The sequence below is a fragment of the Manis pentadactyla genome, chromosome X (assembly GCF_030020395.1).
Source record: "Manis pentadactyla isolate mManPen7 chromosome X, mManPen7.hap1, whole genome shotgun sequence".
In the NCBI taxonomy this organism is placed as follows: domain Eukaryota; kingdom Metazoa; phylum Chordata; class Mammalia; order Pholidota; family Manidae; genus Manis; species Manis pentadactyla.
This window is the reverse complement of record NC_080038.1, coordinates 31,807,451-32,095,808: the sequence shown is the minus strand read 5'-3', so window position 1 is coordinate 32,095,808 and position 288,358 is coordinate 31,807,451. Positions and strand designations below refer to the sequence as shown.

At 39.1% G+C, this 288,358-nt stretch overlaps 3 protein-coding genes and 2 pseudogenes across 6 annotated transcripts; 4 read left to right on the top strand and 1 right to left on the bottom strand.

Annotated features, from left to right (window-relative positions):
* Positions 1-85,125: 85,125 nt before the first annotated feature.
* On the bottom strand, positions 85,126-86,059 carry LOC118924312 (RNA polymerase II subunit A C-terminal domain phosphatase SSU72-like). The gene is made up of 2 exons (XM_036908989.2): positions 85,405-86,059; positions 85,126-85,292 (listed from the first exon to the last, which is right to left on the bottom strand). The coding sequence occupies exon 1, from the start codon at positions 85,989-85,991 to the stop codon at positions 85,407-85,409; it is 585 nt and encodes a 194-aa protein (XP_036764884.2). The 5' UTR covers positions 85,992-86,059; the 3' UTR covers positions 85,126-85,292; positions 85,405-85,406.
* Positions 86,060-88,383: 2,324 nt separating this feature from the next.
* Positions 88,384-89,391, top strand: LOC118924308 (40S ribosomal protein S24-like; annotated as a pseudogene).
* A 7,547-nt stretch (positions 89,392-96,938) lies between these two features.
* Positions 96,939-245,649, top strand: PRRG1 (proline rich and Gla domain 1). Of its 4 annotated transcripts, XM_057496002.1 has the most exons (5): positions 97,029-97,077; positions 98,301-98,450; positions 149,074-149,124; positions 187,384-187,544; positions 241,810-245,649. In XM_057496002.1, exons 3-5 carry the CDS (start codon positions 149,115-149,117, stop codon positions 242,293-242,295), a joined length of 657 nt encoding a protein of 218 aa, XP_057351985.1. In that variant the 5' UTR covers positions 97,029-97,077; positions 98,301-98,450; positions 149,074-149,114; the 3' UTR covers positions 242,296-245,649. The 4 variants fall into 4 exon arrangements, with proteins under 4 accessions (XP_036764892.1, XP_057351985.1, XP_036764894.1 ...); XM_036908997.2 differs by lacking the exon at positions 98,301-98,450 and having other exon boundaries at positions 96,939-97,077; XM_036908999.2 differs by lacking the exons at positions 97,029-97,077; positions 98,301-98,450 and adding an exon at positions 135,320-135,859.
* On the top strand, positions 225,389-226,445 carry LOC118924320 (ferritin heavy chain-like; annotated as a pseudogene).
* Positions 245,650-280,346: 34,697 nt separating the features above from the next.
* Positions 280,347-282,228, top strand: LOC130681776 (protein FAM47E-like). The gene has a single exon (XM_057495348.1). It carries the CDS (start codon positions 280,347-280,349, stop codon positions 281,589-281,591), a length of 1,245 nt encoding a protein of 414 aa, XP_057351331.1. The 3' UTR covers positions 281,592-282,228.
* The last annotated feature ends 6,130 nt before the right edge of the window (positions 282,229-288,358 follow it).

The window sequence follows — 288,358 nt, the reverse complement described above, 5'->3', positions numbered from 1 at the left end:
TAACAAGCAACCACAAAATCTCACAGCTTGTAAGTTTATTGTTCATGCATCTGGGATCTTGGCTTGGCTCATTGATGTGTCTAGCGGGTGGGCTGGCTGTTTCTTGGGGAGACTGGGGGCTGGGCTTGGTCCACATGTCTCTAATCCTCCAGCGAGCCAACCCCTTTCATGGCATGCTTTTATGATAGCAGAAGGGTGAGAGCACAAGCAGAACCATGCAAGACTACTTTAGGTCTGGTGTCAGAACTGACACACTCTTGTCTGTCTTATTCCATCGGTAAATCACATGAGGAAGCATTGGGTGTCTTTATGGAACTCCAAAATTACATGGCAAAGGGTGCATACCCAGGATAGGGTGAAGTGTTAGGATTCCTAGGGGTTCCTTTGGACAGTAGAACAACAAGTACAACAAAGGTCACAAGGTGGATGTGAAACAGCATGATTTGGGAGAAGCAAGTAGTTAGCAGTATCCAGAAGCCCTCTTAAACTCACAGAACAAATTAACCCTTTTACCTATGTATTTTTTTTTCCCAAAGACCTCCACCACTCTCTCTATTGCTCAGTCACCTGGCAAAACTTCAGCCCGGAGCATCCTTCAGGGTGGAGCTACCTATTTAGATCGCATGAGGCTTTGCCTCTGATTGTCATTTACTTCACAAGCTGTGTTGTTTTAGTATCACGACTCCACTAGAACGCACTCTCGAGGAGGGTAGGACCTTTTGTTACATTTATTGGCTGACCTGCACCAAGAGCTTGAATAGTCCCTAGCACATGTAGGAGGTGTCCCCTCAAAGTCTGTGAAATGATGAATGAATTACTGTAAGAGCACCATCAGCAAGGTAACCTGGAGTATGAATGCAGAGTGAAGCCTTTACTGACACTTTAACCTGACTTTGATTAAACTCTCACTGTTTTCTCAGACCCCTTTGCTCTTGAGAGTGCAAGAATGTGAACATGCTGTGGTTTCTGCCTCCTTTGTCAGTGTCTCCACAAAGTCTGGCAACATCTATACTTCACCTTAAATTCAATGACTTCACACAATGTATTTTTACTAACCAACCCAGTGTGGCAGGTTGTATTTTCCATATGGCCCCAGTGATCTCTCCTATGCCACAGGCTCCTCTGCAGTGTGACCATTGTAGACATTCCTCTCATCAGGAGGCAGGGTATGTGTCCCCTCTTCTTGAATCTGAGTGGGTTTATAACTCACTTGTAACCAATAGAATGTGATGGAAATGACACTGCGTGACATCCAATGCTAGGTCATAAAAAATGCTGCAGCTTCCATCTTGCATGCTGGAACACTCACATTTGAAGCCTTGCACTACCGTGTAAGAATCTGAGGTTGCTCTATTGTGAGGGAGTGCAGACAACCTGAAGAGGCTGCTTATAGGTGTTGGGGTGGACAGCCTAGCTGACAGCATCAACTGACAGCCATGTGAGTGAGCCACGTTGGATATACAGTCCAGTCGAGCCTTCAGAGGACTGAGGCTCTATGAGAACGGCCATCCCAAGCCCTTGCGGAATTCCTGACCCATGATATTATGAGAAAAACAAAATAATTATTTTAAGTTACTAAATTTCAGGGTCGTTTGTTATGCAGCAACAGTAACTAGAATCTATTGCTGGCTCCCCATCATTCAGTGCCATAAATTCCCCTGTAATCAATAATGCCATTCAACAGGGCAACAGACAGGTGGGGAAAGGCCTATTTGGGGGGACTCTGATCAGGGAGGCAGGAAATATGCAGGCACACAAAATGCTGTGCTCCAAAATAATAGCTCTAATTGGATTCTTTAGAAGTAGCAATGACCCCACAAGGAAATATGCAGCCTATCCAAAACGTTGCCAGAGCTAGTTATTTTGCCCTTATCTGCAAGATTTGTCCTGATATATACAGAATCTCTGGCAGCATTTGCTGACAGGCATCTCCCAGCACATGGTTTCTGTGATCTTGCTGAATTGCCCAGTTCCTAGTTCCTAGTATTTCCTTTTTCTGCAGGTTATGCAAAACTATGGATGGAAAATAGTTTTAGTGGGTTCATCAAGGAAATCACATAAAAATTATACAACACTATTGGTGAAAATGTATTAAAATAACAGTTCCTCTTATGCAAATCTTTGCTAAGGGTGATATGAAAAAAGCTTGGTAGTTGTATAACTGTCAAACCTCAATGCTTAATTAAGGTTTAGCACATTTTATGGGATAAATCATCTTAAAAATACTTTCAGAAAGTTTTCCAAAGTTTTGCTCAAAGGGTGCATTCTGGAGATGGTTCAGATTAACTGAATCAGTGCTATGCCCAGTCCTTAAGCACATTCTCTTTGGAGATGCGTCTCTGATTCGTTAGCTTGGCAACCTAATTGGAGAGGACTCCTGCTTCTGGTCTTTTGCCCCCTATAGGCCCTTCTCAAAACCGCAGCCCGAATGATAGATCCTGTCTTCTGGCTGATGGCAATGTTTCACCTGTCTCTCAATATATAATGGCTGAAAGCCACACAGAGGAAAGCAGAACTGAATCCTAGATAAAAAGTGTGACCTGATGACATCATTGGCATTCCTGCTCCTGCCCGTACCTGAAGGATTGTTCAGTTATTGGGCCCAGTACATTTCCTTCCTTTGCTCAAATGGGTGCCTGCCTTTTATGAAAGAATGATCAGGACCAATGTGGGTTCTTGATAATTTAAAGTAGTTTGCTGTGATTTGTTTAGAGAGACTGGGTAGGCAGGGAAGGAAGCAGGAAAAAAATGTTTGGGAACATTGTAGAAGGGAGATGATTGAGAGCAAGAGCCAGATCTATGGCCATACCACCCTGAATGCACCTGATGTCTTTTGATCTCGGAAGTTAAGCAGGGTCAGGCCTGGTTAGTACTTGGATGGAAGAGTAAGAGCTAAGTGTGAACCACTCTTGAGCAATGAATGAGTGGAGGTGTTGACGTGAGACCTGATGTCAAACACCTGCTCTGCCACATCTAGCTGTGTGACTTTGGGAGTAATTTAACCTTCCTGAGCCTCAGTTCTCTCATCTGTAAATTGGTAGCAATGACAGAACCAGTCTCACACAGTAGTTAGGGTCACACATCAAGGGTTTAACTTGATGTCTAGCTCTGAATAAATGTTTTAGCATACGTCCAAAATCATTATTATTCCACATGTAGTTGCTTCAGGAAGGAGATTCCCACTGCCTAATTACCACCTAACCTCTTATATCTTCCCCTTTTTCTAAGTTGGTTGTTCTTAGAAAAGAATCATGGGGTTTTATTTGTTTCTGTTGCTATTTGTTTTGCATAGTCTTTCTTAATGTTTCCTAAATCAGACGTGTTCCGTTTACAAGCCTAAAGATTTCTTTTTTATTTGTTACTGTGACAAATTCAGCTTCCAAGGTGAAAAAGGAAATCATGATGTGTTTTTCAGCTTTGATGTGATTGCCAGTAGCTAAAGATTCAAGTTGACAAATTTTGTTGCTGATGCATAAGACAGAATAAAATTAATCTATTTCAAGGCTATCTGTTTCTGCAGTGGTAAGAGTAGGCAGGAAGGCAGGAAAATAAAAACATGTGACATAAAGCCATGTGGGTGAGCAGATCTACAAAGACAAGATAAGCAGGCATAACCTGAGGGAGCTGTTTGACTCAGTGGTTTTCTATCTGTTAAGTACAATGGAAACTTTCCACAGTTTCTCCTTACTTTGCCAAATGCTCACCACTTTGGGAAAACAAACCGCTGCAAGATGTTGTTTGTTATTTTGGTCATTTGAGCTACTTCTGAAGAGATTGATAGAGAACTTTGGTCTTTTAATTGGCTAGAAGTTGTATAAGACAAAATTAGTTAAAAAAGATAAAATTAGTATCTTCAATCTGTAATTTTATCTTCTCTTTCAATTAAGATGTTCCAGAATATCATCAGTATTATCTTTTTTATTTAACAGGCAGGCAAGTGGCTCACATATGTTGCTTGAAATTCTCTACTAGAACCTTTACATAACTGAATCTCCAGGCTACCACTGCCCAGCAAAATTGGTTTTTATTCAGATGGTAATATTTACCCTTTTTTTTTGTCAAGAGCACTGTACATTTGGATTTTGAATTTTGCATGAGACATGCATAACTGGAATTCAGACATGGAGTACTAGCGGATGCAGAAGCAATAAGTAAGTAAGTACATATAAATGATGAGCGTAAAAGCATCGAAAAGATTGGCCTTCTATAAAAGGGAACCTGGAGATAAGTCAATGGAACAGAACATCATAAAAGTCTAATAGGTTCCTGCTGCCATATAAATGTCATGGAAAAGCAGAGATATTTATCTAGTCTCAATGTTTATTTTTGAAACTGAGGTCTATTATCTCTTCTAATGGCTTTATTTCATTTACCAGATGATTAAATGTAAATAAAATGAGACTGTTCATTTAGTACAAGCTGACTCTGGTTTCTGATGCAGACTAAGCATCCAAAGCATAAAAAGATGTGGAATATGAGGCTGACTAGGGTTAACATCTGGATATCTGCTCTGTTCTTCCTAATTAACCAAAACAGCGTGAGAGCTATTGTTTTCCTATGGGTAAAAACAAAAATAAAGAGGAGGACTTGCTTTCCTGGGAACAGCAATATCTTCATTTTTAAAAAATTTCCTCTTTTTCATAAAATATTTTGGAAAAGAAAAACACTCTGAATCTTAGATTTATAGCATCCTAGATTTATGAAGTTTTAAGACTGCATATAATATTACCTATGACCCAATATCTTTAGAAGAAATGCAAAAGAAAATGAGAAATGAATCAAAGCATGTTGATAGAAAAAAAAATCAGTGAAATACAAAGGAAGACAGCAAGAGTTAGAAAAGGGGACAAAAAAACCCAAGTCAGACAGAAAATAATTTTTGAAGTGGCAATAAGTCATTGCCTATCAATAATTACTTTAAATGGTTAAATTCTTCAATCAAAAACCAGAGTGAATAGATTTTTTTTTAAGAGAGCCAATTATATGCTGTCTGTAAGACTCACTGTAGATTGAAGGACACACTTTCAGCCTTGAAAGTAAAAAGATGGAAAAAGATATTCCATGCAAATGGTAACCAAAAGAGAGCAGGGGCAGCCAATCTAATAACAGACAACATGGGCTTCAAATGAAATACTGTCACAAGAGACAAAGAATAACATTATATAATGATAAAATGGCCAAGTCTCCAGGAAGATATAACAATTATAAACACGCACATGCACATATAAATCCAAGAAGAGAGCACCTAAATACATGAAACAAACATTGACAGAACTAAGCAGAGACATTGGCAGCAGCACAATAATAGTAGGAGATTTCAGTATCTTGTTTTCAATAATGGATAAAGCATCCAGGCAGAAGATCAATAAGAAATGGGACTTGACAACACTATATACTAAATGGACCTAACAGAAACATATAGGACATTTCAACAGCAGCAGAATAAACATTCTTCTCAAGCACAAATAAAAGAATCTCTAGGATAGGTCACATGGTAGGTCACAAACAAATCTTAAGAAATTTAAGAAAATTAAAATCGTACTAAGTATCTTTTCTAACTACAATGGAATGAAATTAGAAATAAACAGCCCAAGGAAAACTGGAAAATTCCCAAATATGTGGCAATTAAACAACACATTCTTGAACAAACAACGGGTCAAAGAACAAAAAATGGAAATTAGAAAATATTTTGAGACAAATGAAAACAATGTACAATATACTAAAACTATGGGATGCAATAAAAGCAGTACTAATTACAAAAGTTCATAGCAAAAAAATGCCCACATTAGAGGCCCAAAGTCAGTAGAAGGAGGGACATAATAAAGATTAGAGCACAAATAAATAAAATCGAGAAAACTAAAACAATAGAATCAGCAAAAACAGGAGCTGGTTCCTTGAGAAAATAAACAAAATAGATAAACCCCTAGCCAGACTTATCAAGAAAAAGAGTCTACACACATAAACAGAATCAGAAATGAGAAAGGAAAAATCACTACAGACACCACAGAAATACAAAGAAGTACAAGAGAATACTATGAAAAATTGTATGTTAGCAAACTGGATACCCTATAAGAAGTGGACAACTTTGTAGAAAAATACAACCTTGCAAGGCTGACCCAGGAAGAAACAGAAAATCTGAATAGACCAATTACAAGCAAGGAAATTGAATTGGTAATCAAAAAACTACCTAAGAACAAAACCCCTGGATGAGATGGTTTCACTGCTGAATGTTATCAAACATTTAGTGAAGACCTAATACCCACCCTCCTTAAAGTTTTCCAAAAAGTAGAAGAGGAGGGAATACTCCCAAACTCATTCTACAAGGCCAGCATCACTCTAATACCAAAACCAGGCAAAGACACCACAAAAGCAGAAAATTACAGACCAATATACCTGATGAAAATAGATGCAAAAATACTGAACAAAATATTAGCAAACCGAATTCAAAAATACATCAAAAAGCTCATCCATCATGATCAAGTAGGATTTATTCCAGGGATGCAAGGATGGTACAACATTCAAAAATCCATCAACATCATCCACCACATCAACAAAAAGAAGGACAAAAACCACACGAACATCTCCATAGATGCTGAAAAAGCATTTGACAAAGTTCAACATCCGTTCATGATAAAAACTCTCAGCAAAATGGGTATAGAGGGCAAGTACCTCAACATAATAAAGGCCATATATGACAAACCCACAGCCAACATTATACTTAACAGCAAGAAGCTGAAAGCTTTTCCTTTAAAATCGGGAACTAGACAAGGATGCCCACTCTCCCCACTGTTATTCAACATAGTTCTGGAGGTCCTATCCATGGCAATCAGACAACACCAAGAAATAAAAGGCATCCAGATTGGCAAGGAAGAAGTCAAAGTGTCCCTGTTTGCAGAAGACATGATATTGTACATAAAAAACCCTAAATAATCTACTCCAAAACTATTAGATCTAATATCTGAATTCAGCAAAGTTGCAGGATACAAAATTAATACACAGAAAATATGTGGCTTTCCTATAAACTAATGATGAACTAGCAGAAAGAGAAATCAGGAAAACAATTCCATTCACAATTGCATCAAGAATAAAATACCTAGGAATAAACCTAACCAAGGAAGTGAAAGACCTATACTCTGAAAACTACAAGACACTCATGAGAGAAATTAAATAAGATACCAATAAATGGAAGCACATCCATGCTCATAGATAGGAAGAATTAATATTGACAAAATGGCCATCCTGCCTAAAGCAGTCTACTGATTCAATGCAATTCCTATCAAAATACCAACAGCATTCTTCAATGAACTGGAACAAATAGTTCTAAAATTCATATGGAACCACCAAAGACCCCAAATACCCAAAGCAATACTGAGAAGGAAGAATAAAGCAGGGAGAATTATGCTCCCTGACTTCAAGCTCTACTACAAAGCCATAGTAATCAAGACAATTTGGTACTGGCACAAGAACAGACCCATAGACCAATGGAAAAGACTAGAGAGCCCAGATATAAACCCAAGCATATATGGTCAATTAATATATGATAAAGGAGCCATGGATATGCAATGGGGAAATGACAGCCTCTTCAACTGCACAGCTACATGCAAGAGAATTAAATTGGATTATTGTTTAACCCCATACACAAAAGTAAACTCAAAGTGGATTAAAGACTTGAATGTAAGTCATGAAACCATAAAACTCTTAGAAAAAAACATAGGCAAAAATCTCTTGGACATAAACATGAGTGACTTCTTCATGAACATATCTCCCCAGTCAAGGGAAACAAAAGCAAAAATGAACAAGTGGGACTATATCAAACTAAAAAGCTTCTGTACAGCAAGGGACACTGTCAGTAGAACAAAAAGGCATCCTACCGTATGGGAGAATATATTCATAAATGACATATCTGATAAGGGGTTGACATCCAAATTATATAAAGAGCTCATGCACCTCAACAAACAAAAAGCAAATAAGGCAATTAAAAAATGGGCAGAGGAGCTGAACAGACCCTTCTCCAAAGAAGAAATTCAGATGGCCAACAGGCACATGAAAAGATGCTCCACATTGCTAGTCATCAGAGAAATGCAAATTAAAATCACAATTAGATATCACCTCACACCAGTTAGGATGGCCAACATCCAAAAGACAAACAACAACAAATGTTGGCAGGGATGTGGGGAAAGGGGAACCCTCCTACCCTGCTGGTGGGAATATGGATTAGTTCAACCATTGTGGAGAGCAGTATGGAAGTTCCCCAAAAAACTAAAAGTAGAAATACCATTTGACCCAGGAATTCTACTCCTAGGAATTTACCCTAAGAATGTGGGAGCCCAGTTTGAAGGAGTCATATGCACCCCTATGTTTATCGCAGCACTATTTACAATAGCCAAGAAATGGAAGCAACCTAAGTGTCCATTAGTAGATGAATGGATAAAGAAAATGTGGTACATATGCACAGTAGAATATTATTCAGCCATAAGAAGAAAACAAATCCTACCATTTGCACAACATGAATGGACCTAGAGGGTATTATGCTCAGTGAAATAAGCCAGGTGGAGAAAGACAAGTATCAAATGATTTCACTCATCTGTGGAGTATAAGAACAAAGCAAAAACTGAAGGGACAAAACAGCAGCAGACTCACAGAACCGAAGAATGGACTAACAGTTACCAAAGGGAAAGGGACTGGGGAGGATGGGTGAGAAGGGAGGGATAAGGGGGAAAAAGGGGTATTACGATTAGCACACATAATGTAGGAGGGGGCATGGGGAAGACAGTATAACACAAAGAAGACAAGTAGTGATTTTATAGCATCTTACTACGCTGATGGACAGTGACTGTAATAGTGTATGTGAAGGGGACTTGATAATGGAGTCTAGTAACCATAATGTTGCTTATATTATTGTACATTAGTGATATCAAAAAAAAAGTGGAATCCTGTACTACATACTCCTTTTTATCCAACTATTTTCACTCAACATGATTAAATTGTTTCATGTTTTGTATACATCAATAGTCCATTTCTCTTTTTTAAATAGTTCATTTGTTTTATTACCAAGGCATTTTCCATTGCAAGGATGTATCAGAATTTGGTTTTCCATGCAATTATAGACAGATACTTGGTTTTTGCTTTTTGTTATTTCAGTTTTTAGTCATAACAAATAAAACTGCTACAAATATTAATGTACAAGTCATTGTATGCACATACGCTTTCATTTCTCTTGAGCAAATAAACTTCTGAGGAGTGAAATGGTTGGGTCATATAGTAGGTATCTGTTTAAATTTCTAAGAAATAGTCAATCTGTTTTCCAAAGTGATTGTACCATTTTGCATTTTACAAGCAGATATATGGGAGTTCTAGTTGCTTCACATACTTGCCATCACTTGGTATGGTCAGTTTTTTAATTTTTAGACATTCTAAATGCTATATGGTTGTTATCTCATTGATTTTTATTTGCATTCCTTTAATAAATAATAATGTTGAGCAAAAAAAAAATGAATGCCCACATTAAAAATGATCTCAAATTAAGAAAACTAACTTTATACATCAAAGCAATAGAAAAAGAACAAATTAGGCCCAAAGATACCAGAAATAAGGAAATGATGAAGATTAAAGCAGAAATAAATGAAATGGATAACAGAAAAAAACAAAAGAGTTGGTGTTTTGAAATGAACAACAAAATTGACAAAGTTTGAGCTAAAGTAAGAAACAGAGTGAGGACACAAAATCAGAAATGAAAAAGAAAACATTACAACTGATGCCACAGAAACAAAATAGATGAAAAAGACTACTAAGAACAAGTACACACCAAGAAATTGGATAACTTGGAAGAAATGGATAAACTTCTAGAAGCATATAACCTACCAAAACAAAATCATGAAGAAATGAAAAATATAAATTGATTTAAATCTAATAAAGAGACTGGATCAGTAATCAAAAACCTCCACACAAAGAAAATCCCAGGACCATTTGGGTTTATGGGTGAATTCTACCAAATATTTAAAGAACAAATAATGCAAATTTTTCTCAAAGTTCTACAAAAAATTGAAGAGGAAATACTTTCAAACTCTTTTTATGAGGCCAGCATTACCCTGATAAAAAGGCCAGAAAAAGACACTACAAGAAAAGAAAACTGCCATCCAATGTTCCTGATGTGTATAGATGCAAAAATTCTCAAAAACGTACTAGCAGACTCAATTCAACAGCACAGTAAAAGTATCATACACCATGATCAACTGGTTTTTATCCTTAGGAAGCAAGGATGGTTCAGCATACCCAAATGCATAAATGTGACACACCACATTAACAGAATAAAGAATAAAAATCACATCTCAATATATGCAGGACAAGCATTTTACAAAGTGTAACACCCTTTCATGATAGAACTCTCAACAAACTAGGTGTAGAAAGAATTTACCTCAATACATTAAAGGCCACATATAATAAGCCCATAGCAAACATCATACTCAATGGTGAACAATGAAATCTTTTCCTCTGAGGTCAGGAATAAGGCAATAATGCACACTCTCACCACTTCTATTCAACATCATACTGGAAGTCCTAGCCAGAGCAGTTAGGCAAGAAAAAGAAATAAAAGGCATCTAAATCAGAAAACAAAACAGTGAAATGATCTCTGTTTGCAAATAACATGATTTTATATGTAGAAAGCCCTAAAAGCTCCACAGAAAACTTTATAATGAATTCAATACAGTTGAAGAATAAAAAATCAACATATAAAAATCCTTTGTATTTTTATATGCACTGAAAATGAACAATCTGAATGGGATATTAAGAAAATATTCCTATTTACAGTAACATCAAAATAATAAAATACTTAGGAATAAACTTAACCAAGGAGGCAGAAGACCTGTACACTGAAAACTACAGAACATTACTGAAAGAAATTAAAGAAGACACAAATATATGGAAAGACACCTTGTGTTCATGGATCAGAGCACAGTATTGGTCAAGTGTCTGTAGCACCCAAAGTGATCTACAGATTCACTGAAATCCCAGCAAAATGCCAATGGCAATTTTTTTACAGAAATAGAAAAAAAGATCCCAAAATTTATATGAAACTACACAGGGCCCCAAACAGCCAATAGAATCTTTAAAAAGAAGAACAAAGCGGGAGGCCTCACACTTACTGATTTCAAAATGTATCACAACACTATAGGAATAAAAACAATATAGTTTGTCATACAGATATATAGACCAATGCATCAGAATGGAAAGTCCAGAAATAAACTCATGCATATGTGATTAAATGGTCTTTGACAAGGGTTCCAGGAAGACACAATGGGGAAAAGATAGTGTCTTCAATAAACATTCTTGTGAAAAGTGAATATCCACATGTAAAAGAATGAAATTTGACCTTGTCTTTCAAAAAACACAAAAATCAACTCAAAATGGAGAGAGGACTTAAACGTAAGACCTGCAACTGTGAAATATTTTAGAAGAAAACCTAAGGGAAAAGCTTCAAGACATTGGTCTTAGCACTCATTTCTTGGAATATGACTCCAAAAGCACAAGCAACAAAAGCAAAATGGGGTTACATGAAACGAAAAAGCTTCTGCATAGCAAAGGAAACAATCAACAGAGTGAAAGGTGACCTATGGATTGGAAGAAAATATTTGCAAACCATATATTTGATAAGAAGTTGATATCCAAAAAATATAAGAAACACTTACAACTCAGTAGCAATAATAATAGGAAAACAACCTGATTTAAAAATGGGCAAAGGACTTGAATAGACATTTCTCCAAAGAAGAAAGGAAGACATACAAATGGCCAACAGGTATATAAAAAGTGCTCAACATCACTAACAATCAAGGAAATGTTTTCAAAACCACGATGGGATATCACGTCACATCCGTTTAAATAGCCATTATTCAAAACAGAAAATTACAAGTATGGAGACAATGGAACCCTTGCATACTCCTAGTGGGAATACAAAACAGTGCAGTTACTGTGGAGAATAGTTCAGCATTTTCTCAAAAAATTAACAACAGAACTATTATATGATCCAGGAATCCCACTTCTATATATTTATCCAGAAGAATTGAAATTAGGATCTCATTGAGATATTTGTACTCCAGTGGGTATGGAGTACAAACATCCATTTGATGGATGAGTGAATGAAGACAATGTCATATATGCATACCATGGAATACTATTCAGCCATAAAAAGAAAGAAATTCTGTCATATGCTACAGTATGTGTTGGGAGCCGTGCCCAACCAGCCAGAGCAGTGAGTCATCTCTGACCAGCTGCAACCGCACTCAAGGCCTTTCCTCCATTCCCAGAAAAGTCCTGTGTTGTGAGAGTGTGCCTGGAATCCACCTGACAGAGCTTCCTTAGGCTTTGATGTAGAATCTTGCCCCCAGAGAGAGACTGGAGGGGATAAGGACGGTATGAGAAGAGGAGGGAGAGAGAGTAGAAGTAGAAGCAGAGAAAAGTTAGAGATAGATGAGAGCTAGCTCGCTTGCTTATGCTGTAATGCTGAATAAAGAAAGAGCTTGAGTGAACTATCAGTCCCAGCCTGCCTTTTGTCCTAACCCGCGCGCTGCTGGACGGCGCAAGTATGAATGAATCTTGAGGAAATTATGCTAAGTGAATAAGCCAGTCACACAAGGACAAACCCTATATGATTTCACATGTACAAAGTATCCAAAGTAGTCAAATTCTTTGAGGCAGAAAGTAGAATGGTGATTGGCAGAATCTGGTGGGGTGGATAATGGGGAGATGATGCTCAGAGGGTGTAGAATTTCAGTTATGCAAGATGAAAATATTTTAGAGATCTGTACAACATTGTGTTTATAGTTAACAGTAATGTACTGTACACTTAAAAGTTTGTTGAGAGGATAGATCTCATGTTATATCGTTTTTACCACAATAAACAAAAGCCCAAGGTACAGAGGCAGAACCGATAAGATAACATGACAGTGTCAAAGAGGACCTGGGCTTCTTTCATCTTTTTTTAATACCATTTTTTAATTGAAATATAGTTTACATACAGTATTATATTGATTTCAGGTGAACAATTTAGTGATTCATCAATTATATACATTATTACATGCTCATCATGATAAGTATAATTATCTGTCACCATACAGATATATTACACCATACAGAGATATTACAATATTAGGAGCTGTATTCCCTACTATACATCTATCCCTGCAGGTAAATTGTTTTATAATTTGAGTTTGTATCTTCCCCTGTTTCACCTGTCTCCTCCTTCCATGGTAAAAACCATCCATTCTCTGTGTTTATGAGGCTATTTCTAGTTTGTTTGTTTTGTTTTTCAGATTCCACATATAAGTGAAACCATATGGTATTATTCTTTTTCTGGGTCACTTCAGTTAGCCTAATACCCTCTAGGCCATCCGTGTTGTTGCAAATGGCAAGATTTCTTTCTTTTTTATGGGTGGATGGATAATATTCCATTGTATATACGTATCATTTCTTCTTTATCCATTCATCTATTGATGGATACTTTGGTTCATTCCCTATCTTGGCTGTTATAAATAATGCTGCAATAAACATAGGGGTGCACATATCTTTTTTAACTAATGACTTCATTTCTTCAGGTAGATTTCCAGACGTGCAATTATTGGATCATATGCTATGTTTATTTTTAGTTTTTTAAATCTCTGTACTGCTTTCCATAGTGGCCGCACCAATTTACAATCTCACCAGCACAGTAAGAGGGCTTCCATTTCTGCACATCCTTGCCAGCACTTATTATTTCTTGTCTTTTAGATAGTGGCCACTTGACTGGTGTGAGGTGATACCTCATTGTGGTTTCGATTTGCATTTCCCTGATGATTAGTGTTGTTGAGCGTCTTTTCATGTGTCTGTTGGCCATCTGTATGTCTTCTTTGGAAAAATGTCTGTTCAGGTCCTCTGCCCATTTTTAATTGAATTATTTGTTTTTTTGGTGTTGAGTTGTATAAGTTCTTTATATGTTTTGGATATTTGCCCTTTATCAGATATATCGTTTGCATGTATCTTCTCTCATGCAGTAGGTTGCCTTTCATTTCGTCAATGGTTTCCTTTGCTGTGCAGAAGCCTTTTAGTTTGATGTAGTCCCACTTGTTTATTTTTGCTTTTGTTTCCCTTCCCTGGGGAGACATATCCACAAAAATATTTCCAATGTTGATGTTCAAGGTTTTGCTACATGTTTTCTTCTGCTAATTCTATGGTTCCAGGTTTTTAATCCACTTTGAGTTTATTTTTGTGTGTGGTATAAGACTGTGATCCAGTTTCATTGTTTTGCATGTTGCTGTCAGTTTTCCCAACACCATTTATTAAAGAAACTGTCTTCTCTCCCTTGTATAATCTTGCCTCCTTTGTCATATATTAGTTAACCATATAGGTGTGGATTTATTTCTGGACTCTATTCTGTTCCATTGTTCTAGTGCCAGTACCATACTGTTTTGATTACTGTAGCTTTGTAGTATAGTTTGAAATCAGGGAACACGATACCTCTAGCTTTGTTCTTCTTTCTCAAGATTGCTTTGGCTATTCAGAGATTTTTGTGATTCCATACAAATTTTAGGATTATTTGGGATGCTTTTATCTTCCTGCTCTACTATTAGTCGTACATGGCTTCCATTTTCTGAAACACTGCTCAACTGAAGATGACAACTATAGCTCCAGCCACAAAGCCTAAATTCTAGGCTTTCAGGAAGGGAATGAACTTGGGGAGGGCAAATGGTTGGTCTAAGCTGAGTCAGCCTTTTGAAGCTGCCTTCTTAACAGTCCCACAGAATATTTCTGATTTCTTCTAATTGTCCAGAACTCAGCCATATTGCCATATCTAACCTACGATGACTTGAAGATAGTCTATTAATTGGGTGTATTGCCACACTATATAAAACTAGGGTTTTATTACTAAGGAGTAAAGAGAGAAAGGATGCCGTTATAGGCCCCACATGGCCTATATAGTTATATGGCCCATATACCTATATGCCACAGTATATTAGTTTCTTCCAGGAGCTATGATCCTCTGGGCTTTTTACAAGGCTTTCCTTGGAAATGGAGCTCATTGTGAATCTAGAGATAGGCCATTCCATGAAAGGACATTTACAACTGTTAAAATAGCCATGTCTGTATTGAGCAAGTTCCACTTATTCCAGTTTTATCTCCTAGAAATATTCCAACGACAGACCAATAAGGAAGATCTGGGTGTGTGATGGATGTGGAATTTGGACTAGACAGCATCATCCCTGGAAAAAGTGATGCTGTCATCTTAGGAGTCACAATACTAAAAAAAAAGTTGATTCTTCAGACTAATGTTTGGCAGTTCCCTCACTTATTCATCTTAAAAATTGGTTTACAAATGTTTCTGGTTCTCCTGGGAATCCCAGTTGACAATATCCTCTTCAGAGTCAACCTCCTCAAAGTAGACAAAGTATTCCAAACTGGTCTGACCTATATACCTCTGTGGAAGGTATTTTACCAGTTATTTTGGCTGCACATTAGCTGAATTCCATCCTCTGCCTGAGGAATTGACACTTAGTGAGTTTTAGTGAGAGGCAGAACCTACCTCCTCCTGTATAATTAAAAGTGCCATATTCAGATTTCCCCCAGCATTCCTTGAGGCTAGTATGTTAGTGCATAACTACATTCTGCTAATCATATATACTTGTCAGGTCATTCAGACTTTGAATCGAAGCCAACAATGCACAAACTCTGTGGCTATGGAGATTCATCTCAGGTGGAAAGTAGAGTTGTGTCAAGATTAAGTACCCAGGGCAGCAGAGACAGACTCTTAGTAGCAGCATGTAATGTCCAGTACTATGGTAGTTGTGGCCACAATTTGGACTATATACTGCACAGTGATGGTGGCACCTGAGTCCTCAATAGGCTGTTCTGTGGGGTCATTTAAGTCAGTGTCCCTGGCCCTTAGTCTCTGTGAATAGCTTTCCACCCCACCACCCCCCGTAAGGTTTTTATGAGCTACCTAATTTCCTGTTAATAAATCACTTTTCTGTTCGAATCAGCCAAAGTCATTATCAGACTGACATAACCTCCAATCTCTGTAAGTGTTCAGGGTTTATATTTTCTCCTGATCTTTGTTGTTCTAGCCTTTTCATTTTGAAAATCATTTTCCTCAATGGGAAAATAATAGAAACATAATAGAAATGGAATAGTTTTAACATTCCTCCTATCTTGTGTAATGATCCAACAAATATTCCTATAATTTCCTGTATCTTCTTGCTGAGAAAATAATTTTAAAAAGGGTTATGTCTTCTTTCTGCACATTTACTGAAGCTAAACTCTGTGTCTTCCTGATGGCCGTTCTTAGGGCTTCATGCTACTCCTTATTCATATTTGGTTAGGTGTTCCATCTTGTCTTTGTCTTTTAACAATTTTTGTGGCTCAGCAAATTCCCTGTGCAACTACATTGGATTCTGTAGATGCCTCTGTATTTGGCAGGACCCAATTCAACCTCTCCATCTGAGTTTCAACAAAAGGAAACTTAAAGGCTCCTAACCAAAATATCCTGGCATGGCTAGAAGGAAGTGCTAAAATGTTAATGTCAATCTCAATCTCTCTCTTCCCCTCTTTTTCTTTCTCTTTCATTCTTTTATCTCTCTCTCTCTCTCTCTCTCTCTCTCTCTCTCTCTCTCTCTCTCTCTCTCTCTCTCTCTCTCTCTCCCTCTCTCCCTCCCTCTCCCCCACCCCTCCCTCCACATGTTGGATTCATTCTTAGGCTCTTTCTTTGTGCTGACAAAAAAGCCACCGTCAGACAGTGGAGGCAGGCTTAAGTTCTACAAGTAAACAACACTAATAAAAAGAGTGCTTCTCTCCAGATATGGATACTCTGTGACCTAATTTGGCTCATATGCCCAGTCCAGAACAAACCTGATAGGCCTGACTTTGGTCATATGCTCATGTATGGGACCAAACAATATGTTCTGGGAGAGAAGTGATTCTCCAACAGAAATTAGGGTGTTGATGCCAAAGCAGGAGAAGGACGCCTGGCAGACAAAACATCCCAAACTCTTCTTAGTGTTTCATCCCCTTGCTTATAACATGACTGTCAAAGAGTTTATTCTTGTTTCTTTTCTGTGAACATTTTGAAATCTCTGCTTCCCAAATATGTGTCCAGACAGATTCAACGTCTAAGTCAAGCAATTTCTAAGAGAAAACAGTAATATTTTTTGGATTCCTAACACTGCTGTATCACCATCATCAGCACCCAGTCCTTCTTTATGGTTAGAAATAAAAGAAAGCAGCAGTTCCTTTGTTACTTTCACTCTCCATTGATGTATGAAATCTTTGCCAGGGCTAGACAAGAATTTCTCAGATATTCCATCTGTGGCAGAATGCGTTTTCCGAAAGTGCCCAGTGGCTTAAACTCTCCCTCCTTACTGAGCCACTTGTGCTATAATGTTAAGCTAATTGGAAAGCACTAGAGGTAACAACAATTCAAGGCTCTCAGTCTCCCCCATGTTTCATCTGTCCTTTTCCACTAGAGAGAAGCATCCATATAAATTTTAGTGCTGATTTTGCCACCCACTGGTATGTGACCTTAGGCAAGTCTTCTCAACCTCTTCATATCTCAGATTATTAAATGTCTGTTTCAGAGGTTGGTTTAGGCTAGAGTGTAGTAAAATGTAATAAAATAACATACAGATAAGAAACTATGATCCTCACTGTATTTATTAGAATACTTTTGGTCGCAAGTGACAGAAACCCAAGTCAAGCAAATATGGGCAAACAATGCAGGCAATTTATTGACACACAAAACCAAGGGAAGGACAGGGCGATAGCTAGGCCTTAGGAACAAGTGGAATTAGGGACTTGAGTTTTTCTAGGGCAGTCTCATTTTGTCCTTCCAAACATGGGGGAATATGGCAGCCTCACAGTTCACAATGTTCACCATATAAGGGAAAAGGAGACTTACTCTCTTAATTCAACTTAATAAGCTGGTACTATTTAACCAACACTATCTGAGGTGCTAGCGATACATCAGAGAACAAAACAAAGTTCCTGCTCCTCATGAGACTTCCATGGGCAACATCCAGGGTCCCCAGATTTAAAACTCTAAGAAAGAGCTCTGACTGGCTCTGTTGGAGTCATGGGCTCACTCCGGGGCCATTCATGGGCCAATCAGTGATGGTCAGGGGGAGCTTGATAGAAGAGAGAGCCCTGTCTCCAGAAAGTGGGTTTAGTAGGTAGATCCTAGGAATTTGTGTTTTCCACCAGCCTTCTCAACCATTTCTGATTTAGGTGATTCTTCCAAGAACCCAAGAAGCACTTTTCTCTGGCACAGAGGCACCATCATTTTTGGCATTGGCTTAGGGTGTCACACCTCTGTCCACATGCCCTAATGCTAAGGGATATGGTCTCTTCCAGCAACACTTTCTGGTACTTTGGCAATGAGAGCTAACTAGCCATGACAATAAACAAAGAACTATAGAATTAAAATAACAATGGCCATGCTGAAATGACTGTGGAGTTTTGTAAACAGCTGGCACAAGGCAGCAACTCAGGCATAGGGAAGTTTATGGAAAAATTACTTCTTTTTAAAAAAATTTTTTTTAATTTTTAATTTTGTTATCATTAATCTACAATTACATGAAGAACATTATGTTTACTAGGGTCCCCCCTTCACCAAGTCCCCCCCACACACCCCATTACAGTCACTGTCCATCAGCGTAGTAAGATTTTGTAGAATCACTACTTGTCTTCTCTGTGTTGCACAGCCCTCCCCATTCCTCCCCCCCACATTAAATTACTTCTTTTTTTTACCACGTGTGATAAGTGATGAAAAAATACTCCAGGAGTATTTGAAGTTTCTGCAATAGCTTGTTTTTGGTTTTTTTTTCAGACTACATGTTTAGCCAGGCCTAATTTGCATGGAAATTGGTTGAAGGTGGAGATGGATTTTTTCTCTAATAAGGCAACTTCTGAAATTCAATGTACATAGTGCCTGATAGGAGGAACATTCCAAGGTGCTGCAGGTGACTGAGTTAGAGCAAACAGATGTAGGTGGGGCCACTTGCCTTGTTCTGGGGACTGTCACTGCTGGGAGATGATGAAAAGGCACATTTTGCAGGGCAGCCAGTTGCCAAGCTCATTTGCCTGCTGTGAGAATTTTGTTTGTGCGTGTCCCAGATGGGGCTTAGGCAGGAGTGTTAGGGAAACAGAATTCATGAAAAGGAATCGGGTACGACTGGATTGGATGGCAAAAGAGACTGGATGAAACCTTGTATCTCGTCTTTCATTTCCAATTATGGCTTTTTAAAAAATCTGTGTCATTATATTTTAGGAGTTTTAGTAGGCATTAGTCATAAAAGGCCCAAAAGACAGATTCTGTAGTGTTGTAATTATTTTCACCATTTCTTACTTTAATCCCCTTTTGATGATGAATTTGTTTTAAAGAAAAATGCACCTGGTTATTTTTAAGTCATAAGACTTTTAAGTATATGTTTTGCCTGCCTAGAAAAATAATCCTCTAGTAACCTGTGGTTTAAGTTATTTGACTATTCTTAATGTATGTGTCTATAAAATGTGTGTATCTCACATGGTTTGAAAAAAACACATTATTGAACATGTATGTAGTCTGTGAGGGTAGTCTGTGGTGGGGGAAAGAAGACTACCAGGGATGCAATGGGTGTAAAACATTTCCCATTCTTAAGGACCCTTTAACCAGCAAGAAATACAGATATATATAAATAATATAAACGGCTAATTGATAAAGGCAAAATAGAATATAGGCTAAAGAGTACGGAATATGTAAAACTGTATCTGTATTTTTATATTTAGATAGAAATAAAGCATAAAAAACTGCCTTGGGTTGTGATGTTCTGAAGCAAACCCTGGGAAGAGGTTTTGCATGCAAGTGATTAATTAAGGACATGCTCCCATGGCAGGATGGAGGTGGAGGCAGGGAGCCTGGGAAGATTCCAATAACGGGAATAGGAGGAAAGAAAGGGAAAAGATGAAGAGCCAATTAAGAGTGCCATTTCAGGCCAAATTTCATAGTGGGTAATTTCAACCTGTATGCATGTGGGGACTCTGGGGTGTAAGTTACACTTCAGAGTGGTCCCAGCCTGAAGCATAGAAGCTGTGTTTTCATACTTCACATCCACAATCATTGCAAAGCAGGGGGAAAGGTAGGCTGAGGGGACTTCTCCTGAAGAAAAGCTGCAGATGTTGTCCTGGCCCTTGAAAGCACACCAGAGTAGACGCAAGAACACCTACAAATCCATGAAAAGGGATCTTTGTGCCCTCTACAGCAAGTGTGGGATCTTTCACCTAATTGCAAAATATACATCATCTCCTGTTGTGAGACATTATGATATGATGATACACTTTCTACTGATGCCCACTAAGGGGTGATACTTTCATGTTGTTATGCTCTTCTGTAGGCCTTTAAAACATGTAGTGCCTAAGAGTAGATATTTAAAATGATTTACTGTTGAATGAATGATGGAATAATTAACTAATGCACAAGGAATAGAGGAGAGTCCAGTTCTCATGAAAGTTTCCTTGGAAGCCATATATATGAAATAAGAGAGTATATAGTTCAGGGCTTTAAAGAATGCATGTGTTATTCAATTTTTTCCTTTAAACAGTAAATGCCTCATAAAAAATACATCTTATAACCCTGTCATTTTCAAAACCAGATGCTTTCTGGGGGTTTTCTATTCTGCCTGAATAGAATCTCTGCCATGCACCTGGCAAATCTCCATGAGAGAAGATGGTACTTTGTTTCGATTATTGACTCATTATGTATGTATTTATGGGAGGCCTAGGAGCCTGGGGAGTTCAAGGACATCTGGTCCCTTTCCTGAAGGAGCACACAGAGTACAGCTTCACAGCAGATTAATTATAATCACAGAAGGCTACACACAGGATGAACTCCTCACCTGAGGGTGTTGAGGGTATGTTGGAATATGAATGCTAAGTTTGCATCTGCCAGGTGAGGAAGGAGGGAAATGTACATTCTAGTCAGGGAGTTTGCCCCTTTGAAGGCAGGAGTAATAATAATATCTAGCTAACATTTATTGGGGGCATCCTCTGTGCAATGTGAATCATCATGGATATGTAAAAGACTTTGGGGTCCATCAGGAATGTGACTGAAGTAGATAGAATCTGATTGTAAAAATTCTTGTGTAATAAGGTTCATAGATGGTGCCAGAATAATTAATATCATTGACTGATTTCCTGGAGTAATAAGGAACTGCTAACAAGGAACATAAACATTCTTTACTTTGGGAAGTCATTACAAGTATGCCTCTGCCCATGGACAAAAAAGACTATCCACACACTTGACCTTAGAATCAGAAAACTTTAAACACAAATGTTAGTGATTACCTATCTCCAACATAGCCAAACTACTGGTTGAAAAATGGGTCACACACATGATTTTGATTTTACTAACCTCAGCTGCTCATTTGAGGACTTTATAGCCTTCTCAGTCCTCAGCATGTATGTGAATAATCTAAGGGTCTTGTTAAAATGCAGATTCTGATTTAGTAGCTTTAGAGATGGGGCCTAAGATTCTTTACTTCTTAGGAAGTCTTCAGGTAATGCCGATGCTTCTGGTCCATGGACCACACTTTGAGTAGTAAAACTCTAATTCACTGATCCTCGGCACTGGCTGTACATTGGAATCACGTAGGAAGAAGCTTTACAAACCACTGATGCCTGAACTCCATCCACATAAATCCTGATTTAACGTTTCAGGGGTGTGGCCTGAGCACTGGAGTTTTTAAAAATTCCCAAGGTGATCCCAATAAGCAGCAAAGATTGAGAACCACCATAATTAGTCATAAACACACAGGTACATGAGTAAGGGGTATTTCTAACATGTTGACAAAGTGCAGTTCAGAGGAAAAAAAATTTTTGTTGGAGAGATATTTTTGAAAATGAAAGAATGATCACCTTCTGATGGGAAGAGAGCACCTAACATTTTCTTTTGGTATCATTAATCTTCAGTTACATGAGTAACATGGTTTACTATACTCCCCCCTTCACCAAGTCCCCCCCACATACCCCTTCACAGTCACTGTCCATCAGTGTAGTAAGATGCTGTAAAATCACTACTTGTGTTCTCTGTGTTGCGCAGCCCTCCCCGTGCCACCACACACACTATACATGCTAATCGTAATGCCCTCTTTCTTTTTCCCCACCCTTATCCCTCCCTTCCCACCCATCATCCCCAGTCCCTTTTCCTTTGGTAACTGTTAGTCCATAGTCCATTCTTGGGTTCTGTGATTCTGCTGCTGTTTTGTTCCTTCAGTTTTCCTTCATTCTTATACTCCACATGTGAGTGAAATCATTTGATACTTATCTTTCTCCTCCTGGCTTATTTCACAGAGCATAATACCCTCTAGCTCCATCCATGTTGTTGCAAATGGTAGGATTTGTTTTCTTCTTATGGCTGAATAATATTCCATTGTGTATATGTACCACATCTTCTTTATCCATTCATCTATCGATGGACATTTAGGTTGCTTCCATATCTTGGCTATTGTAAACAGTGCAGTGATAAACATAGGGGTGCATCTGTCTTTTTCAAACTGGAGTGCTACATTCTTAGGGTAAATTCCTAGAAGTGGAATTCCTGGGTCAAATGGTAGCACCTAACATATTTAAACAAAAATTACCAAGACATGCAAAGGAAGTTCATATTGCAATAGTCAATCATTCAGGCTTTCTATTAATATCTCAGTAATTAGGATTGAAACTGTGTCCTTTAAACATTTACATACATTATAATACTGAGTTCCTAGAAAAATATTTTTCCATTTAGAAAAGCAATATATGTTCAGGGTAGAAAATTTGAAATGTGTCACCCACAACCCAACATCTAGGGAAATGTAACATTTTCATATATTTCCTTTCATAATTTTTTATACATTCAAAACTAACCATGGTGGTTCTCAATCTTTGCTGTTTATTGGAATCACTTGGAAATATCCAAAAGCTCTAGTACTCTGACCACACCCCTGATACATTAAACCACATACATGTATGCAGGGTGTCTTGATTTTTACAAAATTGTGCAAGTGCTGTTTTTTTAATTAAAAGTATCTTAAAAGTATAATTTTTAATGGCTATATTCTTCTGTTTATCTAGCATTTAGTTATTTTTTTTGTGAGTGAGCATAGAACATATATTCTTTCCCCTTCTTTGGCAGAGTGCTTCATCACATAATATATCTCAGCAGAACTTAGATATTTCAAGTAAATAATTTTCACTGCACTGCCATACTGTCTCATTTCTAAAAGCAAAGACTTATTGTGAAGTCTCAATATGAAAATTATGTAACTCTATAAATGACAGCATAACTAAGCTACAATACAGGAGTATTTTTGTTATTGTTAGTGGGTTGGGTTTTACTTTCTCTTTGGATAAATGGGGCTTAGCTTAAAAGCCCACAGCAATTTCTTATCTTACTTGGTTATTCATACATCTAGTTGCTAATTGGGATGTTGGGACTGCTGCCAAAGAGATGTATAGAAATTGCTCCAGACCTGACAGATACTTAAAATAGCTCAAGCCAAGCAATGGAAATAGCATTTGGCAGAGAAGGTGCAACCAGCTTTGCTGTAAGTTGTTCAAGGAGGAATCGTCATCTTTCTTATTGCTAGCAGTGATTGAACAATAGCTCTCATTATTTGGTTTGATAGGATGTCAGTGATGGCTTTTTATAATTTACCCAGGATAGCAGTTGGTGGCTTTATCACTTCCTTAAAACTCCCTGAATACTTCATGCACATAAAATAATCAGTGATGAGACTTTGAAAATGGTGTTATAATCATTCTCTTACTATTATTTTTACTCTGATGATTTAAAGACTATGTCCTTATTGGACATTACATATCCTCCCATTCTAGAGGTTACCTTAACTCTAAATTTGGTATTTATTATTTCCACTCATATCATTATGCTTTATGCACACCATAATATATAACATATATATATGCATATATATATTTTTGCATGTTGATAAATTAATACAATGGTATCATACTTGTATATACCCTCTGTAACCTAATTTTTTGATGAAGGTAGGGTTTTGAGATATATCTCTCTTGATACATGCAGCTCCAGTTCATTCATGTTTATTGCTGTGTAGTATTACACTGTATGATCATGCTATACCACAATATACTTATCTATTTTGCACCGATGAATGTTAGAGTAGTTTTACTACCTTTCCCCTTTAAATGCTGTAAATGTCACTCATTTCTTTAGGGAGTCAGAATCAAGGTCATAAGATAGGCACACTGTACATTTTAGTGGACATTGCCAAATTTCAAACCAAAATCATTGAGGCAGTTCACAATCCCAAATAGCCCAAACTGAGAGGTTGCATTGGTCTACATCCTCATCAATCCATGGCATTTTCAAAGTTTTTATTTTTTGTCAATCTGATGGATATAAAAATGGCATCTCATGGTTGCTTTAATGTTCATCTCCCTTATTATCACATCACTACTATGTTCATTGGTCAGTGAGTTTTCCTAGTCTATGAATTACTTGTTCATATATTTTACCCATATTTGACTAGGTTGTTTGTCTTTCTTGTATTTATAACAGCCATTAATACATTCTCATAATTAATCCTGTTATATGTTATAAAAATCTCACTGCTTTTCTTGTCAATGTTTTGTGGTATCTTTTGATGAACAGACATTTTTAATTTTAATGTAGTTAAACTTTAAAGTTATCAATCTTTTCCATTATGGTTGACACTATTAATTTCCTGTTTAAGGACCCCTTCCCTACATCAAGTCATAAAGAAAACTATTTTTAAAGATTATCTTCCAGTTTCCTTCCAAAAGTTTTAAAATTTTGCTTTTTCACTTTTATAATCTACTAAAATAATTCTTTGGTGTATGGTGTGAGCTATGGATTCAGTTTTTTTCTCTATTGCTAATTGCCCCACACCATTTATTAATCTGTTTATCTTTTTCCTACTGAACTGCAACACCACTTCTATCATATATAGTTTCTGTATACACCTAGGTCTATCTCGGAACTTTCTACTCAGTTCCATTTGCCTATTCATCTATCTCTGAACCACTACCACTCTTTATTAGATACTCTAGCTTTCTAATGAATGTTGATATCTGGTAAGGTAAGTCCTTCTCTCTAGCTCTTTTCTTCAAAATAATTCTGACAATCCTTAGTCCTTTGTTCTTCCATATCAATTTTAAAATCAGCTTCGAAAGTCCCATGAAAATGCAGTTGAAATCTTGATTGGAATTGTATAGACCTTATTAATTAATATGTAGGTTGATATCTTTAAAATATTGAGTGTTCCCATATGTTGATATGGCCTACGTTGCTATTCACTTAGACCTTTATTGTCTTTCAATAGTATTTAAAGCTTGGGCATAAAAGTTTGGCACAACTTTTGTTAGATTTATCCATTACAAGGAATTGTATATTTTTATTGGTAATATTGATAGTCCTTTTGGGAAATTACCTTTTCTAACTCTTTATTGCTGGCAAGTAAAAATGCAATTGATTTATAGGTATTGCCCCCAGAAACCTTGCTGAACTCTCTTTTATTCATTCTAATAGTAAATCAGACTAGTAGCATTTTTAAATCATGAATTAATTTTAATAGTTTTTCTGAACACAAAAGTAATACATGGTCATTCTAAAAAAAATCCTGGAAGCACCTGGAGAAAATCCTTATAACTGTTTTGCTTTAGATTATTTTATTTTGGTTGTCTTCTTACCTTTCTTCCCACATTACTTTTAAAAACCCTTTATTATAGAAAATTTCTTACATATACAAAAGCAGACAGAAAAGCATAATGAACCTGCTTGGTTTTTCTTCTTTTACCCTCCCCTGCCCCCCAAACCCGCACATTTTAATCTCCCAGTTTCCTCAGTTACCAACTCATAGTTAATCTTCTTAATGTATTAGCCGCTTCCTACTCCTTTCTTTCCCTCCCAGATAATTTTGAAACAGATCTCAAATATCATATAATTACATCTGTAAATATTTCAGAATGTGTATCTAAAACTGGTTCTCATATGTGGTCCCAATATCAGCAGCTTCAGCATCACCTGGGAACTACTCAGAAATGCAAATTCTCAGGCTTTACCAAAGTTCTACTGAATCAGAAACCCTGGGGATAGGAGCTAAGCAATCTGATTTTTAATTAGGTTCCCATTTATGCACATGTACATTCAAGCTTGAGAACCCCTCTCTATTAAAACATAAGAACACTTAGAAAAAATAACCTCAACATCATTGACGCGCTTAAATAACAATTCCTTTATATCACCAGTTAATGGTCAAATTTCTCTAGAGGTTGGTCTACTTGATTTGAATTCTTGGCAAGGATATAGGTAGGCTGTGTACATCGATCATGAGCATTGTAATGTCTGATTTTCTTGCTTTTGGTACAGTTAGCAGATACTGGTGATCACTTTATTATAAATTTAAGGTCACAAAATGGTAGTATCCTAATTCTATCATTCTTTTTTCATTAATTGCTGGAATACTTTAAAACCAGAAATTTCCCTTCATCAGCTATGTCATTGCTTTGACCTACAGTGTGTATAGGAAAGGCAAAATAAATGCTTGGGTCTTTCCCTTTATTTTCCAGCTTTCAAAATAATAAGTTGTTTTCCTGATGTAAATTTAAACATATTTGATGTGCCCTAATTATTGTTATTATTCTTATTGGTGTCCTCATTCTTTATCATAATTGAGTTTTTATTTATAGCAAGGCTGTATTTTTAGTCTACAAAAAGTCCAATCATTTCCTCATTCCCCCCTCCAATGGCAATAATTTTCAATTATTTTAGCTAATTAATTAGATATCTTTTAAAAACTTGCTTATCACTTTCTTTGCTTTCATTTTTCAGAGTTATGTATTGACTTCTCATTACTGGAGATGTGGCTCTAGCTACTTTCACCTTTCCAGCACCTACCACATACGTGTACCCATCATCCATCACTTTCACACATTTGCAGTATGATTACGGTGAGTTTAATATTAAATGTCTTCATTGGCTATATAAATACTGTTCACAACTGAGCCTCATACAATACTATAGTTATTTTCCCTTTTTTGTACAACTTTATATTTTGCCTGGAGTTAATGATTGCTATTGTTTGTTTGCTTGCTAAATTTTCCATGTTCTCATAACCAAATCAATCGCCAACTCATCAGTAGTTATCTAAATCTCCTGTTAACACTTTTGATACATCAGGTGTTCTCCAACATCTTGAATAACCGCTTTTAAGTTTTCTGACTACCTCCAACCTGAACTGCTCCTGGTGCATAGCTGCCATTCCATGATCTCCCCTCACCCTTCAGTCTGTGAATTTCTGTGGCATCTTTAGTTTCATCCATTGTTTCCTGCCTTCCTCATCTCCCTTTTCCTTCATTTATTCCCTCATTTTTGAAGCTCATTCTCTAGTGGGTTCCTGGGAAAGGACATAAAAGTAGTCAATTTGGGGGGACTTGGCTTGTACAAAAATATTTTCATCCCACTCTGACGCTTCATTGATAATTAAATAGAATTCTGTTTGGGAATCATTCCCCTTGGAATTTTGAAGGCATTTCCCTGTTGTCTTCTTGGTAGTGGGCTGTTGTAGAGAGGACTGAAATCATTCTAATTACTGGACTTTTGAATATCATCAGTTTATTCTTCTTTCTGGAAGCAAGTATAATCATCTCTTCATTCCTAGGATTCTGAAAAGAAGTGATGGTGTATCACAGAACCCAAGAATGGACTAATAGTTACCAAAGGGAAAGGGACTGGGGAGGATGGGTGGGAAGGGAGGGATAAGGGTGGGGAAAAAGAAAGAGGGCATTACGATTAGCATGTGTAGTGTGTGTGGGGCACGGGGAGGGCTGTGCAACACAGAGAACACAAGTAGTGATTTTATAGCATCTTACTACGCAGATGGACAGTGACTGTGAAGGGGTATGTGGGGGGGACTTGGCGAAGAGGGGAGCCTAGTAAACATAATGTTCTTCATGTAATTGTAGATTAATGGTACCAAAATAAAAAATAAAAATAAAAAAAAGAAGTGATGGTATGCCTTGGGTTGGTCTATTTGTATAAATTTGGTGGGCACTTGATAGGCCCTTTAAACTGAAAACCCACATCCTTCAGTTATGGGATATTTTATTACTAGGTCTTTAATAATCTTCCTCTCCATTTTCTTTGTTCAGCTTTTCTGTAGTTCTTATTAATTGGATGTTGGGCCATTTGGACTGGTCCTTTAATTGCCTTATCTTCTCCATACTAGCTCTTTGTATTCTTGCTCAACTTTCTGGAGGATTTCTGCAATTTTATATTCCAAACTATTTCTGTCATAATTTTGATCTCTAAAATACTTTCTTTGTTTGTTTTTCTGAATGTTCCTTTTACTATCACCCTCTTCTTACTTCAGGGATATAATTAATATTCTCTTCTTTCTGAGGATACTAACAAAATTCTCTTCTTTAAAGTTTTCTTCTCCTTGCACATTCACTGTCTCCCTCACACTCCTTTTTCTGTTTGTTCTGTTTGGTTTGGTCTCTGTCTTTCAAATCAGAGGCTTTCCTCAGAAGGTTGCTCCCTCTGGTTTGTCTATTCATACTGAAGAATTGTTAAAAAGAAAGACGCATGCCCAACATGGTGTCACTTCTGCTAGGCCAAGTCACTAGATTGGGGCTTAATACCTAACCTGGTTGCAGTTTCAACATCTACCAGAAATTTAGTTAGTCAGGAATTTTCTGGTCAGCATTGGTAATGTCATCTGTCACATGTGCCCTCTCTACTCCCCAAGGCAGGACAGGAAACCCACCTAATAACACTCTTTTGCCCCCAAATGAAGGTGACCTTACCCGAAGTAATCCTTCTTTCTATTTATGATGATCCTGATCCTTGCCTCCTCTCACAGACATAGATAACATCAGAATGTGCACAGCATGATTTTTTAGGACACTAACTAAGGGTATCTTTGCCACACTGCTTGATGTACTCTCAATAAATGTAACCTCCTTTCTACGTGTATCCCCTGCTGCAGAAAAGGTATTTAAATGGTCTCCAAACCAAGCGTCTTCATAAGTTTCCCCAAAACTCCCAGGTTATAGGCTGGTGATAATACTCAGTAACACTATGAAAAAACTCTTTCTTATGCAGAAGAGCCATGTTGACTTCAGCTGACTGAATGAAGTACTAAAAAGCTACCTGGAAACTCTATGGGAGTAGGTGGTGTTTATTGAGAGTGAATGATATGGTCATGCTATGTCATGACTGGCATCTTCCCTCGGGGGACATCTGATGTCTACATCCACAAAGGTTTATCCAGTAACCTGCCTGGAAGGCACAAGTCTAGCTGTGGTTGCCACCGGGTCTGAGTAGAAGAAGAAGCCTGGGAGAAGTGGCATATCACATTCAGTATATAACTGTTCACTTAATCCCTTTGTTTTCATGGAATACTCCAAACCTCAACTGTACCTGGTGTTCCCCAGTCCAGAAGCCCCATCCTGTCCTCTGCAAAGCCCCACCCCTAGCTGCTGTTAGAATGGGACCAGAGCAGTCAGGGGCTACATATAGTGAAGAAGGAAATCTGAACTCTAAGTACTTCATGTAAGATTTCCATCCAGGCCTCCTGCTTTCAGTCCCACCCTCATGCCAGCTTCCAGGGTGAGTGGTTACCACCAATTCCTATGCTTCTTAAGGTGCTGCTGGGTGTATCAGATGGGTTCTCAGCTTTCCCTGCTGCTGTTTAGGATCCAGATTTCTCAGGTTTTCTGGGTTGTTTGCTGCTTTCCAGGTTCCAGATTTTGCTGCTGTTGGCTTTCCTCCTCCTGTACTTACCCTTTCAAGTTTCTATCTTTAAAAAACTCCATTTCCTGTTGTTGCAGTGGAGCTTTGGGAGGGAACAAAATGAAGGTCCTACATTTTTATTTCAATTTCTTCTGATAGAAGACCTCTTTGATAGTTCAGTCACTTGACCTTCAAGAAATAAAATTCTCTCTCCATTTTACAGATAGAACATTTTAGGGACAGACAAGCCAGGACATTTTTCCAAGATGTCAGAGTTGGGGGTGGGGCAGTGGCTCAGTGTATTTGTGTTGAAGTAAAAAATTGATGTTGTAACAGGATGCAGTTGTCACATTCTGACACACCTTACTCTTTCCTGCCTGTTCCTTGCTTTGCATTTGACCTCTACCAATGTCACAGCCAAGCAATAAAAGCCAGCCTTCGTTGCTGAATACAAAATGACCAGGCTAAACATTCATACATTACTCCCTTCAGTGAAAAATGGAACTAATGTGACCTAGTATTTTTCATAATAATAATTGTAGTTAACTAACCAAGCTGAACAAGCCTGGGAATTCCTCTATGAAAACACTGCCATTGCTAGCTTTCAGAAACTGGAGACATGAAAAATTTGTGAGTTGGGTCTTTTAGAGACAGGAAAAAAGCTGAGGTCACACAAAATTTAATTTAGTACCTGAAAGTAGGTCTCAAAATGAAAATGATGCTTTACGCTTTAGAAGCAGAGTCTTCTGGATCCCTATGCCCCCTGAAGCAATTAACGGCATGCATTTCTCTTAGGTCAGCAGGGTGGTTACTCTAGCTTTAAGCCAAGAACATTTCACAATCAATTTTTTTTTTGCTGAGATTCATTACTCTTACAGTTAGCTGTCTAGCTAATACTGCATCACTAGGAGCCAGCTTAATTTTTCCAGCAGATATTGTCATAATCTGTTGATGAAACTATCCTCTCTTTTTTTTTGCCATTTCTTTATTTACTTGGGATATAAAGTGCATCTCCCCTATTAAAATGTGCCAGCTGTGCTTATGTCCTGTGTACCTCTGTTGTATTCTCTGGACTCTGTGGGTGAAATGGACCTGTACCAAAAACCTGGGGTCACTCTATAAGAATGCCTCTGAATTAACTATGCTTCCTGATAGTACAATTCTATTCTAAAATACATTAAATTGCATTTCCAGATATTTATGTTGAAACCAGTCATTGTTGCCAGTTTGTGGTTTTGCTCTCAGGAGGAAAGCTGCTGTATTTAAATGAATCAATAAAGAATATACTTTCAAAAGAGTTTGTGACTTCATGTTAAGGTTAATATGTGAAGAGAGATGTCCTGCAAAGTGTGAGACTAAGAACTTACCTGCAGGTTATTTAGATAAGTTCTTGCCTTTTATAGATCTGAGTGATTTAGTGACCTTATCCCACAGTTCTCAGCTATTTGTTGGTGGACGTAGGAGTAATGAGTTCTCAAGTTTCTCCAGGCCCCATTCTCTTCTCATGTTACTGTGGCATCAGGATGTTTTTTAAAAAGTTTCTCTGTTATTCATTTTTAGTAAAATAATAATAATAAGTTGGTATTATTGGGGAGGAAGAGATTTCCTCTACCCCTCAAGGTTCTTCCAGGTGGTCTAGGAATCAAATGGACATGCAACAGATTAGCAGGAGAAAAAAACAAAGTTTAATTATGTACCTAGTGGAAAGCCATAGACATGTATTCCAAAGACAGTCAAGGAGAATGAGGTGTATATGTCATCCTGAACCAAGGAGAAGGGGATAGGGGCCTGAAACTTCAAAGGAAAAGAGGAGTAATTCACAGGAATATGAAAAGAGTAAATGATTGGTAAACAAAATACTTGATGGGCCAGAGAGAATGGGCACAGAGAGAAATTTTATCAGACTTGGTCACATCCCTTCCTGTCTACCACCCCTAGCTGACATTATAATATAGCTAGCTACCTATGGGGGTAGCTCTCCTGAAGTGGTTCCTCCATCTAAATTCTTATGCAGTTCTGGGAGACGGAGGTCAAAGTATCCTCCTGAGTCTTTTGGACCTTGATAGTTTCCAGCTCAAAATAATCTGCATGGCAAAATGTACATCTTGGGGCAGTCTGCCCTTGGTCCCTATTTTGAAAATTCTTGTTGAAAAAAAAATTTACATGTACATAAGAATTGCATATATAGCACAAATAACTCCCTACCTTTACCTTTTCTCTAGATATATAAATTGTTAACATTTTTCTGCATGTGCATTACTTATGTGTACTGAAGGGGAACATAATTTGCCACCCCAAAATATATCTCTTTGGCATAAGTATTACTTTAGGCTGATTATTTTAAGAAACTATAAATGCAGAAGTTCTGAAAACTGAGTAGAAGTTACCCTTTTGTAAGAGACAATTACATGATAAGGAAACTCTTCATTTGTAGAGTGTCTCTCTCCCTGTATCAGGAACAGAAGGATGACTAAATCTCTACAAACTGTTATCAATGGAAAAGACAATAACCTAAATCTGTACAACAGTACCCTTGATTATAGTGCTTTTTCTGGTCCCCTTCCATGACTGACTCTCCACCCATGATATCTTCTTTTGTCTTTAGCTGAAAATGGTATTTAAGATGATGACTTAGGCCATTTCAGAGCTACTCAGTTTTCCTGAGTCTGTCCCATGTATGTAGGTGACACACATGTTATTAAACTTCTGTTGGCTTTTCTCCTGTTAAACTGTCTTACATCAATTTAACTATTAGACAAGCCAAAGAACCTAAAAGGGAAGAAGGTATTTTTTTTCTTTCCTAAAGTACACACACACATACTGAATTATTTCAGGTTGAAGAGGCAGATGGTTGCAGCTCACTTTACCATATATGTACTGTAGGGACAATGGAAATTCCATGGCCAGGATCCTCACCTGATACCCATTGTGTACGTGCAATGAGGTAATACTTAGCTTACTGTACAGGTGCATGCTTGCATACCCCGTTGACAATAAGCTATTTATAGCCAGTATTGCTTTAAGAAGAGTTCCACCTGGTGCTAAGAGCAGAGAGAAGTAGGAGAGAGGAGAACAGAGGCTGAGCAGGGGAGTTGGGGGGCAGAGATGAGGCAGTTGGGATTCCAGCGCTCAACCTACTTCCGTGAGAATGAAGCTTGGTATGAGCGCCTTTTTACCCCCAGTGTTCTGTTGTCATTGTTCTGTTTTACCGAATCCATAGTGAACTTGTCTGGAGCTGGGAACCAGAGCTATAGTACTAAGAATAAGGAAATTTCTTTCTAAAACCATAGTATATATCAAATTCAGGAAATTTAGCATGACTGCAAGCTATGTATTATATGATATGCAGTCTGACAAATCAAAAACTCTAGAGACTGAGAAATCTCTGAAATAAGGGGTCTGTTGAGCCATTACAGATGCCAGCCAGAAAAAGGACTGAGTTCTAGGACAGGAAGTTTCTGCTTCACCAGCAGCAAGGCCACTTCACAGAAACATGTCTGCCAGACCCAAAACAGGGCACATTTATAAGGCATCTCAAGGAAAGAAAGTTCTTTAAATCCACATTGGCCACAGATAAGGAAGGTGGGCTAAGGCAAAGCTGGGAAAGTCTGGGGATGGGTGGATTAGTGCATAGACAAGGCTTATGGATTGGTTGGTGATGATGATCAGACACTGGTCACTTACAAGGGGGAAGTGGTGGTTCTGGGGACCTTCAGATGACTGTCAAAACAACTTCTTCCAGGAATGTGGAGTTTCTGGTTAGCTACTACAGCCTGCAGCTACTGCCTGATGACCTCCTCTTGTCTCTTGCCCTCATTCTCGGGCCCTATGTCACTTCATTTAGGGCATTCAGAATTTCTCCTTATCAAGCCCATATTCAATTTTCACAATCATGCCTTTCTGGCAATATTTCCCCCCCTAGATCCAATCTAGGTTTGTGCATTGCATTTAGTTGTCATGTCTCTCCAGCCTCCTTTAATAGAAACGAGTTCTTAGCCTCTCTTTGTCCTTCATGACCTGGATATTCTTAAGGAATATAGGCCAGATGTTTTGTAGGAGTCTCTCAGTTTGGGTTTGTCTATGTTGCCTCATGTGAAGATTTGGCTTACATATTTCTCTGGCAGAAATGCTACAGAAGTAGCTTTAGCTTTTTGTCCTTAGAACATCACATCAGGAGGCACCTGATGTTGATTTATCCATTATTGGTAATCACATTTTTGACATTTGCTTAAATGGGGTTTTCTGGTTTCTTAGAAGGATGTTTTCAGCACAGCATGAGAAACAGGAAAGTCTGCATGGCAAGAGGTACTTAAAATCCCTTGGTGGCCCTCACTGGGTAAACACTTGGCACGAACTAGGGCTTAGATATGGTCTTTCTGTCAGTGTGATTCAGCCCTGTGGCTAAGGGTCTATATCAAGGATCTCACCTTGTATAGCTTCTCCAGGCCTCTTTCTCCTGTCAGACCCTACAGTCTGCAGTACTTGCTGTCTGTAAGCCTTGGGGTCCTGCTGAGTGTCTTTCCTAGGAAGCCAGCACTGTGTAGATATCCCTTTAGGGAAGGGCACTCACAAAGCATCTCAAAACCCATGGTCTGCATAACCTGAGCCCTTTATTGACTGGTGGTAGAGATGTTTGGTTGACAAGCCTGACTTTACCTGGGCTTACTTAGGAAATAGGCAATGATAACGATTCAGGGAATGTATTTCCTAAGGCTCTGACTGTGCTTGCAGAGACCTTCCTTCCCCACTCAATCCCCCTGCTATCACCTCTGCTGGGATAACTAGCTGAAGAGATCTTTATAAACATAGTTGTGGTTGTCTTCCTCACAGGAGTAACCTCACTCTGATGGAGGCTCTGCCTGCTACCCGTTCCTATGCCCTGAACTTCCTCTGACTAAGCTGAAATAACGTTTAAAGAATTGACTTGGCAGGAATATTGTTCTTGATCAGTGGCCACTGGGCTGTCTAAGAAAGATGAAGTCATCTGGGACTATGGGCCTTCAAATAGGATACTCTACCCTCTTTAGGGCCTGATAGGAAACTAACAAGAATCAAATAACACAAAATTAACTGAGCAACTCTCTGTAGAAATATTCTCAGGCCTATCCTCTAAACTTCAAAATGATTTAATAATGAATTTCTGTTGGGACCAGACCTTCTCCCACATTTCTGAATGTTATGATTAAGAAGGACTGTCATTAATGATGAACCTGGTAGCTGCCTCAGTTTCTCCATTACAAATGAAAATTATCTGATATGAAGAGGCATATTTGAAGGAAGCTTGAGTTCATTTGTCCTTCTGGTCTAGTCAAAGCTTTTTAGCTTACAAGGAACAGAAACATAACCTAAACTAGCAGCAGGCAAGCTCATGGATGTGGGACTGGTTCTCTTAGGAGCTAGAATTAGAGAGGGGTTCTGTATTTAAGCCTTTTCTGGAGATAGACATTATACTAGTACCGGGCTTTTCACCATAAAGCTCCATAATTTCTGTGACTCAGTTGTACTACACATGTCTGCTTCTTTCTATTTTTTCACCAACTCATTCGTTCTTCTAATTTCCTGAAGAAAGTCTGATAGGATTGTTAAAGTTGAGTTTGTTCTCTGTCCTTGTCCACTCCACAACAAAGAATTGAAAGGCAGAGATATAGTACCAAAGCAGAGTGAAAGTTTTAATTGAATACACACCGAGGGAGGAGCAGGCCAGAGTCAAGGTAGACAAAGGCCCCGAAACTTTAGGGGAGGATCTATTTATCCTGACCTAGCCAGGAAGCACTTCTTTGATTGACAGCTGTAGTTGTACACCCATTCCTTTTGGTGCCCATGTCTTTTCCCAAAATGGGCACAGGAAAGGTGGGTGGGGGGTGGGGAGCAAAACTGCACTTTTATTTTAATGAGATTATAATGAGGTGTGGTTTGGGCAGTTCTTAGTTTTGTTCAGTTGCATCGCCCAACACCCCCTCCACCCCCTGCCAGTTTGGCCTGATCCCATAGGCAAGAAGTTATCTCCCTGCAAAGCCTTTATTGTCTTCTCATGGGATCCCTACCTGGGTAGAGTTGAGCAGTTTTTCCCTTGAACCTTATCTTCCCCTTCCCTGGTTGCCCATGTCTATCTTTATACCTAACAGGATCACGGGTTGTGTCTTAGTTTGAGTTCTCCCAGAAGCAGATCCTGAGAAAATGGTTTGGGTGGAAGTAGTTTATTTTCAGAGTGCTATAAGGACACATAGAGAGGAGAAAAGAGACAGGGAGGGACTTCAGTAAAAGATGTGTTAATAAGCTGTTTATTGCCATGGGGCACAGTTCTTCTGGGGACCCTCTGAGAAACTGTGTGGATTCCACTGCAGAACTGGCTCTCCAAGAGTGAGGAAACTGGGGATGTACCCTCCAACCCCTGCCCTTCATTAATTGGGAGCTGCTCCCAGGGCATTAAATTCCCTGGCACTTCCGGCCTACCCCACAAGTGGACCTACCATACTCCTGTAGCCAGGGAATGTCCTTAGTCAGTGAAACACTGTCGTGGTGAGAAGCCTCTTTTGGCTCAAGAAGTTGGTGAGTTTGGGAACAAGTAGCTGTCCATTGAAGCTGCAGACAGTCTCCTGGGTGAGCTGGGGGGCTATGGGCAGACATCAACAGTGAGTGATGTTATAGGTAGGCTCCTGAGGCAAAATGGGCTAGGCAGCTTGGAGGGAAGGTTGGGGTGCCATGGCACAAACTTGGCTGCCTAGACCAACACTTCAGCAAAGGCTATATGCATGGTAGTTCCCAAAGACAGGGATTATGAGAGGACTGGTCACCCTAAAGCCTGTCTGCTAAAGCCCCTTTCTGAACAACTTATATAGGACTGACAAATTCTCCCACTGTGTTGTGCATGCACCCACACACACACACACACACATATTCTAGGAAAGCCTCATGCTCATGGTCCAGACATTCTATCTTTATGTTTGCAGATCTTCAAGGAATCAATAGGTCCATCTACAGAAGTAATTATTGTGATAGTTTCTTAATCAAATTCTGTCACTCTGCTAAACACCATCACCTTTTAAGATCATGCCTTTGATGAATTTTTTAAAAAATGAATTCATTACACAAGAACAGAAGGAATATCCTACATGGCCAACAGAAAATCATTCAGGTATTCCAAGTCACATTTGAGAGTTTTTTCCTATTCATGCGGACTTGAGGGGGTAAATAAATATGCTGTTTTGGTTTCCTTCTTGTGTCAAAAACCAATTGAGATGAAAGACACAAGAATCAGCTTGTGATGAAAATCTCAACATTGTCACTTTAGGATTGAATTGTAGAACAAAACTGAATATGTGGCCCTAATGGGCCCACCAAAAACTCCTCCCTAGCAGAAGCACATCCAAGAATGCAGCCTCGCACTGGTAGGGGGAAATCATTTCCTGGGGAATTCAGCACATGGTATTTGTGAGGGTGCATGAATCTCCTTTGGGCAAATTGAGAGACAGAGAGACTGTAGAGCCACACTGTGGTAGTTGGGTCTTCTGGAAGGCTGACTCTGAAACCCAGGCAGGAGTGCAAAGAGTTATTTGGGTTGGGGGTGGCAAATCCTGCGAAAGATAAAAGGGGGAGAAAGCAGAATTGGGCAGGGACAGCCTGGGATCCCAATGCAGATTTGACAGAACCTCAGACAAGCCACTGGGGAACTCCAGAGCAAACATGGCCTTTTAAAGGAGTCCCACATTGGGCAGACCTGGCCAAGCCTTAGCATTCCTGCTATGTTTCTATGTTTGCTCATTGGTTGAGCCTGCCTGAGGAGTACCTGGCCTTCAACATCTGGAGGTTGTCAACTGACTTCACTTATTACAACCGAATGGCAAGTTCTTTCTTAAAGGGTGATCTAAGTGGCACATCTCCATGGCTGCCACACATACCTCCTCTGTCCCTTTTCTTAGTGTTTGTGATCAGAAGTTACTCTTTCATCCCTGGAGAGGAATGGACAAGGGAGCAGAGAGAAGCTAGAAGTGTTGCTGCCATGTGTTTCTTTCTCTGGGAATGAAATAGAAACAAACAAACAAAAAAGATACCAATTAAGGCAAAGTCCTTTATGGAAACATGAGGCATAAGAAATAATTCTCCTCACCCCAGGCAACCAATAACACATAATCCCACTTGCCCTGTAAGGAGGATGGGTCCTATTAAACTCAAGAACTCTGTGTTGCTATGTTGGAGAAATGGAGGGGTCTCAACTGCATAGCAAGATGGAAGAGACAATAAATAGGGGTGAAGATGAGGAGCATGGAGCCAATGACACTTGGTATTATATGGAGGAAAGACATAAAATCACTGTTCAGGAAGGATAAGAAGGGACTTGGGAATACGTGAGTGTTAAATAGAGATGTTAAAGTTGATTGCTTTGGGAAGCATGATTTGAATTCCTTCTTAATACCCAGTGTGGAATTTTAAAGTCCACTCTGCCCTCAAATGCTTTTGTGAGAGTAGATTATTCATAGGATACTCAATGAAGTATTGACATTTATGTCTGGATGCATATACCAAGCAGTGGAGCTAAGGAACTGAGACAGTAATCTACCTCAAGTCTGCAAGATGCTGAAACTGTGTTCTCGACTGCTAGGCTTATACTGTTGTTCATTGAAATATTCAAGGAGAATTATTTTTTCCTGAATATGCCAGCATTCTGGAGTTTCTTCTTTTGTGGGGTTGTGTTCTAAAACCAGGGTGTGGACACAGCAAGTGCATACCCACTTTACTTCTACATAGTTGCTCCCGGAGTAACTTTGTCTGGTTAGTCAACCCTCAAGGGTCCATATGCCCTGACAAAGAAGATAGGTGTGATCTTCCTTGTCCTTATGTTCGTCTGTGACCATGGAATTTATCCTGGGTCCTGACCATGGAATTTATCCTGCAACGGGGGACCGGAAGCAGTCAGCCTTTCTAGGCAGAACTATTACCCAAGCAGTCAGATCGAAAGAAAGAAAACGCAGTCTCTGGTGAAGAGCAATAGAGAGAAGCTGAAAGCCCAAACCTGGATACATAAAGTGAATACCCCTTAGTATTCCCACCACCACCACTATTGTTATGTCTGTAATTATAAATAGATAAAAAATAGGTTTAAGGAGTCAGAAAAGGTGTGTTTCTATCTCTTCCTTTCTTGCAATGATTATTGCTCACCCTACTTCTGTCCAGCCTCCATTGCCTCTGATTCTCCCAAGTACTTGTTCCCTTAACTCACTGCTCTCTTTTCTTCTACTGCTAATCCACTTTATCATTTTCCATAGGCCAGCCTTTGGTCTCCTCTAACCACAATCACGGCAGCACAGTGTTTCCTGAATTCACAAAAAAGAAGCTTAAGAAACATATAAACCAATAAAAAAAATAAGCTATCATCACAATTCTAGTATGTTCTATGTTAAATTATGTAAATAATTTATATAAATTATGGTTGCCTGATGAGGAAAACTTCAGAAAAGAGGCTAGCTGTTTATTCATTAACCCCTATCCAACACCATGAAGAGGAAGGTTGGCTGATTTCTACAGGACCAATTCCACTCATTCAGAAAAATTCCTAAAGCAGAAAGTTTACTCATTAATTCATGTTACCTTATTATGAATATCATTTGGGAGAAAACAGGTATAGCGGGTGCTGTTGCCCCACTCATATCCCCTTGATATTGACCATGTGCATACATGCTGCCCAACTTCCAGCTGCCAGCATCTGCAACTCTTTGCCTGAACCCCTCTCTGGACACCGGAACCCTCTCTGCCTTCTCCACTCCCCAAAGGAATCCTCAACCAATGACTGATGAATTAATTGATAAATACCCGGAGCTCCCTTGCTTCATGAGTGGGAGAAATCTGAATATTGTTCTAGCAGGGAGATTAGGCTCTAGTTGCCCTTAGTGATCTTGCTCATCAATGCAGATTTCACTGGTTCCTTCCTTTCCCTGTTTTCCTTCTCTACTTCCTTACTAGTATTTTCAGGGATTATCTGCCAAATACATACTTGCATTTAAACCATTTTCTCAGGGTCACTTCTGGGTGAACACAAACCAAGAAGACAGTTTCATTTCCCTGGCCCATTACTTATTAAGAAACCTTCTGATCTGCAGTTTAGTTCCATTAGTGGCTAATTTCTGATAGGATGTTCTATGCAGGTAATCTGCCCTGGTTATACGTGGGTGCTATCCTGGCTGCTTAATGACTTTGGAAACACTGTTGGTGTGAGTCAATCTTTTTAGAGCAGGGCTTGGCAAACTACAGCCTGTGTGCCAAATCTGGCCAGCTGCCTGTTTTTATAAATAAAGTTGTATCGGAACACAGTCACGTCCATTAATTTACATATTATATTGTCTGTGGCTGCTTTCACGTTACAATAGCAGAGTTGAAGAGCTGTGACAGAGTCCATATGGTCTGTGAATTGTAAAATACTTACACCTTAAGGAAAAGGTTGCTCATCCCTCATGTAGCACCTGTTCAACTTTGGGGTCATTGGGAAAAATAAATCCATAAATTTATAAATATGAGGGCGAGAACTTGGACTAATGGCATCTCACCAAGTGGCAGCAGCTCAGTGACATTGTCAGCCTGAAATACAGATGGGTCACTACCCACTCAATTCATTCCAGTGTTTGGTTATAGTGTGTTTGTGCTCATGTCTTGAGAATTCTCGAGTAGAAATGAGAAGGAGGGCTTGGGCCAGACAGGAATATTGAGCGAGGGTCTTTTAAATGAGGTTCATCAGCACACTTGAGGAAAATTTCTCTCCAAAAAATTTCCCTTCTTGACATGTTGCTTACAGGCTCAGCATTGATTATTAATTAATTTGAAATTGGTAGATGGGGTCCTCCAAAAGTGATTCTGAGCCATATATGTCATGATTCTAGCTACCTTGAGTTCCTTCAGCGTAGACACTTTCCATTCTTTCTCATCAACCTTCAGTCCCCCCAAATTGATAACATACTATTCTATATGAATAAATGCTCAGTAAACTTTGACTGTCCCATATCCACCACACAGACTCCTATCAGTGAAGCAACATGATAACAAGATGGCAATCATTTGCTAAATATGAAAGAATTGTGCATAATAGTGGGTGATGAGGAATACAGGCTTCAAAATTGCTGAAACAGTATGTGAAATCCTTAGTCCTGACCATGCAGTCTTATTTTCAGATATTTGAACTGAACAAATTGCTAAGTCAAAAAATTAAAAACCTGAATAGGTAATAATGGAACTAACAAAGAAAGAAATATTTCTGACACAGTTGGGAAATTAAACAGATTGCATGAACTTTATTTCTTGAAATAAATCTTTTTGGCTGGAGACTAATTACTAAAAACTTGTTTTTGTTCTATTACCCACAATATAGTAAGGGAATAAAATAGGTAAGCCAATAATGCCATTCTAAGGCACATTTAGACATTGGAAAGAATAGTATACCACTATATTTTTTGTCTACACTATATCACTTCTTGTCATTCTTGAATCCACTCTGCTCTGGCCTTTATTTTCAACTAAGTTCAACTTACCATTTTTTTAAGTTTCTATGACATATATACTGGAGTTTAAAGAGAGAAAAAAAATACACACATTCTCTGTACTCAAGGATTCCCTAGTCTATCAAGGGATATAGGCATATGAAGGAAAAATTGTCATACAAAGTGGTAAGTGCAATTAAAAATAAATGAAGTAGAAGTTGTGGTAACACAAAAGAGAGGATCACCAAACTCTGTATAAGGGTGGATCTTAGGTTGGGTTCCCTGGAAAGAGAGCAAATGACACGGATTTATTGAAGGAGTATACTCAGGGGAACCCTGCACAGGAGTAAGAGAAGCAGGATAGGGCAGGGGAAAGAACCAAGTAAGGATGTGATCTTGGCCATGTAACCTTGGCTTGATACAAGACAGAATCTGGAGCATAAATCTCACCACAGAGACAGGACAAAGGGTCCAAGCTTTTGTGCCTCTGTCATGGCCTGCCGCAATTAGCCAAGGGCAATGCTTCTGAGAAAGTCATAGGCATAAGCTGTCAGCTGCAGCACTCACAAACAGCTGGGGGTTCCCGTGTCCTGGTTGGTCAAGTTGATCTGAGAAGATCACCAACAGCATCTACCCAAAGAGGATTGGAAAAACTAGGTTATATGTTCATCACTATGGGCAGCCCAACATCTGAGTACCCTTCCTGTTTGATGAAAAATGTCAAGACAGATGGGGGAAAAGGCTCCATTTTCAATTTTCTGAGCAAAGTTGTACAACCTGCCCAATATGTTTCAGACATCCTTCTGTTAGGTAGAAACGTAGACATGAGGAGCCAATGAAGGGGAAGATAAAATTCAAGGAAAAAAGTGCCCAACTGCCCAGGTAGGGGGTCACCTGTGAAGACAACAAAGGCTTTGCAGGGAGATAACTTCTTTGCCTATTGGGACCAGGCCAACCAGTCCCAACCTGATCCCAATGTGTGTACAATCAAACCAAACTAAGAACTTCCCCAAACATCCCTCATTATAGGAAAAGCACATGGAGAGGGATGGCTAAATAGATGGACCTGTCAATCAAATAACCCCACCTTGTCAGTCAAAGGGGTGCCTCCTAGCCAGAATGCAGTATATAGGCCTTCCGCATAATGGACAGAGGCCCTTGTCTACCTTGACTCTGGCCCACTCCTCCCTTGGAGTGTATTCAAATAAAACTTTCACTCTACTTCACTATTGTGTTTCTGCCTTTCAGTTCTTTGTTGCAACGAAGACAAGAACCATTGTTAAACTCAACACATAACACTTATAAAAAAATCCTTTTCTGTTTTGATCAGCTAGAATCAAATGTAGTGGTTTGCTACCAAGAACTTTCTCAGGTACAGAGATTATGGAAATTGTTAGGTCATAGATGATTAGAGTCTGAAAAAGATGGGGGCTGTCAGATGAAAGAGGAGCATGTGAAGAGGAGAAATATCAAGTATGTTCAGACTGAATAAGGGCCAGAAATCTACGGTAAGTCTGCATTGTATGACTTGTGAGACTACGGGAAGATGTGGCAAATCTAGGAAGAGTTTGGGGAAGAGATAATGAATTAATTTTGGTACTTGTTGAGTCTGAATTTTCTAGGGACATTGAAAGGGAGATGTTTTACAGATGGCTAAATCAGTCTCATAGCCAAGAGAGGCATCTGGGAGTGGGGAGAGAAAGAGAAGCACCAACATTGACCATGGATATGGTTGAACTGGAGAAGCATGTATAGAACAAGAGTTGAAAAGACTAATAGCAGAATCCAGGAGAGTGGTGAAGGGAAGCAGAATTTGTAACCCCAAAGTATGTCTCTTTGGCATAAGAATTATTTTGAGCCAAAGGCAATCAAAACCCAGCAGATTCAGGAAAAGATATTTCCCTCACCCTAAACTGCCTAAATTTGCATTGGAAAGGGGGCCTGTGCCAGGAAGAGAGCTATTACCAGAGATACCTTTTACCTAAGAAAGTTACCTGCATAACAGGGCAACCTTTGTTTCTCAAACAACTCTTCTGCCTCCTGTGAATGGCCTTCCTCCCTTTTGTATCCCCAGACTCCTACCCCTTTCCTCAGCTCAGGATGTTAATTAAGCCTCAATTGCCTGGCTGCTTTTTGAGCCTCAGATCTTTGGGGTTCCTCTGTGTTCAAAATTAAATGTGTTTTTCTCCTGTTAATCTGTTTTAATGTCACTTTAATCATTTGTCCGGCCATAGAGCCCAGAAGGGTAGAAGGAAAATTGTTCCCAACAGTGGTTAGGTCTATTTTTCTATAGATAAATGTTAGGTAAACCATGAAAGGACATGGAAGGCAAGAAAACGACTGGTTAACATTGTTTAGTGCTACAGAATGATCAAGGAGGGCAAGTGCTGAAGAGAAACTGTAGGGGCCAAGGGCAAGCCACCCCAAGATGTGCACTTTGACATGTAGATTATTTTGAGCTGAAAACAATTAAGGTCCAAAAACTCAAAAGAAAAAAAAAACCTTGACTTTCTCCCTCACTGCATAAAGAAATTCAGATAGAGGACCTGCTCCAGCAAGAGAGCTGTCACCACAGATAACTCTATTATAATATGAATTAGGGGTGGTCTATAAGAAGGAATTTAGCAAAGACTGTGTGTTAAAATTCCTTTATGCCCCATTGTTTCTATGTGGCTATAAGTCTGGAGGTTTTGAAAACCAAAATCAGTCAAAGGGAGAAATAAAGCTTAAAGTCTGTTAATTGCTCACAAACTGCAGTCCTGGGCTGTCTCTGTCCTCTGCTCCTGAAGAAGCAAGAAAGCCAGCCAGCCCCTCCCTTTAAACGCTCAGGTTCAGACACTCCCTCGGTTGCCCAGGTAATCACCCATTGACATGGAGATGAACTTCTCTCCACCCCTGAGGATATGCAAATGCACTAAAGCCAGCAAGATATTCTGGAGATGTTAGAATTTTATCCACAGTGCCCTCAAATATTTGTTTACCAAATATTTACTCTTTGTCCTCCTGTGAATTGCTTCCTTTTCCCTTTGAAGCCCCAGACTTATAAACCCTTCTTAATTTTGGGTGACTTATAGACCTCATGCTTTCCCTGTCTTTGGAATCTCATGGCTGTCTGGATTCCCCGAACTTATGTAAGTAAATTTGATTTTTTCTTATTAATCTGTCTCATGTCAAGTTGACCAGCTAAAAGAACCTTAAAGGGTAAATTTAGGAAATTTTCCTCCCCATCAAGACCAATGGTGATGTTAATTAGTAAGTCTGATTGCCTCTGAGAGAAGAGTTTTTGTAATGTTCTTGAAAAGACAAATTATCCCTCCTCCTTTGTAAGGCAAATCCACTATCTCCTCTGGGTCCTCTTTCATTAACTGTCTCCTTATATTCCTGAATTTGTAACCTTCCCCTTTCTGTCAGCCCCTCTGCAGGAAGTACACATAGTTAAAATATCCTTTCCTCTATTTCCTACTTGAAGAACTCCAGTTCATCTTTCAAGACTCAATGTCACCTCCACCGGGAATGATTTCCTAAGACCTGACCCAGGGAAAATTTAGACCCGTTTCCTCTCCTGGGCTCACATAGCACTTTGTCTTTACTCCTCTTTTAGACAGAAGATACTTTTATGGAAAGACACTCCTCTGACTCTAATAAATTGGAGGTATCTATTTACGTGTCCATCTGTCCCATTCTATTTGTGAGCAGGAACTGTGCCCTGGGCACCTTTATTCCTGGTGACAAGCATAGTGCAGAATACTTTACAGAACTATGGAGAAAATGGAGATTTCTGACCAGGATTCCCACCTGGCTTTAACGGTGCCCATTGTGCATCTATAATAGCCTGTTTGCACATTTATGGGATGTTTACCCGCAATAGAGCCACTGATCAGTCACAGAAGTGCTGGCCAAGGGGAGGGGTGGAAAGGAAACACGCATTCTCTCCTCCCCTCAGTTCCTGGTACATAATTGGTCAGGTGTCTGACAGTCACCATAGAGACCCACCCATAGAGTTCCTCCAAGTGCTAGGGGAGGGGAAGTAGCACTGAGCAGGGAGAGTGGGGAGCTAGCAGAGACTGAGACCCACTGCCGTGGGAATAATCCCCCAGCTTGTTGCCCTTGCCTTAATTTGGTCTCATCGAATTCACAGAGAACTTGCTCTGGGCAGGGAGCTTCCCTCTTCCTGGAACAACAAGAACTGAATAATTCGTTGAGAGAATGGCTATTTGGGTAAAAAACTCAAAAACTGTATGAATGCTCCTTTCCTAGAATGTTTTAATTGAGGCTTATTTCTTGATTTAGAATTCTAAAATATATTTTAAACTGGAACTTTTAGTTCTCCTGAAACATTATAGAACAATTAAGTTTTGGGGAGAAAACAAAATGATGCCCACAGAAGTATCCCACAGGAAAAAAGAAGATTTTGTTGCATGTGGCATAGTTAATATATATAATAAATTGTAAACAACAAGCAACATTACAAAAAATAAACGTTGAAATCCAGATGACAGGGAAGGAGACTATTCCTCTGCTGGCAAGGCAGTAGCTTTGCATATTAATGAAATTTAAGTGCCTCACAGTAAGAAAAATGATGGGAATGAATTGCAGTAACTTAAAAATGAGTGCACTTTAAACAGCCTCTGTGATGAATGTATGATTATGGAGAATCAGTCAAAAAGGCTAGTCAGGCATTGTTCCACTCTGATGCTCCCAGAAGCATTATGACTGATGGCCTTCAATTAACAAAGGCACATTGAGGGACTGGCACAACTGCAGACAAAGAAAGTCGATAGGTTGACTTGCTGAAATACACAAAGAAGTCAGTCTGGAAGGTGACAGTTGCAATTCTGATAAGTGTGAGAGTTAGGGATGCATATAAAATATTATAAATATCCAAGCCATTCTACAGTATTTACTGAAAGTGAGAGAAAACAAAAGGAAAAAAAAGACAAATAGATGCATAAAGGCAGATGAAAAGTTTAAAATACTTGATGGCTTCAGATGAATATAGGGCCTGTGGCAAATTACTAAAAACATGGGAGTTGGCAAAGATTTTCTCTGAATGTTTTAGGCTTTGCAGGCCATAAGATCTTTGTTGCAACTACGAACTCTGCTGTTGTAGTGCAAATGTGACCACAAACAATAGGTAATTGCGGGTGGCTGTGTGCCAATAAAACTTCATGAAAACACACGGGCCAGGTTTGGTTTACTGGCTGCTGTTTGCCCACCCATACTGTAAAGGAAAATATTTTGTGATAAAACAGCAGATTCTGTAAAAGCTAGTATGGGAGTGTTTGTGTTTAATTTTTTATAAATAGCTGCTGTTGAAGTTACAGTACGTTTTTATTGTACTTGGGCCAGTATTTACATGAGGGTATGGATGAGTGAGTTGTAAATGGAGGCTACCAGTATTATTTTCCAGCTCCCCAGGTGATTCAAAGTGTAGCTGTGTTTGACAACCAGGAACCAGGATGCTAAAGAATGCTTCTCAAAATTCTGTGTGCATATATATTCATGACCTGCGGTCTTGTGAACAGGTAGATTCTGATTCAGTAAATCTGGGGTAGGGCTTGAGATTTTGCATTTCTAATATGCTCTGAGATGGCACTGTCCTGCAGGTCCATAGACCACATTTTTTTTTTGGTATCATTAATATATACTTACATGAACAACATTGTGGTTACTAGATTCCCCCCATTATCAAGTCCACACCACATACCCCATTACAGCCACTGTCCATCAGCATAGTAAGATGCTATAGAATCACTACTTATCTTCTCTGGGCTATACTGCCTTCCCCGTGCCCCCACCCAGATTATGTGTGCTAATCATAATGCCCATTTTCCCCCTTATCCCTCCCTTCCCACCTATCCTCCCCAGTCCCTTTCCCTTTGGTAACTGTTAGTTACCAAGTCTATTCTTGGGTTCTGTGACTCTGCTGCTGTTTTCTTCCTTCAGTTTTCACTTTGTTCTTATGCTCCACAGATGAGTGAAATCATTTGATTCTTGTCTTTCTCTGCCTGGCTTATTTCACTGACCATAATACCCTTTTGCCCCATCCATGTTGTTGCAAATTGTAGGATTTGTTTTCTTCTTCTGTCTGAATAATATTCCATTGTGTATATGTACCACTTCTTCTTTATCCATTCATCTACTGATGGACACTTAGGTTGCTTTCATTTCTTGGCTATTGTAAATAGTGCTGTGATAAACATAGGGCTGCATATGTCTCTTTCAAACTGGGCTCCTGCATTCATGGATAAATTCCTAGGAGTGGAATTCCTGGGTCAAATGGTATTACTATTTTTAGTTTTTTGAGGGACCTCCATACTGCTTTCCACAATGGTTGAACTAATTTACATTCCCACCAGCAGTGTAGGAGGGTTCCCCTTTCTCCACATCCTTGCCAACATTTGTTGTTGTTTGTCTTTTGGATGGTGGCCATCCTAACTAGTCTGAGGTGATATCTCATTGTGATTTTAATGTGCATTTCTCTGATGACTAGCTGTGTGGAGCATCTTTTCATGTGTCTGTTGGCCATCTGAATTTCTTCTTTGGAGAACTGTCTGTTCAGCTCCTCTGCCCATTTTTTTTTTCTGTGAAGTTCCATTTATTTATTTATTTATTTATTTATTAAATCTTTGGCTTATCTTTTTTTTAATTTTTAAATTTTTAAATTTTTAAAAATTTTGTTATCATTAATCTACAATTACATGAAGAACATTATGTTTACTAGGCTCTCCCCTACACCAAGTCCCCCCGACAAACCCCATTACAGTCACTGTCCATCAGCTTAGTAAGATGTTGTAGAATCACTACTTGTCTTCTCTGTGTTGCATAGCCCTCCCTGTGCCTCCCCCACATTATACATGCTAATCATAATACCCCCTTTCTTCTTCCCTGCCCTTATCCCTCCCTACCCTCCCATTCTCTTTCCCTTTGGTAACTGTTAGTCCATTCTTGGGTTCTGTGATTCTGCTGCTGTTTTGTTCCTTCAGTTTTCCTTTTGTTCTTATACTCCACAGATGAGTGAAATCATTTGGTATTTGTCTTTCTCCGCTTGGCTTATTTCACTGAGCATAATACCCTCTAGCTCCATCCATGTTGTTGCAAATTGTGGGATTTGTTTTCTTCTTATGGATGAATAATATTCCATTGTGTATATTTACCACATCTTCTTTATCCATTCATCAACTAATGGACACTTAGGTTGCTTCCATTTCTTGGCTATTGTAAATAGTGCAGTGATAAACATAGGGGTGCATCTGTCTTTTTCAAACTGGGCTGCTGCATCCTTAGGGTAAATTCCTAGGAGTGGGATTCCTGGGTCAAATGGTAAGTCTATTTTGAGCATTTTGAGGAACCTCCATATTGCTTTCCACAATGGTTGAACTAATTTACATTCCCACCAGCAGTGTAGGAGGGTTTCCCTTTCTCCACAACCTCACCAGCATTTGTTGTTGTTTGTCTTTTGGATGGTAGCCATCCTTACTGGTGTGAGGTGATATCTCATTGTGGTTTTAATTTGCATTTCTCTGATAACTAGCTGTGTGGAGCATCTTTTCATGTGTCTGTTGGCCATCTGAATTTCTTCTTTGGAGAACTGTCTGTTCAGCTCCTCTGCCCATTTTTTAATTGGATTATTTGCTTTTTGTTTGTTGAGGTGCGTGAGCTCTTTATATATTTTGGATGTCAACCCTTTATTGGATCTGTCATTTTCGAATATATTCTCCCATACGGTAGGGTACTTTTTTGTTCTATTGATGGTGTCCTTTGCTGTACAGAAGCTTTTCAGCTTGATATAGTCCCACTTGTTCATTTTTGCTTTTGTTTCCCTTGCCTGGGGAGATATGTTCATGAAGAAGTTGCTCATTTTTATGTCCAAGACATTTTTGCCTATGTTTTTTTCGAACAGTTTTATGGTTTCATGGCTTACATTCAGGTCTTTGATCCATTTCGAATTTACTTTTGTGTATGGGGTTAGATAATGATCCAGTTTCATTCTCTTACATGTAGCTGTCCAGTTTTGCCAACACCAGCTTTTGAAGAGGCTATCATTTTCCCATTGTATGTCCATGGCTCCTTTATCGTATATTAATTGACCATATATGTTTTGGGTTAGTATCTGGACTCTCTATCCTGTTCCACTGGTCTGTGGGTCTGTTCTTGTGCCAGTACCAAATTTTCTTGATTACTGTGGCTTTGTAGTAGAGCTTGAAGTTGGGAAGTGAGATCCCCCCACTTGATTGTTCCTTCTCAGGATTGCTTTGGCTATTCGGGGTCTTTTGTGGTTCCATATGAATTTTAGAACTATTTGTTCCAGTTCACTGAAGAATGTTGTTGGTATTTTGATAGGGATTGCTTTGAATTTGTAGATTGCTTTAGGTAGGATGGCCATTTTGACAATATTAATTCTTCCTAGCCAAGAGTATGGGATGAGTTTCCATTTGTTACTGTCCTCTTTAATTTCTCTTAAGAGTGTCTTGTAGTTTTCAGGGTATAGGTCTTTCACTTGCTTGGTTAGGTTTATTCCTAGGTATTTTATTCTTTTTGATGCAATTGTGAATGGAATTGTTTTCCTGATTTCTCTTTCTGCTAGTTCATCATTAGTGTATAGGAAAGCCACAGATTTCTGTGTATTAATTTTGTATCCTGCAACTTTGCTGAATTCAGGTATCAGTTCTAGTAGTTTTGGAGTGGAGTCTTTAGGGTGTCTTATATACAATATCATGTCATCTGCAAATAGTGACAGTTTGACTTCTTCTTTACCAATCTGGATGCTTTGTATTTCTTTGTTTTGTTTGATTGTCGTGGCTAGGACCTCCAGTACTATGTTAATTAGCAGTGGGGAGAGTGGGCATCCCTGTCTTTTTCCCAATCTTAGAGGAAAAGCTTTCAGCTTCTCACTGTTAAGTATGATGTTGACTGTGGGTTTGTCATATATGGCCTTTATTATGTTGAGGTACTTGCCCTCTATACCCATTTTGTTGAGAGTTTTTTCATGAATGGATGTTGAATTTTTTCGAATGCTTTTTCAGCATCTATGGAGATGATCATGTGGTTTTTGTCCTTTTTGTTGATGTGATGGATTTTTTGTTAATGTGGTGGATGATGTTGATGGATTTTCAAATGTTGTAACATCCTTGCATCCCTGGGATGAATCTCACTTGATCATGGTGTATGATCCTCTTGATGTATTTTTGAATTCGGTTTGCTAATATTTTGTTGAGTATTTTTGCATCTATGTTCATCAGGGATATTGGTCTGTAGTTTTCTTTTTTTGTTGTGTCTTGGTCTGGTTTTTGGTATTAAGAGTAATGCTGGCTTCATAGAATGAGTTTGGAAGTATTCCCTCCTCTTCTATTTTTTGGAATACTTTCAGAAGAATGGGTATTATGTCTTCTGTAAATGTGTGATAAAATTTAGCAGTGAATGCATGTGGACCTGGCCTTTTGTTCTTGGGTAGTTTTTTGATTACCAATTCAATTTCATTGCTGGTAATTGGTCTGTTTAGATTTTCTTTTTCTTCCTGGGTCAGTCTTGGAAGGTTGTATTTTTCTAGAAAGTTGTCCATTTATTCTGGGTTATCCAGTTTGTTAGTGTATAGATTTTCATAGTATTCTCTAATAATTCTTTGTATTTCTGTGGTGTCTGTAGTGATTTTTCCTTCATCATTTCTAATTCTTTACATGTGTGTAGATTCCCTTTTTCTCTTAATAAGTTTGGCTAGCGATCTATCTATTTTGTTTATTTTCTCAAAGAACCAGCTCTTGGTTTCATTGAATTTTTCTATTATTTTATTCTTCTCAATTTTACTTATTTCTTGTCTGATCTTTATTATGTCCCTCCTTCTGCTGACTTTGGGCTTCATTTGTTCTTCTTTTTCAGTTTCAGTAATTGTGAATTGAGGCTATGCATTTGGGATTGTGCTTCCTTCTTTAAATAGGCCTGGATTGCTGTATATTTTGCTCTTAGAACTGCCTTTGCTGCATCTCACAGAAGTTTGGGCATTGTTTTCATTTGTCTCCATATATTGCTTGATCTCTGTTTTAGTTTGTTCATTGATCCATTGAGTATTTAGTAGCGTTTGTTGATCCTCCATGTTTTTGTGAGCCTTTTTGTTTTCTTTGTACACTTTATTTCTAATTTTATATCCTTGTGACCTGAGATGTTTGTTGGTAGAATATCAATCTTTCTGAATTTACTAAGGCTCTTTTTTTGGCCTAGTATGTGGTCTGTTCTGGAAAATGTTCTGTGTGCACTGTAAAAGAATGTGTATCTTCAGTGGAGAGTTCTGAAGATGTCTCTTATGCCCATCTGTTCTAATGTGTTGTTCAATGCCTCTGTGTCCTTACTTATTTTTTTGTCTGCTTGATCTCTCCTTTGGAGTGAGTGGAGTGTTGAAGTCTCCTAGAATGAATGAGTTGCATTCTATTTTCCCTTTTAATTGTGTTAGTATTCGTTTCCCATATGTAGGTACTCCTGTTTTGGGTTCATAGATGTTTATAATGGTTATATCCTCTTGGTGGATTGACCCCTTTATCATTATATTATGTCCTTATTTGTCTCTTGTGATTTTGTTTTGAAGTCTATTTTGTCTGATACAAGTACTGCAACACCTGCTTTTTTCTCCCTATTAGTTGCATGAAATATCTTTTTCCATCCCTTCACTTTTAGTCTGTGTATGTCTTTGCATTTGAAGTGTTTCTCCTATAGGCAGCATATAGGTGGGTCTTGTTTTTTTATCCATTCAGTGACTCTATGTGTACTGATTGGTGCATTCAGTCCATTTACATTTAGGGTGATTATTGATAGGTATGTACTTATTGCCATTGCAGGCTTTAGATTTGTGGTTACTAAAGGTTCAAGGGTAACTTCCTTATTATCTAAGAGTCTAACTTAACTCACTTAGTATGCTATTATAAACACAATCTAAATGTTCTTTTTCTTTTTCACTCCTTTCTTCCTCTTCCATTCTTTATATATTAAGTATCATATTCTGTACTCTTTGTCTATCCCTTTTTATTACCTCTGGTGACAGCTATTTAACCTTAGGAACTCTTCCATCTATAGCATTCCCTCCAAAATACATTGTAGAGTTGGCTTGTGGGAGCTAAATTCTCTCAGCTTTTGCTTATCTGGTAATTGTTTAATCCCTCCTTCAAATTTAAATGATAATCTTGCAGGATAAAGTATTCTTGGCTCAAGGCCCTTCTGCTTCATTGCATTAAATATATCATGCCACTTACTTCTGCCTGTAAGGTTTCTGCTGAGAAGTGTGATGATAGCCTGATGGACTTTCCTTTGTATATGATCTTATTTCTCTGTCTGGCTGCTTTTAATAGTCTCTCCTTGTCCTTGATCTTTGCCATTTTAGTTATTATATGTCTTGGTGTTGTCCTCCTTGGTTCCCTTGTGTTGGGAGATCTGTGCACCTCCATGGCCTGAGAGACTATCTCCTTCCCCAGATTGGGGAAGTTTTCAACAATTACTTCCTCAAAGACACTTTCTATCCCTTTTTCTCTCTTCTTCTTCTTCTGGTACCCCTATAATACGAATATTGTTCCGTTTCGATTGGTTACACAGTTCTCTCAGTATTCTTTCATTCTTAGAGATCCTTTTTTCTCTCTGTGCCTCCGCTTCTTTGTATTCTGTTTCCCTAATTTCTATTTCATTTATCTTCTCCTCCACTGTATCTAATCTGCTTTTAATACCATCCATTGTGTTCTTCAATGATTGGATCTCCATCCTAAATTCATTCCTGAGTTCTTGAATATTTTTCTGTACCTCCATGAGCATGTTAATGATTTTTATTTTGAAATCTCTTTCAGGAATAATCATGAAGCCAATTTCATTTGAATCTTTGTCACTGTATTCATTATTTTGCTTTGAACTAGGTTTCTTTGACATTTCATAATTTGTCTGTGGTGCCCTCTAGTGCCCAGAAGCTCTACTCTGCAGCTGCTCAGCCCCTGGAGCAATGTCAGGCATCGAGGGGAGCCATGTTGGTGCTTGGGGGAGAAATGAGCTGTTTCATGCTTCCTGGCTGCTATGCCTGACTCCACTGCTAGAACCAGTGAGCCAAACACACAGGTGTAAGCCTCTGTGCTTTGTGTTTGTTGCTGCTGTAGGTGGGGTTTCCCTCTGGCTGGCCTGATGCCACGGCAGGGGTTGCTGGTTTGCATGCCTGAGCCAGGTGCATGCTAGCCGGGAGAGAGACATGGCAGGCTGTGTATGACTGTGGGGGGGGGGGGGCTTGGAGCTGTGTAGCCAGCCAGGGGGATGGAGCACCTGAAGATTATTTAGGCTCCCAACCTGCTGGGCAGAGTACACCTGGACAATTTTGTCTACCTGTCGTTTCTCCTGAGCAGTAAGCTCTGTGCAATCCTTGACCCTTTATCAGCCCTCTTGCTTTTAGGAAGTCTCTCAGACTGCCCACCCAGATCAGCTGGATATGAATCCCTGTTTTCCACAAGCAGCTGGAATCTTTGTCTCTCCAGGTATTCCACCTGTCTTAGCTTTCCAGCCCACTAAATCACCAGAGCACCATGCAATGTAGGTTTGTGCTCCCAGAGCAGATCTCCAGGACTAGACGTTCAGCAGTCCCAGGCCTCCACTCCCTCCCTGCTCTGTTTCTCTTCCTCCCACCAGTGAGCTGGGGTGAGGGAAGGGCTTGGGTCCTGCCGGGTCACAGCTTTGGTATGTTAGCCTGTTCTGTGAGGTCTGCTCTTTTCTCCAGGTGTATGCAGTCTGGTGCAGCCTTCGTTTGTGTTGCTCTTTCAGGATTAGTTGTATTAATTATATTTTTATATTATATGTGGTTTTAAGAGGAGTTCTCTGTCTCATCTCTCATGCTGCCATCTTTAATCCCCATACACCACATTTTGAGTAGCATGGTGCTTGCACTGGTTTTCAATGCTGGGGTGCCTTGGTGCTGCCCCAGAGGCTGCTGTCTTTGGTCTGGCATTCAGCCTGGGGATTGAGAGTTCCAAAAGCTCCACAGATGGTTCTAATGTGCAGCAAAGATTGAAACCTCTGTGTTAAATAAAGTACATGGTGACTTATCAATTTTAGTTATTACATTATCGGTAGTCCTTTTGCCCGTTCTTCCCTTCCAGTTCACCCATTCTTCTTTTCTGGTCCAGACATCCAGATGCTGATGGGATAGGGGTTATCACTTCATCCTTTCACTTTTCCACCTCTGAGGAGTGGAAAGTAGTTCAAGATAAAGGAGGCTCAGGCCACCTGGGTTTGGGAAGAGACGGCTGATTGAGGCAGATGGGGCATTGCCACAGAGAGGTCACAGCAAAACTCGCTACCAGAGTCTGGAGCAGTGAGAATACCATCTGCCCTCGTGAATCCTGGCAGCGCCTGACAGTCAGGCAGCTATGAAGCAGAGTGACACAGTTGGTCGAAATGCAAGAGAGACCCCCAGTGGCAAAGTATAGGTGTGAAATCTTTTCCTAAAGCATAAACTCCTCAAAGCAACTTAGAAGTGAGTGGAAGTTGAGGATGGTGATGGTGATGATAGTAAATGTTGGCTAACACATAATATGTGTACTGTATGCCATGCTTCTATTTCTCCATTTTACATGAGAAAACTGAGGCACAGAGATGTTAAATAACATTCCCAAGTTCACTCAACTTAGTAAGTGGCTAAACTGGGGATTAGAACCCAGGCAATCTTCAGTTAAGAAACCACTATACCAAACTGCCTCTCCAAAACAGGAAAGTAAGAGGATCCTCAGTCATTTTATAGTTATAAACCCTCATAAATCGGTGCTCACCCAGTGCTTCCTCATATCTAGACAACATTAACTGATGCATATGATGCAATTTAGATAGAGCAAATGCCCTAAAAGGAGGCAGAGAAACAGTGAAAAGACCAAGTTGGACTAGGAAGAGTAAAAAGGGCAATAGCATTTTTTGGAAATTAAACTCAAAAGACCATAGTCCTCCTTTTAAAGAAAGTATTAAAGCACAGTTATGGGGAAATAAGGTAGATAATTACTTCTTAGCTAAACTTGTTCATATTTTACCAAATGCTTCAAAGCAGTCTGCTAGCTTTAAAGAGACTCAAGGTACCTCTGTGTCCTTGAATATAGGATACAAAGTCTGTAAGTATTTAACTGATGATTGTTGTAGGTGTATGTCTTTTCCTACATAAATAACAATAGTGTTGTACTGCAGTAATAGTATACAGTAGTGTAACAGTTTTGTAACTCCCTTCAGGTTCCTGGACCTGATTCCAATGTGTGTGAGGGAAGAGGGGGTCATCCCCCCCATACAACACCAAGCAATTCTCAAATACCAGCAGGGTGTCTGAGAACTCAACTCTGTTCTGATGCAATCTGCCTAGAGATAGCTCCAGATTCCCCAGGTTAAGGGCTCCCTCCTGTAAGACTGCCATCCACCCCCCACTCCAGATGCCAATTGCCAGCCCCAGGCTGTAACCTGTGGTTCTGACCTACGGGCTACAGATTGGAGGTTCCCACTACCTCCCCATTAGGTTTGATTAATTTGTTAGAACGGCTCACAGAACTCAGGAAAACCCATTTACCAGTTTAATAAAGGATACTGGTAAGGATACAAGTTAAGAGCCAGATGAACAGATACACAGGGCAAGTTCCCAAATAAAGGAGCTTCTATCCTTCTGGAGCTTGGGGACTGGCACGTTGGCACAATGGAGGTATTCTGGTTCCCCCAGCATAAAAGTTCTCTCTGAATGAGAAGCAGGATCCAGGATCCAGGGTTTGTAAGGGCTTCATTGCACAAAAATTCTCAGTCGTAATATAAATTGGTCACAGGGATAGTAGTACAACATGGAGAATATAGTCAACGATTCTGTAACATCTTTCTATGATATTGTCAGTAACCACACTAGTGGGTGTGAGGATTTAGTAATAATATGGGTAATTGTTAAACCACTATATTGTATATTTGATACTAATATAAGATTGTATATATCAATGATACTTGAATAAGAAAAGTGGGAAAAAAGAGGTAAAGCTATGAAACTTTTACCAAAAAAAAAATAGGAGTAAATCATCATAACCTTGGAGTAGGCACTGATTTCTTACAGATGACACAAGTAACTAAAGAAAAAGGTAAATTAGATTACAAGAAAATTAAAAACTTTCGTACTTCAAAGGAAAAGGAAATGACAATGCACAGAATGAGAGAAAATATTTGCAAATTATATAGCTTCTAAGGGACTTGTGTCCAGAGTATATGAAAAATTTTTACATCTAAACAATAGAAATCAAATAGCCCAATAAAAAATGAGCTAACGATTTGGGTAGACATGCCTCCAAAGAACACATGCAAATGGACAATAAATACACCAGAGGATGTTCAACATCATTAGCCACCAAGAAAATGCAGTTGGAACCACTTCATACACCTATGATGGAAGAAAATTAAAAAGACATATAATAGCAAGTGTTGAGGGTGTAGAAATATTGAAACTCTCATACCTTGCTGGTAGGACTGTAAAATGGTGTGAAACTTAGAAACCAGTAGGACAATTCCTCAAAATGTTAAATGTATGGGCCACCATTATGACTTAGCAATTCCACTCATAGGTTCATAGCCCAAGAAAATTGAAATTTTGGAGGGGACATATGTCCCCCCAAAATATTGTACACAAATGTTCCTACCAGCATTATTCATCAAAACCAAACACTGAAAACAACAATCCCTACAGTGGAATATTATTTAGCAAAAAAATGGAAGAAAATACTGATATATGCTACAATAGAGATTAACCTTGGAAACATTGTTGAAATAAAAGAAACCTGTCACAAAAGGCAGCGTAGAATATGGTTCCACTTCTGTGAAGTATCCAGAATAGACAAATCCATAGAGAAAGAAAGTAAATTAGTAATTGCTAAGGGGCTGGAGGGAAGGGGAATGGGAAGTCACTGCTAAGGGTATGAATGGGTACCTGGATCCTTTTGAGGATAATGAAAATGTTTTGAAATTACATTGTCACAATGGTTGCACCACTCTGTGAATATACTAATAAACATTGAATTCATTGAATTGTACAATTTTTTAAAATTACATGGCATATAATTATACCTCAATAAGGCTGTTATTTTTTTAAAGAAGAGGAACAGTGTCAGCCAAAGAGCAGGCTGTGTGATGGATATGAAATTCAGAGTAGCGACTCTACAGCTCATTTGTCATGAAATAAGTTATTAGTTCCATGATTGGGTGATATTAAAGGAAGGATATTTGCATGTTGATGGTCTCTTATCTACCACCAGGAGTGTAATAAGATGAAAAAAGCATTCACAAGACGGGGTTTTATGCTTCTGACAGGAAAAGGAACCTGGTTAAATGAAATCTGTCAACAAATACTTGTTAATTTCTATAAGTGAGGTTGAGGTTCTGTAATAGGTGTACTACAGAGGAAAGAAACCCTTACAAAACAAATTCCTGGCCTGCAAACAATCTCTCCTTAAAATAGATTGAATTTCACTTTCAGGCCAGAGCTTTTGTAGCTGTGTGTTATGTATGTATGTATTTGCCTTTAACATACTTTGCTCGTCATTGGTCTTTAACTGTGGCTCTTGGCCACTAGATGGAAGCCTAACAACACTCAAGTTTTCAAGTGCTTGTTTTGAAAATCACTTGATTTGTTCAAACTAGATTTGTAGCATGAACAAAGCTGTCACTGGCTTTTAAAGTGTGAATGCTCATCTGTGTTTATTGGATAATTGCCCAGTATGAGTAATTTACTGATGCTACTGTCAGTCGTTGCAATCATCCAAGTCACAAGTCAGTCTAGGCCTAGCACCTGTTTGGAGACCCAGGCTGAAGTGAGACTGGGATTTTACTGTTCACTTTTTCCTTGCCACTCTAGAAACCCTGGTAATACTCTCTGTTACCTTGGTAGATTATATTATTTGCTCAGTTCTCTTTCTTCCCTCCCTGTACTTATCATGACTTCATTGATGATCGTAAATACCTCCCTGCCCCATGATTTTGGGTATCCCCTGTCACTTGTTTTGGTCAATGGTAAATGGTATATGTGAGAAGACATAAGGTTTGCCAAATTTGACCAAAAGATGTAAATGTACTTGCATGGTTGGGCTTGATGTCTTTTGTTTCTTGCATCCATCATTTGAAGAACAGGTCCTGGGCATGTTGCAGAATGAAGAGATACATAGAGGAGGCATGAACCTACCCTAACCAGACTTAACCCACAGCCAAGCCTAGCAGGTACCAGCTGAGTCCTGCAAAAGTCATTCTGTAGTCCTGTGAATGAAATTTTGGGGTTGCTTGTCCTAAGAGGACTTACCACAATACAAGTTTTATATCTAGTTCTTTTTTTATTAATATCGTTCCCCTGCATGGAATGATAGTAGCCAGAAGTTGATCTAGGTTACAAATAGATAATGGCTATTAGGTACTGCAAATTGGTGGCTGGTAAAGTAACTTTTCAGGTTCTATCACTTCAGTGTATACTTAAATAAAACTTTATCAAAGAGGAACAGTTCCTTTATGTAGTTTCCAATACTCAATTACCATGAAATCCAGAAGGCTTTAAGGAGCAACATGACCCTGTATTATACTTGCAAAGAAAAAATACCTCTTTGGTACAAGTTATTTGTCTTTAGTTCTTTACAGGGTGTGTTAACTTAGTATCTTTTATGAGGTAGCACATGGGAGGCAGAACAATGCACCCCCCCAAAGGTATATGCACTCTAATCCCAGGGATTTTTTAATATGTTACCCTACATGACAATAGGGATTTTGCATATGTGGTTAAATTGAGAGCATTGAAATAAGGAAATTATCATGAATTAGGTTTGGGCGGGCCAGATCTAATCACATGAGTTTTTAAAAGTGGAGCAATTTTCCCAGTTACGGTCAGAGGAAGATGTGACTACGGCAGAATAGCGTTAGAGATGCAGGGCTGCTGACTTTGAAGACTGAGGAAGAAGGCTACAAGCCAAGAAACATGAGGAGCATTTAGAAGCTGGAAGAGACAAACACTTAAATATTTTAAATATTTCCTGAAGGTAAAACACCTTCTTTTACAAAATGCATGTACTTGCATAACCAGTAAGCAGATCTTGAGAGGGACCATTTCCACCAGCCTACAAGCCCCTACCTTGTTCCACTTCCTATTCACCATACCTCCAAGGACTAACCATACTGCAGGTCAGTTTCCTGGGAAACAGAGTTACATGGTGAATTCTCACAGGAGGTTTATTAGGAAGTGATATTTAGATCAACACTTGCGTGGGAGGAAGAGAAGTAGGATTAAACAGAGGGAGGGGGTTCTTCAGAGTTGTCCTGAGTTGGGTCAAGGGGACTGGTCCTCAGTACTTTCACATAAAACATCACTGGATGTGGACTAACCTAAGGAAGAAAGCATGAGCTTAAGAAATAGTGCTCTCTGTGGTCAAGGGTGATTAACTCCTGCAGAGGGCTGACAGCCAGCCAACAGCCCTGCCCACTCTGAGGAAGAAGCCTTTCCTCCCAAAGGGAGGTGTGAGTGGCTCAGCAGAGCGCCCACTATGAAACACTGGCCTAACAGCATAGATTAGTTTAGCATGTTTTTGAATTTCATGTAAATGGAATTACATAATGTTTCCTTTTGTGTGTCTGGCTTCTCAGCATTATATTTGTGGAATTCATCCATGTTGTAGTATGTAGCAATAGTTTATTCATTCTCATTGGTAATTTTATGAATAGGCCACAACTTATTTGGGGTGGGGGAGGTGGATTTCACATCTTTATTCCTTCAAAAACTATATTTACTCATTTATCTCTATAAAACTTAAACATTTCAAAGTTTTAAAATAAAAATTATATATCTTTAACATGCACAATATGATGTTTTGATCTACCTATACATAGTGAAATGATTATTACAGCCAAACTAGTGAACATGTCCATCTCCTCACACAGTTACCTTTGTTTTTGTGGTGGGAACGCCTGAAATCTACTCTTAGCACATTTCTGGTACACAGTACAGACTTATTAACTTCAGTCCCCATGCTGTACATTAGCTCTCCAGACTTTTCAAGATCACCTTCTTTTTTTAAGGCTGAAAAAAAAAATATATATATATATATATGTGTGTATCTATATATATATTCTCTTGTATAATACATATACCAGAATAAATACACTTTCTTTACCCCTCTTTGTCAACAGACACCGATCTACTACATTATTATTGATGTCTGCATTGTTTCCAATTTGGGACTATTAAGAATAACATTGTTATATGTACCTTTTGATGAACATATTTATCCATTTTTGTTGGATGTATACTTAGGGTAAGAATTTCTGTGTCATAGGTTCAACCTCAGGATATGTTGTCCATTCTTCAAGTGGTAATACCAGTTACACTCCAACAAGCAGTGTGCAGATGCTCCATTTGCTGCAAATCTTTTCCAGTATTTGGAATTGTCAGTCTCAGTGATTTTTAACACACTAGTCTGCCTTCCTAGGAATCCTGTTGTTGCAAGTGATCTAAGTAAATCTGGCTGACACACAAAGGAGAAGTTGGTGGAAGGACACTGAGGGGTTTCATGTAAGCCTCGGGATCACTGAATCCAGGAGTCACCATCAGAGTTTTCTGATTGCAACTATTGTCTGTTTCTCCATACCTGGAAGCTTAATTTTCTCTGTGGACTAGGTTCTTCCGCGTGGTAGACAACATGGTTTCCAGTATCTTGTTGTGTCAAAGCTTCAACCCCAAAGAGAAGACTCTCTAACCCAAACTCTTAATTTGAATAGGTAGCCAAAGCATCATGCTCTATTTCTTTCTCTAAATGCACCAGTAATATATGTCACTCCTGCTCTCTTTTTCCCTCATGCAGAGCAGGGATTTTTACATGGGAGAAAAGCTGTCTGGGCTCTGAAGTCATGGTTCACATTTCATTGGTTAGATCCCTTAATTATGTTTCCAGTTTAGAAACACATTTTCCAGACTCTTCCATGTTAGGAAACAAACTTCAAGTCATGTTTGATTGCTTCCAAATTCAGTGCTAAATAAGTGCTTTTCATCAATGGTTCTGAATAAAATTGTTGCTTTGTAAAACTGGGAAATACTTGAAGTGGCCATGACCTACAACTTAGATTGGTTGTTTGAGGTAATAACTTGGAAAGCTGTATTTTGTAAATGAGATATCATATCATTTCCTCTTATCTGCTTTTGAAATCTTAATTGCCAAAGAGAATTGTTTTGAATAAAATAATTTGAAGTTAAATTTAAATCATTTCTCATATTCTCAATCAATAATTCCAAAGAAAGCATAACCATATGTTTCTTATACATGAAAGCAAAACTACACATTGTTCTATTTCTTCAAATCTCCATGGTAGCAGTTTTTATGCACAGTGAAAAATTTAGGCATTGTTGTTTTTGTCAGGTCTGGAAAAATCTCAAGGTTAAGTTATCCAACAATGGTGGGATATAAATATTTAAAAAGTTACCAAGGAGAGTTCTGGAATACACTATATAAACTGGTCTAAATATTAGAAACTCATTTCTTATGAGAAATGAACACGAGGAAGAACAAACTAGATTTTATACTCAAGTTATTTTGATTATTATTATAAGCAAGACTTAACTTAAAACAGTGCTCTATAATAAACTTAATAAATATAAACAAAGTTACTGTTTTTTCAATATTTTGTGACAAAATTATATTTGTGTGAAACAGTATCTTTTACCTATATGTGCTCTGAGGGGTACTGCATCATCTCTCAATTATGGTCAGTTTAAATTGTGTGTAAAAATAGAACATTATAATAAATTCCCACCTTACTATCTCCTACTTTCAACAATTATTGATTCATGGCAATATTTCCTCCCTTCCCCCTTATTACTTTGAAGAAACTGTAAGACATCATATTATTTTATCCTTAAATATTTCAGTATGTATCTCCAAAACTGAGACCTCTTTTTTAAATAAGGCAATACCACATTACCCTTAAATGTACTTGTCAAAGTTTTGTATTTATAACATGAAAGGCGAAATGATCACTTTCAAAGATGGAAAACTTTGCTGCCGGAAAGTGAGAGTGTCCTGCTTGAGATGATGCTTGCCAAGAGACATCATGTAAATTGGCAGTTCTATGAGATACAGCTCTATACAATGCACTTCAGTCAGCCAAAGGTCTATGCTTTCCCCTTCTGAAGTGCAATTGCAGTTACATACTAGCAAGTACGGAGGTGCTAAAGTGTTTTCTCAAGCTTCTTTATACTTGCTGTGTTAAAGGAAGAAAAACGTGGTGGGTTCCGTTTGTCAATATTAAGAAGGCATCTTGTGATACTGGCCCAGTCATAAGAACATCCCAGGAAAACTTTTTTTTTAAAAATTAATATTGATTATGTATATTTATTTATTTATAAACAATTTATTTTAGAATAATTGATTTATAGCAAAATTACAAAACAAGTCCAGAGAATTCTCTCACCCAGTAGTCCCTGGTTGTTAATATGACTCATTATCATGATACGTTTGTCATGATTAAGAAACCAACTTTCCTATATATGGCTGTCAGTTATACTTTGGACCTTACTCAGATTTCACCAGTTTTTCCTCTAATGCCCTTTCTGTAATCCAGAATCCATGCAGTATCCCACAGTGCATTTAGCCAACATGTTCCTTAGCTTTCTCTGGTCTAACAGTTTCTCAGTCTTTGTTGTTCATGTCCTTGACAGTTTGGAGGAGTTCTGGACAGATATTTTGTAAAATGTCCCCGGTTTGGGTGTGATGTTTTCATCATGGTTAAGCTAGAGTTATGAGTTTGGGGGAAGAGCACCACAGAGGAGAAGTGCCCTTCTCATCCCATCTCAGGGGTGCATGCTATGGACTTAACATTGTTGATATTAACCTTGATCACCTGCCCAAGGCAGTGTTTGTCAGGTCTTCCCACTGTTTACCTTTTAATTAAGAGCAGCAACATTGTTTATGGAGACTTTCAATCATATATGAAAATGGAGCAAAGAGTGTAATGAACCCTTAGTTCCCCTCTACCTCAGAAATTATCAACTCATGGCCCCAACACCCACACAAGTTATTTGGAAGTAATTCCCAGACACATTTAAATTTTGTCTGTAGGAATTTCAATATGCATAGATTAAAAATAAGTACGCTTTGTTGTTAACATGCCCACAAAGTCATTATTAGACCTAAAATATTAACTTTATTTATGACATATTAATCATCAAATAGCTCATCAATGTTCAATTGTCCCTAATCATCTCTTAAGTGTTTTTTTATTTGTACTTAATTTTTTGTATTTTTAATTGGAATATAGTTGACATGTATTAGTTTCAGGTGTACCACATAGTGATTTGAAAACTTATACATTACAAAATGGTAATGATAAGTGTAGTCCCATCTGTCATCAAACAAAATTATTACAATATTATGGACTGTATTCCCTATGCTGTACTTTCCATCTCAGGACTTGTTCATTTTATAACTGGAAGCTTGTATCTCTTCATCCCTTTTACAAATTTCACCTATCCCCCTACCTTTTCCCCTCTGGCAACTTCCAGATTGTTCTCTGTATTTGTGAGTCTGTTTCTGGTTTTTGTTTGTCTTGTTTTTTACATTCCACATATAAGTGAAATCATCTGGTATTTGTCTTTCTCTGTATGACTTATTTCATTTAACATAATATCCTCTAGGCCCATCCACATTGTAAATGGCAAAATCTCATTCTTTTTATAGTTGAGTAATATTCTATTGTGTATATGTAAAACAAGTTGTTTATGCATTCATCTATCAATGGACACAGGTTTCTTCCATATCTTGGCTGTGGTAAATAATGCAGCAATAAACATAGGAGTGCATGTATCATTTTGAATTAGTGATTTTGTTTTCTTCAGGGAAATGCCCAGAAGTGAAATTACTGCATTGTATGGTATTTCTATTTTTAATTTTTTGAGGAACCTCTATACTGCTTTCCATAGTGGTTGCACCAATTTACATTCCAACCACAGTACACAAAGGTTCTCTTTCCCCACATCCTCACCAGCACTTGTTGTTTCTTGTCTAGTTGATATTAGCTATGCCGACTCACCAATGGATACCTCGTTGTGGTTTTGATTTGCATTCCCTTCGTGGTTAGTGATGTTGAGCATGTTTTCATCCATCTGTTGGCCATCTTTAAGTCTTTGGAAAAATACATGTTCAGGTCCTCTGCCCATTTTTTAATCAGATGATTTGTTTTGTTTTGATGTTGGGTGTGTGAGTTCTCTATATATTTTGGATATTAACCCCTTATTGAATATATCATTTGCAAATATCTTCTCCCATTCCATTTTGTTAATGGTTTCCTTTGCTGTGCTGGAGCTTTTTTGTTTGATGTAGTCCCAGTTGTTTACTTTTGCTTTTGTTTCCCTTTCTGGGGAGACATATCCAGGAAAAAAAAATTGCTAAGGTGAATGTCTAAGAGTTTATTGCCTATGTTTCCTTTAAAGAGTTTTATGGATTCAGATCTTACATTTAGGTCTTTAATCCATTTCAAGTTTATTTTTGTGTATGGTGTAAGAAAGCAGACCTGTTTCATTCTTTTGCATTAAACTGTCCAGTTTTCCCATCAGCACTTATTGAAGAGTCTGTCTTTTCCTCATTGTATATTATTGCCTTCTTTGTCATAGATTAATTGACCATATAAACCTGGGTTTATTTCTGGGGTCTCTATTCTGTTCCATTGATGTATGTGTCTGTTTTTGTGGCAGTACCATACTGTTTTTTTGATCACTGTAGCTTTGTAGTATAGTTTGAAATCAGGACTGTGATGCCTTCAGCTTTGTTCTTTTGTTTTTTTGCTTTGGCTGTTCAAGGTCTTTTGTGGTTCCATACACATTTTAGGATTCTTTGTTCTAGTTCTGTGAACAATGCCATTGGTATTTTGATAGGGATTGCATTGATCTGTAGATTGCTTTGGGTAGTGTGGACATTTTAACAATATTCGTCCAATCCGTGAACATGGAATATCTATTTGTTCGTGTCTCCTGCAGTTTATTTAATTAATGTCTTCTGGTTTTCAGAATACAGTACTTTCACCTCCTTGGTTAAATGTATTCCTGAGTATTTTATTCTTTTTGATGCAATTGCAAATGGTATTGTTTTTTTCTCTTTTTGTATCCTGCAACTTCACTGAATTCATTTATAAGTTATAATCATTTCTTGGTGGAGTTTTTAGGATTTTGATATATAATACCATGTCATCTGCAAATGGTAACAGTTTTACTTCCTTACCAATTTGGGTGCCTTTTCTTTCTTTTTCTCATATGTTTCCTATTGCTAGGACTTCCAGTATTATGTTGAATGAAATTGGCAAGAATGGACAGCCTTGTCTTGTTTCTGATCTTAGAGGAAACACTTTCCGCCTTTCACTCTTGAATATGATGTTAGGTTGGGTTTGTCGTATATGGCCTTTATTATGTTATTACCTTTGTTATGTGAAGATATGTTCCCTTTATTGTTGAGAGTGTTCATCATGGATGGATGTTGAAATTTGTAAAATGCTTGTTCTCCATCTAATGAGAAGAATATATAATTTTTACACTACTTTTTCTTAATGTGGTGTTATCATGTTGATTGATTTGTGAATATTGAACCATCCCTGCATCCTGCAAAAAATCCTACTTGGTAGTGGTGCATGATCCATTCAATGTATTTTTGAATTTGGTTTGCTAACATTTTTGTTGAGTATTTTTGCATTGATATTTATTAGAGATGTTTGTATATAATTTCCTTTTTTGGAGTTTCTTTGTCTGGTTTTGGCATCAGGGTACTGTGTGTTTTGTAGAATGAATTTGGAAGCATTCATTCCTATTTTATTTTTGGAATAGTTTAAGAAGGATCTGTATTAACTCTTCTTTTTTAAATTTTTAATTAAGGTATTATTAATATACACTCTTATGAAGGTTTCACATGAAGAAACAATATGATTACTATATTTACCCATATTATCAAGTCCCCACCCATACCCCAATGCAGTCACTGTCCATCAGTGCAGCAAGATGCCACAGGTTCACTATGTGCCTTCTCTGTGCTACACTGTTCTCCCCGTGATCCCACGCACCATGTGTACTAAACATAATACTCCTCAATCCCCTTCTCCCTCCCTCCCCACCCACCCTCCCCCACCCCTCCCCTTTGGTAACTGCTAGTCCCTTCTTGGAGTCTCTGAGTCTGCTTCCATTTTGTTCCTTCAGTTTTGCTTCATTATTATACTCCACAAATGAGGGAAATCATTTGGCATTTGTCTTTCTCCACCTGGTTTATTTCACTGAGCATAATGTCCTCCAGCTCCATCCATATTGTTGCAAATGGTAGTATTTGTTTCTTTCTTATGGCTGAATAGTATTCCATTGTGTATATGTACCACATCTTCTTTATCCATTTATCTACTGATGGACACTTAGGCTGCTTCCATATCTTGGCTATTGTAAAAAGTGCTTCAATAAACGTAGGGGTGCATATGTCTTTTTGAACCTGAGAAGTTGTATTCTTTGGGTAACTTCCAAGGAGTGAAATTCCTGGGTGAAACGGTATTTCTATTTTTAGTTTTTTGAGGAACCTCCATATTGCTTTCCACAATGGCTAAACTAGCTTACATTCCAACCAGCATTGTAGGAGGGTTCCCCTTTCTCCACATCCTTGCCAGCATTTGTTGTTCTTAGTCTTCTCAATGCTGGACATCCTTACTGGTGTGAGGTGATATCTCATTGTGGTTTTAATTTGCATTTCCCTGATGATCAGTGATGTGGAGCATCTTTTCATGTGTCTGTTGGCCATCTGAATTTCTTCTTTGGAGAACTGTCTCTTCATATCCTCTGCCCATTTGTTAATTGGGTTATTTGCTTTTTGGGTGCTGAGGCATGCAAGTTCTTTATATATTTTGGATGTTAACCCCTTGTCAGATATGTTATTTACAAATATATTCTCCCATACTGTAGGATGCCTTTTTGTTCTGTTGATGGTGTCCTTTGCTGTACAGAAACTTTTTAGTTTGATGTAGTCCCATGAGTTCATTTTTGCTTTTGTTTCCTTTTCTCGAGGAGATGCATTAATGAAGAAGTTACTCATGCTTATATTCAGGAGATGTTTCCCTATGTTGTCTTCTAAGAGTTTTATGGTTTCATGACCTACATTCAAGTCTTTAATCCATTTCGAGTTTAGTTTTGTGTATGGGGTTAAACAGTAATCCAGTTTCATTCTCTTGCATGTAGCTGACCAGTTTTGCCAACACCAGTTGTTGAAGAAGCTGTTATTTCCCCATTGTATGTCCATGGCTCCTTTATCATATATTAATTGACCATATATGGTTGGGTTTACATCAGGGCTCTTTAGTTTGTCCCATTGGTCTATGGGTCTGTTCTTGTGCCAGTACCAAATTGTCTTGATTACAGTGGCTTTGCAGTAGAGCTTGAAGTTGGGGAGCGTAATTCCCCCTGCTTTATTCTTCCTTCTCAGGATTGCTTTGGCTATTTGAGGTCTTGTGGTTCCATATGAATTTTAGGACGATTTTCTCTAGTTTGTTGAAGAATGCTGTTGGTATTTTGATAGGAATTGCATTGAATCTATAGATTGCTTTAGGTAGGATGGCCATTTTGACAATATTAATTCTTCCTATCCATGTAGTAAATAATAACAACAGACTATTATAAGTTCCTAAGAAGAATCCATCACTATAAATCAGCAAAGATTTTGATATAGAAGACAGTATAGCTTGGAATTACAAGTCAAAAATATAATATCAAAATAGATCATACTGTTGAGCATTTACTGAACACCAGATGCTGTGCAAAGTGCTCTTCATGCATTCTCTCCTTTGATCCTAGAGATAGGTAGCATTATTATTGCATTTTACAGATGAGGACACTGGGGTTCTTTCTAGAATTTAATTCTGTCCCTTCATATAATTTACCACAATTACCCTCTCGCTCCATCTACTGCTAGAGTTATTTTATTGATAATCCATTATAGACTTGTGTTAGAGGTTGAATTGTGTGCCCCCAAGAATCACACGTGGAAGTCTTAACACCGAGTACCTCAGAATGTGGCCTTATCTGGAAATAGAGCCCTTGTAGATGGAATGCAGATAAGGCCATTAAGGTGGGCCCTAATGCAGTATGACCGCTGTTGTAAGAAGGGGAAATTTCAATGGAGAGGTGTGTACACAGAATGCCACGTGAACATGAGGGCAGAGAGCAGGATGGTATGTCTACAAGTCAGAAAGGCCAAGAACAGATCCTTCCTTCACAGCTTTCAGAAGGGACCAATCCTGCCAACACCTTGAGCTTGAACGTCAAGCCTCCAGAATTGTGAGACAATACATTTCTGTTTTTCTAAGCAATCTGATTTGTGGTACTGAGTTACCTGGCAGCCCTAGCAAACTAGTGCAACTAGTGATACACACTTTGAGAAAACAGTACAAAGACACCATTATCTGTGTTTACTGGTAAAATTATTCCAAAAGTCGGTTGGCTTCAAAGCGAGAATTTACATGTACAGCCAACTTTGACATACTCTAAGACCTGCTCTTTTCGCGAAGTCATGCTTGATTGTAATATGTGACAACTATCCTGTAGTTCATTAGTTTAGTCTCAGTGTTCTTTTGCTGAAGAAATTGAGTCAGTTTCACATGACAGCACAATGAATAATGAGAATTTCTGCCAATTTATTAGCAAGCTTCCAAAACAAATATCCTTGCAACACAATCACACAGATTTTATTCTACTTTAGGTTTTTAAATTTTATTTATTTATATTTTCATTTTTAATTAAGGTATCATTGATATACAATCTTATGAAGGTTTCACATGAGCAACATTGTGGTTACTACATTCCCCCCATTATCAAGTCCTCACCACATGCTCCATTATAGTCACTGTCCATCAGTGTAGTAAGATGCTATAGAGTCACTACTTGTCTTCTCCGTGCTATACTGCCTTCCTTTAGTGCCGTGCCATGCCTATATTATGTGTGCTAATGATAATACAGTTTAGGCGTTTTTAAAAAGACACTTTTAGGTGTTCTTAACATTTAGAGCATTTTGTATTTTATTTTCAAGTTTGTATGGCAGTACTTTTATAGATAAGAAGCTAGGTATCTATTTCTATCTATCTGTCTATCTTTAAAAACCCAGGATTGCTATTTTAATCATCAGATGGCATATGTGGTAGAGGATCAACCAGAGGTTTTTTTCCCTGAAATTCCATTTTATTGTTTTATCTTTAGAGTTTTTATCAACCTACAAACCTATCTAGATTGTCAGGGTGTATGTGTATATATATATCAGACATGATAATTTTTAAGGTTTCTAGGGGTAATCTTGCAGGGTTTTATTTTGAAATGCTTCATTCAGATTAATTTTAACAGATTAAGATTTTTGGTTAAGAAAAAAAAATCTCCCCCCAAATTATCACAAACCTAGATCTCTAAGTCACTATTTTCATTCATATTCGAGGGTGGGATTCAACTTTATCCCAATGAAGATAAGGAAAGCCACAGTAAAAGTAAAAGTCGTGAAGATATGCAAAATGTATAGCACATTTAACGTATGGCATGTTACCTATTCTTTAATGTGTTTATTTATAAAGGATGAATAAGTAAAAGATCTTGATTCAGTTTGCCAATATTAAAAGATTGTATTGAGCTGTCATAGGGGTTTCCCTTAGTTTTAACTGTTTTTGTATCAATCAATAGTCAAGCTTATTTTATTTCTTTTAGGATAAAAAGGATCTTCCCCTTTAATAAGAAAACACCTATTTTTCATTTGGGTCCTAGCACTTAGTAAACTCCAGCTGAATGTTTAGAATATATCAAGGCACAAGTATACTGGAATATTTGCCAGACAGAAAAGGCTTTGAATTTACCTGCATTCTTTATGTCAGAGGTGATTTCTGGAGTCACCAATGACTTCCTGAGTGGCTTTGACAAAGGTTAAATTTGATACTATTTTGTGTTACTTACTTTTATTATCCCTCTAGACTGTAAAGAAATGATTGTTTAGAAAACTCCCTTTTTCCTAAACCAGTTCCTTAAAGCTGCCAGAATGTAACTGCCTCTCAAGTTTAACTTATACCTTGTTAGCTTTTTTAATTCAAAAAAGAGTTAACAAATTCATCAACTAAGGTTGCATTTTCATCTTCATTTCTACTCTTTCTAGTGTTTCTAAACAGAAGGCTTCACACTTTTCCCCATTCCTTTTCAGCAATAGAAATCCTCCCTCTCATGACTAATCTTCAAAGCAAATACCATCACATCCCAAAGACGGGTTACTAATTAGACACAAACCCAAAGTTTGTTGGTAACTTGAGGCCCATATTGTCCTTTATTATTTTTAATTAGTGTATTACCACCAGGTATACTTTAGCCCTAGTGTTAACATTATTTGTTTACAGTCAAGGCCAGAGAGTCAAGGGTAGAAGGAAACTGGAATGGGAGAGGATGGCATCTCCTTGACTTGGCTAGAGTCCAACACTGATGGGTCAGAAAAAACCGTTCTATCTTTGGCATCCCTCTTTTTCTCCCTGTGCTCTCTTTCCCACAGTACCCAGGGCCTGCCCTAAGCCAGGGTTCCTTATTCTACAATCCAAACTCCCCAGCCTCTCCACATCAGAAGTCCTCTGTTCTCAGTGTCTGTTTTCAGAGGTGGAAATAAGTATGGCTTTAGTGCATTTGCATCATTCCTCAGGGGTGGAGAGAAGTTCATCTCCATATGAATATGTAAATTACCTGGGAAACAGAGGGCTTATCTGTACCTGAGAGGTGAGGGGAAAGGCTGATTTTGCTTCTGTTGGATCAGGAAAGAGAGCCGGCCTGGGACTGCAGTTTGTGAGCAATAAATGGATTTTAAACTTTATTTCTCCCTTTGACTAATTTAGGTTTTTAGAGGTATTTTGCCGTGGGATTTCCTTTCCCTGTACTTACATGGTCCCAGAGGGATTTTGTCTTTAGAGTGACCACATGAGAATCTGAAATCTAGGCATGGAAATATTGAGTTGGCAATAAATTTAGTTTGGTTTTCTGAGAAGTATTGATGTGGTTCACAGTTCTACCTAGAGGTAAGCCACTTCTGGTTCACAGTTCTACCTAGAGGTAAGGAATGGCTTCCAGGAATTTTCCTGCCACCCTGTGCTGGCTCACCTGGCATTGGGATGTGAGGATGCAAAGCCAAATAGCATTTGGTGATATAGACATGTGCTGTGGCTCTTGCACCTGGAAGTACGTAGGTCATGGAAGAGAAACCATTATTGAAATGTACAATGCCAAAAGCTAGACTGTGGGAAACCCTTCTAATCAGCAGACATAAAAAGTTGTAGACAGAGTAGTTTGCTCATGTGAATGCTTGTCTAAACAGAAGTGTAAAAATGTAACACATCCAATTAAACACTGCACCATACTTCAGGACTTTCAGTATTTGTGGTATTTGTCAGTGTTTTTAAGGTTTGTAATGAGAAATCGAACACTCTGGAGCCTGAGAGTGTATTGTGATAAACTGCTCCAGAGCCCCTTTGGGAACATCTTAGATACATTTTTACGACAGGGGGTGGCTGCAGGGAAGAGATTATGCTAATCAGTTCATCAGGGCAGTGTCCTAAAAGAACGATGAATATTCTGGTGCCATCTATGTGCAAGAAGAAACAACAATTAGGACAGCTAATTATCCTCCTGAAGAATTCCACTGGGGCACAAGAACCAGACTGGTTTATCTGCTTTTGCGCATTGCGGCTGGGCTGGTTTTTCTCTGGTCATGGGTGAGAGGTGAGGGCCTGTGGGTCTGGCTACACAGGCAAGAATGGCCTCAGGGCAACCTCACAGCCCAGCAGGAGCCCACCTTGCTGACTTGGGCCTCCAGGCTGCACAGCTCTTTGCCTGTGGGGCCACATTGGGGGATCTACAGAATTTTATTTTATTTCACACCTGGTTTCTGCCCTGGAGATTCCCTCTGTCTGGAGCCCTCTTCCTTTAGACATCCACATTGCTTGCTTCCTCCCCTTTTGGAAGATTTTTTTCAAAATTTACTTCTCCATAAGGCCTTCCCTGTCCTGCTCATTCCTTTTAAATATGGAGCCCATATCTATACACACTCCTGAAACTTCATACTCCAGTTTAACTTTCTCCTTTCTAAAGCATCAGGCTCTGAGGTAGATGAGTTGGTAACAATTGATCAACAGATAGATAATAATAGATAACAGTCAGGTTATTATGCTTAGAGTTTCTCGCCTGCCCTTCCACTAGAATGTGCTCAATAAGTATTAGTTAAATGACTGAAACCCCTCTCACATCAAAATCTGTGAATCATTTACTTAGGTCACACACCACACACATACTCTACTAAACCAAAATGAGAACAACTTTGAGGACCTTAAGTGGACTGTTGTTCCCTATGCCTTGTAGACATTTAATATCAACATGGGAGTGTGAGCCCAGGAATGTGCGAGTGTGGGGAAAATGTGAATCTTCCGTTGAAAAGTCCCAGGGAAGTACTGTAGGGCTAAGGTGTTCTGCAGATTCTTTTTGTTTTGTTCTTTTTGATTGTGCGAAGGCTTTTTTAAAGACTTTATTTTAGAGCACTTGTAGCTCCACGGAAAAGTTGAGGGAAGTACAAAAACTTTCCATATACCCTCTGCCTGGTGTTTGTAGATTCTTACTACAGAAAAATGACAGGGTGAGTTTTGCAGTTGAATGACTGTATGACAAAAGACAGATGCTGCTTTGAAATAAAGTGTCTCCTATGCATAGTTCTCACTTCAGGAAACCAGAGTATTTGATCGTGGCCATTATTTAGAACAATGCAGAAAGTATGTACAAGCAGAAAAACTGAATGCTGTGAGCATAGGACACAAGCCAAACTTTTGAAATGATTGTTAACCTCTTTCCTGCCCGAATTTGCATAGTTCTTTTTTTTTTTCTTTTTCTTGCCCTGGAAGTGAAGGTCCTTTTTCTACATCTGCATGACACAGTAGCATCCAGGATCGCATTGCATCACAGTGCAGGAGGGATGGCAGCGGATCCTCACAGATGTTAATTTGGCCAAAGTCTCAGAACTTCACACTTCAGGAAAAGTCTCCTTCCCTATCTTCAGCAAAGTAACTCGCAGTTAATGCCTATGTCACTTGTGTATTCACCTGCCTGTGGGCTGCTTCCAGCACCTTCTGTTACTGACCAAAGGCTGGATGAGAAGTCATGTTTCTCCTTTTTGCTGAAACAAAAGGAAGACTCAGGCATAATGTTTTCTGCTTGGCTTAGCAAGTATACTGGAGACACTTAACATATTTTGCATAGCTGTTCTGTTTAAGTTTTAATTTCAAGAGCAGGTATCCCCTGTGATGATCAGTTATACAAAATATCGGGGTGGTAAATGATTTTGCTCTTAGTTTGTGTCACAGATACTTGTGGCTTTGATTCATGTGTCATGTTGACCCTTGGTGGTTGTCACCGAGCTGTAGCTGTCTAGTTACATAGCATGCTGGACTGGCAGGAGGGAGTCTCCAGTGGGCCCAGGCTTGTGGAGCCTGATGGCTTGTGGGGAAGAGGGCCCACATGTGCCCGCAGCCTGTGATGCTGGTTCTGTGGGATTGGTTCCTTTATTCATGCAAGTGAACGAGACACTAGTCTCATTGCCTCCACTCTGATCCCCGCAGTCTACCCTCAACGTAGCAGTCAGAGGGGTCCAGTTGACACCGGCATAGATCATACCACTCCACTGCTTCACACCTTTCCTTGGCTTCTCATTTCACTCAGAGTAAAGGCAGAGTTTTCACAGTGGCATGAAAAGCCCTGCTTGATCTGACCCATGGCCTCTGCTTAGCTCTCCAGCCTCTTCTCCTGTTGCTGGCCACTTCCCTCCACTTGGAGTGCACTGCTCCTAGAACACACCACACACACTCTTCCCTTTGGCCCTTTGCATTTGCTGCCCTGCTGCCTGGGATTCTCTACCCCCAGGTTTCCTAAGGCACCCTCCCTCAACCTCTGCAAGTCTGCTCAGAAGATGCCCTCTCACTGAGGCTTACCCTGACCACCACATTTTTGAATTAGCACCGCCCCACTCATAACCGCACACACTTAGCTTCTCTCCTCCCTGCTTTATTTTTCCCACAGCCCTTTATCAGTAGCTACATTCTAGATTTTTTTAAATCATCATATTGTCTGTCTTCCCCATTAGAATGTAAGCTCTAGGAGGACACTGATGTGTGCCTTGTCTGTGCTGTTCACTGCTCTGATTCCAGCCCCTTGAATAGCCCTGGGCCTAGAGCCAGGGGGCATAGCCACACAGTTCCAGTGGTACCTGCTGTCCCGGAGTGACTGTTAACTGCACTCCCTTCACTGTGCGAAGGGTTAGGTTGGATGATAAGACTTGTAGTCACTGTACAAAGAGAGGCTCAGTAAATATGTTCTTACTGCGAGATTGCTTCCTCGGGCGTACAGCCTTCTCCACCTGTGGTTCAGGCAAGTCGTTCAGGGACAAAATCAGAACACCCACCAATATGAAGCAGCTGAGGCTCAGAAATGGTACTAGAGAAGCGCTGTTGGCATCTGGAAGGTCAGTCTTTGAGCTGTGGTCCATCAGTCTTTGATTTTCAGGAGCAGAATTCCAGTCTCCAAGAAAGAGCCCAGTGGAGTCACTGCTCCTATAAGAGGACATGGGAACTAGAAGGCTGACCAGAGCAGAAAGGTACAATAGCATCCAAAATAGAGATCTAGCTTCATAAACTGGGGCTGAAGACGGTAGCAACCAGGTAATCAGAACTTCCTTTACAAACAGCGAGCCAAAAGGATCCGTAATGCTTTACTCTCTTGAATAAGCACTTTGAATATATTTACATAGTTTGACATATAGTCAAACCTTTACACATATTCAAAATCATCCTTTTCTTAATGAAGGCTTCCCCTTCTGTTTACCTTGTGATCTGTGACTTTTCCTTTTTTCAAGTTGTATACTTGACTATCTTTTTAAGTGTGTATTCCAGTTTGATTTCTGTTACTCCCTGTATTTCCTATTACTGACATAACAGATTTCCACAAATTCAGCAGCTTAAAACAACTCAAACTGATTATCTCATAGTTGTGTAGGTCAAAAGGATGGTTTGGATCAGCAGGTTTCTCTCCTCTGGGGCCCACAAGATGGAAACCAAGGTATTGGCTGACCTGGCATTCTCTGGAGGCTCTGGGAGACATTCCCCTTCTGGGTACATTTGGGATTTAGGTTTTTAGCAGAATTCAGGCACTTCCTGTTTTAGGACTGAGATCCCTGTTGCCTTGCTGGCTGTTTCTGGGAGCCATTCTCAAGTTTTGAGAGGCTGCCCACATTCCCTGGTTTGTGGACCCCTATATCTTCCAAGCCAGCAGCAGCAGTTTGAGTGCCTCTCACACTTTGAATCTCTCTTGCTGCACGTCTCTGAATGACTCTCCTACCTGCCTTTTTTGCTGTTGTGGATTCATTTGATTATAGCAGGTCCACAAAGATAATCCAGGATATTCCCCCTATTTTAACTGATTAGTAACTATGAATTAGTTAGTGCTAAACTGATAATCATAAAAACTGTAATAAACTGAATAAGTGTATCTGTAGAGTCCCTACAGAGCAGTACCTAGGTTAGTGTTTGATTGAACAACCAGGAAAAGGGGATCTTGGGGAAGTCATGTTTGGAATTCTGCCTGCCACACTCTCTGTTTTAGAAAATGTATGCTCTAATTGCTTTTCAAAATGTTCATTATCAAGCACTTGAGGTTTCTTTACTTGTGCGTATGAGGGCTTCCCTGCCTTGCAGCTCCCAAAATGCTGCCTGTAAAGGTGGTGAAGTGGGTGGGCAGAGTCTTGGGTTATACACAAAGAATAAACTCATCTGTTGAAAACCGACGTGTGGGTCTCCAGCTTCTGGTTGGCACTCAATCCCTTCACTCCTTCTACTGGCAGATTGTTTAGTTAATTATAAAATTGTATAGCTGAAAGAAATCTCCAGGTCTCTCATTTTTAGGCAGGGTGAATGGGTAGGAAAATAAGCGTAGTGCTCAGAGAACTCCAGCACAGGAGCATAATCTTCAAAATGGTGCACCCTGGAAATGGAGGTGGGAGGATTCTGCAAAACCAAGACACAGCGGCTATGAACGGTGACAAGGTGCATGTGGGTGATGACTCGGAACTGCTGTAGTGACTTCTGCCTGTAGCTAGGATAGGGTGAAGGCAGTAGTACTCCAAGTGTGATTCCTGGCCCAGTGGCATCAGCACCACCTGGGAACTTAGAGATGTGCATTTAGGGCAGCCTGCGTAGACTTAGTGAATCAGAAACCCTGGGGACAAGGGCCCGCTGTAGTGTTCTAACATGCCTTCCCAGAGATTCTGATGAAATTTAAAGGGATTCCAAAGTGGCTCTCCTTTCTATAGCAGCTGCTCTCAGGATCATGGAGGGAAAGGAAACACAGATCTGCTCTGTGGTGGGGTGCCCTTCTCTTAGGCCACCACATGACACAGTAAACCTAGACACATTATCTGAAGGAAGTAAGGATATAATGTAAAAACATCATGGAGATTCTCAGTTACCTTTTATGTGTAACACTGTGTTAGTGATTTCCCAGAGATATGGGTGCAGAATTATTTCCTCCAGAAGTTTATAAATAAGACACAGTTCCCTAACACCAAATTTGAACATTTCCTCTAGAACAGGAATTTTACTTGCCCACAATTTCCAGGATCATTTTCAAACTACAACCATCTGGGACTACCCGTGTGTCCTTAGCGCCCTGGGACAGGAATATTTAAATTTTGGAAAATATCCCCTAGGCAATTATGATCCATTTCCTCATTTCTCTCTTCCTTGGGAAAGCCATGAAGGAAAGAGTATTAACTTCAGCATTCTACCCAAACTTCCAACTTGAGTTGAATATATTCCTAAGTCTTCCAAATGAAGCCCTGCAGATCTGTGGATGTTTCACTCCTGACCCCAGTGTCACCAATCTGGCTAGTAAATGGCTAGTGCTGAACAACAGTAAGGGTCTAAGCAGCAACAGTGAGCCCTGGCTTTCTACACAGTGAGCTTCTCCTTTGGCTGAACTTGGATGTGAGGCTGGCAAGCTGCCCGGCCGTTTAGTGAGTGAAGGAATTTTTTGTGACTGAATAGGGGAGGCTGAGGGAGTGGAAAGGGTCAAGGGCATGGTTGAACTCATAGATCTGCCTGGCCTCTGAAAAGAAAGGAGTAAACCTTGTTTAAAGAAATTGAGACTTTGTCTTCTTTTTCTTTCCTTGCTAAATAACAATTGACTGACCCCCTTTTCACTGAGAGTATATGCTTTTGTTTTAAAACATGTTCTTTTGTTTTGTTTTTTTTGGTCAACTCCTGAACCATGTTCCTTGAGAGCTGCTTGCACTCCAGCTCCACCACCTCCAAACTCTGCAAGCTTGGGCAAGTCACCTTGCATCTCAGTGCCTCATATGTAAAATGTAAATATAATAGTTCTTGCCTCATTGGATAATTTTAGGGATTAAATGAGTTCATGCATTTCCAGCACCTTTCATTGTGCCCTGCATAGGATTGGCACCCAACAGAAGGAACTTATTATTGCTGTGGTGGTTGTTTTCCTTGCCCTGAATTCTTCACTCCTCAGACTTTCCATCCCTTTCCCAGTATGTGCCACATGCTGGTGAACATCACTAGGAAAGAAGCCAGAGGTTATTGACTGGAGGTTGGCGTGGGCCATGCTGCTCATGCTGTGTGACAAGGTCCAGGCACGAAGAGGAATCCTGAAAACAGGAAACCTCATAGCTGGCCCCTGCTAATTCCCGCACTTATTTTTGCAGTTATGATGTTGGTGATTTGGCTCATATATGAGAAATCTTATGTATTTAAGATTTATTAATCTTTAGTAAATAACATAACCCAAAACATTGATCAAAGCAGCAGTTCCGGAAATGAAGGCAGTGTTACGGGACCAATGGTTCCAGGCATACTGCCACAAATAAGTGAGGCAGAACAGCCCAGGCCTCTCTTAAAACTAGATGCAGTTTGTCCTCCCTTTTGTAACAATTCAAACATGACTAACCAGGATTTCTTTAGAATATTAGCAGAAAAGGAGTTATGGGAACCTGGGCCATGGAAAAACCCATTCTCCAAAGAAACTTATATGAAACAGCAAAGTAATAAAGATTAATAGCCTCCACTGCCCAGGGCCCCACTTATGTTGCTTATAATATTAGAGGACACCTCTAGTATCTCCCTCGAAGAAAGAATTTTATGAGCAAAATAGGAAGATTCACATTTACAAATATCCCATATATAGAAGTTTATGATAAATTTATGACAAAATATTATTATATTAATGGTAAGGTAATAGAAGCAGATTTAGTGTTATTATATAAAGGATAAAGAGAACTGCAAGGCCCTAGTGCCTGTAGATGCAGGAGGAAAGGTGTAAACATCTGAAATTGTGGAATGAATATTATGTTTTTATTGTATTCATAGGAATGTTGAGGAATGGGTGATAGGAGTACCATCCCTAGACTTTAGATGTAAGCCTCAACCCACATGTGTAAGATAGGATCTAATTAATAATATAGTGTTACACTTAATAGCCAAAAGACATATAGCTTGCATTTATATAACCTGCTTAAACTTTATATAGCCTTAGACACATATCTTAAACTCTACAATTTTACACGCTTAAAGTAAAAATCATAGCCCACATGCTGTCTTACGCCATTTCCTGTCTAGCACCTAAAATGTAACCTACATCTCTGGCCAAAAAGGTTAAGGGAAAGTTAAACATTAAATGTTACAAGAAAGCTGTTCAAAAAAAAAATGATAACATCTGTAATAAGCTGGAATTATACAAAAACCGAAAGGAAAAAACATTGTACCATCCATGATCAAAGAAAATGTGTAACATTATGTAAACCTTAAAAAGATATAAAAATAAACACCCTACCGCTTAATGTCAGGAGATGTTACAACCTGGATCTGGTGTTTCATGTCCTCACTCATCTCCTCACTCGCCGACGCTGTCCTTTTCTTCATGACCCACACCTCAGCTGGAGCTGGACTCTGGCAGGAGGTGAAATAAACACTGAGATGCCCCCAAATAATGGAAAGTACTTAATATTTAACAGTGTAAAACATAAATCAACCTGACATAAATCATCTCAACCCTAACTGCAAACTATATAAGTTCAGGTTGTTGCAGTCTTTAAAATTTACATGATTAGTGCATTTTTCTAAAACCGTAATCACAAGCAGAATGATATAATAGTCAAACATTTCAATTATCTGAGAAAGAACTGCATGAAAAGATCAGTCTCATTCACACTTGAGGACAATGGAGAGCTAAGTGGAATTTTTTTCCAGAGTTGTTTGTATTATCCTAAATTTGTAGATACATAATTCCTAAAGTACATTTTCCTGTGTCTTTTGTTCCTGGTGTTTGGTATATGCATATATGTACTCAAATTGCTTTAATTCAAAGTAACTCTTTAAAAATATACTTTAAGAAGTACATTTTTTAGCAAGACTATCAAGTTTACTAGGTTGTAAGTGGGGCCTATGTTCTTTTTAAGTTGATAGTAATACCAGCTGTAAGATTCATTGTTTGCATTTAGAGACAACTCTGAATTATCCATAGTCATGGACTCCTCCTCATCCTCCTCATTAAACAATATCTTCATTTATTAAGTTACATGTACTTATTTAATCCTTTCAATGCTCAGAAGGAGGAGCACTTATTCCCCTGTTTTACACATTTGGAGACCAAGGAGAGGTTGAGGGACTTCCCCAAGGTCATGGTAAGTGGCAAAGAAAGCACTCAAATGCCAGTCTCCCTGGCTTCAGAATCAGTGCTCCAAAATACCTCCCTATGCTCAGTCTCTGCCCCAGCCCCACAAAGTGCAATGGGACAGTTTTGACTATCCAACTGAACTTACTTAGCCACACAGAATACCTGAATAAATCAAGAAGGGTTAGTTAGGGCCAGACAAAATACATCCTAGTGAGATAAGAGTAGGTATAGTTTTGCTCAGAAGGGTCATTTGTCATCTACCCTATAGCAGAATGAGTCCAGCAAAATGATATCTACATATAAAGTATGTAGGTAGTGGTGAGCAGGACTTTATAGGTTAAAAGAATGAAAAAAGACACTTGTGCTTAAAGATAAGCAGCTGAGTTCTTAATGTTAAAGGAAAAATGAGTATACAAAAGAATTGAGTTAAACTACCAGATATGTCAAAGCCTTCTTTATTAAATGTAGAGAAGGGCCCCAAAGAGCGTACAGTAGCTTCAGCTCAGCTATGCAACGAACCTCTGAGCATGCCCAGAGTTTTCATAGCCCAAGTGTCATATTAGGCTTTTAGTTTTCAGTAGGTTCAGAGAGGAATTATATTTTTACTCAGATTAATTCTAACATCCTGTTAATTGAATACCTTGACAAGCTGGTTAATGAGTCCATTGACAGAAGAATGTAAGATCAATTGTACTGTGGCTTTTCAGTTTACATTCCCTTCATAAAGAAAAGCTGATCAATTATATTGAAAAATCTATATTTGTAGCCCAAAAATAAATTGCTATCAGTAGAACTTTGCTGAGGTCGGCAACCTGCAGGGTAAGGTGTGTTTACTTTTAGTGAAAATTGCTGATTTTCAATAATTTTCTAGTTGCAAGACTAGCTTGGTTAGCCCCTGGGCAGAAAAGAGTTGAGATACCATGCCAGATACTGCTCTCTGAAGAATGGTCTGGTGTAAGGTTGGACCGTGGCTGGCATCTGGGACCTTGGTTTTCAGGAGGGTTCCCACCACTCCCATAACTGATAGGGGTGGCTCAGTGTGTCTAAACTGTGCAAACCATGTGGTTTGCACTGAACTCCTGCTTTCCCTCCGGGAGTCTGAGATTTTAGTGTAGGATTGGAAGAGGGCACCTATGTGGCCAGCCCCCAGGAGGAACCCCAGATGCTGTCTCTAATGGGCTTCCCTGGGCAGAAACATCGCACACATGTTGCTGTATTTTTGTTGCTGGTTGGCGAGCGTGCTCTCGGTAACTGCTCAGGAGGAAGAGAGCAAAGGGAAGCCTGCCCACGGATTCTTCCAGATTCTCCCTCGGTCTTCTCCCCTCGTGGTCTGGCTGTATGTCCCAACCCTGTCACCAAGATGAATCTTCGCCAGCTGTACAGCTATACATTGAGTCCCAGGACTCCTTCTGGTGACTCTCTCAATGTGAGGGTGGTCTTGCAGACCCTTAGCAAAGCCACTTGCCACAGGCGTTTCACCTCCACAGGCCTTAATTTAAAAAGCAGCGCAGACTTAATGCATTTCATCAGAAACTTGTCAAAGGACTCGGTGTTTCCCCCTGTTCTGACAAGGTAATTGAAACTCCAAATATATTTGCAGTCTGCGATTTCAGTACATCAGCGTGCAGCAAACATTTTACCCAGTAAGCAACTCTGGGAGGGAATCAGAAAGGCAGTGACTGTACACAGCAGAAACAAAAGTGCACTTCTTAAAGAAAATGAGGCAGAAGTGTCATTGTTCCTTTAGCCTCGTGGCACAATTATTCTTTGTTCTAAGAACTGTGGGGAAAAAAATCTAAGAAGCCATATGAAGATCCATTGTGTTGTGGGCTTCTACAAGTATCAGTCGAGGGAGAATGTGGACAGTGATAGAAAGGGCTCCTGTTATTAATGAATGTCATCTTTTACAAGTATAATAACATTGTCTTCACTACAACATCAGTATGTGTTTTGTCTGCTCTTCTTTTTAGGTGCTGGAGGGCTGTTAATATTTGTGAACAAAGGAAGGAAAAATAGGCACAAGGTATATACTGAAATTCAGTTGAAAACAAAGGAACAAAAGTGTTCGTTGAGATCATAGCATTAAAAGCAAAGATGTCTGACATCAGATAGAATTAAAATGCCATCCATAATTTTAAAAAAAGTCATGAAAAACTATTGTAACACAGTAGAAAATGGTGGAGAACAATAATGCAATGTACATCTCAGCATCACTGTGATTTTTTTCTCATCCTTTAACACAATGTGATTCTTCAGAACATATAAAATGCAATGTTCAGAGAGTGTTTTAACACATTTCATATGGTTTCCTAGGGTAGTCCCAGAAAATGAGTGATTATTTAAGAAAGAATTTCATCTATTGAGAGTATGGCTGGAAACTCTTTTCCTTTCCTCTAATATGCCTGTGGCATTTATACATCCTTTGCTTCTGTCCCCCTCACCCCTGTCTTTCCTCTGCCAGCCGCTTACTACTGATAACTTTATTTTTTTCCTACAAATGAAATGATTTCTTTATGGAAGAGAAGTTTAAAGATGGGCCTTAAAGGGAAATGGGTTTTGAGAGAGAGTTGCAAGAGCATAGGATTCAGAGTGATGAGTAGTTTGAGGTCTATAGATTTTTATCAGTAGTGGAGTTGCTCTAAGCCTATTGAAATGATCTGTCCTTAAATGGGAAGTGATGTGACCTATAATTATGGCCACCAAAGACTTTCAGTATTGTCATAAAAAGGGTTCTTTTCCAATATTCTCAGTCTAATTAAAATATATAAATCATTAATAACAAAGACATTTTTATTTGTTACATTCCTCTTAGGTGAGTGTATTTGGGTTCACAAAATGCTAAGACTTTAAACTCCTGTATGGAAGGAAAGTGACTCCATCACTCCTTACTTAGATTTTTCTCCCTGCACCCTCAGACTCTCCTCAGTGAAAAGGGTAGGAGGTGATGGGGGGAAACCTTGCTCCTTTTGTTGCTGTTATAAAAAATTAATTTTACTTTGTAATTCATAACTGAGAGGTGGATTGCAACTCTCTATGATTTCAGTTCTAGAATTTCCACCAGGTTCTTTTATTTATTTTTATTTATTTATTTTTAAAATTTTGGTAGCATTAATATACAATTACATGAGCAACATTGTGGTTACTACATTCCCCCCATTATCAAGTCCCCACCACATACCCCATTACAGTCACTGTCCATCAGCATAGTCCACTGGGTTCTTTTTTATAGTTCCAATTTTTTTGTTGAGACTCCCAGTCTTTATATTCATTGTGGGAGTATTTTTATGTACTTCAGGGAGTATTTTATGTGCACATAAATAGCTCCTTTAATATCCTTGCCTAATAATTTAGACAACTGGGTCATCATAGGATTGATCTTGCTTGATAGGCATTTCTCTTAAAAATTGGGCTACATTTTCCCATTTTGTTGTGTAATTTGGGTTTTACCCTGGGTATTGTGAGTGTTATGTGTGGACACTAGAGTCTGTTTTAGTTTCTAGAAGAGCTGATATTGATATTTTGTTTGTTTATTTTTAAATCAGGTACATCATTTGCTTGGTTTCAAACTGCGTGGTCTGAATCTCCTGAGGTGGCAACAGCTCCAGTTTCAGTTCTTTGTGTTAGGTTGTGCAGGTCAGGATTCAACCACAGAACTGAGCAAAGTTTATAGAGAGAAATTGGTACACACACACACACACACACTCACACACGTGTACACCCCCCTCCTTTCCAGTGTTATCCCCTTGCTTTCTGGCAGCTGTGGTTTCCATGGACTCTGTCCTCTGGATCTTCTGGCCAGAAACACTGCAGATTTTCTGTAAGAGTATTAGCCACTGTGTGTAGAGATACAGTTGTTCCGTCCTCAGACTAAATGATGGAAAAACAGGCATTTGTGTCACTGTTACATTTTGGTAATGCTCGCAATATTTCAAACTTTCTCATTATTATGGTAATCAGTGACTATGACTCACTGAAAGCTCAGATGATGATTAGCATTGATTGACAATAAAGTGCTTTTAAATTTAAGGTATGTACATTGTTTTAGATATAAAGCTATTGCATACTGACTAGACTACGGTATAGTGTAAACATAACTTTTATATGTGCTTGGAAGCCAAAATGAAGTAAGTCATTTGCCTCACTGTATTGTGGTAGTCTGAAACCAAACCTGCAGTACTCTAGATATTGCAGTATCTCTAGAGGTATGCCCATATTCATATATATACATGTATAAAGGCTATATGCTAAAAAAGCCTATGGGTATATATTCATATATAAAAGGATAGTCATATATATATGTATATATACACACACATAAATATATATGAGGTCAAATATCTGACATGGTAGACTTTTTTTCTTGCTGATAAGTTGGACTTTATTCTTTTTTTCAAATTAATACAGTCTCACATTAGTTTCAAGTATACAGTACAGTGGTTCAACAGGTACCATACTATTAAATCCTTACCCCCACTAGTTCTGCTACTGTCAACATAGGAAGATATTACAGAACCATTGGCTGTATTCTCCATGCTGTGCTACTATCCCTGTGACCAACCTAAATTATGATTGAGAATGTTTGTGCCCTTTTATCCCCCTCTCCTTCCCCCTTGGTAACCACCAGTCCTTTCTCAGTGTCTGTGAGTCTATGACATGGTAGACTTTTAGTAAAGACAGAAAATCCAACACATTCCTATGGAATCATATGAAGGTATTTGTTATGCAGCATCACTTGGACTGCACTCAATCTTAGCCAAAAGCCTGAAAAGCAATTACTGTACCATTTGTGATATTGTGGTAAAACACGGATGAATTTAAATAAGGCAGAAATATTCTTAACTGACTTCCTCCTGAAAGAGTTGTGCACTGATGATCCCCATTTCAACTAAACATAAACATAAATGGAAAGCATTTAACTGATGTCACAGCACACTGAACACTCTAGGGCACTAAAACTTACCTACTTTCTTTTTCAGCAGCTTCTATTTATCGGACAATTGCAGGTTCTTTCCCAGTTAAGATACAGCCTGTTACTTTATTCAGGCATTTGTATATTCTAACCATCTAGGGGAGAAGGGGAAGGGAGCGACAATGAGAGACACCAACCATCAGGGAAAGATGCATTATGAACTTATTTAATTCATTTTTTTATTGGTCAAAGAAGAAAAACTTCATAAATAACATAACACGAAAAGTAAAAGTGGGGTAGGAAAAAGTTGATGGTCCTTGATCCGGCAGCTACGTGTATCTTCTCATTTCACTCGTACAGTTGATTGGTTACTGCTTTCATCCACCGGCAGAATACCTGAAAGTAAGAGTAAATAGTTAGGAACAGAGAAGTAAAAACAGAAGGAAACTCAAGACGTTGGCTTTGGAAGGGTAGCCGGCAGGGCTGCGGGGTACCAGGCGGGTCAGACCTTCAGTAGAAGCAGACGGTGTGGAGGAAGGACCGGCCTTTCCTCCTCTCGAAGTCCTGCAGCAGCAAATCCATGTCATTCTCCATATCGTCTGTGTACTGGAAGCACCGGCACATCTCGCAGATGAGGAATGCCCCCAGGGTGGCATCTTCTGTGTTGTCCTGGATGTCTATGTTGATCACGTGCACTGGCTGGCAGGTCTCTTGCTCTCTAGAATACATTTCTTCCACAACTCGGTCATATACTTTCTCTTCACAGGTAAAGATCAGGTCAAACTGATCTCTGCAGTCCTGGAACCTTTCTGGCCTGGGCTTGATTCTTCTGTTTCTGTCCAGCATATGTAAGATGCCATTTTGCGTATAGAAATCTCGATCTTTTTTATGGAGATTGTTGTACATCTTCTCATATGTGGTTTTGAAATCATAAATGTTTGACTTTTTGGTTGCTGGCCCACAAAACATCATGCAGCTTCCTGTGCCAAAGGAACGGACGTTAAAACCTCGTTTGCTGAGGCTGTAGTGTGCCTCCATGCTGCGGTTCTGGTTACTTGAGCACACCACTGCCACCCGCAGCGAGGGCGACTCCATGGTGGCGGCCGCACTGTCAGCAAATGATGAGGCACTGTCATTCGGTGACAGCGCTCTGAGGGAGCAACTGCAGGGCGGGACGTAATGACGCAAAAGCTGCACATGCGTATTTGTGATCCATTTGTGATCGCTCAAGTTGGGTTGTCAAAGAACAGTAATGTTCCCTCCCAAACCGATTTATTCCAATAATCAGGAATATCCATAATTTGGTCCCAAATGTTATACTTTTGAATTGCATAATTTGACTTAGTATTTCATAAACTGATGAAATATAAACTGGAAAACTTGTTTTCATGAAAACGCTCTGAAAGGATTTAATGCAATTGAGTAGCTAATAAAATTGTTATTAAAGTATGTATGGGGGAGATGACTCATAGTTTTGACAAAACTCAAAAAATCTGGAAGCATTCTTTACTTAGATTGCTTCACAATTGTCTTTAGTTTCCTAAAAGTCCTTCTCTAAGGACACCGAGAAATGGAAATTAACGCTGATAGAATCATCTCAACGTTAATCTTAACGCTCTGCTGGTTAAGAGTGTAAACTTGGGAGCCAGACAACATGTATTTTAATCATATCTCTACCATTTATTGACTGTCATCTTAGGCAAGTTTCTTAACCTCATGTGTAAAATGGGGATGGTAACAATTGCTACTTGAAAGAGATACTGGGAGGATTAAAAATGCCTGACACATAGTAAGTGCTCAACTATTGTTATTAATACTATTACTGCTACTATATATGTGGCTTATTCAAGAATGACTGTTTGGATCTCAAAGAAGAGTCCTAAGCTTTATGTCAAAAGACTGATAACTAAATGTATGTGTAGTTTCATGCTAAAATATTTTTTTCAATTCCCCACTTTAGTCAATTTTGCCAATTAACAAACCAATTCCAATCCTAGTTGCTTCTGATAAGGGATTCTCCTATAGGTTGGTTTATTTTTCTTAAATTGCTACCTTTAAAAGACACATGTAAGACCCCAATCCTGTGAAGATTCAAAGCTCCTATGACATATAAGTATCACCCCACTCAGTCTTTTCTTCACACCTTTTAAAAAGATTAAGTCTAAAACAGTAAGATAATCTGCCTGTGGCCCATGGCACCTAGTACCACCCTGGCTCTGCTTTTCTGTCTGTACACACCATTCATCTTACTTAATAAGGGCCAAGGCCCTTTCAAGCTGAAATTGCCTTCTGTAGCTGGTACAGAGGATTCCCTCTGCAACTTCCGTTAAATATTTTAATGCTGTTTGCATCTCTGTTGTTATCTTACTTTACAGAGGCATATTGAAGTAGATTGTGTTAGAATTATCCTGAGACCTCATCTAATGTATTGCCCTGCGTCACCTAGAGGGGCCTACCCACCAGAAATGAGGGAAATGAATCAGTACCTCCTGACAAAATAAACAGAGTTTATTTTTTATTTGGGATCATGATAACGTAGTAACTACTTCTGGTTAAACAATAAAGGGCTGAAGTGAAGAGGGTACAGAAATCCCAGGTTGCTTCTGATAGAATCATCTCAATGTTTAAGTAATTAGGTATTGGGCTTTTCTTAAATGCCCTATATTGGAAATTTATGATTATTGGGAGACAAAATGTCTCCTACGTTTTGGATCAGATTGGGAAAAAACACTCCAGTGTCTATAGCTGTTTGATCGAAAGGGAAGACTCCATAGGAAGGACACAAGTATCGTCCAGTAGTATTTATTAAGGTGGGGCGTTGTTGGGCTTCATCCCAGAGACTGAAGGGGACTTGGCCCTCTTCTCCCATTGATAATAGATTTAGGGAAAATCAGCTGAGATTGTGATGAAACGAAAGGTATATTAGAGCTGCAGAAAAAATGGCCAGCGAACATTCAGAGCAAATAGAGAACAAATAGAAAATTACTAAATGTTGTCTCTGTTTTTCTGAAAGCTGGTTGTTTGTTTGACTAAAGGAATTCAGGATTCACTCAAAAATCTTGGATTGAGAACCATAACTTTTAGCATTAAGAAGGGATGCTTATGGTTTATAGGAAAGAGCACAAAGTGAGGTGTCAGAAGACCTGGGTTCTAGTCCCAGCTTCACCAAGTGTGTATTAAGAGATGACTTAATGTGTCAGAGATGACTGAACAAAGACCAGATGCTCACTGGGTTCTAGGTGCTGACCCTTACCAGCTGTGACCTTGGTACAGTGCTTAACCTTTTCTAGTCTTAGATTTGCTATTTGCCAAGCAGAACCAAACTCATGGGTAGAAGTGACGATTACATGGAATAACATACATAATGAACACACTATGTCTGGTATACAGATGTTCAACCAACACTAGCTGTGATTTACTTATTCATTTGTTAGGGAGGAGGTTAGAGATACTGGCAGGAAAGAATGAGCATCAGAATTGGAGACATTAGCTTTTTCCTCCCTGGCTGCTTGAAGATCCACAGCCATCATGAACGGCATAGTAACTATCTGGACCAGGAAGTTCATGACCAACCCACTACTTCTGTGGAAACAAATGGTCATTAATGGTATTCACCCTGGGAAGGCAACAGTACCTAAGAGAAATTTGGAAAAAACTAGCCAAAATGTACAAGACCACACCAGATGCCAACTTTGTATTTGATTTCAGAATCCATTTTGGTGGTAGCAAGGCAACAGGATTCCACATGATTTATGATTCCTTGGATTTCACAGAGAAAAATGAACCAAAACGCAGACTTGCGGAACATGGCCTCTTTGAGGAGAAACAGTGAAAGGAATGCAAGAACAGAACGAAGACAGTCAGGGAACTGCAGAGGCCCATGTTGGTCCCAGTAAAATGTGAGCTAGAGATGGGACAACGGAAGGAGGAAAGATTCTTCAGTGACTCTATCTGTGGTGACTGTGCAGCTTTTTCATGAGAGAATCAATAAACTAAGAACTTAAAAAAAATACTGGTGGCATTAGCTCATTGAAAAGGAGCTCTTTTTAAGAGTTATCATTTACAGTTTTTCAGCCTGTAAAGAAATGTTGGTACCCTAAGGCAAAGCCCGGTGACCACAGCCTAGTTCATCAACTCTCTCAGCACAGATCATGCTCTTTCACGCTCAGGCCCAGGGTTTGTGTTGTAACCATTCTGTCTATTCATGTGTTAAATAACTAACCTTGGGAATAAGAGACTATGCAGAAATACAATTTATATGTATGGTAATTATTTGAGCTTCTATAACAGCATTAACAGTACTGTATTAATGCTGATTGTTCTTCCCCAACAATTGAGAAGTGTTTAGCCAGCAAAAAGATTACGCAACTTCCGTGAGGGTAGAGCTTAGAGAGTGTACCTATTTGAGTTCTCCAGGAAGCAGACTCTGAGATCATCAGGATTACAAGAAGTTTGGTGGAAGGGTGGAGAGGTAACATCTGTGAAAGTTAAATGCGGGAGGAGGCAGGATGGTGCAGAGAAAACTTTGACCTGAGATGCTGATTTGACACTTTTGAAAGGAAAGTGGAGAGGAAGCAGGTCAGAGAAAACCTCAAACCAAACTGTGGACCTGATAAAGTCTCAGGCAACCCAAGAGGGAGCTCCAGAGCAAAGATCGCTCCTTAGAGGACTCCTGCATTGGGCAGAAATGGCCAGGTGCTGGTGCCCCCCATTCCCCCTCATGGTCAAATGCTCAGTCACTTGGTGGGGCCACCCTGGAAGCAGGTATCACCTACCCCCTGAAAAGTTGAGGTACATCCTGAAGGTGATATAGCTGGAGGCTGCCAGCTAATTCTGCTCCTTGTAGCTGAACAACAGTTTTTAAGGAAGATGGAAGTGGTGCACCTGAATGGCTGCAAAGAGAGATCCCATTATATACATACCGTAGATATATTTCCTTAGAGTTTTTCCTATTTTTCATGCCCTTCATAACTTAAATTTTCATAATTTAAAGTTTTTATCTTTACTTGAATACATTTTATGAAATTCTTGAGTTGTTCATTTTAAATAACAAACTAAAAATTATAGTAAAGAATTTAAAAATATCTATGTTTTAAAGTCGATTTGTTTTTAGAGGCAATTAATACTCATTTGTGCATTCTCCAGTATAACAATAAAGTTGGCATTTAAAAAATGCCGAGATATCTAACCATAAAATTTCATTATTTTGCATTGAAATCAAATTCCTAGTTTTGAAGTCATATTTGGGTTATTGCAAGCACATGCTAGATACAAAAACAGTATTCTCTATTAATTTTCAGTTTCTCTGTAAGCATTTTATCTGTACTGCCAAGTATATCCCAAGAGATTCTGCCCAGTCATAGTGAATGAAAAATCACCTCACATTTCTTGGATATGATGAAGGACTATTTAAAATATAGCTTTCATATCAGTGAGATATATGAAACATTCACTGAAAGTGATATGTTTTTTATATATCCTTTTTACTGAATTCAGGAAGATGATCGACTATGCTTTTGAATTACTCTGTGATATAATGAAAGTTATCGAAACAAGCTATGGACATTAGAAATGTAAAGCCATACTCTATTCATCATGATAGAAATCCAGAGCATATACTGGGACTATATTTTTACAGAGATATATGCACAGGTTGAATTCTTCAGCTATATACTGGAATTTTAAATTCACTTTGAGACCTTTTAAGAAATCTGAATGGTGGTTCCCTGGATAATCTGAAGATTTAAGTAAATTTATCTTGGCAGCGATACTTATTATATAACCAACTTTGGTATCCTGCAGCCAAAAGAAATTCCCAGTATTCTGATGAGACTTTGTAAATATGGATAACAAAAACAAAAGTTAATTTATTTAACATCTCCTAAGTATGCCACATTTTACTGAGTATTTTCCCAACATTTTACTATAGATTTTTCAAACATGCAGAAAAGTGGGAAGAACTGTACAGTGAAAACTCACCACCTGACTTGTACAAATTACATTTAGCCCCACTTGCCTTATCACATTTGTCTATCCATCTATCCATTTCTCTATCCTTGCATCAATCCAAATTATTTTTAACACACTTGAAAATAAATTGTATACATCAGTGTATTCTAAAATATATTAGAATTAATTAGAGTTTAATCTTTGGTTATATATTTTTTCTTCTGAAGTAAAATTTCTGTAATGCCGATGTGTTAAGTATGCCATTCCGTGAGTTTCCACAGAGGCACAAATCTGCAGCCAGAATACAGAATGTTAATGTCACCTTAAGGTTATCTCCTGCCCACTTACCGCTTCCCAGTCTCCTGACATTCCACAGGAAAATACCATTCCCTTTTTTTCCCACCACAGGTGACTTTTGCCTGCTTTAGTAATTCATGTAAATGCAACCATACATACTCTTTTCATGTAAGGCTTTCTTCACTCAGCATATTTTTTCAATTTCATCCACACGGTTACTTGTTTCAGTAGTTTATTCCTTTTTACTACGGACTAATATCTTATTGTGTTAAGATACCTCAGTGTGTTTATCCATTGCCTTACTGCCAGACACCTTTGCTTCCAATTTGAGGCTTCTGTGAACCGTCTTGTACTAGTCCTTTTTGTATCTATTTGTTTGAGGGGACATGTTGGGTTATATACAGTAGGCATACGTCATGTTTTATGAGAAACTGCTAAGTCTCTCTCCAAAGTAGTTATGTGGTGTTTCACTCCCACCAATAATGTATGAATGTCCCAGTGGCTCCATATCTTCACTAACATTTGGCGGTGTTAATCTTTTCAATTTTGGCCAAACTGGTGAGTGTGATTTGTTACCTAATTGTGGTTTTATTTTGCATTTCCCTGATAACTAATGATGTTGGATGCATTGTCATGTACTCATTGGGCATTCATATCCCTTCCTTTGTGTGGGTTCTACTCAACTTTTTTGTTCATTTTTAAATTGTTTTTTTCTTTTTGTTGAATTTCCAGAATTGTTTATGCATATTGACACCAGCATTTTCTGAGATATGTATTGCAAAATTTTCCCCCAGCCTGAAGATAGTTCATTACTTTTCTTAATAATATCTCTTGATGAACAAAGTGTTAAGTTTTTATGAAGTCTAGTTTATCATTATTTTCATTTATGGTTATTGCTTTCTTTGTTCTGTGTTAGAAATGTTTGCACACCCCTAAGTCACAAAGGTATTCAATGTTTTCACATACAAATTTTATAGTTTTACTTTTTACCTTTAGGTCTGTGTTCTATCTCAAATTAATTTTTGTTTATAGTGCGAGGTAGGAATCAAGTTTCATTTCTTTGCATATGAATACCCAGTTCCTTTATCTTCTTATATGTATGTTTAAAGCAGTTTGATGTATTTTTAAATCAGCCTGACTATTATTTTTTTATTTTTTTTATTTTTGAGAGGGCACCTCTCATATTTATTGATCAAATGGTTGTTTACAACAATAAAATTCTGTATAGGGGACTCAATACACAATCACTAATCAACCCCAAGCCTAACTCTCAACAGTCTCCAATCTTCTGAAGCATAATGAACAAGTTCTTACATGGTGAGTAAGTTCTTACATAGTGAATAAGTTCTTACATGGTGAACAGTACAAGGGCAGTCATATCACAGAAACTTTCTGTTTTGATCACGCATCATGAACTATAAACAATCAAGTCAGATATTATTCATTTGAGTTTTATACTTGATTTATATGTGAATCCTACATTTCTTTCTTATTTTTTTTTAAAATAAAATGCCGAAGTGGTAGGTAGATGCAAGATAAAGATAGAAAGCATAAGTTAGTGCTGTAAGAAGGGAAGTGTAGATGATCAGGTCTGTGCCTATAGACTAAGTATTAATCCAGGCTAGACCAGGGCAACAAAACATCCACGGATGCAGAAGATTTCTCTCAAAACGGGGGGTGAGGTTCTAAGCCTCACCTCTGTTGACCCTCAATTTCTCACCTGATGGCCCCCCTGCGACTGTGCCTGTCTTAGGTTGTTCCTCCCTTGAGGAATCTTACCCGAGCTTGACTATTTTTTAAGGTCTGCTGGGATTATGATTGGGAGTTGTTGACTCTAAAATCAAAACTGTTAGAAATATATCTTAACATTATTGAGTTTTCCAATCCATGAACATGGTGCATCTTTCCATTTAGGAGGGTGCAGGTACTAGGATAGCAGGAGAAGTAGCAATAGCTAATTTGTTTTGCATAAAGTGGCACTAGGAAGACTTTACATAGTAGGTGTCTTGAGTTGTACCTTTAATAAGGTGTTGGTATACAGAGCCAATAGAAAAGTCCTAGCTGCATGGAATTATAAGGCAATTAGAGAGAGTAGTTTAGGATGTATATGATTGGGTAGGGAGATAAGTTTGCAAAGGTACACTAGAGCCAGGTAAGTAGAAAATTTGATACTGCTTAAGGAGTATTTTATGTTAAAGTGGGTGGGAGTCATGAAATGTTTTAGAGGAGCACGCTGGCTTGATCATATTTGCCTTTATAATAAAGATATCTGGCGGGATTGAGAAGGGTGGATTGGATTTGAGAGAAAGTAAAAGACAGGGAAACTAATTGAGAGACCATCCTGATCTAATCATGTGTGTGTGTGTGTATGTGTGTTTAGAGGGCCAATGGACTCCAGGCCAATTAAGTCATAATACATGGGGGTGACATCCAGATATCATCAGTATTTTTTTACAAGTGTCCAGGTTTGGGAATCAATGACTTAGGCTCTGCTGTTTTTATGAAAATAACTACTATGGGATAGGTAATGGCCCCTGAAAAATGTCCATGTGCTAATACCCAGAACCTGTGGAAATAATATGTTACATGGCAAAGGGAAATTGAAGTTACAAATGCAATGAAGATTGCTAATTAGATGACCTTAAAATAAGGAGACCATTTTGGATTATTTGGAAGAGCCCTATATAATCATAACTGTCCTTAAATGTGGAAGAGGTAGGAAGAATTGTCATTGTGTTAGAGTAATGTCATTGCTGGCTTTGACTATGGAAAGGGGCCATGAACCAACCAAGGAATATGTCTCTACAATGTGGAAAAGTCAAGAAAAAGGATCCTCCCTTAGTGCCCCCAAAGTGGGACGCAACTCTGCCGGTGCCTTGATTTTAGCCCATTGTAAGGCTTTTCAGACTCCTGACCTCTAGTGCCAAAATAAATTTGTATTAAGCCACCAAGCTTGTGGTCATTTTCTTTTATGGCAGCTACAGAAAAATAGTGAGACATTATTAAGAATCCTTGAATAAGAAGAAGAATGAGAGAAGATAATCCCAAGGCTGTATTCCTTACATACAGTTGTTCCATGGTGAACATTTTTTTGTCTGTCCAGCACTTTTCTCTTCTGAAAATAGCATCTCCCCCTACCCTTCATTTATATTTAGAAAGTTTCTCCTCTTCTTTTTCTCCAACTTAGTGTTTCCATGGGGCAGAGGGTATCATTCTTATATCACACATGCACTTTCTCTCCAAGAATGGTTACGGTACTCAATCTTATCCAGTCATGCTCTTTATCCAGTGTTCTAAAAATTGCAACTGAGGGAAGAGGCACATTCTGTCTGGTAACAAGAAATTGTGCACTCACAATTTGTCAGAGGCCACAGTTCTAAGCCTTCACAACGACTTTCAGAGGTTCTGAAAGAATGGCCCTGTCCAAGAGAGGCTGGCTAGAGAGCCTGGCTAGAGAGCCTAATGGGGTTCAGAACAAGGCTCCTGTGGGGAAGCTAGGAAGCTAGGGTTCCTAGGGCCAGGATCCTCACTGAACTTAAACCACCTGATGAGGTAACTGTCCTGTTGCTAGGCTACCACTTCCACACCTGTAGTCAATAAGCTATTACTGCACTATATAGAGAGCTCGGCCCAGTGCTCTGTGCGGAGGCAGAGACGCTAGTGCTCGACCTACCGCCGGGAGATTAAGCCAGGTAATAAACCCTTTCACCCCAAAGAACGTTTTACTGTCAATTTCTTTGGTCACATTGAATCCATAGCGAACTTTCCCGGGGCTGAAACCCATTGGCAAGACACTGGGGTGACCCAGTAACTTTCCCTTTTTGTTTAAACTACTTCATTTTACTTTTAGTCCCTTCAATCAAAATATTCTGACCAAGTCAGACATAATAAACCCAGTAATCAAAGGACAGTTAACAAACATATATACACATGTATTAAGGATGCAAACATGACCTTTATTAACAGAGTAGTTTTTGTATGCTTTTTGTTTTTAGGTTTTGTTTATAGTTTTAGCATCTTCTGTATGTGAAACATTCTAGTGAAATGAACAGGACAAGATCCTACTTCCAGGGTCTTACAGATTTATTCATGCTACAGAGTATGTGTCTACATTTACTCATATTAAAAAGAAAGCCACAGGGCCAAGAGCAAGTCATTTATGCTATGCCAAGGCCACCAAACTAGGGCTTAATGCCTAATTGCAGTTTCAACCTCCTGCACAAATGTAGTCCTCACAGTCAGTCAGGAGTTTTCTGGTAAGCAGCAATGAGGTAATCTGTCACATGAGCCCTGTCCATCCCTGTCCTCTAAAAAAGATGAGGGAATCTGCATAAGACCTCCTTCTCTTCCCTCTAAGGGAGGGTTACTTTGCCAAAACCCCCTTTCCTCAGGTAATAACTTCTTGTCCAACTTTCCTTCCTATAAAAACCTTGCTAGATGGGCTGCTGCCTGATTCACAATTTGCTTAACAAAGCCAACTAGATCTGCAAATTTGCTCGGTTGAATTTTGTGTAGTTTTTTTTTTTTAACACCGATATGCGTACCCTCTTGTGGTATGTCCTCACTACAGTCCCCCTATGCTTGTCTGACAAATCCAAAATAGAAATGAGTTCAAGAAGTCCAGTTTGCAAAATATACAAATGGAAGCATCACAGAGGTTAACGGGAAGAATTTTTAGATCTCTAAGGGCAATCCCCAGAATCTCCCAAAAAATGCTTGGTCTCAGTCAAGATGTTTGCTGGGAAATACTATTGGTGTGGCCCTGTGGCAAGTCTTTTATTCTTAGTAAGCCAAATGTTTCTCATTTCCATCATCATTAAGGTAAAAAGAAGAAAGGAAAAGTAATTTGGAGTAAAAGTACTTCAGGCCCACAGGCCAGTTCACTTAGGATTCTGTCAGGTGTGTTTTTTGTGTGTTTATTTTAATAGCTGTTCTGAAGGCACGTGAGATACTACAGCTGACCAGATTCTACACAGGAAAGCAGAGAATTTAACACTAAGCATGCATGCAGCTTGGAATAATAGTCAAGTCAGGCTTCTTAAAATGCTAAAGGCCAGAAAACCTGAAACCACTAGGGCAAAGTCCACAAACCACCACAGAACTAATACTCTTTCTGTTTTTTCGGAGGGGCTTTAGAGAAGGCTAAAATTCTAAGGCGGCCACCTAAAAAGTAGGGTCGAAGATGGGTCTTATTTGACCACCTGTCTTCGTCCCAAAATATTCAGGTAGGTTTGTTCAAGGCCCTTTTAAGAAGAAAAGCAGCCTGTTGTCGCCAAAAGTTCAGAAACAGCAATAGTGTTCTCAGGGGAGGGGCTGAGCTTTAACAGTGGTTAATAGTTGGGTAGTCACGAACCACGTTCTGGGCTTGCACACAGCAAACAGGCATGTGAAGCAAGGTGCCCTACACAGGTGGTCCGTCTTCTGGTACGTTGTGCTCGTGGGTAGGAAATCTCCATGTCCCTCACCTCTGGAGCGTGGGATGGTGGGCGGTGGAAGAGGGCGAGAGAGTACTGAATGGGGAGATAGGCATGCAGAAGGGTGAATGGCCGGCTGTTGAGAATCCAGGGTGGCTCCCTGCAAGGCTTGTTGGCCCCGCGCAAACCCGGGGTCTCGAGAGAGTGTGAGGGGCTCCCCGACTTCTCTGCCAGGGTTGTAAACAGACCATCCCTTCGCCCTGCGCTGCCGCCTCAAGAGTGGAACGCTCCGGCCCGGTGTCCAGAGCGCTGTGCCTTCCAGACGGAGGCGGCGGAGGCCCCGCCCCTCGGTTTTCCCATCCCGCCTGGCCCTGCCCCCTCTCCGGGCCCCACCCATGCCTTTCCCCACCGCCCTTCCCAGCCGCCCTTCGCTTCAGGCTCCGAAGAGGCTCGGCGTCGGCGGGATCGCGCAGGCGCGGCTGGCGGTTCGCGGAGCGCCGAGTAGCGGCGCGGGGCACGCGGTGAGTGAGGCGGCGTCCCGGGGCTTGTAGCTGGGGGTTGGGGTTCGGGCCGAGCACCCCAGAAGGGATCGGAGTGTGTGCGGTGACTAACGGGGGAGCCTTCCGTCCCTCGGGGAGAAGCCCGCCAGACGTGCGGCCGCGGGTTGAGCCGCGCGGCTCGAGGGTGTCCGGCTCGGCCGCGTGGGGAGCGGAGTGCTCGGTGGCGGGAGTGCAGGAAGGGACGTATGTGTGACAGAAAAACTGAAGGAAAGGGTTGCAGAGGTTGGAAGTCCACAGTCAGGCTGGGCAGGGCCGGGAGGCGCGCCAGTGGGGCTGGAGGGTGTCCCAGCTTCAAGTTCAGCACACCCCGTTTGGTGCCCCTGAGCGGCGTTCCCGGCCCATCCCTTCGCCCTGCGCTGCCGCCTCAGAGTGCGAAGTCAGCAAGAGCGTTCGCGGTCGCGGGGGAGAGGGGTTGGGAGAGGTGGGCTGTCGTCCCGGGCTGGTTCCAAGGAGGGCGTGGCATTTGCGGGACGTTTTTTCCCCCATCCCGCCCCCGGGAATGTGTCCGTCTTCTGGTACGTTGTGCTCGTGGACATTTTAACAAAGGCTGTGACTGTCCTCTGGGCAGTGGCGGGTAGCAGCGGAGGCGGGTGGGTGGACGGGGGATGCGTACGAAGTCGCGGTGCGGCCCCGGGGAACCCGCGGGGGAAGGCAAGGCATCGGGGGAGTGGAAGGAAGGGGACTTTCCTGCCTCAGCCTTTTCCTTCTTGGTCCGCTGATTTTGATCGGTGGTAGGAACAGCCTCGAGAGGGATATGATTGGAAATCAGTGTGTGTTCAGACTCTGGCTGCAGCCATTGGTTTTCTAATTGTGTTGTTGGCGTATTTTCTAAGTGTCCCTTCAGGAGAAAAGCGAAACTAATGGAATTTAAGAGGAAATAATTGAGCGAATGGGTGAAGGAGGTGGAGCGTCAAAACTTAACGCTAAATTAATGTCTTAGTGATAGTCATCGTCTAAATAAAGCCACACTTTGAAGGATGTGAAGGTGTGCTCAGCAGGCAGGGTAGGTGAAAGTTGATTAGGCTGCTATTGATTGTTTCAGTCAAGACTGGTTTACTGTGTTTGTGTGTATGTGTGTGTGTGTACCACTAAAACCGAAGTCAGTCAAAAGCAGAAATAAAGTTAAGAAACCCTTTTATTTCTTACAAGCAGTCATCCCCGTCTCTCTCTTGACCCTGCTGCAGCAGAAGAGAGCTCCACCCAACCTCTCCTGTCCAGGTCCAGACAAACCCTTGCACGCCCTTGTAATTGCCTATTGATATTGATATAGATGGACTAATAATTCTCTCCACCCCTTGGAAACACCTACTGACATGCAGATGCACGAAAGACAGGTGAGAGATTCTGGAAATACTACAATTTTACCCACAGAGGTGCTGCCAAGTTCTGGGGACGACTCACTTTAGAAACTTTAAAAATGATAATGGAAATATAAAACACTCAGGCAAATATTGTAATTTTGGACACGTTTACAAGGCTTTCATTTTCAAATTTAGAATTTTTATGAAGAGGAGTATCTGCCATCCCAAGCATAGCTGTTGATATTTTTACTCATTTGTTTAACTTAATACAATAAAACTTCTTCCTCCTCCACCCCTTTCCCTTGATTGTGAATCCTGTTTTATAAATATTTACTTTCAGATCAGAAGTGTGTTTAAAGGCACAATCCACATAAACACATACACATACACAAGTATGGAGTGAACAGGATTTCTTTTTGTTATTGACATTTTACTCTTTTCCTGTTTTTCTTTTTTTAGGTTAAATGCCACTAGCATTACCAAATTTGGGGAGGGAGGTGTTAGGGGTGCTTTTTCCACTGCCTAATGAACTCTTCTTCATCCTTTCAGGCTTGGCCCAGTTCACTGACTGGAAAAATTTGCCAACTCCCCCAGAATGGATTAATCACCCTTTTTCTGTTAAGCTGATAGGACTGATCTTATTTCTGTCAGGCTACGAGAACGTCAGTCTTCTGTGTTACCCCAGTCCCTAGGGCTGCTGGCTATGTACTAATTGCCTAATATCTGCACTTCCAGTTGGATGTTAATACATGCTTTTAGATAATTCATACTGTGTAAAGTTCATGGGATCATAGACAAAATTTAGAATGCTGAAATTGTATTTAATATTTGAGCGACATTGTTTGGAATGTGGGTAAGAAATGAGTATGGGAATCTATTCCCATGTACTAGTCTCTGTAGTTTGCCCCTCTAAAAGAGAGGCAAAAGCTTTGCAGATAGACACAGGCAAAATAGGTGTCAGAAAAAGGCCAAATTTTAGAACAGGTCAATTTCTGATGCTGAAACTAGTGAAAAGTCAGTGTAAAACAGATTAATCATTTGTAGAAAGACACAAATAGGGTGCTGTTGGAATTTCAGAATTTATGAATGATTCAGGCTGGCCAGATGGTATCCTCTGAAGGCTAATAGAAAGAAACTGTAACCTATTAGACCAAATGGACTAATCAGTTATATTATGTGGCTCTTAAGGGGGCTTGAGTTTTTGGCTGATAGGTCTCTTCCCATGATAGGGCCCGCAATAGGCTTGGCCCATTTCTGCCAACCTGTCTCTGATATTCCTTGACATCTCTCAGCTCTACCAGTATCATTGGCCTTACTGTCACCTCTGGCTCTAAATGGGAATTATCTTTCTTTCGCTGCTTACTGAAGCTCATCACCTCCACACCTAGCTTTCTTTCATCTCTTGAATGGGTTTACCCATAGAAGAGTATCATGAGCAAATGATCATTCAATTTTTAAATGAAAAGAATTGATACTCTAGTTTTAAAATGAGTTGGGATTGGCTACTTGGTTAGTCCAGGTTTCCTGTGCCTGGAAAGCTGAGAACCTATCCTGGCTATTAGTAACTTCTGTTTTTCTCTCCCCTCACTTAGTTTATCCCCTCTGAATCTGAATGTAAAAGCACTTTTTCTCCATGTCACTTACTTTTTAATAACATCAACTATTGTTCCTCCCAAACACTGCAGGTTGGTACCTGGCTTTTATGCGTAAAACTTGGGACTCGGGATGACTAGAGTCCATAAATCTCTTTTTCAGAAAAAAGTTCTTGATCCTCAGTGATCTTTACACTCACTCACTGAAAAAATTTTCCAAACCACCTTGATTAAGGCCTCTTTCTGAAAACTTCCCTCACCTAGACTTCCTCCCCATAGTTCTGGTCTTCCCTCTTAATTCTTTGACCAACCTCAGCCACTTCAGCTGAGTCTTAGGCTTCTGTGCAAGATTCTTTCTTTCCCACTCTGTGCAGGAGACAGTACTGTGGTGGTCAGGGGCGTGTAATTTGGAGGCAAAATGTTAAACTTCTTTCTCTGGGTAAATTTCCTCATCTGTAAAAATGATAATATTTTCCTGATTAGTGAGATCAGGTGTATTAACAGCTGCTTACAATGTCTAGCGCGTACTACTTGCCCTGAAAATGGTAGCTGTTGTTGTCATTCCTGTTTCCTAAGAGCAATATAATTTCAGTGACAAATAACTTCAAAATGTGGACGAACTGACATCACCTACTCTGAGTTCTGGCCCTGTATTTGTAGCTTCCTTCTGTATATCTAAAACAGGTGGCTTAGCACAGTGATTCTCCAACATCAGCGTGCACAGAAATCACAAGAATGCAGATTTCTGGGCCCCACCCCTAGAGTTTCTGACGTCTGGGGTGGGGCCTGAGGATTTTCATTTCTGACAAGTTTCCAATGGATAGTGATGCCGCTGGCACTTGGGTCACATTGAGTGGCACTGATCTCAGTGGCATTCCGATAAGTTGGCAGGCAGGGAGAGGAGACAAAAGACCAAAAAGTTACCGGAAGGTAAGAGACATGTGTGCTTAAAGCTGGCAGTATCAGATATGTAAAGCTTGGAAAGGGTAGGAATAAGAGAACACAGATGGATTTGGTGGCCAGGAGCCTTTTTGGTTTTGGTGTGTGTCAGGTGCAGAGGGTTGATTTAATTATACTCCTTCGTTGTATTTTCATTAGTATGACTTTGAATATTATCATTAGTATGACCAGAAAAAGATATGGCAGGTATTTGAGATAATTGTTCTGCATCTAGGGTGTGCATTAGACTCTCTTAGGGAGCTGTTTTCACCAACATACTTAGGTTTAGAGTCCGTCCCTAACAATGTAAACCCATCAAATCAGAATTTCAGAGCTTGGAACTTGGGCATGAAAAAATTCCAGGAGATTTTGATATGTACTCTGGTTAAGAACCATTTCTTTGACTAGTGATGGTTGGGAAGTAGAAGCCATGAAAATAAACGGGTTTTTTTGGTGAATTGTTGGTGAAGGGAAGAAGAAAAAACTGGAGTGTGAGAGTTTCAAGGGATCAAGAAGATGGGAATGTGTAAAGAGATGAGAAGCCTGCTGGAGCAGAGAAGTGATTGAAGGTGTGGTGCTGAGGAACTATCATGGATGGAATAGAGTACTGGAGCCAGAAAACAGGAGGCAATGGAATCAGGGGCACCAAGAGAAAAGAGGAGAAAAGTATGAGTGAAGAAAACTGTCAGTTATTTCACCAACAAAAATGGGTTTATTTGAGACTAGCAGAGACTTGCCATTCAGGACAAGCAAGCTATGGCAAAACTGCAGGCAAGTTCCAAGGTCAAAGGAGAAGAATGCTCTTTTATAGAAGTAAGGGAGAGTTGTGTGGACTATTTTAAGCAAAAAAATCCATTGAAGGAAACTGGGAGTCCGTGTATGGTGGCTTCTCTTTGGCTGAATTGTGACACTGTCATTGGCTGGGCTGTTGCCAGGGTGAGGCAGAAACTCCTCCCTCCTCCTGGGTATTAAAGTAGCTAAGATGGTATGAGATGTAAGGTAGCTCTTCATAGGGGGTCTGCAGTTGAGGAGGTGTGGTGGGCGAGTGCCTCCTGCAGGCTTCTGCACTCCATGTCAGGTTTCCCTTAATTTTCACACATACTGTTCTTCAGTGTAACTTAAATAATCCATGAACCCTATTTATTTCTTTGATTTAATAATGCTGGTAAATAAAATAGTAGTTTCAGCTATTCCAGCTGCCTCTAATGGTTACACAATTGTGTTTTTCCCACAACTTTTTTCATTTAGAAGAATTTTTGAAACTAAGTCTAGACATCCTGTGCTGTAGTGCAGCTATCCCAGCCCTTACCATGAGATTGGCATATCGTAAGTTTTTATATTATTATTTAGCAGATATTTGTGTGTCTCTCAATTGCCAGGCATTGTTCTAAGCATTTAAGATTCAACAGTGAATAAAACAGTTGTATTTTATTGCAAAACTCTGTCTTTGAGGAGATTAAATACTATTTGAAGGTGGCAGATATTAAATAAAAGCTCTCTATGTATGGATATCTACATAGAGATAGACATATATTTATTTAAAATTGTATAATGTTGCATTCTTTGGAGATACACAAAGCGGGAAAGGTGAATAGTGGTGCATCCATAGGTATTCACCTATAAATGAACAGGGTGTGTTAGAGGGTGGTGATCACGGAAGACTTTACTGTCAGCAGACTTGTAAAAGATGAGAGAACCATTTATTTGGAGGAGGAGCTTCCTAGGCATAGAAAACGGCAAGTGCAATGGTCCTGAGGCAGTGCCTTTTTGCTAGGAATCACAAAACAGTCCTGCGGCTATAGTAGCATAAATGAAGGGGGAATAATAAGAAGTGGTCAGATAAGTAAGAAGGTGTGTTGGAGGGTGAAAAGATCATGTGGAGTTATAAAGGGTATTGTAGGGCTATTGAGAAGGAAAGCCATGGAGGCTTTAAAGAAAGAAGTGATCAGATCTGATTTTTGTTTTGCCAGGATCAGTCAGGGTGCTTTGTGAAGAAGAGATTTCAAGGGGAGGAAGAGAGGTTGTGGTAGCCTGAACCAAGGTAGTGTAATGCTGGGGGTATGATAGGTGGTCAGATTTCTTGCTCACTTGTTGGAAGGGGAATGTGACAGAGGATGAGAGTCGAGGATGATGCCAAGGATTTTGATCTGAGCAACTGGAAGGACAAAGTAGCCATTTAGTGTGATATAGAAGATTTCAAGAGGAGGAAATTTGAGAGAAGGAAGACCAGGAATTCAGTACTAGCCAGGCATGCTGACTTCGGGATGACTTTGGTATCCAGGTGGAATTCAGGAGAGAGGTATGGGAAGACAGGAAGCTCTGGGAGTGGATCAAATAATTACAAGGGGAGAGAAGAGGTCACTTCTTTGTTTTATTTAAAAAATTAATGAACTTTTTGTTAAAGCACTTTAGCTTCACAGCAAAATTGAGCATAAAGTACAGAGTTTCTGTATACCCCCTGACCCCAGCCACACACAGCCTTCCCACTGTCAACATCTGGCAACACACTGGTACATTTGTTATATGCAGTGAGCCTGTATTGACACATCATTATCACCCAAAGTCCATGGTTTACATTAGTGTTCACTTTTGGCGTACATTCTGTGAGTTTGGACAAACGTTTAATGACATGTATCTACCATTATAGTACCATACAGAAGTTTCACTGCCCTAAGAAAATCCTCTGACCTCCGCCTGTTCATCCCTAGCAGCCCTGATCTTTTTACTGTTTCCATAATTTTACCTTTTCTAGAATGTCATGTCATTGCAATTACACGGTATGTGGGCTTTTCATATTGGCTTTTTTCACTTAGCAATGTGCATTTAATTTTCCTCCATGTCTTTTCATGGCTTGATATCTCATCATTTCTTCTCAGCACTGAATATACTCCATCTGAATATTCCACAATTTATCCATTTACCTACTGAAGGACATCTTGGTGGCTTCCAAGTTTTGGCAATTGTGAATAAAGCTGTTATAAACATCTATGTGCAAGTTTTCATGTGGACATGTTTTCATTTCCTTTGGTTAAATACCAAGGAGCTTAATATCTGGATCATATGGTAAGAGTATGTTTAGTTTTTTAAGAAACTGCGAGACTGTCTTTCAAAGTGGCTGTAATATTTTGCCTTACCACTCACAATGAATGAGATTCCTGCTGCTCTACATCTTCACCAGCATTTGGTTTTATCCATATTTTGGATTTTAGTCATTCAAATAGGTATATAATGATATCTTCTTTTAATATGGAATTCACTAATTACATGATAGTGAGCATCTTTTGATACTTACCATCTGTACATCTTCTTTCAGGTGTCTGTTCAGGTCTTTTGCCCAATTTTTAGTCAGGTTTAATCAGGTTGTTCATTTTCTTACTGTTGACTTTTAAGAGTTCTTCATATAGCTTGGATTATACTCCTTTATAGAAGATGTCTATTTTGCAACTATTTCCTCTCAATCTGTGGCTTGTCTTCTCATTCTTTGACATTGTCTCTTATAGAGTGGAAGTTTTTAATGTTAATGGCACCAGATGATCAATTACTTTTTTCCACAGATCATGCCTTTAGTGTTGTATCCAAAAGTCATTGCCATACCCAAGATCTATTAGGTTTTCTCCAAAGTCATCTCCCAGGAGTTTTATAGTTTTGCATTTTACATTCAGTCTGTAATTCATTTTGAGTTAAATTTTGTTAAGGGGGTAAGGTCTATGTCTAGATTCTTTTTTTTACAAGTAGGTGTCCAGTTGCTCCAGCACCATTTGGTGAAAAAACTATCTTTGCTCTATTGTGATGACTTTGCTTTTTGTCAATGATCGATTCACTATTTGTGGGTTTATTTCTGGGATCTCTGTTCTATTCTGTTGATCTATTTGTATCTTTGACCAATACCACACTGTGATGATTTCTGTACCTTTATTGTAAGTGTGTAAATATAGTAGTGTCAGTCTTCTTTGTTCTCCTCCTTCAATATTGAGTTGACTGTTGAGGATCTTTTGCCTCTCTATATAAATTTTGGAGTAAGTTTGTTTATATCCACAAAATAACTTGTTTGATTTTGATTGGGATTACTTTGAATCTATCAATCAACTTGGGAAGAACTGACATCTTGACAATACTGAGTCTTTCTATGCATGAACATGGACTGTTTCTCCATTTATTTATTAATTCTTTGATATCTTTAATCACAATTGTTTTCCTCATATAGATTTTGTGCATATTTTGTTAGATTTAACCGTAAGTAATGCATTTTGGGTGTGCTAATGTAAATGGTAATGTATTTTTAATTTCAAGTTCCACTTATTCATCGCTGGTATATAAGAAATTGATTAATTTTTGTGTATTAATCATGTATGCTGCAACATAGTTATAATTGCTTATTAGTTCCAGGAGTTTTTTTGTTGATTCTTTGGGATTTTCTACATTGACGATGTCATCTGTGAACAGTTGGATTTCTTACTTTCCAACCTGTATAACTTTTTTTTATTAAGGTATCATTGATATGCAATCTTATGAAGGTTTCACATGAGCAATATTGTGTTTACAACATTCACCCATATTATCAAGTTCCCCCTCACACCCCATTGCAGTCACTGTCCGTCAGTGTAGTAAGATGCTATAGAGTCACTACTTGTCTTCTTCGTGCTGTACTGCCTTCCCAATGACCCACCTACATTATGTGTACTAATCATAATTCCCCTTAATCCCCCTCTCCCTCCCTCCCCACCCACCTTCCCCAAGCCCTCCCCTTTGGTAACTGCTGTCCCTTTTTGGAGTCCTGTGAGTCTGCTGCTGTTTTGTTCCTTCAGTTTTGCTTTGTTGTTATACTCCACAAATGAGTGCAATCATTTGATACATGTCTTTCTCTGCCTGGCTTATTTCACTGAGCATAATACCCTCTAGCTCCATCCATGTTGTTGCAAATGATGGTATTTGTTTTCTTATGGCTGAATAATATTCCATTGTGTATATGTACCACTTCTTCTTTATCTATTCATTTACTGATGGACACTTATCAACCTGTATAACTTGTATTGCCTTTTCTTACTGCATTAGCTATGACTTGCAATATGATATGGAGAAGGAGTGGTGAGAGGGGACATTTATTGCCTTGTTCCTGTTGTTAGTGGGAAAGCTTTAAGTTTCTCAATAGTAAGTATAATGTTAGCTGTAAATGTTTTGTAGATGTTCTTAACAAGTTGAGGAAGTTCCCCTCTATTCCTAATTTGCTGAGAATAATGGGTATTGGATTTTGTCAAGTCTTTTTTCTGCATCTATTGATATGATTAATGTGAGTTTTCTCCTTTACTCTGTTGATGTGGTGGATTGCATTATTTGATCTTCAGATGTTGAACCAGTCTTGCATACCTGGGATAAATCCCACTTGCTCATGGTATATGATTCCTTTCATGCATTATCCCAGAATGTGGTCTATCTTGTTGCATATTCCACTGAGCTATAGAAAAATGTGAATTCTGTTGTTGAATAAAGTAGTCTATAGATAATCAATTGTATCCAATTGAGTGATGGTGCTGTTGAGTTAAACTATGTACTTAATTTCTGCCTGCTGGATCTGTTCATTTTTGTTAGAGGGTAGTTAAGGTCTACAACTATAATAGGAGGTTAATCTGTTTCCCCTTGCAGTTCTGACAGGTTTTGCATCATATATTTTGACATTTTGTATTATGTGCATATACATTAAGGATTGTTGTGTATCCTTTGAGAATGGACCCCTTTATCATTATGTAAGGATCTTCTTTATCCCTTATAATTTACCTTGCCCTGAAGGCTGCTCTGTTTGAAATTAATATAGCTAGTTACTCCTGTTTTCTTTTGATTAAGGTTAGCAAGTTGTATTTTTCTCTATCCCTTTACTTTTTGTTTGTTTGTTTGTTTGTTTTTTGTTTCATTTTTTTTGTATCATTAATCTACAATTACATGAAGAACATATGTTTACCAAGTCCCCCCCACATACCCCTTCACAGTCACTGTCCATCAGTGTAGTAAGATGCTGTAAAATCACTACTTGTCTTCTCAGTGTTGTAGAGCCCACCCCGTACCCCCCCACACATTATACATGCTAATTGTAATGCCCCCTTTCTTTTTCCCCACCCTTATCCCTCCCTTCCCACCCATCCTCCCCAGTCCATTTCCCTTTGGTAACTGTTAGTCCATTCTTGGGTTCTGTGATTCTGCCGCTGTTTTGTTCCTTCAGTTTTTCTTTGTTCTGGTACTCCACATATGAGTTAAATCATTTGGTACTTGTCTTTCTCTGCCTGGCTTATTTCACTGAGCACAAAACCCTCTAGCTCCATCTACGTTGTGGCAAATGGTAGGATTTGTTTTCTTCTTACGGCTGAATAATATTCCATTGTGTATATGTACCACATCTTCTTTATCCATTCATCTACTAATGGACACTTAGGTTGCTTTCATTTCTTGGCTATTGTAAATAGTGCTGTGATAAACATAGGGGTGCATCTGTCTTTTTCAAAATGGGCTGCTGCATTCTTAGGGTAAATTCCTAGAAGTGGAATTCCTGGGTCAAATGGTATTTCTATTTTAAGCATTTTGAGGAACCTCCATACTGTTTTCCACAATGGTTGAACTAATTTACATTCCCACCAACAGTGTAGGAGGGTTCCCCTTTCTCCACAACCTCACCAACATTTGTTGTTTGTCTTTTGGATGGTAGTGATCCTTACTGGTGTGAGGTGATATCTCATTGTGGTTTTAATTTGCATTTCTCTGATGACAAGCGATGTGGAGCATCTTTTCATGTGTCTGTTCACCATCTGAATTTCTTCTTTAGAGAACTGTCTATTTAGCTCCTCTGCCCATTTTTTAATTGGATTATTTGCTTTTTGTTTGTTGAGGTATGTGAGCTCTTTATATATTTTGGATGTCAACCCTTTATCAGATCTGTCATTTATGAATATATTCTCCCACACTGTAGGTTGCCTTTTTGTTCTATTGGTGGTGTCCTTTGCTATATAGTAGCTTTTCAGTTTGATATAGTCCCACTTGTTCATTTTTGCTTTTGTTTCCCTTGCCCGGGGAGATATGTTCATGAAGAAGTCACTCATGTTTATGTCTAAGAGATTTTTGCCAATGTTTTTTTCTAAGAGTTTTATGGTTTCATGCCTTACATTCAGGTCTTTGATCCATTTTGAATTTACTTTTGTGTATGGAGTTAAACAGTGATACAGTTTCATTCTCTTACATGTAGCTGTCCAGTTTTACCAGCACCATCTGTTGAAGAGACTGTCATTTCCCCATTGTATGTCCAAGGCTCCTTTATCGTATATTAATTGACTATATATGTTTGGGTTAATGTTTGGATTCTCTATTCTATTCCACTGGTCTGTGGCTCTGTTCTTGTGCCAGTACCAAATTGTCTTGATTACTGTGGCTTTGTAGTAGAGCTTGAAGTTGGGGAGCGAGATCCCCCCCAGTTTATTCTTCCTTCTCAGGATTGCTTTGGCTATTTGGGGTCTTTGGTGGTTCCATATGAATTTTTGAACTATTTTTTCCAGTTCATCGAAGAATGCTGTTGGTAATTTGATAGGGATTGCATCGAATCTGTATATTGCTTTGGGCAGGATTATCCCTTTACTTTTAAACTATATGTGTCTTTATATTAAAGTGGTTTTCTTGTAAACAACATATAATTGGGTTTTGTTTATTCACCCACTCTGAGAATCTCAAAATTTTAATTGGTATATTTAGATCATTGACATTTGAAAGGATTATTGATGTAGTTGGCCTAATATCTACCATATTTGTTACTGTTTTCTATTTGTTGCTCTTGTTCCTTGTTCCTGTTTTTGTCTTCCACATATTTTCTGCCTTTTGTGGTTTTAACTGAGCATTTTGTATGCTTTCATCTTCTCTTATTTCTTAATGGGTCAATTATGCTGGGTTTTTTTAACCTTTTTTAATGGTTTCCCTAGCATTTGAAAAATACACATTTCCAATGAATCCAATTCCACTTCAGATAATACCATACCATTTCTTGGATAATGCAAGTACTAACAACAGAATATTAGATCTCTCCATCCCATTCCTTATATTATTTCACTTGTACATAAGCTTACACAAGCATATTATATATAAGCATTCATAACTGAATACATTGTTGCTATTGTTTTGAACAAGCTATTAGGTCAATTAAGAAAAAGAAATATAAAAGTTTTAAAATTTACCTGTAGTTATTCTTTTCATGCTCTTCTTTTCTCCATGTAGTGCTGAGTTTTCTGACCTATACTGCCTTCCTGCTCTCTGAAGAACTTCTTTCAACATACTTTGCAGGGCAGATCTGGCAAAAAAATTCCCTCAATTTTTGTTTGTCTGAGAAAGTCTTAATTTCTCCTTAACCTTTTGAAAGATAATTTCTCAGGATCTAAAATTCCGTTTTTGTTTTTTTTTGTCAACACTATAAATACTTAATTTCACTCCTTTCTTGCGTGGCTTCTGAGGAGATTGGATGTAATTCTTATCTTTGCTCCTCTATAGGTAAAGTGTTTTTTCCCCCCTCTGGCTTCTTTCAAGATTCTTTATCTTTGATTTTCTGCAGTTTGACTATGATATGCCTAGATGGAAAGTTTTTTTTAAGCATTTATCCTCCTTGATATTCTCTGAGCTTCCTCGATCTATACTTTGGTATCTGACATTTGCTAGGGAAATTCTCAGTCATTATTGCTTCAAATTTTGCTCTGTTTCCTTTCTCTGTTTCTTCTTGCTGGTATTCTCATTTTGTGTATGTTACAACTTTTATAGTTGTCCCAGAGTTCTTGGATATTCTGGGGTTTTTTTCTCTGTCTTTTTTTCTTTTTCCAGTTTTAGAAGTTTCTATTGTTATATTTCCAAGCTTACAGATGCTTTTTTTCAGCCATGTCCAATCTACTAATGATCCCATCTAAGGCATTCTTGATTTCTCTTACAGCATTTTTGATAGGTAGTATTTCTTTTTTGATTCTTTCCTATGTTGGGAAGGAAGAATTTTCCTCTACACTTCAAGGTTCTTCTAGCTGGCCTAAGAATTAAATGGACTTGAGGCAGATAAACAGGAGAAACAAAACAATTTAATTATGTACAGGGAATCCATAGACAAAAGAGATTCCAAAGACAGGGACATGAGGTATATACATCATCTTGAACTAAGGAGAAGGAGGGTAGGGGTCTCAGATTTCAAACGGAAAGGGAAGCAATTCACAAGAATATGAAAGAGTAAATGTTTGGTAAATAAATGTTTGCTGGGCCACACAGAAACAATGGGACATAGAGAGGGATTTCAACAGACATTACCATATTCTTCCCTGTCTACCAAACCTAGTTCATATTATAATATAGCTATCTATGGTGACAGCTCTCCTCCTGGAGCAGTTTCTCCATCTAAATTCTTTTGTGCAGTTGGTGGGGAAGGTCAAAGTTTCTTTGACTCTTTTGGGCATTGATTGTTTTCAGCTCAGACATAAACTACATGTTAACATGGCATAGCCTATCAGTGGCCAATGCATTTAGAATTTCCATCTCTCTGCTTACATTATCCATCTGTTCTTGCATGTTTACTTTTTCCATTAAAGCCCATAGCATATTAACGCTAGTGTTTTTTACTTCCTGGTCTCATAATTCCAGGATTCCTGCAATGTCTGACTGGTTCTGATATTTGTTCGGTCTTTTCAAACTGTGTTTTTTGCCTTTTCATATACCTTGCAGTTTTTTTGTTGAACAGTGAACATGTTGTACTGGATAAAAGGAACTGCAGGAAATAGGCCTTTAGTCATGTTGTAGTAAGTTGTAGGGGTTGGGAAGCTAATTTGATCTTAGTGTTTGGTGAGCCTCTGCCCCTGGACTGTGAACTTCATCAGTGCTTCTCAGTTTTGTTTTTTTTAACCCCTTAGGTGATGTAGGAGAACTAGAGGGTGGCTGGAGTTGTATATTCACTTCTCCTTGGTAGGGTTAGCTGTCATAAAACCCTAACTTGTTAGGTTCTGGTAAAATCGGTTCTCCTGAGGGTGGTCCTTGTTAAGAATAAAATGCTCTGGCATATTTTGAAATGGTTCCTTTTCCCCCCACTGAAAGTATGATGGTTTTTTTCCCCTCTAGTATTTAATGTGAGAGCCAGGTCTAGCTCCTGAAGGTAAGCTTACAAAAGTGTGGGGGCCCCCATGGCTGGGTCAACCTGAAGAGTTTATCTCTGGTATTTGTTCACACTGAGCCTCCAGCAATCCAGCAATTACAGTCCAGGCTTCCCGACTTGGCACTCAGATTCCCTCTGAGGTTTCTACCCCTGGGTTTCTGTTTGGTTAAGTTGTGATTCTCTGTATCTGCCTGTCTCCAGTTTTGGGAGCAGTGTTTTTTCCTATGACCTCATTTCTCTGATGGATCTGAGAAGAGTTGTTTTTTCAGATCAGTCGGCTGTTTGCTTGTTAGAAGAGAGTTACAACTTCTAAGGTCCTTCCATGCCAGACTGAAAAATGGAAGTCCCCCTTTGTTTTTCTTGAGACTTTTACTCCTAGTTGTCTCTAAATATTAATTATTTTTGCCTATTTTGAACTTCATGTAAATGGACCATCCATATATGTGTACTTTGTTTGCTCATCATTTGTGGGATAAATCCATTAGCTGAATACTTGTCAAGCATTGTATTCGTGTGCATCCCCTGGAGATCTTGTGAAAATGCAGGTTCTGGTTTAGGAGGTTGGGTGAGCCCTGAGCTGCTGCCTTTCTAACAAGTTCTTGTGTGGAAGAGGAAAACTATGGGAAACTGTCCTTTAGTTCTCTGTCAAGTATCATTTTCTAAAATTAGGAGCTAGGGGGACACAAGTCTTTTCATATCTAAAATAGATATTGTCATCAGCATAATAAATTGAAGATAGTATTTGAATAAAATTTAGCAATATAGTCTTAAACATTTTTTCACATTGCATTTTCAGTTGTAGGTAATTTGTCAACTTTATTCTGTACAGGTAATTTTTAGGTAAAGCAAAATTAAAAAGGATAAATTGGTGCATGTGTGTGCTTGTGTGTTTGCTTAATTGGATATGTATGGGAATGACAGACAAAATATAAAGCTTTCTTTAGGGCTTTTGGCAGGGTATAATAATGTGGTTTGTTTTGTTTTGTTTTTTTCCCCTGTGCACAGGGCTTGGAAGACAACCTCTTGATATTGCAACACCTTTCAAACAATGGCAAAGTGATTTGGTTATTCTACAAACTTTGGGGCCCATAGAAATAATATTGTCAGTGCATGTGTACTTGTCATGTCTCCTAAGGAAATAGCTTTATACAATACATGGCAAATTTTGATTCAGCATTTATCGAACACCCTCACTGTGTGAGGCATGTGTGTACTAGCTCTACCCTTTGTAAAGTAGAAACATAAATAGTTCTCAGCAATGTTATTGAGCATAATAAAGTGAGAATAAAATAAAGGGCCACAAGGCAGGAATGATCAGAGCTCTTAAAAATGCTCAATGGTTGCTTTGCTTTCTCCATTATTAGGTGGTATTAACTCCATGTGCTTATTTTCAAGGTCATTCAGATATTAATGATGAATTTTTAATAGCACCCATTATCTTCTCAAAAGGCTTGGCAGTTAACTGGATTTATTTGAACATCTTAGGTACATTTTTTAGTCCCTCAGAATTTAGAACCTAGGATTTCTTTAGGAAAATGTGTTATATTTTATACTTCTGACTTGCAATTCCTTGTGTTCTATTTTTTCCCTCTTTTCAAAACTGTGTCTTAGAAGATATGTGTTATTTTCTGGAGTGCTAGGCAACCAAACTCCTCCTCCTTTAGTGACAGAGCCTTGTTATTCAATCTGTGTATCTGCTCCAGTCTGTCTGCAGTATGCCTGTTCACTGTGGTTTGGTGTCTAATGTTCTGCATTTCAATTTTGTTTAAAAAAAAAAGTCCATGTGACTAACTTGCTACAGTAATCCTCTTTGACATGTTTGCTTCAGGGAGAAAGCTGGCAAAGTTAGAAACATATGCCTAGTTTTAAAATTTGTAGTCTCTGCAAAAAAGAAAGTTAATGGAATATATTCCTAGTTTCTTTCTGTGTTAGTCTTACTCATGGGACCAGAATAATGATTTTGGCAAGGATATACTTATGCTCCTATGTAATTTTAGCATGCTTCAGTGTCTCATTTTTTCCCTAGGATTTATCAAGAAAGCATTATATATAGAAGTAAAAACAATTTTCTTTCTTTAGGCTTTTAAGCAGTCTGAAAATGCAAATATTTTTTCTGGATCCATAGGAACTATATTGCAAAATTCAATGTGTTCTTTGAATTTTAGCTTCTTTAAAAAGCAAATGGTGGATATTAATGCAGCATTTTCTGTACATTTCATTCTCTAAACTATGAATATTCACTCAGTTTACAGAATTGACCTTTGCAAAGTTTGAATAGTCCAGTCACACTACTGTTGTCCTAGTTCAGGATTTATTACTTCTTTTCTAACGCTATACAGTAGTCCCCCCTTATCCTTAATTCTGCTTTCCATGATTTCAGTTACCATCATCAGCTGTGGTCCAGAGGCAGATGATCCTCCATCTGACATGTCTTTGGTAGCCTAGTGCTGTGTCATCATGCCTGTGTCATTCACCTCACTTCATCTCATCATATAGGCATTTTATCATCTCACATCATCACAAGAAGAAGGGTGAGAACAGTACAATAAGATATTTTGAGGGAGAGAGACACAGTCACATAACTTACTACAGTATAATTGTTCTATTTTATTAGTTATTGTTAATGGCCTGTGTCTAATTTATAAGTTAAACTTTATCAGGGTATGTATGTATAGGAAAGAACAATACAATAGTATATATCAGGTTCAGTGTACCAACTGCAGTTTTAGGCATCCACTGTCGGGCAGAGTGTCTTAAAATGTATCTCCTGTGGAGAAGGGGGGACTGTTGTTATTATATTCTCTTTACCAGCCTCCCAGTCATTTATTACCAATCCTTAACCCAAATCTGCCCATTCAAAGATACTGAAAGTCTCCAACTTACAGGTATCACCTCTCACAGTGCTTCTGGAAAGCCACAGCTACCCCATAGGCCCAACTATTCACTTTCTCAAAGGTTGTATATACTGAACCTTTCTGAGTTGGCTTCTACTTCTACTTTTTTCAGTTTTAGCCCCTCATTTGCATTTCAGTTCTTAACCATCTAATTGGGGCTAGTTCTCTGATAGCATCTCAGCCTCATTAGCCAAGGGACAGAGCATCTATACTGTCTTTATCTACTTGGTATCTGCCTGGTTCCCAGGAATCAGAATGCCAAATACTCTTAGACTCCTGGCCACTAGAGTGGGTAGGCTCTAGTCTATTACAACAGGGCTGATAAGAGGAAGAGGATAACAGGGACCTCAGAAAACCAGAAAGGGGCCTGGGGCAAATCCTGTGTAGAATGGGATTTTGTTTAGTTCTCCAGAACTCAGACCCAGTCTTGGTAGCCCTGTTGTTCACAGGAGTAAAGTTCGTTATTCCAAAGATTGTCCAAATTATTGTTTCTTCTTATCTCTCCAGCAACTCCTGGCCACATGGGTTATCTTCCCTAATAATAATAATCAACTCCTGGCCACATGGGTTATCTTCCTTAGTAACAGTAATAACAATAACAGCAGTGACAACCCCTCTGTGTTGTATCAGGTATTTACTTTCATTATTTTTATTACCCTGTACAGTATATGACATTTATCCCCACTTTATAGTGAGGACCCTGCAGTTCAGAGAGGTTAAGTGCCCCAGGTCACTTTGGGCTATGTAGTAGAGCTGGAATTTTAATCCAGGTCTCTCTGACACTAAATCTTGGAGATTTTTTTCCGAAGCCCCATCACATGAAGCATGCTTTTGGGCTGCCTCTTCCTATTCTTAGTTTCACACAGTGAACGCATGGTGAAGTTTTGTGTTTAGGAAGAGAAAATGTGTATTGAACACTTACCATATGTGCATTCCCAGTATCAAACATGTTCTAGCAAGCATTACGTGCTTAATGAGTGTTGAATGAATGAGAGGGTACTATGTAAATTGGTTAGAAGGGTTAATCTCCCTGTGCTTAACACAGTGGCAGGCATGCAGTAAATACTCAAAAAAATATTGAGTTGATGAGATTATCCATTCAAATATTGTTGAATTAATTAGATTATCCACCATACTCTTAAAACGGATGATGGTGGATATAAGTATTTGAGTCATGGACCTAATCTTCTGATGATGAAAATATCATATCAGTTTTAATGGATCCTTTTTCCTTTGGATCCCTCAAGGAGTAATATCATATGATGAAATCTACTTCGAGAGGCTTCCTTAACCTACTTCATCTTACTGGACCTCTTACTCTTTCACTCCTTAAAACTCCTTCCTTCCTTGACTTCAGTTCTTTCCCTGGATAATGCCATTCATTTTCATCACTTGGGCTTCATTCTTCACACTGATGATTCCCACAGCTATAGCCAGTCAGAATTTTTCCTTGAAGAGATCCAGGGTCATATAAATGACTGTCTACCTTAAGCTAAAATGTCTTAAACAGAACTTCTCCCCCTGCTTCCTACCTCACATACATATCTGCTGCTGCTTCTGTGTGTCCCATATCCTTAAAGGGGAGGAAAGCTCTGTATTCAGAATGAGGACCTCTGGGTAAGAAATAGCCTCAGAAGAAGTATGAACGTGACCACCTGGGGTTTCTGTAGCCATGCCTTTGGAGTAAGCACAGTCTGGATCCTAGAGTTAAGGCCCCTAAATTAAGAGGCTTACAGTAGTCTGCATCACTGCCTCCAAAGTTTTTGTCTTTCAGGGCCAGGTGACCTGCTCCTTGCTGAGGTAAGGGGGATGGAGGGAGGGTGAGGCCTCTTTCTCATGACCCCTTTTCTCAAGCATAATGTGTGAGAGAATGTGCTCTGATTGTCATTTATAGCCAGTCTCATTCTAAATCTTACCTAAAATACAAGTCTTGGTTTTGAAATCTTCTTTTCATCTAATATTTGCATACAGTAGTCCTATGACATAGTAAATTACTTTGAGAGTTTAATACTGCATTTCAGGTTTACCTTATCCCAGTGTCTATCTGTAGCCTTCAACTAGCAAACACAATTACATTATCTTGAATTTTCATTGTTGTGTCACATCCACAGAACTCTCTTAAGGTTTATGTGGAATTTTTTCCCATCTCCTGTTTCTTACCTAGCTGGATAATAGACCATTAGTTGTATTGTGAGTTTGCTGTTACTTCCAGCCCTGACAGAGGGCCTGCCCAATGACACTGTGTACTAAACTCTTACCTACTTCTCTGGGCCTACCCATGGTTTCCCCTTAGTGTGATACATAATCAGCCCTTCAACTGATAATGTTATTTTTTTCCTGTTATATTACTTCAATGGCATGTGGTTTTGCTTCTGTTTTTGTCTTCTCATCACACAGTCTATGAGACCTATTTTTTCAAAGCAGTATATGAATTGCCTTCAACAACCTTAAATAAGTCAGATGCTGTTACTGTATAATGTTGGCAAAGAAGTCTTTAAGTGTTCCCTTCTCACATGCAGTCATAATAAAGAGAAATTTATAAGGAGCATTTCATTCTTTTTATTCCAAAAGTGTTTAATATAACTCATTATGTAATATTGATGGAAGCTATGGATTCTGTTAAGGTGACCAGAAATTAATGTGCTTCCAGCCTCTGTTTTGGCATAGGTAAATCCTGGTTGCTATATGATCATTCTTTATCCATCTGTCCATATCTGTATTTTAAAAAAATGTAATTCCAACTCATTTTATTGTGGGTTCCCCAGCTATCCAGGACTAAGGCAGATTGTTTCAGAGAGCTCTGTTATGGTTTGATAAGGTTCTATCACTGTCTGGGCTAGATGTTTCTCATTATAGTGCTTTGGTGTTTTTTTTTTTTAGAACTGTAGCCTTTGATCTGACCTTTCTTTGTTTGATCAGAAGCATCAGCATTAGTTCTAGGGAGTATCACCAGTCCCAGAGAGTATCCTGCAGGACCAAGAGTGAGTGGTTAGGGGAGTCCTAGAGCAGGTACAGTGCTTCCTTCATCGTGTACCACACATACCTCTCACAAATAGGCCCCCTGCTTCAAGAGTGCCTGTGTTTGGAGTGGTTCATTCCATTAGCCTGAGTGGGTAAATGATACAGGATATCCTGTTTAAAATCTTCACACTCACTGTCTTCCACCATCACTTTCTTTTAACTAATTCAAGGACCAGCTGTAATACTCAGTGTCACCTTTTAGTAGTGCTTCAGAAATCTTGGCATTGAATCTCATTCTACTTCTGGTCCACAAAGAAGCAGAGAAGTTCAGCATCTTGTAGAAAAGCTTCTCTGAGCACACCCTTTAATCTTGCACATTTTCATTCATGGGAGCAGTGCTTGACCATAGTCTGACTCAAGTCTTGGCGACATGCCCCATGATTCCTCAGAAGCAAGGGAAAATGAGCAGCCTGGTAAGGAGCTGGCTGCCATGAGGCAGTTTCTCATAACATCCCTTGTGGAAAAGTGCCATAAGGCTATTTCTCACTCATCACCTAGTTTCAGTTGAGTGGAAGACTTGCCACCTTGTACTCTGGGGAATACAACTTCAGGTATCTGTGTAAGTCCATAAAACTGCTCAGGTTTACTTTGGAGGTAGCTCTTCAACATTAGTGTGTCATATCGCTCAGACCATCTGTCGTGTGGCCCCTCCTATTTGGTGTCATCATGTGGTATTAGGAACTTGGGAAAAGGACACCATGATGATTTTGCTTTTGCTGTCTATGTATAAGTAGTAAGTTGTCTGAGCCCATTTAAGCTCATTGTCTCCTTACGAACTGAATCTGTGAAAGTGTGTGGCAAGCCAAGCTAGCAGCTGAAGTAGTAATTAATACTTATGGCCCTGTTAGCCACTGGGTTGCTGCTTTGGGACTGTTTGACACTGTGACATGATGGGGCTCTCACTGGCCAAACACTCCACTGCTTTATGTACCATGGAATAATCTTTGAGCCTTGATTACTTGTCTCTGGGCAGAATGGGGCCTCCTGTATGCAGGTACACAGAAGCCAGGGCTTTCTACTGGAATTACCCTTTTCTCATGTTGCCAGGCCAAGGAAAAGTAAACAATAAAACTAAATAATCAATGGATCAAAGAATAAATTGTAAGAGAAATTATACAATATTTATTCTTTGATCCACTGATTATTTAGTTTTATTGTTTACTTTTCAAATATGGGGCTTTTCCTGGTTTTCATTGGTATTGGTGAGGAAAATGTTAATGCAGTGGGTCTGGTTGCTGATTCCATCATGACTCTAAGGGAACTTGGAGCCATGTTTGACTCTTGGACAACCCCTGGGAATGTGGCCCTCTGAATGTTTTTATGTTAACGGTTGATTTTGTTTTGTACGCCAGGAGCAATAGACCATGCTGTACTTGTTTGTCAGAATTCTCTGTATAAACATCCAGACTGATCATGTGTACTGGTTTCTTGGGTCCTGGATTTCAGTTGCCATGGCTGGCTGCATAGCAGTATATGCCTATATGACCAGCCCTCCATATGATCTATAAATGCAGAGACTCAAATGTTCTTCTGCTCTTCTCTGGGCAGAGATACTTTGCACATATCCCTGTGTTTTGTTACTAGAGAAAAAGCATGCATAAGAAACCTGTGTCTGACCTCTCTGGATTCTACCCAATGCCTGTCTTTTTTTCTGATGCTTTTACTTTTATCCTTCGCTGTGATAAATCTTAGCCATAAGTATAACCTACTGTTGAGTCTTTCTGGTAGATCACAGACTTGAGGGTGATCCTATATGCCCTAAAACTGTATTCTAATTTAATCCTATTCAGGTCGAGAACATACTCTGCATGATTTTCTTTTTTGAGAAGTTTTATAACCTAGAATATGGTCTCTCCTGGTAAGTGTACCATGTAAACCTGAAAGAAATGTGTATTCTACCATTATTAGATATATTGTTCTATAAATATCAGTTAAATCCAAGTGGTTGATGATGTTCAGATCTTCTATGTCTGTGGGGTTTTGTTTGTTTTTTTCTGGTTCAATCCATTGCTGAGACAGGAGTGGTAAAATCCCCAACAATGATTGGGGAGTTGTCTTGTTTCTCCTTAAATTCTGTTTAAATTCTCTTTAGTCATTTTTGAGTATCTCAATCCATCATACCATTTCCTTTTCATCTAAATAACTTCTAACATTTCGTACAGTGCAGGTGGGCTGCCAACACACTCCAATAGTGACAAATGCTTTTTTTCATTTATCTGAAAATATCCTAGTTTTCACTCTTCACTGATACTTTTACTGGATATAGAATTCTGGGTAATCATTTTTCCCCAAGGCCTTAAAGATGGTGTTCCATTCTTTCTGTCCTCCATGGTTTCTGATAAGTTAACCATTAATCAGATCATTGTTTTCTTGCCTGTGATGTGCCATTTTTCTCTTGCTTCTTTCAAGGTTTGCTCTTTCTCTTTGGCTTACCATGGTTTATTATGTACTCTGGCTTCTGTGTTTTTGCATTTTGTATTCATTCAGTATCTCGTGTCTGTGAATTTCTGTCTTTCAACAATTTGGGGAAATTTTCATCCATTATTCAAATATGTTTCCTTTCTCCTCTTCATCTGGTGTTCTAATTACACTTATTTGTGATTGCTTAATATCATCTAACAGGTCCCTGAGCTTCTGTTCATTTTGTTTCAACTTTTCTCTATTCTTCGCCTTCTGTAATTTCTGTTGATCTCTTTAAATTCATTTACTCATTCCCCTGTCATGTCCATTTAGCTACTAGGTCTATCTGGTGATTATTTTTTTCAGAAATTTTATTTCTTCATTCTAAAATTTCCTTTTTTATTGCTTCTATTTCTCCACTAAGGATTTCATAATTTGGATTATTTTAACACCTCTGCCATAACTGTGTCTGGTTCTCACACTTTCTCTGTCTCATCAAACTTTTTTAAATTTATGCATTGTAATTTTTTGTTGAAAGCTGGCCATGATGTACTGGGTAAAATAAACTGAGGTAAATAGGCCTTTAGTGTGAGGTTTGACGTTTAGCTAGCTAGAGAGTAGGTTATGTTTAGCAATTGCGGTAGCTGTAGATGTCACAGGATAAAATTTCCTGTGGTGTCTTTGTTTTGGACTCCCCTGTTGTCTTTGGGTTCCCCTAGGGACTTGTTCTTAAATAAGATCTGAAACATGCAGTTCTTGGGATTGTATTCCCCTGTTATTATACAGGAGTCCTACTGAAGTGGTGATTGGGGAGAAAAGTCATATTCTGTAATCCTATGATTGGGTCTCAGTCTGTCAGTGAGCCTGTGCCCCCGGGCTGTGACCTTCACAAGTACTTCTCAGTTTGTTTTATTTTTCCCTCTTAGGTGAGACAGGAAGGTTAGATAGGGGCTGGAATTGGGTATTTCCCTTCCTCTACTAACGTGGCTAGATGTGGCTAGAGCCAGCTGGGTATTTGGGTATTTATTTCTTCAAGGTTGGTTAGGCTCTGGTATATAGTTGCTCTTGAGGGCAGGCCTGTTAAGAATAGAACATTCTAGGGATTTTACAAAATGACTACTTTTCCACTCCTCCCGATGTAAGCAGGAGGGGAATTTTCTCTGATCTTCACTGTGAGAACCTGATAGGTGCTCCTGGAGGTAAAACTCAAAAAAGTCTGCTGGTCCCTCTAAGATCGCCCCTGCCCACCTAGAGTTTTTAATTCCCATACCTGTCTACACTGAGATTTCAGCAATCAACTTCCCTGGTACTGGTTCTGGAGTTTTCTGTTTCTGGGCTTTTGCTGTGGTTAAGTTGGATTCTCTGTATCCATCTGTCTGTCTCTACAGTTTTGGGGACAGTGGTTTGCCCTGTGACCTCAGTCATCTGATGGATCTAGGAAGAATTGTTGCTTTTCAGCCCGTTTTTCTTGCTGTTAAGAATGGGCATGATGACTTCCAAGGACCTTGTATACCAGACAAGAAACTGGAGGTCACTTTTTTATGAGTTAAAAACATACCTTCTTGTATTTCACTGAGGATAGCCACTTTAACACCCTCATTTGTTAGTTCCAACATCTGGTTCATCTTGGAGTAGGGCAAGAATAACTTTCTTTTCTTCTGATAGTGTGTTATATTTTCTTGATTCTTTGTATGCTGTGTACTTTTGGATTATGTCTTGGATACTATGAATATTGAGATGCTGGACTATGTTATTTTTTTCCAGTAAATATTATTGCCTTTGTTTTAGCAGCTAGCTTTCTTGGCTTGGCTTGAATAGCTAACTTTCTTGTATAGTAGCTTGTCTTTGTTCAGATCTGTTGTTTTTGGATGTGATGCTAAGAGTCTATTCTGTGCAAGCATTGTTCAGGGTTAGTCGGAGATGTGGGTAATCAGAGCATAGGGATCTATTCTTTGGTTTTTTTCTCTTCAATGCTCATGATTTCCTGGATTCTTTTTATTTGGCTTTCCGGCCTCATTTATGGGTTTTTCATATGTGCTCACTTCTGCTGTGAGCTCTTGGACTGAACCTAGTCCCAGATTAAAAGGTATTCTATCTCCCACTTCCAAGTGCATGCACACTCTTTGCCAATGTCTGTCTGCTTCTCTTCACTCACCACCTTGTGGGTGGCAGCTGTAGTCTCAGTTCAGCATTTGTTCTTTTGCTTTGCATTTATTCCACACCAGAATGATTCACAGTTCAGTTAAAGATGTAGGTAGACAGAGTTTAGGGATTCCCTCTCTGGCTTTCTTCCTGCTGGGATTCCTCCTCTTCCTTTAGTATTATCCCAGCTCAACTTTTCTGATCCCCTAGGCCAAAATAGTGAGAGTTTTTTCCATGTGTGGCCCCTCCTCCACTAACTGCTGTTCATCCCAAATGCTGCACCTAGCCCCAGGATAAAAGCTATGGTGATGAAAACTTAATTGTTTAGCTCCCTGTCTCTCTACCTCCTAGCATTTTGAGTTCCCTGTGAGAGTCTGTATGCTTTTGTTCACTCACCATCCAGTACCTTCAGTTCGTTTCTCTATTATATCCAGGTTTTGTAGTTGCTTTCTGAATGTATGTGGGAGATGGGGAGAGACCTATAGGTTTTGAGTTTCTCATGCCCAGAAATGGAACGGTTTGAGGAATATTTCCTTGAAGGCAAAAATACTATTTACTGAATAACCTCTTAGTAACCAAGACCATGTGCTCCTTTAGTGAATGTTGGTAAGGTGGAATCTTGTGATGTCCTAGCCTCTTGTTTTCCATGCAAAAGGGAGTAGGGAGTGGAGACATTTTAGAGATAAGCAGAATCCTTTGGGAGCTGTGAGCAATATATGACCCCCCCTTACTGGGTTGTGTTGAAAACAGAATAACTTTTCACAAAGCCTGGAGATTTTTTAAAACCTATTTATGGCTGCTTTAAGCCAAATGCTAAATTCTACTTTGCTTAATACAATGCCTGTCATAAGTATTCAGAATGTTATTTGAATCCATTAATTTGCTGTAATAAATTACTCATCATTGATAAATTAGCTAAGAGTGAGCATTTTGATTCTCTCAGAAATAAGATGGTTAAAGCAAAATATTCGTATGTTGTACTCATGTGGCTACACAGCTAGTTTATTGTAAATGGCTTAAAACAGAAGATTAATTTGTCCGTGATATGCTTTGTCATATAGTGCTACATTAATGTTTTGGGAAAAATCCCTGTAGTGGATTTTTTTCTAACTCATTTGTTGAAGGACTATAGGGAATAGTGAGCTAGGTAATTAAATAAAATTCATTTTGTAGTTTGTACCTCATAGGACAACCAAAGTAAATGAAATTATTAACTGAACACCTTATGAATGCATGCATATAGTAATTAGGAGGCTTATAGAAATCAACAAGGAATTCAGGTTATACTCTATATCCTGTAGAGTAGCAAAGGATTCAGGTTTCTCTAGCGTTGGTGTTAAAGTGTTCCAGAGGGTGTTTTTATTCACATAGAAACTACAATTCATCAAAATACATTTGGCAACACTTTTGGTTCATTACTCCCTTGTTAATTCACATGTAAGAGATTATGTGTGATCTTGGTATCATTATGATAGATCACAGTCTGTACGGTAGGTGCCACTCACTATTGAATGGGAATGAGATCAAAGCAGCCATCTTGGTCTGTCACTAAAATTAGAGAATTGGCATTGACTTGTCAGTGTGTTACTGTAAGACAGATGTAGTGTGGAACTGTTTCCTTAGATTGATCAAGTGTTCAGCATCACAACTCAGAAATTCCCTTCAGTTCTCTCCATTTTTACTCGGTGCTGTAGGCAGACTGGTGAAGAGACTTAGGACTTCTAAGTGGCTGTGATAGCTATCTTCCTGTTGGCTATAGTGACCCATATGTACGCATCCCCCTGTAGCCTCTTTCTTCCTTAGATAACCTGGCTTGAAATCCAGTGCCCCCAAGCTGCTTTGAAGCTTTTTTTGCATGAGTGAGCACTAAAAATGTTAAAACAGTCTAGACCAGACTTAACAAGTAAAGCCAAAGAATGTTTTTATGGATATTCATGAATGTTGCCAGCAGCATTGAATTTTTTTCTAGATGATTCCAATGCACTTATAATGTAACGATTTTAATGTTTGATATTTCTGAGCACCCAGTTGCATTCCTGTTAGCTCCATACCAGACCACATTAATTACTACCCTTTGTCTTACTCTCACATCTCTGAGGTAGATAATGCTTCAGTTGAATGGGAGCTAAGGAGCTATATTTTCAAGGAACTTTCACCATGTCTGTGTGATAAGAAGGACAGGGAGAAAGTCTGTTTTAGCATAGGTTGCAAAAGATATGAGAATTCTATAACGCTTACTTGAAATTTAGTTGAAATGCTTTTCCAAAGAACATTTTCTCCTCAAATTAGTAACTACATTGGTATATGGAAGAAGCCTTCCCTAAGATCGACTTCCCTTGGTTGCTAAGGCTGCAGCTAGACATCTCAGGAGTGGTTTCCAAGGAGGTGAATAGATGGTGAGGTAATTTTCTTAGGTACTTGGATCCTGATCATCTCCGGAGGCTTTGAGGCTATGAGTTACATAATAGACTGACTTGCTCTCCTGGGACCTTTGCCAGGTTCATAATTGCAAGATTTTTAACACTCACAAATGACATGATGTCTTTCCCTCTACTCTAGGAGAGAGGCAATTCCTAGATAAGGAGCAAAAATACATTTTAGTTTCCAAGACTTAGATCAGACTTTTTATAAGTCAGACACAGCAGTATATCTAAGCTATAGTTATGCAGCCACTGGACTGTGACTTCCTGTTTTATTGAAATAGCCTTGAAAATGTCCATTAGGCTGTAAGCAGCATGAAAATAGGTTTTATGTCATTTTGGTAATCATCGAGTCCTGGCACAATGCTTGACTGTGGTAGGGAAGAATGGGAAGTATATTGTATTGCAGTGTCCTAGGCTTCTTCACTTGTTGAGCATGGCAATAGAGGTAGTGTGTTGGACAGAAGGCAAGGTAGGATACTCTTTTTCTTCTGCTCTTGGCAAACAGGTCTTCATTTTTCAAGACTCTAAGTGTTGCCTTGTCTGTGAAGCCTTTATGTCTTTTCTGGATGCAGTTGACCTGACCACTCTTTCCTTAATGTATCCTTTACTTGTTTTATAGCAACTGTGACATTTTTATTCCATTTCTGATATGTAGCTGCCTTTCTACCACACTGGAGAGCTCAGTAATGTTTGTCTACTGATTATTAGTATGAATAAGTTTGGCAGCAATTAGCAGGGAATGCAATTAATAGAAGTTTAGATAAAGGTGTAGTTATTGCACAAAATAAGTTTGAAGATGGGCAGCTCAGGGTGGGTGTCTTTGAGGATGCATATCTTTGTTTTTCCAATCCACCAAGTTCAGTGTGTGGGTCTCATTCTAATGATTGTACAGTGGCTATACCCCACACCTCACATCTGTATCCCATGCAGGAAGAAAGAGGGCACATGGCAAAAGGGTTTTGCAGAAGTAGTCCTCCTGGGGCGGGGGGGAGAAAGACTGCCTTTACATCAATTTTGCTAGAACTGGGACACATGGCCACCCATAGTTGCAGGGAGTCTGAAAACACTTCCAGTCCTTGTATTAGAGAAAAGTAGGGGGCAGAGGCATTGTGGCTGGCATTTGTATAGGTAGTCTACGATGTCATGTTTGTGATTGGGGTCTCCTTCAAAAATGTCCTGGCACATGTCTGACCAATTATGTCATACACACAAACACACACACACTGAATGTATTTTAGCAGTATGCTTACCATTTTTAATTTCAAGGGCACAATCTATTTCTTTGCTGTTTCTTCAGAGTCTTTGCTATCTATTTTAAAAGTGTGGTCTGGCTCATGGTTTCAGATGAAGCCTACTTCGGCCATTTTTTCAAGATAAAGGATATGGTCAGAAATGGAAATAAGCAGTAGTATAAGAGATTGTGGTTTCATGAACTTGATCCCAGCAGCACAGAAACAATTTAACTCTGTTAAGTGGTGGACACCATAAATAATCTGTCTGCTTCCTAGGATTCTGTGACTTCTAGATGTCCTTTAGTGTTCTCCTTTTGTGAATTCATCTGGGGCCAGTGGGGGGGTGGGCGATGTGCAGGGCAGGGCTGCAGCCCATGATGGTTCTCCTTATTTGTAGTGTGAGTATTTAATTTCTGTATCTACAAAGAGTCTCTGGGTGTTGTCTTCTTTAAGCTGGTTGGAATGAAGCTGAAGGCAACTGGAAACACTTAGGATCCTCTAGTCCTTGCTGCTGCCTCCTGCCTTTTACTCTTCATTGCCTTACTAGGGCCCTTCTTCCTGTGATTCATGAATTTCCAGGCATCCCTTACAATTTACAAGCATTCTCTGGCAAGCTGTGAATTTTAATGTCTCTTTCTTTTTCCAAATACAGAACATTTGTTTTCAGCTATAAATTCTCTTCTCTGTACCACAGCAACAGGAAAACCCTACAATTGTATTTATTAGACAGATCCCTTTCCAGAGAACAAACTTTCCTCTACAAGCCTTCCATTTAATTGTTCTAGGAAAGGCAGGAGCTTTTCTGAAGGCATATTTGAATTGCTTCTAGGAAATTTATGTCCAATTTAGTAGTGGAGAAATATTATCCTTTGAGAACCACATCAATCAAATAAGGGCCAAAATGTAAAGATCCTACTTAGAGGATAGTTCTTTTGGGTAGTTTGATTTTTAAGAGAAAATGTTCTTCATGCATGGTTTTGAAACTGAAAACAGAGAGTACACAGACCTATAAAGAACAGAGCACAAAATTTTAGCCAAAAGCTATAGGTTTAGAAAAGAAGAAATACAACTACCTCATACATAAATTATATATTCAACCTGACTTGCAATCCAGAAATTGGAAATGAAAGCAGTGAGAGGGCATTTTTAATATATTGAATTCACAGATTTGAAAAACAAAATGCTCATACTCATTGCTGACAAGTATGGGGAATAACATTCTTTAAAAGTTTTATTTTTATCATAGAAGCTTAAGTATACTGAAAAGTAGGCCAGTATAGTAAAAACTTGTATGTCCACCATTTTTTCTTTCCAAGATCTTTTTTTAAAGACCTAACCCTCCCTAATCTGGTTCCCTTTCATCCTCCCTCCTTCCTTCACTGTTGGTCCCCCTAAAGCTAACATGAGGCATCCACTCTCTGTAAACAAGCAGTCTTGTACACTTGTAGTAAAAATGAAATTGCTTCATTCTTCCTGGAGGACAAGTAAGCAATATGTATCAGTTACCCTAGGAATTTAATCTAAGAAAATAAGAGATGTGCATAAAAATAAAGGTGTACATTTATCAGTATTTTTTATGATAAAGAAAGGGCACCCTCCTAAGTGAACACCAATAGAGGACTGGCTAAATAAATGATAAATACTCATATAATGAACTGTGAAGCAGCAATTACAAGTTATGCATGTTCCAAGTTGTGTGCTTTAATTATGCATGAGTTTGGTGAACAGAAAATATTCCCCATGTAATCATGCAAGAACTTGTTGTCAGTCCAATGTTAAAACATGTAATTTAGTTTTGTGTTACAGACAGTTAAAGCTAGAAAACAAAAGGTAAAGGAGGAAAATGAGAAATTAAAAATTGGTTGAGTTTATAATGAACGAAACACAGCTAAGTAGGCAAGCTGGGTTAGGCTTTTCAGGGGACTTGGTGTCTTAGCCATCAATTTAATGAATATTTTCTGTGTGTCATCTGGGTCCTGGATGCTGTCTGTCATCAGTGCAGAAAGGCCAAGTGATGGTCTCATCCCTCAAGCAGCTTGCAATCTGGGAGAGAACACACGTAGAAAACTGGTGCATAAACAAGAGAGTAATATTTGGCAAAGAAGTGGTACAGATTTGAATGCTATAGAAATTCTGTTGACAGAGAGAGTATGTCCTGCTGGGCTGACAGTTGTTTCTAAGGATTATGCTATCATTAAAGATTCAAACAAGCCAAAAGGAAGGGACATCATATTTAAATTAAGGGGAATGGTGTGAACAAAATCTTCGAAGTAGGAAAGCAGATAGTATTTGTAGAGAGCTAGTTTGACTCTATTTGTAGGATTCTTGCTGGAGTGGAAAAGCAAATAAAAGGGAGCAGAAATCAGCCTAGAATGTTAGCGTTGTTTTAGGACCTCGAATTCAGGTTTGCATGCAGTTGTATTTGTTTCTTTTAACTCCAAGTTGCAAAAATGGCCATTTTAATATTAGAAAATCCATTGTAGGACATGAAATTAAGCTGAGAACTGAAAATTCAGTACTACAGTCAGGACAGCATTAGACTGAGAGTCAGACTTGGGATTGTGCTACAGATTCTACCAAGTAGTGATTCTATAACCAAACCAAGCCTTGGTTTCCTATCTTTAAGCCAAGTGTGATTTATTTCCCTTCCAGACTCACAGGGTTCTTAATGTGCAAATCAAGTAAAATGATACAAAGATTCTTCTTGGATCTGAAGTGCTGGGGAAGCAAAAACATATCTTCAGACAGAGCCCACTCTGCTCTCTCACCTCAACTCAAATCAAAAGGTGTGTAATTAGGGGAAGTAGAGGATTTATAGAGAAATTTGAACCCACCTGAAAATTGAATACTGAAGTGTCAGTAATCCATAAAAATGTTCCCCCTACCCGTACCAAAATCTTCAGTGCATTATTCCCAGACAGTTGGACTCCAGTGAAGGTTTGGGGGGTTACTTTTTAGCTACTGCTGTATCATAGCAAATCCTCTTTTGTCTGGGCTGATTGATCCCAGGCTGTATGGATTTGGTAAACCAACTTGGCAAGCTTTCTGCAGTGTGCCTGTGGGGAGTAGATTCTTAGGAACCCAAGGCTACACCCAGATGAACTGTGGTCCCACACTGGTAATTATTTAGAATAGAATGATACTCTGATTCCCTTGACCCATGGGGTTGCTTGTCAGCATTTCTCTCAGGGCTGCTGCTTTGGTTTGGAGAAGGGCCCACAGAGTGAGTCAGATCACTTAGGTTTTGTTTTCAGAATGGCCATCCAGATATTTGTCTGGATCAGCCAGGTGCAATGAGTTTCCTTTGGCATGGGCATTCCACTGGGCCTGGTATGCTTCTGATTGTATCTAAGCAATTTTAGGAAGCCTTTTGAGTGGGTCACTTTCTAAATATATTATACAAATATAGGGTGCACTGCTTCTGTGCTATCTTGCCATTGGCCTACTTATAATAAAGAAGCAGTAAGAAACTGTGCCAGCTATAAAATGTCTTACTCTATTTACTGTATGGAAGCTGAAGATACTGTTCATTACATTTCTTCTTTTGAGGACACCAGGGATAATTTTTCTCTCCAATCTCAAAATCATAAGTAATGAGGCTTCTGGGCAATTGGTTTGTTTTTATCTTAGGAATTCCATGGCTCATGTAACTATTTGTACTTTTTCTCATGGCATTGGCTACTACGAGGTTTATCTCTGCTGTAACAAAGATACAGGACCTTTCAGCAAGTTTCTTGAATAGATTGCTGAGCTCTCTTTAGTCAGGTTATGTTTTCCTGAATCTCTTCCCTTCTTGATTTTTCCCGTTGTCATGTTTTCCTCAAATGCTTTTTATGTTTTACTTTTATCTTCTTTTTTTACATGATTTTATGTAAATCATCTTTAATTATTTCCAGAACTAGGTAGAGTATGAGTAAATAAAAAGAATTTGATACTGAGATTTAAGTTTAACATGTTGAATTGGTATCTGTTTTGCTTTTTTTATCATGATTTGATGATTATCTAGGGTGCCAAATTAGGTGATATCCAAAAGTATACAACAATTGAATTTTTAGAAAAGATAACATGAGAGGTAAAGTAACATGAGATCATATGCCTACAATAACCCCTGCAACGAATACCTCAAGGTGTGCACAAATTATATATTGGTCCTTGCCTCTCAAGACTCTTTGAGTCTCAGTTTCACCAGGAAGCCTTCACAGTAGAGGAAACAAGAGTCTCAGAAATGTCCCACAACTGATTCACAGAGTGAAGGACTAGCCTGGTGCATGTTCCCTGGTCAGGATCTATTCTCTCACACCCACCCGATAGGATTCACCTCTTTGGCTGACAAACCATTTCTACTTTACCATAGGAAAACTCCAGCTTTTGTAGTCTACTTCAGCTAGGTATTAAGAAGCAAGCTGACTGAATTAATTTACACATCTGTGAATAACCCCCTGCAATTTTCCCAGTAATATATGCCTGTTTGCCCTAAAGTATAAGATAGCTCTATCTGTAGATGTCTAAATCCAGGTTCTTGCATTCACCTATCTCAAGGAGACCATTAGAAATGAGAATAACAATTTATATTTAAAAATATACACTGCTACATTATTTATGACAGCAAAAAAGAATCAATTCTCAATGGCTGAATCATATTTTATTGTATGGATGTAACAAAGTTTATTTCTGAATGAGAACATTTAGGGAGTGGTTAAATTATGGTATATGAATATAATGTAACCATTAAGAATCATGTTATGAAGTATTTAATTTCATAGGAAGATTATTATAATGTATGAATAAAAAATTGGACACAAAATAGAATATCATAAGCTCAATTTATTATAATACAATATTTTATTCAATAAAGTTTTCATGTCAAGTATATGTCAAATATAGGGATGGAAGTGAGGAAAGAGCTTCAAACAAGATACATGTGATCTGAGACAGCATTAAACAAAACAGGACATCATTATGAAATTAACTATCCCTTTGGGGATTGGGGATTTCTAGTCAAATGTGATTAAACTCGTTTTCAAGTTTGTAGACTCTCTAAGACCTTGGTTTCATTTCTCTTCTGCTCTTTGAGAATTCAGAGCTCTGCAGTTCAATTTGAGCAGTGACATTTAAAAACAGTAACAACAGACAGTTCAAGCCCAACATTCCCCATCGTCTTTAGATCTGTTTTTTAACCTATGTGGTCAGTGTTGCCCAACAACATCAGTGTAATAGCTTTTCTTAGGAATCTTTCCCTGTAAATTTGTCTGGGCTGCTTCTGCAGAAGATAATAGCTTGCAAAGGAAAACCAGTTTTGCATGGGCCTTTTTATTTTACCTTAGAAACAAACCCTACCCGTGCTTTTATAGAGCATAATCCTTACTGTTCTGGAGTGCTATCAACTTAATTTTGCTCTTGAGACAAATCTTCCTTAAAACTTTGGAATGATCCTTAAAGTGGACTTTTGCTCAGATACAGTTTTTATTTGAGAAGCTATAAATCTTGTTTAAGAACTTCATCCTGCAAAATATACCTTCTTTAGAATTAAGGTTAATGTTTTATCTGTTTCATACCATCAAATTTTGGTTCTCTGAACAGCTTTAATGTAGTATCTTTGAATGTATTCACTATAGTGATATGCTTTGTTAGATAGTAATGCAACATTGTTTCATGCTATAGAAAGAACTCTTCTAAAACCTGAGGCATATCAGGTTTTTTCCATGTTCTGTTTGTGATGATTTCTCAATGCCATTTAACTGTGATGTGCTTATAAAGTAGGACAGTGAGATTATTAAAAATGTGAGAACCTTTTTTTTCTGGTTGACTGTAAGTATTGAGCTCTTGAGGTTGTTTAGTATATCTGACCTAATTTATTCTTAAAAATTATAATGTAGGAACTTGTATGATCATACTTAAAGCACCAGCTTGTTGTATTTGGGGCTAAGATTCTCTGCTGTGATAGTACTATTGTTTCTTCTTTTTCACTTACACATGGTATCCATTATGCATTGATCTTGTCCAGCAATATTAACTTTTTTAACTGATTGTTCTGCTATCTGAAGAGTCTTACTAAATTTTAATCAGTAAACTAAAAATAAGCAGCTAATGCCATAGTGCATTCTGGTAACTCATAAGAGAAAAAAAGAAAGTAAAGGCTAATGTAGGCTTGTGAGGTTAAAGGAAGGTGAGTAAGTATGTATTGGCTATTCAAGGGTATGTATAAATTACCATTTTTCCTCTCTTGAGAAATGTGACATAATGGGACCACACTTTTAGGTGATACACATTTCCATTTGCAGAATATTTGCTGTTTTCCCTGCTAGCACTGCACTGCCCTAAATGACACAGCACTGTGTAATAGGGTTAGAGCCGATCTGTGCCTCTTGTTAGAAAAGCTTTTCTGGATAGTGACTGTGGCTAATGTGATTCTTGAGCTCTGTCCTGTGTGTGCTGCATTGCCCATCTACCAGAATGAAGTAAATCCTGCACACATGTATCATCTTCACTGTGACCTCTCCCTCTTTGGCTTGTTCCTATGTTGAGGGTTCCTGCTGCCTTACTGCATTTCTTGTTTCTGTTTTCCAAACATTTCTAGGTTTAGAAAAGGCACCTAATCGTATCCCTCAGTATTAGTTCTTTCTGCTTCTTTTTGATGACTCTGTTCTGTTGGCCAAAGGCGTTGTTTTCACAATACCACAGAAAACTCATTAGTTTAGAAAATTATCATGGCATTTTGCCGATCTGAAAGTAACATTTGCTTAAATGGACAAAAGCTGTGACACAGGCATTCACAAAAGATGTCCAGATGGCCAATTAACATGCAAAAAGGTGTTCAACTTCTTCATTCATCAGGAGAATGCACAATGCAAAACAGTACCACCCACTGGAATGGCAGATGAAAAAGATGAACTGAGTCTGCGAGAACGTGGAGCAGCTGCTCTGCTACACTGCTACTGAGACTCTGTATTGGTACAAACATTGGAAAACTTTACCAAGTGATGAGTAGAGCTGAATATAGGTATCCCGTGGCTCAGTAATTCCACTTCTAGGCACACACAACAGAAATGGGTGTATAGGTTCATAAAAAGACACATATAAGACTGTTCACAGCACTATTATTTGTGAGAAACCTAAACTTGAGACAACACAAATGTCCATCAATAGTAAAATGAATACATTAATAAGAATATATATCCAACAAGAGTCAGTGTGAATGAACTATAACTCCATACAGCAGTGTGGATGCACCTCACAAACATCATGTTGAGCAAGAGGAGCTGGAGGATCTGCTTCAAGATGGCTCAGTCATCTACCTGTTGACAAAGGCCTCAATGAATGCACTATACATTACCTCAGGCTTAAAAAAAACCCTACAGATACTTGTGTGTGTGTGTGTTTACATATATGTTTGTATGTATTAACCAAAATATGAACACATTTTTTTCTCCACTCAGTACATTGTAGGCAGCCCTTTTTTTTAATTGGCTTGTCTATAGATGTTTCATCCTTTTTGCATTTAGCTTTGTTGAGGTATAATTGCTATACAGGTGGCATACATGCACATATTTAAAGTGTACAATTGGGTAATTTTTTGTGTATATGCCCACGAAGTTGTCATCACAATCAAGATGAGTAATTTATCACACCAAAAAGTTTTCTCCTGTCCCTTTGTAATAATCCTTCCTCTCATCCTTTTTAATGGGTGAAAAGCTTTATTTACAATATATTAATCATATGTTAATTTTTTTACATATAGCCACACTTACACATACTCGCAGATAGTTCAGTCTAATTTTTGGTTTAAGTTGTAGAACTCTCACCCCATTTGGAGGAAGAAATCCTCCCACCCTGCCCCCGCCCAGTCAAAAATATGCAAGCCAGATTGCCTGGGTTAGATTCTTAGCTCTGTCACTTTATAAACTTATCATTTTGGGCAAATTGCTTAACTACTCTGCATCAGATTACTTATCTCTGCCTCTACTACTAATGATACCACTATACCTAACTCATAAGATTGTACAGATTAAAGGAATTAATATATATAATCTAAAAAAGCACTGTTATTGCCTGCTCTTGCTCTCAGGAGTTGTTATGCTAAAAGCCTAGGTTCTCAGTTTCTCCTGATGATACTGAAGTTATGAGTTGATGGGGCCCTGCATTCAAATATCCCACCAGCATCTATCTATTCCTTTCACTCCTATTTCTGTATTTTCTCCCTCTGAGCTCCATACAAAGGTGAGGAGAGGTATGCATTTAATGCTAGGCTCTTTTAGTATTTAGATAATATCTTAGGGACATTTCATATGCTAAGAGATCTAAAATGGGATGCTTTCAAAAAATCCCCAGACTTTATATCAGAATGCCACTTACATTTCTACATTAAAAGTTAGTGATCACTTTGATAGTAGTGATTACACATGTATGATAACTATTCCTTGAATACATATTAAACATATATCCTATGACAGATCCAAAGAATTAAGATATTTCCTGTCCTTGGGAAGCTTATTGTCAACTTGAAGAAATATGTTTAGATTTTGGAATGGTGAGTGTGGAAAGGCTGGGGTCAGTTAGTAGAGCAAAGGAAGAATGAGTAGTTCTTACTGATTGGTATGTTAGATTGAGCTAAGGATACTGTCATTTATAAATCCATGTAGTGGAGTATGTTTTACTATTTTCTCTAAACTGGAAACAACCTAAATGTCCATCAGTGGTAGAATGACTAAAGAGGGATATATACCTAACATGGAGTTAGTAATGAGAATGAATGTACTACAGCCACGTGCAACAATATAGATGAAATGCACAAACATGAAGTTGAGTGAAAGAAGCTAGCTCCAAGAAAGTATACATGTGGTTCCACTTACGTCAAGATCGAAAAGCATGCAAAACTCGTCTGTGGTGTGAGAAATCAGGCCAGTGGTTACTAGTGCCTACCCCTCCTTTCCTCACCTTGCTAATTCCCAGTACAGGGCTTGCCCTCATCACCCCCACGGAGTGTCCAGGGCTGTCCTGCTTCAAAGCTTATGGTCCAGGGAGGGTACAAAGACAGCTGTCTGTTTGTATGGGGTAAATTGGATGGGAACCAAATGAAACCTCAGGCAGGGATAGGCATCATTCTAGCAGGAGGTCATCAGCAAGAGGAGGATTACTGCCCAAGAGAAGCCCTCACCATGTACCACCAGGAAAGGTTCTGTTCACATGCTTGCTTTATGGTCTGTTGATGCTAAACCCACTCCCTAGGGTCTCCTCACTAAAAATGGCCCGTCATTTTGAATGTTTAGTCCCTTTGGGTCTGGCCCTTCTTTCCTAGACCCCACTGCCTTCTCTCCTCTGTTTAGCCCAGGGGAGTCTCTGTAGCCTGGGGGTGGGGAATATGAGTAGATGGGATTGAAGAAGAACCCTTGCTCTCATTATTTTCTTCAATCATATTGTCTCTGCTAAAAGGCCTTTCGTTTTCCCCCATGTACCTTGGAAGACAAAGTTGGGAAAAACTTATTCCTCTTTTTCTCACCCAAGCTTATCTTTAATTCGAAGCTATGAGCACAGAATGGCTTACCTACTTGAGGGGGACATGGTAGGTAGAGAGTAGAGAAAGGAGGGAAAACGTGAACTCTCTGGAGGAACACAACTTTAAATATCTTAAAATGATATCCCACAACACTTGACTTAAATGAGGTAATGAAGATACCATTCATAACGAATTTAGAGGGGAAACTACTTTATATATGTGGTGGAGAAAACACCTGGTTTCAGATCAGTTTCAGGTGGTAGCATGGTATCCAGGCATAGATTTCTCTTAGGCATTTGGAATTGTGGAAGCTAGGGGAAAGGTCAAAACTGGGTTTTGTGTTTTGTTGGGATGGAAGTGATAATTGAAATGTTACTGTGGTTGGAATAAACTTTTTCTGTTAGGAAATAGAGTTGACTTCATCAAGTGTTTTATAGGGTGTCTAGATTATTTGATGTTGTGTGTGATGACTTTTTATTCACTGAGGTACTTCTATAATTTTTAGCATGATTTATTTAGGTAGTTACACCATTATCTTTAATATTTTATTATGTACTTGAAATATGAATCCTACTATCATATAAGATTACTATCTCTAACTTGAAAGTTATTAGGGAATTCTATTTTTATTCATAGTGCATATCTTTATGTTTCAATAATATTTATGCCAGGTTTGCTTCTATTTCTTTTGATTTGTTGATTTATGAAAAGTCAGTAAGCCATTTCATTATATACTTCAGGGGTTGGCAAATAATGGCCTGCTACCTGTTTTAGTGTGGCCCATGGACTGAGAATGGTTTTCACATTTGTAAATGGTTGAAAAATTTTTAAATAAAATCTCATGACACACAGAAATTACATAAAATTCCAATTTCAGTATCTATAAATAAAGTTTTATTAGAACACAGCCACATACAAATTCATTTCTGTAGGTGCTTTTCACTATCACAGCAGAGTTGAGTAGTTGCAACAGAGACCATATGGCTGGCAAAGCATAAAATATTTACCCTCTGGCCCTTTGCAGGGAATGTTTGCTGACCCCTGTTATATATCAACAGCTGTGTCATTGATAAACTGCTAAAAGACAAGTATTAAAAAAGTTCTTGTCCTAGACAGTCATCATTTAAATAATTCCTGTCCTCCTTTCGTACCTTATTTTTTCCTCTGGGTAAGTACCACTGTTTATCATGATGTAATATGCTGGACATTTTGCTTGTTTAAATAAACAAGAACATGTTAATTATTTCTTCCCATCTAGATTATATAACTTTCCTGAGGACAGGGGTTTTTGTCTCTTTTTGTTTACTGCTATATCCTCAGCACCTAGGCACATAGTAGAAACACAGTGTGTATTTGAGCACCCACACAGTACATATTTGTGAAGTAAAAGGGTGACTGGGTTGAATCTGCTACATATTACTTGACCCAAATCCAAGGATTAAGTGTGGAGAACAGACTGAAACAAAGTGTACTTTCTTCATTGGCATAACTGCCTAACTTTGCTGTCCAGATTCCAAAAGGTAAGTATCCAAGGAAATTAGCAATGTCTAGCAGCATCTATAAATATTTATACAGTACATGTATTAATACTGTAAATTACTTGGTAAAATCATATTTTGATTTTTTATAATATTAATTTTAGAATTATTACATCAGTACATAATATTTATATATTACAAATATATATTTCTCAAGCCTGTATGTCAGTTATATTTAGATATTGAGGGTAACAGGCCTAATGAAGCGAAGGGCACAAGTAATATTAAGTACCTGAAGGTTAGGGTAATTGAAGAATCAAGCAAGCTCTTTGGGACTAGCTTGTTTTATGAACACAGGGGTATTGTTCAGTGATTTCTCACTACATTTAGAGTGAAATCTAAAGTTTTCCCCCAGTAAAGCTTTGTATGATTTGACCATTTGTCTCTGTCTCCAACCTCTTTTCTCTTGCTGGCTGTATCAAAACCACACTGAAGTTTTTAAAATTCCTCTACTACCTTAATTTCCTTTATGTATAATTTAAAAAGGTTATGCCTACTCCCCTATAGCCTTGAAGCTCTATTAAGGCAGGGGGTCACATCAGTCTTATTCACCATCAGGTCCCCAGTGCTTAGCAAAACGACTAAAATATAGCAAGCAGTAAGTATTTGTAGAATGACTACATATATGATTGAAAGAGCTCAGAAACCCTAAATTAAAATCCTGGAATGTGTTCTGGATTCCAGGTAGACAGGTGTGTTTGTGAAATCATTGAGATATACAGGTATAATGTGAGCACTTTTGATGTAAATATGTTGATAAGTTAAAAACAGTAATCCTGGGATGCTTCTACTTACTAATTATGTAAATGTGAGTGAGTTGATTTCTCGGAAATTTAGTTTTATCATTTATCAAGAGCTATCATTGTACCTATCTCAGAAGGCTTTTGCAAGCACTGATAAGATGATGCGCGTGAAACTGCCTTATTGTTATAGCTATACAACATATACTAGTTGAATCCTTACTTTTTGAAAGATGTGGAAGTGGAGAAGATGCAGAGGGGAAGTGCTCAGAAACCTCGGAGAATAAACCCATATCTTACAGAAGAGCCCGTAGGGAACTGAAGAGAACTGGGGCTTTACAAAACACCATAAGGAAAAAATGGACTCCATGTCCTCTCTATAGTATGCCGCAGGGCCCTTAGGCCTTCATACCCTTAAAAATTAGGAGGGGCTTGGGGAAGAGTGGGAGACTAGGACTGGCAAAGCCTTTAGTTGGGTGACCAGAAATTAATGAAATGGTGTATCTGAGCACAGCAGAGGACAGCAAAGTGATTGACTTAACCTGCCAGGAGAGAGCCATGTGGCTGAAAACTAAAGCCACCATTGAAGTGCTTCTCTACAAATTAAAATGCAGCCTGAAATGCTTCAAAACTAATAAAGACTAGATATAATTGAATCTCAGAGGGTTACTGGAAGAGCAACCACTACCAGGATTAAGAGTTTTTAGGCTACGATTCTCCCTGAAAGGCTGGGAAAAGAGGGGCAAGTGCATGAAAGGGACATCCAAAATGGGAAAGGAAGCTCTTAAGGGATGGACAGCCCACATTCCAAACTTAACGAGTACATGCAGCTGAGGCTAAACCTTTAAAATCAAATTTTATTTTTATAAATTCAACTCATAAAATATACATTATACTATCCTCTGTCTTAAGTAGTAATAGTTGTACTTAATGTATTGAACCAGATTGACCAACCAGAAAATGAACCCCCAGAACTAGATTGAACCAAGACATTTGGAAGGGAAAATCTTTGTTACCCTCAGAGTCCTGCTTACTGTGCATTTATCGTTCTCAAGAACTATACTAACAGTCCTCATGTAAGGCTCCATCAAAGCCTGTGTGTAACTCCATTATGGATGAGGAAACTGAGGCTTAAAGAGGTTGAATGACTTGCCCAAGGTCAGATAGTAATTGCCAGGGCAGGTCTCAGACCCTGGTATGGTGTGGTGGCAAAGCCCATACTCTGACCTGTTGGATGTATATAACCTGCTATTATTTAAGGGGAAATCTGCTCAGTGCCAGGATGCCTTCCGTATATGAGAAATAAACAACAGAGAAGAAATCCTGAAAACTGTAGACTAATGAATCTTATTGACTATACTGGAACAGAGATCATCTGTAGCATTCTGTTAATAGATTATAAGCTCCAAAAAAGCAAAAAATTTCTCTCTCGTTTTGCCGCTGATTTGCTTAAGCAGATTTTCTCAGCCTTGACCCCACTGCTCTTTTGGACTGGATAATGCTATGTTGTGGGGGGCTATTCTGTGCGTCATAGCATGTTTAGCAGCATCCCTGCTTTAACTCACTAGATGCTAGTAGAACCCTTCCCAGTTGTGACAAAAATGTCTCTAGACATTGCCAAAATGTCCACTGGGGAGAAGATTACTACTAGTTGAGAACAACTGTCCTCCAGAACAAGTAACAGTGCTTGGCAAGTAAAAGACCCTAGATACTTTTGAATTGACTGAAGACAGGAATGAACAGTGTTCCACAAAGCATACTGCTTATGATATGCAAAATAACTAGAGGGAACCTTGACAAAGTTCTAGAACTTCAATAGTTATGCATTTTTGTATGCATTAGAAAACATATCAAATACATGCTTTCATACACTATTTTATAGGACAAGGCTAATGTGGATAGTGAAGTAAAAATAAAAAATTGACTTAACTGAAAGAAACATTTAGTGAGTACGTGTAGACAATAAATGCATTTAGCAAAAATCCTAAGGTTAAGATGGAATGTAAATGACTGGAGTTTGATGCACTGATCTATACTAAGGGAAACAGGCAAAAGCAATGTGTCCTGAACACTCTTGGTATGAGAGCTTCCCCTAAGTCGTTTGTGTGGGCCCCTAGAACCCTCATTGGGAATGATCTAGTGCCCTATACAAGCTGACCATGGATATAGAAGACAAATTGCTTACCTTTCAAGAGTTGGACAGTCTGAGAGATACTGTAATGTATGTATATCTATATGAGATAATGTTTAAATTCCATATTGTATGAGGGTTCAAAGCAAAAAGCTTACTTTCTGTTCAGGTAGTGAGGAAAGGCTTCACTACTGATACTGAAGATTGAATGGAATTTTAGGAGGTGTAGATAATGCAGAGGACAAGAGCGGGGGCATAGAGTTCAAACAGTTAAAGGCAGATTTAAGGGATGAATAGAGGCCAGTTTGGTTAGAGTGTGGTGTGACTGTTAAGGAAGGTTGAACCTGGTTATGGAGAGTGTTCAGTGCCAGGCTGGGTAAATCCTAATGTCTAAAAGCTGCTTTATGGTAGTAGTAGTAGTAATAGAGTAGTTGTTTTTTAAGTGTGTTGCCATTGTTGTAGAAGTAATGTTTAGTTTGGGGTGGGAACCTGAGAATCCAGATTGACAGATCCTCCTGTTTAGAGATGTGTAACAACGAGAAAACACACAGATCCCAGCTGAAAAAAAGAGAATAGAGCAACAGGGGATCAGAGTGGAAAGACCAAGCTAAACCTGGACATCAGAAGAAGCAGGGAGGTAACCTGGGGCTGGAGTAGTTCAGGGTTTGGGGCTGATATAGGCAGTAGGCCTTGAACCCCATATCTCTGCAAGGAAATTATTTTCTTTAAAAAAAGATTCTGATATTTGGCAGTTTACTGCTAGCACACTAGGTGAGGCAGCTGACAGGCGGTATTGATCTTTTTCCTCCTGGGCTTCATCTTGCCCTGGTAGAGAGCTGCCTTGGATGGCTCTTTTTCTACCACGCTGACCTCTGCAGAGGCAAGTCCTCTCAGAAAATCCTGGCCCATGCCTGATAGCCCTTTCCTTGTGGGTCCCCTGACACAACTGAGAATGGCTCAATTCTTTCCAAAAATACTGTATTAAATACTAATGAATAAACAAAATATGAGAAGTCCTGCCAGATTGACCAGGCATCTGTGATAGCACTGTACTCTATCACTGTACCACCAGTCAAATCTTTGGCTCCAGCTGCCAGAGATGGCTTCCTAAAATCTAAATTTAGCCATATGACTCTCCTGCTTAACTCTTTCACGGCTTCTCATTTCACAGGGATTGCATATAGTACATTAACTTTCTTAAGGTTTTTCCTAGAGTAAGAAGTTTTATAATTCTCTTTGCATAATGCTTATTTATCTGACTTGAAGGGGTTACAGTTAAAATTGAGACAATTCTTGGGAAGAGTGAAGAACCTTCCTGTAAATACGCAAGTTCCAGCTCTTTCCGAGAGCCTTCCTAGAATGGCTTCATCAGAAGGGTCAGGGGTCACTGGATTTCACACTGCTTCCTGTGCTGGTATGGTTCTGAGGAGGTGTATCTAGCTGCCTCAAGGAGAAATCCCAGCGGGGGGCCCCTACAGCCCTCTACGTCAGTTCTTACGGAAGAGTTTAGCCCTGGCCCATGTTCTATATTGGTATTCCGCATAAGATTTTTTGGGAATGTTTGCTGCTTGAAATAAATGGTGGGGTGATTTCCAAAGTTCCTTTTGACTCCAAAATTCTCTGACAGTCTAGCCCCCCTTGACTTCCTTCTTGGGTTACTTTCTGTTAATTTTGTTCCATACAAATTAATAACTTGTTAGAAAATAGGGAAATTTCAGAGCAGCAACAGGCTTTTACAAGTTATCTTGCTTAGTTGCCCACACTGAGCTCCAAAGCGTAGTACTCCTGAGAAATACTGATGGCTGACAGAAAGGATTATGTAGCCACATACATTGAAAGACTATACTTTTGTCATGTTGCTAATTAGCATTTTTAAGGCACTGTAAAGTCTTAGAATAAACCTGTTTAGCCTTAAGGCAGCATTTCTTACATGTAGTTGATCACAGCATTGTTTTTGAATACACCTTCTAACAACATCCTGTGGAGGTCAATTCGGGAAACACTCATCTAGTTCAGCCTCCTCGTTTTGCAAAGAATTTGAGGTAGAAAATGATTTTCCAGTGCTGCACAATTAGTTACCAGGTCTCAATCTCCTATTTATCCCCTGATTGTCTCTGTTTCAGTATGCTTAACTTCCTTTTCCCTCAGCTCTGTTGCAGTAGAATTGGCATATAACATTGTTGAAATTTAAGTTTAAGCTGTACAATGTGATGATTTGATACCCATATATATTGTGAAGTGATTGCCACAATAAAGCTAGTTAACAGATCTGTCACCTTACAACATCATAATTTTGTGTTTGTATGTTGAGAACTTTTAAGATGGCCTTGCTTCATATCTTTCCAATATATAATACAGTATTGATAGCTATAGTCACCATGCTGTACATTACTTCCCCAGAATTTATTCATCTTAAACTGGAAGTTTGTACCTTTTAACCACCTTCATCCATTCCCCTTCCCCCTGCCCTACCCCTGGCAACCACCAGTCTACTAGCTTTATGAGTTTGATTTTTTTTTTTTTTTAGATTCCACATATAAGTGAGATTATACAGTATTTCTCTTTCACTGTCTGGCATTTCATTTAGCATAATTCCCTCAGGGTTCATCCATATTGTTGTAAATGGAAGAAATTTCCTTTCCCTTTTTTTTTTTTGGCTAATAGTCTATTGTGTGGGTATGGGTATGTATATAAGTATATAACATTTTTTTTATCCATTCATCTGTCAGTGGATATTTAGGTGTTTCCATGTCTTAACTATTGTAAATAATGCTGCAGTGAAATGGTGATTACAGAAATCTCTTCCAGAGAATGATTTCATTTCCTTCAGACATATACCCCAAAGTAGAATTGCTGAATCATTTGGTACTTCTATTTCATTAATTTTTTTAGGAACTTCCATACTGTTTTCTACAGTGGCTACACCAGGTTACAGTCCCAACAGAGTACAGGGGTTCCCCTTTCTCCACACATTTGCTAGCATTTGTTATCTCTGTTCTTTTTGATAATAGACATTCTACCAGGTGTGAGGTGATAGCTCATTGTGGGTTTTTTTTATTTTGGTATCATTAATATACACTTACATGAGCAACATTGTGGTTACTAGATTCCCCCTATTATCAAGTCCCTACCACATACCCCATTACTGTCACTGTCCATCAGTGTAGTAAGATGCTATAGAATCACTGCTTCTCTGTGCTGTACTGCCTTCCCCATGCTTCCCCCTTACATTATGTGTGCTAATCGTAATGCCCCTTTATCCTCTTATCCCTCCCTTCCGACCCATCCACCCAAGTCCCTTTCCCTTTGGTAACTGTTAGTCCATTCTTGGGTTCTGTGAGTCTGCTGCTGTTTTGTTTCTTCAGTTTTTTTCTTTGTTCTTATACTCCACAGATGAGTGAAATTATTTGATACTTGTCTTTTTCCATCTGGCTTATTTCACTGAGCATAATACCCTCTAGCTCCATCCATGTTGTTGCAACTGGTAGGGTTTGTTTTCTTTGTATGGCTGAATAATATTCCAGTGTGTATATGTACCACTTCTTCTTTACCATTCATGTACTGATAGACACTTAGGTTGCTTCCATTTCTTGGCTATAGTAAATAGTGCTGCGATTAACATAGGGGTGCATATATCTTTTTCAAACTGGGCTCCTGTATTCTTGTAAATTCCTAGGAGTGGAATTCCTCGGTCAAATGGTATTTGTATTTTTAGTTTTTTGAGGAACCACCATACTGCTTTCCACAAAGGTTGAACTAATTTACATTCCCACCAGCAGTGTCGGAGGGTTCCCCATTCTCCACATCCTTGCCAACATTTGTTGTTATTTGTCTTTTGGATGGTGGCCTTCCTAACTCGTATGAGGTGATATCTCATTGTGGTTTTAATTTGCATTGCACTGATGATTAGCGATGTGGAGCATCTTTTCATGTGCCTGTTGGCCATCTGAATTTCTTTGGAGAAGTGTCTATTCAGCTCCTCTGCCCATTTTTTAATTGGATTATTTGCTTTTTGTTTGTTGAGGTGTGTGCTCATTGTGGTTTTGATGTGCATTTCCCTGACGATTAGTGATGTTGAGCACCTTTTCATGCACCCATGCATTGGCCATTTGTGTGTTTTCTTTTGAAAATTGTTTACTCAGGTTCATTACCCATTTTTAAATTTTGTTATTTTTTGCTATTGGTTCATTGTATATTTTGGATATTAACCCCTTAACAGTTATGTGGCTTGCAGATACACTCTCCTGTTCCTTAGGTTGCTTTTTCATATAGTGGATCATTTCTTTTGCAGTGCAGAAGCTTTTCAGTTTGATGTAATCCCACTTATTTGTTCTTTTGTTGTTTGTGTTTTTGGAGTCATATCCAAAAAAATCATTACCAAAACCAGTGTCAAAGAGCTTTTTCCCTTTGTTTTCTTGTAGTTTTATGGTTTCAGGTCTTACATTTAAGTCTTTAATCCATTTTGAGTTCATATTTGTCAGCGGTATAAGGTAAGGGTTCAGTTTCATTATTTTACATGTGACTATCTAGTTTTTCCAGCACCATTTATTGAAGAGACATCTTTTCTGTGGTGAGTTTTCTTGGCTCCCATGTCAATATTAGTAGACCTTATATGCATAGGTTTATTTCTGTGTTCTGGATTCTGTTCCTTTGGTCTGTTTGTTTGCCAGTTTTGATTCCTTACTGTTTTGATTCCTATAGTTTTGTGATATATTTTCAAATTAGGGAGCATGATACCTCCATCTTTATTTATTCTTCTTTCTCAAGACTGTTGTGGCTATTTGGGATCTTTTGTCATTCCATACGAAGTTTAGGATTATTTGTTTTAGTTCTGTGAAAAATGGCATAGGTATTTTGATAGGGATTTTATTGAATCTGTAGATTGCTTTGGATAGTATGGATTTTTAACAATATTAATTCTTCCAATCCATGAACTGAGGAAATCTTTCAATTTTTTTGTGTCTTCTGTGATATTGCTCATCAGTGTTTTACCATTCTCAGTATATAGATCATTCACCTCCTTTTATTTCTTGTATTTTATTCTTTTTTATGCTATTATAAATGGGATTGTTTATTTCTTTTTCAAATAGTTCATTGTTAATGTATAGAAATACAACTGATATTTATATGTTGATTTTTCATCCTGCAACTTTAGTGAATTCTTTTATTCTAACAGTTTTTTTGGTGGAGTCTTTAGGATTTTCTATATACAAGATCATGTCATCTACAGAGAATTTCACAGCTTCCTTTCTAAGTTAGATGCCTTGTATTTCTTCTTCTTGTCTCAATAGGACTTCCAGTAATATGTTGAGTAGGAGTGGTGAACATGGGCACCCTTGTGTTGCTCCTGATCCTAGAGGGAAAGCATTCAGCCTTTCATGTTGAATATGATATTAGCTGTGGGCTTCTTTTACATGCCTTTATTGTGTTGAGGTACATTCCTTCAATACCCAATTTGTTGAGAGTTTTTAAAAACCATTAGTGAATGTTGAGTTTTATCAAATGATTTTCCTGCATCAGTTGAGAGATGATTGCTATTTTCTATTATTGTGATGTATCACATTCATTGATGTGCATATGTTGAAGCATTCTTGCATCACAGGGTTGAATCCCACTTGAACATGGTGTATAATCTTTTTAATGTGTTGTTGAATTTTGTTTGCTAGTATTTTGTTGTGAATTTTTCATTTCTGTTCTTCAGGGATATTGGCCAATAGTTTTCTTCTAGTGCCCTTATCTGACTTTGGTATCAGTGTAATGCTGGCCTCATAAAATGAGTTTGGAAATGTTCCCGCTTCAATTTTTTGGAAGAGCTTTAGAAGGATTGGCACTAATTCGTCTTTAAATGTTTAAATTCAGCTGGGAAACCATTTGGTCCTGGCTTTTCTTTGTTGGGAGGTTTTTGATGACTTAATCAATCTCCTTATTTGTTACCGATCTGTTCAGATTTTCTGTTTCTTCATCATTCAGTCATGGTGGGTTGTATGTATCTAGGAATTTATCTGCTCCCTCTAGGTTGTCCAGTTTGTTGGCATATAATTCTTCATAGCAGTCTCATGATCCTTTGTATTTGTAGTATTATTTGTAATGTGTCCTTTTTCATTTCTGATTTCATGGCCTCTTTTATTTGGGGGGTCATCTTTTTAATGGACCAACTTAGTTTTGTTAATCTTTTCTGTTGTTTTCCTATTCTATATTTCATTTAGGTCTGCTCTAATACTTAGTATTTCCTTCCTCTACTAATTTTGGGCTTAGTTCATTTTGCTAGTTCCTAGAGGTATAAAGTTAGGTTTTTTTTTATATCTTTTTTCTTGGAAGTTTATTGCTACATACTTCCCTCTTAGACCTGCTTTTGCTCTATCCCATTGGTTTTCTTTATGCTGTGTTTCCATTTTTGTATCTCAAGATATTTTTTTCACTTTTAATTTCTTTTTTGGTCTGTAGGTTGGAGTGTGTTGTTTAGTTTCCATGTATTTGAGAATTTTCTAGCTGTCCTCCAGTTATTGATTTCTAACTCATACCACTGTGGCTCTAAAAAATACTTGATATAATTTCTGCCTTTTTGAATTTGTTGAGACTTAGTTTAGTGGCCTACCATATGATCTATCCTAGAAAAGGCACCCTGTGCACTTGAGAAGAGTATGTATCTTGCTGCTGCTGCGTGAAGTGTTCTGTATGTATCTGTGCAGTCCATTTGGTCTTAAGTGTTTAAATCTCCTGTTTCTTGATTGATTCTCTGGATGATCTATCTATTGTTGAAAATGGAGTATTAAAGTCCTCAACTATGATTGTCCTGCTGTTTATTCCTCCTTTAAGTTGTGTTAGTTTTGGTTTATATATTTAGGAGCTCCAATGTTGGATGCATAAATATTTATGATTATTGTATCTTATTAACTGACTCCTTTTTCATTATATAATGATGTTCTTTGCCTCTTGTGACCATTTTTAGCTTAAAGTCTATCTTGTCTGATATAAGTATAGCTATCCCTGCTTTCTTTTTGGTTATCATTTGCTTGGAATATCTGTTTCCATCCCTTAACTTCATTCTGTTTGTGTCCTTAAAACTAAAATGAGTTTCCTAAGCATCATGTTGTTGGGATCTTGTTTTTTATCCATTTAGCTATTCTGTGTCTTTTGATTGGATAACTTAATCCATTTATGTTTAAAGTAATTATTGATAGGTAAGCACTTACTATTGCCATTTTGTTCTTTTGAATTCTTGTCATTGTATTCTTCAGCTCTAAAATTTGTTTTTTGATAGTTTCTCTTTGTTGATCTTCTCATTTTGTTCATGCATTGTTTTTGTAATTTCATTTAGCTTTCTGTCTGTGTGTTCTTGTAGTTCACTGAAGTTCTTTCAGAGGATTATTCTGAATACTTTTTCAGGTAGTTCATCTATCTCCATTTTGTTAGGGTCACTTATTAGGACTTTATTAGTTTCTTTTGGTGGTGTTCTGTTTACCTGTTTCTTCATGATCTTTATTCTTTGCATTGGTATCTGTGCATTTGTTTAAGTGGCCTTCTCTTTCAGACTTTACAGGTTCATTTTGGCAGGGAAAGACCTTCACCAGTTACTACAGCTTTGAGGTACTTGACAGGTAGCCTCTAGCTACCATCTGGTAGCCTCTGAGGGCAGGGCTTGCTATTGGAGTCTCTAGATTGGCAAGGTCACCACCTGTGCTCTGAAGTTGTGGGGATGCCACTGTCTGGTCTGCAGTTGTGTAGGCCTGTTAGTTGGGCTCCATGTTCAAGCAGAACCACTAGACAACCGTCTCCCTATTTGGGTGGGACTATTAACTGTGCTATGCAGTCAGGTGGGGGCACTAGCTGGGCTCTGCAGTGAGCTCTGGTTGGACAAAGTTCCAGGCTGTGTTCTCTGGGTCAGGGTGGTGGTGTTGGTTGAACTCTGTGATTGGGCAGGGCTGCAGGCTGGGCTGTGCAGTTACTCCTAGTTATACAGGATCTGAGACTGTGCTCCACAACCAGGTGGTACCACTGGCTGTACTCTGTGTTTAGGTGGGGCTGAAGGCAGGGCTTAGTGGCCTGATGTGGCCTCAGGCTGTGCTCTGGGATCAAGTAGGGCCAGAGACTGTGCCCTGAAATTAAGTAGGGCTGCAAGCTGGTGTTTGTGATCACATGAGCCATTAGCTCTGCTCATCTGGTAGGCAATGTCACTGGCTAAGCTTCCTTGCTGGGTGGAGCCATAAACTATGCTTCTTGATTGGATGGAGTTACTGGCTGGGCTTCTTACCTGTCTGGGCAAGGCTACAAGCTGTGTTCAGCAATTGGGTATGGTAAAGGCTGGGGTCCTCTGCTTATGAGGGTTGTAGGCTGAGTTCTGTGGCTGGGTGGGACTACAGGCTGGGCTCCCATGTTGCCCAGGTCACTGTTCAGGGTATGTGTGGCCAGATGCTATGCTCAGTAGTTGGGCAGGACTGCTGGCTTGGCTCCCTGACCAACTGGGACTGTAGGATAGGCTTCACGGCTGCTCCAGTTCTCTAGCCAGGTCTCTTGAGTGGGCAGGAATGTAGGCTATTCTCAGCACTTGGGTGGGGCTGGGAATTTGCTTCCCTTCCTGGGTGGGGTAGTAGAACAGGCTCCACTGGGGATGGACTGTTGGTGGGGATCCAAATCAGGCAGAACTGCCAACTGAGCTCCCTAGCCAGAGGGGGCCGCTGATTCAGCTCTGCAGTTGGTCAGAGCTGCTGGCTGGGATCTGTGCTTAGGCACTGCTCTAAGCAGAAATGTGGTCTGATAGAACCTGAGCACTGTTTGCTGTAAGCAAACTAACAAACTGTAACACCCCCATCTCTGTCTGATCCCCTTGGTTAAACCTTGCAGGTTCCTTCATTGATCCCTGTGAGGCAAGCCTTGAACGGGCTGCCTGGGAAGTATCCCACATGCCAGGAGAGCTGGATATCCACTGTGGGGTCTCTTTTCCATAGGCCTAAGGGAGCCCTCTGGGTGCCAATGCTGTGCTGGTGTCAGGGAAGGCCAGTGTGGTCAGAGCGTGTCCAGTTCTCTTACTCTTCTAATGTGAGCTTCTCATGGTCGCATCTTCTCTATGGATAGTTGCTAGTTGGTCTTCTTGTGAGGGGGACTGAAGTCAGGAATGACCCATGTGGCCATCTGTATAATATCACTCTCCCTTTCATGCTTAACTTCAAATAGGTTGCATAATCCTTATTGGACAGGTAGATTGTCTTGTAATTTTGCTTCTCTGATGCTTAACTGCATCTTGGGAATGTGGCAGGTGAACAGTAAATGTGTGGTAGCTCTATGATTGAACCCTGTGAGAAAATGAAGCATTATGGGGTGACTTAGCTTTCATGTATATATTTTCATCTTTGAAAAACAGAATTGCTGTTCCTCCATGCAAAACTGCATTTGCAGTGTGGATTTTTTTCCTCTAAAGAGTCTGTTGGTTACAGATTCATACTGTTTATTAGTAATAACTCTGTGGTCTGTTTTGCTTCGGGAATAATTTGATTAGGAGTACTGCTGTTTGACACCATTCAGGAAAATGTTACACTGTAAATGGCATTGGATTTGTCACAGAATGACATTGAAGAGGAACCGGAGATGGCAAACTAATAACATGTGTGCTGTCTTGGTTATTAAAACTGTGCCTTTTGTCAGTTCTATCCACCGTGTTTTGTTCTTATCACTGCCTTCCTAAGAGAGAAACATATGACCAATTTGATTTTTTATTTGTCAAGGACGGAAACTAATGTCAGATAAACAAGGTCATAGTAAGTTGATATAGAGCCTGTGCTTCCAGAATACTGTGGTTCTGTCCTCTGAGGTTAGATACCTGTTTGTGATGGAGAAAACATTTATGTAAGGGGGCAAGACTGGATTGCACTAAAATGAAATGCTCATGTTGACCACATCAGCTTTAATGGAACTTATTAATATAGTGACTCAGCCTCTGTGAATCTGACTGTGTGTGTGTGTCCTGTGTTTTGTACAGGGAATCATCATCCAGGGATCTGCAGAAGACCTCAAGAAAACATGGGGAGGAGTAAGTTCACTTTGCTTTTAAATAATTTAGACTCTCTCCATTTTAATACACTGAATCCTGGAAATGAGATTTGCAACTTGAAACTTTTTTTGTGGACACCTATACTGTATTTCTGGTTAACATTAGAAAGTTTTCATCTAACGCAGGGCTGTGAAGAGAAAGACCAACAGACCGTATTTTGTTCCTTGGCAGGGGCCATTTTTTTTCTTTTGCTCTTTTCTGGACATCTCCCAGTACAAGGAGAGAAGGCTCAAGCTCGATGTTATATAGACCTGCCCTAATCTCACAGCTTCTTTACAACTTTTATCGAAGTTACTAATATGTTTCCAATGACTAACAAAAAATGATTCTCTATGCAACCAGTGATAGTATTAAAAAAATTCATGTATGAGGTTGATTTATAAATAGTCTTGATTTCCCCTAAAATGTTAAGGCCTGGCATTAAGAACCATTAGATGAATTCCTCTTATTTTTCTTTGCTCATAAGGCCATTTATGGGCATTGGACAAAAGACAAATTTAAGGTCCTTTTGTTGTTAGTATTAGCTAGCCACCAGTGACTTCATAAATTTTCCCAATCAGTGTAGACCATAAAAGCAGATGCTACAAAGAACCTCAGAGGGAGACTTGATTTTGTTTAGTATGGTGAGAAGAGTACTAGACAGAGTCACAGGCCTGAATTCAAGTTCTGCCTCTACTACCTTGATCATAGCCTAGAGCTTCCCTGAACTTGCATCTCTGAGGTGCAATTAATACATTCCGCACTTCTAGCCTCAGGAAGTTGTTGTTGGCGTAATGTGAAAGCACTTTGAGAACTCAATAAAGTATAATGGAAGAGAGCAGTGGTATCTGCTTATTGCTGTCCTTATTGAATAAGTAATACCTTCACTGGTTCTGATTTCTAACGGTTCAAATGACGTTATTGATCAGATGCTTCTGTAGGCAGCAGGGATGGGACAGGGCTTATGTGAGTGACAGAGAGTGCCTCCTTCTGTTCTGTGCTCTAGGCACTTGGCTTGCCCCACCTTAGTACTGGGCCCTCTTAAGCAGCTCCAGTGACTTGCAGATCAATCATGGAAAATATCTTCCTGAACTTTGTTGAGTCAGATTTTGCCTGTTTTCTCCAAAGCTGCCCTAGGAGATTGATTACCCCCAGGACTGTGGTTCTTTCCCAACCTTCACAAAAGATAACAATCTCTGACAGTTTAGAAATTTTTTTTTAATGCATACATTTTACAAAACTGGTCACACACAGTTCTGGGATTAATTCATGCCATGTTCTAACCCCACATCAGTTATCAACAGAAGCTTCCAGAGTTACTCAGCATGGCTTGGTACTCACCTACTCTCAAGCCTCAGATAGATTTGGAAAATGTTCTGATTGTCGGATTTCATCATGGACATACGGAGGAAAGCTGTACTGAGACAGGGCAATACATTCCTTCCTGTTTCCTCTGTTCCTTTTCAGAAGGATCATCAGGTCATTAGTGAGGCCATCATGAAGTGCTTACTTTAAAAGGTGCCTTAGCAAGTATTTGTTTAAATGGTTGGGCAGTTAATAGAGTTCTTGCTAAAGGACAGGGCATGATAATGTAATCTGCGAAGATGAGCATGTTTCCAACCTGGAGATAAGGGAAGTACTTCAAGAAATGCTACTTTTGCAGTACACAGAAGGTAGTAATAGCATCATTTTGACTGTGTTGACTACTTTAAAAGCACCATTAACATCCTGAATCTCAGAGCCTCTATCCTTCACTCTCCAAGCTTGACTTAGTTTGTCTGATTTCACTTGTTTATTACTGACTTTGTCAGTGAAAAGACACTACTGTGTGCTCATTTTTTCTTTCCTGGCATTGTACAATGAGGTTTGTACTGGACTTGGCAAAGAGTCTCTCAAACATGGCTCAGTGTGTCACACAAAGGGACAACAGAGGGAAATATCACAAAGACATGGCACTAGCCTTATTAACTAAGGAGCCGTGAAAATAAATAACACAGCTGGAAAACCAGTGTAGGTGAAAATGCAGGCAAATTTCTTTTAGTATTCTCTGATATTAGATTAAGAAATTATATGTTAAATGAATCATTCCTTTGTGACATGAAAAAAATTATAAACAGTCCTAAATAAAAACAGTAGAGGAGATGAGAACATACTTGTGCCTTTAACTTAATAGGCCACCATCAGCGTCCTTTGTATGTGGCATTGAAATCTTATTTACCATATATGAGTTCTGAGCTAGGGATTAGTATTTGTGACTTTTTTTTTTTATTGAAGGGTAGTTGACACACAGTATTACATTAGTTTCAGGTGTACAACACAGTGATTCAACGTTTATATACATGATAATTCTAGGTACCAGCTATCACCATACCAAGTTGTTACCATATTTTGACTATATTCCTTATGCCATACATTACATCCCGGTTACTTATTTATTTTACAATTGGAAGTGTGTTTATATATATATATATATTTTTTTTTTTGTGTGAGGGCATCTCTCATATTTATTGATCAAATAGTTGTTAACAACAATAAAATTCTGTATAGGGGGGTCAATACTCAATGCACAATCATTAATCCACCCCAAGCCTAATTTTCGTCAGTCTCCAATCTTCTGATGCATAACGAACAAGTTCTTACATGGAGTACAAATTCTTACATAGTGAATAAGTTACATGGTGAACATTACAAGGGCAGTCATCACAGAAGCTTTCGGTTTTGTTCATGCATTATGAACTATAAACAGTTAAATATGAATATTCATTTGATTTTTAAACTTGATTTATATGTGGATACCACATTTCTCTCTTTATTATTATTATTTTTAATAAAATGCTGAAGTGGTAGGTAGATACAGGATAAAGGTAGAAAACATAGTTTAGTGTTGTAAGAGAGCAAATGTAGATGATCAGGTGTGTGCCTGTAGACTATGTGTTAATCCGAGCTAGACAAGGGCAATAAACATCCATGTATGCAGAAGATTTCTCTCAGAACATGAGGGGGGAGGTTCTAAGCCTCACCTCTGATCCCCATTTTCTCACCTGATGGCCCCCTGCAACTGTGCCTGTCTTAGGTTGTTCCTCCCTTGAGGAATCTTACCTGTCTCTGGCTAACCAGTCATCTTCCGGGGCCATACAGGGAAATGTTGGTAAGTGAGAGAGAAGCCTTATTGTTTGAAAAGGTTAGCTTTTTACTTCTTTGCATATTTATGCCCTGTGGCTTCTATGCCCAGCATTTGTCTTGAGGTGTCTTTACCACTTGGAAGAATTATGATACTCAGTAAATTCGACATGTGGCACGAGTTCTATTTAAAGGTTGTAATTCGGTAGGAAGAAGAAAAGCTATAGAAGTAGCAGGCAGAAGAAAACCTGGGAAGATTGATTATTTCTTTGACATATCTTCTTGTAGAGTAACTTCAGCATGGATAGGTTTTAAACTACTAATTAAATTGTGCACAAACATTAACATAATAGGAGTATAGTTACATAACCAAAGCATACCTGTAATTACCAGCCATCTCCAGTGAAACCAAGAAAACCAGTTAGGCACCTTAGGCATTTGTGAAAACTTATCTATGATATGGTGGATGTTGTCCAACTGAACTTGAACAGTCTGAGAGAATTCAGATAAATTAAAACAACCCATTCCTGGGGAATGTTCACATCCCTTATGTTCTTTTAACAGTAAATAGTCTGTGGTTGTAAGATTTTGGAGTGCTACAATTTGCACTTCTCCTAATTCTTGGTTGAGTTCCACAGTATAGATCCAGTCAAATTTGTTGTTTTACTGTATGCACAGGCCAGCTTAGATATATCCTTCATTCCCAGGGCAAGTCCAGGAACTGGTGGGATGAGTGCATCTACAGCTGTGGCAGTGCGTGGATCTTTGTTGGGGTTTTTTTTTTTTTGCTGATCATCTTCTGTCATGAGTCTTCCCAAGTGTGCTGATGTTGGAAGTTCTTTTTCATATCGTATCTTAGTTCATTTTCGGGGTAGCCAAATTAGGCTTTGATCCTCTATATAAACACAAACAGACTCTTTGCCTACACTTTTATATGCCCTTTATATCATTGTGTAGAACTCATTGGAGGTCACCACACAGGAACTGCTTTTTTTTTTTTTTATCATTAATCTACACTTACATGACGAATACTTTGTTTACTAGGCTCTCCCCTATACCAGGTCCCCCCTATATACTCCTTTACAGTCACTGTCTATCAGCGTAGCAAAGTGTTGTAGAATCACTACTTGTCTTCTCTGTGTTGTACAGCCCTCCCCTTTCTCCCACCCCCCTATGGATGCTAATCTTAATACCCCTCTTTTTCTCCCCCCCCTTATCCCTCCCTACCCACCCATCCTCCCCAGTCCCTTTCCCTTTGGTACCTGTTAGTCCATTCTTGAGTTCTGTGATTCTGGTGCTGTTTTGTTCCTTCAGTTTTTCCTTTGTTCTTATACTCCACAGCTGAGTGAAATCATTTGGTATTTCTCTTTCTCTGCTTGGCTTGTTTCACTGAGCATAATACCCTCCAGCTCCATCCATATTGCTGCAAATGGTAGGATTTGCCCTTTTCTTATGGCTGAGTAGTATTCCATTGTGTATATGTACCACATCTTCTTTATCCATTCATCTATCGATGGACATTTAGGTTGCTTCCAATTCTTGGCTATTGTAAATAGTGCTGCGATAAACATAGGGGTACATTGGTCTTTCTCATACTTGATTGCTGCATTCTTAGAGTAAATTCCTGGGAGTGCAATTCCTGGGTCAAATGGTATGTCTGTTTTGAGCATTTTGATGTACCTCCATACTGCTTTCCACAATTGTTGAACTAATTTACATTCCCACCAGCAGTGTAGGAGGGTTCCCCTTTCTCCACAGCCTCGCCAACATTTGTTGTTGTTTGTCTTTTGGATGGCAGCCATCCTTACTGGTGTGAGGTGATACCTCATTGTAGTTTTAATTTGAATTTCTCTGATAATTAGCGATGTGGAGCATCTTTTCATATGTCTATTGGCCATCTGTATTTCTTTTTTGGAGAACGGCCTGTTCAGTTCCTCTGCCCATTTTTTAATTGGGTTATTTGTTTTTTGTTTGTTGAGGCATGTGAGCTCTTTATATATTCTGGACGTCAAGCCTTTATCGGATGTGTCATTTTCAAATATATTCTCCCATACTGTAGGGTTCCTTTTTGTTCTATTGATGGTGTCTTTTGCTGTACAGAAGCTTTTCAGTTTAATATAGTCACACTTGTTCATTTTTGCTGTTGTTTTCCTTGCCTGGGGAGATATGTTCAAGAAGAAGTCACTCATGTTTATGTCTAAGAGGTTTTTGCCTATGTTTTCTTCCAAGAGTTTAATGGTTTCGTGACTTATATTCAGGTCTTTGATCCATTTTGAGTTTACTTTTGTATATGGGGTTAGACAATGGTCCAGTTTCATTCTCCTACATGTAGCTGTCCAGTTTTGCCAGCACCATCTGTTGAAGAGACTGTCATTTTGCCATTGTATGTCCATGGCTCCTTTATCAAATATTAATTGACCATATATGTCTGGGTTAATGTCTGGATTGTCTAGTCTGTTCCATTGGTCTATGGCTCTGTTCTTGTGCCAGTACCAAATTGTCTTGATTACTATGGCTTTATAATAGAGCTTGAAGTTGGGGCATGAGATCCCCCGTACTTTATTCTTCTTTCTCAGGATTGCTTTGGCTATTTGGGGTCTTTAGTGGTTCCATATGAATTTTTGAATTATTTGTTCCAGTTCATTGAAGAATGTTGCTGGTAGTTTCATAGGGATTGCATCAAATCTGTATATTGCTTTGGGCAGGATGGCCATTTTGACGATATTAATTCTTCCTAGCCATGAGCATGGGATGCGTTTCCATCTGTTAGCGTCCCCTTTAATTTCTTTTAAGAGTGACTTGTAGTTTTCAGAGTATAAGAATTTCACTTCCTTGGTTAGGTTTATTCCTAGGTATTTTATTTTTTTTGATGCAATTCTGAATGGAGTTGTTTTCCTGATTTCTCTTTCTGTTGGTTCATTGTTGGTGTATAGGAAAGCCACAGATTTCTGTGTGTTGATTTTGTATCCTGCAACTTTGCTGTGTTCCGATATCAGTTCTAGTAGTTCTGGGGTGGAGTCTTTAGGGTTTTTTATGTACAGTATCATGTCATCTGCAAATAGTGACAGTTTAACTTCTTCTTTGCCAATCTGGATTCCTTGTATTTTTTTGTTTTCTCTGATTGCCGTGGCTAGGACCTCCAGTACTATGTTAAATAACAGTGGGGAGAGTGGGCATCCCTGTCTAGTTCCCGATCTCAGCGGAAATGCTTTCAGCTTCTCACTGTTCAATATAATGTTGGCTGTGGGTTTTTCATAGATGGCCTTTATTATGTTGAGGTACTTGCCCTCTATTCCCATTTTGCTGAGAGTTTTTATCATGAATGGATGTTGAACTTTGTCAAATGCTTTTTCAGCATCTATGGAGATGATCATGTGGTTTTTGTCTTTCTTTTTGTTGATGTGGTGGATGATGTTGATGGACTTTCGAATGTTGTGCCATCCTTGCATCCCTGGGATGAATCCCACTTGGTCATGGTGTACGATCCTTTTGATGTATTTTTGAATTCGGTTTGCTAAAATTTTGTTGAGTATTTTTGCGTCTACGTTCATCAGGGATATTGGTTTGTAGTTTTCTTTTTTGGTGGTGTCTTTGCCTGGTTTTGGTATTAGGGTGATGTTAGCTTCATATAGTGAGTTTGGGAGTATCCCCTCCTCTTCTATTTCTTGGAAAACTTTAAGGAGAATGGGTATTATGTCTGCCCTGTATGTCTGATAAAATTCCGAGGTAAATCCATCTGGCCCGGGGGTTTTGTTCTTTGGTAGTTTTTTGATTACCGCTTCAATTTCGTTGCTGGTAATTGGTCTGTTTAGATTTTCTGTTTCTTTTTGGGTCAGTCTTGGAAGGTTGTATTTTTCTAGGAAGTTGTCCATTTCTCCTAGGTTTCCCAGCTTGTTAGCATATAGGTTTTCATAGTAGTCTCTAATAATTCTTTGTATTTCTGCGGGGTCCGTCGTGATTTTTCCTTTCTCGTTTCTGATACTGTTGATTTGTGTTGACTCTCTTTTCCTCTTAATACGTCTGGCTAGAGGCTTATCTATTTTGTTTATTTTCTCGAAGAACCAGCTCTTGGTTTCATTGATTTTTGCTATTGTTTTATTCTTCTCAATTTTATTTATTTCTTCTCTGATCTTTATTATGTCCTTCCTTCTGCTGACCTTAGGCCTCATTTGTTCTTCTTTTTCCAATTTCGATAATTGTGACATTAGACCGTTCATTTGGGCTTGTTCTTCCTTTTTTAAATATGCTTGGATTGCTACATACTTTCCTCTTAAGACTGCTTTTGCTGTGTCCCACAGAAGTTGGGGCTTAGTGTTGTTGTTGTCATTTGTTTCCATATATTGCTGGATCTCCATTTTGATTTGGTCATTGATCCATTGATTATTTAGGAGCGTGTTGTTTAGCCTCCATGTGTTTGTGAGCCTTTTTGCTTTCTTTGTTCAATTTATTTCTAGTTTAATGCCTTTGTGGTCTGAAAAGTTGGTTGGTAGGATTTCAATCTTTTGGAATTTACTGAGGCTCTTTTTGTGTCTTAGTATGTGGTCTATTCTGGAGAATGTTCCATGTGCACTTGAGAAGAATGTGTATCCTGTTGCTTTTGGATGTAGAGTTCTGTAGATGTCTATTAGGTCCATCTGTCCTAGTGTGTTGTTCAGTGCCTCTGTGTCCTTACTTATTTTCTGTCTGGTGGATCTGTCCTTTGGAGTGAGTGGTGTGTTGAAGTCTCCTAGAATGAATGCATTGCATTCTATTTCCTCCTTTAGTTCTGTTAATATTTGTTTCAGTTATGTTGGTGCTCCTGTATTGGGTGCATATATATTTATAATGGTTATATCCTCTTGATGGACTGAGCCCTTTATCATTATGTAATGTCCTTCTTTGTCTTTTGTTACTTTGTTTATTTTGAAGTCTGTTTTGTCTGATACCAGAATTGCAACACCTGCTTACTTCTCTCTGTTGTTTGCTTGAAATATCTTTTTCCATCCCTTGACTTTAAGTCTGTGCATGTCTTTGGGTTTGAGGTGAGTCTCTTGTAAGCAGCATATGGATGGATCTTGCTTTTTTATCCATTCTATTACTCTGTGTCTTTTGATTGGTGCATTCAGTCCATTTACATTTAGGGTGATTATTGAAAGGTATGAATTTATTGCCATTGCAGGCTTTAAGTTTGTGGTTACCAAAGGTTTAGGGTTAGCTTCTTTACTATCTTACTGTCTAACTTAACTCGCTTGTTGAGCTATTATAAACACGGTCTGATGATTCTTTATTTCTCTCCCTTCTTATTCCTCCTCCTCCATTCTTCATATGTTGGGTGTTTTGTTCTGTGCTCTTGTTAGGAGTGCTCCCATCTAGAGCAGTCCCTGTAGGATGCCCTGTAGAGGTGGTTTGTGGGAGGCAAATTCCCTCAACTTTTGCTTGTCTGGGAATTGTTTAATCCCTCCTTCATATTTAAATGATATTCGTGCTGGATACAGTAGTCTTGGTTCGAGGCCCTTCTGTTTCATTGCATTAAGTATATCATGCCATTCTCTTCTGGCCTGTAGGGTTTCTGTTGAGAAGTCTGATGATAGTCTGATGGGTTTTCCTTTGTAGGTAACCTTTTTTTTCTCTCTGGCTGCCTTTAATACTTTGTCCTTGTCTTTGATCTTTGCCATTTTAATTATTATGTGTCTTGGTGTTGCCCTCCTTGGATCCCTTGTCATGGGGGTTCTGTGTACCTCTGTGGTCTGAGAGGCCATTTCTTCCCCTAGTTTGGGGAAGTTTTCGGCAATTATTTCTTCAAAGACATTTCCTATCCCCTTTTCTCTCTCTACTTCTTCTGGTATACCTATAATTCGTATATTGTTCCTTTTCGATTGGTCACTCAGCTCTCTTAGAATTCTTTCATTCCTGGAGATCCTTTTATCTCTCTCTGCATCAGCTTCTCTGCGTTCCTGTTCTCTGTTTTCTAGTCCATTAATGGTCTCTTACATCTCTTCCATTCTGTTTTGAAGTCCTTCCAGAGCTTGTTTTTTTTCTGTATTCTCCTTCCTTAGTTCTTGCATATTTCTCTGCATGTCCATCAGCATGGTTATGACTTTTGTTTTGAATTCTTTTTCAGGAAGACTGGCTAAATCTATCTCCCCAGATTCCTTCTCAGGGGAAGATGTAGCAGATGCCGAAGCTGTCTGGGTTAGTCTTGTCTGGATCATATTTTTTTGCCTTTTCATGTTGACAGGTGCTATTGACTGTCAGCTGGGAGGGCCAAAATTTTCACTTGCTACTGGCCTTTCTTTACTGGGACAACTGCGGCCCCTAGTGGCTTGTGTTGGGTAATTGCGTGTAGACTGGGTCTTTGTGTCTTGCCTGGCCGGAAGGGAGGAATTTCCCTTTCTGTGGGCGGAGTTTGTCTCAGGCTGCTTCTCTGCTTTTGCAGCGCCCGGAGGGGTAATGGATGGGGGGGCTGTTTGGCTGTTTACCTCCGTGAGGGTTCTCAGAGCTGTTGCCCAGGGGGTTAGTGCGCCCGGTTTTCCCTGTAATTTCCAGCTGCTGGACTATGACCTGTGTTGTTTCCGTCAAGCTGTTAAGTCCCTGTCCCTTTAAGGCTTTCAAAAAGCCCCTGCTTTTCTTTGTCACAGGGGCATCAGCTTCGGCACCTGCTCAGAGGTCTTACTGCCCTGTTCCCCCAGTATCCAGGGCCCCCCGCCCACGCACTGTGTCTGTGCTCTGGTGGGGGTGGCTGGGGCTGGGTGTTCGGCAGTCCTGGGCTCCGTCTCCCTCCCGCTCTGCCTATTCTTCTCCCGCCGGGAGCTGGGGGGAGGGGCGCTCGGGTCCCGCCGGGCCGGGACTTGTATCTTACCCCTTTCACCAGTCGCTGGGTTTTCGCTGGTGTAGCTGCAGTCTGGCCACTGTCCTGCGTCTTCTGGTCTCTCTTTTAGGGCTAGTTGTGTTTGTTGTATTTTCAAAAGTATATATGTTTTTGGGAGGAGATTCCCACTGTCCTACTCACGCCGCCATGTTGGCTCCGCCCCCCAGTATTTGTGACTCTTAAGAATGTATAATACTTTGCTGTTAATAAGTATTCATTTGCTGGGTGAGTATTCATCACTGTATCTGTTAACAGCTAGAAGACGTGTTTATCAGACAGTGAAGTGCCTCAAATACCAAAATCCTCTGAGCAGCAGTGGTCCATAGCTGTAGTAATTCAAAGGCAACAGCACTGATAGGCAGTCACCAAGGTAGGTAAGATCACTTAACTCAGAAGCTTGTTGTGTACAACCCAGTGGGAGGTGCCTAAGGCACCACTTACCTGGTGTAGCTCCAGGGGAAACGTGTTCCTAGAGCGGGGCAAATAAACTGGTGTGACCGAAGTCAGTCAAGGGAAAAGCTAAATTGGGAGAAATCCATTTATTGCTTGCAAGAAGCCTGGCTCTGTTCGTCCCCTCTAGCCACTCTCACTTGGGTCTTGGCCAGCACTTGCCTCCCCCATGCCTACTTCTTCCAGGAAAAACTCCACAGGCAGAGCCCTGGCAACTGATAGGCGCCAGGCCAAGTTGTGCAATAGAGGGGAGATGAGAACAGCTTCTCTCCACCTCATGTCCCTTGAGGCTGTGGGAAGAAACACCTATTAATATGGAAATAGATTAAGGCCGGGTGAGGGAGTCTGGAAATACTGCAATTTTACTCCATACCTAGTCAAAGTCACCCTTCTTGATCCATAGGTTTTTATCTTTGTGGTTGTTCTTTACATAAAGAATATAATACATCATGGACTACCAGAATAGTATGAGATGACTGTTAAAAATAAGAACCGAACATATAAATAAAATCATGTGTGAGATTTTAATAGAGAATTAACATTTTCACAAAGAAAAGAATGTGAGGATTTTACAAATGTGTATATATATATAGGCTCACAACATATTATGTACATAATACTAGAGTACTTATCTTTAATCTTCAGATGAAAATTAAAACTTTCTTCTGCCTTTTTATTTTGCCCCCCACCCACCCATACCAGTTCCCAAGCAACTGGCATTTTCATGACAAAATGAGACAAAGTCTCAGTGATACCGGGGTTCTTGCTTATGGAGTCGAAGAATGAACTTAGCAAATACCCAAGGTAGGAGAGCCAGGGCAGAGGCTTTTATTGAGAGATACAATGAGAGGACAGAGCTCCTGGCTCATTCCAGGAGGGGACAAGAGAGCCCATGATGGTGCATTGTCTAGGGGATTTGTAGTCAGCTGAGGATTTTCAGGAATGTGGGTAAGGGCTAGGGATGCAGACTCATACCACCTGCCCTGCCCCCAAGGTGGGCTGGGTTGTTGTCTGTTTGCTAAGGCTGTTTATAGTTGAGATACAGTGAAGTCACGGGTTATGCTGAGACACCCTTCTCTATTTGTGGAATACTCACACATTTCAGGCCAAGTTGCATCTGGCCTTTTGAGCTTTAACTGATCTCACTGAAGATGTCTATATTCCTAGTTTAGTACCTTTACTCTAGAGAATTAGTGTGATCTTGACTTTGCATAATGCTTAACACAGAGTTTCGATAGGGATTTATTTGCACATTGTTACATTGTTCTGTCTATAATTGTCTTGCTTTGCTTTTTCCGGAGGCCCTCACCCTACTCTGACTACACCCACAGTCCCTGTCTCATTCCCTCCTCTACAGATAGAGACCCTAGCTGCTGCTAGGGAAAGGGGGCAAAGACCGCTCTGGCTGCTTCATGCTGAGAGGGGTCACAGTAAAGAGTGCAGTTAGGTCTCCATCACTAGTCGGTCGAGAGAGCCTCGAAACATGGGCACTTCCATTCTGGGTTCCATTACTATTACTATTTGCAGTTTTATGGCTTCCAGGCAAGATAGAACAAATCATGTTATTAGGTTAGATAGCAACATCTGGAGTTGGATTTTCCATTTTGGAGGAATAAACTTGATGAGTTTAAGAATGCATGGCTGAATATGAGAACTAGAAATAGTAAAACTTTAATTGAAATGATGGGAGAAAACTAGCACATCTGGTGAATCATAGCTAGATATTTTGGGGAAACTAGAATTCTTGTTCTAGGCTATGTCTCAATGACTAGTATTAGGATTTAGTATAGATAAGGCTGCATTATTGAAGCAATACTTTTCTCTAAAATAACCCTCATTTTTATTAGAAGTAACCAGATTAAGAAAATAATTAACACTTGGCTTGATTATTTGCATAAGTGCAGCAAGAAGAGCAATTGATTATATAGGCTTAAATGTGCTTTGCTGGTACTTTTTATAAGGAATTTCAGATTGGACATTTAAAGGCCTCTCAAGGCCATAAAGCCAAGCCAGACTTGCCATCAGATTGTGCCTGCAGTACCTGTAGATTTGGGTGAATTCCTCTCTTCTTGAGGTCCCCAAGACATTCCTGAGGTTCCTGCACCTCCCAGGAATGACCTTCCTTACCCAGTAAGGCTGCTGGCAACCCTGTAAGCAAGGTACCAGGCCAATTTTTTCCAAGGGGCTTTGTTGGCTCTATAAAGTCAATCTTAGTTCCTTAAAGCTGTCTGGTTCATATGAGTTTACTCTTAGGTATGACATTCCTGTCAAAGCCTTGGTAATATAACCAGTGTTTTTAATTGGTCCTCTTACAAGGAAAGCAGATTCTTACTGAACTTATGCAAATAAATATACTGCCATGAAATATAAAAATAGTCACTGAGAGTTTTTAGATTCTGGAGGGATCAGGTAGAGAGAAAGATGAATGTTTCAATTCTGCTTACAAAGGTATTGTCATTTACTAAACTGTTGTCAGCTTAAGAGAAAAAGCTTAAAACAGTTTATCAGCAACATTTGAAACAAAAAGCCACAAAATGATTTTCCTTAGTTTACTTAATCCTATGTAACCAATACCTGCTCTGCTGAAATCTAGTTTAGGATACTTGCTCTGGTAGAATTTAGTTCTTTATTAGTTTAGGAGTAATAAAACAGTGACTATAAATGACAAAACTTACAAATGACAATGGTGAAAAATCTGATGAGAGCTTACTGTAAGACAGTTGACATAAGGAAATTTGGATATTTCTGTAACATAAAACATTAGCATCATTTTCCTTTGACAATGCTTTCCAGGTAATTATATATCAGATAAATAAGCCAAATTAGGCAAATATTTTCCTGATGAGGAGAAAAAATTCCTCTAACATGTTCCAGGGGCCCTCTGGAAAATATCAGAGTTAACTAGAGGTAAAAAAAAAAAAAGCACCTTTTTGAATTTGATTTTAGGAAGCTGTCAGAAGAAAGTCTTTTTAAGGCACTCGCCTAAATAGAATCATACATAGGTCACTATGAAACAATACTTCTCTATTTAACCAGAATGACAATAAAAGCTTAAAGGCAAATACAGAAGGTTGCACAGTACTTAGACAACTCATTGAGACTTTAAGTATGAGAAACTGCTTTGATAAAACAATTAGAAAACACTTTGCAGTCTTTCAACATTAAGAGCCATTTTTTCCTTGAAAGATTTAACAGATAACATCAACTTGAATGACTTTAGGTAAACTTAGGCAGCTGATAACCATAAGGACATGTCCGTTTCAGTTCAACTTAAATTAGCATTAATGCTTACTATTTTCTATTAGAATTTTCTGGAAGTTTTAGAATGCCCAATTTTTACAAGTGCTTGTTTTTAAATCAATTCTTATTAACACCATCTGGAGGTAGAAAAAGATCTTTCATTTACATATTTAGTCACACAAACATACAGATTGAGATGTAATGACTATAGTTAGCAATACTATTCATAAAAAAAATATACACAGACAGGTAAACTGATACAGAGATTTGAGTTACTGATATCCAATTGCCTTCTTTCTTTTTAGCTTATTTGACTTAAAGTATCTCAGTTTTCAAGAGTACACTCTAAGGGCAAGCAGTTTATATAACTGGGTTAAGGTCTAGATGGCCCAGATGAACAGGGCCAATGAAGGCTCTGAACTGATAGGGACTGTGTATGTCCAGGGGGCTGGAAATGAAATGCAAGTATAATTCTAGCACCATTTAATTTAAAACCAGGCTGTATTGCAGAAGATTAATTTTTTTCTGTTTCAGGGAGTTTAGTTTAAAAACCTCCAATTTTTGAGGATAATAATGAGCCTGATAAGTAGAATAGATTTTCACCAAAAATTTAGAAAACCAGTTCCATATTGTAGTAGTGCATGGGACTTTTGACTGTTTTCCTTCCTGTGGCAAAATAGATTTAGCTGCATAGCCTTATTATATTGCATACTTCTCTCAGGGGCCAAGCCTCCCTAACCAGAGAGTTTCTTTGAGGCCAGGCTTGTGTGCAGAAGATAAGACACTTCTTTTTCAGGGTCTGGGGATTAAATTGCTCCCAATTCTTTAGAATGCATGCCAGAGGTGTGTCTGGCTTTAAACTTGAAGAGGATGCTCCCATCTGGAAGAGAGAGAGAAAGACAGGTGTGCAACACCTGGTAGGCCTTTTCTCTGTGAGGGCGTCCCCTCGCCTTGGAGCCTGGGTGATAGTGGTCAATCACCTCCTCTGCCAGGCCTACTGGATTTAACCACGCCTTACCAACATGGCCTGTACCTTGCCTTGATTCCCCTCTTGCCTTCCCACTAAGCAAGAGTTGCTTCAGAGCCCTGGATCTAGTGGGACCTCACCAGTATGCTCTTACTTTACGCCTTCTGGGAGTCCTAAACCAGACCCTAGTTTCTCTGCACAGGCTTTAGCATTTCACACTCGGGATCATTCTTAAGAGGCCCCTACCTGTCTGATAAGTTCAGGGACTGTGTGACCTATCACTGCCAGAGTTGTGGTCAGTAAGAGTTACAAGCCCCTTTCGCTTCCCTGGGGGCTGCAGATAAGGAAATTCCATAGCCCCAGGATGACTGCCTCTAAGGAAGAGAGTTCAATAGAATAGAGCCATTTACATGTTGGGCTCAAGGTTTCAGCTTGACTACTTCACAGATTTCATTTTCATTACACAGGAGAAAGTGGTGCAGGCCTAAGAGGACTGCTTTGAATGAGGAGCAGGGGAACTTTTTCCAAGGCCAGAGATAAAATTCACAGGCTGCCACAGACATATATGGGGAGGGTCTAAACTCTCAAACACCAGTTTCTGCCACTGCCTGGGAATTATCCTGCTAGTCACTCACTGTAACAGCTGATCTGTAAGATCGGAGGTCATCTGTGACTCTTGCATAGGCAGCAGCCTAGCCAGAGGTTCACTCAGTGCCATCGGATCAATCAGCCAGAGCTGAGATCCAGGACTATTGTCTACTAGTCCTGGAGTCTGCAGATTAGGATCTGAAAGTAGGAAATTGGTTCAGCCAGTTCCAGACATTCCCGTCCTGTAGTTGGGGATCAAGGAACAGCAGACACTGGGAAACCTTTCACCGGAGACTTAAGACTGGTAGCCAATGCTAATTGTCTTTTAAGTGGCTAACGGGTGCCCAGATACATTTTATGAGATAAAAAAGGGCAGCATTAAGTTAGGAATAAGAGTGAAGCGTGGATCTCCTACCTTGCAGTGGTGAACATCAGGTTCCATGAAATTGACGAAGTTAGAGGCACACATAGAGCTTGTAAAGGAAGTAAAGAGCATCTTTGCCTTACCCAGAGGCCAGGGCGGCCTGAAAAGGGAGGCTGAAAGTCAGAGTGAGAGAGAGAGACACTCCTCACAGATACCCAGTCGGGCTGTCGGGATCTGATTCCAGACACGTGGGCCTTTGAGAAGCCGCTGAAGTGCATCCTCAGCCTAGACTCTCACAGTTGCCCATGGCTTTCCTCAGTCCCTCGCATCCAAGGAGAGCCTCTGAAAGGGAATCCTGGCCTCCACTCAGTTGACTTTCCCGGCTCCCAAGGGAGATGGGAGATCCACTGAGGGAGACGCAGGGGAACCTGTCGCTCAAGACTTTGAGATTGACAGCCGGACTAGTCCCATTTAAATGGCTGATGAGTGCCTGATTTTGAGTGCCGTAGACAGCTTCCTTCTATAAGGACAGTGAAAGAAAAAGGCAGGCTCGGATACCAATACCTTGGAAGCTATCCTGGATGAGCCCCCCAAAATGATGCCGGGGTTCTTGTTCATGGAGCCAAAGAATGAGCTTTGCAAACACTCAAGGTAGGAGAGCAAGGTTAGAGGCTTTTATTGAGACATACAGTGAGAGGACAGAGCTCCTGGCTCATTCCAGGAGGGGACAAGAGAGTGTGATGGTTGCATTGTCTAGGGGATTTGTAGTCAGCTGAGGATTTTCAGGAATGTGGGTAAGGGCTAGGGATGCAGACTCTGTACCACCTGCCCTGCCCCCAAGGTGGGCTGGGTTGTTATCTGTTTGCTAGGGCTGTTTATAGTTGAGATACAGTGAAGTCACAGTTATGCTGAGACACCCTTCTCTATTTGTGGAATACTCACACATTTCAGGCCAAGTTGCATCTGGCCTTTTGAGCTTTAACTGATCTCACTGAAGATGTCTATATTCCTAGTCTGGTACCTTTACCCTAGAGAATTAGTGTGACCTTGACTTTGCATAATGCTTAACAGAGAGTTTCGATAGGAATTTCTTTGCACATTGTTACACTGTTCTGTCTGTAATTGTCTTGCTTTGCTTTTCCTGGAGGCCCTCATGCTACTCTGACTACACCCACGGTCGCTCTCTCATCAGGACTCCACAAAGCAATTTCTTGGGAGTTTTCTTGCTATGAAATTTGGGATTATTCTGTTACCATGCTTGAGTAGAATTTGATTTTTAAATCATACATGTTTCCCTGTTTCATTCTGTGTCAGAACACACCTCTCACTGCATGTTCTAGGTGTTATGGCAGCAATTTATGATCTTTATTAGCCTAATATGCAGTTATTGATGGCTAATTTCACTGCCTTAAGAACAGTTTCTGGAAGAAGTTCATCATGCTATCTCAATATCAGCAAGCCACAAGATGCTCCTACTCCTCTTTTACAAAATAAGAATAATATTTAGCCATGATTCTTCAAAAAGATTAATTTTTATTTGACTTACAGAAAACAATATCTGGAATAGCTGAATGATAGGAAGCAGATAGGTCTTATTAGTGGAGAATATTTAAACTAAAAATATAAAGACACCTTAGGATTTTTTTCTGTTTCTTCTCTTCCAGTATTTAGTCATGGGAAATAACTTTTACCTAGCTTAGAAGAAAATATTAGGTCTATAAAATCTTAAATCTGGAAAGTCAGTTTCTGTCTTCATTTTCCATACTTAATGGTAGCAGGTCCTTGATGTTCTTGTATATATGAACATACTGTCATGCTCTAGAGAAACAGTGGCGGTGCTGACAGTCTGCTTTTTTATTAAAACAGAGCAGCATAATTCCTTTGGGTCCCTGGATGTGCTTGGCTCCTTTAGCTTAAGGAACTGTACCATGTCCCCCACACTTGTCAAGACTTAGAAGAAGGAAGGATGGTTTATAGTTACCATAGTAAGTCTCAAAGCTCTTTGATTCACTGCTGAACTACTGCTCAATTGATGCCAATCTGAACCTTTCACTTGGAGCATACAGCTCCATATTTTCAAACAGGGAAAGAACATTCAAACTGACAAGCCTTAGTAGAAAGCGACCATCTCATAATGTAGGGCCTAATTTTATTTGACAGCTCCCTGGTTTATAGTTCAAGTGAAGGCACACATTCAAAGACAATTAATTATTTCATTTTCTGGCATATTCATGCATCTGCAGCTTAAATGCTGTCACCAATTTATCATAAACCCTTATATAACAGCAATATAAATCTGTTTGAGGTTGACGACAGCCATTATTTTTTTCTTGGCAAGTCTTTCCCACTAGAAAAAAAAGCTATTTGAGGGTCAGGCTACTTTTTTTTTTTAAGTTATAGTAGTGTTTGATGCCTTTTATCTTTGATGCAGTCCTCTCTGCCTTTTACCTAATTTAAGAAGAAAATAACCTTTGGTACTAAGTGTAGAATGGTTTGTCAACCTCAGCACTATTGACTTTATTTAAAATTGAGACAGAATGCACATAACATAGAATTGACCTTTTTAAAGTACACAAGTTAGGGGCATTTAGTACATTCGCAGTGTTATGTAACCATCTAGTTTCCAAACATTTTCATCACCTCCAAAGGAGACCCCACATCTAGTAAACAGCTATTCTGTTCCTCCCTCTCTCCAGCCCTGGTAATCTGTAATCTGCTTTCTATCTCTGTGGATTTACCTATTCTGGATATTTCACATAAATGGAATAGTACAATATGGGACTTTTTATGTCTGGCTATTTTCACTTAGCATACTGTTATTTTTAGGTGTATCCATGTTCTATTAGTTATTAGTACCTTATTCCTTTTTATGGCTGAAGAATATCCCACTGTGTGAATATACCACATTTCGGTCATCCATTCATCAGTTGATGGACATTTGGGTTGTTTCTGCCCTTGGGCTGTTGTGAATAGTGCTGCTATGAACATTGATGTGCAAGTTTTTGTTTGTATATTTGTTTTCCATTGACTGTTGTCATTTGGGGCCAAATGATTCTTTGTTGTTGGGGGCTGTCCTGGGCACTGGAGGGCATTGAGCAGCATCCTTGGCCTCTTCCCGCTAGATGCCAGTGGCACCTATCCCTCCAAGCTGTGACAACCAGCAGTGTATCCAGGCACTGCCAGATGTTTCCTGGGGTGCAAGATTGCCCAAGGTTGAGAACCACTGATTTAGAACAAAGGAAAAGAAAACTTTAGAGATAAGTCATAATTCACATATTATGATGCTTTTCATAGAAGTAATTTAAGTCTAAAGGAGAGTATTACGTGGTTCTGGAAACCAGGATGTGGTCCTGGTCCTGTAATCAAGTAGCTGTGTCCTTGGATAAGTCACTTAATGTCTGGATTTCAGTTTTCTTGTCAGAAAAATGAAGGGATTGAAATGGATCAGCGGTTTCCAGTCTGCACAGTGAAGCCCCAGGTTTTCTAAATGGGTCCATGAAGAGCTGTCATGGTGGGGGAGGAAAGCAAAGTGCTCCCAGTGTGTAGCACCTACCTGCCCTTTAGTCAGAGCAAGCAAAAGTTTGAATTCTGCTATCATTTCTAGAGTAAATTCACATATAAACATTAATTTCACCAGTGAAAAGTCATTTCTGAAATCCATGTGTTAAATAACAGAGGCACTAATTTGTGATGAGACTCCATTTCTTACATTATACTCTGCTGTGGTGACCTTTTGATTAAAAGTACTATCTATTCTATTAGGACAGTTATCCATTCCTAGAGTCTAGATGAGAGCTAACTATCACATAAATGATACCTTATTGTCTATGTTGGCAAGTTGTAAGGAGCTCACTATAACATAGAGTTATGTAATTAAAACTTTCATATTTGCTGAGTTCTATCTACATGCCTTTTTCCCCATTAAATGATGATTATTAGTTAGTTACTTCCATATGGGACAGAACTGTATAATCAGTGTAGGTAGTATGCATAAAATAAAAGTTTTATGGTTGTAACAACTATTAACACTAAGACTAATGATATTCTTGCTGATAATTGAGGCACTAGAGGCAGGAGAAATATCTGTCTTTGGAATTCTGTTTTTGAAGATTCCACCTGAGTATATGCTTAATTTTCTGCAATAATATCACTTACTAATTCCATTATGTGTTTGTTTCCTGTGGGTAAGGCACAGCCCCTAGTCCATAAATACCATGTGTTAAGAGTATCATACATTTAAGTCAGTTGTTATAATTGGTGTCAACGTGATTGCTGCCATCTGCCATTTCATGAAGAATTCTTTCTGATAAGTAGTTATAAATCGTAAAACTCTTTAACGAAAATCTGGCCTTTTACATTCTTTTGTGGGAGACTCTATTAGACCATTTCTTGTATCTCAGTGTTCCTCACCAAGCATAAAATTACATTAGACAAAAGACATTTGAATATATGAACTAAAATTTGTTTTTTAAGAAAACCATATTCAGCTAGTAAAACTCACTCTGGGGGGAATCAATTTTGTTTTGTTTTTAATTGACTTTATAAGACATACATTACCTCTTTTGTCTTCTTCTAGAAATCTGTTTCTGGCATTTTCTTCACATTTATTCCTGGAAACCTGTCTGTTATCACCTGGCATTTTATTGCATACCTCTGGTAGCACAAAGATAATTTTTTTAAAAAGTCTTAGGTAGTGATCATAACCTCTACATTGTCCTTAAGAAACAAGTACAGGATATTAAAGATATTAATAACAATTGTTTCTTCTCTCAAACCTGAGACTTCCCATTCTCACTAGCTCAATCCTTTAACTTCAGATTATTTTTTAAATATCTGAATTCTTAAATGGGTTTCAGCACCCTAATCCTATGAAAATATATACTACATACCATTCTAGCTTAGCTGTAAATTTGTAACAAGCTGGCTGGGTTCATAAACATCACCATACAACAAATTCTGAATTATAAACCTACCTTCTATGAGAGCATTAACCTTTAATTTCCACAAATAGTTTACAGTGGTGAAATACAACTGTTAAGTACTCTATTCTTTCTACCTTCATAAGTAATAGGAGGATGATCTAAGCAGCATCTTTTTCTATTTGCATCCTTTCAGTTTTTTGTAACTGAAAGATCACTTTAGAATGTGAGACTGTTTTTCTAGGGAAAGCTATTTCTTTCCATCAGTCTGTGGTAGAAAATACCTGCTTAATACTCTTTTCAGAAAAAAACTTGAAGGCATTTTATGCATGTACCACTAAGTAAATAATAGCATCAGAATGGCTTAGAAGGAAGAAAACAAGGAATTATAAGTGTGACACTTCAGATGTATATGTATATAAGGCACAGGCTGGAGAGGGTGCTTTGTTGATTTTCTCCTCCTGTTTATTTATTTCTTTTGTTGTTAGTTTGGGGGCAGGGGTTGCTTGACTGGAGAATAGGGTATTCATATCCCAGAAGGAGTTGGATACAATACACTATTCCCGCTTAACAAAAATCTTTCCAATTATAAATAAAACTTTACCGTCACGACTGAAAGAGCCTAGGAAATCATATTCAATGCCTCAGCTTCGAAAATTAGGAAACAGAGCCAGATAAGATAAGCAACAAATGCAGAATCATGCAGCCAGTTTACTGCCAGAGCTGTAACAGGGATCCGTCATCCCAACTACACTTCAGGGCTTTTTTTTTTTAACCACACGGCACTCCTCTTTTCCTCCAGTTGCATTTCTCTCAATACAAAGTTGGTGAAAGTGGAGAACAGATACTTGCTTCAACAAGATAGTCTCAAAAGGCAGTTTTCATGTGACAAACTGAAGGCTCAAATAAGTGAATAGTTGAGCATGTTCTGCCTGTGTTTTATGAGAAATTCACAACTAAACAAGGTATTACAGATTTATTCAGAAAAGAAAACCAGCTTCCTGGTTAGCATGTGGACTCAGGTTCAGTCTGTGGCGCACCAATATTTACACATCGTCTAGGAACAAACTTTCCATTTGAATAAATACATGTTGCAGATGAAAATGCTCATCTTTTTAATTAGTGTTTTAAAAAAACCTTTTTACAAAACTATTTGTGTGGAAATACTGTCTTCCTAAACAGTATCTTGAACATAATATGGTCCTTTCTCGGTGACCCAGATTTACCACTATAAACATAATCATTGATGCCTACATCTTTGGGAACTGTTTGTGACAGGGATTAGAGCCTACTTTAAATGATCCCCAAAGGGCCTTTGTCTTTTCCCTTGCCTTCAGATTACTCAGCTTTGCCTTGTTGCTGTCAGTGCATTGATCTAGTTCAACCCACCCCTGCCTCTTCTACAGTTCAGCTTTAATATGCAGGGAGGCTTGTAGATGAGGGTTGACTAAAGTGATCCCTGATTAATCTAAGGGAGCTGGGACTCCTGGTAGGTAAAGCATAAGTTATAAATGCTGACCTTGGTCTTTTCTTGTTTCTAAGCTGACGAGTCTGAGTTTATTTGGGTGATTTCTGCATAAATGATGTATTAACTATTATTAATATTCACAATGGTTATGTAAAATACCGAATAGCTACCTGAGCTATCAAATAACCTAAGAGTCAATAGAAAATACTTTAATTATGCACTGTATTTTGTTGTAGCTACTCATTCCTTAATCTGTCCTTCTTAAGAGCTACTCTGTGGTCTACTGTTAAAAATCTAATGATGGGCATCATTTGATCAATATTGAAGTTAATAAAAGTAAGCATATAGATTACAGGAAAGGGTGGTTCCTTATGAGTTTGTTACAAATATCACATCCTTATAAATAAATACTGACCAGAAGTAGACCTTAATTTACACTGTGAAGAATTTCTGAAATTTTGAAATTTATGAATCATCAGAGTGTACTGTAGCCACTATATGACATAAGGTAATTGAAAGGACCTATGAGGCTCTTGTAAGGCTTTAATACTGGCTAACGATGTGGTACAACAGGAGAAAGATGGCTCCTATAGTCATTTTCAGTCACACAGGACCACTTTGTCTTCTGATTGTGAACTATCAAGATATGAACCACCAAAGAACCTTGGTGTCAGGGGAGCCAAGGTACAAGTTTACTGAGAATCTTTGATGCTCCTCGGTCATATAGCTGCAAGGAGGCTGCATAATCAGTTAGGTCAGATGCAAACCATCAGTCTATACACTTTCAGTAAGCAGTGCAAACAAGTTAATACACAGCACCTCCCAGGGGGTTTCAGACTTCAAACAGCACTTTATAATTAAGTGAGTACCTTTCATCCCAAACTTGATCAAGAGGACTGAACTGCTAGACATCCCTGGAGTTGAGCATACAGACTCACTGCAAGTAAACGCTATCTTTAGTTATTTAGTCTGTATTTTCTAAGTGTATTTTTAGTATCAGCTTGAAAAATCTAGTTTTTCCTTTCACAGAATAACTGCCATCATGACAATGACATCGAGTTATACTATTTATTGAGCATCCATTCTTTGCCAAGCCCTGAGCCAAGTACTTCATGTACATCACCTCATTTATAACTATGAGATTGGTGTTGCTATTCCAGTTTTACAGGTGAAAAAGTGAAGCTTAGGCTTTGCTTCCCTCACAGAGCTGTTTGCTCTAATAACTCATTTTCTTTCTTAATGTGTTAACTAATGTGTACCACTTCACAAGCTTGGGATAGCAATCACATCACATATGTTACATAAACAACCACAGTTCCTTGCTTGAGGATATGCATTTTTAAAAAGTTGCTTATGTTTATATTCAGGAGATTTTTGCCTGTGTTATCTTCTAAGAGTTTTATGGTTTCCTGACTTACATTCAGGTATTTGATCCATTTTGAGTTTACTTTTGTGTATGGGGATAGACAATAATCCAGTTTCATTCTCTTGCATGTAGCTGTCCAGTTTTGCCAACACGAGTTTTTGAAGGAGCTGTCATTTCCCCATTGTATGTCCATGGCTCCTTTATTGTATATTAATTGACCATACATGGTTGGGTTTATATCTGGGCTCTCTAGTCTGTTCCATTGGTCCATGGTTCTGTTCTTGTGCCAGTACCAAATTGTCTTGATTACTGTGGCTTTGTAGTAGAGCTTGAAGCTGGGGAGCGTAATCCCCTCAGCTTTATTCTTCCTTCTCAGGATTGCTTTGGCTATTCAGGACCTTTGTGGTCCCATATGAATTTCAGAACTGTTTTCTCTAGTTCACTGAAGAATGCTGTTGGTATTTTGATAGGGATTGCATTGAATGTGTAGATTGCTTTAGGTAGGATGGCCATTTTGACAATATTAATTCTTCCTATCCATGAGCACAGGATGTGTTTCCATTTATTGGTATCTTCTTTAATTTCTCTCATGAGTGTCTTGTAGTTTTCACAGTATAGGTCTTTCACTTCCTTGGTTAGGTTTATTCCTAAGTATTTTATTCTTTTTGATGCAATTGTGAATGGAATTGTTTTCCTGATTTCCCTTTATGTTAGTTCATTGTTAGTGTATAAGAATGCAACAGATTTCTGTGTATTAATTTTGTATCCCGCAACTTTGCTGAATTCAGATATTTGATCTACTAGTTTTTGAGTGGATTCTTTAGGGTTTTTTATATACAATATCATGTCATCTGCAAACAGGGACATTTTGACTTCTTCCTTACCAATCTGGATGCCTTTTATTTCTTCATGTTGTCTGATTGCTGTGTCTAGGACCTCCAGAACTATGCTGAATAAAAGTGAGGAGAGTGGGCATCCTTGTCTTGTTCCCAGTCTTAAGGGAAAAGCTTTTAGCTTCTCACTGTTAAGTATAATGTTGGCTGTGGGTTTGTCATATATGGCCTTTATTATGTTGAGGTACTTGCCCTCTGTATCCACTTTGATGAGAGTTTTTATCATGAATGGATGTTGAATTTTGTCAAATACTTTCTCAGCATCTATGGAGATGATCATGTGGTTTTTGTCCTTCTTTTTGTTGATGTGGTGGATGATGTTGATGGATTTTCAAATGTTGTACCATCCTTGCATCCCTGGAATGAATCCCACTTGATCAAGATGGATGATCTTTTTGATGTATTTTTGAATTTGGTTTGCTAATATTTTGTTGAATATTTTTGCATCTATGTTCATCAGGGATATTGGTCTGTAATTTTCTTTTTTTTGTGGTGTCTTTGCCTGGTTTTGGTATTAGAGTGATGTTGGCCTCATAGAATGTGTTTGGGAGTATTCCCTCCTCTTCTACTTTTTGTTGGAAAACTTTAAGGAGAATGGGTATTTGGTCTTCACTAAATGTTTGATAAAACTCATTAGTGAAACCATCTGTTCCAGGGGTTTTGTTCTTAGGTAGTTTTTTGATTACCAATTCAATTTCCTTGCTGGTAATTGGTATATTCAGATTTTCTGTTTCTTCCTGTGTCAGCCTTGGAAGGTTGCATTTTTCTAGAAAGTTGTCCATTTCTTCTAGGTTATCCAGTTTGTTAGCATATAATTTTTCATAGTATTCTCTCATAATTCTTTGTATTTCTGTGGTGTCCATAGTGATTTTTCAATTCTCATTTTTTATTCTGTTTATGTGTGTAGACTCTCTTTTTTCTTGCTAAGTCTGGCTAGGGATTTATCTATTTTGTTCATTTTCTCAAAGAACCAGCTCTTGCTTTCATTGATTCTTTCTTTTGTTTTATTCTTTTCAATTTTATTTATTTCTGCTTTAATCTTTATTATGTCCCTCCTTCTACTGACTTTGGGCCTCATTTGTTCTTCCTTTTCTAGTTTCATTAATTGTGAGTTTAAACTGTTCATTTGGGATTGTTGTTCTTTCCTGAGGTAGGCCTGTATTGCAATATACTTACATCTTAGCACGGCCTTTGCTGCATCCCCACAGATTTTGCGGTGTTGAATTATTGTTGTCATTTGTCCCCATGTATTGCTTGATCTCTGTTTTTATTTGGTCATTGACCCATTGATTATTTAGGAGCATGTTACTAAGCCTCCATGTGTTTGTAGGCTTTTATGTTTTTTGTGTGTAATTTATTTCTAGTTTCATACCTTTGTGATCTGAGAAGCTGGTGGTACAATTTCTATCTTTTTGAATTTACTGAGGCTCTTTTTGTGGCTGAATATATGATCTATTCTTGAAAATGTTCCATGTGCTCTTGAGAAGAATGCGTATCCTGTTGATTTTGCATGAACTGTTCTGTAGATGTCCGTTAGGTCCATCTGTTCTAATACGTTGTTCAGTGCCTCTGTCTCTTTACTTATTTTGTCTGGTTGATCTGTCCTTTGGAGTAAGTGGTGTATTGAAATCTCCTAAAATGAATGCATTGCATTCTATTTCCCCCTTTAATTCTGTTAGATTCACATATGTAGGTGATCCAGTGTTGGGTGCTTAGATATTTATAATAGTTATATACGCTTGTTGGACTGACCCCTTTATCATTATGTAATGTCCTTCTTTGTCTCTTGGGACTTTCTTTGTTTTGAAGTCTAATTTGTCTGATACCAGTACTGCAACTCCTGCTTTTTTCTCCCTATTAGTTGCATGAAATATCTTTTTCCATCCCTTCACTTTCAGTCTGTGTATGCCTTTGAGTTTGAAGTGAGTCTGTTGTAGGCAGCATATAGATGGGTCTTGTTTTTTTATCCATTCAGTGACTCCGTATCTTTTGATTAGTGCATTCAGACCATTTACATTTAGGGTGATTATCGATAGGTATGTACTTATTTCCATTGCAGGCTTTAGATTCATGGTTACCAAAGGTTCAAGGGTAATTCCCTTACTATCTAACAGTCTAATTTAACTCACATTGTGTGCTATTACAAACACAACCTGAAGGTTCTTTTTTTTTTCCTCCTTTTTCTTCCTCCTCCATTCTTTATATGTTAGATATCATATTCTGTACTCTTTGTCTATCCCTTGATAGACTTTGGGGGTAGTTGATTTGATTTTGCATCTGCTTAGTAATTAATTGTTATACTTTGCTGTGGTTTTATTTCCCCTGGTGACATCTATTTAGCTTTAGGAATACTTCCATCTATAGCAGTCCCTCTAAAATGCACTGTAGAGGTGGTTTGTGGGAGGTAAATTCTCTCAGCTTTTGCTTATCTGAAAATTGTTTAATCCCTCCTTCAAATTTAAATGATAACCTTGCCAGGTAGAGTATTCTTGGTTCGAGACCCTTCTGCTTCACTGCATTAAATATATCATGTCACTCCCTTATGGCCTATAAGGTTTCTGTTGAGAAATCTGATTGATAGCCTGATGGGCTTTCCTTTGTATTTGATCTTTGCCATTTTAATTATTATATGTCTTGATGTTGTCTTCCTTGGGTCCCTTGTGTTGGGAGATCTGTTCTCCTCCATGGCTTGAGAGACTATCTCCTTCCCCAGACTGGGGAAGTTTTCAGCAATTACCTCCTCAATAACACTTTCTATCCCTTTTTCTCTCTCTTCTTCTGGTACCCTATGTGGATATTGTTCCATTTGGATTGGTCACACAGTTCTCTCAATATTCTTTCATTCTTAGAGATCCTTTTTTCTCTCTGTGCCTCAGCTTCTTTGTATTCCTCTTCTCTAGCTTCTATTCCATTTACCATCTCTTCTAGTACATCCAATCTGCTTTTAAATCCCTCCATTGTATGTTTCATTTCAGATATGGAAGTTCTTAATGATTGAATCTCCATCTTAAATTTGTCCCTGAGTTCTTGAATATTTTTCTGTACCTCCATGAGCATGTTTATGATTTTTATTTTAAACTCTCTTTCAGGAAGATTGCTGAGTTCAGTTTCATTTGGCCCTTTTTCTGGGGTTTGTGAGATTTTGGTCTGAGCCAGGTTCCTTTGACGTTTCATAATTCTGTGTGGTGCCCTCTGGTGCCCAGAAGCTCTAGTCTCTGGAGCTGCTCAGCCCCTAGAGTGAGATTGGGTTTGTAGGAGAGCAGCACTGGTGCCTGGGGGCAGGAAAGAGCTGTTTCCTGCTTCCTGGCTGCAGTGCCTGTCTCTAGTATCAGAGCCAGTGGGTTGAGCACATAGGTGTAAGCCTCTGTGCTTGGCATCTCTAGCTGTTGTAGGCGGGGCCTCGCTCTGGCTGCCCTGATGCCAGTGCAGTGACTTCTGGTTTGTGAGCAGGTGCTGGCAGGCCAGGAGGAAGGTGCAGCAGGCTGTGTATCACAGTGGGGGGCCTCAGAGGTGAGTAGGCAGCCAGGGGGATGGAGTGCCTGAAGCTCCTCAAAATTCCCAACCTGCTGGGCAGAGTGCACCCAGACAGCCTTGTCCACCTATCTGTGTAGCAAGCTCCATGCAAACCCCGCCATCTTCAGCAGCCCTCTTGCTGCTAGGAAGCCTCCCAGACCGCCTGCCTTTCCTCTGATACAGAGCACCCAGATGTGGATCGCCTCCTCCACAAACGACCGGAATCTCAGTCTCTGAAGCACTCTGCCTGTCCCAGTGCCTCAACCTCCAGAACACCACACAATACAGGTTTCTGCTCGCCAAGCAGATCTCCAGGGCTGGGTGTTCAGCTGTCCCAGCCTTCCACCCCCTCCCCGCTCTGTTTCTCTTCCTCCCACCAGTGAGCTGGGGTGGGGGAAGAGCTTGGGTCCTGCTGGATCAAGGCTTTGGTACGTTACCCTGTTTCATGAGGTCTTCTCTGTTTGTGAGGTCTGTATGCAGTCTGGTGCAGCCTTCTTTCCTGTTGCTGTTTTAGGGCTAGTTGTATTAACTATATTTTCACACTATGTGTGGTTTTGGGAGGAATTCTCTGTCTCACCTCTCACACCACTATCTTGAATCCCCCCCCCACTTTCTGAGTTTATGGCACCCTTAATTGCCAGAATGATTTTCTTCATAGCAGCCATAGGACAAAAGAAATACCTAATAGTTCCATTTATTAAATAATTAGGATCAAATAACTTAGTAAGCTTAGTAGCCATTTGAAAAAGTAATATGCATAAATTTAAAGAAAGCAGTATTTTCATTTCAATGCAAATTGCCACACAATTACATACTAAGGGGATGAGTGTGCTTGTTAAGGACTACCCAACTTCTCAAACCTTGGAATCAGATTGGATACTGCCACCTCCATTTTGTCTTCCACACTGATTTTTAACACAGCACATGACAGCTGAAAAATCCAGCTTCACCAAGGAAATGGATGTACAGCTATCTAATGATGAAACCATGAGCTATCTTAAGCTGTTAGTTTGGTGTCCAACAGATACTGAATATCAATATATTTCCTTCAAAAATGGAAAATATTGCACATTCTCCATGAATTCGCTGTAACACCCTGGGGTGCTCAGTGCATGCTTTGGGAACCAAGGTGCTAGTTCCTTGCCAAGCCAAAAAGTATCTGGCTGTGCCCTCTTCTCAAAAAAGTAAGTGTCCAGCTACTTCACCTCTATGTAAGCTATTAGGGGAAATCAAATGGTTCTTACAGAACAAAAAATTGCTGCTGCAGGAAGAGCACAAATCTAGTTATTCTACAAATTTCAAAAGGTAGTTTCTCTTGCTTAAAAAAACGATATTCAAGTACTGTCTCACTGGAAACTTTACTGTAAATGTATTTATTTTGCAAACACATATGAAGTTTCTGATGCTGCTCCATAATTAAAGGCATGATCTGTGGCTTCCCAGCTTCTAGTCACTCAGGCTTCAAATTTCTCCCATTCTGCCTTTTCATTTATTCCATACTTACTAAGTCCTTTTCTGTACCAAGTTCTTTACAAGTGTTATGGAAGACAGAGGTTGGATCAAAATATTAGCAACACATGGGCCCTACCCTGAGTAAGCTTATAGTCTTGAGGGGGAACTGGGTAGGCATACCAAAAATTATATTACAGTTTAATTGATTGATGTGATACTAAGAGTCAATTGCAGCTCTATTTAATGAAGGGGAGTAGAAGCTGGGCAAGATTTTTAGACATTGATACATCTGAATGGAATAAGAGTTCACTAGGCAGATGAAATACTAGGTACAAAATTAGGGGGGCAGAAAAGAGCCTATTGTAGAATGGTAAGATTTGGTTTGGCTGAGGAGTAATGTAAATGATGTATGTGGTGGCCAAATAAATCACCCAAGAACCATATCTTTCACATCTGTCTATTGCTTTTCATTCCTATTGCTACCATTCTAATGCAGGATCTCATTATTATTATTATTTTAATTTTGTTATTAATCTACAACTACATGAAGAACATTATGTTTACTAGGGTCCACCCTTCACCAAGTCCCCCCTACAAACCCCATTACAGTCACTGTCCATCAGCGTAGTAAAATGTTGTAGAATCACTACTCGTCTTCTCTGTGTTGCACAGCTCTCCCCATTCCTCCCCCCCACATTATACATGCTAATCGTAATACCCCCTTTCTTCTTCCCCACCCTTATCCCTCCCTTCCCTCCCATTCTCCCCAGTCCCTTTCTCTTTGGTAACTGTTAGTCCATTCTTGGGTTCTGTGATTCTGCTGCTGTTTGGTTCCTTCAGTTTTCCTTTTTTCTTATACTCCACATATGAGTGAAATCATTTGGTATTTGTCTTTCTCCACTTGGCTTATTTCACTGAGCATAATACCCTATAGCTCCATCCATGTTGTTGCAAATGGTAGGATTTGTTTTCTTCTTATGACTGAATAGTATTCCATTGTGTATATGTACCACATTTCTTTATGCATTCATCTACTGATGGACACTTAGGTTGCTTCCATTTCTTGGCTATTGTAAATAGTGCTGCAATAAACATAGGGGTGCATCTGTCTTTTTCAAACTGGGTTGCTGCATTCTTAGGGTCAGTTCCTAGAAGTGGAATTCCTGGGTCAAATGGTATTTCTATTTTGAGCATTTTGAGGAACCTCCATACTGCTTTCCACAATAGTTGAACTAATTTACATTCCCACCAGCAGTGTAGGAGGGTTCCCCTTTCTCCACAACCTCGCCAACATTTGTTGCTGTTTGTCTTTTGGATGGTAGCCAACCTTACTGGTGTGAGGTGATATCTCATTGTGGTTTTAATTTACATTTCTCTGATACCTAGCCATTTGGGGCATCTTTTCATGTGTCTGTTGGCCATCTGAATTTCTTCTTTGGAGAACTGTCTGCTCATCTCCTCTGCCCATTTTTTAATTGGATTATTTGTTTTTTGTTTGTTGAGGTGTGTGAGCTCTTTATATATTTTGGATATCAACCCTTTATCGGATTTATCATTTACGAATATATTCTCCCATACTGTAGGGTACCTTTTTGTTCTATTGATGGTGTCCTTTACTGTACAGAAGCTTTTCAGCTTGATGTAGTCCCACTTGTTCATTTTTGCTTTTGTTTTCCTTGCCCGGGAGATGTGCTCATGAAGAAGTTGCTCATGTTTATGTCCAAGAGATTTTTGCCTATATTTTTTTCTAAGAGTTTTATGCTTTCATGACTTACATTCAGGTCTTTGATCCATTTGGAGTTTACTTTTGTGTATGGGGTTAGACAGTGATCCAGTTTCATTCTCCTACATGTAACTGTCCAGTTTTGCCAGCACCATCTGTTGAAGAGACTGTCATTTCACCATTGTATGTCCATGGTTCCTTTATCACATATTAATTGACCATATATGTTTGGGTTAATGTCTGGAGTCTCTATTCTGTTCCACTGGTCTGTGGGTCTGTTCTTGTGCCAGTACCAAATTGTCTTGATTACTGTGGCTTTGTAGTAGAGCTTGAAGTTGGGGAGCAAGATCCCCCCCCCACTTTATTCTTCCTTCCCAGGATTGCTTTGGCTATTCGGGGTCTTTGGTGTTTCCATATGAATTTTTGCACTATTTGTTCCAGTTCATTGAAGAATGAATGCTGTTGGTAATTTGATAGGGATTGCATCAAATCTGTATATTGCTTTGGGCAGGATGGCCATTTTGATTATATTAATTCTTCCTAGCCAGGAGCATGGGATGAGTTGAATTTTGTCGAATGCTTTTTCAGCATCTATGGAGATGATGATGTGGTTTTTGTCCTTCTTTTTGTTTATGTGGTAGATGATGTTGATAGATTTTCAAATGTTGTACCACCCTTGCATCCCTGAGATGAATCCCACTTGGTCGTGGTGTATGATCCTGTTGATATATTTTTTAATTCAGTTTGCTAATATTTTGTTGAGCATTTTTGCATCTATGTTCATCAGGGATATTGGTCTGTAATTTTCTTTTTTGGTGGGGTCTTTGCCTGGTTTTGGTATTAGGGTGATGTTGGCTTCCTAGAATGAGTTTGGGAGTATTCCCTCCTCTTCTATTTTTTGGAAAACGTTAAGGAGAATGGGTATTATGTCTTCTCTATATGTCTGATATAATTCTGAGGTAAATCCATCTGGCCCGGGGGTTTTGTTCTTGGGTAGTTTTTTGATTACCACTTCAATTTCTTTGCTCGTAATTGGTTTGTTTAAATTTTGTGCTTATTCCTTAGTCAGTCTTGGAAGGTTGTATTTTTCTAGGAAGTTGTCCATTTCTTCTAGGTTTTCCAGCTTGTTAGCATATAGGTTCTCATAGTAGTCTCTAATAATTCTTTGCATTTCTGTGGAGTCTGTCATGATTTTTCCTTTCTTGTTTCTGATTCTGTTGATGTGTGTTGACTCTCTTTTCCTCTTAATAAGTCTGGCTAGAGGCTTATCTATTTTGTTTATTTTCTCAAAGAACAAGCTCTTGGTTTCATTGATTTTTTTCTATTATTTTATTCTCAACTTTGTTTATTTCTTCTCTGATCTTTATTATGTCCCTCCTTCTGCTGACTTTAGGCCTCACTTGTTCTTCTTTTTCCAATTTCGATAATTGTGACGTTAGACTATTCATTTGGGATTGTTCTTCCTTCTTTAAGTATGCCTGGATTGCTATATACTTTCCTCTTAAGACTGCTTTCACTGTATCCCACAGAAGTTGGGGCTTTGTGTTGTTGGTATTTGTTTCCATATATTCCTTGATCTCTATTTTAATTTGTTCATTGATCCATTGATTATTTAGGAGCATGTTGTTAAGCCTCCATGTGTTTGTGAGCCTTTTTCTTTCTTTGTACAATTTATTTCTAGTTTTATACCTTTGTGGTCTGAAAAGTTGGTTGGTAGGATTTCAATCTTTTGGAATTTACTGAGGCTCTTTTTGTGGCCTAGTATGTGGTCTATTCTGGAGATTGTTCCATGTGCACTTGAGAAGAATGTGTATCCTGTTGCTTTTGGATGTAGAGTTCTGCAGATGTCTATTAGGTCCATCTGTTCTAGTGTGTTGTTCAGTGCCTCTGTGTCCTTACATATTTTCTGTGTGGTGGATCTATCCTTTGGAGTGATTGGTGTGTTGAAGTCTCCCAAAATGAATGCATTGCATTCTATTTCCTCCTTTAATTCTGTTAGTATTTGTTTCACATATGCTGGTGCTCCTGTACTGGGTACATATGTATTTATAATGGTCATATCCTCTTGTTGGATTGAGCCTTTTATTATTATTATGTAATGTCCTTCTTTATCTCTTGTTATTTTCTTTGTTTTGAAGTCTATTTTGTCTGATACTAGTACTGCAACACCTGCTTTTTTCTCTCTGTTGTTTGCATGAAATATCTTTCCCCATTCCTTGACTTTTAGTCTGTGTATGTCTGTGGGTTTGAGGTGAGTCTCTTGTAAGCAGTATATAGATGAGTCTTGCTTTTTTATCCATTCTATTACTCTGTGTCTTTTGATTTGTGCATTCAGTCAGTCCATTTACATTTAGGGTGATTATTGGAAGATATGTACTTATTGCCATTGCAGGCTTTAGGTTCATGGTTACCAAAAGTTCAACGTTAGCTTCTTTCCTATCTTACTGTCTTACTTAAGTCGCTTATTGAGCTATTATAAACACTATCTGATGATTCTTTATTTCTCTCCCTTCTTATTCCTCCTCCTCCATTCTTCATATGTTGGGTGTTTTGTTCTGTGCTCTTTTTAGGAGTGCTCCCATCTAGAGCAGTCCCTGTAAGATGCCCTGTAGAGGTGGTTTGTGGGAGGCAAATTCCCTCAACTTTTGCTTATCTGGGAATTGTTTAATCCCTCCTTCATATTTAAATGATAATCGTGCTGGATACAGTAGTCTTGGTTCGAGGCCCTTCTGTTTCATTGCATTAAGTATATCATGCCATTCTCCTCTGGCCTGTAGGGTTTCTGTTGAGAAGTCTGATGATAGCCTGATGGGTTTTCCTTTGTAGGTGACCTTTTTTCTCTCTCTGGCTGCCTTTAATACTCTGTCCTTGTCTTTGATCTTTGCCATTTTAATTATTATGTGTCTTGGTGTTGCCCTCCTTGGGTCCCTTGTCATGGGAGTTCTGTGTGTTTCTGTGGTCTGAGAAGCCATTTCCTCCCCCAGTTTGGGGAAGTTTTCAGCCATTATTTCTTCAAAGACACTTTCTATCCCTTTTTCTCTCTCTTCTTCTGATACCCCTATAATGTGGGAGCTGGGGTGAGGGGCGATTGGGTCCCGCCGGGGCTGTGGCTTGTATCTTACCCCCTTCATGAGGCACTGGGTTCTTGCAGGTGTGGATGTAGTCTGGCTGTTGTCCTGTGTCTTCTGGTCTCTCTTTTAGGAATAGTTGTATTTGTTGTATTTTCAAAAATAAATACGGTTTTGGAAGGAGATTTCTGCTATTCTACTCAAGCCGCCATCTTGGCTCCGCCATCCTGGATCTCATTATTTTTTAACCTGGTCTGTCGTAAGTAGCTTTTTACCTGGCTTTATCCTCATCCTATCCCCAAATCTGTTGTGCTTACACATTTTTCTGTATAAATAGTTACTCTCCACAAAGTATTGGTCTAAATTCTTGGATGCTGTCAAGTAGTTTAAATATAGTAGCGTAACATTAAATGCCTCTATAACATGGCTGTTGGCCCCTGTTTCCAGTTTCATTTCCCACTCTTCCTGTTTTGAATCTTTTACTCTGGTGCTGCTGACCAGCTCACTATTCTTTATTTATGCTTTATTCAATTCCAAGCCCTCACTCAGTTTTCTTCCCTAGGATGTCTTTCCTCACCATCTTTGCATGTCCCATTCCTGCCAATGAAAGGCCAGCCCAAACACATTTTTCAGGGGTCCCTCTCCAGGTCCCTCCCCACCCCAAACACAGCTACCAAACAGAAATATGCTTGCTTCCCAAACCCAAAGCACATCCATCATGTTGAGTCTTGCTTTAGAGCTCTCTGTGTACCTCTTTTTATCTTCATTCTCTCCTCCATTGAAGAATCTTGAGGGCAGAGGCCATCTGCTACTCCTCTTTGTGGCTTGTCATGATCTCACTGTACATAGTCTGTGTTCAGTAAATATGTCCTAAGAAAAATAATTTGTTCAGTTAAAAGAAAAACATAAACATTTGCAACTTTAAATAGCGGTTTCTTAAGTGAAATGAGACCCAAGTTGAAAGACCTGATTAGTTCATTGGACTAGAGATTTTTCCAAGTGTGCTGTGAATTTTCAGGCCTCATCATCTGCTATTTTTTTAGGAAATGTATGGACATGATTTCACTTGGCTAAAGATTTTTGGCATTCAAATAACAGTTTTAATACCCTGCAGTGCATTAAAAATATATTGTACAACTACATATTTTGGTTTAATTTAGGGAGTTGCTTCAGAAGCCATCCTATTTCATTTATTTTTATTCTTTTATTTTGAAGAGAAAGCATGGGTGAGAGCTATTTATTTTGAAATTCTAAAAAGTAGTTAATGTTTAATAAATATACTTATTTTGTGAGTGTATCTGTGTGCATCAGTCTTGGATTTTAAATATTTTCTTTAGTAAGGGTGTTTCCTAATTGAATCTAAAGACAGTTTCGGTTTTTATTTCCTTGAATGAGAAAAGTACATGTTTGAATTAACACTTCAGTGTTGTGTTCTCAAAATAAATTTACATTTTGTATACTTGTCATATCATGTAGTTTCTGATGAAGGCATTTATGTGAATCTGGAAAGCTGTGGGCTAACTCACATATTTTATGAGAAGGAGGCAGAGGGAAGTGATCAAATTTAGTTCCAAACATTACTGCCTTACTTGGAGAAGCCCTTGTATCATGAAAATTGCCCAGTTTTCTGGGAAAAGACAGTCTGATATTATCCTATAGGTCCAAGGTTCCACTTTCCCCTTTATTTTGCCCACATTGAAAAAATCTTAATTCTGGTATCATCCATTCAGTTTCCAAATTACTTTGATGAAGACTGGCAAAGATTCTGCCACAACCTATTGTTTGCTAATATATAACAGATACAACTAATCTATAAAAATATCTTTCCTACTTCCTTGTTCCAGGTAGTATTTTCTAATTGACCAGATTTGGTAAGTGAGATAAATCTACTTGCCAGCTTATTCCATCTAGAGGTCTCAGTATTGTATTACCTTGCTTCGCAGTACCAGCATTACATAGGTTTGTGGAATGCCCTTGGTAACTTGATTAGGCTGCAATTAAAAGAGCTGTGTCCTGCTATACCTTACCTTACAGTCGCTTAACCTTCTAAATCAGCCTACTTTCTGGTTACAAGAGTAGCTGCTTTCCTCGACCCCCTTTTTTATGTTGATAGCATGTAAGAAAATTTTCTCTTGAAATAATTTTTTCCCTCTGAAAAGTTAAAAAACATTATTGATTGTTTGGTTTATTTCAAGAAAACTGTCCCCAAATCCAGGGATATCTTAGACTGTATTAATATATCTTTTGTGTTTAAGAATAAGGATGCAGGTAGTCCTGATCAGCTTTGTGTTTGCCAGACCACCACAGAGTATTGCACTCAGCATAGGACACTGTATTTTATGAGGTAAACATGGTGCAGAGACTCCTATCCATTTCACATGACCAACAGATGAAGGAACTAGAGATGTTTATTCTTGAAAAGAGAATCCTCAAGGGAAACCAGTCACCAGCTTCATGTATTAGTTAGCCTGTTATAGGAAAGAGAATTATGTCATTTCAGAGGGCATAAATAAGACCCATGGCTGTTAATTCGGTGAAATGACCCTAGAAGAAGGGGCCCCATAGTCAAATGAATATGGCAAATGCATGTGTCATGTTCCTTTTCTGGAGATTTACAAATATATAATAAATATATATCAAGGGCCTAAGAAGTCATGCAGTAGTAAAATATACTTTTCAGTTTGTTAATCCCAGCATGCCATAAATACTTTCCTGAGAACTGGTTTTCTAAGGAGCTCACATTTGGGTAGTGGTCCTCAAACTGTGGTAGTGGGACCAGCAGCACCAGCATTCCCTGGGAACCTATCAGAAATGAAGCTTCTCAGCCCCAACCCCAGAACAACGGAACCAGAAACTCTAGGAGCTGGGCCCAGCCATCAGGGTGATACTAAATCATCTAAGGGATTCTGATGCCGCTAAACCGTGAGAAGCACTGCTAGAAGATACCATTTATTCTCCAACTCAGCAGCAGCCTTTTAGTTTACCTCATCACACTTGCCACAATTTTTATTTTTTAAGATTTCTTCTAATGATAGTCTGTAAGTCTATGGTTCACTTTTATAGATGGTCATCCTTCTGAAGTACAGAAGGAAACCCTTACAGAAGGCCTACTGTAGTTTCCAGTCTTGTGTATGTGCCATCCAGCTCACATCAGTTTGGATACTTTAAAGAATCCTAAGTAATGAATCCAGATCTTCTGTTAAGTGAAATACACATTTCTGTAATAAGCCTTAAATTCATCGCTATTATTGCCACTTTTAAAAGAGCACTTACTTTTTTTCATTTATTTCAAAGTGTTTTTTGCAAAGTAGACTTTTTTTTTAAACATCTTAAACAATTTGTAATGTGCCTTCTCCCATGTCAGTAGTCTACAAGATTAGGGAATTTTCTAATTTCTTTGTATTAAGAGATCAAATTCTGGTAGCACTGTATTTATCTCTCCAAACAACCATGACACTTTTAGAAAAATGTGATTGAAGTATAGTTTAAAGTGAATCTATGAATCTATATGTAAAAACAAAAATAAATCTATGAATCTATATGTAAAAATAAAAATAATTCCCTATAAGTGTACGTGTAACTTCGTTTTTTATTGGATATCATAAATGTGCATTTTGGATGTTTATATGAAATGCCTTTATAAGTCATGCAGAAGGACTTTCATATTTCTAAAGGACAGCGAAATGGGGTTGAACATATTAAAGTGTCACAATATATTTAAGTGCCTTTAGGACAAAATTATTAATATACCTTGAAATGAATTATGGCCAAGTTTATTTTCTGATATTGTCGTCATCTCTTCATACAAGTAAAGGTTCTCTGGGTTTATGCCATCAGGCCAATTGGAGTTCTGTCTACATTTAGTTAGGGGGACAAAGACTGATAGCCTGTAGACTGGATTTGACATGGCCTGCTGCTGTCCAGCAGCAGAATGCCTGGGGATACCTACTTAACAGGAATGAGTCTAAGCAGTGGTATTATTATTACTATGTTTAAACACCCACGGTTGGCAGGAATGCACTCAGGTCTGAATATGACACAGTTAATTATGTCCCTGCCCCTGCCCAGGGCACCTGCTACTGGAAGGCCACACTCACGTGGGGAGGAGGATGGCAGACATGGTGCCTTGGAGTGAAGTGTTTACTTCCTGTCACCTCCAGAAAGGGATTTACGGTGTTGGTTATGTTTTCTAAAGAATATCTAGCAGTTTTCATCTTTTAAATTAAGTTTCCACATGGTTTTTTATTACAATTTTATCTTAACCATTATATCTCTCTTTAGTTTTCCTCACAGGAGAAAAAGCCAATTCAGTATTAAAACGCTACCCACGAGCTAATGGACTCTTTGAAGAAATTAGACAGGGCAACATTGAACGTGAATGCAAAGAAGAAGTCTGCACATTTGAGGAAGCAAGAGAAGCTTTTGAAAATAATGAAAAAACTGTAAGTATACTGGCTATTAAAAATTTTTTTTCACAGATTTGCTATCTTTTTTGAGGTATATTTAAAACCTGCATTCCTAAATTGTACACATTGCTGTCAATTAAAAATGAGCTTTATGAAGAACTGTGAAAATACCACCTAACAGTACCTGTGGTGGAGAGCCAGGTGCACTTCCCAGTACGCTGGTCTGCTTCGAGGGCCTGTCTCCACACCACTCTCCTGTGTGAGATTTATCATCTTGGCAAGATGGGGGGAACATCTGCTTCACGTGAGGCTTTGTCCAGAAAAGTAGAGAATGTGATCACCTTGCTCTGTCGCATCAGAGTGAAAGTGTGAAGGAAGCTAATAGATGCTGACACTGAAACGTTTGACTTCTTGTACCAAAGGAAAGACATATTCCCACCCACCCCCACTGTGAGAGTGCTCTTTGCCTCTATTTTCTCTAGACCACATGCTGTTCCAGGACAGCATAGTTGGGAAAGTGCAAGGCAGTGGTGTGACCGATATGGCCCTGCTCTACAGCTGGACATTTCCTTACCAGAGGCCGTCATGATATAAAGCTCCATTCCTGAGCACCACAAGAATAACACTAGATAGTAAACAAATGATGTCACATGTACTAGAGGAAAGTCATAGAATTCAAGAGCAGTGGATGCAGATGTTTTAAAGAAAGAGGGTTTGCACTCTTGTTAACATAGAGAAGGACCCAGGGATAAGAGAAAGTAGCTAATAGCTAGTGGTGTTGAACATCTTTTCATGTGCTGCTTTTCCATTTTCTCTTCTGTGAGATCTCCCATCATGTATTTTCTTATTTACTAATTGAATTGTTTTCTTTTACTACTGAGTTCTGAGAGTTCTTTATATGTTCTGGATACATACCCATTGTCAAATACGTGTTTGTAGGCTATTGATGTGTACGTGTTAATTATATATCTTACTGCCTCACTGACCTCTTTTACTGCTTTCACGGGGAAAAGTGTATTTAATGCTTACCTCTCTGGCCCTTACGTATCTCAGTGCTTCAGTGTATCCTTTCCTGCCTGCAGACACAGGATACTGCCTTTCATCAATCTCTGGAGCAAATACAAGAAACTCTCAGCAGTTGCTGAAATAATTCTCTATGTACTCCAGCATCAACTTTTCCTCTCCATAGACTCATTCTCATTAGCCTCCACACCTTTTAGGAAACTTTTAGATTTAGTCACTCTCTTCACCCTACATCCCCATCCAGCAACCACCTCTATTCTTGAAACTGCTCTGGTGCTATGTCTGTACTCACTACCCTGGTGAGCTGAGCTTTCCTAGTCTCATGGCTTAAAGTGCTAATGACTCCCAGATTTACATCCTGGAGGACTATGCTGAACTGTATACCTGTATGACTAACTGCCTACTCCACATCTTCTCTTGGAATTGAATATGTGTTTCAAACTAAACATTGACATATCTGTGTCCCTTCCCAAAAAATGTGCTCCTACTCCAGTGTTTCTGATCTCATTAAGTGGTAAATATCCATCCATGTCTTTGCTAGGCCCCAAGCCTTGCTGTCATCCCTGACTCTTCTCTCTTGTTCACAGCCACACCCCATCTACCAATAGTGCTCATTCTGAAAATATATTCAGAATCTAGCCTACTCTACTAGTCTCTCTACTTACTACCACTTTATAACAAGCCACCATCACAGTCTCACCTATATGAATTCTTGACCTCCTCTTCAGAGTTGATTCTCAAAGCAGTAGGCTAGACTGATCCTTTAAAGTGTCTTTTCCATAATGGCTTTTCTGTCTCCCTCAGGAAAAGTCAGCATGTTCAGTCACCCACAAGGCACTGCCCTATCAGTCCCTGTCCCTCTCCACTCCACACCTCCACTGTGGCTGCGGACACTTCTTTACCACATCTCCGGTGACCCACCACTCATTTCTTTTTTTTAATGTTACATGTTCTTTTATTTTATTTTATTTTATTTTTTTATTTTGGTATCATTAACCTACAATTACATGAAGAACATTATGTTTACTAGGCTCCTCCCTTCACCAAGTTCTCCCCACATACCCCTTCATAGTCACTGTCCATCAGCATAGTAAGATGCTGTAAAATCACTACCTGTCTTCTCTGTGTTGCACAGCCCTCCCCATGCCCCCCACGCACTATACATGCTTATCGTAATACCCTCTTTCTTTTTCCCCACCCTTATCCCTCGCTTCCCACCCATCCTCCCCAGTCCCTTTCCCTTTGGTAACTGTTAGTCTATTCTTGGGTTCTGTGATTCTGCTGCTGTTTTGTTCCTTCAGTTTTCCTTTATCTTCTACTCCACATATGAGTGAAATCATTTGCTACTTGTCTTTCTCCGCCTGGCTTATTTCACTGAGCATAATACCCTCTAGCTCCATCCATATTGTTGCAAATGGTAGGATCTGTTTTTTTCTTATGGCTGAGTAATATTCCATTGCGTATATGTACCACATCTTCTTTATCTATTCATCTACTGATGGACATTTAGGTTGCTTCCATATTTTGGGGATTATAAATAGTGCAGTGATAAACATAGGGGTGCATCTGTCTTTTTCAAACTGGAGTGCTGCATTCTTACGGTAAATTCCTAGAAGTGGAATTCCTGGGTCAAATGGTATTTCTATTTTGAGCATTTTGAGGAACCTCCATACTGCTTTCCACAATAGTTGAACTAATTTACATTCCCACCAGCAGTGTAGGAGGGTTCCCCTTTCTCCACAACCTCGCCAACATTTGTTGTTGTTTGTCTTTTTGATGATGGCAATCCTTACTGGTGTGAGGTGATATCTCATTGTGGTTTTGATTTGCATTTCTCTGATGATTAGTGATGTGGACCATCTTTTCATGTGTCTGTTGGCCATCTGGATTTCTTCTTTAGAGAACTGTCTATTCAGCTCCTCTGCCCATTTTTTTATTGGATTATTTGCTTTTTGTTTGTTGAGGTGTGTGAGCTCTTTATATACTTTGCATGTCAATCCTTTATCGGATCTGTCATTTATGAATATATTCTCCCATACTGTAGGATACCTTTTTGTTCTATTGATGGTGTCCTTTGCTGTACAGAAGCTTTTTAGCTTGATATAGTCCCACTTGTTCATTTTTGCCTTTGTTTCCTTTGCCCGGGGAGATATGTTCATGAAGAAGTCACTCATATTTATGTCCATGAGATTTTTGCATCTGTTTTTTTCTAAGAGTTTTATGGTTTCATGACTTACATTCAAGTCTTTGATTCATTTCGAATTTACTTTTGTGTATGGGGTTAGACAGTGATCCAGTTTCATTCTCCTACATGTAGCTGTCCAGTTTTGCCAGCACCATCTGTTGAAGAGACTGTCATTTCCCCATTGTAATTCCATGGCTCCTTTATCGTATATTAATTGGCCATATATGTTGGGTTAATGTCTGGAGTCTCTATTCTGTTCATTGGTCTGTGGCTCTGTTCTTGTGCCAGTACCAAATTGTCTTGATTACTGTGGCTTTTTAGTAGAGCTTGAAGTTGGGGAGCGAGATCCCCTCCACTTTATTCTTCCTTCTCAGTATTGCTTTGGCTATTCGGGGTCTTTGGTGGTTCCATATGAATTTTTGAACTATTTGTTCCAGTTCATTGAAGAATGCTGTTGGTAGTTTGATAGGGATTGCATCAAATCTGTATATTGCTTTGGGCAGGATGGCCATTTTGACGATATTAATTCTTCCTAGCCAGGAGCATGGGATGAGTTTCCATTTGTTAGTGACCTCTTTAATTTCTCTTAAGAGTGCCTTGTAGTTTTCTGGGTATAGGTCTTTCACTTCCTTGGTTAGGTTTATTCCAAGGTATTTTATTCTTTTTTTTTTACATAGTGAATAAGTTACATGGTGAACAGTGCAAGGGCAGTCATCACAGAAGCTTTCGGTTTTGTTCATGCATTATGAACTATACACAGTCAGTTCAAATATGACTATTCATTTGATTTTTACACTTGATTTATATGTGGATACCACATTCCTCTATTATTATTATTTTTAATAAAATGCTGAAGTGGTAGGTAGATACGAGATAAAGGTAGAAAACAGAGTTTAGTGTTGTAAGAGAGCAAATGTAGATGATCAGGTGTGTGCCTGTAGACTATGTGTTAATCCGAGCTAGACGAGGACAATAAACATCCATGTATGCAGAAGATTTCTCTCAGAACATGAGGGGGGAGGTTCTAAGCCTCACCTCTGCTGCTCCCCATTTTCTCACCCGATGGCCCCCTGCGACTGTGCCTGTCTTAGGTTGTTCCTCCCTTGAGGAATCTTACCCATCTCTGGCTAACCAGTCATCTTCCGGGGCCATACAGGGAAATGTGAAGTTGGTAAGTGAGAGAGAAGCCTTATTGTTTGAAAAGGTTAGCTTTTTACTTCTTTGCATATTTATGCCCTGTGGCTTCTACGCCCAGCATCTGTCTTGAGGTGTCTTTACCACTTGGAAGAATTATGATACTCGGTAAATTCGACATGTGGCACGAGTTCTATTTAAAGGTTGTGATTAGGTAGGAAGAAGAAAAGCTATAGAAGTAGCAGGCAGAAGAAAACCTGGGAAGATTGATTATTTCTTTGACATATCTTCTTGTAGAGTAACTTCAGCATGGATAGGTTTTAAACTACTAATTAAATTGTGCACACACATTAACATAATAGGAATATAGTTACCTAACCAAAGCATACCTGTAATTATCAGCCATCTCCAGTGAAACCAAGAAAACCAGTTAGGCACCTTAGGCATTTGTGAAAACTTATCTATGATATGGTGGATATTGTCCGACTGAACTTAAACAGTCTGAGAGAATTCAGATAAACTAGAACAACCCATTCCTGGGGACTGTTCATATCCCGTATGTTCTTTTAACGATAAATAGTCTGTGGTTGTAAGATTTTGGAGTGCTACAATTTGCACTTCTCCTAATTCTTGGTTGAGTTCCAACAGTATAGATCCAGTCCAATTTTTGTTTTACTGTATGCACAGGCCAGCTTAGATATCTCCTTCATCATTCCCATGGCAAGTCCAGGAACTGGTGGGATGAGTGCATCTACACCTGTGACAGTGCGTGGATCTTTGTTGGAGTTTATTTATTTATTTTTTTGCTGATCATCTTCTGTCATGAGTCTTCCCGAGAGTGCTGATGTTGGAAGTTCTTTTTCATATCGTATCTTAGTTCATTTTCGGGGTAGCCAAATTAGGCTTTGATCCTCTGTATAAACACAAACAGACCCTTTGCCTACACTTTTATATGCCCTTTATATCATTGTGTAGAACTCATTAGAGGTCACCACATAGGAACTGCTTTTTTTTTTTTTTTAATCATTAATCTACACTTACATGACGAATACTTTGTTTACTAGGCTCTCCCCTATACCAGGTCCCCCCTATATACTCCTTTACAGTCACTGTCCATCAGCATAGCAAAATGTTGTAGAATCACTACTTGTCTTCTCTGTGTTGTACAGCCCTCCCCTTTCTCCCACCCCGCTATGGATGCTAATCTTAATACCCCTCTTTTTCTGCCCCCCCTTATCCCTCCCTACCCACCCATCCTTCCCAGTCCCTTTCCCTTTGGTACCTGTTAGTCCATTCTTGAGTTCTGTGATTCTGTTGCTGTTTTGTTCCTTCAGTTTTTCCTTTGTTCTTATATTCCACAGATGAGTGAAATCATTTGGTATTTCTCTTTCTCTGCTTGGCTTGTTTCACTGAGCATAATACCCTCCAGCTCCATCCATGTTGCTGCAAATGGTTGGATTTGCCCTTTTCTTATGGCTGAGTAGTATTCCATTGTGTATATGTACCACATATTCTTTATCCATTCATCTATCGATGGACATTTAGGTTGCTTCCAATTCTTGGCTATTGTAAATAGTGCTGCGATAAACATAGGGGTACACTGGTCTTTCTCATACTTGATTGCTGCATTCTTAGGGTAAATTCCTAGGAGTGCAATTCCTGGGTCAAATGGTATGGCTGTTTTGAGCATTTTGATGTACCTCCATACTGCTTTCCACAATGGTTGAACAAGTTTACATTCCCACCAGCAGTGTAGGAGGGTTCCCCTTTCTCCACAGCCTCGCCAACATTTGTTGTTGTTTGTCTTTTGGATGGCAGCCATCCTTACTGGTGTGAGGTGATACCTCATTGTAGTTTTAATTTGAATTTCTCTGATAATTAGCGATGTGGAGCATCTTTTCATGTGTCTGTTGGCCATCTGTATTTCTTTTTTGGAGAACCGTCTGTTCAGTTCCTTTCCCCATTTTTTAATTGGGTTATTTGATTTTTGTTTGTTGAGGCGTGTGAGCTCTTTATATATTCTGGACATCAAGCCTTTATCGGATGTGTCATTTTCAAATATATTCTCCCATACTGTAGGGATCCTTCTTGTTCTATTGATGGTGTCTTTTGCTGTACAGAAGCTTTTCAGCTTAATATAGTCCCACTTGTTCATTTTTGCTGTTGTTTTCCTTGCCCAGGGAGATATGTTCAAGAAGAGGTCACTCATGTTTATGTCTAAGAGGTTTGTGCCTATGTTTTCTTCCAAGAGTTTAATGGTTTCGTGACTTACATTCAGGTCTTTGATCCATTTTGAGTTTACTTTTGTATATGGGGTTAGACAATGGTCCAGTTTCATTCTCCTACATGTAGCTGTCCAGTTTTGCCAGCACCATCTGTTGAAGAGACTGTCATTTCGCCATTGTATGTCCATGGCTCCTTTATCAAATATTAATTGACCATATATGTCTGGGTTAATGTCTGGATTGTCTAGTCTGTTCCATTGGTCTGTGGCTCTGTTCTTGTGCCAGTACCAAATTGTCTTGATTACTATGGCTTTATAATAGAGCTTGAAGTTGGGGAGTGAGATCCCCCCTACTTTATTCTTCTTTCTCAGGATTGCTTTGGCTATTCGGGGTCTTTGGTGGTTCCATATGAATTTTTGAATTATTTGTTCCAGTTCATTGAAGAATGTTGCTGGTAGTTTCATAGGGATTGCATCAAATCTGTATATTGCTTTGGGCAGGATGGCCATTTTGACAATATTAATTCTTCCTAGCCATGAGCATGGGATGCATTTCCATCTGTTAGTGTCCCCTTTAATTTCTTTTAAGAGTGACTTGTAGTTTTCAGAATATAAGTCTTTCACTTCTTTGGTTAGGTTTATTCCTAGGTATTTTATTTTTTTTGATGCAATTGTGAATGGAGTTGTTTTCCTGATTTCTCTTTCTGTTGGTTCATTGTTGGTATATAGGAAAGCCACAGATTTCTGTGTGTTGATTTTGTATCCTGCAACTTTGCTGTATTCCGATATCAGTTCTAGTAGTTCTGGGGTGGAGTCTTTAGCGTTTTTTATGTACAGTATCATGTCATCTGCAAATAGTGACAGTTTGACTTCTTCTTTGCCAATCTGGATTCCTTGTATTTTTTTGTTTTGTCTGATTGCCGTGGCTAGGACCTCCAGTACTATGTTAAATAACAGTGGGGAGAGTGGGCATCCCTGTCTAGTTCCCGATCTCAGCGGAAATGCTTTCAGCTTCTCGCTATTCAATATAATGTTGGCTGTGGGTTTTTCATAGATGGCCTTTATTATGTTGAGGTACTTGCCCTCTATTCCCATTTTGCTGAGAGTTTTTATCATGAATGGATGTTGAACTTTGTCAAATGCTTTTTCCGCATCTATGGAGATGATCATGTGGTTTTTGTCTTTCTTTTTGTTGATGTGTTGGATGATATTGATGGACTTTCGAATGTTGTGCCATCCTTGCATCCCTGGGATGAATCCCACTTGGTCATGGTGTACAATGGTTTTGATGTATTTTTGAATTCGGTTTGCTAAAATTTTGTTGAGTATTTTTGCGTCTACGTTCATCAGGGATATTGGTCTGTAGTTTTCTTTTTTGGTGGTGTCTTTGCCTGGTTTTGGTATTAGGGTGATGTTAGCTTCATAGAATGAGTTTGGGAGTATCCCCTCCTCTTCTATTTCTTGGAAAACTTTAAGGAGAATGGGTATTATGTCTGCCCTGTATGTCTGATAAAATTCCGAGGTAAATCCATCTGGCCCGGGGGTTTTGTTCTTTGGTAGTTTTTTGATTACCGCTTCAATTTCGTTGCTGGTAATTGGTCTGTTTAGATTTTCTGTTTCTTTTTGGGTCAGTCTTGGAAGGTTGTATTTTTCTAGGAAGTTGTCCATTTCTCCTAGGTTTCCCAGCTTGTTAGCATATAGGTTTTCATAGTAGTCTCTAATAATTCTTTGTATTTCTGCGGGGTCCGTCGTGATTTTTCCTTTCTCATTTCTGATACTGTTGATTTGTGTTGACTCTCTTTTCCTCCTAATAACTCTGGCTAGAGGCTTATCTATTTTGTTTATTTTCTCGAAGAACCAGCTCTTGGTTTCATTGATTTTTGCTATTGTTTTATTCTTCTCAATTTTATTTATTTCTTCTCTGATCTTTATTATGTCCCTCCTTCTGCTGACCTTAGGCCTCATTTGTTCTTCTTTTTCCAATTTCGATAGTTGTGATATTAGACCGTTCATTTGGGATTGCTCTTCCTTTTTTAAATATGCTTGGATTGCTATATACTTTCCTCTTAAGACTGCTTTTGCTGTGTCCCACAGAAGTTGGGGCTTAGTGTTGTTGTTGTCATTTGTTTCCATATATTGCTGGATCTCCATTTTGATTTGGTCATTGATCCATTGATTATTTAGGAGCGTGTTGTTTAGCCTCCATGTGTTTGTGAGCCTTTTTGCTTTCTTTGAACAGTTTATTTCTAGATTAATGCCTTTGTGGTCTGAAAAGTTGGTTGGTAGGGTTTCAATCTTTTGGAATTTACTGAGGCTCTTTTTGTGTCCTAGTATGTGGTCTATTCTGGAGAATGTTCCATGTGCACTTGAGAAGAATGTGTATCCTGTTGCTTTTGGATGTAGAGTTCTGTAGATGTCTATTAGGTCCATCTGTTCTAGTGTGTTGTTCAGTGCCTCTGTGTCCTTACTTATTTTCTGTCTGGTGGATCTGTCCTTTGGAGTGAGTGGTGTGTTGAAGTCTCCTAGAATGAATGCATTGCATTCTATTTCCTCCTTTAGTTCTATTAATATTTGTTTCAGGTATGTTGGTGCTCCTGTATTGGGTGCATATATATTTATAATGGTTATATCCTCTTGATGGACTGAGCCCTTTATCATTATGTAATGTCCTTCTTTGTCTTTTGTTACTTTGTTTATTTTGAAGTCTGTTTTGTTTGATACCAGAATTGCAACACCTGCTTTCTTCTCTCTGTTGTTTGCTTGAAATATCTTTTTCCATCCCTTGACTTTAAGTCTGTGCGCGTCTTTGGGTTTGAGGTGAGTCTCTTGTAAGCAGCATATGGATGGATCTTGCTTTTTTATCCATTCTATTACTCTGTGTCTTTTGATTGGTGCATTCAGTCCATTTACATTTAGGGTGATTATTGAAAGGTATGAATTTATTGCCATTGCAGGCTTTAAGTTTGTGGTTACCAAAGGTTTAGGGTTAGCTTCTTTACTATCTTACTGTCTAACTTAACTCGCTTGTTGAGCTATTATAAACACGGTCTGATGATTCTTTATTTCTCTCCCTTCTTATTCCTCCTCCTCCATTCTTCATATGTTGGGTGTTTTGTTCTGTGCTCTTGTTAGGAGTGCTCCCATCTAGAGCAGTCCCTGTAGGATGCCCTGTAGAGGTGGTTTGTGGGAGGCAAATTCCCTCAACTTTTGCTTGTCTGGGAATTGTTTAATCCCTCCTTCATATTTAAATGATATTCGTGCTGGATACAGTAGTCTTGGTTCGAGGCCCTTCTGTTTCATTGCATTAAGTATATCATGCCATTCTCTTCTGGCCTGTAGGGTTTCTGTTGAGAAGTCTGATGATAGTCTGATGGGTTTTCCTTTGTAGGTAACCTTTTTTTTCTCTCTGGCTGCCTTTAATACTTTGTCCTTGTCTTTGATCTTTGCCATTTTAATTATTATGTGTCTTGGTGTTGCCCTCCTTGGATCCCTTGTCATGGGAGTTCTGTGTACCTCTGTGGTCTGAGAGGCCATTTCTTCCCCTAGTTTGGGGAAATTTTCAGCAATTACCTCCTCAAAGACACTTTCTATCCCCTTTTCTCTCTCTACTTCTTCTGGGATACCTATGATTCTTATATTATTCCTTTTCGATTGATCACTCAGCTCTCTTAAAATTCTTTCATTCCTGGAGATCCTTTTATCTCTCTCTGCATCAGCTTCTCTGCGTTCCTGTTCTCTGTTTTCTAGTCCATTAATGGTCTCTTGCATCTCGTCCATTCTGTTTTGAAGTCCTTCCAGAGCTTGTTTTATTTCTGAATTCTCCTTCCTTAGTTCTTGCATATTTCTCTGCAAGTCCATCAGCATGGTTATGACTTTTGTTTTGAATTCTTTTTCAGGAAGACTGGCTAAATCTATCTCCCCAGATTCCTTCTCAGGGGAAGATGTAGCAGATGCCAAAGCTGTCTGGGTTAGTCTTGTCTGGATCATATTTTTTTGCCTTTTCATGTTGACAGGTGCTATTGACTGTCAGCTGGGAGGGCCAAAATTTTCACTTGCTACTGGCCTTTCTTTACTGGGACAACTGCGACCCCTAGTGGCTTGTGTTGGGTAATTGCGTGTAGAGTGGGTCTTTGTGTCTTGCCTGGCTGGAAGGGAGAAATTTCCCTTTCTGTGGGTGGAATTTGTCTCAGGCTGCTTCTCTGCTTTTGCAGCGCCCGGTGGAGTAATGGATGGGGGGGCTGCTTGACTGTTTGCCTCCGTGAGGGGTCTCAGAGCTGTTGCCCAGGGGGTTAGTGCACCCGGTTTTCCCTGTAATTTCCAGCTGCTGTACTGTGACCTGGGTTGTTTCCGTCAAGCTGTTAAGTCCCTGTCCCTTTAAGACTTTCAAAAAGCCCCCGCTTTTCTTTGTCACAGGGGCATCAGCTTCAGCACCCGCTCAGAGGTCTTACTCCCTGTTCCCCCAGTATCCAGGGCCCCCTGGGCACGTACTGTGTCTGCACTCTGGCCCGGATGGCTGGGGCTGGGTGTTCAGCAGTCCTGGGCTCCGTCTCCCTCCCGCTCTGCCTATTCTTCTCCCGCCGGGAGCTGGGGGGAGGGGCGCTCGGGTCCCGCCGGGCCGGGGCTTGTATCTTACCCCTTTCACCAGGTGCTGGGTTCTCGCTGGTGTAGCTGCAGTCTGGCCACTGTCCTGCGTCTTCTGGTCTCTCTTTTAGGGCTAGTTGTGTTTGTTGTATTTTCAAAAGTATATATGTTTTTGGGAGGAGATTCCCACTGTCCTACTCACGCCGCCATGTTGGCTCCGCCCCCCCCAAGTTGATCTATTTTATTCTTTTTGATGCTATTGTGAATGGAACTGTTTTCCTGATTTCTCTTTCTATTAGTTCATTGTTAGTGTATAGGAAAGCCTCAGATTTCTGTGTGTTAATTTTGTATCCTGAAACTTTGCTGAATTCTGATATTAGTTCTAGTAGTTTTGCAGTGGAGTCTTTAGGGTTTTTTATGTACAATATCATGTCATCTTCAAATAGTGACAGTTTGACTTCTTCGTCACCAATCTGGATTCCTTTTATTTCTTTGTTTTGTCTGATTGCCATGGATAGGACCTCCAGTACTACGTTGAATAACAGTGCAGAGAGTGGGCATCCCTCTCTTGTTCCCGATCTCAGAGGAAGAGCTTTCAGCCTCTCGCTGTTCAGTATGATGTTAGCTGTGGGTTTATCATATATGGCCTTTATTATGCTGAGGTACTTGCCCTCTATGCCCATTTTGTTGAGAGTTTTTATCATGAATGGATGTTGAATTTTGTCAAATGCTTTTTCAGCATCTATGGAGATAATTATGTGGTTTTTTTCCTTCTTTTTGGTGATGTGGTGGATGATGTTGATGAATTTTCGAATGTTGTACCATCCTTGCATCCCTGGGATGAATCCCACTTGGTCATGGTGTATGATCCTCTTGCTGTATTTTTGAATTCGGTTTGCTAATATTTTGTTGAGTATTTTTGCATCTACATTAATCAGGGATATTGGGCTGTGGTTTTCTTTTTTGCTGGGGTCTTTGCCTGGTTTTGGTATTAGGGTGATGTTTGCTTCCTAGAATGAGTTTGGGAGTATTCCCTCCTCTTCTACTTTTTGGAAAACTTTAAGGAGAATGGGTATTATGTCTTCTCTGTATGTCTGATATAATCCCAAGGTAAATCCATCTGCCCCGGGGGTTTTGTTCTTGGGTAGTTTTTTGATTACTGCTTCAATTTCGTTGCTGGTAATTGGTCTGTTTAGATTTTCTGTTTCTTTCTGCGTCAGTCTTGGAAGGTTGTATTTTTCTAGGAAGTTGTCCATTTCTCCTAGGTTTTCCAGCTTGTTAGCATATAGATTTTCATAGTAGTCTCTAATAATTCTTTATATTTCTGTTGGGTCCGTCATGATGTTTCCTTTCTCGTTTCTGATTCTGTTGATGTGTGTTGATTGTCTTTTTCTTTTAATAAGTCTGGCTGGAGGCTTATCTATTTTGTTTGTTTTCTTGATGAACCAGCTCTTGGTTTCATTAATTTTTTCTATTGTTTTATTCTTCTCAATGTTATTTATTTATTCTCTGATCTTTATTATGTCCCTCCATCTGCTGACCTTAGGCCTCATTTGTTCTTCTTTTTCCAATTTCAATAATTGTGGCATTAGACTATTCATTTGGGATTGTTCTTCCTTCTTTAAATATGCCTGGATTGCTATATACTTTCCTCTTAATACTGCTTTTGCTGCATCCCACAGAAGTTGGGGCTTTGTGGTGTTGTTGTCATTTGTTTCCATATGTTGCTGGATCTCCATTTTAATTTGGTCTTTGATCCATTGATTATTTAGGAGCATGTTGTTAAGCCTCCATGTGTTTGTGAGCCTTTTTGCTTTCTTTGTACAATTTATTTCTAGTTTTATACCTTTGTGGTCTGAAAAGTTGGTTGGTAGGATTTCGATCTTTTCGAATTTACTGAGGCTCTTTTTGTTTCCTAGTATGTGGTCTATTCTGGAGAATGTTCCATGTGCACGTGAGAAGAATGCGTATCCTGTTGTTTTTGTATGTAGAGTTCTGTAGATGTCTATTACATCCATCTGTTCTAGTGTGTTGTTCAGTGCCTCTGTGTCCTTACTTATTTTCTGTGTGCTGAATCTGTCCTCTGGAGTGAGTGGTGTGTTAAAGTCTCCCAAAATGAATGCATTGCATTCTATTTCCTCCTTTAATTCTGATAGTATTTGTTTCACCTATATTGTTGCTCCTGTATTGGGTGCACATATGTTTATAATGGTTATATCCTCTTGTTGGACTGAGCCCTTTATCATTATGTAATGTCCTTCTTTATCTCTTGTTACTTTCTTTATTTTGAAATCTATTTTGTCTGATACTAGTATTGCAACACCTGCTTTTTTCTCTCTGTTGTTTGCATGAAATATCTTTTTCCATCCCTTGACTTTTAACCTGTGCATGTCTTTGGGTTTGAGATGAGTCTCTTGTAAGCAGCATATAGATGGGTCTTGCTTTTTTATCCATTCTATTCCTCTGTGTCTTTTGATTTGTGCATTCAGTCCATTTATATTTAGAGTGATTATTGGAATATATGTACTTATTGCCATTGCAGGCTTTAGATTCGTGGTTACCAAAGGTTCACGGTTAGCTTGTTTACTACCTTACTGTCTAACTTAACTTGCTTATTGAGCTGTTATAAACACAGTCTGATGATTATTTCTCTCCCTTCTTATTCCTCCTCCTCCATTCTTCATATGTTGGGTGTTTTGTTCTATGCTCTTTTTAGGAGTGCTCCCATCTAGAGCAGTCCCTGTCAATACCCTGTAGAGGTGGTTTGTGGGAGGCAAATTCCCTCAACTTTTGCTTGTCTGGGAATTGTTTAATCCCTCCTTCACATAAATGATAATCATGCTGGATACGGTATCCTTGGTTCAAGGCCCTTCTGTTTCATTGCATTAAATATATCATGCTATTCTCTTCTGGCCTATAAGGTTTCTGTTGAGAAGTATGATGATAGTCTGATGGGTTTTCCTTTGTAGGTGACCTTTTTTCTCTCTCTGGCTGCCTTTAATACTCTGTCCTTGTCCTTGATCTTTGCCATTTTAATTATTATGTGTCTTGGTGTTGTCCTCTTTGGGTCCCATCTCTCGGGAGTTCTGTATGCCTCCGTAGTCTGAGCAACTATTTCCTCCCCCAGTTTGGGGAAGTTCTCAGCAATTATTTCTTCAAAGACACTTTCTGTCCCCTTTTCTCTCTCTTCTTCTTCTGGTACCCCTGTAGTGTGGATATTGTTCCTTTTGGATTGGTCACGCAGTTCTCTTAATATTGTTTCATTCCTGGAAATCCTTTCATCTTTCTCTGCATCAGCTTCTATGCGTTCCTGTTCTCTGGTTTCTATTCCATCAATAGCCTCTTGCATCTTATCCATTATGCTTATAAATCCTTCCAGAGTTTGTTTCATTTCTGTAATCTCCCTCCAGACTTCATCCCTTAGCTCTTGCATATTTCTCTGCAGCTCTGTCAGCATGTTTATGATTTTGGTTTTGAATTCTTTTTCAGGGAGACTGGTTAGGTCTGTCTCTGCAGATCCTCTCTCAGGTGTTGTCTGAACTATCTTGGACTGGGCTAAATTGTTTTTGCCTTTTCATGGTGATAGCGGTGGCTGTGGGCAGGTTGTGGGTGTGTCAGCTGGGAGAAGAAAGTCCTTTCCTGCTTTCTGGGTGCCTTGCCCTTCTCCGCTGCCTGTGTTGGTTACCCGCACTCCTGGAGCAGCCACCGGGTTAGTCCCTTAAGGTGCTGTGGACGGGGTCTCCATCAGAGCAGCGTGGAGCCCTGCGTGGAGTGGCAGGCATGCCAGGTGCACTCCTCCGTGATAGCGGCACCCCTGCCGGGCAGCTCTGTGCCAGCAGTGGCCTTTGGGTCTGGCCTGGGCGGGTGTGCGTTGGGCTGGGATTCCGGTCAGCTGCTGGGAACGTGCCTGCTTCCTCTGGCACTGCTGCAGGTGTGCACAGGGCTCTCCCGCGGGCTTCTACTGGGCTCCTCTGGCTCCACTGCTGCCGGTGTGCGCGAGCCACACCCAGGCTGTTTGGTCTCCGCCGCTGCGGGCTCACAAGCCTCTCCTGGTCCCCTCTGGCACCGTTGGCGCACGCGATCTGCTCCGGGTCCCTTCCGGCACCGCCACCCCTGGCACGCACTGCCATTCTCCCGCTACTGGGCCGTTGTGTCAGGGTCCACGCCAGTTGGAGGAATGACTTTCAGGCTGCTTAGTGCCGTGAGGGGCTTCAGAGCTTCAGGTCCTGCCTGGCTGCGGCTTGTATCTTACCCCCTTCTTGTGATGTTGAGTTCTCACAGATGTAGATGTATCCTGGCTGTTGTACTGCATCCACTGGTGTCTCTTTTAGGAAAGTTGTATTTATTGTATTTTCATAAATATATATGTTTTGGGGAGGAGATTTCCTCTGAACTACTCACACTGCCATCTTCCCATGATCCCCCACCACTCTTTACTAACTCAGCTGTGGTTGTCTTGCGGCCCCTCAGACATAAGCAGGTCATGCCTCATGCCTTTGGCACTTGCACTTCCCTCTTCCAGGTGGCTATGTCTGATCTCCCTCACCACTCTCAGGACCAGCTCACTTTCTCAGTGAGGAAGTATCCTACCTTAACTGAAACCTCTTGCCCCTTCTGTGAGTTATTTTTCTTTCCAGCACAAATCACCATCCAACATCTATTGTATTTGTTTTATTGTTGCTCTTCTCCTGAAACTGTAAGCTTTGTGACAGCAGCACTTCCTGTCTGTTCTGTTCCTAGCTATGGGCCTTAACATGTAAATCAGTGCTGATACATGATAGGAATTAAATAAATGCTTGATGAAGAAATGAATTATCACATTCATTTAATTCATAGGAAGAAGTGATTTAAAACTTGTTCACAAGTTAGCTGACAGATGGAGGCTTAATCTGAAAATTTTTTTTATCATGGTGGTGCTAGGTTCATCATCTTCTTTATGGTTAAATGCTTGTCATTTGAGTTTCCTTATGCCATTAAAACCATACCATTTACCATAAGGTGTGCTTAAGGTCTTATTAGTGCAGTGCACATGGCATTCTGATCCTTGATCTATTTCAGAACATCTGTTTCAGAAGAGTATTTGTTACATGTTAAGAAGGATCTGCTCTGTTAAGCACCGAATAATACAGTTTCTTCTTTGAAGGTCATGATTAATTAATCCTGGTGGTGAAGAAAATGATTGACTTTCGGGATTTGCTTTCTACTCCTAGACTACTTATTAACTCTTTTTTTTATTTACTAAAATGTATCACTCAGAGCATGTTTACTCATACACATTTTTATCACCCTCAAATTTGAAATGTGTGAATTTAGAAGTATACTTTCAGTATAAGGAGTTTTTTTTTGTTTTGTTTTTGTTTTGGTTTTGGGGTTTTTTTTCTGTAGTGTTTTTTTTTTAACCTAATATGAAACACAAGTGTAATTATAGCATACAGTGGAAGAAAATGTATTTTGTCATCTTCGCTTTTACCATGTATAAATTTGGTAACTTTTATTCAGATGTTACTGCTGAGTGCCTACTATATAATAGACTCAGGACATACAACAGTGAATAAGCTGACCGTGGCATTTGAGATCTGGTAGAGACCACCTATATACACACAAAAAGGTCACATAAGCAGTAGTTGCCAGAAAGTCTTGCCAAAATCCTATATTGTGAATCACATGGACCTGATTTGGTGTCTCAGCTCTGCCACCTATTGACTGTATTGCTTTGTGCAAATATTTCACCTTTATAGGCCTCAATTTCTGTATCTTAAAATGGTAAGATTATACTTACAGCGTGAGGTTTGGGGCTATGCACTCAGCTTACTTCCTGGCAGAGAGAAAGCCTCCAATTAGTATATTTTCTTCAAGTGGTTTAAGTTCTGAATTTTGGCCACTTTATTTAGGAATGATTATTTGATTGCCACCTTTTTTTCCCCCCTCCCTGTAGGCCCATCAGCATACTTTGCATTTCAGAACTTTTAATCTTGAACTAACATGAAGAAAATAACTAGAAAAATAACCTGAAATAGTAATTCCAAACTTTTTCCACAAATTATTTCTAGTGTATTTGTGCTTGACTTTCTAAAATGGTTGTCCTCAAACAATACTGTACATAAGAATCAGCTTGGCTGCTTGTCAAAAGTGCATAGTCCCACTTAGCACCCAAATCTGGGTTTCTAATAGTGTTCCATGGCCAAAGGACTCTGGGGGAGTGGCTGATTCTAGGATGGGAGAAGGAAGAAAACAAGAGAAACTGGAGCATACTATAGCACCAGAAAGTAAGGAAGTGTTCAAAAAAAACTAAGGACAGGAGCATGTAAAAGGGACACAGGAGTTCACCTGAAGGAGCTCCCAATGGCTAAAGCTGGAACAACTGGAGTAACAAAATAAATAATAAAGTATTGGATTATAAGTCAACACATGCAATCAATAAATGCACTTGAGTCCATAATGATACAAATAACTGAATAAATACATAGGGGAGAAGAGACAAGTCTACAGTACGAAGGAATTCCAAATTATGTATATAAATACTTCCCTCTCCAGGAGGCAGAGCTTAATTCTTTGCCTCTCTTAAGTGTGGCATGGGCTTGCTAATCTGCTTCCAAAGAATTGAGTGGGGCAAGTGGTGGGACAGAAATAACAGTGGAGAAACCTGGCAAAAACTACCTTTGCTGGTGATCAACATTAGCATCATCAGTGATAAGTCACGTATATCATGTGATGAGAAGGGCCTTCACTTCTGTGGTATTTTTCCCAAAAACCTATATCCCCAGTGGGTCATGAGAAAATTACCAAAGACATCCAAATTGAGAGATATTCTACAAAATACCTGACTCAAAAACGTTCAAAGTTCTGAAAAAGAAGACTAAAGACCTGTCACACACCAGAGACACGATGATTAAATGCAATGTGGAGTGTATTCTGGAACAAAAGGTCCTTAATGGAAAAACTAGTGAAGTCCAAACTCACTGTTAGGAGTAATAGACCAATATTGGTTCATTAATTTGAACACAAGTACCACCTGATGTAAGGGCTAACACTAAGGGATACTGGGAGAGGGTATAGAAGATGTTATATACCAGTTGTGTAACTTCGCTGCAGATCTAAAATTATTCCCAAGGAAAAAGCTGTTTTAAAAATGCATAGTTGTAATGGGAACAGGGAATCTGCTTTAATGAGTGGTCTTCAGGATGCTAATGTAAGTGATCAGCAGAGATTAATGTGTTAGATTGTAAAGCAAGTAATTTAACTAAAATAGTTTAGTTGTAATACTCAAAAGCTTTTAGTCAGTGGTTTTCCTGGGGGTGTGGATGACTGTCCTGCCTGGGTTCATCATGCTAAGTCTATACCACTCCCTGTGCACTCCATGCTCCCCTCTACTAGCAGGTTGTGGTTGCATTTTATTTTCGTTTATTATTATTTTTTAATAGGGGTACATAAAATTAAATGCACAAATCGTAGCATATAGCTCCATGAATGCTGTCGTTTGTACATGTAATCATCACCCAAATGCAAGATATTCAGAGATTATCACTAATCTTCCCCCTTCATCTATTTCACCTGTACCCCCACTCTCCTCCCCTGTGGCAACCACCAGTCTGTTCTCTATGTATGAGTCTATTTCTGTTTTATTTGTTTTGTTTTTTTAGATTCCACATGTAGGTGAAATCATATGGTATTTGTCTTTCTCTGATTTATTTCACCCATCCATGTTGTTGCAAATGGCAAGCTTTCATTCTTTTTTATGGCTGAGTAATATTCCACTGTGTATATGCACCCCATCTTTGTCCATTCATCTACTGATGGACACTTAGGTTGCTTCAATACCTTGGCTATTGGATATAATGCTTCAGTAAACATAGGGATGCATGTATCTTTTCAAATTACTTGCTTTTGTTTTCTTTGGGTAAATTCCCAGAAGTAACACCACTGGACTGTATAGTACTTCCTTTTTTAGTTTTTTGAGGAAACTTCATACTGCTTTCTCTCATGCCTGTACTAATTTACAATCCCACCAGCAGTGTACAGGGTTCCCTTTCTCCACATCCTTGCCAACACTTGTAATTACTTGTCTTGTTGATATTAGCCACTCTGACAGGTGTGGGGTGATATCACATTGTGGTTTTGATTTGCATATCCCTGATGATGAGTGATGCTGAGCATCTTTTTGTGTGTCTGTTGGCCATCACTGTCTTTGTTGGAAAAATGGCTGTCCAGGTCCTCTGCCCAATTTTGTATTGGGTTATTTGTTTTTGTGGTATTGAGTTGTATGAGTTCTTTATATATCTTGGAATTGGCCCCTTATCAGAGATCACATTTGCAAATATACTCTCCCTTTCAGTAGGTTGCCTTTTCATTTTGTCTTTGGTGTCTTGGTTGTGCAGACACTTTTTAGTTTGATGTAGTCCTACTTAATTTTGCTTTTGTTTCCCTTGCCTGGGGAGACATATCCAGAAAACAATTACTAGTGGTGATGTTCAAGAATGTACTGATGTCAAGGAGCTTACTGCCAATGTTTTCTTCCAGGAGTATTATGGTTTCAAGTCTTATGTTTAGGTCTTTAATCCATTGTGAATTTATTTTTGTGTATTGTGTAAGACAGTGGTCCAGTTTTACTCTTGTGCATAGCTGGCCCATTTTTCCCCACACCATTTATTGAAGAGACTGACTTTTCCCCATTGTGTAGTCTCACTTCCTTTGTCATACATTAATTGACCTTATAAGCATGGGTTTATTTCTGGGCTGTCTACTCTGTTAAATTGATCTTTTTATCTGTTCTTGTGGCAGTTGTGGTTGCATTTTAGAAACTGAGTGATATCCAAGGATTTTGTATCTAAGTCCACTGACTCCTTTTTAGATAATACATCTTGTTCCAGACTGTTGCCATTTAAATTTGTTTTTTGTGGACATCATTGAAAGAGAACTTAAAGTGCTGCTTTATACTAGAGTATGTTACAAATGCTACATTAGAAATCTCTGGACTCAGCACTGATGGCAGGAGGTATCATGTAGACACTTGTGGGTAGAGATAGTGATTACAAGGAAGTGTTCAGTGTCTGAGGTATTTAAGAGTTGGTCACCTGCTCCCTGGAGATTACTCATCACACCTGAAGGCAGAAACTTGGATTCTTTGGCATTGTTAAGAAAACTCCTGTTTCACTTAGGCCTTTCATGATCCACTCAAGCCACTGATGGCACTTGAGCCACTGATTCAGAACTGTGCTCTTTGAGGGATGAGGGAATTCAGGAAGGAAGTGAGGTGGGAGTCGAGTTTGGGCATAGACATGGCAGGGCAGATGTGAGGCCTAGGTATGGCCATATCCCAGCCATACACTATGCATTTACATCCACATCTTCCCACACCCTCCCAGGCCCTTCTGGGCAGCCAAATCTGCAGTTTTCCATCAACCATATAGGGGTGGTTCTCTGGGACTCCCACAGTCTTCCTCACTACTTCTTCTGGGATCTCCTGAGAATAAGTTAAACAGGCCAAAGTATGTTATTCTGTGCAGCTGATATTCTGAGCTACTGGAGAGATGAAGAAAGCAGATGTCACTTTGTCCATTATATGATCATTTTTTTTTAGCCTGAATCATCTTTTCCTTCTTTTTTTAATTTTGGTATCATTAATCTACAATTACATGAGGAACATTATGTTTACTAGACTCCCCCCTTCACCAAGTCCCCCCACATACCCCATTAGTCACTGTCCATCAGTGTAGTAAGATGCTGTATAATCACTACTTGTCATCTCTGTGTTGCACAGCCCTCCCCGTGCCCCCACACACACATTATACATGCTAATCGTAAGGCCCCCGTTATTCTACCCCCTTCTCCCTCCCTTCCCACCCATCCTCCCCAGTTCCTTTCCCTTTGGTAACTGTTAGTCCATTTGTGGGTTCTGTGATTCTGCTGCTGTTTTGTTCCTTCAGCTTTTCCTTTGTTCTTATATTCCACATATGAGTGAAATCATTTGGTACTTATCTTTCTCTGCCTGGCTTATTTCACTGAGCATAATACCCTCTAGCTCCATTCATTTTGTTGCAAATGGTAGGATTTGTTTTCTTCTTATGGCTGAATAATATTCCATTGTGTATATGTACCACATTTCTTTATGCATTCATCTACTGATGGACACTTAGGTTGTTTCCATTTCTTGGCTATTGTAAATATTGCTGCAATAAACATAGGGGTGCATCTGTCTTTTTCAAACTGGAGTGCTACATTCTTAGGGTAAATACCTAGAAGTGGGATTCCTGGGTCAAATGGTATTTCTATTTTGAGCATTTTGAGGAACCTCCATACTGCTTTCCACAATGGTTGAACTAATTTACCTTCCCACCAGCAGTGTAGGAGGGTTCCCCTTTCTCCACAGCCTCGCCAACATTTGTTGTTGTTTGTCTTTTGGTTGGTGGCGATCCTTACTGGTGTGAGGTGATATCTCATTGTGGTTTTAATTTGCATTTCTCTGATGACTAGCGATGTGGAGCATCTTTTCATGTGTCTGTTGGCCATCTGAATTTCTTCTTTGGAGAACTGTCTGCTCATCTCCTCTGCCCATTTTTTTATTGGATTATTTGCTTTTTGTTTGTTGAGGTGTGTGAGCTCTTTATATATTTTGGATGTCAACCCTTTATCAGATCTGTCATTTATGAATATATTCTCCCATACTGTAGGATGTCTTTTTGTTCTATTGATGGTGTCCTTTGCTGTACAGAAGCTTTTCAGCTTGATATAGTCCCACTTGTTCATTTTTGCTTTTGTTTCCCTTGCCCGGGGAGATATGTTCATGAAGAAATCACTCATGTTTATGTCCAAGAGATTTTTCCCTATTTTTTTTCTAAGAGTTTTATGGTTTCATGGCTTACATTCAGGTCTCTGATCCATTTTGAGTTTACTTTTGTGTATGGGATTAGACAATGATCCAGTTGCATTCTCTTACATGTAGCTGTCCAGTTTTGCCAACACCAGCTGTTGAAGAGGCTGTCATTTCCCCCATTGTATGTCCATGGCTCCTTTATCGTTTATTAATTGATCGTATATGTTTGGGTTAATGTCTGGAGTCTCTATTCTGTTCCATTGGTCTGTGGGTATGTTTTTGTGCCAGTACTAAATTGTCTTGATTACTGTGGCTTTGTAGTACAGCTTGAAGTTGGGGAGTGAGATCCCTCCACTTTATTCCTCCTTCTCAGGATTGCTTTGGCTATTTGGGGTCTTTGGTGGTTCCATATGAATTGTAGAACTATTTGTTCCAGTTCGTTGAAGAATGCTGTTGGTAATTTGATAGGGATGGCATTAAATCTGTAGATTGCTTTGGGCAGGATGGCCATTTTGACAATATTAATTCTTCCTAGCCAAGAGCATGGGATGAGTTTCCATTTGTTAGTGTCCTCTTTAATTTCTCTTAAGAGTGTCTTGTAGTTTTTGGGGTATAGGTTTTTCACTTCCTTTGTTAGGTTTATTCCTAGGTATTTTATTCTTTTTGATGCAATTGTGAATGGAATTGTTTTCCTGGTTTCTCTTTCTATTAGTTCATTGTTAGTGTATAGGAAAGCCTCAGATTTCTGTGTATTAATTTTGTATTCTGCATTATATGATCATTTACATGAAGTTTTTATCAATTATATTTTGATGTTTTTAAATTATGGGTGAACTTTTTCTTTGGCACTTGTGCCCTCTTGTCAGTTACAAATCCTATGTAGTCTCATTTATTCTTTTCAGAATATGGTAGTAACTGAATTTGGAGGGTTTCAGACTATATATTACCAAAACAGTGGACTTGCTCCAGTGTGGGTCTCTCCTGCCCACACCAGCAGTCTGCTGGTTTCCTTTCCTGGTGTCAATTAATCTTTTTCAGATTTGCCCTCAGAGACTGGGTATTGGTGGGAGTGACAGGCCCATTTCTTGTCATTTTCAGAATCATCTGCACTGTAGGTATAATATAGCTCTGCGGATTGTGCACAGCCATATCTAGTTAGAGATAAACTGTTTAACCTCTTTATATGCTAGTTACCTATGATTAGACTGGAGGCATATGTAGAATTTCAGAACTCATCAGTGCTCTTCTTTAGAATTAACTGGCAGAAGCAGTTCTTCTAATGTATCTGGTGGAAACCCAAAGGTTCCACAGCAATATTGCATGAGAGTTTAAGGTCATATAAATGATGAGTCAAGTGTCTAAAAAGACCGTGCCCTGTGTATTCACTCTAGTTGGATAGTCTAAACTCCCGTTCCTTAGAGGAAGGCAGATGTCATACCTTCCTTGGCACCTTTGGATGCTATCCATTCTGTTCCATTTCAAACTTTAATGTTGAATTCATGCTTTATGTTCACCTTTTCTCCTCTACTCCTTGAGCTTCTGCTAGACCTTAGATCCTGGAGTGAGGAGAGAGGGGCATAACCTGCTCTCTAACTCTTACCCCTTCCCATTTCTCTCCCCCTCTGTTATTTAAGGACTAGGGGGAAGGAAGGGGAAGAGGACAGATGTGATCCTAGTGGCCCTGTCAGCCACCACGCTGCTGCTATGGGATGCTTGATTGCTTGATAGGCAGTATGGTCATTGTTAGAGATGGCTCACATTGTCTAACAGTGAGCTACAGTCAGTGGAATTGATGATAATAAAGCTTTACATTCAAATTGGGATTTGAGTAGAACCCTAGATCAGCACCTTTGGTAATTGTTTACCGCATCTCTTATTTCATCCAAAAGATGATGTCACATGCCTCCCATAGTATGCTAGGAGCAGGTCAGCTATGAATTCAGAGAACAGAGACTTACCTGGTACCCAAGGAATTAAATTCTTTAGCCTAATACTCTAAACCTGTCCCTCCATAAAAGGAAAAGAAAGAAGAAAAAAGTCAGAAACCACCCATTCTGGGATGAGGCTGAAGTGTTGTAAAATGACATAATATCCAAAGGAAATGCCAATTTTTTTCTTTAGCAATGTTTTCTATCTTTGTACATAATACTGTAGACTGTTGGCTAAGGGCACAAATAAATTACCAAAAAGTATAAGAAATTATTAATAGTAAAAAAAAAATAGCTCCACTATTCAGCAAGTGGATGACAAAACAGAATAAATACTGCCAATTTTTATTGCTTCTCTAGTCATTATTCACATTTTAACTTCCGTGAAAGTAAAGTGTACCTTACAATAAATGGCTTGTCATGGATTAGTTGAAAGCATGTTTTTTTTTCTTTTTTAACACAAGAAATTGTGTGCTTTTTCAATTCATGGAATATTTGATAAAATACAGCAACCCATCAACACCCCTTGTCCACTCAGAGATTCGCAACTGGGTGTGATGCTACTACTGTAAATCAATTTCTATTACAGTGTGGGTGGCTGCTGATTCCTTTAATATTGGGGGTTGTCGTTGGTTATTCCCTCTCCCCACCCTCGTGTTAGGGCACAGTCCCCGCAGAGCAAGGCTTCTCACCATAGCTCATTAGAATATCAATAACTGTAGAATCTATAAGATTGAGTTTTTAGCCATTTCCAAGGTACAATAAAGTAACAAAGGAAATGAAACTTTGTGATAGCTCTATATTGTCAGCCTCAGCCCTAGGACTTGGGTACCATCAAACCAAAATGGGATCTGTTCCCCAACTGCACATACAGCAACCAGCAGGACAAAGAGGGCTCTCTGCCTTTTCTTGAACTGCATGCTTTATAGGGTTACATTAATGCTGAGAATCAAAATGGTATTATTATTACAATGTTAAGATAATATCCCATTCCCAAAGCGAATATTTGACACCAATCACTGCATATCATGAGTAAACTAAGGGCTGATTTTCTTTCTTTTCATTGCTGAGGAAAGACTCATGGCATAGGCTCCAGTCATCTTTCTGATAGTGTCAGACTCTTCATTTCAAAATAAGGAAATAACAGTCCCAGAGAAGTTATCAATTTGCTCATTTTCCCATAGCAAGATACTGATTTGTGCAACCCAAAATAGGACCCAGGTCTCCTAATTCAGTGTCTTCCCTCCCCCATCCTCCCTCCACACTGAACACAATCCCCTCCTAATTTAATTGGTAGTGATTATGCCAGGGGTCTTAAACAGTTCATGTCTCAGCTTCTTATGCTGGGATTTAATTAGGTCATTAGCTAAGGCACATCACAGTATACTTATTCAAGCCCAGATATGATTGAAATGGAAAAATTGGTGACTGGTACCTACTCTTAGCTGGTTTTTTTGGGGGGTGGGGAGTCTTTTATTGTTTTAAAATGCTTCGGAACAATACCACTTGGGATAGGCAAAGCATGTGAGATAACTCTTTCCACCTTTAGACCAATATTGTGAATGCCAGAAAGGCCAGTGATGCAGCTGACTTCTAATTGGAATTGGAACTCACAGCTTTTGACTCCTAATGTAGTGCTCATGAACATCACACCCTGGAGCTGACAACTGGGAAGCACAAAGCAGGATGTCTTGAAGAGAAGAAAACTTAATAGAACGTGGAATATAATTGGCCCAATTAGGAAGGGATATGGGGTAAGCTGAGATTTCTTGATATTATTGAAGAAGTGGCAACCTACACTTTTAGATTTTTGAATTGTTTGGTTGGATGGTGACATCATTTTCAAGGGAGCTGTCTTTTAGAGTAATGTCTGAAGAGGTAGAGGTGATGATCAAGAATTAGTTCTATTTAAAGTTAATGAAACTTCAATTCTACAAAGATCTATTTTCATTAATTTGAAAAATATTACATTATAAAGATTCAGATATGTGCTAATAAAATAAGATCAACTAGTAAAAATAGTTACACATAAACCTAGAATTTATATTAGTTTCTTCATTGAAATTGTTTCATTCTACTTTGCAGTTTTCTATTTTAAAATACTGAAATTTAGGGCAAACTCTACATGAAAGAGAGATAATTATCTACTAGGAATTTTAGTATCTCTTCAATTTACCATAAAAGGATATGCTGTTCCAGCACACACTATTCTTTTTTTTTAATGTATCATTGATGTACAATCTTATGAAGGTTTCACATGAACATCACTGTAGTTTCAACATTCACCCATATCATCAAGTCTCCCCTCCCCCACCCCATTGCAGTCACTATCAGCATAGTAAGATACTATAGAGTCGTTACTTCTCTTCTCCGTTCTATACTGCCTTCCCATGACCTACCTATATTGTGACTGCAAATTATAGTGCCCCTTAATACCGTTCTCCCTCCCTCCCCACTCACCCTCCCCAATCCCTTCCTTCTGTTAACCACTAGTCCCTTCTTCAAGTCTGCGAGTCTGCTGCAATTTTGTTCCTTCAGTTTTGCTGTGTTGTTATTCTCCACAAATGAATGAAATAATTTGGTCCTTGTCTTTCTCCACCTGGCTTCTTTCATTGTGCATAATACCCTCTAGCACCATCCATGTTGTTGCAAATGGTAAGATTTGTTTTCTTCTTATGACTGAATAATAGTCCATTGTATATATGTACCATATCTTGTTTATCCATTCATCTACTGATGGACACTTAGGTTGCTTCCATTTCTTGGCTATTGTAAATAGTGCTGTGATAAACATAGGGGTGCATATGTCTTTTTGAATCTGGGATGTTGTTTTCTTTGGGTAAATTCCCAGGAATGGAATTCCTGGGTCAAATGGTATTTCTATTTTTAGTTTTTTGAGGAACCTCCATATTCCTTTCCACAATAGTTGAACTAATTTACATTCCCACCAACAGTGTAGGAGGGCTCTGCTTTCTCTGCATCCTCACCAGCATTTGTTCCTTGTCTTTTGGATGTTGGCCATCCTAACTGGTATGAGGTGATATCTCATTTTTAATTTGGTGTTTTTAATTTGCATTTCCCTGATTATTAGCAATGTGGAGCATCTTTTCATGTGCCTGTTGGCTGTCTGAACTTCTTCTTTGGATAAGTGTCTGTTCATATTCTTTGCCCATTTTTTAATAAGATTATTTGCTTTTTGGGTGTTGAGGCATGTGAGCTCATTATGTATTTTGGATGTTAACCCCAAATCAGATATGTCATTTATGAATGTATTCTGCCATACTGTAGGATGCCTTTTTGTTCTGCTGATGGTGTTCTTTGCTGTACAGAAGCTTTTTAATTTGATGTAGTCCCATTTGTTCATTTTTACTTTTGTCTCCCTTGCCCAAGGAGATGTGTTCAGGAAAAAGTTGCTCATGTTTATGAAAAAGTCGCTTATGTTTATATTCAACATAGTTTTGCCTGTGTTTTCTTCTAAGAGTTTTATGGTTTCATGACTTACATTTAGGTGTTTGATGCATTTTTAGTTTACTTTTGTGTATGGAGTTAGACAATAATCCAGTTTCATTCTCTTACATGTAGCTGTTCAGTTTTCCCAAGACCAGTTGTTGAAGAGGCTGTCATTTCCCCATTGTATATCCATGGCTGCTTTATTGTATATTAGTTGGCCATATATGTGTGGGTTCATATCTGTGCTCTCTGTTCTGTTCCGTTGCTCTATGGGTCTGTTCTTGTGTTAGTACCAAATTGTTTTGATTACTGTGGCTTTGTAGTAGAGCTTGAAGTTAGGGAGCATAATCACCCCACCTTTGTTCTTCCTTCTCAGGTTTGGTTTAGCTATTCCAGGTCTTTTGTGGTTCTATATGAATTTTATAACTATTTGTTCTAGTTTGTTGAAGAATGATGTTGGTATTTTGATAGGGATTGCATAGAATCTGTAGATTGTTTTAGGCATGATGGCTATTTTGACAATATTAATTCTTCCTATCCATGAGCATGAGATGTATTTCCATGTATTGGTGTGTTCTTCTTTAATTTATCTCATGAGTGTCTTGTATTTTTCAGGGTATAGGTGTTTTACCTCCTTCATTAGGTTTATTCCTCAGTATTTTATTCTTTTTGATGCAATTGTAAATGGAGTTGTTTTCCTGTTTTCTCTTTCTGCTAGTTCATCATTAGTATATAGGAATGCAACAGATTTCTGTGCATTAATTTTGTATCCTGAAACTTCAGCACACACCATTCTATTTGCCTTCTCCACTCTATCCTCTTGTATTACTTATGTCTGTTACCCTAGAAATCCTGTGTTCATTGCAGTTTGATTATGGATTGCCCTAACACCAACACTCTTAGGGAGAAAAGAAAATAACTGCCTGAATTAATGTATTCTAAGTCACTAATGAAGAGAAGTGAGGACACTGTTGATTACTGATCTAAAAACCATTTTACTTTTCTTTTTCCTTGAAAAGAGAATCCCAACTTTAGGCAGCACTATTACACTCAGTTCCTAGAGGTGAATCATAGTCTAAGATACTCATGGTAATATTCTTCCCTTTCATAATCTATAGTAATGTGTCTTCTCGTTGATATTAGTAATTTATGTCTTTTCTTGCTGATCACTCTGTCTAGTGATTTATTTATTTATTTTTTTTAGATAATTATTTTTTATTGAAGGGTAGTTGACACACAGTATTACATTACATTAGTTTCAGGTGTACAACACAGTGATTCAACATTTATATACATGATAATTCTAAGTACCAGCTATCACCATACCAAGTTGTTACAATATTTTGACTATATTCCTTATGCTATACATTACATCCCGGTTGCTTATTTATTTTACAATTGGAAGTGTGTACTTTTTCTTGGTTGTTGTTGTTAGGGCATCTCTCATATTTATTGATCAAATGGTTGTTAACAACAATAAAATTCTGTATAGGGGAGTCAATGCTCAATGCACAATCATTAATCCACCCCAAGCCTAATTTTCGTCAGTCTCCAATCTTCTGAAGCATAACGAACAAGTTCTTACATGGAGAACAAATTCTTACATAGTGAATAAGTTACATGGTGAACAGTACAAGGGCAGTCATCACAGAAACTTTTGGTTTTGCTCATGCATTATGAACTATAAACAGTCAGTTCAAATATGAATACACATTTGATTTTTATACTTGATTTATATGTGGATACCACATTTCTCTCTTTATTATTTTTAATAAGATGCTGAAGTGGTAGGCAGATACAACATAAAGGTAGAAAACATAGTTTAGTGTTGTAAGAGAGCAAATGTAGATGATCAGGTGTGTGCCTGTAGACTATGTGTTAATCCAAACTAGACAAGGGCAATAAAACATCCACATATGCAGAAGATTTCTCTCAGAACAGGGGGGTGAGGTTCTAAGCCTCACCTCTGTTGATCCCCAATTTCTCACCTGATGACCCCCCTGCGACTGTGCCTGTCTTAGGTTGTTCCTCCCTTGAGGAATCTTACCCGTCTCTGGCTAACCAGTCATCTTCCGGGGCCATACAGGGAAATGTTAAGTTGGTAAGTGAGAGAGAAGCCTTATTGTTTGAAATGGTTAGCTTTTTATTTCTTTGCATATTTATGCCCTGTGGCTTCTATGCCCAGCATTTGTCTTGAGGTATCTTTACCACTTGGAGGAGTTATGATACTCGGTAAATTTGATATGAGGCACGAATTCTATTTAAGAATTCGTTGTAATTAGGAAGGAAGAAGAAAAGCTATAGAAGTAGCAGGCGGGAGAAAACATGGGAAGATTGATTATTTCTTTGACATATCTTCTTGTAGAGTAACTTCAGCATGTATATATTTTAAGCTACTACTTAAATTGCGCACACACATTAACATAATAGGAGTATAGTTACATAACCAAAGCATACCTGTAATTACCAGCCATCTCCAGTGAAACCAAGAAAACCAGTTAGGCACCCTAGGCATTTGTGAAAACTTATCAATGATATGATGGTTATTATCTAACTGAATTTGAATAGTTTGAGAAAAATCAGACAAATTAAAACAACCCATTCCTGGGCACTGTTCACATCCCATATATTCTTTTAACAGTAAATAGTCTGTAGTTGTAAGATTTTGGAGCGCTACAATTTGCACTTCTCCTAATTCTTGGTTGAGTTCCAACAGTATAGATCCAGTCAAATTTGTTGTTTTACTGTATGCACAGGCCAGCTTAGATATCTCCTTCATTCCCATGGCAAGTCCAGGAGCTGGTGGGATGAGTGCATCTACAGCTGTAGCAGTGCGTGGATCTTTGTTGGGGTTTTTTGATGATCATCTTCTGGCATGAGTCTTCCCGAGAGTGCTGATGTTGGAAGTTCTCTTTCATATCGTTTCTTTGTTCATTTTCGGGGTAGCCAAATTAGGCTTTGATCCTCTGTATAAACACAAACAGACCCTTTGCCTACACTTTTATATGTCCTTTATATCATTGTGTAGAACTCATTAGAGGTCACCACATAGGAACTGCATTTTTTTTTTTAATCATTAATCTACACTTACATGACGAATACTTACGAATACTTTGTTTACTAGGCTCTCCCCTATACCAGGTCCCCCCTATATACTCCTTTACAGTCACTGTCCATCAGCGTAGCAACCTGTTGTAGAATCACTACTTGTCTTCTCTGTGTTGTACAGCCCTCCCCTTTCTCCCACCCCGCTATGGATGCTAATCTTAATACCCCCCTACTTCTCCCTCCCTTATCCCTCCCTACCCACCCATCCTCCCCAGTCCCTTTCCCTTTGGTACCTGTTAGTCCATTCTTGAGTTCTGTGATTCTGCTGCTGTTTTGTTCCTTCAGTTTTTCCTTTGTTCTTATATTCCACAGATGAGTGAAATCATTTGGTATTTCTCTTTCTCTGCTTGGCTTGTTTCACTGAGCAAAATACCCTCCAGCTCCATCCATGTTGCTGCAAATGGTTGGATTTGCCCTTTTCTTATGGCTGAGTAGTATTCCATTGTGTATATGTACCACATCTTCTTTATCCATTCATCTATCGATGGACATTTAGGTTGCTTCCAATTCTTGGCTATTGTAAATAGTGCTGCGATAAACATAGGGGTGCACTGATCTTTCTCATACTTGATTGCTGCATTCTTAGGGTAAATTCCTAGGAGTGCAATTCCTGGGTCAAATGGTAAGTCTGTTTTGAGCATTTTGATGTACCTCCATACTGCTTTCCACAATGGTTGAACAAGTTTACATTCCCACCAGCAGTGTAGGAGGGTTCCCCTTTCTCCACAGCCTCGCCAACATTTGTTGTTGTTTGTCTTTTGGATGGCAGCCATCCTTACTGGTGTGAGGTGATACCTCATTGTAGTTTTAATTTGCATTTCTCTGATAATTAGCGATGTGGAGCATCTTTTCATGTGTCTGTTGGCCATCTGTATTTCTTTTTTGGAGAACCGTCTGTTCAGTTCCTTTGCCCATTTTTTAATTGGGTTATTTGTTTTTTATTTGTTGAGGCGTGTGAGCTCTTTATATATTCTGGACGTCAAGCCTTTATCGGATGTGTCATTTTCAAAGATATTCTCCCATACTGTAGGGTTTCTTTTTGTTCTATTGATGGTGTCTTTTGCTGTACAGAAGCTTTTCAGCTTAATATAGTCCCACTTGTTCATTTTTGCTGTTGTTTTCCTTGCCCGGGGAGATATGTTCAAGAAGAGGTCACTCATGTTTATGTCTAAGAGGTTTGTGCCTATGTTTTCTTCCAAGAGTTTAATGGTTTCATGACTTACATTCAGGTCTTTGATCCATTTTGAGTTTACTTTTGTATATGGGGTTAGACAATGGTCCAGTTTCATTCTCCTACATGTAGCTGTCCAGTTTTGCCAGCACCATCTGTTGAAGAGACTGTCATTTCGCCATTGTATGTCCATGGCTCCTTTATCAAATATTAATTGACCATATATGTCTGAGTTAATGTCTGGATTCTCTAGTCTGTTCCATTGGTCTGTGGCTCTGTTCTTGTGCCAGTACCAAATTGTCTTGATTACTATGGCTTTATAATAGAGCTTGAAGTTGGGGAGTGAGATCCCCCCTACTTTATTCTTCTTTCTCAGGATTGCTTTGGCTATTCGGGGTCTTTGGTGGTTCCATATGAATTTTTGAATTATTTGTTCCAGTTCATTGAAGAATGTTGCTGGTAGTTTCATAGGGATTGCATCAAATCTGTATATTGCTTTGGGCAGGATGGCCATTTTGACGATATTAATTCTTCCTAGCCATGAGCATGGGATGCGTTTCCATCTGTTAGTGTCCCCTTTAATTTCTTTTAAGAGTGACTTGTAGTTTTCAGAATATAAGTCTTTCACTTCTTTGGTTAGGTTTATTCCTAGGTATTTTATTTTTTTTGATGCAATTGTGAATGGAGTTGTTTTCCTGATTTCTCTTTCTGTTGGTTCATTGTTGGTATATAGGAAAGCCACAGATTTCTGTGTGTTGATTTTGTATCCTGCAACTTTGCTGTATTCCGATATCAGTTCTAGTAGTTCTGGGGTGGAGTCTTTAGGGTTTTTTATGTACAGTATCATGTCATCTGCAAATAGTGACAGTTTGACTTCTTCTTTGCCAATCTGGATTCCTTGTATTTTTTTGTTTTGTCTGATTGCCGTGGCTAGGACCTCTAGTACAATGTTAAATAACAGTGGGGAGAGTGGGCATCCCTGTCTAGTTCCCGATCTCAGCGGAAATGCTTTCAGCTTCTCGCTATTCAATATAATGTTGGCTGTGGATTTTTCATAGATGGCCTTTATTATGTTGAGGTACTTGCCCTCTATTCCCATTTTGCTGAGAGTTTTTATCATGAATGGATGTTGAACTTTGTCAAATGCTTTTTCAGCATCTATGGAGATGATCATGTGGTTTTTGTCTTTCTTTTTGTTGATGTGGTGGATGATATTGATGGACTTTCGAATGTTGTGCCATCCTTGCATCCCTGGGATGAATCCCACTTGGTCATGGTGTACGATGGTTTTGATGTATTTTTGAATTCGGTTTGCTAAAATTTTGTTGAGTATTTTTGCGTCTACGTTCATCAGGGATATTGGTCTATAGTTTTCTTTTTTGGTGGTGTCTTTGCCTGGTTTTGGTATTAGGGTGATGTTAGCTTCATAGAATGAGTTTGGGAGTATCCCCTCCTCCTCTATTTCTTGGAAAACTTTAAGGAGAATGGGTATTATGTCTTCCCTGTATGTCTGATAAAATTCCGAGGTAAATCCATCTGGCCCGGGGGTTTTGTTCTTTGGTAGTTTTTTGATTACCGCTTCAATTTCGTTGCTGGTAATTGGTCTGTTTAGATTTTCTGTTTCTTTTTGGGTCAGTCTTGGAAGGTTGTATTTTTCTAGGAAGTTGTCCATTTCTCCTAGGTTTCCCAGCTTGTTAGCATATAGGTTTTCATAGTAGTCTCTAATAATTCTTTGTATTTCTGCGGGATCTGTTGTGATTTTTCCTTTCTCATTTCTGATACTGTTGATTTGTGTTGACTCTCTTTTCCTCTTAATAAGTCTGGCTAGAGGCTTATCTATTTTGTTTATTTTCTCGAAGAACCAGCTCTTGGTTTCATTGATTTTTGCTATTGTTTTATTCTTCTCAATTTTATTTATTTCTTCTCTGATCTTTATTATGTCCCTCCTTCTGCTGACCTTAGGCCTCATTTGTTCTTCTTTTTCCAATTTTGATAGTTGTGACATTAGACCGTTCATTTGGGATTGCTCTTCCTTTTTTAAATATGCTTGGAGTGCTATATACTTTCCTCTTAAGACTGCTTTTGCTGCGTCCCACAGAAGTTGGGGCTTAGTGTTGTTGTTGTCATTTGTTTCCATATATTGCTGGATCTCCATTTTGATTTGGTCATTGATCCATTGATTATTTAGGAGCGTGTTGTTTAGCCTCCATGTGTTTGTGAGCCTTTTTGCTTTCTTTGAACAGTTTATTTCTAGTTTAATGCCTTTGTGGTCTGAAAAGTTGGTTGGTAGGATTTCAATCTTTTGGAATTTACTGAGGCTCTTTTTGTGTCCTAGTATGTGGTCTATTCTGGAGAATGTTCCATGTGCACTTGAGAAGAACGTGTATCCTGTTGCTTTTGGATGTAGAGTTCTGTAGATGTCTATTAGGTCCATCTGTTCTAGTGTGTTGTTCAGTGCCTCTGTGTCCTTACTTATTTTCTGTCTGGTGGATCTGTCCTTTGGAGTGAGTGGTGTGTTGAAGTCTCCTAGAATGAATGCGTTGCATTCTATTTCCTCCTTTAGTTCTGTTAATATTTGTTTCAGGTATGTTGGTGCTCCTGTATTGGGTGCATATATATTTATAATGGTTATATCCTCTTGATGGACTGAGCCCTTTATCATTATGTAATGTCCTTCTTTGTCTTTTGTTACTTTCTTTATTTTGAAGTCTGTTTTGTCTGATACCAGAATTGCAACACCTGCTTTCTTCTCTCTGTTGTTTGCTTGAAATATCTTTTTCCATCCCTTGACTTTAAGTCTGTGCGCGTCTTTGGGTTTGAGGTGAGTCTCTTGTAAGCAGCATATGGATGGATCTTGCTTTTTTATCCATTCTATTACTCTGTGTCTTTTGATTGGTGCATTCAGTCCATTTACATTTAGGGTGATTATTGAAAGGTATGAATTTATTGCCATTGCAGGCTTTAAGTTTGTGGTTACCAAAGGTTTAGGGTTAGCTTCTTTACTGTCTTACTGTCTAACTTAACTCGCTTGTTGAGCTATTATAAACACAATCTGATGATTCTTTATTTCTCTCCCTTCTTATTCCTCCTCCTCCCTTCTTCATATGTTGGGTGTTTTGTTGTGTGCTCTTTTTAGGAGTGCTCCCATCTAGAGCAGTCCCTGTAGGATGCCCTGTAGAGGTGGTTTGTGGGAGGCAAATTCCCTCAACTTTTGCTTGTCTGGGAATTGTTTAATCCCTCCTTCATATTTAAATGATATTCGTGCTGGATACAGTAGTCTTGGTTCGAGGCCCTTCTGTTTCATTGCATTAAGTATATCATGCCATTCTCTTCTGGCCTGTAGGGTTTCTGTTGAGAAGTCTGATGATAGCCTGATGGGTTTTCCTTTGTAGGTAACCTTTTTTTTCTCTCTGGCTGCTTGTAATACTTTGTCCTTGTCTTTGATCTTTGCCATTTTAATTATTATGTGTCTTGGTGTTGCCCTCCTTGGATCCCTTGTCATGGGAGTTCTGTGTACCTCTGTGGTCTGAGAGGCCATTTCTTCCCCTAGTTTGGGGAAATTTTCAGCAATTATTTCTTCAAAGACATTTTCTATCCCCTTTTCTCTCTCTACTTCTTCTGGAATGCCTATGATTCTTATATTATTTCTTTTATATTGATCACTCAGCTCTCTTAAAATTCTTTCATTCCTGGAGATCCTTTTATCTCTCTCTGCATCAGCTTCTCTGCGATCCTGTTCTCTGTTTTCTAGTCCATTAATGGTCTCTTGCATCTCGTCCATTCTGTTTTGAAGTCCTTCCAGAGCTTGTTTTATTTCTGAATTCTCCTTCCTTAGTTCTTGCATATTTCTCTGCAAGTCCATCAACATGGTTATGACTTTTGTTTTGAATTCTTTTTCAGGTAGACTGGCTAAATCTATCTCCCCAGATTCCTTCTCAGGGGAAGATGTAGCAGATGCCGAAGCTGTCTGGGTTAGTCTTGTCTGAATCATATTTTTTTGCCTTTTCATGTTGACAGGTGCTATTGACTGTCAGCTGGGAGGGCCAAAATTTTCACTTACTACTGGCCTTTCTTTACTGGGGCAACTGCGACCCCTAGTGGCTTGTGTTGGGTAATTGCGTGTAGAGTGGGTCTTTGTGTCTTGCCTGGCCGGGAGGGAGAAATTTCCCTTTCTGTGGGCGGAATTTGTCTCAGGCTGCTTCTCTGCTTTCGCAGCGCCCGGTGGGGTGATGGATGGGGGGGCTGCTTGACTGTTTGCCTCCGTGAGGGGTCTCAGAGCTGTTGCCCAGGGGGTTAGTGCACCCGGTTTTCCCTGTAATTTCCAGCTGCTGTACTGTGACCTGGGTTGTTTCCGTCAAGCTGTTAAGTCCCTGTCCCTTTAAGACTTTCAAAAAGCCCCCGCTTTTCTTTGTCACAGGGGCATCAGCTTCAGCACCCGCTCTGAGGTCTTACCCCCTGTTCTCCCAGTATCCAGGGCCCCCTGGGCATGTACTGTGTCTGCACTCTGGCCCGGATGGCTGGGGCTGGGTGTTCGGCAGTCCTGGGCTCCGTCTCCCTCCCGCTCTGCCTATTCTTCTCCCGCCGGGAGCTGGGGGGATGGGCGCTCGGGTCCCGCCGGGCCAGGGCTTGTATCTTACCCCTTTCACCAGTCGCTGGGTTCTCGCTGGTGTAGCTGCAGTCTGGCCACTGTCCTGCGTCTTCTGGTCTCTCTTTTAGGGCTAGTTGTGTTTGTTGTATTTTCAAAAGTATATATGTTTTTGGGAGGAGATTCCCACTGTCCTACTCACGCCGCCATGTTGGCTCCGCCCCCTAGTGATTTATTTTTTATCTCAAAGAATCCGTTTGGTTTTATTTTTTGTTTGTTTATTTCTATTTCACTGAATCCTCCTTTATTAAGCCCTGTCTTCTGCTTCAGTTGGGTGTTTACTGGTCTTCTTTTTCTAGTTCCTTAGAATAGAAGGTCAGATTTTTTATTTGAGACTTTCTTCTTTTCTAATTGTATATGATTTGCATCCTTTGAAATTTTTTGATATTTGGTTATGGCCCAGAATATGATATATTGGTAAATATTCCATGTGCACATGAGAAGAATGTACCTCTAAAGAATATACTTTAAAGTGTTTTCTGTTCTTGAGTATTATTTCTTCATATTCTTCCTCTTTCTTTTCCTTATTTTAACAAATAATACCACACTGGATGCCTGCAGAGAGGAGAGCTGTGTGGTTTTGAACTGTGTGAATAAATTTCCTATTCAGAAAATTTACATATTTTGAAGTTATAAAAATAATTGAATTATGGAGGTGGCCAAGCACAAAAGCTCTATACACACATACATACATACATACATACATACATTCATGAAACAGTATCATCAAGAGCCCAGAAATTAGGAGGAGTTCTTGGAGGACAGGAAAAGCACATGCTGTAAGATTGGCTAATTCAGGAACATGAATACCTGCAGTAGAAAATCAAACATATTCAGAGAAGCTTAAAGAACAGTCAAAATTGAATCCTGCAGAAGGTCCTAGGTTAACTGTGAGATGAAAGAGCTACTCTGTGAACAGATCTCCCCAATACCCACCAACACTTGGAAGAAAACACTTGATGTATGCGACCTCCTGTAAATTCTCAAAACCACACTCCAAAGACAGTGAATAGTTTGAGACAAATGCATACCTTCACAGTGGAAGGGAAGCAACAGATGTCCACATCTACCTAGAAAGAAAAAAAATTAGTCCTCCCTCTTCAGAAATGCCATGTTTATTTTGGCAATAGGGAGGGTCCCTATCCTACCTGCAAGCACCATGCCATGTACCCCAAAGGAAAACACCACTCCCTAATTGACACACTCTGCCCTCCCATCCCAAGGAGAATCCTATTACTGAAATGGACATCAAAGCTGTAGCTCAGATCCATGCTAATTACGTAGGCTAATCAAAGGTGCCCTTTACTGTTAAATATGAATGCACAAATATTAGCCAGGTATTTGAGGAAAGTAAAAGGGATCATGGTGAACAAGCAGAAGTGTTTCTTGGGGGAAAATAATATGTTATAGGAAACCGAAGAACTTTACCAAAAATTCAAGTTTATATTTTCACAATTTTAAAAGATGATGAATTTTTAACAGGTGACAAAAAGAAGGTATTGAATAGAGAACAAGAGAAAGTATTTGGAAAATAGACATGATATTGCAAAATTAAAAACTTACTAGATACCAGGTGCTCAGCACAGTCACCCTGCTCACAGGGTTCTAACAGAACCTAAACACAGCTCACCAGCCAACCCGGCCCACTGACCCCGGACCTGAGCTTCCCACCCCCTGACCTGTAGTGGACCCCGCTTCCGGTCCCATCCACGAGCTGCCCTCAGGCCGGAGCCCACCTAATGGCTCCCTGCTAGCCTACTCCGATGACGCCCGTGGGTCCCCGCCATTGACTTGGCCTCTGGCCACCCTTGCTGCCCACCATGGGGATGCTCCGAGGCCACTGCCGCCTGCGGCCCCACCACCAGCCATCACGTGCTGCCTTCACCTTCCTGCTGGTGCCACCAACCATGTCCGCTCTGCCGCCATGGCAGGTGCACCAGAACTATGACCCCAACTGCAAGGCCGCTGTCAACAGGCACATCAACCTGGAGCTGCACGCCTCCAACGTGTACCTGTCCATGGCCTTCTACTGGGAATGCGACGACGTGGCCTTGGAGCGCTTTGCCCAGTTCTTCCTGCACCAGTCCCGTGGGGAGAGGGAGCCCACTGAGAGGCTGGTGCACCTGCAGAACCAACGCGGGGGCCGCCTGCACCTCCGTGACATAAGGAAGCCCGACTGCAACGACTGGGAGAGCGGCCTGTGGGCCATGGAGGGCGCCTTGGTCCTGCAGAAGCGCGTGAACCAGAGCCTGCTAGATTTGCACTGCCTGGCCGTCACCGAGGGAGATGTGCACCTGTGTGAGTTCCTGCACCATCACCACCTGCACCACCAAGTCAAGGCCATCGAAGAGCTGAGGGACCATCTCGCCAGCCTGCACAAGATAGAGGCCCTGGAAGCCAGCTCTACATAGTACCTCTTTGACAAGTTCACCCTGGACAACAGCGACAAAAACTGAGGGGACTGCCTTCCCCATAGCCATGGGCAGTTCCCCCTGGTCACCATGCCGAGCGGTCTTATTGTAAGACTGCCCTTGCAAAGCATCCACTTCAGTTTTTCCTTCCAGTATTGCCATTTCTCCCAATGAAGTTATTTGGTTCCTAATAAATAAAGGTCTCTGGTTGATTATGTGTGCTAAACCCTCCTCTTTTAAGTTTTAAAACAAGTCTACAGTCGTCTGTCCACCCACCCATGCCCCATCCATGGGCGGTTCAGGATCTGCATAGATGGAGGGAGGTGTTCACAGACCTGGGAGAACACAAAATCCATGTTCTCTTTATAAATGAGGGCGGGTAGGGGAAGTGTTGGGGATGAGGGCCCTGGTGAAGGTGGGTGCAGGTACATGGTGAAAGTATAAAAATCCATGGTCTAGAATTCATCACAGTGCTTGCCTCTAAGGAAGAAGTGAATTGTGGAATTGGGTGGGGATTAAAATACAGGGAGTATTCAACTTTATTTTAAGTGTTTTAGCTCATTAAATTTTGCAAATTTTAATGTGTATTGTTTCTTAGTAACAGTGAGGAGAGGTGGGGCTGGAAACTGGCATAGTGGAGTAACTGTGGGGCAGGTTCACCCTTGTCAGTGATTATGGAAACTGTGCCTTAGCCTGGCTTCTCTGTAGACACAGGTGTGACTTCACATGGTCACCAGTGCCAGACAGCCATGTTGCTGTTACAAAACCTCTAGTTAGATTTTTCTTTTATGTACAATTTCTACTAGTAATTTGGTATAAGAAGAAAACCCTATATAAATAATATATATGTTACATATCCTATAAACGTTGAAATTATAACAGTTTTGAACATCAAAATTTTGATAATAATTATAAAGCAGATTGAGTCTCCCTGAGAAGAACCTTGCATGATAACCAAAAATCACTCAATAGAAATTCCAGGAGGGGGAAGCAGGTTGTGTAGAGAGGGGAGGTAATAATCAAAAATAGTTTTTAAAAATACTATAAACTAAATACTAGTTCCATATTTTTCTCCTTTAACCTACTGATGTTCTCAATTACGTTAGATTCTCCTATGTGGAATTATTTCTTTATTCCTGGATGGAATAAAACTTATTTGGTCACTGTTAATTTGCTACAGTTTTTTTATATATATAACTGATATATAACATTGCGTAACTTTAAGGTGTACAATGTGTTGATTTAATACACTTACATATTGTGAAATGACTGCCATCAAAGCCTGAGCTAAAACTTGCATCACCTCACATAATTACCATTTCTTTTTGGTGGTAATACCATTAAAGATTTACTCTCTAAGAATATTCAAGTATATAATACAATATTAACTATAATGACCATGCTGTACATTAGGTACTGTAAGTTTGTGTCCTTAAATCAACTTCCATTTCCCCCAACCTTCAGACTCTGGTAATCGCCATTCTCTTCTGTTTCTGCTCATTTTTTAATCGGGTTATTTGTTTTTTGGGTGTTGAGGCATGTGAGTCCTTTATATATTTTGGATGTTAACCCCTTATTGGATAAGTCATTTAGGAATATATTCTCCCATACTGTAGGATGCCTTCTTGTTCTACTAATGGAGTCCTTTGCCATACAGAAGCTTTTTAGTTTGATTTGTTCCATTTGTTCATTTTTGCTTTTGTTTCCCTTGCCCGAGATGTGTTCAAGAAAAAGTTGCTCATGTTTACATTCAAGATAGTTTTGTCTATGTTTTTTTCTAAGAGTTTTATGGTTTCATGACTTACATTCAGGTCTTTGATGCATTTTGAGTTTACTTTTGTGTATGGAGTTAGACAACAATCCAGTTTCATTCTCTTACATGTGGCTGTCCAGTTTTCCCAGCACCAGTTGTTGAAGAGGCTGTCATTTTCCCATGGTATATCTATAGCTCCTGTATCATGTTAATTGGTCATATATATGTGGGTTTATATCTGGGCTCTCTATGCTGTTCCATTGCTCTATGGGTCAGTTCTTGTGCCAGTACCAAATTGTTTTGATTACTGTGACTTTGTAACAGAGATTTAAGTTAGGGGGCTTAATTGCCCTAGCTTTGTTCTTCCTTCTCAGGATTGGTTTGGCTATTTGAAGTCTTTTGTGGTTCCATAGAAATTTTGGAACAATTTGCTCTAGTTCATTGAAGAATGCTATTGGTATTTTGATAGGGATTGCATTGAATTTGTAGATTGCTTTAGGCAGGATGGCTATTTTGATAATATTAATTCTTCCTGTCCATGAACACAGGCTGTATGTCCATTTATTAATGTCTTTATTTCTTTCATGAATGTCTTATAGTTTTCAGGGTATAGGCCTTTTACCTCCTTGGTTAGGTTTATTCCTAGGTATTTTATTCTTTTTGATGTAATTGTAAATGGAGTAGTTTTCCTGATCTCTTTCTCCTAATTTGTTGTTAGTATATAAGAATGCAACAGATTTCTGTGTATTAATTTTGTATCCTACAACTTTGCCGAATTCACTTATTAGTTCTAATAGTTTTGGGGTGGATTCTTTAGGGATTTTTATGTACTACAATATCATGTGATCTACAAACAGTAATAGTTTAACTTCTTCCTTACTAATCTGGATGCCTTTTATTTCTTTGTGTTGTCTGATTGCCATGGCTAGGACCTCCAGTACTGTGTTGAATAAAAATGGTGAGAGTGGGCATCCTTATATTGTTCCCAATCTTAGAGAAAAAGCTTTCAGCTTTTCATTGTTAACTATGATGTTGGCTGTGGTGTTGTTGTATATGGCCTTTATTACGTTGAGGTACTTTCCCTCTATACACATTTTGTTAAGAGTTTTTATCATGAATGGATGTTGAATTTTGTTGAATGCTTTTTCAGCATCTATGGAGATGATCATGTGATTTTTGTTCTTCTTTTTGTTGATGTGGTATATGATGTTGATGGATTTTTGAATATTGTACCATCCTTGCATCCCTGGAATACATCTGACTTGATCATGATGATGTTTTTTATGTATTTTTGAACTCGATTTGCTAATATTTCGTTGAGTATTTTTGCATCTATGTTCATCAGGGATATTGGTCTGTAATTTTCTTTTTTTGTGCTGCCTTTACCTGGTTTTGATATTAGAGTGATGCTGGCCTCATAGAACGAGTTTGGAAGTATTCCTTCACCTTCTACATTTTGGAAAACTTTAAGGAGGATGGGTATTAGGTCTTCACTAAATGTTTGGTAAAATTCAGTGGTGAAGCTATCTGGTCCAGGCGTTTTTTTCTTAGGTAATTTTTTGATTACCACTTCAATTTCATTGCTGGTAATTGGTCTGTTCAGATTTTCTGTTTCTTCCTGGGTCAGTCTTGAGAGGTTATATTTTTCTAGAAAGTTGTCCATTTCTTCTAGGTTATCCAATTTGTTAGCATATAATTTTTCATAGTATTCTCTAATAATTCTTTGTATTTCTGTGGTTTCCATAGTGATTTTTCCTTTCTCATTTCTGATTCTGTTTATGTGTGTAGACTCTCTTTTACTCTTGATAACTCGAAGGGTTTATCTATTTTGTTAATTTTCTTGATGAAATAGCTCCTGCTTTCATTGGTTCTTTTATTTTTTTAATTAAGGTATTACTGATATACACTTGTATGAATGTTTCACATGAAAAACAATGTGGTTACTACATTCACCCATATTATCAAGTCCCCACCCATACCCCATTGCAGTCACTGTCCATCTGTGTAGTAAGATGCCATAGGTTCACTATTTGCCTTCTCTATGCTACACTGTCTTCTCTGTGACCCCCCACACCATGTGTACAAAACATAATACTCCTGAATCCCCTTATCCCTCGCTCCCCACCCGCCCTCCCCCACCCCTCCCCTTTGGTAACCACTAGTCCCTTCTTGGAGTCTGAGTCTGCTGCTGTTTTGTTCCTTCAGTTTTGCTTTGTTGTTATACTCCACAAATGAGAGAAATCACTTGGCACTTGTCTTTCTCTGCCTGGCTTATTTCACTGAGCATAATACCTTCTAGCTCCATCTATGTTATTGCAACTGTTAGGATTTGTTTCTTTCTTATGGCTGAATAGTATTCCATTGTGTATATGTACCACATCTTCTTTATCCATTCATCTACTGATGGACACTTAGGTTGCTTCCATATATTGGCTATTATAAATAGTGCTGTGATAAACATAGGGGTGCATATGACTTTTTGAATCTGAGATCTTGTATTCTTTGGGTAAATTCGTAGGAGTGGCATTCCCAGATCAAACAGTATTTCTATTTTTAGTTTTTTGAGGAACCTCCATATTCTTTCCACAATGGTTGAACTAGCTTACATTCCCACCAGCAGTGTAAGAGGTTCCCCTTTCTCTTCATCCTTGCCAGCATTTGTTGTTCTTTCATTGGTTCTTTATATTATTTTATTCTCAATTTTATTTACTTTTGCTCTGAACTTTATTATGTCCCTCCTCCTACTTTAGGCCTCATTTTTTCTTCTTTTTCTAGTTTCATTAATTGTGAGTTTAGACTATTCATATGGGATTATCATTTCCTGAGGTAAGACGGTATTGCAATATACTTCCCTCTTAGCATGGCCTTTGTTGCGCCCAACAGATTTTCTGGTGTTGATTTGTTGTCATTTTTTTCCATGTATTGCTTGATCTCTGTTTTTATTTGGTCATTCATTGATCCATTGATTATTTAGGAGCATGTTGTTAAGCCTCCATGTGTTTGTGGGCTTTTTTGTTTTCTTTGCATAATTTATTTCTAGTTTCATACCTGTGTGGTGTGAGAGGCTAGTCGGTACAATTTCAATCCTTCTGAATTGACTAAGGTTCTTTTTGTGGCCTAGTATATGATCTATTATTGAAAGTGTTCCATGTGCACTTGAGAAGAATGTGTATCCTACTGCTTTTGGGTGACATGTTCTGTAGATGTCTGTTAGGTCCATCTGTTCTAATATGTTGCTCAGTGCCTCTGTGTCCTTACTTATTTTCTATCTGGTCGATCTGTCCTTTGGAGTGAGTAGTGTGTTGAAGTCTCCTAAATCGAATGCACTTTATTCTATTTCCCCTTTAATTCTGTTAGTATTTGTTTCATATATGCAGGTGCTCCTGTGTTGGAAGCATAGATACTTATAATGGTTATATCCTCTTGTTGGACTGACCCCTTTATCATTATGTAATGTCCTTCTTTGTCTCCCATTTCTTTCTTTGCTTTGAAATCTATTTTGTCTAATATAAGTACTGCAACTCCTGCTTTTTTTCTCCCTTTTAGTTGCATGAAATATCTTTTTCTATACTTTTACTTTTAGTCTGTGTATGTCTTTGGGTTTGAAATGAGTCTCTTGTAGGCAGCATATAGATGGGTCTTGTTTTTTATCCACTCAGTGACATCTTTAGATCATTGTATTCTGACCAATATCTATCGGTTATTCACTTATTACCATCGCAGGCTTTAGATTCTTGGTTACCAAAGGTTCAGGGTAGCTTCTTAACTGTCTAACAGTCTAACTTAACTCACTTAGTATGTTATTACAAACACAGTCTAAAGGTTCTTTTTGTTTTCCTTTTTCTTCTTCCTCCATTCTTTATATATTAGGTATCATATTCTGTACTCTTTGAGTATCCCTTGACTGACTTTGTTGGTCATTGATTTAATTGTCCATTTGCTTAGTAATTAATTGGTCTACTTCCTTTACCATGGTTTTATTTTCTCTGGTGACAGCTATTTAGCCTTAGGAGCAACTCCATCTTTAGCAGTCCCTTTAAAATACACTGTAAGATGGTTTTGTGGGAGGTAAATTCTCTCAGCTTTTGCTTATCTGGAAATTGTTTAGTCCCTCCTTCACATTTAAGTAATAATCTCACCAGATAGAGTATTCTTGTTTGGAGGCTCTTCTGTTTCACTGTATTAAATATATCATGCCTCTCCCTTCTGGCCTGTAAGTTTTCTGTTGAGAATTCTGATGATAGCCTGATGGGTTTTCCTTTGTATGTGATCTTTTTTTCTCTCTCTGGCTGCTTTTAAAAGTCTGTCCTTATCCTTGATCTTTGCCATTTTAATTATTATATGTCTTGGTGTTGTCTTCCTTAGGTCCCTTGTGTTGGGAGATCTGTGTAGCTCCATGGCCCGAGAGGCTATCTCCTTCCCCAGATTGGGGAACCACCTCAAAGACACTTTCTATCCCTTTTTCTCTTTCTTCTTCTGGTAAGTATATAATGCAAATATTGTTCCATTTGGATTGGTCACAATATTCTCTCAATATTCTTTATTCCTACAGATCCTTTCTTCTCTCTGTGCCTCAGCTTCTTTGTATTCCTGTTCTATAATTTCTATTTCATTTACTTCTCCTCTGCTTCATCTAATTTGCCTTTAAAGCCCTCCATTGTATGTTTCATTTTGGATACTGTATTTTTCAAAGTTTCTATCTCTCTCTTGAATTCCTCCCTGAGGTCTTGAATATTTTTCTGTAGCTACGTGAGCATGTTTATGATTTTTATTTTGAAACCTTTTTCAGGTAGATTGGTGAGTTCAGTTTCACTTAGCACTCTTTCTGGTGTTTGTGGGATTTAGGTTTATACCAGGTACTTTTGAAGTTTCATATTTGTAATAATAACTTGGTGTAGGCAGCACCCTCTAGCACCCAGTAGCTCTACTCTGGAGCTGCTCACCCCCTCAAGTGATGGCAAGTGGCATTGGTGCCTGCAGCGAGGAAAGAGCTCTTTCCTGCTTCCCAGCTGCTGTGCCTGCCTCCACTGCCAGGGCCAATGGGCTGAGCATGCAGGGAGGAGCATCTATGCTATGCTCTTGTAGCTGCCGTAGGCAGGACCCCCTGGCACAATGGCTGGGGCAGCAGATTTGCAAGCTGGTACCAGCTGGGAGGAAGGAGCAGCAAGCTGAATATCACAGTGGGGAGGCCTCAGAGATGCATTGCCAGTCATGGGAATGGCGTGCCTGAAGTTCTGGACGTTCCCAACCTGCAGGGCTGAGTGTGCTGGGACAATTTTTTCCACCTCTCCTTTCTCCTGAGCAGCAAGCTCTGTGCAAACCTTGCCCCTTTAGCAGCCCTCTCCCTGTTGGGAAGTCATGAGTGCCCACCTTTCTTTTGTCCCAGGGTGGCCAATTGTGTGTACCTGTTCTCCACAAGTGGCTGGGATCTCAGTCTCTCCAGGTATTCCACCTGTCTTAGCTTTCCAACCCCACTAATCTCCAGAGCACCATGTAATATAGGTTCATGCTCCCAGAGCAGATCTTCAGGGCTGGGGTGGAGGAAGAGCTTGGGTCCTGCCAGATTACTGCTTTGGTACTTTACCCTTTTCCATGAGGTCTGCTCTTTCCCCCAGATGTAGGTAGTCTGTCACAGCCTTCTTTCCTGTTGCTCTTTCAGGATTAATTGTATTTGCTATATTTTCATATTATATGTAGTTTTTGGAGGAGGTTTCTGTCTCACCTTTCAATGTCGCCATCTTTAATCGCCATCAGTACCTTTTTATTCAGGTTACATTAATTTGTAAAATAAACCAACATGCTTTTGACTATGCATTTATCATGTTAGGAAGATTTAATTTTGTAGGAAAGTAGAAATAAACACGTTTAAAATATGTTATGCGTCAAGTGCTTTTTGGCTTGCTCTGTCTGATGCCAGGCTTCTTGTGTTCAAATCTCAGCCCCAATGTTTATGTCTTAATCTAGTTTTTTTTTATTAGGAATCCTCTTTGGGCCTTCATTTCCTCAAGTAGGAAAGATAACTGTACCTTCATTATTGGGTGTGGATTGAGTCACTATAGGTAAAAAATCTGGTTTTGTAATTCCATTTTTGTCTAAGTTTTGTTTTTAAGCCATTTAACATAAATGTTTGATTATTCTCTTTCCAAATAAGTATAAGATTTGTCTGTAGATTTTTTAATTTATGTGAAAGGAACCAGAGAAATTGAATTATAAAATCCAAGCATGAAAAAAGGATTTCCATGTACATTATTGGTGCTTGAGTATCCCAAGTGATGTAGACAGTATAGAAAAGCTGGGTTTTGTGTGTAACTTTAAATGGGGGAAAAGGAGATGGTGATCTGAGAGTTGGGAATTATTTATTTTCTGCAGATAAATCAACTAAAAATCTGATACTTGGCTGGTCTCCATAAGTACATGCTGAAAAATGTTGTTCTGATTTACTGCAGCTTGATTCCAAATTTCTAAGGAATGTATATTTGTGTAAAGATTTGAATTGACATAAACATGGAAGAAAGTGTGAACAAAAATGTTAATAGGATTATAATTGCAGATGTTTTGATTTCTTTCATTGAAACATCAGAAATAACAAGTGAAAGTTAATAGTGTGTGCTTTTAGAAGCACAGTGTTTTTAAAAAGAGCTTCATGCATCTGTGTTTCATGAGTTTTAGTTATGATCCTAAAATAAACTGTATGCTTAGGTGTATGCTATTTATACTTTTAGCTTTTGCATATTTCCATCTGTATCTAGTCTTTAGTAAATCATAACATGCCCACATTTACCTTGGAAAAATCTACGTGGGGGTAGAACACAGATCATTTGAGGTCAGAACACTTTATATGGGAAGGAGTAAAAGTTGGCATCATAGGAAGACCCTGAACTTGCATCCTCAAGTGAACCTCATGGTACCTACCCATGGAGAGAGAAGAAACTACAAAAAGGCAATAAGTATATACCTATCAATAAGTGAAGTTTGAATGGACTAAATTGTTCCTTGAGAAGACATAGGGTGGCCAAATGGGTCTTTTCTTTAATCCTTCTATATGCTGCTTACAAGGAACTTACTTCAAACCTACAGCTACTTTCAGTCTGAAAGTGAAGGAATGAAAAAAGACCATGCAAACAAACGAAAGCTGGGCTAACAGTACTTAGATATTATGGAGGTTAGAAGCAGGGAAAGATGGTGGAAACTGAAACAACAACTGCATGGAATGTGACTCATTCTGAAAATGACCTGAAGACTGGAACAATAGACTGGCCACATTGAGAAGAATGGGAAGGACAGACATGTGGTTAGGAATCAAACTCTGGTGTGGTGACACACAAGTAGGAGGGATATTTCAAGTCCCATAAGAGTCAACCTCAGCCTTGGCGATCTGTAATGAGAAGATGCATCCCCATAATATCTGACTTTAAAAATCAGTGGGGCTTAACTCTGGAAGAGCCAGTGGGCCCTAAGAAATGGAGTCTCTGCTCTTAAAAGGCCAGAGCACTATATCACTCAGTTCAATACCCAGCATAGAAGCAGCACTCTGAAAAGCACCTGAATTATATGTGAAGGAGATTTTTTGACCTATTTCAGGATGTGTGCCAGATGGGCAGGGATCTTCAGGAGCTTTCTCTGGAACTGGAAGTGCAGAGATAAGCATTATTTCTTAACCTCCTACTTCAGCCTGGCTGGCCAGACCTGTAGAAGAGCCAGTTTTTCCATCTACGTTATTAGCACCAGCATTACCCAGAGGGCATCCCTGCATATCAACTCCTATAATAGGGAGGAGAGCTAGCCTTAACCAACAGCATACACACAATAGTTAAAGCTATGCCTCTTAGCCAGCCATGCAGAGATCAAGCCCTTCCATGCTCCCAGAGTGGTTGTGACCAGTTGCTGACAGACTAAAGGCCAGTCTGGTCACAATAAAAAAATGGGTCAAGAAACCAAAGAAATAGAAAAATATCTAACTTTGTATTTCATTGAACTAGAAGAAGAAACAACATCCAAAGTTAGAGAAATAATAATAAATATCACAGCAGAAATAAAGTAGAAAAGATCAATGAAACCAAAATGGTTCCTTGAAAACATACAAAATAGATAACACCTTTAGACCAACTCATCGAGAGAGAAAGGACTCAGAACAGAAATGAAATTGGAAAAGTTGCAACTCCACAGAAATACAAAGGCTTCTAAGAGACTTTTTTTGTTGTTGTTATCAGTAATCTACAATTACATGAAGAACATTATGTTTACTAGGGTCCCCCCTTCACCAAGTCCCCCCGACGAACCCCATTACAGTCACTGTCCATCAGCGTAGTAAGATGTTGTAGAATCACCACTTGTCTTCTCGGTGTTGCACAGCCCTCCTCATGCCCCCCACACACATTATACATGCTAATCATAATGCCCTCTTTCTTTTTCCCTGCCCTTATCCCTCCTTTCCCACCCATCCTCTCCAGTTCCTTTCCCTTTGGTAACTGTTAGTCCATTCTTGGGTTCTGTGATTCTGCTGCTGTTTTGTTCCTTCAGTTTTTCTTTGTTCTTATACTCCACATGAGTGAAATCATTTGGTATTTCTCTTTCTCCGCTTGGCTTGTTTCACTGAGCATAATACCCTCCAGCTCCATCCATGTTGCTGCAAATGATTGGATTTGCCCTTTTCTTATGGCTGAGTAGTATTCCATTGTGTATATGTACCACATCTTCTTTATCCATTCATCTACTGATGGACACTTAGGTTGCTTCCATTTCTTGGCTATTGTAAATAGTGCTGCAATAAACATAGGGGTGCATCTGTCTTTTTCAAACTGTGCTGCTGCATTCTTAGGGTAAATTCCTAGGAGTGGAATTCCTGGGTCAAATAGTATTTCTATTTTGAGCTTTTTGAGGAACCTCCATACTGCTTTCCATAGTGGTTGAACATTTACATTCCCGTCAGCAGTGTAGGAGGGTTTCCCTTTCTCCACAACCTTGCCAACATTTGTTTTTGTTTGTCTTTTGGATAGTAGCCATCCTTACTGGTGTGAGGTGATATCTCATTGTGGTTTTAATTTGCATTTCTCTGATGACTAGCGATGTGGAGCATCTTTTCATGTGTCTGTTGGCCACCTGAATTTTTTCTTTGGAGAACTGTCTGTTCAGCTCTTCTGCCCATTTTTTAATTGGATTATTTGCTTTTTGTTTGTTGAGGTGCGTGAGCTCTTTATATATTTTGGATATCAAGCCTTTATCGGATCTGTCATTTATGAATATATTCTCCCATACTGTAGGTTGCCTTTTTGTTCTATTGATGGTGTCCTTTGCTGTACAGAAGCTTAAGAGAATTTTATGAACAATTATATGCCAATAAATTTGACAACCTAGAAGAAATGGATAAATTACTACAAACATACAATCTTCCAGGACTAAACCAGGAAGGCATGCTTCCATACTCATCATATTAGGCCACCATTATCCTGATATCAAAACCAGACCAATATTCCAGATGAACATTGATGTAAAAACTCTTAACAAAATACTAGCAAACTAAATTAAAAAATGCATTAAAGGGATCATTCACCATGAAGTGGAATTTTCTTCTGTGGCTACAAGGATGGCTCAATATCTGCACATCAGTGTGATTATGAATCCCACTCATCTGGCACCAAATGCTTTGGTGTCTTTTTTCCCTACACTTACATATAACAATAATATACACAGTAGTAATACTAGTATAACTCCATTCAGGTTCCCAGACCTGATTCCAGTGTGTGTAAGTATATGAGAGTGGTGTCTTTCAACACATACTAACACCAAGCAATTCTCAAACACCAACAGGGTGTCCGAGAACTCAATTATGATGCTATCTGCCCAGAGACAGCATCAAATTCCCCAGGTTAAAGATTCTGTTCTGTAAGACTGCCCTCCACCCCCAATTCCAGGTGCTGGTTGCAAGTTCCAGGCAGCTCCCTGTGCTTCTGACATACCAGCTGCAGATTAGAGGTTCCCATGACTTCCCCTCTAGGTTCAATTAATTTGCTAGAACAGCTCACAGAAATTAGGAAAACACTTATGATTACCAGTTTAATATTACCAGTTTAATAAAGGATACCATAAAGGAGCTTCTATCCTTGTGGGGCTTGGGGCCTGGCTCAGTGGCACATTCTTGTTCCCCAAGCATAGACACTGTCTCTGAAAGAAGCAGGATGCAACCAAGCAGCACAGAGCACAAAAGTGAGAGCTCTTTTCATGGGTTTTCGTGAAGTTTTCATTGCATAGTCATAATTGACTAAATTATTGGCTATTGGCTGATTCAGCCTCCAGCCCCTGCACTTGGGTGGGGTCCAAAATTCTCTCATTAACATGACAAAATACCCATTTCACCTTTAAGACTCTGTAGTGTTTTCAGGAACTGTGGATGAAGACCAAATATGTATATTTCTTATAACTCATTCTATCACAGTGATGTACCGCATTAACAAAGGTAAGATTAAAATGATAACTATCATTTCAGTATATGCAGAAAGAATAGTTGACAATAATTAACATCCATTCATGAAACGAACTCTCAACAAAGTGGGTACAGAATTAACATAGCTTAACATAATAAAGGCCATATATGACAAACCCACAGGTAACAACATAATGGTGAAAAGCTGAAAGCTTTTCCTGTAAGATCAGGAACAAGACAAGAATGCCAACTCTCACCACTTTTACTCAACATAAACTACTGGAAATCCTAGCCCCAGCAGTCAAACAACAAAAAGAAAGAAAAGGCACCCAGATTGGTAAGGAAGAAAACTAGAGCTATTTGCAGATGACATGATACTACGTGTAGAAAACCCTAAAGACTCCACCGAAAACACTACTAGAATAAATCAGTATACAGAAATTTGTTGCATATCTATACACTAATAACAAACTATGAGAAAAATTAAGAAAACAGTCCCATTTACAGTGCATCAAAGATAATAAAATACCAAGGTATAAATTTAAGCAAGTAGGTGAAATATTTGTACTCCAAAAACTAACACATTGAGAAAAGATATACATTAATGGCTATACTACCCAAAGCAATCTACAGATTCAGTGCAATCCCTATCAAAATACCAATGGCATTTTTCACAGAACTAGAATAAGGAACCCTAAACTTTGTGTGGAACCACAAAAGACCCCAAATAGCCAAAGCAATCTTGAGAAGGAACAATAAATCTGGAGGTATTATGCACCCTGATTGCACACTATACTACTAAGGTATAGTAATCAAAACAGTATGGTACCAGCATTTAAAAAGGCAGACACATGGTCCAACAGAACAGAATAGAAGAACCCAGAAATAAACCCACACTTATATGGTCAATTAATATATGACAAAGAAGGCAAGAACATACAATGGGTGGAAAAGACAGTGTCTTCAATGAATGGTGCTGGCATAACTGGGCAGCTATATGTAAAAGAAAGAAACTAGATCACTTTCTTACACCATATATAAAAGTAAACACAAAATATATTAAAGATTTAAATGTCAGACCTGAAAACATTAAACTCTTAAAGGAAAACATAGGCATTAGCAATATTTTTCTGGATATGTGTCCCCAGGCAAGAGCAACTAAAACAAAACAATGAGACATCAAACTAAAAAGTTTTTACACAGTGTAGGAAACTATCAACAAAACAAAAAGGCATCCTACTGAATGGGAGAAGGTACTTATGAATAATATATATAGTTTGGATATCAAGCTCTTACTGGATATAATGAATTCATATAACTCAATAATTTTTTTAAAACCTGGTAAAAAAAATGGGCAGAAGATCTGAATAGAAATTTTTCCAAAGATGACGTACAAATGGCCAACAGACACATGAAAATATCTGAACATCACCAATCATCAGGGAAAAACAAATAAAAACTACAATGAGATACCACTTCACACCTGTCAGAATGGCTATTACCAAAATGACAAGAAGTGTTGGCCAGGATGTGGAGAAAAGGGAATCCCTGTACATTGTTGGTGTGGATAGAAATTGGTGCAACCATTATGGAAAACAGTTTGGAGGTTACTCTAAAAATAGAGCTATCATATGATCCAGCACTTCCCCTTCTGGGTATTTAGCTGAAGAAAATGAAAACACTAATTCAAGAAGATTTACATACCTATATGTTTACTGCTGCATTATTTCCTATTGCCATGACATGGTAACAACCTGAGTGTCCATCAATAGATGAAAGGATAAAGAAGAAGTGGTACATATGCACAATTGAATATTACTCAGACATTAAAAAGAATGACATCTTGCCATTCATGACAATATCAATAGACCCTGAGGGAATTATGTTGAGTGAAATAAGTCAGAGAAAGACAAATACTGTATGAGTTCACTTATATATGTGGAGTCTTAAACACAAAACAGAAGCAGACTCATATATACTAAGAATATGCTGGTGGTTACCCAAGGGGAGGGTGAAGGGAGGTGGAGGGACAGGCAAAATAGGTGAAAGTTTGTACCTCTTAGTCCCCTTCAACTATAAGTCATTGGAATATAATGTACACCATAGGGTACATATATTCAGTAATATTATGATAACTTTGGCGACAGTTGCTAAACCTGTAGTTGTGATCATTTTGTAACGTGTAACAATATTAAATCGCTATGTCATATATGTGAAACTAATGCAGTATTGTATGCCATTTATAATTCAAAAAAGTATGATGGGGATAATAAAAACAAAAAGTCACTACCCCTGATCTAGTCCAACTCCCTCTCTTTGTCCATTTGGATAGTGACCTAACTCCCTTCTTCAGCTCCACTTTTCCCACTTTATATTGCAAGGGCTCCCTCTCTTGATGCCAGATACTTAATATCAGTGCCCGGTGGTGCCCACAAATAAAGATGACTGAGAAAAGCATTTATTGGCAAGTTTAAGCATTAAAAACCGAGTCAATAGCACTGGGATTGGGGGTGGTCATTGTACCACGGTACAGGATAAATTAGTCAGTCAATTTGAAGCAGATAATTAATTTTTGTATATCAGTCATGATCACTACCACTTATTGTTTGTATGCCAGGAACTCACTTAGACATGTTACATGTTATCTGATCTGATGCCCAGACAGCCTGTAAGACAGTTTGTATTACCAGTTTTACAGGTAAGGAAACGAAAGCTTAAAAGGGTAACTAGCTAGTAATTGGATCGGGTTTCCTTTTTATCTTTTCAATATTCCGCCCACCCCCACCCCCCATTACAGACTTGAACTACTAGACCACATGTCTTTTGGGATTACAGTCCAGGTTCAGAAATAACCAAATGCAGTTTCTTCACTGGGCTGAGCTTAACATTCCGTGATCATCTGTGCACTAAACTTTGGGCGGGGAGAGGAAGTTGGTGAGGAAGGTCCCGTGGAAGGGGGGGACCCTAAGCAGAACTATTAGGAAACAAGGCATTCATCTGTGAAGTAAAGTTTGAGTACCAAGAGCCTACAACAGCCTAAAAAGCACATAATATGAGTGATGATGGGGATCAGTGATGAGAACTTCACAGTTGGACATGGAAAATGATTTCTGATTTAATTTTTAAGGGAAGATTATTTGGTTTAATTGGGAAAGGGGAAATCCCTCGTTTTGATGCAAAAACAAAATCCCTTTGCTTTTCAATCAAAAATACCCCAGCTGAAAATATAAAGGACTCTTGGGTTCTGACTGAGAATTTTAGGGAAGATCCAGAGTGTGCAGCGTACTCCAGTTTATTTGTAATTTCTCCTCATGGAAAATATTATTTGTAGCTTGAGCTAACAAATCTGGTTTTGTTTTTTTGTTCATTATGTTAATACCACCCAGACATTTGTTCCTTTAGTATTTTCCATCTTTTGCTCATACTGATTGCTTGTTTATTTTGTCTCTCATTTTCAGAAGGAGTTTTGGAACACCTACACAAAAGCACAACAAGGAGAGAGTAACAGAGGAAGCGACTGGTTTCAATTTTACCTTACCTTTCCACTCATCTTTGGCCTCTTCATTATCCTCCTTGTCATTTTCCTAATCTGGAGATGCTTCCTAAGAAACAAAACTCGCAGGCAGACAGTGACTGAAGGCCACATCCCTTTCCCGCAGCAACTTAATATTATCACTCCACCTCCTCCACCAGATGAAGTGTTTGATAGCAGCGGATTGTCGCCAGGCTTTCTGGAGTATGTAGTTGGGCGCTCAGATTCCGTCTCCACTCGCCTGTCCAACTGCGATCCCCCGCCTACCTATGAGGAAGCCACTGGCCAGGTCAGCCTGCGGAGGAGTGAGACAGAACCTCATTTAGACCCACCCCCGGAGTATGAGGTCATCATTAACTCCAACTCAGCCAGTGCTATTGCTATGGTGCCTGTGGTCACCTCCATCAAATGAAACTGCAAACTTCTTTTTACTATCGTAATTTTTAAAGTACTAATGAAAGAACTTTATAGCACTTTACCACTACATAAATGTGCATTGACTTATTTTATTGGACTCTGACAGCATACCACTTCACAGTGTCTGATTTTTCATTAGTTGTGTTTCCTACTATAAAATCATTATCCCTGCCTATTTTTGCTAATAGAAATACATGAAGAGGGAAAAACTAGTAAGTTTTGGAGGTCTTCATGTTATGTGATGAGATACACATATATGTGTGTCGGTATCTATATCTATGTATGTGTATTTGCATATATACATACATGTGTAAGTCAGCCCAATATATGTGCAACTGTCTTATAAAACCATTAACTTCTAAATCACACCTATAAAGTGAGCATTACTCACAAAAACTGGAGGGAAAAGGCACCAATAATTTGTGTAATAGATAAACATGCTATTGAATTTAAGATGAACTTAGCATGTTTTCTAATTCTTAGTGGCTTTTGTTCACCTTTTTCTTCCGCTGCCTTAAACGGGAAAAAAAATTAATGTAGTCCATCTTGACTGTAGGAACATCTCAGAAAGAGACAGGGATACAGGGAAAGCGCAGTACGAGCTGCCTTGTTTATAGTACAGAGCAGGAAAATCATTGATCATTAGTGGCATTTGGGTAATTTTATGGGGGAATTTTGTTGTTGTTGACTGCCTCCTCCCCCAAATTAAAGTGTTTGCTTAAGTATCTGTGAAAGTCTCCTGCAGTTTGTATTAAATGTGTTGGTGGAGAGGATTTCCTGGCAACAGAGTAATTTCTAAAGTGAATAAGTGTATTTATGACAGAATAGATACAGACTTGTCTTTGCTCATTGGTGATAATTATTTTCTTCTTACTGTTTCACTGCCTTTTCCTCTGTTGTCTACTCCCTCTCCTCCAGGCACAGAATTGAATCTTCAAGCACCTAAGAATTTAGGTGAAATAAAATTCTTGAAATTATTTTCTTAGTGTGTTTGTATAGATGGAAGTCTTTGCTTCAAGATGATTAGGAGGCATTTTTCCATTACTTAGAACTATGGTTTTTATATTGTTCTCCAGTTGGTGAAGGGAGATTATCAGTCGGAGAAATGTCTGCCATGCCCAAGCCTCCTTACTGTTGGATAAAATAGTTGATGAGGCAGAAAGAGTGCAGATCACAGAAGCATCATACACCCTGCTGCCTCCCCCAGTCCTGCCCTGGAGCCCAGACAAGGAGGAATGCTGGAGAGAACCCTGAACTAGGAGGCGGATTGCCTCAATTTGAGTCCCGTTCTGCAACACCCTTGCCATGGTAGCTGGGGAAAGAACCATAGCTGACCCTCAATTTCTCCAGCTCTGATGGTTATGTCAACTGTCTTGCCCTTCTCCCGGGGGTTTTAAAAGGATCTAATGAGATGGTGTGCTTGAAAGTCATTTGTAAGATACAAAGAGCTATCAAAGTGCAAAATCATAGCATTGTTCTTATTGCACTTCGGGGGGAATTTTCTCCCTCTGTTTCCCTACAATATATCAGAGCTTTCACATAGGGAGAAATGGAGTAGGCTGAGCATAAATGGCCAACACGGTCCTAATCTGAGTGTGTGGGCTATTAGTTAAGCTCCTGTCATTCTCTGGTCTATGCCAATGCTGTGCCAACATAAAGATGACAGCCAGCTCAGCACAAACAGCATTAAGCATGTTGGAAAGGGAACTAAGATGTGTTACTAGGTTTTGTAGCTTTCATGGCCTAAAAATGAATAAATCTTAACCCTGATCCCAGAAGAAATGTTCTGAATTTGGCCACAAGCACATGGTGATCTCTGACTTCTAATGAAAGCTGAACATGAGAGTGTTTGATTCAGTGACTTATGTGGATATTTTGGTTTTTTTTAATGAAAATTAAAGCTCCTTTTGTGTGGACTTTTGTGGGTTTTTTGGTCATTAATATCAGGCCTTAGATTAAACCAGCAGTTTTCAAAGTGAGGCCCAGGAACCCCTGGGGGTCCTTGAGAGCCTTCCAGGGGATCAGTGAGATGAAAACCATTTTCATAATATGAAGGCACTATTTGTCTTTTCACTCTCTTTCAAAAGAGTTGAAAATGTAAAACAATGCCATCTTCCCACAAACCTTTTTTCTGTTTTAGATTAATAGAGCTATTTTCTTAAAATTGTTATTTATGTTAGCATGTAGTAGATTTTTTATTTTTAAAATGACTACATTAAAGTTTTTCAGTGTTATTTTCTAATATGGTAAATACAGGTAAGATATAAACTCTATAAATAAAGGCTCTTTGGCATCCAGTTCCCCAATAAATTTTAAGAGTACAAAGGGGTCTGGAGACTACGTTTAAGAATTACACAGTTAGAGAAAGGAGCAGGATGTTCTATTACAAGTATATATTCTCACAACTTTATTTTACATTTAACTTCCTGATAATTGGGTTTAATGTTGCCGCTAAGAGATATCTGAATTGCAGTATAAGATAAAATGTTGATTCTTAAAGCAAAAGCCAAATGGTTAGGCTTTAAACTGATCAATGGCTGTAGCTTTTTAAACTGTTGGTCAAAACACAGTAGTTCATAGTGATAACGGCACAGCCACAAGTCCTGTGGCAGCAGTCATGTGATAATGACAGGATAAACAAAATACCACCTTCTTCAAGAACCATTCTCTTAGGTTTGTTTTGCTTAATTTTGATTTGGGTTTCATACTTTTAAAAACCTTTTTGCTACCCCATCTGTTTTTATAAATGGAGTTTCTGAACATTTGTTGTAATTAAAGGGGCTTGCTGGAATAATATATATTTTTCATATTTTTGCCTTTCTTACGATTAATTAACATTACATTCACTTTTGATCATTTTTGATAAAGGTTTATTTTTATAGATAAATGTAGTACCTTTCTTAAGCAGTAACTAAAGTGAATTAACCATTTTCATTTTGCATTTAAATGACAGAATGGGCTTAATGGTCTTCCAGTGGGATGGTTTCCAAGCCTCCACGTGCAGTGGTTGTGTCTGGAACCCCAGAACTGACACTTTCTGCCTCCTTGCTTTGAATGTCAAAATGAATTGTATCTTATTAAAGTAAATCTTTTTTCTGTTGACCAGTACAAATAGAGATGCTGTTTGATTCATTCTTAATGATTTCAAGACTGATGCTCTGCTATGATAACTGGAAGTAGCTTTAACTTGGTGTTCTGTGAATAGCATGTATTATAATATTTCACATTTTTAAACACTTGGTTTACATTAAATTATGGTATTTAACTATTTTTATGTTTATACTAGGTAAGGTTTTTCTTACGTTTCTGTGTTTCTGGTATGCTAAATAAAGCTATTTTTAAACCCAAAGGCTTCTTCTGCCCTGTATTAATTATATTAAGGCTAAGTGATAAACATGGTACAAATGCTCTTATTAGTTATGGTCTTTTATCAAGGTAAAGTTATTACATTTCTTTTTTCTTACGAATTTAGTAAATATTGTTGAGTAAAGAAATCAGAAATTAGTAAATATCTCGGTATTCTCAGCATAAGAACTTTCTGTACTACTTTTGAATGATGCTAGCATGATACAAAATGAGAACACTTGCTCCAAGTACTGGCAATAGTGTTGTCTGAAGATACCAAGCAGCTGGTTTTTTCTTCTTTCGTGGAACAGCTTGCATTTGACATCTGGAGAGATGAGAAAGGAATGCACAAGATGGAAACACTTGTAACCAAAAGGCTTCTCCGTAAGTACCTCAAAGACTAAAAGCTGGTGCAACATGTCATTGACCAAGCAAATGTAAATATGCTTTGATCTTCATGGTATAAAAAAATTAAATTATTATATTCAAGAAGGAATTTTAAGTATAAAAAGTCTTAAGTATCCATTTTGTAAGTATACATCCCCAGAGAGTTGTCCAAAATGTCATAAAAAGATAAGAAATAACAAGTGTTGGCAAGGATGGGGAGAAAAGAGAATGCTCATACACTGTTGGTATGACTGCAAATTGGTACAGCCACTATGGAAAGCAGTATGGAGGTTTCTCAAAAAAACTGAAAATAGAAATACTATATGACCCAGCAATTGCACTCCCAGGGATTTACACAAAGAAAACAAAATCAGTACTCTGAAAAGATATATGCATGCCTTTGTTTATCACAGCATTATTTATAATCACCAGAATATGGAAGCAACATAAGTGTCATCAGTACATGAATGGATAAAGCAGAGATAGTACATATATACAGTGGAATATTACTCAGCCATAAAAAATGAAATATTGCCATTTGCAGCAACATGGATAGAACTAGAGGGTATTAATGCTGAGGGAAATAAGTCAGAGAAAGATAACTACTATATGATTTCACTTATTTGTGCAATCTAAAAAAAAAACAAAACAAATGACTCATAAACACACAGAACAGACTGGTGGTTACCATAGGTGGGGAGGGGGCAAAATAGGTAAGGGGAAAAAATTAGACAAAAATGTCATAAAAAGGTACTTTAAAAATATATATCAATTTCTAAAAATTATATAACATATAGATTAATACATGCATGTAACCCAACACCCAGATCAAGATAATTTTAGCACCCCAGAAGACTCCCTCATAACCCCTTCCTTAAATGTATCTCAATTCTCACATCTATCACAAGAGATCAATTTTAAAATTTTCATACTTAGCCATGGCCATATCAATGTTCCTCTCTTCCTTTCTTAAATTCTTAAGGCATTTCAGAAAAGTTCAAACTAGAAGTTCCAGAGCTGCTCTTCATATCTTGGCTCCTCCTTAAAATCACCTACTCCTCTCTAAGTGTTTTCTACATAATGTGAAGCAATTTGAGGGCAAGAATTAGGTATAATCTTCTTAACTTTCTTCCCCAAATTCATGAAATACCTAAAAGTGAGGGCTTTATAAGACAAAAATTGACCAAAACATCAGTAGCTTTCTGTCTGATCTCCCTAATGCTCATGTTTCTGCTGTATTTCTTATCCCTTGCCATTTCCTTAAAATTTGCATGATGATATTTTTTTCAGTTATTTTATTTACTTTATTTCAATCATTTCTTTAGATTTCAAAACCCACTATATTCTGGAACCACAGGCTCTTCTAACCATATCCTTCCATTGCTCAGATGATAGATACCTATAAAGTGCCTACTTTGTGTAAGATACTAAGGGGATTAGAAAGTAAGGGTGCATATAGCCCTTGTCCCTAGGGATTCTGCAATCAGACTTGAGTAACCTAATCTACTAATTTAGTGTAACCCTAATTCCACTTCAGCTCAGAGACTCTTTCTGTCCAAAGTCCCATAGTTTTTACAGTCAGTTACCTTTATCATGCAGTCCAATGTATCAGTCTGTGTTGTGGCTTTTGTAAGTTGTTAGCAATGGAAACCATCAAAAAATTTTCAGAGAACCGCAATATTTTAAACAGATGAGACTATTCCAGTTGACTACCAAAATGGAAGGCTTGGAATCTGACCATCTGTGACATTCCCTGTCAGTCCCCTTTACTGCAGCTCACTCCCGTCACCTCTGCAAAAAACGAAAAGGGATAGCATATCCCTTAGAATTTGATGAACAAAATTGGAAAACCACTGTAGTATAACATTTATTGATATCCAGTTTCTTATTATTTCCTCACCTGTCCACAAAACAAACACAAATCTACAGAAATTTCTCAACTAACAGACTGCTTAGGGTTCAAAATGCTCTTTTTCGTCCAACTGTTCCTAACTCACAAGTATACTGCACTGGCTAGCAACCTATACTATCTGTTAAAATTATGTTTGAAGATTGAATGTTAATAGTTCTGATTCTTTGTTTATATCATTTCTATCATCACCATACTTCTTGCTACATTTTCAATACTCAGTTATTTGTATGAAATGATGGTTTTAATATTTTCATAAACCATATTTAAAAATAAGCATAGAGTGATGTCAATGAAAATGGTGTGAAGTGGGGAATTCTAAAAGCATGTTCTTCTATGTAGAGTAACAAACAAGTTGGCAAAAGAAGAAAACCCTGCCAGAATCAACTTCATCAGAACTCTAGAAACTAATTAAAATGTATAGCAACCACGAAAGAAAAACCTTGACTTGGGCCTGACCTCATCCCCTACTTCCCTGTCAGTAGCATCTTGGAAGACAGCAGCCCATATTCCAGGTATATGTTCCCAGAACCAAACAGAGAAAAATGGATCTTATTCTCAAAGAATTGAGGTTGGTTGTTTAGCCCTGTATTTATGGCTTTCTGAAGTACCACCTCAAAAATCTTGCCTTTATTTTGCCTCTGTTGGAACTCTCCCAACTTGGAGGCAACTACCTGGGGGTGCTCTTCAAAACACTTAAAGGTAAATGCAGTAGCTCCTATCACCTGGACAAGGGACAACAGTTGGTGTAACCAATACAAAAACGGAAAAACTTTGGAGAAGAGGTAGGGAATAAAGAGAATAAGGTATTTGAAAGACTCCCTCATAGTCTTAGGAATCTAAATGGCCAAGTATTTATCTAGAAATTACTGCATGCTCTAAAAATATTTTGGTGGCTCTATACTCTTATCTTTGACCTTCAGATTCTCTTTACACAGAAAGTGAAGGTAATGGTAGAGTTGTATGTATATTGTCTGGCTGGAAGTTGAAAGTTTGCCCCAATATGTACACAGAGCCCATATACAAAAACTACAATAATCTGGGGGCAGGAGGGTTTCTAGGTGTTTTAAGAAAGTACATCAAATCACCAGATGACCATAACATTAACAGAAACAAAATTTCAGCCACACATGACAAAGAATACACTCTTTTTAAAATGAGTTAAAAATCACTAAAACAACAAATAACTAGAACAAGTACCAAAAACAAATTGAAGAGGGGGAGAATCTGATTTTCAGATTTACCATTCTATACATTAATTCACAGTCTTGCCTACTGCTGAGAATAGCACCCAGACTTGACCAGAGGAACCAGGCAACTACACACCCCATCCTACAACCTCATGTGGGCAGGGAACCAAGAAAAAAAGGAGTGCAATCCAACTATTCTCAGCCAGTAGCCACACCTCCCCCCAAACCAACCTCAGAAGTTGGGAGTAGCCTCACCCAAAAATAGTCCCTGATAGCAAGTTCTACCTTCACAAGGATGTTATCAATAGACAAATCCAGAAACCCACACTGAGCTGACTGGTGAACAGCTGTCTCTGCCAAAGCAAAACTGTAAAGTCTGGAAGAAGAGATGACATACTCAGATGCACAGACACCAAAATAAGGAATCAAGGATCATGAAAAATCAAGTAAATATGATACTACAAAAGAAAATTAATAAAGCTCCAATAGCTGACCCCAAAGAAATGGAGATCTATGAACTGTCAGGCAAAGAATTCAGAATAATTATTTAAAGTTTAGTGAACTACAAGAACACACAGATAACTCAGTGAAATATGGAAAACAATGCATGAACAAAAATAGAAGTTTAACAAAGAAAGAAACCATTAAAAACAAATACTATATCTAAAAAATACAATTGACCTGAAGAATTCGATAGTTTTGAAAGAAGACTCAACCATATAGAAAAAAGAATCAATGGCTAGAAGACAAGGCATTTGAAATTATTCAGTCAGTGGAGCAAAAATAATAAAAAAGTGTGAATAAAGCCTAAGGGACTTATAGGACACAATCAAAAGAAACAATATCTGCATTATGGGAATTCCAGAAGAAAAAAAGGAGAAAGGGATAGGCAGCATATTTTAAGCAATAATGGCTAAAACCTTCCCAAACCTAGAGAGAAAAATGGACATCCAGATCCATGAGGTTCACATGACCCCAAATAGGTTGAATCTGCATGAAAGTACAAAGAAATGCATTATATTGTAATTGTCAAAAGTTGAAGTCAAAGAAAGAATTTTGAAAGTAGCAAGAGAAAAGAGAGAAGTTAAATACAAGGGAATTACCTTAAGACTATCAGTGGATTTCTCACCAGAATAACATTTCAGGCCAGGAGAGAATGGAATGATATACCCAAAATACTGAAAGAAAAAAGTGTCAACTGAGAAATCTATCCCTAGCAAAGCCATCCTTCAAAACTGAATTATATATAAAGAAATTCCCAAGCAAACAAAAGCTGAGGGAGTTCATCAAAAATAGATCTGCCTCACACACCCAAAAAATTGCTACAGGAACTTTTTTGAATACAAATAAAAGGATGGTAATAAACATAAAAACATAGGGAGGGTAACTTAGGATGGTAAATATACAAAGGTTGATTCTGTAATATGACAATGGTGATGCAAAATTCACTTACAACTCTAGTTTAAAAGTTAAAAAAATGTTGTAAAAATAACCATAATTAAAAACAATCTGCTATTAGTTACCCAATATAAAAATGATATAAACTGTAACACCAATAACCTAAAATGTGCAGGAAAGGAGAAGTAAAAGTGTAAAGTATAGGGATTCTTTTGAAGTTAAGTTGATATTTGTTTAAAATTGGGTGTTATAATCTTAAAATATTTCATGTAAGCCTCATGGTAACAGTGGAAAATGTACAGAATTAAACAAAAGAACATGATAAAAAATTCAAAGTATACTGATACCAAAAGACATCAAACACCAAAAAAAAAAGACAAAGGACAAGAAACAAGGAACAATGGAACTACACAACAGCCAGAAAGAATGAACAAAATGACAGTAGTAAGTCCCTATCTATCAATAATTACTTTAAATGGAAATGGATTAAATTTCCAATCAAAAGATATAGAGTGCTTGAATGGATTAAAAAATAAGATCCAAAAAATAATAATAATAATAAGATCCAATTATATGCTTCCCACAAAAGACTCAATTAGCTTTAAGGATATACATATAGAGTGAGGGAATGGAAAAAGATGTTTGAAGCAAATAGTAACCAAAACAAACAAGGAGTAGCTATACTGAGAAAAAACAGCTATTAAGTGAAAAATGGTAGAAAAGACTCAGAGAAGGTCATTATATAATGACAAAGGTCATATCCATCAAGAAAATATAACAATTGTAAATGTTTATGTACCCTACATTAGAGGACCAAAATACATAAATCAAACACTAACAGAGCTAAAAGGAGACATAAACAGTAATACAACTAATAGTTAGAGACTTTAATACCCAACTCTTAATGGATAGATTATCCAGAGAATCAGCAAGAAAACAATGAATTTGAACAACACTATAGAACAAATGGACCTAAAAGTCAAACACAAAAAATTATACCTGACAACAGAATACACATCCTTCTCAAGTGCACATGGAATATTTTCAAGGATACACCATTAGGCCACAAAACAAGTCTGCAAATTGAAGAAGACTAAATTCATACCAAATATCTTCTCTGACCTCAATTATATGAAAATAGAGATCAGTAACAGGAGGAAAACTGGAAAACTCATGACCACATGGAAATTAAGACCCTCCTGAACAACCAATGGATCAGCAAGAAATTAAAGGTGAAATGAAAAAGTATCTTGAATGAAATGAAAATGGGAACAACATACCAAAACTTAACAGCTGCACAAAAGCAGATTTAAGAGGAACGTTCATAGCAATAAAGCCTACCATAAGAAATAAGAAAAATTGGATTCTCAAGATGGCAGTGTGAGAAGGGTGGCGGAAATATCCTTCCCAAACCATACATACTTTGAAAATACAGTGAATACAACTATTCCTAAAAGAGTGACCATAAGATACAGTACACCAGCCGGGCTACATATACATCTGTGAGAACTCAGCATCTCATGAAAAGGGTAAGATACAAAGCTGTGACCTGGTGGGACCTGAGCACTCCTCCCACCCAGCTCAATGGCGGGAGGAAAAGAATCAGAGTGGGGAGGGAGTGGAAGCACAGGACTGTTAAATAACCAGAACTTCAGGTGCCCTAAACCCTTGGGTGGGGTGGCAGCGCCGAAGCCCATCACAGCGATAAGCAGCCTGCCATTCATTACCCCTGCCGGCACTTCAAGCGAACCGGCTGATCCACCACTGCTGTGGAGCAAGTGGGGAGCAGCCCCATCCACTGCAACCACACAGAGGCTTCTCCCAGTGCACAGCTAACTGGGCCAGACCAAGAGGCTGACCCCTGTGTGCAGTTGACCAACACAGACACTGGACACTGGTGCAGAGTATGGAAGGCACAAAGGGGCTTTATTCTTGCGGTGAACATGCACTGCTTGCTTGCAACCCCTGCCAGTGCTCTAGGCCATCCCAAGGGCCACCCTGTGAATGGCAGCTCAGGGGATTAACCCAGAGGCTGCCCCCTGCATGCAGCTGACCAGCACAGGCAGAGGAAGCTGGTCCAGAGCGTGGAAAGCACGTAGGAGTGCTGTTCTTGCGGCGAACATGTGCTGATTGCCTGCGACCACGACCAGTGCCCTAGGTAATCCTGAGGGCCACCCCAAACACAGCAGCTCAGGGGATCAACACAGAGGCTGCTCCCTGTCTGCAGTTGCCCAACAAAGACCAGCATGGAGTCCCGAAAAGCACGAAGGGGTGCTGTTCTTATAGGAGAACACACACTGCTTGCCTGCAACCCCCACCAGTGCTCTAGGCCATCCCAAGGGCCGCCCCACCCATGCACCCCAGGGGATTAACCCAGAGGCAGCTGCCTGTGTACAGCTGACTGACACTGGCAGCAGAGATGGGCAAGGTGACCAGGAAGCAGGAAGGCACTTTGTTCTCCCAACTGACACACACTCCACTCACCAGCAATCACATTCATTGCCATGAAAAGGCAGAAGAAACTTGTTCAGTCCAAAATTCCTCAAACACAAGAGAAAGGGCCTGGTGAGACAGAAATCACCAATCTTCCTGAAAAAGAATTCAAAACAAAAGTCATAAGCATGCTGATGGAGCTACAGAGAAATATGCAAGGGCTAAGGGATGAATTCTGGAAGAAGATAAGATAAATGAAACAAAAACTGGAAGGATTTAAGAGCAGACTGGATGAGTTGGAAGAAACTGTTAATGAAATAGAAATCAGAACAGGAATACAGAGAAGCTGAGGCAGAGAGAGATAAAAGGATCTTTGGAATGAACAAATGTTAAGAGAACTGTGTGACCAATCCAAACAGAAAAATATTTGCATTATATGGGCACCAGAAGAAGAAGAGAGAAAAAGAGATAGGAAGTGTCTTTGAAGAAATCATTTCTGAAAACATGCCCAAGCTGGGGAAGGAAATAGTCTCTCAGACCGTGGAAGCCCACACATCTCTGAACACAAGGAACCCAACAAAGACAACAACAAGAAATATAATAATTAAAATGGCAAAGATCAAAGACAAGGACAGAGTATTAAAGGCAGCCAGACAGAGAAAAAAGGTCACCTACAAAGGAAAACCCATTGGGCTATCATCAGACTTCTCAGCAGAAACTTTACAGGCCAGAAGTGAACGGCATGATATATTCAATGCAATGAAACAGAAGGGCCTCAAACCATGAATACTGTATCCAGCAAAATTATCATTTAAATTTGAAGGAGGGATAAAACAATTCCCAGAAAAGCAAAATTTGAGGGAATTTACCTCCCACAAACCATCTCTACAGTGTATTTTAAGGGACTGCTCTAGATGGAAGTGCTCCTAAGGCTAAACAGATGTCACCAGAGAAAATAAAACCACAGCAAAGAAAGTAGACCAACCAAATACTAACTAAATGCAATAAAAAATCAGCAATCCACAAAATCAGTCACGGGAAACACAAAAGAGTACAGAATAAAACACCTAACATATAAAGAGTGGAGGAGGAAGAAAAAGAAGGGAGAGAAATAAAGAATCATCAGACTGTGTTTCTAATAGCGTAATAAGTAAGTTAAGTTAGACGGTTAGATAGTAAAGAAGCTACCCTTGAACCTTTGGTGACCATGAATCCAAAGCCTGCAATGGCAATTAGTACATATCTATTGATAATCATCCTAAATGTAAATAGACTGAATGTACCAAACAAAAGACACAGAGTAACAGAATGGATAAAAAAGCAAGACCCATCAATATCCTGCCTACAAGAGACTCACGTCAAACCGAAAGACATACACAGACAAAAAGTGAAGTTCTGGAAAAAGGTATTTCAGGCAAATAATAGGGAGAAAAAAGCAGGTGTTGCAGTACTTGTATGAGATAAAATAGACTTCAAAATAAAGGAAGTAACAAGAGACAAAGAAGGACATTACATAATGATAAAGGGCTCAGTCCAACAAGAGGATATAACCATCATAAATATCTATGCACCCAACACAGGAGCACCTACAAATGGGAAACAAAAACTAACAGAATTAGAGGAGCAAATAGAATGCAATGCATTCATTTTGGGAGACTTCAATACACCACTCACTCCAAAGGACAGATCAACCAGAGAGAAAATAAATAAGGACACAGAGGCACTGAACAACACACTAGAACAGATGGACCTAACAGACATTTACAGAACTCTACACCCAAAAGGAGGAGGATACACATTCTTCTCAAGCACACGTGGAACATTTTCCAGAACAGACCACATACTAGGCCACAAAAGAAGCCTCAGTAAATTAAAAAAGATTGAAAGTCTACCAACCAACTTCTCAAATCACACAGGTATAAAACTACAAAATAAATTGTACAAAGAAAACAAAAAGGCTCACAAACACATGGAGGCTTAATAACATGCTCCTAAATAATCAATGGATCAACGATCAAATTACCATGGAGATCCAGCAATATATGGAAACAAATGACAACAACAACACAAAGCCCCAACTTCAGTGGCACGCAGCAAAAGTAGTCTTAAGAGGAAAGTACATAGCAATCCAGGCATATTTAAAGAAGGAAGAACAATCCCAAATGAATAGTCTAATGTCACAATTATCAAAATTGGAAAAAGAAGAACAAATGAGGCCTAAGGTCAGCAGACGGAGGGACATAATAAAGATCAGAGAAGAAATAAATAACATTGAGAAGAATAAAACAATAGAAAAAAATCAATGAAACCAAGAGCTGGTACTTCGAGACAATAAGCAACATAGATAAGCCTCTAGCCAGACTTATAAAGAGAAAAAGAGAGTCAACACACATCAACAGAATCAGAAATGAGAAAGGAAACATCACAACGGACCCCACAGAAATACAAAGAATTATTAGAGACTACTATGAAAACCTATATGCTAACAAGCTGGAAAACCTAAGAGAAATGGACAACTTCCTAGAAAAATACAACCTTCCAAGACTGACCCAGAAAGAAACAGAAAATCTAAACAGACCAATTACCAGCAACGAAATTGAAGCGGTAATCAAAAAACTACCAAAGAACAAAACCCCTGGGCCAGATGGATTTACCTCGGAATTATATCAGACATACAGAGAAGACATAATACCCATTCTCCTTAAAGTTTTCCAAAAAATAGAAGAGGAGGGAATACTCCCAAACTCATTCAATGAGGCCAACATCACCCTAATACCAAAACCAGGCAAAGACCCCACCAAAAAAGAAAACTACAGACCAATATCCCTGATTAATGTAGATGCAAAAATACTCAACAAAATATTAGCAAACCGAATTCAAAAATGCAGCAAGAGGATCATACACCATGACTAAGTGCGATTCATCCCAGGGATGCAAAGATGGTACAACATTCGAAAATCCATCAACATCATCCACCACATCAACAAAAAGAAGGACAAAAACCACATGATCATCTCCATAGATGCTGAAAAAGCATTCGACAAAATTCAACATCCATTCATGATAAAAACTCTCAACAAAATGGGCATAGAGGGCAAGTACCTCAACATAATAAAGGCCATATATGACAAACCCACAGCTAACATCATACTGAACAGCGAGAGGCTGAAAGCTCTTTCTCTGAGATCGGGAACAAGAGAGGGATCCCCACTCTCTGCACTGTTATTCAACGTAGTACTGGAGGTCCTAGCCACGGCAATCAGACAAAACAAAGAAATACAAGGAATCCAGATTGGTGACGAAGAAGTCAAACTGTCACTATTTGCAGATGACATGATATTGTACATAAAAAACCCTAAAGAGAGGATCACGGTAAGATGGCGGCATGAGTAGTTCAGGGGAAATCTCCTCCCCAAGACATATATATTTATGAAAATACAATAAATACAACTATTCCTAAAAGAGACACCAGTGGATGCAGTACAACAGCCAGGATACATCTACATCTGTGAGAACTCAAAATCACATGAAGGGGGTAAGATACAAGCCGTGGCCAGGTGGGACGTGAACACCCCCACCCCAGAACCCAGCAGGAAGAAAGGAGTCAGAATGGGGAGGGAGTGAAAGTCGAGGATTGCTAAACAACCAGCTCTAGAAATCCATACCCAGAGCGCAGACACAAGGTGCACGGGGTGCTGGATATTAGAGAAACGGAAAAGCAAAACCTGTGGGCCGGTCCCCGCAGCCGGTGCCCCTGAGACAAAAGAAAAGCGAGTTCTTTCTGCAAGTCTTAAAGAGACAGGGACCCCACAGCTTGGTGAAGTCGTCCCGGCACACTTAGCCAGCAGCTGGGAATCCCGGGGAAATTTAGGCGCTAAAAACCCCAGGGAGGCAGTGCAGCTCTGAAGCCCCTCACGGCGCTAAGCAGCCTGCCAGTCATTCCTCCAGCTGGCGCGGACCCTGACACACCAGCCCAGTAGTGGGAGAGTGGCAGCGCGTGCCAGGGGCGGCGGTGCTGGAGAGAACCGGGAGCAGATCACGTGCGCCACCAGCACCAGAGGGGACTGGGAGCGGCTCATGTGAGCCCGCCACGGTGGCGGCTGAACAGCCCGGGTGCAGCCCGCATGTGCCAGCAGCAGTGGCACCAGAGGAGCCCAGGAGAGGTCTGTGCAGGAGAGGCATGCACACACCTGCAGCGGTGCCAGAGGGAGCAGCCGCACTCCCAGCAGCCGACCAGAATCCCAGCCCAATGCACAGCCGCCTGGACCAGACCCAAAGGCCACTGCTGGGACACAGCTGCCCAGCAGGGGCGCCACTATTGTGGAGGAGCGCACCTGGCATGCCTGTCACTCCCCATAGAACTCCGCGCTGCTCTGACGAAGACCCTGCCCACAGCAGCTTAGGGGATTAACCTGGTGGCTGCTCCAGGAGTGCGGGTAACCAACACAGGCAGCGGAGAAGGGCAAGGCATCCAGAAAGCAGGAAAGGACTTTCTTCTCCCAGCTGACACACCCACAACCTGCCTACAGCCACCGCTATCACCATGAAAAGGCAAAAACAATTTAGCCCAGTCCAAGATAGTTCAGACAACACCTGAGAGAGGATCTGCAGAGACAGACCTAACCAGTCTCCCTGAAAAAGAATTCAAAATCAAAATCATAAACATGCTGACAGAGCTGCAGAGAAATATGCAAGAGCTAAGGGATGATGTCCGGAGGGAGATTACAGAAATGAAGCAAACTCTGGAAGGATTTATAAGCAGAATGGATAAGATGCAAGAGGCTATTGATGGAATAGAAACCAGAGAACAGGAATGCATAGAAGCTGACGCAGAGAGAGATGAAAGGATTTCCAGGAATGAAACAATATTAAGAGAACTGTGTGACCAATCCAAAAGGAACAATATCCACACTATAGGGGTACCAGAAGAAGAAGAGAGAGAAAAGGGGACAGAAAGTGTCTTTGAAGAAATAATTGCTGAGAACTTCCCCAAACTGGGGGAGGAAATAGTTGCTCAGACTACGGAGGCATACAGAACTCCCGAGAGATGGGACCCAAAGAGGACAACACCAAGACAAATAATAATTAAAATGGCAAAGATCAAGGACAAGGACAGAGTATTAAAGGCAGCCAGAGAGAGAAAAAAGGTCACCTACAAAGGAAAACCCATCAGTCTATCATCATACTTCTCAACAGAAACCTTACAGGCAAGAAGAGAATGGCATGATATATTTAATGCAATGAAACAGAAGGGCCTTGAATCAAGGATACCGTATCCAGCACGATTATCATTTAAATATGAAGGACGGATTAAACAATTCCCAGACAAGCAAAAGTTGCGGGAATTTGCCTCCCACAAACCACCTCTACAGGGTATCTTAGAGGGACTGCTCTAGATGGGAGCACTCTTAAAAAGAGCACAGAACAAAACACCCAACATATGAGGAATGGAGGAGGAGGAATAAGAAGGGAGAGAAATAATCATCAGACTGTGTTTATAATAGCTCAATAAGCGAGTTAAGTTAGACAGTAAGGTAGTAAACAAGCTAACCGTGAACCTTTGGTAACCACGAATCTAAAGCCTGCAATGGCAATAAGTACATATATTCCAATAATTACTCTAAATATAAATGGACTGAATGCACAAATCAAAAGACACAGAGGAATAGAATGGATAAAAAAGCAAGACCCATCTATATGCTGCTTACAAGAGACTCACCTCAAACCCAAAGACATGCACAGATTAAACGTCAAGGGATGGAAAAAGATATTTCATGCAAACAACAGAGAGAAAAAAGCAGGTGTTGCAATACTAGTCTCAGAAAAAATAGACTTCAAAATAAAGAAAGTAACAAGACATAAAGAAGGACATTACATAATGATAAAGGGCTCAGTCCAACAAGAGGATATAACCATCATAAATATCTATGCACCCAATACAGGAGAACCAATATATGTGAAACAAATACTAACAGGAATTAAAGGAGGAAATAGAATGCAATGCATTCATTTTGGGAGACTTTAACACACTACTCACTCCAAAGGACAGATCCACCACACAGAAAATAAATAAGGACACAGAGGCACTGAACAACACACTAGAACAGATGGACCTAATAGACATCTATAGAACTCTACATCCAAAAGCAACAGGATACACATTCTTCTCAAGTGCACATGGAACATTTTCCAGAATAGACGACATACTAGGCCACAAAAAGAGCCTCAGTAAATTCAAAAAAATTGAAATCCTACCACCAAGTTTTCAGACCACAGAGGCATAAAACTAGAAATAAATTGTACAAAGAAAGCAAAAAGGCTCACAAACACATGGAGGTTTAACAACATGCTCCTAAATAATGAATGGATCAACGACCAAATTAAAATGGAGATCCAGCAATATATGGAAACAAATGACAGCAACAACACAAAGCCCCAACTTCTGTGGGATGCAGCAAAAGCAGTCTTAAGAGGAAAGTATATAGCAATCCAGGCATATTTAAAAAAGGAAGAACAATCCCAAATGAATAGTCTAATGTCACAATTATCAAAATTGGAAAAAGAAGAACAAATGAGGCCTACGGTCAGCAGACGGAGGGACATAATAAAGATCAGAGAAGAAATAAATAAAATTGAGAAGAATAAAACAATAGCAAAAATTAATGAAACCAAGAGCTGGTTCTTCGAGAAAATAAACAAAATAGATAAGCCTTTAGCCAGACTTATAAAGAGAAAAAGAGAATCAACACACATCAACAGAATCAGAAACGAGATAGGAAACATCACAACGGACCCCACAGAAATACAAAGAATTATTAGAGACTACTATGAAAACCTATATGCTAACAAGCTGGAAAACCTAAGAGAAATGGACAACTTCCTAGAAAAATACAACCTTCCAAGACTGACCCAGAAAGAAACAGAAAATCTAAACAGACCAATTACCAGCAACAAAATTGAAGCGGTAATCAAAAAACTACCCAAGAACAAAACCCCCAGGCCAGATGGATTTACCTCGGAATTATATCAGACATACAGAGAAGACATAATACCCATTCTCCTTAAAGTTTTCCAAAAAATAGAAGAGGAGGGAATACTCCCAAACTTATTCAATGAGGCCAACATCACTCTAATACCAAAACCAGGCAAAGACCCCACCAAAAAAGAAAACTACAGACCAATATCCCTGATTAATGTAGATGCAAAAATACTCAACAAAATATTAGCAAACCGAATTCAAAAATACATCAAAAGGATCATACACCATGACCAAGTGGGATTCATCCCAGGGATGCAAGGACGGTACAACATTCGAAAATCCATCAACATCATCCACCACATCAACAAAAAGAAGGACAAAAACCACATGATCATCTCCATAGATGCTGAAAAAGCATTCGACAAAATTCAACATCCATTCATGATAAAAACTCTCAACAAAATGGGCATAGAGGGCAAGTACCTCAACATAATAAAGGCCATATATGATAAACCCACAGCTAGCATCATACAGAACAGTGAGAGGCTGAAAGCTTTTCCTCTGAGATCAGGAATGAGACAGGGATGCCCACTCTCCCCCTGTTATTCAACATAGTACTGGAGGTCCTAGCCACGGCAATCAGATAAAACAAAGAAATACAGGGAATGCACATTGGTAAAGAAGAAGTCAAACTGACACTATTTGCAGATGACATGATATTGTACATAAAAAACCCTAAAGACTCAGCTGCAAAACTAGTAGAACTAATAATGGAATTCAGCAAAGTTGCAGGATACAAAATTAACACACAGAAATCTGTGTCTTTCCTATACACTAACAATGAACTAATAGAAAGAGAAATCAGGAAGACAATTCCATTCACAATAGCATCAAAAAGAATAAAATACCTAGGAATAAACCTAACCAAGGAAGTGAAAGAACTATACCCTGAAAACTACAAGACATTCTTAAGAGAAATTAAAGAGGACACTAACAAATGGAAACTCTTCCCATGCTCCTGGTTGGGAAGAATTAATATCGTCAAAATGGCCATCCTGCCCAAAGCAATATACAGATTTGATGCAATCCCTATCAAATTACCAACAGCATTCTTCAATGAACTGGAACAAATAGTTCAAAAATTCATATGGAACTGCCAAAGACCCTGAAGAGCCAAAGCAATACTGAGAAAGAAGAATGAAGTGGAGGGGATCTTGCTACCCAACTTCAAGCTCTACTACAAAGCCACAGTAATCAAGAAAACTTGGTACTGGCACAAGAACAGACCCACAGACCAGTGGAACAGAATAGAGACTCCAGACATTAACCAAAACATATATGGCCAATTAATATATGATAAAGGAGCCATGGACATACAATGGGGAAATGACAGTCTCTTCAACAGATGGTGCTGGCAAAACTGGACAGCTGCATGTAAGAGAATGAAAGTGGATCACTGTCTAACCCCATACACAAAAGTAAATTCCAAATGGATCAAAGACCTGAATGTAAGTCATGAAACCATAAAACTCTTAGAAAAAAACATAGGCAAAAATCTCATGGACATAAATATGAGTGACTTCTTCATGAACGTATCTCCCCAGGCAAGGGAAACAAAAGCATAAATGAACAGGTGGGACACTATCAAGCTGAAAAGCTTCTGTACAGCAAAGGACACCATCAATAGAACAAAAAGGCATCCTACAGTATGGGAGAATATATTCATAAATGACAGATCCGATAAAGGGTTGATATCCAAAATATATAAAGAGCTCACACACCTCAACAAACAAAAAGCAAATAATCCAATTAAAAAATGGGCAGAGGAGCTGAATAGACAGTTCTCTAAAGAAGAAATTCAGATGGCCAACAGATACATTAAAAGATGCTCCACATCGCTTGTCATCAGAGAAATGCAAATTAAAACCACAATGAGATATCACCTCACACCAGTAAGGATCGCCACCATCCAAAAGACAAACAACAACAAATGTTGGCGAGGCTGTGGAGAAAGGGGAACCCTCCTACACTGCTGGTGGGAAGGTAAATTAGTTCAACCATTGTGGAAAGCAGTATGGAGGTTCCTCAAAATGCTTAAAATAGAAATACCATTTGACCCAGGAATTCCACTCCTAGGAATTTACCCTAAGAATGCAGCAGCCCAGTTTGAAATAGACAGATGCAGCCCTATGTTTACTGAAGCACTATTTACAATAACCAAGAAATGGAAGCAACCTAAATGTCCATCAGTAGATGAATGGATAAAGAAGATGTGGTACATATACACAATGGAATATTATTCAGCCATAAGAAGAAAACAAATCCTACCGTTTGCAGCAACATGGTTGGAGCTAGAGGGTATTATGCTCAGTGAAATAAGCCAGGCGGAGAAAGACAAGGACCAAATGATTTCACTCATATGTGGAGTATAAGAACAAAGAAAAACTGAAGGAGTAAAACAGCAGCAGAATCACAGAACCCACAAATGGACTAACAGTTACCAAAGGGAAAGGGACTGGGGAGGATGGGTGGGAAGGGAGGGATAAGGGGGGGGAAGAAAGGGGGCATTACAATTAGCATGTATAAGGGGTTGTGGAGTATGGGGCGGGCTCTACAACACAGGGAAGACAAGTAGTGATTTTACAGCATCTTACTACGCTGATGGACAGTGACTGTGAAGGGGTATGTGGGGGGGACATGGTGAAGGGGGCACCTAGTAAACATAATGTTCTTCATGTAATTTTAGATTAATGATACCAAAATAAAAATAAAAATAAAAATCTATGGCAGCATCACCACCCAATAGTTTTTTTGTAAGGCCTGAAGATTAAAGCACCTTCCACAATTAATGTTGAAGGGTACAGTTAATATGATTAACTGCACAGTACAGCAAGTACACTTCATCCCATGACTGTGATCAGGCACAAGGAGCAAAGATCACAGACATTGAGAACAAAGGACTTCTGATGTGGAGGGGCCAGGGAGTTTGGTTTGTGGAATCAGGAACCCTGGCTTAGGGCAGGCCCCGGGCAACCGCAGGAAAGAGAGCACAGGGAGAAAAAGAGAACAGGGTAAAAAGAGGGATGCCAAAGACAGAATGACTTTTTCTGACCCATCGAAGTTGGACTCTAGCCAAGTCAAGGAGATGCCATCCTCTCCCATTCCAGTTTCCTTCTACCCTTGACTCTCTGGCCTTGACTGTAAACAAGTAATGTTAACCCTAGGGCTAAAGTGTACCTGGTGGTAATACACCAATTAAAAATAATAAAGGACAGTATGGGCCTCAAGTTACCAACAAACTTTGGGTTTGTGTCTAATTAGTAACCCGTCTTTGGGATGTGATGATATTTGCTTTGAAGATTAGTCACGAGAGGGAGGATTTCTATTGCTGAAAAGAAATGGGAAAAAGTGCAAAACTTTCTCCTTGGAAATACTAGAAAGATTAGAAATGAAGATGAAAATGCAATCTTAGTTGATGAATATGTTAATTCCTCTTTGAATTAAAAAAAAGCTAACAAGTTTTAAGTTAAAGTTGAAAGGCAGTCACATTCTGGCAGCTTTTAGGAACTGGTTTAGGAAAAAGGGAGTTTTCTAAACAATCATTTCTTTACAGTCTAGAGGGATAATAAAAATCAGTAACACAAAATAGTATCAAATTTAACCTTTGTCAAAGCCATCCAGGAAGTCATTGATGACTCCAGAAATCACACCTCTGGCATAAAGAATGCAGGTAAATTCAAAGCCTTTCTGTCTGGCAAATATTCCAGTATACTTGTGCCTTAATGTATTCCAAACAGTCAGCTGGAGTTTACTAAGTGCTACGACCCAAATGAAAAAGAGGTGTCTTTTTATTAAAGAGGAAGATCCTTTTTATCCTAAAAGAAAGAAAATAAGCTTGGCTATTGGTTGATACAAAAACAGTTAAAACTGAGGGAAACCCCTATGAGGACTCAATGCAGTCTTTTAATATTAGCAAACTGAACCAAGATCTTTTTCTTATTCATCCTTTATAAACAAGTTAAAGAATAGGTAACATGCCATATGTTAAATGTGCTATACATTTTGCATATCTTCATGACTTTTACTGTGGGTTTCCTTATTTTCATTGGGATAAACTTGACTCCCACCCTGGAATATGAATGAAAATAGTGACTTAGAGATCTAGGTTTGTGATAATTTTTTGGTAGATTTTTTTTCTTATCCAAAAACCTTCATCTATTAAAATTAATCATTTCATGAAGCATTTCAAAATAAAACCCTGCAAGATTACCATTAGAAACCTTAAAAATTATCATATCTGATATATACACATACACCCTGACAATTTAGATAGGTTTGTAGGTTGATAAAAACTCAAATAAAGATAAAACAATAAAATGGAATTTCAGGGGCAAAAAAACTCTGGTTGATCCTCTACCACATATGCCATCTGATGATTAAAATAGCAATCATGGACTTTTAAAAATAGAGAGACAGATAGATAGAAATAGATACCTAGCTTCTTATCTATAAAAGTACTGCCATACAAACTTGAAAATAAAATACAAAATGCTCTAAATGTTAAGAACACCTAAAAATGTCTTTTTAAAAATGCCTAACTGCATTATGATTAGCACACATAATGTAGGTGTGGCACAGCACACACGGAAGGCAGTATAGCACAGAGAAGACAAGTAGTGACTCTATAGCATCTTACTACACTGATGGACAGTGACTGTAATGGAGCATGTGGTGAGGACTTGATAATGGGGGGAATGTAGTAACCACAATGTTGCTCATGTGAAACCTTCATAAGATTGTATATCAATGATACCTTAATTAAAAATGAAAAAAATAAAATGAATAAAATAAAAAAACAAACTGGAGTGGAATAAAATCTGTGTGATTGTGTTGCAAGGATATTTGTTTTGTAAGCTTGCTAATAAATTGGCAGAAATTCTCATTATCCATTGTGCTGTCATGTGAAACTGACTCAATCAATTTCTTCAGCAAAAGAACACTGAGACTAAATTAATGAACTACAGGTTAGTCATCACATATTACAATCAAGCGTGACTTTGCGAAAAGAGCAGGTCTTAGAGTATGTCAAAGTTGGCTGTACATATAAATTCTCGCTTTGAAGCCAACCTACCTTTGGAACAATTTTACCAGTAAACACAGATAATGGTGTCTTTGTACCGTTTTCTCAAAGTGTGTATCACTAGTTGCACTAGTTTGCTAGAGCTGCCAGGTAACTCAGTACCACAAACCAGATGGCTTAGAAAAACAGAAATGTATTTTCTCACAATTCTGGATGCTTGACGTTCAAACTCAAGGTGTTGATGGGCTGTCCCCTTCTGAAAGTTGTGAAGGAAGGATCTGTTCTCGGCCTTTCTGACTTGTAGACATACCATCCTGCTCTCTACCCTCATGTTCACGTGGCATTCTCCCTGTGTGCACACCTCTCCATTGAAATTTCCCCTTCTTACGACAGCCGTCTTACTGGATTAGGGCCCACCTTAATGGCCTTATCTGCATTCCATCTGCAAGGGCTCTATTTCCAGATAAGGCCACATTCTGATGAGGTACTCGGTGTTAAGACTTCCACGTGTGATTCTTGGGGGCACACAATTCAACCTCTAACACAAGTCTATAACGGATTATCAATAAAATAACTCCAGCAGTAGATGAAGCAAGAGGGTAATTGTGGTAAATTATATGAAGGGACAGAATTAAATTCTAGAAAGAACCCCAGTGTCCTCATCTGTAAAATGCAATAATAATGCTACCTATCTCTAGGATCAAAGGAGAGAATGCATGAAGAGCACTTTGCACAGCATCTGTGTTCAGTAAATGCTCAACAGTATGATCTATTTTGATATTACATTTTTGACTTGTAATTCCAAGCTATACTGTCTTCTATATCAAAATCTTTGCTGACTTATAGTGATGGATTCTTCTTAGGAACTTATAGTCTGTTGTTATTATTTACTACAGTTAATTCGTCAACTTGTAATGCTCCCCTTCCACGAAGAAGAATTAAGGATATGTAGGTTCTATGTCCCAATAAGTCAAATATGGTTTCTACCTACGCACACTAATCACAGGGCTCAATTACCTCTATTGTTGTCAGATAGAACCAAAAAACAAACTGTGTGATATTATTTATATCATATTCTGCCAAAACACTAAGAATTTATTTTTTAGCATGCAAAAATCAAACTGACATTTAAATCATCCTTGCCAGTTTTTATTATCAATAATTTACTTAGGTCTGCTTTCCAGGCATCCTGCAAAGTCTTACGGTTTTGATATACTCCAGTTTGATGACATTCTTCTCTCCACTTGAAAAGCATTCTTGGCACACATCACTGGGAGGGAGGCTGCTGTCCTGGGCAGATGTACCATTACAAGAACATCCCTGTGTGACTGAGAGAGACCAGGGCACCCCTCTCTAAGGAGGAAAGAACGGAGCTCCCCTCCGGTGTGTGGCACGGGGATGACCTTGGGCTTGTGCTGTGATGATTTTCTGGTCTCTTCTGTTTACCTCTGCTAGTGAATTTGCAGGCAATAAAGCAGGTCATAGAGTCATGTGATGCAGTTTTAGGCCTGCAAGAGCTTTAGCTTTAAAGTCATACATCTAAGCATGGGACTGTATCTCCTAGATGACAGTACTAATCAAAAATAATAATAGCTAAATTCATTAAGTCTTTAATAAGTGTCAGTCCTGCACAGAAAAAGCTAAAGCAAGCATGTACCTATTGACTCATATAATTTCAGCAGTATATACTTGTGGGATGTGGCCTTATTTCCATACACAGAAGAGCAAACAGAAGCTTGGAGAAGTTGCAAATGTTATCCAAGGATCTATTATAGAAGTTCCATGACCATGTATTTTTTTCCTAAAAATAATGTAATATATAAGCACATCTTTACTGTTTACAAACTTCTTTGGCATATGTTGCTTCCATTTGATTTTCCTCCTCACAGGCTCATGAGAGTCTGCTCCAAATGTGTCTCATCTGCCATCTATTTTTGCACCTTCCATCAGAGAAACTGGAAAGCGTGATCTTTAGAACATTATCCATACCTTAGAAACAAGGCACTGGAGTTGGGCCTAAATGCTGCCTCCATAGTTTTTTGGGCCAAAGAAGTTTCTACCCAGATAAATGGTTTGGGTGAAGAAGCACACGGTGTGTCCGACATTCCCAAGGGGCCTTCATGTGCGAGTAACTAAGACACTTGGCATAGACCCCGGTCCCCAGCGCCCCTCTCCTCACTGAAGTCACAGTGAAGCCAGGCAGAGCCAGGACCTGGGAGGCTCCTTCCTGGCCGCTGGAGGCCAGCAAGCCCCAGTCAAGAACCTGCAGCCGCCGTGTGCTGCTGCTTCCAGGGGCCCAGGTCATTCAACACGCAGGAAATGATGCCAGAATGTTTTTGGGAGAAAAGACATCATTTCCATGTGTACCACTGAGATGCCTCTTGTTGATAAGTGTTCCCAGGACACCCCTGAAACTCAGTCTTAAGCAAATTCAATAGTAGAGAACGTGTGTCTTTGGGATGTCTGTCCACAGCTTCTCCCTGCCCCCCTTTCTTTCTTTATTTTATCTTGCTTAGAGCTCCAACAATCTGTGGCCTGTCCACAGCCCCTAAAAGCCCTATGCTTTCTTTTTTATCATAATGCTTTATTTCCTCCCCTTAGCTGTTTCAAACAAAAAAACAACCTTAAGTGTTGTCTTTTCTTTCAATATATATACTTTAACTTCTGGAAAGCAATAATGTTTCACCTCTTCTTCACTTGAGGCTATACATCCTTTCTCTCCCTCTTTTTTCTATAGCTCACCCCTCTCTTTCCCTCTCTGTTGAATTTCTAGAAGGGAATAAACACTCCCAGCGTAGGCAAATTCATTCTCACTGTTTCAATTGCTACCTGTGAGCTGGTAACGTACGAATATAATTTTCCTGGCCCATACCTCTCCTGCAAGCTCCAAAGATCTACTTCTCACTGACCTGTCAGACATTTACATGTGGGTACATCACTAGGACCTCAACTAGAGTGAACACTGTATGGCCTGTGTAAAATAATCCCAACAATGACAAACATATTTGCAAGTATTTACATGTAGAGAATTATCTTTCAAAGGGTACACAAGAAAACAACAAAGGTGGTAGCCCACAGAGCTGGGAATGCTACAGCCAAGGACAAGACGGGAAACTCACATTTCTCTACATGCCTTTTTGAACCATTTGGATTTCATAGAATACATATGTATTACCTATTTTTTAAAAATGAATTGAGTAAATATTTTCATGATCATATCTTCGAGAGTTCTGCCAAGCCCAGTCTTCTCCTTCCACTACACACTCTCTGGGTAAAGTCACTCATATTTTCTACTACTATTTGTGAGCTGTTGGCTCATAGATCTAGTATCTCTGGCCCAGTTTCAAAGTTCCATCTCTCACTGTCAGATATTTACACATGAGAATGTCAGCAAAACTTCAAACTCACCTCTCCCACACCCGCTTCACCATCTTCTGGCTACTCAACCCTTGAGGAAGGACTTCTATAAATACCGTAAACACTAAAGATAATATAAATTTATATTTACATAAAAAATATAAATACATTCAACAATTTATTTGATTTATTGCTGCTGCTCCTCCTGAATTGTCAGTCCCAGCTGCAAACAACTCATCATCTCACCACACATCCACCAGAACTGGGCCTCACCCCTGCCCTCCCCAGATCCTCGGAATGGCCAGGTCAAACGGTTCTGCCCTCCCCTGAAAGAGCACTGAAGTTCAGCCGGCCTTTCCCATTCTGTTACCTTATGTGAGGCTCCATAAGGTAATCTTCTCTGTCATATTATTGCTTTCAGTCACCCTCCACACCGCTGCCTGAGGGATGTACATCATGTAAGTCTAACATCATCAATCCTGACCGGCACTCTTGTGGCAGCGGCTCCCTGTGCCAGGTGAGGAGGCATCCACTCCTCAGTGTGCCACCTCACCCAGCCTCACCTGTCCTCATCTCCTCCCATTTCTTGCCTTGTTACAAAAATAACACAACTGTTTGCCCTTTCTCACCCTAACACCTTTGTTTGATTCCTCCCTCTGTTGCAATGCCTGCTCCTGACCCCCTTCAGCTGCACTTCATCTTGGCTATCCTCTCACTGAGACAGGGACCATGGGCTTAGACAGAGTAGGGTGAGGGCCTCTGGAAAAATCAAAGCAAGATAATCCATTGTGAGGTTTGCTTTGGCCTGCTGGGGGGCTCAGCTTATTTTTCTAACTTTACCCAAGTGCTGCTTTTCTTCCTCCAGCCCTAAACAAATGATTTGTTGCAACTTAGGCAGTGTAGCAAGCAAGCCCAAAACAACATAGTAAAAACAGGAAGGGTTCTTAAAACCCAATTACTTATTTTAACAAGTCAGCCCACCGTGGGAGCAAAGCAGGCAGTCTTGAGTGGTATGTTCCCAGACCAGGAAGCTGCTATCCTGGGAGGAAATCAGAGCAGTAAAATTCTTGTAAATAACCAGGAAGACTAATAAGAAACTTAGTGTTTCTTCAAAAGTACTGAGACCACTCAGCAGGTGTACATCCCTAGCCCTTTGTCTCTCAACTGCCTATAAAACCCCTAGACAACACACCACCCCAGGGCTCTCTTGTCTGCTCCTGGCCTGAGCCAGGAGCTCTGTCCTCTTGCTTTCTCTCTAAATAAAAGCCTCTGCCTTGCTCTCCTACCTTGACTGTTTGCAAAGTTCATTCTTCAGCTCCGTGAACAAAAACACCGGCATCATCACCATCACCTGAGACTCACACAAAAGCCAAATGAGGGAACAGGGAATAAAGACACCAAGAGACTATGAGGACTGAAAACTACTACCCCAGGGACCAAAGTCATTGAGTCATTGAAAAGGGAAAGTAACAGGATTATTATTTCCAGCTAGTTTAATTCAATGGTGTAAGTAACTGATCTAGAATTTCTTTGAATATAGCATGAGTAACTTGAGTAACCTTGTATAATTATTGGAGGAATGAAACTCAAATTTAGGCTTCTGGGAATATGCTGATGACAGTGAGACATAAAAAAATGTCCAACAATAAGACAAAGAAAAGGTACAGAGTAGGTACTAAGAATCCACAGAGTTCCCTGTAGTCATATAACATTTACTAACAAGTTTAACTTTACAAGTGAGTCAGGTTAGTATCTACCCTCCTTTTAGACTTGGGAACAATCTAATCAATTTGCTACACAGGCAGCAGAATGAAAATGTGTTTTTGTCTCTTACAAGGGCCACCTTTTCATTGCTAGGGTCATATGCTGAATTTCAGGGTTAGTCTTAGTTCACTGAGCGCACTGAAGAGTATGTCAGGATTTGGACATTACCGATTCAAGTCACAAAACAAAAACACCTTGAGTCTTTGCATAAATCTGTAGTGCTAAAGATAAATAGTAGGGAAATTCTCAACATCCAAGTGGTCTCTACCAAGTAAATGTGGGGATGAATTATCTGTAGTAATGAGGGAGAGATATGCAGAACTGAAACATGAAAGACTTTAGTATCTCAGTAATGTCAGTAGTTGCCCAACCTTATCAAAGACATTATCAGGAAAATTCAGTCAGGTTTAACTTTAACCTCATCTTTGTGGCATGCACCAAAGATCAGAGAATGGCCAACAGAAGAATTTTAGCCTATTGGCCATTCTCTGGGCCTTTGAGTATGTCACAAACAGTACATGTCTGCTATAGTTATATGGAGTGTTTTACAATTCATTTATTAATCCAACAAATATTAAATGCTATGTGCAACAACTGGGAGAAAGTCAATTCTAAAGAGAGTGAAAACACACTCGGGACACTTCTAAATTAGTTTATATTTTCCAAGGGGATTTGTAGAAAGGTGTTGTGAATAAGAATAAATAACAGAATTAAGTAACATGAGGTCAGGCATGAGGGTCTCCACATCTCTGTCTTTTGCTGTCATTTGAAGGTAAGTCACAGGTACAGAATAAAGGAACATAAAATATACATAGATAGTGGAAAGCTGTATGGAGGTTCCTCAGAATGCTCAAAATAGAAATACCATTTGACCCAGGAATTCCACTTCTAGGAATTTACCCTAAGAATGCAGCACTCCAGTTTGAAAAAGAGAGATGCACCCCTATGTTTATCGCTGCACTGTTTACAATAGCCAAGATATGGAAGCAACCTAAATGTCCATCAGTAGGTGAATGGATAAAGAAGAGGTGGTACATATACACAATGGAATACTATGCAGCCATAAGAAAAAAATAGATCCTACCATTCGCAACAACATGGATGGAGCTAGAGGGTATTATGCTCAGTGAAATAAGCCAGGTGGAGAAGGACAAGTACCAAATGATTTCACTCATATGTGGAGTATAAGAACAAAGGAAAACTGAAGGAACAAAACAGCAGCAGAATCACAGAACCCAAGAATGGACTAATAGTTACCAAAGGGAAAGGGACTGGGGAGGATGGGAGGGAAGGGAGGGATAAGGGTGGGGAAAAAGAAAGAGGGCATTACGATTAGCATGTATAGTGCGTGGGGGACACGGGGAGGGCTGCGCAACACAGAGAAGACAAGTAGTGAGTTTACAGCATCTTACTACGCAGATGGACAGTGACTGTGGAGGGGTATGTGGGGGGGACTTGGTGAAGGGGGGAACCTAATAAACATAATGTTCTTTCTGTAATTGTAGATTAATGATACCAAAAAATATATATATATACATAGATAGATATGGTGCCCATATATCCAAATGATTTAGGAAAATCTCAATTTAAATATCTTTCCCCTTGTCTCAAAGAGTGGGCTTGTGTCTGTCAAACACAAATTGTGACTTGGGAAATATAGCTATCTTGGCAAACACAGACGCATTTAATGATTTGCTGGGTCCTTTCAGAAGGACAAAAACAGAGCAAATTAAAGGCTCCTTAAGAAACAGTTAATTCAAGGATTATGGAGGCAGAGAGATGAATTGTGCTGAGTACAGGAGAAGACAGAACAAAAGGACCCAGGTAGGCTGTTTTCAAAAGAGGAACCCCTTAGAAGCATTTGTTTGGTATTTAGGGGAGGAGAAAGTGGTAAAAAAAAAAAAAAGGCGGGGGAGGGAGAATGAAAGAAATTCCTTCTAATCTTTTCGTGAAGGTCAAGATAACTTACAAAAAGGCTTGCATTAACTCCATATGTGTAAATTTTCTTTCTTTCAGAGAACAAACCATACTAATCTTGAGAAATGGTCATAGATATTTTTCAGAGTAATGTACGTATTGCTAAAATACAAATAGATGAGCTGGTTTAAACAGGGAAATCTAGTCATTGCAACTACTTTCTTGAGATTAGATATATAATGGGGAAATGCCAAGATTTTGGCTGGGTCTGGGGATGGATCACAAATGAAATTACTATCGAGGGACCCTTCTTCATTCTCTTGTCTAGGGTAGAGTTACCTATTTTGAGTCAGAAAATCTGGATTTGAACCTGGTTCTACCACTTGCTGATGGTTAGATCTGAGAAAAGACATTTCAAGCTCTCTGCGCCTGAGATTCCTCACTTATAGAATGGAGACAAGTTCTTCCTTGCAGAGATTTTAGAAAGGGTAAATGACCTAAAACATATTAACGTGCTCTCAATATGGTAAAATGATACATAAATGATAGTTCCTGGAACTCTTCACCAACTCTCTCTGGCCTATTTGCCATGGTATGGGGGGAGAGTGCTCTAAAAATGAACAGTACAGAACTCTTGACCAAAGAGCTAAAAAATACATTATATAATGGTAGAATTAACTTTCAACAATCATATACTACAAGTTATTTTTATACCTGGGTAATGTCAAATTCTATTTACAATGCCAATTTGACTTTGGCCGCTCTGATATTTAGCACAAATTGATATAATGGCTATCTTCAATAAAGTGGTAAGAAATGTTTTATCTACTGTAGTCTCCATTGCTGAATAGTCTTATAAATAATACCGGAGATAAAGTTACGGTCAAAACTGACAAAATGTTCAGAATTACATTCTGGATGTTACTTGCATGATATTCTTGCTGTAACCTTACCTTAAATTTTTTGAGTAAACATCCAAAATATATAAAGAACTCATATGCCTCAATACCCAAAAAACAAATAACCCTATGAAAAAAATGGGTGGAGGACCTGAACTGACATTTCTCCAAAGAAGAAATACAAATGGCTAACAGGCACATGAAAAGATGCTCCACATTGCGAATCATCAGGGAAGTGCAAATTAAAACCACAATGAGCTCTAACTTCACACCAGTTAGAATGGCCACTATCCAAACACAAGAAACAACAAAAAATGCTGGTGAGGATTCGGAGAAATGGGAACCCACCTACACTGTTGGTGGGAATGTAAACTGGAACAACTGCTATGGCAAGCAGTACAGAGGTCCCTCAACAAACCAAAAATAAAAAAATCCATTCGACCCAGTAATTCCACTTCTAGGAATTTATCTGAAGAAAACAAAATCCCTGATTTGAAAAGACATATGCACCCCTATGTTTATCACCACACTACTTGTAATAGGCAAGATATGGAAGAAACCTGAGTGTCCACCAATAGATGAATGGATGAAGAAGATGTGGTACATATTCACAATGGACTATTATTATTCAGCCATAAAAAGAACATAAACCCTGCCATTCGCAACAACATGGACGGATCTAGAGGGTATTATGCTCAGTGAAATAAGCCAGGCGGAGAAAGAAAATAACATATGATTTCAGTCATAAAAACAAAGCAAATCAGAAGTAGACTCACAGACACTGAGAAGTGACTAGTGGTTACCAAGGAAGAGGAGCTGGAGGGGGCAGGGGCAGAAGGGTGAGGGGGATAAAGGGGCACAAATATTTTCAATCACAATATAAGTTGGTCACGGGGATGGTAGTACAGCATGGAGACTATAGAGTCAATGATTTTGTAACATCTTTCTCTGTTGATAGATAGTAACCACACTAGAGGGGGTGAGGATTTAATAATGTGAGTAATTGTTGAAGTACTGTGTTGTACATTTGAAACCAAAATAAGATTGCACATCAATGATACTTTAACAAAAAAAATTTTTTTTCACCAAATGTCTCCTGAGTACCTGCCAAACATTCACACTGTCCTGTGCTAGTTACTACAGGGGACGCAATGATGGCTAAGGCACAGTCCTTGACCCAAATGTCCGCATCATCTACAAAGAGGGAGGCACTGGTAATAGAAGATAAAAAGACCAGCTGTTAAGGAGTTCTCTGTGGAATCTGCAAAGTGCTCCGGGAATACAGGCAATAGACAGATTATTTGCAACTGCAGGAATCTAGGGGGTTTCTGTGGGCAAAATTATTTTGAGCAAGGTCATAGAGGATGGGTAGAACTCCTTTGTCAGACAGGCCATGGAGAAATGGAGGTTAGCAGCTAGGCCGAGAAGTCAGCTTGACTTCACCCAAGCGGATGACAGCAGGATATATTCAGAAACAGTAGCTACAACAGCACGGCCAGAATACTGGGAGTAAAGATGAAGGTGAAAAGGCAGGTCACGGGAAGACTGTGGAAGATTTTGAATGCCCACCTGAGAAGCTGGATTTCTGTTTATTTTTCTAGGTGCAGAAATCCAATGAAGAAAAATGCTATCATGGGTCTTGGTTCTGGAAAGATGTACAACTAGAATCAGTATAGGCGTAGGAAAGAGACTAAAGGGAAGCCGATGAGATAAGGAGCACTGTCCATAGGTCTGAGGTGTTCAGAGCTAGCAACAGGGCAGTGGCAGCAGAAAGCAATGGATTAATAGCAATTCACTTTTTCATTTTGAGGTGGCATACTCCTTGAGGGCACTGGTCTCAGATACACTGCAGTGCCTAGATAAAGTGCTTTGGGCTGGAGGGGAGAGATGAAGGTGTTTAAGTGTTACAAATTTGTGCAAGTGCTACTTTACCAGTGGCAACTGTCTGAAGAAGGCACACTGAGTCAGAAGAGATCATGTGCAAAGGTTTTCTTAGGCAAGAAACATGTGATATATTAATAAGTATAATAGGAAGGTAAAAGTCCAGTGATCTGCATCATCCTGACCTCACACAATACCCCACATTTTTACATCTTTGTTCCCTCTGAAGGCATTGTGAATTTTCTTTAGCCTTTTTCCTCTTCTACAATTTCTGCTATTCTTATGTGAACATCTTTTGCAGGTGACGGTTGACAGTTGGGATTGTCACTAACTGGTTCCCAGATGTAACTGAGCCAATGGACCTATTTTTTTAAATTTAAAATGCTTTGAAAAACTTTATACAGGCCCCAAATCATGTAATAATTGCACCATCCTGAAATGAAATGAACTGCCTTGTTATTTAAACCTTCTGAAACAACCAAAAAAACGTGGAAAATATAAGACAATAGTTTGTAAAACACTAGACATCAAGCAGCAGAGACTGATCCCTGAGAGATGGGGAACAAAATGAGGTGAGTCCTATGATTGCCCCAGATGACTTTTTGAATTCCTAGGCCATGGCTCAAGGAGGGAGAATGCAGGCAGACATCAGCAGTCACTCTAAATTTATGTACTTTAATTTTTTTATTACAATAAAGTTGATATACAATATTATGCTGGTTTCAGATGTACAACATAGTGACTAAATAATTATGTACATTATTAGATGCTTGCCACAGTAGGTGTAGTTTCCCCACTATCATACCAATATATTACCACATTATTGGTTAAAGTCTCTATGTTGTACTTATACCCCTATGTCTGACTTCTTTTACAATTTCCAGTTTGTACCTCTTTTTCCCTTCACTTATTTCACCCCCCACCCCCACTGCCCTTTCCCTATGGTAACCAACAGTCTATTGTCTATACTTGTGTGTCTATTTCTTTTTTGTTTGTTTTTTAGATTCTGTATATAAGTGATGTCATACAGGATTTGTCTTTCTCTGTCTAACCTATTTCACTTATCATGATACCCTCTAGATCCATCCATGTTGTCACAAATGGCAAGATTTCCTTCTCTTTTATGGCCAAGTAATATTCCATTTTGTACATGTGCCACATCTTCATTATTCATTCGTCTACTGATGGGCCATCACTCTAAATACAGGAGATGAAGCTAGGGGACTTTGGAAAACAAGGTGGGTAGAGTTCTCAAGACTGAAAAAGAATTTTATGCACAGAGAGAACTCCAGAAACTTTCAGAACCCCACCCCTATTCCAATTGTTCAGCTGATTATTGATAACCTCAGGCTTGTTAGGAAGTTTTCTGAGGCCAGGAAAGGAACCACCTATAAAGATTTTAAGTAACAGTGCCTGGCACTCATACCAAGCCTGGAATAGTGATTTCCTGCCAGCCAGACTGAAAACCCTTAAGATTCATAGGCACTGGGTAGTGTATGTGGAAGGGTCTTGCATTAATAGTGGGGGATAATGTGCCATAGATTGAGCACTGCTCTGTGTCTGCCTATCAAATCTTAAAAAGGATCCAAAAGGATCAGGCAATTTCCAAGCAACTTAACGGCATCCAAGAGCAAAGGCCGAAAATGTTTATAAAAATACAAAACTATCCAGCACTTACCTAGGTAAAATTAACAATTTCTGGCATCCAACAATAAATTACCAGGGTGCAAAAGGCAGTACCATGCTTCTCATAATCAAGAGATGAATCAATCAATCAAAACCAACCCAGAATTGACACAGACGTTACACTTAGCAGGAAAGGACACTAAAAAGTTATTGTGTCTATACTCCAAATGTTCAAAAAACTAAGTAGAGACATGGAAAAAATAAAACTTCTAGAGATAAAAATTTCAAAATGTGGGATGAAAAAAACATTGTCATTCATGACAGATTAGATGTTGAAGAAAAAATCACTCTATTTGAAGATTTAACAAGAGAAATTATCTGAAATGCAACATGAAGGGGGAAAAAAACACTTCAACGAGCATAGCATCAGTGAGCTGTACAAAATTTCAAGTAGCCTGATATATGGACAATTGGAATCTACAAAGAAGAGAAAAAGCAGGACGGAGAACACACTGTAGAAATTACAGCAATTTCCCCCCCAAATTTGATGGAAACTATAAGCAAACAAATTCAGGATATTCAACAAACCCTAAGCACAAGGAACATAGATAACACCATGGCACATCATAATGAATTTTCTCAAAAACAATGATAAAGAGAGCACCTTAAAAGCAGCTGGAGGAAAAAAAGACACATATGTACAAACATCAGGGTGACATTATACTTCTTATCCAAAACAAAGCAAGAGAGAAAACAATGGCACCATCTTTTTTAAAGTGCTAAAAGAAAAGAAAACCTATCATCCCAGAATTCTATACACAGAGAAAAAACATCTTTAAAAAACTATGGCAAAAATTCATCACCAGCAGATATATGGTAAGGTATATGTATTTTCCTTTCCCTGAATGAAAATGATACCAGATGGAAATACTGACCTACAGAAAGGAATGAAGAATAATGAAATTGATAATTACATGGGTAAATGTGTGATTTTTATATGTTAACATCTATTTAAGAGCGATGAGTATTTAAACAAAATTAATTTAAAAAGCAGTGTGGAGGCTATAAAATATATAAAAGGTAATGAGTGTCAAAATGCTGTAGGCTAAATGTTTGTGTTCCCCCAAAATTCATATGTTGAAACCTAATCCCAGTATAATGGTAATCAGAGGTAAGGCATTTGGGACTTGATTAGGTTGTGAGGGTGGGGGGCCCACATGAATGGGATTAGTGCCTTATAAAAGAGGCCTTAAGGAGATCCTTCTCATTTTCTGTATGTGGGGACACAGTGAAAAGATGGCTATGAACCAGGAAGGTGACCCACACCAGATACCAAGTCTGCCTGCACCTTGAACTGGGACTTCCCAGCCTCCAGAACTGTGAGAAATACGTTTCTTCTGTATATAAGCCACCCAGAGTGTTATGGCATATAGGTGTTCTGTTATAGTAACCTGCAAGGAATAAAACAGAAATCGGTACCAAGAAGGGAGCTGCGGTTGGCCATCTGTATGTCTTCTTTGGAAAAATGTCTACTCAGGCGCTCTGACCAATTTTAATTGGACTGTTTGGTTTTTTGGTGTTGAGTTGTATGAGTTCTTCATATATCCTTTTCTAATAAATCATTTGCAAATATTTTCTGCCATTCAACTGGATGCCTTTTATTTTGTTGATTTTGCTGTGCTAAAGCTTTTTGGTTTGATGTAGTCCCAATTGTTTATGTGCTGCATACACACACACACACACACACACATATACATACAGCAATGGATTATTACTCAGCCATAAAAAAGAAAGAAACTTTGCCATTTGCAACAATGTGGATAAACCTAGAGGGTACTATGCTAAGTGAAGGAAGTCAGGCAGAGAAAGACAAATACTGTATGATTTCACTTATATGTGGAATCTAAGAAACAAAACAAATGAACCAATAAAACAAGATGGAAACATACTCATAGACACAGAGAACAAAGTGGTGGTTGCCAGGGGAGGAGAGTGGCGGGGATGGGTGAAATAGGTGAAGGGGATTAAGAGGTACACAATGCTAGTTATAAAATGAATGAGCCAGGAGGATGAAAAGCATAGCATAGGGAACACAGACAATAATATTGCAATAATTTTGTATGGTGACAAATGGCAACTAGACTTATTGTGGTGAGCATTCTATAATGTGTATAAATGTCTAATCACTATTGTACACCTGACACCAATATATAATGTTGCATGATAACCATGCTTCAATAAAATAAATAAATCAAAATAAGTGGGATTCTGTTACAACAAATACCTCAAAGTGTAGAAGTGGCTTTGGAACTGCGTAGTGGTGGAAGCTGTAAGAGTTTTAAGGTGCATGCTTGAAAAAGCTTACATTGCTGTGAGCAGACCACTAAGGGTGACACAATATTAGATCAAAGTTGTGAGGAGAAATCAATCATATAGAAAATAGAAAAAATATTGGGAAAAGTCAGGGAAAGTAAAATCTGTTTCTTTAAGGAGACTGATAAAATGTCTTATTCTATAAAATACCTTACTAGAATTAACAAGTGAGTTTTCACAGGTTGCGTGATACAAGATCAGTATACAAAAATAAATTATATTTCTATAAAAACAATGAACAATGGCAGTGAAAAATACAATAATACCCACAATAGTATCATAAACATGAAATATTTAGGGAAAATTTAGAGGAGAAAAGATGTGAAAGAACTATACACTGATAACTACAGAACATTGCTGAGATAAATGAAAGAACAGATACATAAATGGAGAGATGTACATTTTTCCTGGCTCAGGAAGATGTCAATTACCTCAAAACTGACTTATAGACTCCACAGAATCCTCATCGAAAACCAACAAAGCTTTTTTGTAGACATTGACAAACTGATTCTACAATTCATTTAGAAATTCAAAGGACCAAGAGTCAACACAACTTTGTGAAAGAAGAACGAAGTTGAAAGACTAATACAGCCCAATTGGAAGACGTACTATAAAATATAGAGTAATGAACATAGTGTAGAATGGGTGTAAAGACTGAGAAATCACTGAAACAGAAGAGTGTCCAGAAATAGATCCACAAAAATATGCACAACTTACACCTATAAAGTTACAAAGTTAATTCAGAGGAGAAAAGCTTCTCTTTAAAGAGAAAGTCTTTCTGGAACTATTGGATAGCCACAGGCAGAAAGTAAAAATAGAAAAATAAAAGCTTTGATCCATATTTTGCATCATCTCGAAAATTAAATTTAAAGAAAGACAGAACTAAACGTAAAACCTAAGATTATAAAACTTAGCAGAATGAAAAATACCTTTGTGACCTCTGTATGTGTAGTTTTCCTAGATACATTTAAAAAATCCATAAAAGAACCAGTTGATAAATTGGACTTCATCAAATGTAAAAAGTGTTAAGTAAGACACTGTTAAGACAATGAAAAGACAAACCAAAGATGGGGAGAAAAATTTACAAGTCATATATCTGATAAAGAACTATCAGGTGGTTTCTAGAAATGCTAAACAGCTATCATAGGCTCCCACCATTTGATTCATTGCTTGAGTTTATGAGTAACTTTAGAAATGGAAGCATATATGCACTCAAAGACGTGAACACAAACATTTGTGGCAGTTTTATTTGTAATAGCCTGCAACCAGCAACAACGTACATGTCAACTCAAGGAGAATGGCTAAATAAAATGTGCCATGCCCATGCAATGGAATAGCACTCTGCAATGAAACGGCACGTGGGGCTGGGGCCCATCCGGGGAGAATGCGGACTGCGCAGGGGCGCCTGAGCAGACCCACCTCCAGGAAGAATGCGGCTGCACCTGGCTACGTGGTCTCCAGGCAACGGGAAAGCAAAACACTGGAGCAGGTGGTGGCCCAGCGGCACCATGGCAGACAAGAATTGGCTGTTAGGGCGGGGCCCTCTGGAACCGATGTCCCTGGGCATGAACTCCAAGCCGTGTTACAAAGATAAGTTGACTTCCAAGTGTCTCACAAAGCAAAAGAACAGGGTTCAGAAGTGCCCCACCTTTCTGGACAGCAGGCAGTGGATTTTTGTGAGAGGGCTGGATGACTTCAGGTGGGGCTGCCCACCTTGTGATGATTTGTTCACTCGCAGAACCAAGGAGGGCTTTCTCCCCTTGATTGCTCACAGAGTGCCCCAACCTGCCCCCAAAATGAGTCAGAAAAAGGTGCACAAGGGAGCTGACCTGTGTTCCATGCTCTCGCCAGCCCAACTGGCACGGAAGGCATTCAGAGAGGACGTTGATTCCCACCTGACCAAGCATCCCTTGGCTCTCTACCCTAGTCTGGAGAAAGATCTACCTGCAGACCTATTGCTAAAGGTGCTGGAAGTGCTCGATCCTGACAGGAAGCTGGAGGACACATGGGCTTATTGTCAGGGCACCAGGAGAAGAATGAAGTCTCCCACAAAGCTTTTTGAAAATCATCCTGCCAGAGTCCACCCGGAACCTTCCAAGAACACCCCCGTGTCACATAAAGACAAGGTGCTTCATGAAGAAAGGAAGGCAAACAGAAAGGATTCAGTCAAAAGTCCTCCTCCTCATACAAAAGTACCCAGAAGAATTCATGAATTCTGCAAGTGGGCTGCTTCTTTTGCAGCTGTGAACACCGATGAAAAGTTCGTTATGAAACAGTTGGACATGAGCTATCAGCACAAACTGACCCATGAGCATGCCTCCATAAATAAACTAACCCGGGTTTCTTCAGACCTGATACACAGCTTGGGGGTAAATAAAATGGAGAAGACAAAACTCTCCTTACAGGAAGAAAACTGGGAGAGGAAACTCAGGAAACCACATGATCCTTACAAACGCAACTGGGTGAAGATAAGGTCTGGAGCATGGTACCTGAAGCCCAAGCTGTGGAAAAAGCTAAAATATGATGAACCTTTGATGGACCCCAAGGTCTCACTTGAAGATCAGTATGAAAAAGACATTCTTGAAGACCTTAAGGGAACAATTGCCTTTAAAGGTTTCATTCTAAGCAAGAGCTACAAGATGCTGAACTTACTTGCGAGGTTTATCAGGAAGGGATGGAGATACGATTCTGTTAAGACTCCTGTACACCAACTAATAAAAATCACAGAAGAAGAGCCGTGGGAAGATGATTAAACAGCTTTTTATTTATTTGATTAATTTCTCGTTACTTGGTTATTTCTCTCATTTTAAACATCAAACAGAATTCTTGACGAACATCCATCCCAACGTGGACACAACTTTGAAGTGCAACATCCAGAAATTTAACACCTAATGCTTATGAACATTTCTCAGTGACCTTCTGCTTGGGTTCATCGATATTTTATATACTTTATCAGCTATGAAATCATTATTCACATATATTCTCACATTTGTATAATGTAAATATTACATTGTTACATCAATTATTTATAAAAAGGAAACCATGAATAAAAGAATTACTCAAAAAAAGAAATATTTTACTTATGTCAGCTACAACCTGGGATGCATCTCAAAATAATTCTGCTGAGTAAAAGACTTGTTGTAGCTCCACTTACATTAAAATGATAATGAACTAATTATAGCAGTTATTTTGCTCAGCAAAACATGAAATCTGTAGCCAAAGTAATCTTAGATTCATTTAATAATGAAATACTTATCTCCCCTATGAGAATCGCATCAAGCCCTAAAACGAGATTGAAAGTTTTTCATCAAAATTACAGGTGAGGCTTTCCTTGTTTTATCATACCTCCCAATTGAATACATTAAAAATTTTTCACCATATTCATAAAAAATCACCATGAAACAGTGTTCCTATGTAACTCAGGTGCAAATCTTGTACTCAAGACAGATCTGTGTGAGCAAAACTATGCAGCAACATCAAACATCCTCACATGTCTATTCAAGTGTAATTAATCTTGCATTTCACAAATAGTCATTTAAAATTCACTCTTAAATTTAAAATAAGAAATCAAGCAACTTCTTTACATTTCCAAAATAACAGGTAAAAAACTTTCTGGGACAAGTAAATTTGTATCTAGAAAGATTTGTAGTGCAGATCTCAAGTGTACTTCTGCTTCCAGTAATGAAGGAATCCATCTGCAAATGGAAGCATATGTCTATACACTTTAGCACTTTGAATATGTCATGTGACTCCCTTCTGGCCTGCAAAGTCTTTCCTGAGAAATCTGCCAATGGCCTTATGGGGGTTCCTTGTGTGTAACACTTTGTTTTTCTCTTGCTGATTAAAGGGATTATCCCTTTAACTTTTGACATTCTGATTATTTGTCTTAGTGTGGCTCCCTTTGGGTTCATTTTATTTAGAACTCTCTGGGCTTTCTGGACCTGGATGTTGAGCATTTCCTTCCCTAGGTTAAGGAAGTTTTCAGTCATTATGTCTTCTAATAAGTCTTCTACCCCTGGGATAGAAGACTTCTTCACTCCTCTTCTTCTCCTGGGATACTATAATGTAATTGTTCTTTTGCTTGATCTTGTCCCAGAAGTCCCTTAAGTTATCTTCCTTTTCTAAAATTCATTTTTCTTTTTGCTGCTCCATCTGGGTGAGTTCCATTGCTTTATCCTTCAGCTCAGTGATCCATGCTTCTACTTCATCCAGTCTGCTGTTGAACTCCTCTAGTGTGTTTTTCAGTTCAGTAATTTTATTTTCTAGCTCTGTGACTTCTGTTTGGTAACTTCTTAGGTTTTTCTATCCCTGCTGAAGTTCTCACTGTGTTCACCCATTCTTCTCCCAAATCTGCTGAGCATCTTTGTGACCATTACTTTGAATTCTTTATCAGGTAGGTTACTTATCTCTGTATCAGTAAGGTCTTTTTCTGATGTTCTGTCTTGTTCTTTTGTTTGGAATGTATTTGTTTCCTCATTTTTCTCACTGTTTCTATGCTGTAGGTGAAAGAACTATCTTTCTGTCTGAAAGGAGTGTAGGTGACTATCCTTCTCATTAAACCTTGCTCTAGCTCTCGTCTCTCAGACCTTGGGGATTGTCTAAACTGCCTGATTTATTCTTGATATGCACCAGTGGTTAAGGTGTGCCAAGACCTGCCAGTGAACCTAGGGAAGGAATCGTATTTAGCACCTAGTTTCAGGCTGATTGTAAGCCAGACCCTCAGACAGCAGCTTTTAAAGTATGTAAATATATGCAGCTCTGTGCGGCCACAATTATTATCCCTGTTGGCCCCCAGACTAGTTGATCTGGAGGTATTCTCTGGGTGACAGCAAAAAGCAGGGCTCCAGACAGTATGTTAGCACTCCTTTTTGGGAAGTGTCATCAAGGTGTCATGAGGCCAAGGGACTGCACAAGGATGGTGTCTCCCTGCTTGTATTCCCTGGAGTGCCTCCTCAGCCTCTAGATGTGTGGGAAACTTGAAGCCTATCTCAGGCTAAAGCTTCGGGCTAAGTAAACAGGCTTTTTTCACAGGAAGACTGGGGCTGTGTTTCAGCCTGCTGTCTGTGCAGTGCCCTGGGGGTGGGGGGGGTGGCCTGCCAAGAGCTGTCTTTCCTTTTGTTACAGTCCACCAACCCTCTTGACCAACAGAATCAGGCAATCATGGGGTGTCCCCTCTGTATGCTGTGCAGTCTGCCGGCGGCTTTGGTAAGGCAGCCGGAGAGTGCCGAGGGCAGGGCCGAGTTGCTGGCCTCAGCAATGCAGCAAGAGTGCCTTGTCTGTGTGTGTGCTCTGGCTTTAGGCTGGGAGTGGGAGAGTGCCTTGTGTGCTCCTGCTTGCCGCCCCATCCAGGGGGCAGGGGAACGTGGCAACTGCCTGCGTTGGCACACTTCAGCCATGGTACATGAGAACTCTGACAGTCTGCATTTGCCCGACCGCCCCTAGCGTGGGAGCAGGGGTGTGCTGCAACCACCTAGGCCCCGCCAGCTCAGCATGTGCCACGGCCTCTTGCCCCCACCCACTGGCATCAGCTCTTGGATCACATTACCTCCATTACACTTGTCCTCGTCTCAATAGAGACATTAATCCCCCCAGTCAGACTCTGATTTTGTTACTGGCAATAAATGAACCAACGTCAAATTTCAATTTCAATTATTCCACCTGCTTCTTACTTTGCTGAGCACCCCTTTCAATACCCCAAACCTCCAATTCTTCACTTCCAACATGGTTTCCAATCCAATGACCCTTACTCCCCTTCCAGAATTAATCAGGCCTTATGTTTTCAGTTCCTTACTTTCCCAGCTTAGATTCCACTGTCCACTTCTATCACTTCTTTGAATATACTTTTCTCCCCCTTGCCTGCCCCTCTCTCCCTCTCTCCTTCTCCCAGTGTTCCCCACGAGGCAAGATAGAAGTGGGTCTCACAGGAAGTTTTCCAGAATGCTGAGGAACCCAGAAGTTCACAATGGGGTCTCTTTTCCCCACTAGAAGGTATGGCTCTGTGCTGGCCTGGGAGAGGGGCTGTGTGGTAAAAGTGAAACTGCTCCTCTTATACTGCTAATGTGGTTTTCTTAGTTTTTATGGCCCAAGGTGGGTGCTTCAGCCTCACTCCCAGGTTCTGGGATTTTCACAAAGGACTCTGGTCTGTGGACAGTTTCTGACTGGTTTTTCTGTGAGGGAAACTAAACTCAAGAACCTCTTATTCTGCCACCTTGCTGATTTCACTTCCCCAATCAGACTTTCTTTCTAGCATCCAGTGGGGGGGAAATAACTAACTTCTAAAAGCCACTCAGATCTACTAGACATTGCATATTTGCATTCTTCCCTTCATTTGCTTAAATAAAAACATATTCAGCTTTGTGAACTATCCTATTTTTCACAATATAGCATAGAATATCAGTACCCGTATTTAGATTATCTTTATTCAACAGTCTAAAGAAATATCTATACTCTTTAAATAAATTAATATCTACTACCTTACTACTATACTAAAATATTTAAAATAAAATGATTGAAAATAAGATCTACTCTTTACACCATTATTATTATTATGCCCCAAGTAGAGAAAGCTTTGTAGTAGGAACAGACATAATTTAATGTTCCTGACCTCAGGAAGTTTACAATTTTGTTAGAATGAAAAGACAGATATTTGAAATTAATAGTAATTCAGGACAATAATATTAGAAATGTGTAAAGGCCACATAAATTTATACTTTTTATAAGCTGTACTTTGAAGTATAATTCCTCTTTATCATACTAGTCTTTGGAATTTACTGGTCCTGAAAGCTATTTATATTTATGACCTGCATTACCTGCTAACCTTTTCGGCAAAAATACAATAAAAGAGATTTCAGTGACTAGCTAAAAAAGGAACAGAAGAGGGAAGAGAAAAAGTATATTAGCCTTTCAAAATACAACAGAGGAGTTTAAAATTTACAAATTAAGGTGAGCTTTTATATGGTAAGTAAACTTTCTGAGGGTGAGTCTAGTTCCTAAAATAATTTCTATCATGTATTGATTATAATCAATGACCTAAGTGTAATAATAGCATCATCCTAAATGCATCATCTAATCTAATCCGTACAATACTTCATATCATTAGTACCATTTTTCTGATGAGTGAATCACTATGGGCAAGTTCACCCAGCTTGCAAGGCCTGGAGTCAGGGTTTCAACTGAGGACTATTTGACACAGAGCCCCACATCTTTCACTGCCTCCTAAGAAAGTAATAAAGAAGGCTTACTGAATTCATTCTGTACCTATGTACCTTAAATGACACAGCAGTATACTGAGGATATGGACCATGAATAATCTAAATTCCCAAGACAGATGTGCTCATTAGAATGTATCAAGGGGTAAAAATTTAAAATCTTAGCTTCCTTTCTAGTAGCTAGCAAACAGTTTCCTGAATTACTTCATATTACAGATATGGAAAATACAGAATGATCAATAATCTCAGTATACCACTAATGCTGGTTTAACCTTATTCCATGGCTTCTAATACAACATTTGTATTTTTCAAAGAATTAAAAACTCACACAATACACAAACATACAATCAGGCAAGATTCATGTTCCCACTAATGTCCACTTTAACTGACTAATGTCTAACTTTGGAAGGGTGGACAAAAATATTCACCATTATTATTACTTATGAATTATACCACTCTAACCCTAATTATGAAATATAAGCTATTACTCTATGTTGATAATCGCATCTCTTTAGAATAATTTATAATATATATAGTCATGCCACAATCTACATTAAGGTCCAGATGTTAGCTAATGCTAAAATTAGGTATCAAAAGTCTAATATGTACACACAAATGTATACATTCAATACAAACAAACATAATACACACCTTGGTTTTCTAAGATGTTATTAAGCCTATCATAAAATGTGCATCGAGACGTTATTTTATAAAGCGTTCTAACATGCTATTACCTGATTTCTGTTGGTCATTTGACCCAACAGCACTCATTTGCAAGAAGATGGTCTGATGGATGTTTTACAGCATCCAGCTAGGAAACAGTTTCGTAAGACTAAGCGTTCCATACACCCATTTACTCCAATGAACTGGTTTAATCAGAATGTAATCTAACAAAGTATATTCACCTTCATGGCTAGGACAATCACCATCATGGTTTATAAGAGGAACAAAAGGGAGAAAAGCCCTGGGAGAAAAGAAAGTGGACTTTTGGTTCTGCATAAAATCTTGTTATTCCTACCTCCATTGCCTCCTCCTATGTTGGTAACAACTGAATAAACTGAACATGGTTTTCATCTTGTAGCTGCAGTCTCTGTGGACAAGCTCATAAACTGAAATACACTGATATGATCAATATAGTTATCAACCAGTGATGATGTAGGAATTGATTTTCATAATTTGGTGCCTAGCTAAAAAAGCCCCAACTAGAGAAAGGAGCCCCAAGAGAGCTGTGCATCTTGATTCATTTATAAGAGATTGTCTTTTTCTAAATACTAGTGGATTATTAGTGTGGAAAAGAAAAAATAATTCAGGGGGAAGGGCCACATAAAGAAAATTGCCTTTCTCTGCAGCATAACTGAGGAATATATCTGATTAAGGACCAAAGTGATGATATAGGGGCAATAAAAGCACTGATAATTGACAGAGACCTGGCAAAATAGGGAGGGAAGCAATTGTAAAGAGATTATTTTGGACATCGAACTGACATTTCCAGTATCATTCGTTTTTAGTCCTTGACAGTTAAATTTAAGATCTGAAGGATGCTTAGCAATGTTTCAAGAGCTGCATATACAAGAAAATAATACTCCCTGCCACCAGGAGGCGCTCTCAGCCTGGCTTGCCCCGTCTCCTCCAGGCCAGGGGCTTGAGCACAGAGAGTTAGAGATGAGTGCTACCCTTCAAGAATTCTTTTCAGTAGTTCTCTTCCCCTTAACTTTCAGCTTCAACAGTCTCTTCCCTTTCTAATGGGCTGCCTTTGGGCTCACCTTCCTTCCCAGACCCACTAGTTACTCTACAATACATCTTCAATTCATGTCCTGTAACGAAATGCTAGGATTAGGTATTTGCACACAATCTCGCTTCCAGTATATACTATATATATGTATATAGTATATACTGCATACTCTGTATTGCTGCCAATCATTTAGGAGAAAGAGCATGTTTCTGGCAGAAGAAAATAAAGGAATAACATTACTAATAGAAAACTGAGTCATACAGCTGATAGTATTTGGAAGATTATTAACAAGCCTTTCCTCATGGGTTGCCATGTAAGAAATCATAATTTAAGAGTACCCTCTGCATTAGCAAAAATCAATCTACTCAAATTGGGTTAAAAACCTGCACGAAAGACTGGAAACCAAAAAATTCCTAGAAGAAAACACAGGGAGTAAGCTCCTTGACATTAGTGTTGGTGATTTTTGGGATTTGATACCAATAGCAAAGGCAACAAAATAAAAACAAGTGGGACTACATCAAACTAAAAAGCTTCTGCCTAGCAAAGGAAGCCAGCAACAGAATGAAAGGGCAACCTACAG

Bases quoted from the DNA above. Each gene is read 5' to 3' on its own strand.
- LOC118924312 (XM_036908989.2), bottom strand. From the start codon at position 85,991: ATGGAGTCGCCCTCGCTGCGGGTGGCAGTGGTGTGCTCAAGTAACCAG.
- PRRG1 (XM_036908997.2), top strand. The intron at 187,545-241,809 runs GTAAGTATACTG...TCTCATTTTCAG, and splicing joins TTGAAAATAATGAAAAAACT to AAGGAGTTTTGGAACACCTA.
- LOC130681776 (XM_057495348.1), top strand. From the start codon at position 280,347: ATGGCAGACAAGAATTGGCTGTTAGGGCGGGGCCCTCTGGAACCGATG.